The sequence below is a fragment of the Cynocephalus volans genome, chromosome 16 (assembly GCF_027409185.1).
Source record: "Cynocephalus volans isolate mCynVol1 chromosome 16, mCynVol1.pri, whole genome shotgun sequence".
NCBI classification, from domain to species: Eukaryota; Metazoa; Chordata; class Mammalia; order Dermoptera; family Cynocephalidae; genus Cynocephalus; species Cynocephalus volans.
The window spans coordinates 18,386,589-18,668,255 of record NC_084475.1 but is presented as its reverse complement, the minus strand read 5'-3'; the positions used below and the strand labels follow the sequence as shown (position 1 = coordinate 18,668,255).

Genomic DNA, 281,667 nt, shown 5'->3' with positions numbered 1-281,667 from the left:
TGTGTCTGGGCTTCACCTTCCTGCTGAGCTGCCCTCCCCCAGACACCTGCCCCCCTGGTCATCACCTCCTCCAGGAAGTCCTCCTTCCCAGTCCCTCTCCTTTCCCACCTGGTGTTTCTTTATGTAACTGTGGACGGTAGAATAATGGCCCCCAAAACTCACCTTCTACAGCCAAAGGAACTGTGCAGCTGCAATGAAGATGAGGGGTCTTGGTGGGGAGATGGTCCCGCATAGGGTGGGCCCAAGGCAGTCACAAGGGTCCTTAGAAGGAAAGAGGGAGACAGAAGAGTAAGGGCCAGAGAAGGAGACACAGGGATGGAAGCAGCGGTCAGGGAGAGAGGGACAGGAGGATGCTGTGCTGCTGGCTGGAAGATGCAGAAGGGGCCACCAGCCAAGGAACCCAGGTGGCCTCCAGAGACCAGAAGAGCAGAAGGACCCTCCCCTGCAGCCTTCACGAGGAACCAGCCCTAATTCTAACACAGGGAGACCCAATCGGACTTCTAACCTCCAGAACCCTTAGATGATAAACGTGGGGTAAGCCACTTAGTTTGTGATAATTTGTTCCAGCAGTTTAGGAAACTAACACAGTAATTATTGCCCCCCAACACTGTGGTCTGAGTCTATTTATTGCCGGTCACTCCACTCCAACCCCCACATGCAAACCCCGCAGGACCCAGCCTCTGATTTGTTCACTGCTCCTGTCTCTGGCACCCACACAGGGCCTGGCACAAAGGGGCACTTGATGAATATTTGTGCCAAGAAGGGGTGGCACCTGCTGTATGGCTGACACCCATGGGCCCTGGCACAGTCTGTTCATTCTAGCCAAGGATGCCTACCATGTGGGACTCAACTCCAGGCTGCCCACTGCAGGGACACGGGGACACGGACTTCCTCTGAGAAGGTACATGCGCTACTGTCTCAGCCTAGGGAGCCTGCTGAGGGTCAAGGTCACAGGGCAAAGGAAATGGGGGGCACAGTGGGGGTTAAGCACCCAGACACCAGGGAGTTTGGCAAAACGGAAAAGCCAGGTCCCTCCGAGCTCTGAGCTAAGTCTGGGACAGCATCCAGACTGGGTCAAAGGGATCGTGTCCCAGAGTCCCCCAGAGCCTGTGTCCCAACTGGCTTTCGAGGGCTGCGAGAGTTGTCACTCTGCCAGCTGCTGACACTGCCCAGCAGCCTTCTGTGTCAGAGAGCCTCCTCCTTAACCGAAAGGGACCGCCCACACTCAATGTGTGCCGGGGTCCTCCTCATAACCGGGCTGCTGTCTCACACCCAGGGGACAGTGCAGACACCCTCGCAGGAACTCCTCTCCAGATGGACAAAGACGTCCACAGAGAGGGGTGAACACCCAGCCCCCCCAAGCGTTGGGCAGGGGTCCTGGAACCCTGCCTATGGTGCTAGTCCAGGTGTCCTTGTGTATGAGTTCCCTAGGGCTGCTGGAACAAACTAGCACACACTGGGTGGCTTACAGCAGAAACCTATTCTCTCTCTTGCTTTTGGAGGCCAGTTCACATCAAGGCGCCAGCAGGGCTGCCCTCCCTCCCAGCGCTCTAGGGGAGGGTCCTTCCTGGCCGGGCCAGCTTCTGGTCAATGCAGATGTTCCGGGGCTCGTAGACACATCCCTCCAGTCTCTGCCTTCTTGGTCACACGGCTTTCTCTCTGTGTCTGTCTTCATTTCTGTCTCTTCCAAAGACACCTGTCATTTGATTTAGGGCCCACCCAGACAATCCAGAATGATCTCATCTCAGCTCCTTAAATTAATGACACCTGCAATGACCCTTTTTCCAATAAGGTCTTATTCACAGGTTCCAGGGTTTAGGACTTTGATACATCTTTTTGGGGGGCTACCATTCATCCCTGTAACACTGGTGCTGTGGTGACAGCAGCCTGATGGTCCCGTGGTGGCCTCTCTAGGGCCTCTCTCCATGCACGTGACAGCACGCTCTTCCCACCGAGGGTCCACTGTGGTCACATTGGCAGGCTGGGCACGCAGTCCTCCAGCAGCCCCCTGCTTCCCAGGGGTCCTTGCTCCTCCTGGGATTTCCTGAGTTTGTGTGGCAGGAAGGGCATGGGACGCAGCTGTTTTGTCTGCTGGAACCATTCAGGTGGTGCAGAGAAGGCACCAAAATCCATTCTCTCCTTCTCTGAAAGTCTAGAGAGAGGTGTCTGCCCAGCCAGGGACCGTGTTTCCCAGCCCCTCCTGCGGTAGGTGTGACCCTTGCTTAAACTCCCCTGATGGAATGGGAGGGAAAGTTCCATTCTAGCCCCGTAGTCCTCCCAGGTGCGCCTCCTCCTTCCTGAGGAGCGAACTGAGAAACTCCACGCTGAACTGGCAGGGCGGCCATCCACCCGTGTCCCTGACGCAGGAGAGCCGCAGCCAGCAGCACCGCATCCTCCTGTCCCTCTCTCCCTGACCGCTGCTTCCATCCCTGTGTCTCCTTCTCTGGCCCTTACTCTCCTGTCTCCCTCTTTCCTTCTAAGGACCCTTGTGACTGCCTTGGGCCCACCCTATGCGGGACCATCTCCCCACCAAGACCCCTCATCTTCATTGCAGCTGCACAGTTCCTTTGGCTGTAGAAGGTGAGTTTCGGGGGCCATTATTCTACCGTCCACAGTTATAAGGACAGCTCCCACCCCGGGCTGTGACGGAGAGAGAAATAAATGTCTCCACGAGTCACAACTACAACAGTCAGATGTCATGCTACAGCTGCTGAACCTACTCTACCTAGTACCAGTTACAAGAAACAGAAACCCATCTCAGAGCAGCTTAAGTCAAAAGGAGACTGAAATGCAAATCAAAACCAGAATTAGATGCCACACTCATCAGGACAGCTCTTATTAAAAAAAAAAAACCAGAAAATAAGTGTTGGCGAGGATGTGGAGAAAATGGGAGCCTCGTGCACGGCTGGGTGGGAAGGTGAATGGTGCAGCTGCTGTGGAAAACAGTCTGGCCGTTCCTCAAAAAGTTAAACATAGAGTTACCATAGAAGCCAGCAATTCCACTCTGTGTATAGACCCCAAAGAATTAAAAGCAGGGACTCAAACAGATATGTGGACACCCATGTTCACGGCAGCATTATTTACAACAGCCAAAAGGTAGAAGCAACCCCAGTGCTGTCGATGAATGAATGGATAAACAAAATGTGGTCTATTCATACAACAGAATATTATTCAGCCTTAAAAAGGAAGGAAACTCTAACACATGCTACAACATAGATGAATCTCGAGGACATTTTGCTAAGTAAAATATGCCAGTCACAAAAGGACAAGTACTGTCGGATGCCAGTTACACGAGGTATCTCGAGCAGTCGAATTCATAGAGACAGAAAGTAGAATAGGAGTTGCCAGGGGCTGGGGGAGGGGAAACAGGAGTTGTTTAATGGGGACAGAGTTTCTGTTTGGGAAGACAAAAAAGTGCAGGAGGTGGGTGGTGGTGATGGCTGCACAACACTGTGAATGTGCTTAGTGCCTCTGAATTGTGCACTTTAGAATGGTTAAAATGGTAAACTTTGCTATGTATATTTTACACAATAGAAAAAGTTTTTTAAAAAATGCTTTACCAAGAAAAAAAGACAGATTAGACAAATAGGGAAAAATAATAAAAATTGTGGAATCTGGGTGATGTTCTATGGGGATTCATTATGCCCTTCTGCCTAATTTTTTAAAAAATTCATAATAAAAATTAAAAACACAAAAGAGTGGGGTTGAATAATCAATCCTGCTTCTTCACTCCCTGGTAGTAGAATTAAGCATCCATCTCCTCGACTTTGAGCACAGCCGTGCAATGTCAGCAGGCGTGCTGTGGGTAGACTGGAAGTAAGCCTGCTCAGCAAACTTGCTCTCATGCTGCTGAAACAGCCCTGGGAAGAACATGCCTCAGGTGGCCGCTAGTCCAAGAAGGGTAAGAAACAGGTGGAGCAAACCTGGACCCAACTCACAGCCCTGAGCTGAGCCTAGCTAATCACAGCCTGGTTGGCTGAACCCCAATAGAGCCACAGAGATGGGAGCAAAACAAACCCCTACTGTTGAATGCCACTAAGATGTGGGACTGTTTGTTACACAGCCTAATTATCACAAGAGCTGACTGATACAGGGAGTTTCTCATGGAACCCAATGGAAGCCATTTGACAATACTCTGATTGACAGAGACACTCTCTGGTTAACCTAGGCAGAAAAAGAGTTTTGTGGGTATATTGGTTAGCACAGAATGGCCTGCACAGGACATCACTGCTGGACCTTCACTGCATTCTGCCCGACCCTGCCATGTCACCTGTGAACAATCCTAAATGACTCTTGACCTTGGCATCTCATCCTCAAGAGTCAAATACCCAGGAGGAAGCATCTGATGGATCACTGTGGTCATGTGCCCAGGAGTCAGCTCTCAGAGCCTGGGAGAGGGATTCCTCCAAAGTAGGAAGGGTATTTGGACACCAAGCAACCAAAAGCAAATGTCCACCCACAGGCAGCAATGCAGAGAAGGGCTGAAGGTGGCAGGAGCTCTCAGCTCTGCCCCTGCCTCAGGCTCAGTGCTTCAGATGAGATTCCTCCTGTCCTCCTGTCCCACGTGCACTCAGCACAGCTGCCAATCATCCCAGTTCTACCAGCCTAGCATTGGTTACCTGGAGGGAAACCGGCTTCCCTTTCTCAGCTCCAGTTCTGATTTCTGGAGCCAGGCAGCAGCCCTTAGGTGACATGTCCATCAGCTCCCGCCTTCACCATGCAGAGGGAGGGGAGGAGCAAGTCCAAGGAGAGGAAGAGGAGGAGGCAGGCGAGGCAACTGGTGTTGCTGTGCTGCGGGTTCAAGTCTTGTCTCTGACATTTACTAACTTGCTGACCTGGTGTACCTGTGGAAGTCAAAGGTAAGTCAGCCGTGAACTGAAGGTCAGCTATGCAATAACTCAGAGGACTGCTGGGAGGGCTGGAGGTGACGTCTATAAAGTACCCACAGCGCTGACCACAGCCCTGGAAAGAGAGGCATGGAGAGGACTGCCCCGCAGGAGCTGCCGGCTGGGGAATAAACACCCACACACCCAACTGTGCTGTTCCCCCCAACACCCCTGTCTTCTGCCGGTGCCTCCTGCTGGTTGAGCCCAACAAAAGGCAGAGGACAAGGGAGCACAGAGACATGGCCCCCATAGGGCAGCCTCCCTGAGCACGGAGCAGGTCGGGGTGAGTGTGGGAGGATGCTGGTGGCCAGAGTTGTTCTAGTTCCCCTGGAAGGCAAGAGCCAGCGCACTGTGCTTCCTGGCCTCTCCCCTCATTTGCAGATACATGTCCTCATCTCAGGTGATACCGGGGCCACCTCAACTCCTCTTTCCCCTCATCCCCAGATCCGCAGGTCTCTCAGCTCCACTCCCTCTTCCCCTGCACACAGCTCAGACCTGTCACAGCCTCTCCACCCACCTGGTGCTGCTCTGGGCCCAGCCCATGCCCCAGACAGCTGCAGGATGGGGTTTCTACCCCAGGTCTCCCGTGCCTGCGGGTGCCTGCTCTCACTCCTCACTGGTGCCCCAGCAGCTACAGAGGCAGGGGCTTACCCCTGGGCACAGAACTCAGGGTCTTGCTTCCTACTGTCCCCCCATATCTTCCATGCTGCTGGGCCCTGGGACCAGCAGACACATTTGAGCACAGGCCCTTGAGCCACCTAAAAAGGGGGTGTGACCCAGCATGGCCATTCCTTTTTTCATTGTCATTCAACAAACCCTTATTTGTGCCACGTCCTGCCTCAAGTCTCTGTAGACCCAGCAAGGGAACAAGCCCACACCCCGACTTTCAGGGGTTCTGCATGGGGATGTCGGGAGGACTACATGAGTTAGTGCACGTAACGTGCTTAGAACAGGGCCCAGCATGGCGCAAAAGCTGCAGAAATGTTTGCTACTCTAAGTTACTCATACCCATCTGGAAATCTAGCGTTTCCTGCCAAGCGAGCCAGCCCTGTCCATTCCAGCAGAGCCTGCCCTTCTCAGTCCCACCAACACAGGGATGGGTCTAACCCCCCCTCCCCACCCCCGGGCCTGGAGGACAAGAATGCTTTCTTATTTTCCTGTCACTCCCCAGTTCCCGTAAGGGGGCTGGACGATGGAATGAGCCCAGCCCAGCCAGGTGGGGTGCCTCTCCCCTGAGGGTGGGTCGTGGGACTCTGCCCAGAGCCTGATCTCAGGACCTGAGTCTGTCCTGCTGGGGGAAGTGCTCCCAAAAGTGAGAAGCCTGGTACCCACTCTTTGCGGGGAGGGGGCCCCGTCTTGCCTCTTGGAAGACAGAGGGAGCAGAGCTGTGGCTGAGAGGTGCCACCCCCAATATCAGAAGTCAGGCAGAACCATAGCAGAGGGGGCTGGGGCTCAGCCTCCCAGTTCTGCTCCCCAAGGGAGAAGGGCAGGTCCCAGGCAAATGCTGAGGGAACCCTGGGTGTGAATTAAATGTCTAGTTGCCACCAGCCTCAATGCGGGCCCCATGCAGGCGGCCGGGCCTCCCTTCACCATCTGCAGTGAAGCATTTACAGTCAATAGTGGACTAATTAATTCTCTTCAAAGACCTCTCAATTATTCATCCTGGCTACAGAGAGAACAATTAGCGCATCCCTCCCACCCCCCACCCCACTTATCTCAAAGCTCCTGGGCCTGGGCCATGGGGCTGAGCCCCCCGAGGCCCTCGCAGCCTAGAGTGTCCCTGGGGGGCCCCTTCCCCAACAAAGGCTGGATAGGCCCGTCCCTAGAGCCCAGCAGGGTGAAACCTTCCAGGAACATCTTCTTTCCCAAACTTGTAAGCACCCACATCATTATCCCCACTTCTCAAGGGAGAACACAGAGAACCCAGGTAGTCAGTGACTTCTGGGGTCCAGCAGCCCATCGGAGCAGAGTTCTGGTCACAAAGCTAGGCTTCGGGCACACAGCGCCCTTGGGGACTGCCAGGGGCCGGCAGCCGGGTGCTGAACCTGAGGCTGGGCCCTCTCTGCCTCCAGCAAAGAGGTCTGCACTGGGAGGGGCAAGGGAGGAAGAGGGCAGAGAGGCTAATGGGGCAACAGCTGCCCGCGGGCTGGGTAGAGTCCCATGCCCCACCAACTGCAGCAGAAGTTGCTCTGGGAGGGCGGGAGTCCAGGGAGTGACCTCGGGCTCCAAGGGGCACAGCCCGTGGGCCCCAGGGAGGCCTCCTTAAGGCCAAGGGGGGGCCTAAGTCAGACCTAGCGTCAATGCTCCACTCTGACTTCCTGGAGTTGCTCAAGTCACTCACAGGGCTGACCTTGAGGGACAGGGCAGCGAGCCTTGCCCCGGGCCACCTTCTCCTCTCCGGCCTTAGGGCCCCTCTGCCAGCTCTCACCCCCCTGACTCCCCCAAACAACAGACACGGCATGCGCAGGGTTAACTCCCAGCTGCTCCCAGACCGCGCAGGCTGGGGGGTGGGGGGCCCGGGGGCGTGCCTGTCGGGAAGTATGGATTTCTGCAGTGGTTTTACTGGAAAAGCTGTCGCTGAAGGTGGGAGGGGTCGCCATGGCAACTTCTGGCTATGGGAACAGGTTGGCTGGTGGGAACCAATTCTTCCAGGGGCCTAAGGGGGCCCAGCAGGCTGCTGGCACCCTGGGGACCCCACGGCTGCCTCTCAGAAGTCCTCGTTGTCTTGGGGAGGCACAGAGACCCTCCCAACCTGGAATTAACGAGTTCCCCACCTCCCTCCAGTAACATGTCCCCAGGGCTGGGCCCCTGACCCAGCCCCCTGCCCCCATGGAAGCGCCCCCTACACTTGTTAATCGATGAACCAATTACCAGGCGGAGGCCGGGAGCCCGCGGGAATCTCCCTCGAGGAACAGCTTAACATCAGGAGAGCCCTAGACCCCCCGCCTGGGGTGAAATTGAGGGGATGCCACGAATGAGGCTCCCCCAACCCAATCGAGGGAGTCTGGGATTCCTGGGGAGGGGGCGGAAGGGGGAGAAGAGCTCACCCCACCCCAGCCCCGATGGGGAAAATTCCGGCCAAAGCAACAAGTTCAAGGAAGTCCTCCCCACCCCCGACACAAACACGCACACCCCTCCCCCAGCGAGGGAAGTGGCGCCTCCGGAGTGGGGGGGGAGGGGCGAGGCAGCCCTGGAGGGACAGGAGGCCCCTGAGTGCATCTCCAAATCCCGACGCCCCCTGCCCGCTCTCTGCCCCGGTGGACTTCCCGGTGGCTGGGACAGACCCTGCCCAGTGACCCCACTGCCACCCGGGGACGGGGGGGCTCCCGGGCCAGACCTCCCGTCAGGGCCCTCCTGATGCCCTGCCCCGGCAGCCGATTCAGTCCCCCGGCCCCTGTGGGTCTACTGGGTGCAGGGCGCAAGGGACCCAGGGACCTGGCCAACAGTTCGAGGAGCAGGGGTCAGGGGCTCCTGGGGAGTCCCTCTGCAAACCCTGCAGGGGCAGGGCGGAGGGTGCGGGGAAGGGGCGTGTGTGCGCGTGCGTGTGCCCGAAAAAACGCTCGCAGGAATCTCCAGCGGCGCTGACCACCCGGACCTCCGACCACGTGAGGGACGGCCACGCCCACGGCGCTCGATCGGTTCCTTTCGCTCGGGGATGCTGCGGGCAAGACCACCCGTGTGAATCCACGTGCGTGCTAATCCCTGCTCTGCTGGAGGTCGTGAGAGGGCTAACGCCTCGGAACCTCAGTTTCCTCATCTGCAAAATGGGCAGGAGAGGACCGCTCCTGACTCCCGGGGGCAGTGAGCACTAACTGAGATCCAGTCATGCCGAGAACGTTGTGTGCGGGGTTCCAAGGTCACTCCCACCAGAACAGAGCAGGGGTCTTTCATAAGGCCTCCTGGGGCTGCTGCCGAAAGCTATGGCTCCACACCCTCGGTCGGGCCCACCTGGGACGTGTCTGGGAGAATCGGCTTCTGGTCGTGGCGCCCCCTGCCGGCAGGGTCCGCGCAGGCCAGAGCCCGAGAGGTGCAGTAAACCTGTCCCAGGTGTTGGCTCCTGCAGGCCGGACACCCAGGTGCGGATCCCAATGCCCGCCCGTCGGTGAAAGCGCTAATCTGACCCTCCATGGGCTTCCGTCTTCCGTCACCTCCGAGTGTCCTTCTCCGGCAGCCAGGGCTGACCTGGGGGACGCCCAGCTTCTTCGGCCCCCCCTTCTGACCCCTCCCTGCCCCCCCGCGCCTGCCCCTTGCGCTCTGGGATCTGCCGAATCCCGATAAAACATTTGGGGGAGATAAGTGCTGCATATAAATAATTAAGACCACATGCATATTCGCCAACAACAAAAAAAATTAAAGCCCCCATTCCGGGAACAGCTGCCTGTGTGGGGCCCGGGAGGGGCTGCTGAGGCCCCCCCCCACCCGACTCTCTTGCTCCTCCGGGAGGGACACCCAGGGACCACCCCCCAGCAAGCCCCTCCCCCAGCCCCAGGAGATCTGCCTCCCTGCTTAGCCCAGAGTGGGCAGGGAGAGGGTGACAAGGGGGCTCATAGCCCACGGGTGGGGTGGGGGACACTAGCACCACCATGGGGTGGTCCCCACGCACCCCCAGCAGGGTCTAGGCACCGAGATGGTTCCCAATAAACATTAATTGGGTAAATGAATGAATGAACCAATGAACACTGGATTCCAGGGGAGTGTTTGTTCTGCACTCTGGCTGAGGGACAGAGCGAGCCCTGGGCTCAGGTGAGGAGTCATCAGCCCTCTTGACCCCTCTCCTCTGCAGGAGGGTCAGCACAGGACTGCCCCTGGCTAAAGGAAGGCTTGCCCTGCCAGGCCCCTGCTCAAGGACCTGCCAGGGCTCCCTATTGCCAACAGTGTCTAATCCATGCCTCTGCCTGGCTTTCAAGTCCTCTGTCCCACTGGGCCATCCCACCTGATCAGGAAGGGCTCCGTGCACCCCCCATGCTCCATGCCTCTGCTGGAGCTGTCCCCTGGTGGCTGGCTCCTCTTCGCCCTCTGCTTGTGTCAATCCTGTTCCTCTCTAAATTTAATCTCATCTTTGCAAGGAAGCCCCCCTCAACCCTCTGCTCTAACTTTTCTCATCCACATTTATTCAGGTATTTCCTGGATGCCCATTATGTTCCAAGCCCCAAGTTAGGGGTCCCAGGAACAAAAAACACGGGTCTTGCCCTCCAGTAGCCCGCAGCACAGTGAGGGACACCAGCAAGTGACCAATGACAAAGGCTGCTCTGACATAAGTCAGGTGTGGAGGAAACAGGGAGAAGCGGGGGAGGGGGAGGTGTCTTGGCAGAGGGGTGGGGTTATCATGGAAGGCTTCCTGGAGGAGAAGACAGGCTGAAAAACAGATGGGATTCCTCCGAGTGCAGAAGGGGGGGGGGAGGGCTGGACAGTGCCTGCGGGCCCTGCTGGCTCCACACACACCTGGGGGTACTCACAGCCAGGATGGGTCCACTGGGAAGCAGAGACCTTTGAGGTGTGGGCTCCGATCCTGGCTCTACTACTTACCAGCAAGTTACTCCACCTCCCGGATCTCTGTTTTCTTCCCAGTAAAGTCGGAATCACAGTCCCCAGCCAAGCAGAGCTCCTGGCGTCCACCTGAGGTCCTCTGTTCTCAGCAGGAGAAAAAGCACCCTACCCCAGCACCCAGCATGAACCGGCAAACCTAACAGGTGCCCAATAGATACTGACTGGTGGATGGGTTCAGGATTTTGGAGTTTTCTTCCTGAATCTTCCTTACCCAGCAGCAACTTCCCTCTGTTCACCAAAGACCCTGGGAACACACCTCACAGGAGTTCTCGTATGCATCAATCACCCCATCAGGCCGGGAACACTTGGCAGCACAAACTGCATTCTGCCCCTGCCCTGGGCTCTGGCAGGAGCGTGACCAATATTTGTTTGTGCAATTAAGCTCTCCAGAGATGCAGCCCCACCCAGGGCTGGTCAACAAGCGGCGTCCTTGGCAGATTCTGCGTGTGGTCCTCCCATCCCAAGTCAGGGGCTGCTCTCTCCTAGACCCCAGGGGCAGGGGCAGGGCCAGCTCTGTCCTGTCTCTGCTCCCAGCAGGGGCAAGCGCCCACCAGAGAGAGGCCCAAACACCATCTGTGCCCATGTCACCTCCTAGACTTCAGCCCAGCCTGTGATCCCCTGGAGACTTGCTGCTGCAGCCAGTCCTGAGCGCAGGACCTTCCTTCATCCTGCTCTCCTGGGCCGAGAGCTCAGCAAGCAGGTACCCAGGATGAGAAGTGATAAGACCCAGGAAACAGTTCAAACCTTCACTCTGTTTATACCATGCACCCTACCGATAAAAATATGATATATGTGGAGCCGGCCCATGGCTCACTCGGGAGAGTGTGGTACTGATAACACCAAGGACACGGGTTCGGATCCCATATAGGGATGGCCTGTGGCTCACTCGGGAGAGTGTGGTACTGATAACACCAAGGACACGGGTTTGGATCCCATATAGGGATGGCCGGTTAGCTCACTTGGGAGAGCGTGGTGCTGACAACACCAAGTCAAGAGTGAAGATCCCCTTACCGGTCATCTTTTAAAAAAAGAAAAAATGATATATGTACAGGTGTTTGTTGATTACAATTTCCATGACTGTAGGAATATGTTGCCTGCATTATAAAATATCTACAAAAGATAGGCATTTTAAAAGAAGAGATTTAAATACTAAGTATAAAAGTCTCCTCCCCGCCGCAGTGGATCATCCTCTGTACCCCACTTTGGAGAGCAGTCCCAGGAGACCAGCTGTGACCGGGTCCCTGGTGCCTCTCCACTCGCCCATCTGCCAGCCCCAAGTTCCAACCTTCCTCCTTCCCAAATATCCCCCAAACTCTAGCACTCTGAAGTCCATACTTTTTTGATCCCAGCTGTCCTATCAGCAGCTGGGGACCCAAGGTTGGGGTGTCCCGGGTGCCCCCCACAATTGCCATCTTCCATGCTCTGTGGGGCTTTCCAGGGGGAGAAATTAGTCTATGGCACAGGGGACAGAAACAGGCCCACTGGGGGCAAGATAACTGAAGGGTTTGGGTTTCTTACTAGACAAAACTTCATCTGCAGGGTGGGGAAAGAGGGTGCTCTTTAGCGTTAGGTAATGGGGTTCGAATCCCTCCTTCGGGGTAGGTGACTGGCTGGAGAGCCTGTAACTAGTGCATACAGTAGGTGTTCAGCACACAGGGGGAGCCATTACTCGGAACACTGCTCAAAAACAAGGTGGGATCTGCCCGTGCTGGACGCAGGCCCTCGGTGGGGGCTGGGCAGCCATTCTCGCCCACACCCCTGGTGACCCTGAGAGGCCAGAACTCCTCTGGGGTGGTTGGGGAGGCCCACCCAGGGTAGACCAAGTGGACAAGCCCTCGAATTCTGTGTCGCCAGGGCAGCAGACCCAAAGCCCAAACTCCTGTCCTATGGATGCTGTCCACACCCCATCGCCTGAACCGTCCTTATCCTTCCTTCCCACAAGGGCTCTGGGCCTGGTGGCTGCAGCAGTGGGAGAAGGGGATGCAAGAGTGACCTCTGTGGGTACTCAGCCAAGCCAGCAGGGGCAAAGGGAGGAGCACTGGTCCCCCTCCGAGTGGACCCCGAGCCCCGGGGGGCAGAGCCTGCAGCCCGCTCATCCTTGGGTCCTCTGCACCCAGCACTGGGCTGGTGTCTGCAGAACTGGACCTACCCCCAGATGGCCACGGTTCACGATGCCTGGCATCTGACCCCACTGCCCTAACCGCCGGGTGGGCCCAGGGGCCAGAACAGAGGCCCCAGGAATAGGCAAGGGCCCAGCCCGCATGGAGCTGACCCCGTGCCTTAGTCCAGGCCCAGTAACAGGAAGCGAGAGACTGATGCCAGTAAACGAGATCTGAGAGATTAGAGGTCTCGCTGCCTAATCAGAAGCTGCCTGAAGTCGGAGGACAAGTTACTGGAAGGAGGAGGAAGCTGCGGCAGTAAATAACGCCAAGCCCCACACACATGCCCTGACTGAGCCCAGTTGGGCACGTGCGGGCCGCGGGGCCCCGGAGGGAGCAGGTGGGGGTGGAAGATGCCAGGGCACGCTCTGCTCTCAGCTGAGGTGCAGGCACCCAGGAAGGTGGGACATCCAGAGGGTCCTAGTCCCTCAGCCCCTCCCCCCAACAGCCCAAGCACACCACAGCCTCCAGGAGGTGGGAACCCTGTCTGGGCTTGTGTGTCTCCCCCACGGCCCTCCCTGCCCCCAGCCTCAAAGCTGAGATTCCTGGAAGGCTGGCTGCTTCCCAGCTGAGCAGAGGGAGCCCTGGGGCCACGGTCCCAGCGGGTTTCCCAGGATTCCAACTCCTCCACCCACCTGCTGTCTGTCCTTCAGACTGGGCTTTTCTGCTGGGCTCTCAGACTCCAAACCTACCCCTCAGGCTCCCCTAAGGCCCCCTGAGAAGCCCTGAAGGTCTGCAGCTCCCTGTGGCCCCACCCCACTGGACCCCAAAATGTGGGTGCCTCTGTGGAAGGGACTGGACCCTGGCCTAGCAGCTCTGATTGCAAGAGGTTGAGCTCCAGCCTTGCACACTCAGGGGAGAGGTAGTGGAAGTTTATGGGCTGCCCACCCCCACCGGGGGCCTTTAGAGAGGGAGGGGCAGTGCTGGGGGCAGGGAGGGGCTCCAGCCTTGCCAGAAGGGCAGAGGCACCACACGGGCACAGAGGAGTGCCTGTTACACACCAGGCTTTTGAGACCAGGCGGGGTTCACAGGCTGGCCCATGGCGACCTTTGGTCCCCCAGCCATGGTATTGCTGGCCTCCCCTCCCCCTTTTTGCTTCTGACCAAGCCCTTCTCCAAACCCACCTCAACTGCTCTTTCCTCAGGTCAGGTCAACTTTGCTCCCCACCTGCCCCCTGCAGCCAGCCTGGGGTGGGGCGCAATGGCCACCTTATGGTCCAGGGAGCAGGGGATGCCCCCAGGGTGGAAAGAACACACTTGTGCTGTCCGCGCCTCTAAAGTGGGGTGAGAAGGTGGTCGGGGGCTGGCCGGTGGTTCACTCGGTAGAGCGTGGTGCTGATAACACCAAGATCAGGGATTTGGATCGCCGTACCAGCCACCCACCAAAAAAAAAAAAAAAAGATTGGTATTCAGCATGTATCAATAAGTTTAAGTCTGTCCAATGGAGGAGAAAGACCAGAACAGGCTCTTCTTTAAAGAGGCATGCAAATGGCTAAAGCATAAGAAGAAATGCCCCACTTCGTCAGTTCCTGGAAAGAGCAGGTTAAAATCACAAGGTTCTACCTGGCACCCACCGGAATGGGTAAAATGAAGAAGTCCGATAATGCCAAGTATTTTAGAGATAAACAATGGGAAAGTGGGAAAGTAAATCATTTCCACCGCTTTGGGAAATGGTTTGGCGTCATCTGGTAAAGCTGCAGATGAGCGTCGATGACTCAGCAGGCACGTGACCTCCAGAAACAGGCACCTGTGCCTGGGACGCAGGAGGGGGATGCAGGAAGGGGACACTCACAGCAGCCTTGCTTGCCAAGGGCAAATCGGGAAAAGCGCAAAGTCCCTAAACAGGTAGAACTGGAGAAATACACTGCGGTCCGGGATACAGTAGAAAAGTACACAGTAGTGTCAAAGAATGAGCTACAGCAACGACGTGGATGACTTTTGTGAACGTGACGTGCACCCAAAGAAGCCAGACACACTCCGATTCGACTTCGGTACAGTTCAAATACAAGCCACACTCAACCCTCATCAAGGGATGTGTACATGGTGGCAAAACCATAAGGAAAAGCCGGTCACAGTCATAAGTCAGGGCAGCAGGGACTTCTGGCAGAGGGAGGGGTTGTGCATGGGAAGGAAGCTTCTGGAATCCTGGCCATGGTCTGTTTCTTGATCAGAGTGGTGGTGACATGGGAGTTCATTTTATATTTATACTTATTTGTAACACAGCACAGATATGCCTCATGCACTTTTCTGTATGTGCGTTATATTTCACAATTTTAAAAAACAAGTGTGTCTGAGCACCCACTGTGCTGGCACAGGGGTGGGCCCTGCCCCTGGCGCCCACCGTCATCAGCTACTGGAGTGAGGGGGCCCATTCAAGCCCCCCATAGTCAGTCTGCAGAGTCCGCCACTCTACACCCAGCTGGGGTGCAGCCCCCGCACCCCCACTCTGCTCTCCGTTCTCTCCTGGTCTCCCACCCTCAGGGAACATCACTCTGGATTTACCCCCTTCTGAGTGGGAACCTTTCCCTCCCCAGCAGAGAGGCTCCCACTGGGAGAGGCTCAGGAACTTGGAGAAGCCCACCTCCCACTATCCCCACAGCACACATGGCTTTGACATGTGGTGGCCCCCACTGCCGTGCCCAGCCAGGCCCCAGGCCCACGCCCTGCCCTTTGCCACTTGCCCCTGGCTGGGCACAATGGCCATGGTGCAGACGGCTCTCCCCTGACTCTCAGGCTACTGGGACCTGCGGGCTCAGGGCCAAGGGCATAGGAGGGAAAGGACATGCCCCCCCCCCCCCCCCGCCCCCCGCCCCCAGGTGGCCGCTATCGCTCTGATCTGCCGCCTGCCTTTATCTCCGCAGTGGGCCAGCTCTGGGTTCCCAGCAACAGCCTCCCTGCTGCGCAGCTCACTTCCTGCCTGTGGCCCCTGGCGAGCACGTGTGAGCGCGGGCACACCCAGGGCACGGCCTGATCCCCTCAGGTCTGCTCCCCACCACCCTGGGAGCGGCAAATAGATATTTCCGGAAGGCCTGGGAGGGGGCGATCCTGAAGACACAGCCTGTTCTCCTGAAACCCTGTGCAGGGCTCCTTGTCCTCCTGAACAGGGGGCCTCACACTGGGGGGTTCAGGGTCAAGGGAGACTGGACCATGTGTCCCTCCCTCAGCAGTCATTCAGCTGGTGTTTACCGTCTCAGGACACACCAAGGCACAGAGCGTCCCGATGACCCCCGTGTGCTTAGAGCATCGGTCAGATGGACAAGTCAGAGGAGTGACACATAGCTGTGACCCGCCAGCAGTGGGAGGAGGAGATACGGGCACCCCAGAAGGGGGGCCACATCCCCCCCGCTGGGCTGAGGCCAAGGGGCTTCTGGAGGAAGAGGTGTCACAGCTGAGACATGGAGACACAGAAGTTGGTGGCCAGGGACACATACTGATCGTTGGGGGGTTTCCGGGCAGAAGGAACACCGGTGCAGGGATCTGGAGGTGGAAGAAAGAGGCCGGCACGTTGGGGAACAGAAATGTAACAATTGGGCTGGAGTGTGGCGAGGGGACTGGAAGGCAGGAGGGGCTGGATCCCACAGAGCCCAGGACAGGGGGGCAGAGCTGGAGCTTAGACGTGTGGAAGCAGAGGCCAGCTACAGTCAGGTCAGCCAAGCGGCTGCCATGAACAGGTGGCTGCAGGGCCAGTCCCCGAGGCTGGGGAACCTGCCAGGCCCAGGCAAGAGCAGTGGCCAGGGGGAGCGAAGGGAACAGCTGGCACGGGGAGGCAGGGCAGGCCTGCATGGGGGCAGGAGGCGACCCCATGATCTCTGCTGATGATAATTCTCCTGCTGAGAATTACACACAGGCCAGAAGGAGAGGAGGAGGGAGGCAGGAGAGCGCAAGCACAGCTGGCTCTCGGGGGCTCTGGACTTCCCACCCCAGCTGACCAACAGGACCACTCGGACCTCAGATGCAGCCAGGGACACACCCATGCGCACACCCACACACGCCTGCATGAACCCAGACGGCCCCCTAAGGCCAAGTCGTGGTGAGAGGGTCTCCCCCAAACATGCCTAACTACTCCCGGAGGCCCCCAACCTTCTTCGGGGATAGACCACGCTCTTTGCTCCCTCCACACGGCCAGACACCACTGGGTGAGGCGAGGCTAGCCCAGATATCCTGGGGACCAGGTAGGAGGACCTGGCAGAAGGAAATTCCATTCTGCACCAACCTCCCCCAGGAAGAGGCCACCAAAGCTCTGCTTTGGAAAGAGAAAGGCCCCACTTAGTGGCCAGCTGTGTCCCCAACCTCTCTGCTCAGTTCCCCTCCCCAAGGCTGCTGTGAGGACTAAGAGTGAGGCTGCAGGCAGGAGGCTTTGCAACCATGAAGTGCCTGCAAACAGGAAGCTCCCGTGGTTCTGCCATGGCTGGGGGGAGCCTGGGATCTGTCCCTTTGTCCATGCTCCCCTGAGAGCAGCTTCCACCCCCTGGCTGAACAGCCCATCCACTTCCCTTCCTCCCCACAGAGGCCTCTGCTCCCGCCCCTCACTTCCCAGCAGGAGGGCTGGAGCCAGACAGTGAGATAAGGGGCTTGTTTTCCAAGGGCCTGGAATTCAGTGGAGATTGTGGGTCAGGGCCAGAGGGGCCCCATGGTGGGGTAGGGCAGTGAGCCTTTCCAACACATGGACATCCTTGGGGCCACAGACCCTACAGGGACTTGCGATTTCTACCCCTCCAGCATGACCCGGCCAGGCAGAAGGGGGCGAGGGGGAGAGCCCCTGAGAGGTGGCCCCCACCCTGCATGTAGCTGTTGGGCTCCGTCTCCACCCCTGCTCACCTCTCCAGCCACACTGGACTTTGTTCAGGACCTTGAGCTCTCCAGCTCCCCCTACAGTCGCCTATGCTGTTCCTCTGCCCAAAGCACTGTCCCCTCTGCTTTGCCTGGTTATTGCCCTGCTCTGTCTTCAAAGCTCAGCCCGATCTCTGCTTCCTCCAGGAAGCCTGCCCCACTGCCACAACCAGCTTCTCCCTCCCTGCGCTCCTCTCTGGGTAGCATCCTGGCCCCCACCCCTCAGACTTGAGCTCTGCAGCCTCCATCTGCTCTCCTTAAGTCCCCAGACCCGACCTGGAGCTGTCAGGTGGCAGAGGCGTGGCCAGTGTCTGATGCAGGATGAGTGTCCTCTTCACTGAGGGATGTCCTCACCGGACATTGGGGCCTCTGCCCTGCTGTGGCCCCTCTCGGGCCAACTTTCTACTGTGGGAGACAGATGACACCTGTGGCCCACACTCCAGGAAGGGGAGCTGCTGATTGGCGCTGGGTTCCTGTCCTCCCTGTGTGAGGGAAGGTCACCTCAGGGTCCGGACTGAGCCACAATACACCCCACAGCAGCAGGACCAGGTCCTGGGGCTCCAGGGCTCCAGACTGTGACCAGTGACGACAATGACAATAACAGCAACAGCAGCAGGAACACGTCTATAGTGCTCACCATGAGTCAGGTGTCTGGGTCTGCACTAAACACATTCAGTCATTGAATCCCCACAATGGTCCACTTTGCAGTTGTGGAAACAGAGGCATATAGAGGTTATGTGGCTTGTCTAAGTCCACTCAGCTGGTAAGTGGGGGACTTGAACTTCAAACGCAGTCAGTTGGTGCCTGTCTTAGTCTATTTTCTCTTGCTATAACAGAATACCACAGACTGGATAATTTATAAAGAAAATAAGTTTATTTAGCTTACAGTTCTGGAGGCTGAGAAGTCCAAGAGCATGGTTCTGGCATCCGGCGAGGGCCCTCTTGCAGCATCGTGATGTGGCAGAGGACCAGAGCATGCATGTGAGCTCAGGTCTCACTAGGCCCATACTGGGGCCCCACCCCGATGACCTTATCTAACTCTAATTACCTTTCAAAGGCCATACCTCCAATCAAGATATGAATTTAAGTCAGATTTCCCACCCTTTTAAAACCATCTCAATGGCAACAAATTTCAACACATGAATTTTTGGGAGACACATTCAAGTCACAGCAGTGCCCTTCACCACTTCCCTATCTCCATGCAGGCAGCCCACCCTCGAGGACAGGGGTGTTTGCAGGAAGGGGCTCTCTATGTGCCCCTTTAACTCTGTCTCCCATTATACCCCATGAGGCCATATGCTCAGACCCAGTTGCAGCCATCTAGGTGTCCCCTACCCAGCATCTGACAATACCTGGCACATAGCAGGTGCTCAAGAAATCCATAATGAAACGAGTAATTGATTGGGAAACTACTTTTTAGGGGCAACGTAACACAGTGGTTCAGAGATGGAGTCTGGAGACAGGCGGCCCCGGCCCCGACCAGTTCTTTCCAACATGCCCTCAGGTATGTTCGTCAGCTTCTGGTGGCTCAGTCCCCATCTGTAAAACAGGGATAATAATGGCACTTGTCTCCTAGAGTTGTTGTAAGCCTTAACTGAGTTAACATTTGTAAAGCGCCTGGGCAGTGCCTGGTACACGGTTAGAGCCACGGGAGCGTCAGCTCCATAAAAGCCTGCCCGGCCTTGGTTTCCCCTTCAGTAAGCCGAACCCTCCTGATCCAGCATCGCGGGTTCGCGCAGCATCAGCCGCGACGAGGCGCGAACTACAACCCCCATCGTGCCGCGGGGGCCCGCCCGGGCTCGCGCATGCCCGCCTCTATGAAGCGCGAACTACAACTCCCAGCATGCTACGGAGCCCGCCCCGGCTCGTGCATGCCCACCTCTATGTAGCGCGAACTACAACTCCCAGCGTGCCGCGGGGCCCGCCCGGTCCAGGTCAGCAGCGACCGAAGTCCTGCAGCGCAGACTCTGCAGCTCCGGGCCGCCCTTTCCGGGAAGGAGAGGGGTCCGCAGCTCCTGTCGGGGTGAGGAGCCGGGCGCTGCCCCTGCCATGCTCCGTGGACTGGCCCGGGCCGCGGCCCCGGGACTCGGGGCCCTCTGGGCGCGGGGGTCTGGGAGCCGTGCAGGGGTCCCGGTCCACGTGGTGGATCTGCGCAGCGACACGGTGACCAGGCCCGGGCCGGCCATGAGGCGCGCCATGGCCGAGGCAGTCGTGGGGGACGACGACTACGGCGAGGACCCCACTGTCCGCGGTGAGCCCGGCGTACAGGCCCGGAGCGGGGGTCGCTGAGCTGACCCCCAGAGTGCTGTCCATGGTGCTGGCGGGGAGGGGTGGCCCGGGACTCAGGGGTGTGGCTCAGCGGGCACTTAATGAGCACCTGCCGCAGGCCAGGCCCTGTGCTCTGCGTGCCTGCTGCCCAGCCTGGCCCATCACCTGGGGCTTGTTGGAAATGCAGGTTCTCGGGCCCCTCTCAGGGCCTGCCGAGCCAGAATCTGCATTTTAACAGGATCGCCAGGTGATTTATGTGCACGTGGCATTATGAGCCCGCTGCCGCCTGAGATGGGTGTTACCCGTCTTGCAGAGGAGGGCCCTGAGATGCTGAGAGAGGCGCTCAAGGTCCCACACCTAGTAAACGGCAGAACCAAGTTTCTGGCTCTTAAACCCATAACTAGTCTCCTGCACCCACTGCCTTCCCCCATGAAGACAAACAGAAAGTCGATCCGGAAGAGAGGGTTCTCCACAGGCTGCACCTCCCAAGGGAATGTTTTCAAATACAGTGACCTCCCACCCCCACCCCGGGTTGAGTTGCAGCTATAGTGAGCCACTGTTACTGCTGGGGTGTGTGCAGCCCTCAGCTGGCACAGGGACAAACCACGACTCGACACTTGAACCCCGAGGGGCCTGTCCGTGGGGTCAAGTGGTCGTTGGGACTGATCATGCATCCAACAGACACCCACTGTTGCAGGAACTTAAAAGATGCTGAGCCCATGGCTCAGCGGGCAGCCTGCTGTGTAGATAAGTCACCACCATGTGGGTGGGGGAGGTGCTCCAGTTGACAGGGTCTATGGAGGGTGCCTTGGGAACCAGGGAATGCAGAGACGTGTGTGGATCACAGGGAAGAGGGACTTTGCAGAGGAGCCCCCCAGGATGAGTGGAAGCCCCCCAGGTAGGCAAGGGAGTGCTGGCTCACCAGGCAAAGGAACTTCAGAAGCATATGTGTACTGGTGAGAAAGGTGTTCAGGATACAGGTAGGAGGTGTGGCTGGAGTGTGGGGTACAGGGGCCACCCCATCCCTGGAGGGGGAGTCAGAGGCCAGATTATGCCAGCCTTGAATGTCATGCCAAGGACTTTGGACTTGATGCTACGGTCAGAGAAGGGGGCCCAGAGGGTTTTAAAGCAGGAGCCAGGAGCTCCACTCAGCCTCCAGCTGCACCCTCGGGTCCCCTCCAGCCCCCCCCCGCCACCCCACTGGGTCTCCCCTCCTGTGGGAGAGAGGAAGTCAGCAGAGAAACCGCAGGGCCCCGTCTGAGGGGGCTGATGGGAAAGGAAGACAGGTGTGGTCCGGGTGGGACAGGGGTTCAAGCCACAAGAGAGTTTCAGTAGGGGGGAGGTCAAGGAGGAAGGGGGTGCAGAGAGTTGACTGAAGGGCCTGTGGACCCGGATGTGTGGTTGCCAAGACCACAGACTGTGCAGCTGGCACACGGGCTCCAGCTCCAACGGCCAGTCACCTCAGCCTCAGGCCAGGTGCTCTCATCCAAAGGAACTGGCTCAGGACAGGCTCTGGCCTGTAACGAGCAGCACAAGGACAGCAGTTTGAGCGGTGCCAGGTGCCATGAGCGCACACTGATAGCACCTTCCCTGCCCGCCCACCTTCCTCTTCTTCAGAGCTGCAGGAAAAGGCTGCAGAGCTGCTCGGGGTGGAGCGGACTCTCTTTATGCCCACCAACACCATGGCCAACCTCATCTCTGGTGAGCGCGGGTGACTCTGTCTCCCGTCCGCGTCCTCAGTGCACACTTGGCCCCTCTGTGTGGGGGCTATGACATTCGTGGACAACGTTCCTGGCTTTCTGTTGGGTTCGACCCTTGGGGAGCCTGGGCAGGAGATGGGAAGGGCTGAGAGTGAGGTCAGCCTGTGTGTGCTCCTCCCCCACGACTCCTCCAAGGGTCTCCCTTGGCCACAGCTGGCTCTGGGTTCCTGTAGCCATGCCTTCCCTCACCCCTAGAGGCTTGTCCTTGCGGTTTCCCTACCCCCGCCTCAAATTTGCAAACTGTCCCTTTATTAAACACTCTTCCAGTTTCCCCGTGTGCATGTGCCATCTGTTTCCTGCCAGGCCTGGTGGGTGCTGGTGCCCTGGGCTGCTCATCCCCTGAGGGGCAGTGTCATGGTGGCCTCTCCCTGCAGGAGGTGTTCTGCAGGTGGGGCCTCAGGGCACAGCTGTACATGGCCCAGTGATTCACAGCGTGGCCATCCTAGATGTGTGTATTTAGTGGGACCGTTTCCAGCATATGCAGTAAGGTGTCTCAAAGGGGTGCTGGTTCCTAATAGGCATGAGGCACTTGTGAGCTAGCTGTGGCCCTGGGGCTCAAGCTGGGCAGGGACAGATGGGCCCCCTCAGACTCAATGCCAAGACCTACCCTCCTTCCCCGTGTGTCTCAGTGATGTGTCACTGCCGGCGCCGGGGCTCCCAGCTCCTCCTTGGGCAGGAGTGCCACCTCCACATCTACGAGCAGGGCGGGGTGGCTCAGGTAAGGACCGGCACTGCTCACCTGGGGCCCTGGGCATCTTCTACCCACCAGAGGGTGCTCAGGTGGCAACCTGCTTCCCAGGCACCAGGCTGGGACCTGCAGAGGGGAGAAAGGGAGAGCCACGGAAAAGCTGGCTGGGATGGTGGCCTCTCCAGGGGACGTGGGAAGGAGAGCTGGGCCCAGATTTGCCACATGGGGGCGGCAGCGGCTCAGGCTAGCCCCAGAGACTGGGCAAACCCCTGGGCCGGTGCTGCCCCCAAGTGGGCTCCCAGAGCACTCCAGCACTGGGGCGGGAGCCCGACAGCAACATCTCAGGAGAAAACATGTGGAGGGGGCCCAGCTCCCTCCTGGGCTGGGATGTCTGTGTCCAGATGCACAGAACAGGGGAGAGGCTCTAAGCCTCAGAGCTGGGCAGGAGCAGGCACAGGACTCAGGGGTCTGGCTCCCTACTCCAGAGGAGCCCTCCACTCCACAGAGAGGTGCCCCTGGACCCCATACCTACCTGATTCTTTGTCCCCTCCCCTACCTGAAGATCGCTGGGGTACACTCCCACCCCCTCCCGGACCTGCCCCACGGCACCCTGGACTTGGCTGAACTGAAGAGGATGATCACTCGTGGCCACGGGAGCCCCTATCACCTGGTCTGTGAGCTCATTTGCCTGGAGAACACACACAGCAGCTCAGGAGGCCGGGTCCTCCCCATCGACTACCTACGCCAGGTAGGCCCGGCCCCACAGCTATCCTGCTCCTGGCTTCCTGCGTGCACTGAAGCCCCATCCTGAGCTTTAGACTCCAATGCATGTCATGCACCATCAGTGGCCAGATGGTCATGGGAGGGACACATGTGTGGTCCTGGGCTGAAAATGTAATGGAAGTTGCTGCCCCAGGCTAGGGCCCCTAGTCCCTGGCTCACCCAAGCACAGAGCATCCCCCCACTGGCTGAGTCCCAGAGGGGAGATGTGCTGCCCAGAAAGGCTGTGGGAACCAGCACGGGTTGCGGTCACCAGCTCTGCCTGGTGCTCGCACCAGCATGCGTGGTAGGGGGCTGCAGTGTCAGGTTCTGCTGCTTGCTGTCACGAGGACTTAACCCTGTGTTCCTCATCTGCAGAAGGAGAGCAGTAGCATCTCCCTTGTGGAGCTGTCGTGAAGCTTAAATGAGATGAGACGTTTATGTCCCCGGCCCGCGGTGAATGCTGGATAAGCATGAGTTACGACACCTTCCATGGAGTGTGGCTCTGAGGCTCAGGCAGCACGTGACTGCTCGGGTCCCAAATAGCCAGAGCCCATCACCAAACCATGACTCCTCATGGAGCCAAGCCCAGGGCCCCCTGGAGACCATCCTCCCCCTATCCCTCCTTTGGCCTGGCCCCTCTGACTTCCACCTGCACCTTGCCCCCAGGTACACCTCCTGGCCGGGACCTACGGGGCCCGGGTCCACCTGGATGGGGCCCGGCTGATGAATGCAGCGGTAGCACTGGCTGTGCCCCCCGCCCGCATCGTGGAGCACTGCGATTCTGTGTCTCTCTGTTTCTCCAAGGTGGGGAATCTCCTGGGCTGGCCTCCCAGAGACAGGTGGGGTGGGGGTGCTCAGCAGGAGGCAAAGTGGATTCCTGGGCTCCTTTCCTGGCAGCTGGCCCTGGGCTGCCCTCTAACTCCTCCCCAGGCAGGGCTACAGCACCTGCCCCTTCTCAGCAGGATGCGCACCTGGGTCAGCAGGAGTCTCCCCTCTTCCTCCAGGGCCTGGGCGCACCAGTGGGGGCCCTGGTTGGGGGGCCCAAGGACTTCATTGAAGAAGCCTGGCGCCTCCGGAAAGCCCTGGGTGGAGGCATGCGTCAGGCAGGGGTGCTGGCCGCAGCTGCCCTGGTGGGACTGGCTGATGCGGAGGAGACGCTACTGAGGGACCACAGGAATGCCCAGAGATTCGCCAAAGGTGCCTGGACTGGTCCCTTTGCTCCCTCTGATTTGGGTCTGGGGCATGCCTGGTGGGTCCCCTGCAGCAGGGCCCAAATCCCCAGGAGGTCTGCACCCTTCGAGACTCTAGGACATTGACAGTTAGCTGCTAAGTCAAAGGGTGGGACCCAGGGTGCTGGATGCTTGAACAGCACCTGCTCAGTGCAGTGCCTGGTACTAGGACGCACTTGGCAGGTGTCAGCGATTACGATTCTGTGCAGAATCCCGCAGAGTATAGCTCCTAACCTGGGTCTTTCATCTGTTAATTGAGTCCTCACAACCCATGATGTCCCCACTTCACTGATGAGGAAACTGAGGTCCAGAGAGGTCAGTTGATTTGTCTAAGGCCACACGGCTAAGAAGTAGCAGGGTCAAGTCTGTGTGACTCTGGAGGAGGCCATGTCAAGACTCAGGGTCCTTACCCCCTGACCATCCCCAATACAGCTGGGCTGCTCCTCTGCCTTCCCCAGGTGACAGTGCTGGGTGGTGGGGGCAGTGGTGGGTTCCTGGGATCCAGTCCACTCACAACAGGACCTGACCCAGGACTCCAGGAACTGGCATCGCCCATGTGCTCCGTGGACCCCAGCGCCGTGGAGACCAACATGGTGATGGTGCGGGTGGACGGGCTGCCACCTGAGGAGCTATGCCGGCACCTGCAAACCGTGAGCGCAGATGAGGTGGCCCAGACTGGCCACGCGGTGCGCGTGCTGCTCTTTCCCTGGTCAGAGCAGTCCGTGCGTGCCGTGTGGCACCGCGACGTCTCGGCGCAGGATACTGAACTGGTGCTGGGGAAGTGGAAGTTTGTGCTGAGGCAGTTGGGGCCCTGAGTGTGGTGTGACTGGGGACCCTGTGCCCTGGCTGGGATAGAAGTGGGGAGTGGAGGCGTTCCAAGCAGGCAGGAGTGAGGAGGGGCAGGAAACCACGCACCCATTGTCCTTGGACCCCTTCACTTCCCATGACACGAGGCTGACGCCCTCTACCTGTGTTCATCAGCAAACCTTGAGTGCCGCCTGTGTGTGGGACAGGGCGCCCAAGGATGCAGGGGTCGGTAGGACACTGTGCCAGCCCTCTCACCACAGCCCGGGAGGCATCCAGGGCAGGGTCTCTGCTCCCAGTGCTGGACGAGCATTTGTTCAGGGCACATGGAAGGTGAGCGCCTCCTGAGCCCGGAGGAGCTCATGAGGAAGCCATGAGAGGACATCCGAAAGGCACCTGGGATTTGATGGCGTGGATTTTAACTGCCGTGGGAATGGGGGTTGGACTTTTTATCTTGTAGTCATCTAATACATATATTCCTTTTTTTAAAAAAGATGACAATTAAGGGGATCTCAACCCTTGACTTGATGTTGTCAGCACCAGGCTCTCCAAAGTGAGCTAACCAGCCATCCCTATATAGGGATCTGAACCCATGGCCTTGGTGTTATCAGCACCACACTCTCCCAAGTGAGCCATGGGCCAGACCTCATATATTCCTTTTTTAAAAATAAATTTTTCTGCTTACAAAGTAATATGTCTTCATTGTAGATAATTTGGGACTAGATTTCACTTTTAGCAACTCTTAGCCAGACTCTGTGGCTAAGAGCATCCCTCCTGCTGAGGTCAACTAGAAAACCTAGACAAGATATAGTTTTAAAAATCTGTTTGACAGTATTGCAGAGCCTGCAAGTCCATAGTGATTGTGAGGCTGAGACCTAGGAGAAGGAAACCAGGGAGGCAAGCCCAGCACCAGGGGTCACTTTCACCTAATCAGCTTTAGGAAGGCCAAGGAGCTGAGCAGAGCTCTTCACAGACACACGAGACTGAGGGGCAGAAGCTGAAGTTCAGGGTTGCTTACCCACTAGAAGTAAAGACAACTGGAAACAGACCAACCATCATGAGAAATGAAGCCCAGCTACAAGTCAGTATAATCCCTGACCAAGGTGACGGGGGGAGGCTAGTGCCTCTGGCATAGTGACCTGCCAGAAGTAAAGGTCAGTCCTCTGTGGGGGAAGATGACACCATCCAGAGCCTCCAGTTTTCTTTGCAGTTATGTGATGTTCCCACTCAATCAGAAATAACCAGGCATAGGATGGGACAAGATATGACTGAATATCAAGAAAAAAATGGACAAAAGAAACAGACCTTTAGGTGATCAAGATAATGGAGTTGTTTATTTTTTTTTTTTTTTTTTTTTTTTTTTTTTTTTTTTTTTTTTAAAAGATGACCGGTAAGGGGATCCCAACCCTTGACTTGGTGTTGTCAGCACCACGCTCACCCAGTGAGCAAACCGGCCATCCCTACATGGGATCCGAACCCGCGGCCCCGGCGCTCCCAGCGCCACACTCTCCCGAGTGAGCCACGGGCTCAGTCCTAATGGAGTTGTTTAGACACAGATTTTAAAATAAAATAGTCAAGGAATTACAAGGCAAGATCAAAAACTTGGCAGAGAACTTGAAACTACAAGAAGACCTCATGGAAATTCTAGAACTGAAAAATATAATTAAAAACTCAGGAGCTGGCTGGTTAGCTCAGTCAGTGAGTGTGGTGTTATAACACCAAGGTTAAGGGTCCCGATCCCCATACCAGCCAGCTGCCAAAAAAAAAAAAAAAAAGGACTCAGTGGATAGATTTAACCGAAGATGAGATGCTGCTGAAGAGAGAATTAGTGAAGAGGAAGATAAGCCAGGAAAAAATATCCAGATAAACCCAAAAGGTGATTCTTTGAAAAGAGTAAGAAAATTGATAAAACTCTGGTGAGACCGGTCAAAAACAAGAGAGAGGAAGAACAGATAATTTTTGATAATGTAAAAAGAATAAAATTAAAATTGCCTATACTTTTATCATTCAAATATAACCACCATTAATATTTTTGTATATTTTAATCTGGATATGTGTGTATGTATGTACATGTATATGAGTGTGTGTGTGTGTTTTAAAGAGGGTAGATAAGCAATCACATCAGTGCTTTAGAAGGCCCCTAACAGGAATTCCAGAAGAAGGACTGGCTTTGAAAGGGTAAAGCAGTGATTTCAGCTTATGAGTGTTAAATTTGAGACCCCGAGTGGAGGTGGTTAGGAAACTGCCAGAGACATAGGCACAGAGCTCAAGAGGGGGACTGAGCTGGGGACAGAGAGACGGGAACCACAGTCTGGTGGGAGTCTTGGACTGTGCTGAGTGTGTACAGTGGGAAAAGGGAGGGTCCCTGTGGTGGGACAAGGAGGCCTGAAGCAGAGGACCGTCCTTCTTTCCCTCCATCCCTTAGAAGTATCCAAATCTATACTCTGGGAGATCCAGTATCTGGGGGTTCCCAGGGCCCCAGACTACTCTCCTATGCTTAAGGTGACAACTCAGAAAATCAAAAGAATCCAGCAACTCTAAACCTCAGTAATTCCATGTCTCCTGCACTGCCCCGTCTGGGCCAAGCTCCAGCAGCAAATGTGCATTGTACAAGTTACCCATTGCAGCATAACAAATTACCCCAAAGCAGTGCCTCCAAACAACGAGCATTCATTATTGCTCATGGTTTCTATGGGTTAGGAATTGGGGAGTGGCCTAGCTGGTGATATAGTTTGGATGTTTGTCCCCCACGAAGCTCATGTTGAAATCTGATTCCCCAGTGTGGCATGTGGGAGGTGTCTGTGTCATGGGGGCGGATCCCCCATGAAAAGATTAATGCTCTCTGGGAGGGGGGGTGGGGGGGCAGTGAGTTCTCGCTCTATTATTTCCCGCAAGAGCTGGTTAAAAGGAGCCTGGCACCTCCCCTCTCTCTCTTGCTTCCTCTCTCGCCATGTGATCTTCTTGCATGCGCCAGCTCCCTGCCACCTTCCGCCATGAGTAGAAGCAGCCTGAGAACCATGCCTGATGCAGCTGTCCCAGAATCATAAGCCAAATAAACCTCATTTCTTTACAAATTACCCAGTCTCAGGTATTCTGTTATAGCAACACAAAACAGACTAAGACAGCTGTGCAGTTGTGGTTTGGAGTTTCCCATGAGGTTGCAGTGGAGACATCAGCCAGGCCTGGTCATCTGACAATCCACCCCCACAGAGGCACACTCATGTGGCTGGCATGTCAGTGCTGGCTGTGGGCGTCTTCCTGGGGCTGCTGGAGCATCTCCACAGCATGACGCTGCCCCTGCAACCCCTCAGAATGAGCAGTCTAAGAGACCAAGGCAGGAGCTGGGATGCCTTTGGTGACCTTGTCACACCTGTCACTTCCTAGTGACACCCAGTTCGGCTCACTCAGCATGGTGGGGGACTGCACAGGGAGAGCACCAGGAGACAGAATCACAGGGGAGCGACCTGGAGGCTGGCTGCTACACTTACTGGGGCTGGCGGGGACAGGGCCTGAGCCAATGGGTGGTCCCTGTCTTCACCGAGGGCATTGGAGGTTAATAACCAGAGCCAGCCCACAGAATGGTGCAGAGAAATGTGTTGGAGGGATGAAGGAGGGTCTGGGTGGGTGGGAAAGAGGACAAGTGAGGCTGGATCACCCCCGGAGAAAGGGCTTTGCTGCGGGGAGAGCGGGAGGGGGACGTTCCATGCGGGAGGCGGGCGCCTCTCCATCAGGGCTTTCATCTGGCTGCAAAGAATCCCGCTCAGCCCAGTGGACCCTGGCTGTGGGGAACGACAACTGCAGGGCACTGGATCTGGCCACTCTCTTTCTCCTGCTGTTAAGTAACCTGGCACCTTGTAGGCCTGCTGTCACATTGTCTGTTCTTAGCAACCTTAAACCACTCGCTGTCTCTTCCCTGGGGGCACTTATCTGCCTTTTAACTTTGGCCTCACAGCCTGGCCATCCAGCAAAGCATGAGACAAGACAAACCCCTGGGGTCAATCACTGTGGGGACTGGCCAGAGAGTCGGGGATGTCGACAGGCCTCACCAAGTCCCATAACCACCCAAGCATGTGGCTGCGAGCAGCGAGGTGGGCAGGTCTGTTCTAGAAGGGAAGGGGCAAGCGGCACCCTCCCGGTTTCCTCCCTCAGGGAATTCTGGAGGTGCCAGCAGCCACCGGTGTGTTTTCACCAGCATCCCATCCCCAGAGCCCAAGCCCATCTGCAGCCAGAGGGGCCTGGGCTTAAACTCACACAGTAACAGTCTCCAGCAAACCACAGGAGAAGCTTCCTCAGCAGTTACTATGGGGCTGACAGCAGGGAGGTGAGGCCCCATAACCTTTCCTCTCAAGCTAAGAAGACCTGCTCACAAAGCCAGCCCCCAGATCCAGCGTGGAGGCCCAGGGCTTCCTCCCATCCTGTGTGTGCTGACCTGGGAACAAGAAGCAGGCGTGCTGTGTCTGCGGAAGACATCACCAGATGGACACAGACACACACGTGCACACACGTGCACACACAGGGCACCTCTGGATGGATGGACACACACATATGCACACACATGCAGAAACAGACACACATAGGACATCTCTGGATGGACAGTCACACACACACACACAGCACACACAGGACATCACTGGATGGATGGACACACGTGCACACATGCATGCACAGACACATACAGGACATCTTCAGATGGATGGACACCCACAAGTACGCACAGGACATCCCTGGATGACAGTCACACATACACATAACACACTCGCACACACAGCTGGCAGCAGCATGTTTGCCCTTGTGCTATTGGTGAGACGTGGGCGTGTGTCACTATTTTGAAAGGTTCTAAGAGAACAGTGGCAGGCTTATCCTGCACACAGCACAAGCTGGCTGACTTAAGGACAGGTTGGCACGATGTTCCTCCATGGGATGGTAAATGGTAAAACACCAGTCAGAAGGGAGGACCCCACTCGACGCCCAGCTCTGTGTTCTCAGGGGCCCCACCAGAACGGTGCCAGTCCCCTGTGTCCCACGGAGCCTCCTGGAACCTTTGAAGCAATAAAGGGAGACTAGGGGTGGGTGGTGAACCAAGCAGAGAGGCCTCCACCTTCCCCTAACATATGTCCCGAGACTCGGGAAGGGCCCTGCACCCACGGTGGGGGTGTTTGGGGCTTCCGGGTGCTGCACAGCCCCCTGGGGCCCCTTTTGCAACCACTCCAACTGTCCAGCCACATAAAAATGGGTGTGCCCCAGCCTTTGTGAGGTGCTTGGGTGTGAACCGGCCATCCTGGTCTCACAAGCCTCGTTCTTGGACAGCAGTGGGCCCACGAGCTGAGCTCCACCCAGCCTGGGGTTCTGCTCTCTCTCCAAGAAGCCTGCAGCCAAAACTCCATCCTCTGCCACCCTGGGCAGCCCGGCCTTCATCCAGGCCACTCCCAAGGGAGGCCGGAGTGGTCCCAAACCTTCCCCATGGAGGGCTCCACCCACCCCCACCCCACCCTTCTGGGACTCCCACATCGGCCAGTTCAGGGTCCCCACCAGGGCCGTGGTAATTGCAGACACGCCCCAGGCTGCTGCAGAAGGGCGGGCTTGGGGGTCTGAAAGAGCAGCGACCTGCCCCGGGACAGGGAAAGAGGCCTGAGCACCTGCTCCGTCTTGAAGCACTCGACGAAAATGACTCACCAGGTTTGAAAACAAGGGAGGGGGTCAGAGGGACACTCAGCCCACTCAGCTCCTGTGCTCCTGCAAACCACAGGGGGTGCTCGGGCCCCTCCTCCACCTCCTGGCTACCAGCACCTGCCCTCTGGGGAGAGTGGACAAGAACAGAGGCCAGGGAGTCCCGGGCCTGCAGCATCTGGCCTGCCTCCTGCTCCTGGGTGGACCCCGACTCTGCCACTAACAACCTGCATGAGCTCAGTCACTTGCTTCCTCTTTCTGGACTCACTTTTCTCACCTCTAAGAGGAGGTTAAGCCAGTCAATCCCTAAAGAGCACAAATGGGGCAGGGGGCATCCCCAAACATCTGGGGAGCCCAGCGAGAGGAGCCTGCACTCTCACCTCCACCCCCAGCCCCTCGTCACCCCCAGGGCTCCTTCCCAGCTGGCCGGGACTCCATCCTCCCTCCAGGGGCCTCTCAAGGGGCCAGGGCTCTGACCTCACAAACCAGGGATCTGCAAAGGGAAATAAGTCCTGTCCCCCACCCCCCACCCGCCTGGGACTCAGATGACCACAGAGTGGGGGGAGCCGGGCCGCTGCCTCAGGCTGAGGGCTCAAGCCGCCGCAAGCAGGAGGTCACTGCTGAGCACCTCCGAGGTGCGGGAGCCCCAGGCCAGGGCCATCGACCAGCCAAAGCTGACGCGGATGTCCTGCACGTGCTGCGGGCCATCCTGTCGGGCTGTCTCATGACCGGGTGTGAGTAGCTGATGTAGACACCGACCCCTGCCAGGGTCAGGGCACCTGGGGAGAGAGGGGGCAAGGCGACCACTGGACAATCTAGTCCTGCAGGCGGCTCGCCATCCTGTCCCCTCTCCTGGTCCAGATTAGCTCAGACTGACCCTCAGCCTAGCCCCTCTCCCAGATACCCCCTTCGCCTGGGGGGCAGACGCTGAAGGTGGTAAACTCTGAGGTTTCAGGGAATGGAGCCTTAAGGAGGTTCCAAGTCAGCTGTGAAACTCAAGAAACCTCACCCCACAAACACCCTTGCAAACAGCACCACCTGCACCCCACACCCCACCACAGTTCCCACTAACACAATTGCCCCCCAACACCTCGGATCCCCCACGGTCCCCAACACACACAGAGCCAGTGACCTCTGCTTGGGCTCTAAGCAGAGCATGTCACCTGCCCTGCACCTCCAGCCCCCTCCTCCTCCTCTGTCTGGCCCTCCTTCCAGAGCCCTCTCCCTACCCCAGATCTGAGTTCCAGGCCCCCCTCGCTGTGCTGCCACAACCCCTGTCCTTCCCCAGGGACAATGCTCTGCTCTGGGCCCTCCTCCCGCTTCCCTGCTGCATAGTCAGAGCTGTCCTCAACAGAAGGAAGACTGGCTTTGCACAGGGGGACGGGTGACAGGTGACTCTTCCTCTGGCAGTTCAGGTGCCAGCAAAGAGCTGGGCAGAGGCCTCAGCCCCACAGGCCTCCAGGGCATCTTCCTGTCCGCATGCACGCGGAAGGGCCGGCCCAGAGAGCCACCTCCAGGTCCCACAGTTGCAGGCTGACATCAGTCTGTCCTTGGTACCAGTGGCCCTGGGACCTTGGACTCCTATTCCAACACAGGTGCACGGTGTCTCCCGGTCACTGCCCAACCAAGGGCCAGCGACTGCCCAGAGCTGAATGTCAGAGCCAGGCCTGTCTGGATCTCGCTGTGGCCCAGAGGAGGGGCATGGCCCTGGGGCCCAAAGTGCCTGATTCTCACCCTGGTCCTCTGCGATTACTCTCAGGGACCAAAGACGGGAAGAAGGGAAGGAGAGAGGGACGGAGGGAAAAGGCGGAGGGAGGGATGAGTGGGAGGGTTCGCACGGCGACGAGCCTGGGGCTGGGCAGGGTAGCAGCGCAGTTATGGGTTTAATTTGGGGAAGGACGTGACACCAAATCAGATGAAGTGGGCTCTGGAAGAAGTGGGAATGGGGTCAGTGCCCAGCAGTGGGGCTGGCACCTCTCTTGAGCTTCCACGGAAGCTCTCAGGTAGCTGGGGCCCAGACGCAGGAGAGCCTGTCTCGGCCTGCAGCAGTCAGAGCTGCTGGCCATGTCCCTGCTGCCCACCAGCTGAGCTCACCAAAGCCAGCTGCCTCTGTCCAGCCTGGCCAAGGACACGTCCCCTCTACCAGAGTGGGGGTGAAGAGTAAGCTCCCAGGTGGGACTGTCCACCCAGAGCCCTCTCCCAGCTCTCCCTGGTGATGGGAAGCCGGGCTCCGCTCCTGGCAGATCTCTCTGCCAGCCTCTGGCCTCCTGAAGGACCCTCCCCCACTGGCACCTGAAGCCTCAAGCAGAACAGTCCCAAGGGAATTTGTCTTTCCAAGCCCTGTCCACTCCCTGTGTCGCTCCACCCCCATGTCTCAAGGAAGGGCACCCCAATTCATCCTGGGCCCCCATCTCCCTCCTACTTACAGTGCTAATGTGGCGGGGGTGGGATGCGGGGCGAGCTGGCCTCCAGTAGGTCCCCTTGGTATGCATTCCTGGTCCAGAGCTGGTGCCAACACTGTGCCCGCTGTGCCTGCCCGGTCCCACCTGGGACACCTGGGTGGCTCCTGACAGTGGCGTGCAGTGACCCACTTCCACGGGGCACCACCATGCCCAGGAAGTGGTGGCGGAAAGGCTAGACTCAGTGACGGGAGCTGGTGGGATGTTCTTCAAACCAGGCCAGCCTCAGACCCCCGCCTCCTCTTGAGGCCCCTCTGGCCCTTGGAGCAGAGCACTCTCTGCCTGGGGAGGCTGGGGCTGGATGCCCCCGCAGCCACCTCCAGACCCTTGGCCCACCGGCTGGTGCCTTCGTTCCTGGACACAGTGCAGAGGCTTTTTGTCACCATGAGGTCTCCTGGTTATACTCCCAACCCAATCACTCCTCCTGGTGGGTTCTGAAGGCCCTCTTAATGGGATTTTGAACACTCACAGATGGTGTCCAGGGCCAGGGTCATAGCTGACATTTGGTTCCACCTTGACTTCAGTGCTGGTCTCACATGGCCTTGACCAAAACCTAGGCCGCTGGTTTCCTCAGTCTCGGCTCCCAGTCACACCCACCCCTCTCTCCTGACAGATGCCTCCCAAGAAGTCCATGGAAGCAGTCCTGCCACGGAGGGAGCCCAGCCCTGGGAAGCCTGGTCCTTGTGGCCACAGCCGTGACAGTAGAGATGGCCTGAGACACCAGACCCGGCTCAGGCCTGACCCCAAACAACAGGGGCCACTGAGGACTGACCCTAAGGAGCCAACAGCCCACCTTTGGCAACAGCCAGCCTTGGGCTGTTGGGGGAACTGGGTGGCTGGGGCAGACAGCAGAAAATGGCAGCAAAGGGGACCCCATGACAAGTTTCTCCCTGACCCTGGTGAATCCTTAGACCTCTCCAAGCCTCAGATGTCTCACCTGTAAGGTGGGACCAAGGAGCCCCTAGGGGAGTAGTTGGTCCAGGGCCCAGCACGTAGTGAGTGCCAGATCCATGTCAGCTGGTGGACTGTTACTAGTGACCATCTGGGCCTGGGTAGGGGCCAAGGACTGATGCCCCTTATCACCACCATAATGCCTGGCCCTGCCCTGTCTGTGCCAATCCCCTTCTGTCCTTGCTCCTCCCACCAGGACAGTCTGGGAACGAGAAGTGGGGGAGCAGCACCATGCACCCCAGTGCAATCTGACCCAGCAGAACAGGTGCTGAGGTCACCATGGAGATCCGCATGCCTCCCACACCACCCCGGTGCTCCTCCCCATCCCCTCCTGTCCTATAAAGGTCTAGGGCCCCCCAGGGTAGATCTGGGACAGCAGGGAGCTGCCTGCCATAGCTCCATCCCCAGGGCAGGCCCAGCTGGGCACCATCCAGAGGGGAGTGGGGCATGGGGCAGCAGAAGAGGCACCCCACTCCCAGGACCTGCGGCCAGCTCTGATCTTCTGAGCTGAGCCCCCCAGGGAGCCCAGACTCACCCCCCAGCAGGAAGTAGCAGCCGATGAAAAGCAGCAGCAGTACACTCTGGGCCAGGGAGCTGAGCAGGCCACAGATCCAGCCACATGCAATCAGGACAAGGCTCAGGGGCAGGACCACCATGACAGTGCGGTGCAGCACTGCTGCCAGGAGAGGGGACTCAGGGGCAGGTGGGGCCTGGGACCCTGCCCACCCCCAGGAAGGTCAAGTGCTTCAGTGTCCTGTGTGCCTAGAGGACAGCATGTGAGGCTCCACCTTCTCAAGGAACACATGTCTGCATAGTGACCACCAGGCTCTCCTAGAGGCCACCTCTTTCCCTGGCACAGGCTTCCCAGCACGTGCGCCACCACCAGGCCTCTCTGGGGCAGCAGATACATGCCCACCAACCCACCAAGTGGGAAATGCCCGCCAGGTAGACCAGTAGCCCATTTGGAAAAATAAAGGAGAGTCCAAAAGGGGGATTCAAGTGTTTGTGGGAGCACCCATAAGATCCAGGCATACTCGGAGCTATCTCACCTCCCCCAACAGCAAAGAGGTGGGCCTTTGCCACTGAAAGGGAAAATGAGGCACAGGGAGGGCAGGACAGCCTGTGGTCAGCAGAGCACCGAGGTATACACGTATGGAAATGTCCTCTGGGAAGCGCAGGCACCAGCCAGGAGCAATTCTGTGGGGCTGGGATGGGGGTGTCTTGGGACTCAGCCTTGCCCGAAGATTAAGGAAGGATGGGGAGATAGCCCTGCCCCAGGACTGACAGATGAGGTGCCACACCATGGTGGAGATGGCCAGGCCCTCGATGGTGAACGGGTTGATCAGGGGATGCAGCTGTTCTGCCCTAGAAAGCAGAGGGTGCAAAGCTGGGGGCTGGATACTGTGGGGCCCTGTCACATTCTCTCCCCTGGGTCTCCTGGATGCCAGGCTCCGAATGGGATTAGAGGCCTGAGACCTTTTGTTTCATTTATTTTCATGCACAAGTCACACCTGCACGGATGCTTAAAATTTCAAGGATTCCACAAAGGCTCCCTGATATGGGTTGATATGGGTCGCCCAAAGGTACACGTATTAGAAATGTAATCCCCACGGTGACAGTGTTGAGAGGGTGGGAAATCCTATTATGGTAATTGAAAGCTGGGGCCTTCAGGCAGTGATTGGATCGTGGGGACTGTGCCCTTGTGAATGGATTGGTCACTCATGGATCAGTGGGCGTGGTTCTGATGGCTTCATAAGGGGAGCAAGTGAGGAGTTGGCTCTCTGCTCAGCCCCTTCACCATGTGACATCTGCCTCGCTATACAGGCACCGCCAGGAAAAGGCCCTCACCAGATGTGTTCCCTGGACTTTGGACTTCCCAGCCTCCAAAACTGTAAGAAAGAAATTTTATTTCTTCATACATTACCCAGTTTTGGGTATTTTGTTACAAGCAGCAGAGACAGACCAACACACTCCCTCAGGAATCCCTCAGGCGAGGTCCCTGGAGCCTGCTCACCTGTGGAAATCCCACCCTGCCTTGAAAGGAAGAAGCTGTGTGCAAATGGGCCAGCCCGGCAACCTCATACTCCAGACCCTTTGTGACTCCTGTCATGGGGCAAGTGTGCTCTCTGCCCCTCACACGCGTGTGCACACATGTGCACATCAGGAGGTCTTTGGCCGTAGTCTGCACAGTCAGATGAACCAACAGCGCAGTCCTTCCTCCCCCACTGCACCAAGGAAGGCACTGACACACACATGCACACACTCATGTTCACGTGTGCTTACACACCCTGACATGTGCTCACACTCTCATATCCACACACACATATACACGTGCTTGCACACTCATACATTCACATACACATGGACACATGCTGACACACATACACGTGCTCACATTCTCAGTCCACACTCAACATACTCACACACATGCTCACACACTTGTACATGCACATACACATGGACACATGCTGACACACTGACACATGCTCACTCTCATATCTACACACACATGCTCGCACACTCATATTCACACACACACGGACACACTCACACACACTGATGCATGCTCACACTCTCATATCCACACACACATGCTCGCACACTCATACATTCACACACATGGACACATGCTCACATGCACACTGACACACTCACACTCATATTCATACACACGCTTGCACACTCGTCCCTACCCCCCGGCTGTCACGCTGTGCAGGGGTAGCCCCCAGGCTAGCCGCAGCTTGCTGAGGAGGGAGCTGTGGGGACAGTGGGGGCTGGGCATCCTCGTTCCTGCAGAGGCATCTTTTCCTTTCTCCACATATTAGGGACCAAGACTCGGAGGTGGAGGGACAAGGGGACAAGGTCCCAGGTCACCCAGCAGCGAGTAGCATGGCACTTGTGAGCCTTGGCATGACCTGCCTTCTCCCAGGTGACATGCCATGCAATGATTTGCACGAGAAAGGCTCCAGATCAAGTAGAGCCAGGTCGTGATGGGGCAACGCAGTGCCTGCTCCCCTTTCCACCCCCCACCTGGCCCTGAGTGCCAGCCCCTTCCTCCTGCAGCCACTCCACTGTCGCCACAAGTTATGGGGCCGGGGCCGGGAGTGGGGAAGGAGGTCCGGGGACGGAGCAGAGAGGCCCCTGCAGGGCAGCCCTAGATGCGGGGTGGTGCGGGAGAGGGGTCTGGACAGAGGGGAAGGGGCAGCCGGAGTGTGTATGGGGGGGTCTTGAGAGCCGAGGCTAGGGTGCCGGGAAGCAGAGGTGGAAGAGGGGGTGCCAGGGAATGGGGCACATGGCTCTTCTGGGCACAACTGCCTTTTCTGCCCGTGACACTGGCCGCGTGGCGCCTCCTCGGGTGGTGGGGAGATCGGTCCCACCTGCTATCACAAAGCGGTACCTAGGGGCAAGGAGGACGACTACGTGGAGCCGCAGGCAGCGGCACCCAGACCTGGGCACCAGTGTTCCCACCAGAGGGCCGCAGTGCCTGAACCTGTGTCTTAACCTATAAACCTCCGGCTTTTCAGCAGCCGGTCGGGAACATGCCTGTCTGGCCAGGCTGCGCGGAGCTGGAGAGGAGGAAGGCCAGGCCAGGGGCCAGCGGGGAGGATGCCCAGCAGGCAGCAGACCACGTTTCCAGCAGCTCCTGGGAGCCCTGAGCAGCTGAGGCAGCTAGGCCCCCTGGGGCATCTCCAGCCCTGGGGTCCCAGTCTTAATCAGTCCTGAAGACCAACCAGATGGGAGCTAGTGAAGTGGGGTGGGTGGGTCCAGGGCTCAGGCTGGCTGGCAAGGGGGCCACAAAGGAAAACATCTTGCTTCACATCAGTTTGCAATTACAAATGCCCCATTGGCAAGGCCAGCCTCTGCCTGTCCAGTCACTCAGCGAAACTTCTAGGACAGGTATCAGGCACTAGTGGGGGTAGGAGACAAAAGGGCCACAAAGAGGCCCCTGCCCGAGAGCAGGATTCTATGAGGAACCCTGGCACGGGCGGTGACACAGTTGGGAAGGACAGGCCGGGTAGCCATAGCGGGCAGTCAAAGGTTAAATCTTGGATGAAGGGAGGGCGTCCCCTGGGTTGCTGCACCCAGGGCCTGCAGAGAGGGAGTCTGGGGGCAACATCCTTCCTGAGGGGGCCCTTCTTAAGTGAAGCAGCTTCATGACTTACAGCCAATCCTAGGCTCTCATCTTGGAGTGTTGTTCTGGCCACTTTTTCTCTACTAGGCTCTTGTTGGTTTGAGGAATATAGTCAGGAAATAAAAATGATCTTAGCAAATTCATTGAAACAATATTTCAAACAGAATTCAGACACAGCAGCACAGAATTGTTCAGGGAACTATTCGGGTATTTTGCAGCAGGGGGTTCATCTTTCCACACACCTGCACCAAAAACTGTTGGGGTGCACAAACAGCTTGGGGGTTTCCCACTGCATCAGTCAAGGTGCCCGCTGTGCCTGACGGCCGTAGAGCTAACGCTGCCCTGCCCACAGCCCCTGCCCTGGGAGCCGTGTGGCAGCCAGTGGCCCTTCTCTCTCGAGGGGACATTGAACCTTGTATTAGTCCGTTTCTGTGGCTTATAACAGAACACCTGAAACTGGGTAATTTATACAGAAAGGAAATTTATTTCTTATAGTTTGGAGGCTGGGAAGTCCAAAGTCCAGGGAACACATGTGGTGAGGGCCTCGTTCCTGGTGGGGTGACTCTCTACAGCAACTCAGGGTGTCACACGGCGAGAATGGGCTGAGCAGAGAGCTACCTTCTCACTCGCTCTCCTGGTAAAGCCGTCAGAACCTCACGCAGTACTCCATGAATGAATCAATCCATTCCCAAGGGCACAGTCCTCACAATCTAATCATCTATTAAAGGTCCTGCCTTTCAATTACCATAATAGGATTTCCCACCTCTTAACACTCTTACAATGGGGGTCAAGTTTCCCATACATGAACCTTTGGGGAACACACTTAACCCACAGCAGACCTGGCAGGTGAAAGAATCCACAGGTGCTCGCAGAGCAGCAGTTGGCTACAAAAGCAGGAGGGGTGGGCGACCCTGCTGCTGGGGCCTCCGTCCAGCCCCAGGGTCTGGTTATAGCTGGGGAAAGAATGGTGAATAATTAAAACTTGTGGTCACCCAAACATATACTCCACAATAAAGCAATATAACAAGGATCAGTATTGCCTCGGTTGGGTCAAAACCTCCTTTCGTGTGTATGAGGAATGGACTAACTGTTTAGGGGAACTGGAGGAACCCCATTTTGGCCGCATGCTCCATGTGCTTCCTCCTGAGCTGAACTGGTTTGAAAGGGTCTCTGTTCTGTGCATCCACATAAAGCTTGAGCAGGACAGGATTCAGCTGTCAGGGCCAGAGACAGGTGCTATTTGAGGCCACTGTCGTGCAGGAGGTTTTTGCAAGAGGCATCACAGAACGACACACCTCTGCAGAAGAGGGGACACGTACGTCACTCATGCTGCCATACTGGGGGAGGGCAGGCTTAGCAATCCACACCCCATCTGCACTAAAGCCTGAGCTCAGTGCCTTAAACCCCAGATGTGCAGTTGGAGCCACTGATTAGATTATCCCCCTAGGCAGTAGGTCCCAGTCCTCCAGGGGCTACTTTGATAGATTCCGCCAGTATTCTTCCCTTGAAATGGACCCACATTATACCCTAGCCATCTGGAAAGGTGCTGCTTTCAACAGCCCGTCATTTTTCATTATTCAGCTTCCTTTAATCAACTCGTAACACCAACTTGTAACTCAGGCTGCTGGGGCCTCTTCAAAGCCAGCATCAGACAGCTCCTGCTGAAATCAGGGCAGTAGTGGTCATTTGATGGGAGAAATTGAAATTATAAATGGCAAGAAACAAGGCTGCATCTAAGCCTCATTGTTTAACCTCCCGTCAGTGGCTGGAAGAACAGGATGCTTGACCCCAGCGATGGGGCAGCAGGACCTCCTGCTACAGCTGAGGTCTGTCGCCTACAGTGCAGACTGGGGAATCAGAAGGACCCAGCGGCTGACTTGCCGCCAGAGCAGCTCAGCATCAGCTACACTACGACCAGTTTCACTGCCTCTGGCAACCACCCTCCAGCACAAACTGAGCCTCATTAAGTCACTTCCCCAACAGGTCAATCCGCCTGCTCAGGGTACACTGTGAAACCAGCTCATCCTGGTAGACTCAGGCACTGTTCTGAGGCCATAGGCTGGACTGACGTGCCTTTTCACTTTACACGGACAGCCAGTGTCCTTTGTGAGATGTGCCCATGACTGGCAGGCAGCTGAAGAGCTGGGTGGTCTCATCCCCAAGCAGAACTCAGGGCTGTGAGGGGCTTCACACTGCATCTGCTCCTGGGGAAGCAGGCAGATGCCCAATGCCACGCCCCCACCCCACGGCATGTCCCAGCCCCCTCCCACTTCCTGGTCCACCTGGCAGCCTCCTCCTCACGCATGGACAAACAGAATGCTCCGAGATGTCCTCTCCTGCTGTCACAGGGCAGAGCTTTCGTCCTCTCCTCGGTGCTCCTACAGACACCAGCCAGGCTCACAGGCCTATATGCTGGCCTTTGTCTTCTCACCACTCAGAAAACAAGAAGCCCTGTGAGCCCACCAGGAGACCGAGCTCTCTCCGTGCTTCAATTCCTGGATGCAGCAACTGGCGCACAGCAGGTGTTCAAATAGCTGAGTGCACAAATGGATAAATGCCACCCCTTTGGAGATCCAATGGAAACAATCCCAGAAGCCAAGACCCAGTTTGGTCCCATGCAGCTGAAAACTGGTGCAGATACTAGGCTGAGCCCATGAAGAGACCCCGCAGCTCAGCAGGCCCTGCTTTGAGAGTTGGATTCGCCCACAAGGAGACAAGAAGCACTACTCCGTGGCAAGGCAGGCCGGGCAGGCTGGGCCACAGAGCTCCTCCTGCCAGCTCAGACCCTGGATGTGGAAAGGGAGTACAGATGTCGTACTGTCGTGACGATGGGGGAAACTAGGGGAAGGGTACACAGGACCCCTCTGTACTGCTTTTACAACTTCACGTACATCTTTATTTCAAAATAAAAAGTTAGAATGTACTGGGAGGATCAATGGAAACCTTGCGGAAGCAGGTTTCAGTTCCAATGACAGAGCTTCTGACAATTAAAGCTGCCTGAAAATGAAGTGGGGACGCTTTAAAGACAGCCCTGTCTCCCTGGAACCTCCCTGGAGTTGGCCACAAGCCTGAGACTGGGCAGTGTCGGTGAGCAGTCAGGACCCAGCTCTGTTGCCAGGCTGCCTGGGTCTGAATCCCAGCCCTAACACTAGTTGTATGATCTTGGACAAGATATTTCACCCCTTCTATACATCTCCATTTCTGTAGATAAAATCACATTAGAGTTTGTTGGTTTAAAAATGCAGATAAAATCATGTTAAGAGTTTGTTGGCGATTTTGAGCTGTTATTTCTTTTTAAGTGGGTGTGAGCTGCAGAGTGGGCAGCAGCCCGCAGGCCCACCTTTGCCCTGTTAGTCTCTCAGCTGGGGGGCTGGCAGTCCCTTTTTCACAAGGTCCTGCTGTCCCCACTCCCTGGAGACAGGGAGGATTCTGATTTCCGAGGCTGGCCCCTTAGGCCTCTAACCTGCCATTCAAGACTGACGCAGCAGCCTGTGAATCACTCCCCAGCCAACAGCTCATAACCCTCCATTTACAAGCTCCCCAGACTCCAACCTGACCTAGAGAACCTGAGAAGGAGGCACACGTTCTTTCTTTGTTTTTGGCAGCTGGCTGGTACAGGGATCAAACCCTGGACCTCGGGGTTACCAGCACCGCTCTCTAACCACCTGAGCTAACTGGCCAACCCCTTGAAAGAAAGTCGAGGCAGTGGCCCTTAGACAAGGGCCTAAGGCTTTATTAGCAGATATCAATTAAGCTTTCAGACACTGGCAGTCATTGACATCTTGTGATAAATATGGCCTTTACAAAATAAAGTTTCTAGAATAGGAAGTATGTGTGGTAGAGGTGGCTGAGAGGGGTCGGCTCCAGCCCATCCTCGCCCTTAGCAGACCCACAAAAGCCCAGACCTGCATCATTACCTTTCGTGCAAAGGAACTAAGGACAAAAACGATTTTTTCCCTCCGCTTCTCTACAAAGCCAGTTTGTGAGGACGAGTTATTAAAGTGAAGCATCCACTTACAGACTGGCACAAATATCAAAAATAAGCAGCGTAGGTAAGCATAGAGGCTAGAGTGCTTTTTTTCTCCTAACAAAAACCACTGCAATATTTTCCAAGTTTAGAGGGAAAAATACATTTTGCTGTCTAAGACGTGGCAGAAATAAATAAGTCGGAGGTGCATTTTCATAGCCGTTTACCCCTGGAATGAGTCCAGATGACACAGATGGGCCTGGGCTCTAAAGCTGTCACAGAGAGGTCGAGGTTGGCCCTGTTTCTCAGCCAGGACTCTCATCACCCCAAGAAGGCTCAGTTTGGGCAAGTAGTCTCAGGTGGCAGGCTAAGAAGACACCCCACGAAAAACCAACAATATTTTAAAAACCCAGTAGGGTCTGCAGCAGTGTTTGAAATTACATCCTTTTTATTTCTCAGAAATGACCGAGATGGCCTCCAGAGGTTTCCAATAGGACTGTAAGGACTCACCCCGCAGCTGGACTTTGTCAAGGAGGGTGAAGTCAAATCTATCATCTTAACATCATTGTTCAGCCCTGCAGGAGCTGGCCTCCCGGAGGAAAGTGGGGAAGTGGTGTGGAACGCTCCCTGTGCCCACCTGCTCCTGACGTGGAGGATGTGACAGATGGGGAGGACGGAGTCCTGAAGGGAGACAGCCGACCAGGCTGACAGATGCACGGCCCGCAGCAGCCCAGAAAGCCCCCACAGCACCAAGCCAAGTAATTTAAAAAGGACTGAGGCCTCTGCACTCTCCTCACAGAGCAAGCACAGGCGTGTGCCGGCGGCTCGCGAGGTCTGTCTGGTCACGCAGCAATCTCACAAATGGGTTTCTGCTAGACGCTTCCTGCTGTCCACTGAGGCTCCACAGCCACCTAAAGAAGTCCACCCTGGTCTCCACAATGACTTAGAATGGCTTTGTGCTTACTTTTAGTTGTAGTCCGTATTGTTCTGTGAAACAGTAATTCAAACAAAATAAGAAAACCATGTTGTGAAATGCTGGGAGGAGCTGGGGACTCTGTGTCGGTTCCCCTCCTTACCACACAAAAATTATGTATCTACAGAAAAAAAAGGTTGGCTGAGGCAGCACAGGGGTGACGGGTGAGGAACCGCAGTTCAGAGTCAACACTCATGGCCGAGCCCACACCCAGGATGGAGAGGACAGCTGGTCCCCAGCGTGGGGCCCAGATGCACTCATTGTGTGTTGAGTGAACAGGGCCATTGGTTCTAGCAGAAGAACGCTGCCCTCTTCCTCACCACTTCTCACCTGGCAAATCGGGAGTCAATAAAGCAAAAGCTACCAAAGAGAGAGAGAGACAGAGACAGAGACAGAGAGAGAGAGAGAGAGACAGAGAGAGAGAGAGAGAGAGAGCGCATGTGCGCGCGCTGGTCACTGTAATGAGCAGCATCAGCTGCAGAGGCAGAAGTAGCCGCCGGTGCCACTTTCAAGAAAAAATGAAAATATAATTGAAATGTTTCATTTCAAAACCTTGACGTGCTCCTTTCCTAAGGGGCCCCCAGAAAGGTTGGAGACGCTGAGGATTACGCCCTGGAGACAATGCCTCTGCCTGGTGAAAAGGCCAGGAGGCCTCACTCCAAGCATGCCAGCTGCTCAATGGCACTGCGCACCTTCTTTGCAGTTTCTTCAAATTCTTTCTTCTTACTGTTGGTTTCCTTTGCCTGGAGATAAAGAACAGACATGTTACAGCTGGCCAGTTTGCTCGGCTGGTTAGAGCATGGTGTTATTACACCAAGGTCAAGGGTTCAGATCCCTGTACCAGCCAGTCACACACACAAAAAAATTTAGGGGCTGGCTGGTTAGGTCAGTCGGTTAGAGCGCAGCCTGTAACACCGAGGGCATAGGTTCGGATCCTCCAGCAGCAGTCAGCTGCCAAAAAAATATAAACATGTGAAACTGAAACAAGAGCTTCCAAATCACTCCTGCAGATAAGATCAAAAAGGAAAAAAAAAAAGCAGGGAACATTTATTGAGCCCCTGAGTAAACTGGGTGCTGTGCTAGGGTGGACATCCAGCTGTATGAGGCAAGTATCCTGACTCGACTCAACTTCCTCCTAACAATTTAATAATAGAAAATACGATGCAATGCTTGTGTGTACCAAGCAACTCTCTGCCTGCTTCGTGCACATGAACTGATGTACTGCTCACAATATCCCCGTGAGGTAGGTAGGGGCTGTCATATTCCTATTACGCAGACGCAGGGACAAGGTCCAGAGTGAAAACGGTCTGTGGCAGAGCTCAGCTCCTCCCCACCACCCTGCCTTGCTTCTGAAACTCCTACAGCAAGAGCCCAGAGCCCTCCTCCTCAGGTGCAATTAAACAGACCCTGTCAGACATCACCTTTTTCCTCAAACAGAAAAATTTATTTTCATTTCCAGTCCCTCCTGAATCCGGCTTCTGACCTTTTCTTTCTGCTGAAAGTGCTCACTCCAAAGGAGCAAATGACAATCATCACAGTAGCAAATCCAGGGACCTCCTTCCCTCTCCTATTTTTTATTTTCCTTAATTTCTCTGCCACATTAAAAAACAAACAGAAGACCTTTATTGCTTTAAATTTATTTTCTAATAAATTAAGCAATAGAGGCTAACTTTCAAAAAATTACTTTTCAATATGTACATTTTTGTGTATCTTAAATTTTGTCCCAGGTGTAAGTCTTCATTATTTTAAAATTCATTAAAAGAAAACTAATTTTTAAAATAATAAGAAAGAAAGAAAACAGCACCTGAAAAATAATGGTGCCCCTTGCAATGGACAACTCTGCAGCTCCTAAGAACCTCGTCTTTGCTGATATGGAAAGATGACCATGGCTTTTTAAAATATATATATAAATATATATATGTGTGTATATAATTTACTTTTCCGTCTCTTTCAAAAAAGCCTAAAATTATGATTGTGTTTTTTGGGGGCAGCTGGACGGTATGGGGATCAGAACCCTTGACCTTGGTGTCATAACACCATGCTCCAACCAACTGAGCAAACTGGCCAGCCAAAGCCTAAAATTAACTAAGCCCCTCTGTACACATGCTGTAATTTAACCATCACTACGAGACGGAGGTCAATATCTCCATTTTATACATTTTCCAATAAAGGGAGAGCTGAAGCAAAAACCAGAAATGTCACTATTGAAAAACACCTGCCATGGAGGCCTCGGTCCTCCCGCTTCCAGTGTTTCACTGTATCCTTATCACACATATTTACAAACCAGCCTTACTAAGAAGTAAGTTTCTCTGTTTATTCCCTCGACTGATTTACAGTATTCTGGAGTTGATTCTAATCTATTTCATTGTTTCAAAAGCCGGAGGCATCGACCAGTGGCAGGAACAAGAATCAGAGAGCAAGGTGCACCCCGGGCAGGACCCCAACCCAGGCTTCCTCATCTGCGGCCCACCTTTCCAGCATCCTGGCAAACCAGCCAGCAGCAGCATCTCACCTTTAGCTCTGGGATCTCAGAAATTCCCAGCATCACAACAGACAGCACTCTTTCCCTGTCTTCAGTATTTGTACACCACAACACATAATTACTTTATCTAGTTCTTTTTAAAAGAATGCCTGACAAACTAGTCCCATCTTAGACTATGTTCTGCAATCACGTAAGGGACCTGATAAATAGACAACAGTTCCCAATTTGCCCCCACAAGCAGGTGGGGCTCACTTGCCAGCACCCCTCCCTGAGGGACATGACCCTGGCAGAACACAAAGGCTCTGGTGGTGCCCGTTCCGTGCATCCTGGCTCGGACCCAGCCCTTACATCTCATTTGCATGGGAAAGTGTGTGGGGACATGAGTTCTCATATTATAAATTATTTTTAACAAACCTCACAATTGACAATCTAGTGCAGCCCTGTCCAATGGAACTTTCCGCAGTGACAAAAATATTCTATTCCTCATTAGTAGAGTGGTAAGAAATGGACAAGAAAAAGTCATATTAGCTGCACTGTCCAGTATAGTACCCAGTGCCATACGTAGATACGGAGCACCTGAAATACTGCTAGTGCAACTGGAGAACTGAATTTAAAATTTTATTTAATTGTAATTAATTTTTATTTTTATAGCCACGTGTGGCAAATGGCTACAGTACCAGAGAGCACAGCTGCAAAAGGAAAGGCAAACAGTTCTTTCATGTCTCCCCACTTTCTCACCAGGATGAGGTATCTACACCTCCTTCCAATCTGGTTCCAGCCCCCAATAGCCATGCACCAGGAGATGGAGACCGCGAGGTCTCCTGGTGGGCTTCTGCTTCCACCACTCGCCCCTTTGGCTCACACACCCAAAACCTACCGCCAGTCCAGCCTTCCTGATCGCTTCTTCCAAGAGGTAACTCAACTACTTCTGCCAGACCATGTCATCATCATGCTTGTAACCCCAGAGCTGAGCACAATCCCCAGCGTCCACAAGCACTTAATCGGTATTCTGGAGCTGGACTGTGTCAGAACTTAGCGTCTTCCTGCTCGCAAGGACAACAACCCAAACTCCTTTGTCTTCCTCAGCACTACGTGGCTCCACCTCTCCCTGCCACGCCCTGCTCTTCCCCCTCTGTGCTCAGGCACCTTCCTCATGACCGTTCCTCAGGTACACAAGCTGCTCTTTCACCTAGAACAGGGGCTGGCAAAGCAGGACCAGCCCATCACAGTCTTTTTTGGTGCAGACCATGGGCTAAGAATGGTTTTACATTTTTAAATGGTTATGGACAAAACAAAAATAACAAATAATATGCAACAGAGACTATGTGGCCCCTGAAGGCTAAAATACTTACTTTCTGGGGCACTTTACAGAAAGTCTGCTGCCCCCACCCTAGAAGGCTCTCCTGAGCCCACTTTCCAGTCCCAACACTGCAGTTCCCAAGACCTCAGTGGAGGAAATAGCTTCTCCACTACCTGCTTTACTGACAACTCATTTCTTCCCTCTTCCTGGCAAAAGACAATTTTAGCCCACAGCATTCAAATGCTACTATATTAGACAGAATTATTTTATACTTATCTCTAAAAAGAACACAATTTTTAAGCTGAAAGGGACCTCAGAAAGCATGGAGCAGGGGCAGTGGGCGTCTATCTTCCATTTTGTAGTAAGGAAAGTGCAACCAAGACTGGCTTAAATTCACAGTCTGCAAGTGGCAGAGACAGAAGTACGATGTCTCCTGACTCCAGCCCGGTGCTTTGCTACGAGGATATTAAGCCCCCCAGTATTTTTTTTTTTTTTTTTGGTGGCTGGCCAGTACAGGGACCCGAACCCTTGACCTTGGTATCCCCCAGTATTTATTCTCTATATGGCAGCCAGACTTAGCAAATAAGAATATAAGGTAACTGGTTAAATTTGAACTTCAGATAAACGAGTAATGTTTTTACTCCCATTCAAAATGTGGGATATACTTTTACACTAAAAAATTATTCCTTGTTTATCTGAAATTCATATTTAGCTGGGGGCCCTGGTCTTTGGAACACCCTGGGCTGCTGGGGAGCCACTTCATTGTAGACTCTTGATTTCTACTCTCCCAATAACCCAGTACAACTAGACAGGAGTCAAAGTCTACCTGCAGAAATCTCTTCAGGTCCAGCTGGACTCTTGCCTCTTCCTAACACATTCTATGCCCCTTCCCAAAATACTCTCTACTATGGGCCCTCAGACACTGCTGACACATGAACATGTAGCTGTGTAAATGACTTCCTGAATGCAGGTCCTGGCTTCCTTCCACCCACCAAGGAACCTCACGCTGAACATCGCTTTACTAAGGAAGCGTGTTTTTCTGACTGCTCAACTCCAAGCCCACACTCCAGGACAGATGCTTTTCTGTCCCTTCGTCCTCACACACACCTAGGGGCTTTAAAAATGCTTCCTGAGGAAAACACAGAGTCCCTCTAGTGTTTTTGAGGGACTGGGTAGTTTAGTACTACGACATTAAACAGGGTTTGCTCTTAGTTCTTATTCCCAGTAATACATACAATTTTGTTCTTGGTTCTTTGCATGTCCAGTTTCAAAAATTCACTGAGGGTTAATTCTTCAAACTGCTTCTTGACAGAAAGGAATGCACAACCAGATGAATGCTTTCTGTGTTCCTCTCTAGAAACATCAATACACGAGCATGTCAGCAGAGGAAAGTCAGGTGAAAGGGAAAAGCAGCAGTCTTTACTAACAGTCCATTTCCATCACCCTCACCTGTCCCACACCAGCAGACAGACCTTGTTCTGCTTCAAGAGCAAAGTGTTAAGTCTGAAGTTAAGGAAATCAGTGCAGGTCCCCAGCCACATTTCCACACAGCTCATGTGAGCACCTTTTCTCTCTGTGGACATTTTCCCCCACGTTCTTGTGGCTAATGTATTTTATCTGGAGTCCTTTAGCAATTAGTAGGAAAGTGTTATATGAGTCCAGAGGAGTTACATGTTAAATCTCTCTAAAATCCTCAAGGAACTATTTGAAATAACTTCATTTCACTGGAATCGTTACATAATCCACTGGTTCAGAACAGTGCATCCCCTGGCCAGGCTTCCCCAGGGAACCCACCTACCTCATACTATCATTCTCTGCAATGGGAATATCCCTGAATCACTGATTTCACTGTAACCAGCACAGTGTTAGAATGAAAACACGGCCGGAGTTCAAAGAATGGCCAATAGTAACTATAACCTGAAAATATATAACACTTAGAAATTCACTCTCAAGAACAATACCCCTGATATTTTCCAGTGATCACTGGTACAACCCCCACGACATCCATTCAGCACTGATCATAACAGCACATATACTCAAGGAAACAGCAAAACTCTTCTGGCCAAGAAGAGAAACAACTTGGGCGATTCTCTAGGGGAAAAAATGAAAGTTGTGGAAGCAATCGATACTGACAGGGAAAAAAGGCGAGAACGGAGTATGGCATTACTTTACAGAAAGACGGACATCATGCGCCATCTGAATGTATACAGAGAATTTAAAAAAAAAAAATAATTAGGTGTCTTGAAGAACAAAATCCAAGGGCCGGCCTGTGGCTCACTAGGGAGAGTGTGGTGCTGACAACACCAAGGCCACGGGTTCGGATCCCATATAGGGATGGCTGGTTGGCTCACTTGGGAGAGCGTGGTGCTGACAACACAAAGGCCACGGGTTCGGATCCCATATAGGGATGGCCAGTTAGCTCACTTGGGAGAACGTGGTGCTGACACCACCAGGTCAAGGGTTAAGATCCCCTTACCGGTCATCTTTAATTAAAAAAAAAAAAAAAAAAAAAGAACAAAATCCAAAACAACACTTAAGTGACACTTTAAAAGGGTGACTTGTGTGTTGTGTGGGTTATATCTCAATAAAGCTGAGTTGTTTTGTTTTTTTTTTAAAGTCCCCAACAAGGAAAGCACTGGGCATTCCTGGGAGTTCACAGGGTCTGCTAATGCACTCGGTTGAACCTGACAGGCATCAAGCACCTTCCACTGAAAAAGTCTTTCTTCAGCACCCACCCCAAGGGCAACCTGGCCACATCAGACTTGATGAGGTTCAAAACAAGAGATTTCCGAGGGAGCCCATCGAGGCTGGCCTCAAGGGACTTACACGGGGTCGTCATCTGGTTCCCAGCCCTCCAGCTCCTTGAAGCAGAAGAAACACTGGGCCAAGTCGGGCTCGTTCTCAGTGGGACAGTGGACGAAGCCGGCCTTGGCCATCTGCAAGGGACAACACAGCGCGTGAGCGGACGCGGAGGCCCAGACCTCCCGAGGCCCCCCGTTTCTGCGGAGGGAGCTCCACGGTCCGGCACCGGGCGGGGGGCGGGACGGCCTCGCTGGGGACAGGGGGGGCGGGCTTGGGGGACCCCGAGAGGCCGGCCGGTCTCACCCGCTCCGGGGTGCAGGCGCAGCCCTCCAAAAAGGGCCAGTTCTTGAACGTAGAGATGCGGTGGTCTTCGAGATAGAGCAGCCAGGCCGGGGGCAAAGACCGGGAGCCCATGACGCCGCCGCCACCGGCTCCGCGATTCAAATCCGGCGGGCAAGGGCGCACCGCGGGGCCTGTCGGGAACGCCCCGCCCCCTGGAGCGGGCCGCCGCCCGCAGCCTTCTGGGAAGGCGAGGCTGGGCGGCGCGGGGCGTGCTGGGAGTTGTAGTCCTCCCGCCGCGTGGCCCGTCCCACGCTTGGTACTGACAGCTTTCAGAGTGGCTGCAAGAGGAGCGGAGGACGGGCTGTGTGGTCCCTGCCCAGCACATATGTGTGAAGCCCTTTCAGCCAGCAAGCTCGTCTTTTTTTTTTTTTGGTATGGGGACCCGAATCCCCATCCGAACCCTTGACCTTGGTGTTACAACACCCCGTTCCAACCAACTGAGCTAAAGGCCCAGCCCTGCAAGGCTCCTTATTTGTTTCTTCGGGCTCCCCACTCCTGGAACCGCCTTATGCCAGCTGCACCTCCCCTTGTCCCCATCCAGGTAGAAGGGCCCTGCATCCTCCAGAGGAAAGATTTCAGATTAAATCCACAGCACAGCTAAACCTCCACCCTAAAACAGGCTATTAACTCGGCTCTTCTTTTATCAAGCGTTTCCACTAAAGCTTCTTGGAAGTCCAGAAACGGACCCTGGAGGCTCTCTCTGCCTCTCCACCAGAACTCCAGCAGAATTAGATATCCTTGCAGGTCAATGACTGGAGCTCTAGCTATGCTGCAAGCTGCAGCACAGGGCTCCAGATGTGAACAATCTCACTCGAACATGCCCCTGTCAATGGGCATTCAGGGATCCAATTTTGTGCCATTACAAATAATACCGCAATAAATATTTTTGTATGAATATCATTGTGTCCTGGTACTTTTGCTTCCATAGGCTAGTTTTCCAAAAGTAGATTGCTAGGTTGAATGTGCATTTAAAATGTTAATATCTGATGAACGTTACTTTCCAGAAAGGTGCAGCAGTACTCATTCCCACCTGCCACGCCTGTTTCCTTGTCAGCACTAGGTATGGTCTCCTAACTTTTGCCAGCATGTATCTTTGGTCCATTTACCTATTGAGTTATTCCTCTTTTTCTTATCAACTTTTAGGAGTTCTTTGCGTGTATATATTACATTTATTAGCCCTTTATCTGTATGTGTTGCAACCTTCTATTTTACAGTTGAGAAAACAGGTCTGTGCAGCATAAGTGATGTCCGTAGAGGTCACATGGGCATTAGAACAGGACCTTAAACCCAACTTGTCTACCTCCCACCCAGGGTCTTGAGCATTCCAGCTAGCTACGACGATGACAAAAGTCAATATTTATGGAGCTCTTCTATGTATGCATAAAGTAAGTACTAACTAGTAGCCTACTACGCGCCAGTACTGTTCCAAATGAAGATAGCCCAGCGGGAAATAAGTCAGACAAGGACCCTGTGCGACACAAGATACCGCAATAGCGCATCACGTGCAGGACAATGCTTTACTTGCTTACGTAGAAAGTCATAGTCTTAAGTCTTGAATATGGACCATAGATTTTGGTGATAATCTGATTGGGGTTTTAATTCCACATCTTCCACCAAGGCAAGTTACTTGGCCTCTCTGAGCCTCAGTTTTCTCAGATGTCCATTGGGACCAGAATTACTCAGAGCCATGGAACAACCCTTTCTTTCCTACCCCTTCTCCACCAGCAGGAACATCTCATAGACCAAAGACAGCACAGTAGGTCCCTTGGGAGGAAAATAGCTTAAAAAAAAAAAAAAAGTCCTGTCTGTGACTTTTCAATGAGAACCCCCATGTACTAAGAGCAACACTCTGAAATGCCTCCTAAACATTGGGTAACGAGGGTGCCTTCAGTGCCTACTCTGAAATAGAGATGGGTGTGGGAGCCAAAGACGTGACTATGGTAGAAGGCCCTATAAAAATCCTGCAGAGTGCCATCTCTCCTGCAGTCCTGGGTGTGAGTGGACAGCACAGGGACAATCGGCCTGGATCACAGAAAAGGGAAGCCCAGGGGAGCAGGCACTTGCCTGTAGACTTGGCCAATCCAGGCCCAAAGTGGGGCTACGGCTCCCTGGGTATGGCTGCTGGCTTGGCCTGATGCAGATATGCTCCAGCCGCCAAAAAAAAAAAAATCTTCTGGAGTCAACCCCATCAAGCCAGTGTATTTCTGTGATTTCTTTTCTTTTTTTTTTTTAAAAAAAGATGACTGGTTAGGGGATCTTAACCCTTGACTTGGTGTTGTCAGCACCACGCTCTCCCAAGTGAGCAAACCGGCCATCCCTATACAGGGATCTGAACCGTGGCCTTGGTGTTATCAGCACCACACTCTCCCAAGTGAGCCACGGTCTGGCCCCAAAGTTGACTTTCAATAGTTGCGTACAATCTTTCCCTAAGATTTTTTTTTTTTTTTTTAAAGATGACCAGTAAGGGAATCTTAACCCTTGACTTGGTGTTGTCAGCACCACGCTCACCCAGTGAGCCAACCAGCCATCCCTATATGGGATCCGAACCTGCGGCCTTAGAGTAATCAGCACCACACTCTCCTGAGTGAGCCACAGGCCGGCCCAGATTTAAAAAAAATAATTTCTTGTAACCATATACAAGAGTAACATATATAGCACTGATAAGATATATATTAAAAAGTTAGTATGCCTCATAATATGCAATAAAATCTCAACATTTTGGGCTTTGGTTTCTTTCTGTTTCTGTGGTAAACAAAAGGGGTATAATTAAGCTGAAATATTTGAAATGCTTGCATTTTTCGATCATCCTTTTTGTTATATATATTTATATACACACATAGTTATATGTATATGGTAAAATATATATAACATAAAATTTACCACTGTAAACATTTTTAGTTCATAGTTCAATGACATTAAGTACATTCACAATGCTGTGCAACCATCACCACACCGATCTCCAGAACGTTTTCATCTTCTCCAACTGAAACTACCCATTAAACACCAATTCCCCATTTTCCATAAGATTTTTTTCTTTTTTTTGGTGGCTGGCCAGTAAAGGGATCCGAACCCTTGATCTTGGTGTTATCAGCACCGTGCTCTACTGAGTGAGCTAACCAGCCAGCCCAAGATTTTGTAACAAATATTTAATTCATAGATCAGCTTTGGGCTATCTCAAATTTTACCAATAATACTTCCTATCATTTTGAAACTTCTATATTATTTCTACCAAGTTCCAAATGTTTTGGGGTCAAATTTTGTTGCTGTTGTTTTTGGTGGCTGGCCAGTATGGGGATCTGAACCCTTTGACCTTGGTGTTATAGCACAGCGCTCCAACCAACTGAGCCAACCGGCCAGTCTGGGGATGGAATTTTTAATGTCTAAACTTAAGGTTTAGCTCAGTTTTAGCAAAGACATTTACCACGTGCCACTTTAGCTGTTATCAAATAAATTTTGCTTTGTTCACTTCTACCAGTAACAATCATTATGAATTGGAAAAGAAGCTGGTAACTTCGATTTATTTTTCAGCTTAGATTTTTCACAGGAAAATTGTGAGAAGTTTGTGAAACAGAGTTGGGAGAGAAAAACACAGAGATTAACACAAAGTCCCAAGTGGGGCCGGGAGGGAAGGGCGAGGTTGTACTGGCTCTGTGGATTGCTGATTTCTCAGGGTCAAAGCTCTTCCCTGTCCATGTGAAAAGGCCAAGAGCACTTTCTTTGATGGCCTGAGAGTTCCAGTTTTCCCACGTCTTAGTCTGTTCTCTGTTGCTTATAACAGAATACCTGAAACTGGGTAATTTATGAAAAAAATAAATTTATTTCTTATTTATTTCTGGGGGCTGGGAGTGCCAGGTCAAGGGGACACATCTGGTGAATGCCTTCTTCCTGGTGGGGACTCTGCAGAGTCCCAGTTTGGCACAGGGCACCATGTGGCAAGAGGGCAAGAGCTGGTTCACATGCTAGCTCAGGTCTCCCTTCTCCTTATAAAGCAACCCGCCTACACTCAGGATAATCCATTAATCCATGGATGGATTAATCCATTCATGAGGGCTATCACCTCTTAAAGGTGATATCACCCCCTTTCTAATAGCATAGTCGGATTTCCCACCCTTCTAACACTGTTTCAACATGAGATTAGGAGGGGACATTCAAACCATAGCACCCCAACCCTGCCTAACATCTCACATCTTGATCTTTGCCCATCTGTGGTTACAAAACAGCACGTGCTTGTTTTAATTGTTATCTCTTTGTTTAAAAGGGAGGCTGATCACCTCTTCTCAAGTTCATTGGCCATGTAATTTCTTTTCTTTTTTTTTTTTGGCAGCTGGCCGGTTCGGGAATCCAAACTCTTGACCTTGCTGTTATAACAGCACGTTCTAACAAACTGAGCTAACTGGCCAGCCCCACTGAATTTCTTTTCTGTAATTTTGTTTGTGCGTGCCCTTGTCCCCTTCTCTGCTGGATTACCAATATTTTTCCTATTGCTTCGGAAGGGTTTATACATAAGAGACTTGGCTTTGCTTGTTATACCTCCTCCCAGTTAGTTATTTGTCTCAGGACTTGGCGATACGGATTTTTTCTTGCAAAAATTTAAAATTTGTATGTAGTCATATTTATCACTTTTGCTTTCTATTTCTGGTTGGTTGGTTTTTGTCATGCTTCCAAAGGCTTTTTCCACTCTAAGATGATTTATAAAAGGTATTCATAGAAGATTCCTTCTGGTTTCTCCTGGGTTTTGCGTCAAAGTCTTGATCGCTCTGGGAAGTATGTCACTGGAAAGAGCGTGCAAAGCGGGGGCCGGCCTGTGGCTCACTCGGGAAAGTGCGGTGCTGATAACACCAAGGCCACAGGTTCGGATCCCATATAGGGATGGCTGGTTCACTCACTGGGTGAGCGTGGTGCTGACAACACCAAGTCAAGGGTTAAGATCTCCTTACTGGTCATCCTTAAAAAAAAAAGAGCGTGCAAAGTGTTCAGATTTATGTTTTCCAAGGCCCGGCCAGTTTCCCCCATGTTGCTTATTCATTAACCAGCTTTGCATAACAGGTTTGAAACACCGCCTCTATCACTTACGAAATTCCCTTAAGCGGTGGAACCTTTTCCACAGTCTGGGTTCTATCCATTACCTGTCTATTCCTGCTCAAACCAGATTATTTTACAGATGAAGAAATGGAGACTCCCAGCCACTGGCAGAAATCTAGACGGTACAAGGAGTCTGGGAGCGAAATCAGGTACTAGGAACAAATCCATAGGCAGTTTCTGGGCACTAGGAAAAGAAAGAGGGTCAACACAGGCCTCGGTCTGCTCAGTAACAGTCAGAAAGGAAAGTTTTATAGGGCTCCACCTCTGCAAAAACCAAAAAAAAAACCCCTCCAAATGGGTGTGAACGGCTAACAGACAGGGAAAGCAAGGAGTGCTGAGTCCCAGAGGACACTATTGGTGCCCAGACCTGGGTTTCCAGGAGGGCCACCTTCTGGAGCCAGGGGACAGGGGGCTGGGCCACCACCGTGATAAGCCAACAGAGAGCCAGGAAAAGACCAGGCCAGGGCAGGGGCCAATCCACAGGGGCAAGCTCCCTCTTTCCGTCCTCAAAGCAGGGTGTCCCAGCAACAGTAAATCCTGCAGCCTATCAAAAAAAACAAAGTGTAAAAAAAAATCGGTTGTGTCCTCCATGTTGGAACAGGGTGTTCTGAGAGTCATTACCCCAGTGGAAGGGGTGGAGGACCTCTGACAGCCTATCACTTGGGCAGGACACAGATAAGAGGCTTTACTTCCTTAGCCCTCCAGCCTGCAGCCCACTGACTATTCTTTTGATGTAATCGCTTCTTTGTAACTTTTTATTTCAATAAACTTAAAGTTGCAAGAATAGTGCCAGTACTCACATACCCTTTATCCAGATTTTGTTTGTTTGGCCCATTTGCTTTCACATTCTTCTCTATCTGTGTGTAATATACAAGCATACACACATATGTGTACGTAGATGGGTTTTTTTACCTGCACTCATAAACATACGAGTAAGTTGAAGGCCTTATGACACTCTACCCCTAAAAACTTCATTCTCTTACATAAATAACCACAGTACAACCAACAAAATCAAGAAATTTAACATTGATAGTCATTAAATCCACAATCTAATGTAACTTTTATATAAAAGCCCAATTAAATTAAAGTTTATATTAATGTAAAAGTTTATATTAAGAAAAAGAAAATTAAAATTGCCCACAATTGCACCCTGTAGGTAACTGCTGTTAACATGTTAACAAAAGGCTTCCAGTCTTTTTTCCTACCTATAGGTATCTATGTATCCCACATTATATGCCTGCATATATGTCTATGCACCCTGTTCATGGTCTGTCTTTTGCTTACCTTAAGGCATTTAACCTCACGGCACAGCCCAAGGGGGTGATTCTCAGCCTAGGTGTGGTGACAACAGGGGGTTCCTGACAGCAGCTTGAGGGATCTCACAAGGAATTTTGTTACAAATATGAAATGGAGTCCTACAGCTTACAAGTCATTTCCTTTAAAAATCTAGAGCAGGGGCTGGCTGCTTATTAGCTCAGCTGGTTAGAGTGCAGTGCTATGACACCAAGGTCACAAGTTTGGATCCCCGCACCGGCCGGCCACCAAAAAAAAAAAAATCTAGAGTGGATTCAAGTTATGCCTATACCATCACTGTAATGTCATTTTCATCTGCCTGCATCCCAAGAGCTTTGTGAATATGTTAATACTTGGAATTACATAGTATGTTGTTTGTTTGTCTGTTGTTGCTTGGCAGCTGGCTGGTACGTTTAAGTACTAGTTACGTTCTTCTTGTAAGAGTCGAAGAATCCAAACCAAGCAAACACCACCCTCCACATGTTCCCAGCTCCAGTTTCCTGCCTAGAGGGGAGCACAGGCAACGTTAGGTGTGGGTTCTTCCCAACCTTCTTCTCTGAATTCACACACATGGGCACATACAGAAACACACCTGTTTTGTGAGTGTGTTTTGTTTAACAGCATCTGTGATATTGTTATATCATTAAGCTTTTATTTTATTTATTTCTTGGTGGCTGGCTGGTATGGGGGATCTGAACCCTTACCTTGGAGTTATCAACACACGCTCTACCGAGTGAGCTAACTGGCAGCCCTGTTAAGCTGCTTTTTATATCTTGCTTTTTGTCGTGTAACGAAATGTCTCGGAGATTTTCCAAGGGGTAAACACAGGTCTCCTTCTAACAGCTACATGGTTGATTCTGCTTGGACGTACTTACTCCGTGATGATGAACATTCAGGCTATTTCCTATTTTTGCTGTGATCCGTAATGCCCCAGTGGAAATCCTTGAACTGCTCGACATTCAGAGTGGGAGAAAGAGGTGATGGGATGGAGGGTGTTGTGTGGTGGAGGAAGCTTGTCCTACCTGTGGATGGCATTATCCTTTCAAGGTCAAGGTGTTAGATGCAAGGATAAGATCCCAGGGCTTCAGGGACAGACCCAAATGTCAGGTGGAACCTAGGACAGAGTGGACAGAGACCAAAGAAAAAGGAAAAAGAAAGCCTGGCTTTGGGAAGCCCTTACACAGGGGTCGGCAGTGAGAAAGATGGACTCTTGCTGGGGCAGGCAGATAGACCAAGATTCTCTCGGGCGCTGGGGAAAGCTGAAGCTGTCAGCTGCAGCTAGAAGGCTCTCTGAAGAGACTGCACGTGTCGGGGTGCACATGGGCTGGGGTCCAGGTGTCATCAGAACTCCTGGAAGATTGTTTTCAAAATAATCTGCAGCAGAAAGAGAAGACACAAAAGGTCCAGAATTGGAACAGCTCTTGGCAGGAATTTGATTAAACAAACAGGCTGGACTTTCTTAGGTTCTTAGGTTTTATGGGTGTTTGTTTTTGCCCCAGTTAAAATTTAAAAAAGAAGAAATACATGTTCATGGTAGAAAACGTGGAAATGGATCTTCAAAAAGCATTTTTAACACCACTGCTAAATGTTTTTCACATGCACGTGTGCCTCTGTGGGTCTGGCTGTCTGTGTGCCGTTGTGACACTGGGAGTACACCAGGTGCGTTGTTTCTTATTTATGTTCTAACATCTAATCAATGTCACGTATCCTAACTAGTTCTCAAAAACTTCATTTCTTTGCCTGATTACATCATAATTTAACCTCATTGGACATTCAGGTTGTTTCCAAGTTTTAAATATTAATAAAGCTGCAAAGAACATCTTTGTGTGTTTCACTGATGATTCTTAAGACAGATTCCCAGCAGCAGAATTACTGAGTCAGTGGGTTTGGGTCCACATTGCCAGACTGGGCTGCAGAAATGTGGGGCCACGGTGAGCTGGCACCAGCAGAACCAGAGAATGCCCCTTTCAGTACATCTTCACCAGCAATGGGCTTGTTATCATTAGATCATTTTTACTGAGAGGTGGAAAAGAAACCTCATTTCAAGTTACATTTTTAATGCAGCTTAATCTTTCCCCATGTTAGTGGTTATTCATATTTCTTTTAAAATCGTCTCTCATTCTTTGTGCATTTTTTCCCTATTTGTTTCTCTTCTGAAAGAGAAGTAAGAACTGCTCTTATTGACTGTAAAAGACTCTTTATGTCATAAGGACGTTAACTACATGAATTAAAACTGAATGCTTAACACCAAGGTCAAGGGTTCAGTTTCTCATATAGGTCAGCTGCCAAAACAAAAACAAAACCAAAACCTGAATGCTATAAAAACACTACTGAGATGGCAGCTGATTAAAAAGTGAAGCTAATCAAGTGCCCAGTTTCCCAAAGAAAATAGAAAAAAAACTAGGGCTGGCTGGCTGGCTCAGTTGGTTAGAGCTGATAACACCAAGGTCAAAGGTCCTGTATCAGCCCGCTGCCAAAAAAAAAAAAAAAGAAAGAAAGAAAGAAAAAATTAACTCTTTATCTGCCAGTTCTGTGGCAAGTATTTTTCTCAATTTGTCCTTTTTTTTAAATTGGTTATGAATATTCATGGATCAATTTGTCCTTTGATTTCAATTGTTTATGGTGTTCTCTGCATTAAGGTTGTAATAAGCATTTATGTAGCTAAACCCATCCATCCTATGGATTCGCTTTTACTTTTTATGCTCAGACACAGACATGCCAGTACTTTCTGGCACCAGCCTCTCCCCACCCACGCCACAGCCACGTGTGGTCACAGGTCCCACCTGTGCAGACACACCCGCCAATCACCCAGGGCTGTCCAGAAGGAGGCGAGGAGCAGGAAGCAAGAACAACACTCCATCCCACCGCAGGGTCCTCCCACCTTCTGGATGCCAAAGAACCAGGCAAGGGTGGTCCCCATGCAGCCCTGTCCATCGCCTCTGCGTATGTTTTAGGGGCTACAAAAGGACCCACGCTGACCACTGTGCAGGGGGCTGTTGGGGGTTGGGGAGGGTCGAGGCCCCACCTGGATGAGCGTGTCATCCTCCCGGGTTAGATTCTCAATGATTTCAAAGTGATCCACATCGTGGAGTTCTTCAAACGAGGCTTTCCACCCTGCTTGGCACAGTGTCTGGGTGGGAGAAATGGGGAAAGGGGGACCATGAGCCTGCAGGGGGAGAGGCGGGACTGTCACGCACCAGGCACCTAGCAGCTACTCATTAAGTATTTGTTGAATGGCTGGTGATCTTGGGTCCCATGTGGGTGAGGGAAAGAGGAAGATAATGAGACGATCACATGACCCCCGACCTCCAGCCAGAAGCGAGGTGCTGGCAGTACCTGGTAAAACTCCCTGGACTGTCGGTGGAATTCGGGGGAGTCGTGCTGGCCCACAATCACCAGCATGTGGCAGGCTGGATCCACGGGTTGCGTGTGGGCCACCTGCAGGTGTCGCTGTGGGCTGTTCCTCTGAGCATCCTCCCTGGTGTGGGGGTTGGGGGAGGTGGGCAGGGTCAGGACAGTGAGAAGCCAGGCACCAGGCCAGGTGCGGGGAGGTGGTGGGCGGGTGACTCACAGGGTCAGGTGCACAAGGGCATTCTGTGAAGTGTACACTATAGGCTCCAGGTCGTAGACCCCACTCACCAGGAAAAAGCCTGGAAGCAGAAGAGCAGTCATGGGCCAGGCTCCAGGTGGAGCAAGATGGAACCAGCCCACCCTCCAGGCCACAGGGTCAGGACCAGGGCAGGGGTGGTGAAGAAGCAAAGGCCCTGTTCACAGGGCTCCAAGCCACTCACGGCTGTTAGGATTTCGAGCAGTCATCCAAACCCTCAAGCCCATTGGGAGAGGGGGAAGGCCCCACAGACACCTTTGAGGTTGGGTGTGACTCCATGCTTGGTCCAGTCAGCCAGGAGCATCATGGCGGCCAGCTGGGCCCCGGCTGAGTGTCCACACAAGTAAATTCCCCTGGACGGGTCAGAGCAGGGAATGGATTCTCATTCAGTTTCCCCAAAGCATCAGGCCAGTATCAAGGATGCCCAGCAGCCTTCTGCTCCAAAGACCAGAGGGGCAACTTGGCAGTACCCAGGGGGCTGAGTCCACGGTCCTCCCACCCAGCAAGAAGAAAGTCTGCAGTGACACCCACGCATTGCAGGGATACTGCTTCTGGACAAACGCAATGCTCCGGGTCACCTGGTTCACCATCTGGTCCAGGGTGCCTGCACAGAGAGCACGAGCTGGGTCAGGATCCATCAGGCGCTCTCTGTGCCCCAAAACCCACCAGCCCTTCAACCTGCAGCAACTACCCTATTACCTTTGGGGGCGATGTCATAAGCCACTATCACCACGGCCACTCCTTGAGCCGTCAGCGGGTTGACCATGAAGGCCGAACTGTCTTTGCTGCAGAAAAAGACAAAGGTGTGACAACTAGGGGCAACGTGACCACTGCACTGTCTCCCGCGTGTCCTGCACAGCCACCAGCCAGATGCCCCGTCCACAAAGAGCTCTGCCCCTCTCTGACCCAAGCGGTGGTGGGAGGAGGGTGGGCTCTGTTCTTGCCACATCACACACTAGCACTGTCCTCCAAGACCCCAAATACCCCTCTGCTTAGCTTAGTGTGACCAACTGTCCTGGTATGCCTGGGACTCACCTTTTTTTTTTTTAAATGCACCGAAAGCCCCAGGTCCTGGGAAACCCTTCAGTCTCATGCAAACTGGGACAGTTGGTCACTCTGGCTCTTCCCGATTTGAGAGTAGGCTGAAAATGCTTCTCAATGGGTACAGTGGGTTGAATTGTGTCTGTCTAAAAGGTATGTCCAAGTCCTAACTGCCAGAACCTGTGAATGTGACCCTATTTGGAAATAGGGTCTTTGCAGATGAAATTAAGATCTTGAGATGAGATCATCCTGGATTAGGGTGGGCCCTAAATCCAACAACTGGTGTCATTATATGAAAAAGGGGAGGAAGATCTGAGACACAGACACACAAAGACCACGTTAAGACGGAGGCAGAGACTGCAGTGATGCGGCCACAAGCCAAGGGATGCCTGGAGCCACCAGAAGCTGGAAGAAGCCAGGAGGGATCCTCTCCTTAGATCTGCAGGGGGAGCGTGCCCAGCAGACACCTCGGTTTCAGACTTCTGGCCCCAGAACTGTGAGAGAATCAATTTCTGTTGTTGCAAGTCACCCAGTTTGGGGTAGTTTGTGGCAGCAGCCCTGGGAGACCAATACACCAGGGAAAGAGGAATCTCCCACTCTCTGCATTCATCCAAACTCCCCGACTCACCTTCCACTCTGCCAGTATCCTCCATGAACAAACATGAGGAAAGGTAAGGCTGTAAAACAGAACACAGGGCACGTGGGGAGGCCAGCCCCTATGGGGCTCTGCTGTGGGGCCACCAGCCCCTGGCTCACCTTCCGACACCTTGTCAGGAAAGTAGATGTCCACTTTCTCCCCATCGCCATCTCCGTAGGGCACTTGCAGCAGGGTCTTCCTGGTGGCCCGGGCCCTCTTGGTGGCTGTCTCAGAAAAGAGACAAGCAGCTGTCTGCACAAGCTCAGGCAGCAGCCCCCTCTGTTTCAGCTTGGGAAGAAGCCTCTGTTTGCTGGAAGCTCCCTTGACAAGCCAGCCTCGGCCTTGAGCACCCCCATGAATGAGGACTCCCCAGTCCTGATGTCTGTCTGCAAGTGAACCCACGGTTCTCATGGTGCCATTCTCACTGCTACTTTATCATAAGCTTATTATGCTATTTGTTCTCGGAAGCATACACCTTTCCAAATATTTGCAGAAATAATCTTCTAGGAAAACAAGACAGAAAGTCACTGAAATAAATAGATAATGAAGCAACATGAATAAATAATTGAGTGCCACAATGAGAGAGCTCAGAGTGATATGAAATTGGCTAAGACTTGGGTGGGGAGGAAGGAGGAAGGACATCATAAAGGAAATAAACACTGCAGGCAAAGGTGTGGAGGTGGGAGGGGACTCTGTATGTTCATGTTTGGGTACAAAAGTGTCTCCAAACATTCCCACAACTATCACCGAAAGCCAACACTGGGTGCTGGAGAGAGTGCACATTGGTAAACTTTTCTGGAGGACAACTTGGAAATATGTATCAAAGCCCCCCCAAAAGATCATATTTTTTAATGCATATGTCCTTATCTGTGCATTTATTATAAGGAAATAATCAGACATATTCCCCAGGATTTGTTTTAAGGATGCTCACAGCAATGCTATTTAAAATAGCAAAAAAATTGGATACAGCCCACATGACCTGTAATAGAAGGCTGCTTAAATACATTATGATATATCCCTTTTCCCTGCTTTATTTTCTATCCCAGTATTCATCATCCTTTACATACTTTTTACTTGTTAACCATCTGTCTGTCATTGTCACTAGAGCCTAAGTTCTGTGAAGACAAGGGCTTTGTTTTGCCCACCTCTGTACACCCGGTACATGATACACAGTGCTCAAAAGAAAATTGTGTAAAAAAGAAAAGAAAATTATTTAACAAATAAGAATTTCAATAATCAGTGCTGGGCCAGTCAAAGATCCAAATGAAAAAAAAAAAAGTTTCATGATTCCTACCTCACACCATACATAAAGATCAACTCCAGATGCATTACAGACAACACAACAAAGCTTTTAAAAAAGAAAACAGATCTTCATGACCTTGCAGTAGGCAAAGGCTGCATAAACAGCACCCCAAACATGCTAATCAAAACAGAAAAAATGAATAGAATTTCATTATGTAAACAGTGAAAACAGGTTACACAAATACCATACGGCATGATCAGTGCATCCTGATATTGAAAATTGGTGGCCCCATACTGGCAAGCTGCCAAAACAAAACCAAAACAAAAAGAAAATTGGTGGGAAGAAACCACTATAAGTTTAGATTAGGTTTCCAGCTCAATTAGCTAAAATAAGAATTTCTAAATCTGACTGGATTTGAGATGGCCAGCCAGGAGGTCAGGGATAGATGCAGCATCTTTCAGCGTAATTTCTCTTGGCTGCCCCAGACCTAACTGGGCACAGAGCCACGTTCATCACAAGGTAGGGTCTCCAGAATCTGGAAAGCTCTGTACTTGCTGCAACATCACCAGTTATGGGCTAAATTGTGCATCCCACGCCTGTCCCAGATTCATAGGTTGAAGTCCTAACCTCAGAATTTAACTTTATTTAGAAATAGGGTTGTTGCAGATGTAATTAGTTAAGTTGGTCATTAGAGTGGGCTCCTAATCCAATATGACTGGTGTCCTTATGAAAAGAAGAAATGTGGACACAGACACACATATACAGGGAGAACACTGTGTGAAGACTGGACTTCTGCCACCACAAGCCAAGGAACTACCAGCAGCCAGAAGCCAGGAGAAAGGGCTGGGACAGATCCTTCTCTGTGCCTTCCGAGGGAGCATGACCGGCTGACACCTCGATCTCAGACTTCTGGACTCCAGAGCCATGAGAAGCAATTTCTCTTGTTTAAGCCACCCAGCTTGCGATACTTGGTTATGGCAGCCCTAGCAAACTGATACACCACCCTTTTCTTTTCAGAGCTTACAGCATCATCTGGAAGATCGGACACTTCAGGGGCTGTCTGCAGACACCAGACTCCCTGTTTCTTGAGACAAACCCCCATGAGAGGGAGGGAAGTAGCAGGACCCAGGGGCACCTCAACTGAATGGTGGCCCCCACCCAACCTGCCGCCCTGCAGCCCACCCCACTCAGACTTCACACCCTTTCACAGGGTCTGACCCGCCACTGACCTGCAGTCCATCCCCCAACCTCTGGCGAGTGGTGACAAATTTCCTTAAACCTGGCAACAACTTCACTTTGGTAGGTATGACTATTTGTAACACATTTTACATTACTCATCCTCTTCGTGCATCACCATGAACTGGATGGCCTTGTTTGAAAGAGGATTGGATTAGAAATAACCTAAAACTCCATCAACATGGGTACAGTTACATAACTTATGGTGTGTTCATGTAGAAACACTATGCAGCCATGGAAAAGAATAATGCACTGATAAAATGATCTGCAAGAGATGTCAGTAAGTGGGGAAAAATTCAAGCAGCAGAAAATTGTGAAAAATGGAATATGCTATATTTGGGGTTTAAAAAACAGAAGGAGGGGCTGGCTGGTTAGCTCAGTTGGTTAGAGCATGGTGCTGATAACACCAAGGTCAAGGGTTCGGATCCCTATACTGACCACACACAAACACACACACACACACACACACACACACACACACACACACACACACACACACACACACACACACACACACACACACACACACACACACACACACACACACACAAATATATATATATATATCCAGTATGACCTCACCTTAACCAGTTAACATCTACAAAGACCCTATTCCCAAATAATGTTAGCATATGGGCATATCTTTTTTTTGGAGGGAGGGTGGTCACCTGAATGGCAACGCACTACAGATGCTAAATAAGTGTTTTACATAACACGACCTTCAAAATTCCCATTAGCAGAGCACTAACCATCAGGCAGCCACCTGTAGGCCTGTCCATGCCCTGCCCCTCCCATCTGGCCACACCCAGACTCCAGCCACCCCCTTCCAACAGCTGTGCTCCGGCACCATCAAGGGACAATTGATTTGCTGGGTTGATCCTCCTGAAAGATGTACACTCCAGCTCCCCTTAGACACCACAAGCAGCCCCTGCATCTCAGAAAAGGCTCTGTGTATCAACCCGCAACTCTGGGGGCCCCCAGGTCTACAACACAGGCGGTCACAGTGGGCCCGAAAAAAAAACTGTGCTTCCCTCCGGTGGGTGATCCATTCTGCAACCCCACAAGGGGTAACATGGTAGGTGAGGAAATAAACATCGGTTTGAAAGCTTGTATAAACTGTGTTTCCATCAGTGTGCACGAACTGTTAACATGGGCTGCCTCCATTCTACTTGGACCGTACAAGGACAAGAGAGAATAATGACGGTACATGCTGAGTTTCCCAGGTGCCCCAGCCAGGCACTAGGCTGCCTCGGCAGGACATCAAAGTGGCTGCAAAACCAGTTTTGCCAGCACAGACCATGCTACCAGCCCTTTATGAGTAAGGACACAAGGCATGGCAGAGGGCTCTTTGGAGAGAGATGTCCTGTTTTATTACGTGGGTTCCCCTCCCATGATAAGCAGAGTGGAAGGGTCTCCTCTCCCACAGCTTTAAGCAGACCAGCTGTTCAGAGAGGCTGGGTGTCCCTCTGCAGAGGATCTAATGACCAGAACAAAACAGACCAAGTGTCCCCACGTGCTGGGCTGGGTACAGACCACTCTGCAGAACATGCTTAACAGAATCAATCTGTTATTAAATAGATACATTTTAATTGGTTAGAACCACAAGATACTGGTAATTAAGCCAAATATACCGCATTTGTGATTATACTTTGAAGTGTTTATTAACAGTTTAATCATATTTCGCAAATTGCATTTAAATGTGTAGGGGAATTGCATCTGTGAGAGTGATGAGCTGACTGAGCATTAATAAAAAAAGTGAACGCCATTATTTTTTCTCTCGAAGAAATAACATGTTTATACGGTTAAAAAAATACACAAAAGTCTTCTCAGTGAAATGCTCCCTTCCCGCTTCTCACCTGCCCCGTTCTCCCAGCCCCTGCCAAGGTGACCACATTAATATGGACATAGAGTTCCCTCCCTTGTTAAACACATTTCCGCCCTGCTTGCAGATCTCTCCTTATCAGTACACAGAGAGCATCCTCACTGTTATCTTTCTTCTTTTCAACAGTGACCTGGTTTTCCATCTTCCCGCTGCGTGTTAATTTATGTAGCCGGCTGGCTGCAGCTGCTTGGGCTAAACACCCCGGCGCTGGGGAAGACTCCTCTTTCTCAGACCACATCTGATCCTCAGGAAACCCTCCTGGCTCTCCCTCCGCAGCTTATCCTGAATCCTGAGGCCACTCTGGTTGGAACCCCTTCGCCTGTCCCCTGGAAGACAGTAACGGGTCCTCTCTGCTTTCCCTGATTCTAACTGGACACCCTACAGCTACAGTGTGAGCCAGTCTGAACGGGCATCACTCCTCCCCTCAATCCGTCCTGGGCTCCTGACGAGTCAGCTCGGGCTGCCACAACAAAGTATCACAGTCTGGGGGGCTTAAACAACAGTTCTAGAGGCTGAAGTCCAAGGTCAAGGTGCCTACAGGGCTGGTGTCTGGTGAGGGCCTTCCCTTTGGGTTGCAGACCTGCCACCAGCCTTTCCTGAAGGCCATTTGGGCCGTCTCCAAGCCTAGGCTATCACAAGCAACCCTGTCATGAACAGGTGTATACATATATGATTGTACCTGTGTGTAAATATCTGTGGGATATTCTCAGGAGTGGAGTTTCTGGGTCAAAGGTGGATGCATTTGTCACTTGAAGGACATTGCCAGTGGCTTTCCACAGGGTTTTGCCAACCCCACTGCAACCAGCTCAGTGTGAATATGACTGTGCCTCCCAGGCTCACCAACAGAGGAAGCGATCAAAAGGCAGCGATTTGTTCTTTATGCATATGCAATGCACCAGATTTATGTCATGCTAAAACTAAGAAAAAGACCATGAACACCAAGGTCAAGGGTTTTGGTCCCCATACTGGTCGGCTGCCAAAAAAAAAAAGAAAGAAAAGAAAAAGATCATGAAAATTATCTCTCCAAAATTGGACAGCAATTAAAACAAAGCAGCTATAGGTGTTCATTATCCTGTATAAGCCTCCCTCAGATATTTAAAAAACTCAGCTGACCCTGAGGAAAAGAAATCGCCCCTCTAGGAGGTGGCTCAGCTGGGGTACAGAGAGAGAGAACAAGGTAACCCACTGCCTCCAGAATAAACCTTACTACAAACTTCTTTTCTCGCTAAAGCAAAAATTGGGTTTCTGTTATTCATAACCTGAAGTTTCAAAACTCTTGGGGGCCGGCCTGTGGCTCACTCGGGAGAGTGCGGTGCTGATAACACCAAGGCCACGGGTTCGTATCCCAGATAGGGATGGCCGGTTTGCTCACTGGGTGAGCGTGGTGCTGACAACACCAAGTCAAGGGTTAAGATCCCCTTACCGGTCATCTTTTAAAAAAAAAAAAAACTCTTACAGACAAAAACTCCAGGTCTGAGAAGCTCGTTCCATGGAATCAACGTGAGTACTGTGTTAGAGCAATTAGGGGAAGTGGAGGCCAGAACCCCTAAAGACTAATCCAAATATGGGAAGGGGGGTATATTAGTCCATTCTGTTGCTTATAACAAAAATAACTGGAACTGGGAAATTTATAAGGCAATGACATTTATTGCTTACAGTTCCGGAGGCTGGGAAGTCCACAGTCCGGGAAACACATCTGGTAAGGTGACTCTATAGCAATGCAGGGTGTCACATGGCAAGAATGGCAGAGCAGAGAGAGAGGTGACCTTCTCAGTTGCCTCCTTTTAAAGCCAACAGAACCATGGCCAGGACCACCGTTCATCTATCAATTTATTACTCAGTGAGTGAATCAATCCACTCACCAGGCATGGTCCTCACAATCTAATCACCTCTTCAAGCACCCTCCTTTCAATGATCATAATAGGATTTCCCACCCTCCCAACAGTCACAGTAGGGATCAAGCTTCTAATACACAAAACTTGGGGGAAACAATTCAATCCTTATCAGGGGAATAGAGAGTGATGCTTAATGGACAGGGGGTTTCCTTCTGGGATGATGGAAATGTTTTGGAACCAGATAAAGGTGATGGTTGCACAACAATACTGAATCGTACACTTTAAAATGGTTAAAATCGTAAGTTTTGGGCTGACTGGTTAGCTCAGTTGGTTAGAGCACAGCCTTATAACACCAAGGTCATGAGTTTGGATCCCCTGGCTAGCCAGCTGCCAAAAAAATAAAATACAACAAAATATGATGTAAAATATTTTTTAAATTGTGATAAAATATACATAACATGAAATTTACCATCTTAACCATTCTTAAGCGTACCGTTCAGTGGCATTAGGTACATTCACACTGGTATGCAACCACCACCACCGTCCATATCCAGAACTACTTCACAGCGAAAAACTGACCATCTGTCCCTACTAACATCCCCCTCCCCGCCACTGGCCAGCCACCAAAACAAAACAAAACAGAACAAACAATGAAAAACATTAACTCCCCATTTCTCCCTCCCTCCAGCCCCTGGCAATCATCATTCTACCTTCAGTCCCTATGAATTTGACTTCTCTAGGAACATCATTTAAATGGAATCATACAATATTTGTCCTTTGTGTCTGGACAGAATACACCACTTTTTGTTTATTGTAAAATGTCTTTTTACTGAGTGTCATGGGAAAACTAATTTGGGGCTGGCTGGTTAGCTCGGCTGGTTAGAACATGGTGTTGATACCAAGGTCAAGTGGTCAGATCCCCATACCAGACAACGCCCCCCCCCCCAAAAAAAAGAGAAAAAAAAAAATCTCCCTGGTGCAAAAAAGGAAAAGCATTTTCTCCCTTCCTGTTCTTAGAACATTTATTTTAGGGAACTTATCATCGTAAATTTTTTCTCTGCCCCTTTGAGAGGTAGATATGTTTAAAAGCTAAATAAGTCTCTCACCAGTTTTACAACCTAGGAATGTTTTCTCAAGGACCTGGAGCCATCTCTTGGAAATGTAACCATCAAGGAAGATAACGCCCCTCCTCCCACCCCTCCCTCCGATTCCATGGGAGGGAAGGGGCCTCGCTTTGGCAGGCACCTGGCTCCAAGTTGCAAAACTCCTTCCTGCCATGAAGATGTGGGAATTAGCACACACAGGCGGCCACTCTAATCATACCAGGTGGACTTAGGATGAACTAGCGTGACAAATGGTGCTGTCAAGTCTTCTTACCTGATGACAGGTATGGCAGGTATCTTGAGAACAGGCATGCAATGGGTTGTCTCTGGATTTGCAATCTCTTTAGCGGATCGCCTGGGATGTGTAGGCATCACGGTGTGGTTTAATCCTTACTCAATAATAAAACATTTTCTTTCTCTTCTACCTCTGTGGAAAGATCTTCTGGGTTGGCAGGAGACCTTATTTTTCTATTTCCCCAACGTCTCCCTTCTGTCTCCTATAAGTTTGATTCCAATGAGGCAATCTCAGGCAGCACCGATGAAGTCTAGGGGACTAACTGCACCAGGAGAGGCCAGCCTGGACACTCACCTGACCTGACATCACCCTCCTGTCAATCTGCCCCACTCTTACCTGGAAGATCAGCTCAGGAAGCAGCTCACGGCCACTAGCTGCAGGAACTAGAGTAAGTTATTTAACCTCAATTTAACCTCATCAACCAGGAGAGTGTGGTACTTGCCTTGGCCACAAAATTTAAAGGCAGGGGTGGGGCTGGGTACGGAGGTACCCAAAAACTCAGTAGTTAAGATCAATAATAACTTTTTTTTTTTTTTTTTAAGATGGCCGGTAAGGGGATCCTAACCCTTGACTTGGTGTTATCAGCACCACACTCTCCCAAGTGAGCCACGGGCTGGCCCTTAAGATCAATAATACTTTAATGCAACTTTTTTTTTTTGGCAGCTGGCTGGTATGGGGAACCGAATCCTTGACCTTGGTATTACAAGGCTGCACCCTAACCAACTGAGCTAACTGGCCAGCTCAGTGCAATTTTTAAAAAATCAAAATGAATGCCCCAAAATCCATAATGAACAAAATACTAACATTTTAAATAGAGACAGGCTCCAACCCAGCACGTGCACAGCCCTGCCTCACTCGCCTTACCCTGTCATGGGCTCCCAATCTTCATCTATACCTGCAGCACCCCCACATCTATTGGAGCCCCAGAAAAAGGAAGGGAGAGATACTAAAGAGTTTCTGAGCACATCAAGCGGCACATTCTTCTTAACTCTTGCTTTTTACGGCTGACTCCCTTTCTCTATGGGGTCAACTCTTTTATCCCTCAAGACAATTAAGATAAGGAAACAGGTCTTCTCCCCCAAAAACGCCCACATATTTATTGAGCAAATAGAGCTGTATTAACTGTGTCTGCTTGGTCGCTGAGCCATGGACTTCATTCACCCAGGCCTTTCCCGTCTCTACCAGTTTCTGCAGCAAGGACTCCTGGCGCCTGCCCCTGAGCAGAACCAGAGCGGGCTTATGCAGTGCCTGGTGTTAGGGAAATGCCCCTCAAGTCTTGGTGGTATGGCTCCTCCTCCCTGCCCCCAGCATTCTGAACCACTGCCACATGCTAAAGGTATCACCCAGGCCCAACACGACCACAGAGAGGTTGCACCAGTACCCTCGTTTCCTATCTGTGAGTAGGTCTTCAAGGCTTCCTCTGCTCCCAGTCGGACGACCCATCTGCTGGGGGCGTACTGATTCTCCAACTCCTATAGGACACAGACACAAGGCTCCATAAGTCCTTCGTTCTCAACACAGAATGTGCTCCCACTCCTCTGCATGCCTGGATGCTCCTTTTTGCCTTGAGAAGCCCCCTCCCCAATATCCCAGGCTCTCGAAAATGCCCTCAGCTTCCTTCAAGCCCCCCCAACCACCAGCCTGGCAACCTGCTCCCCACTCCCCTCCCTGACTAGCTGCCCTCATTAGGTGCTTCAGACACAACATGGAAGATGCCCTCAGACCCATGGCCTAACGGTACTCCAGTGACGGCCATGCCTGTAGCCAGCCGATGGCCTTAAGGGGAGATGCAGTCCCCAAAATGTGTCATATGTGTCATTAATGCCATCATGGGTCCCACTCCTACAGCAGCTAAGACCACAGGAGGCCAGGCAGCCAAGACAACCACTGCAGAGAAGATGACATGGAGTCATCTTCCCTGACTGGATGCAATTCTGACCGCAGAAGGACACAGCACAGTCACGGGCACCAAAGGTGAGGAGGAAGGAATCAAAGGTCAGTTTGCAAATGCTGACTGGCCAGCTCGCTGAAGCGCAGAGAGGCGAGGCAGGGAGGCTGGGCCTAGAGGATGTAGGGTCCTGAAGGATGTAGGGTCCTGAATGTGGGGCTAAAATGTTCAGACTTAATGCAGAATGTAACAAGGAACCAGATTTTGGAGAAAGGGCTCAAAGGCATCGTCACAGAGTGGCCTTGTGGAAAGGCCTGGGGCCGAATGCCATCGGCCTCCATCCCTTCCTGCTGTTTTACCCTTGGAGGGTTAAGTGGTCTCTGGGTCCCAGTCCCCTCATTGGTATAATGTGCATACTAGCGCCTTAAAATGTTGAAAGAGGGGGCCCGAGTGCAGTGGTGTTTACAATTAATTGATCGCAACCAGTTACAGATTCTTTTGTTCCTTCTCCACTCTCTTTGCTTCACAGCCTTAAAAAAGGCGGGGGGAGGGGAGTTAAAAGGGATAAGGCATGTAAATGAAGGAAAGCAAACCACCCAAATGTGGGCTGCTGCCTCCTCCCCCTGTTGAAGGGGGCTCTGGGCCAGAAGGTCCTTGGATCGGTACAATCTGTACCTGTAAAGGTTATTACCTGGAAGGTGCTTACAGCTACATCTGGGACACTCCGAGACTGCTATCATCATCCTCAATGCTCTTTACTTGTTTGGGTTTTTTTTTTTTTTTGGCAGCTGGATGGTACGGTGATCCCACCCTCTGACCATGGTTTTAGAACTCCATGCCACCGTGCTCTAACCAACTGAGCTAACAGGCCAGACTTTGCTATTTTTTTTTATTGCTATTATTTATGATAATGGTAACGCAATGAGTTTCTGAGAGTCCCCTGATATTGTAGGCGTGTGTGTGTGTGTGTGTGTGTGTGTGTTGTGTGAGAGAGAGAGAGAGAGAGAGAGAGAGAGAGAGAGAGAGAGAGAGAGAGAGACCTGGAGCAGTATCCATGGCTTTCATTAGATTCTCAAATGTGTCCATGACCAAACAAAGAACCACTGCCTAAAATGCAGGAAAACTAGTTAGGAAATTATAATCAAAGGATCATCACAACGAGTGCCAGGTACTGTACCGCGTGCTTTGCATATGTTGTTTCTGATCCGACAGCAAATACCAGCCTTTCCGCATCCTTCAGCGCCTGGCACAGAGGCACGGGACCAACCACATTGCACAACCTCAAATTAAGGACGAGAACTTCGGCCCCTGACCCCCCGCGGGCCTACGGAGAGTAACACAGCCAGGACTTCAGTTTTCTCTGTCCTTCAAATCAGGCTAATACCAATCTGCCTGCGGCGGAGGTAAGACACCCCGCGCTGCTCCAGCAGGAGCCGGCACCGGAGGCGCTCAGGGAGCCCACAGGGGTGGCCCCGCTAGATGGGTGGCTTCTACACTTCCTTCTTAGAATTCCAACCTGACCTCTGAGCTGAGCTCCGCGGCCTCAGCCCTCCAGCAATCCGCCTACCTGTGCAGACATCTTCCTCCACGGAGCCTCAGGCGCACGAGCAGAGCCATGGCCATCCATCCCGCCGTCTGCAGGAAGGGGCCGCGCTCCTGCCCTTTTATACTCGGCGGCGGGCGGGGCTGGGCTCAGATTAGGACCGCCCCTCTAAGCCCCGCCCTCACCCTGGTGTCAGGAGCCAGCCCAGCCTCTGCACTGCAGTCCCCGGTTCCTCCCACTTGGGGGCGGGCTGCAGTTAAATCTCCCGCCATCCCGCGGCCGGGCGCTGATTGGCTCCGAGGCGGCGGCACCGGCTCCCGATTGGTCAGCGTGACGCGGGTAAAGGCGGGAGGCGCGGGAAGCAGCGCGAGTCTGTGAGGCAGCGGCAGCGGCGGCTCCCCCATCCTGAGAGCTTCCCGGAGGCGTCATGAGCTGCATCACCCTCCCCAGCGTGCTGCCCGGCTCCCCCAGCAAGACCCGGGGGCAGATCCAGGTGCGGGCGCCGGGCGAGGGCTCGGCCTGCGGGGGGTCGGGGGTCGGGGTGGTGGCCGGTGCCCCCGAGTCCGCGCGGAGCGGGCCCCGAGGTGACATCTCCTTCTCTCCTAGGTGATTTTCGGCCCCATGTTCTCAGGAAAAAGGTAATGACTTCGCAGGGTGAGGGTGGACCTCCTGCTCCGGGACCCCCGTCCTCCCCTGGAGCCCCTCCCCGCTCTAGAACGACCCGCACCGCCTGGCCCGCGCATTCCCGCCCTGGAGTCTCCTCCCTGGAAGCCGATCCCGGAGGAAGCCTGCCCCACTGCCTGCCCAGGTCACACCCCACCTCCCACTGTAGACAGCAGTGCCCCTTCCTGAAGCTGGTTACAGCTTAGCTATCCCCCAAGTCCTCTCAGAAGGGGGCGTCCAGTGTGTCCGCTGTGGGCCAGGCAGTGTCTGTGTACCCCCTTTCTTTTTTTGTTTGGCGGCTGGCCGGTTCATGGATCCAAACCCTTGCCCTCGGTGTTATCAACATATACCCCCTTTCAGTGTGAGTTTCCTTATATGACGGACGAGTCTTAGTTACTTTCCACATTGAGGAGCTGAAGCCATGGAGCCTTTGCTCCCCTGATGTGACAAGAACCGTACCCTGGACGAGGTGGGTTAGTGAGTCCCCCAGAGCAAACTCCCCTGACCATTCTTATATGGCCTGGGGGTCATTCCAGTCCAACGCCTTGCTCAAGAGGATGAGGCTCCAGGTTGGACTTCTCGGACCCAGAAGCAAGTGTTTTCAATATTGCACAAAAAGGCTTTGTGAAGTTAACTCAGGAAAACCCTGAACCCTTTGAATAACTCGGGGATAAGATCACTCTGGAAAGCAATCTGCCGGTCCCTCTGCATGTGGCCTTTGCCTCTGTCCACCTTCCCTGCCATATCCCTAAGAAACTTACTCCTCCAGCCCTTCCCAGGACCGTCTGAGCTGGCCACTCTCCCGGTAGATAACTAACTCCCGGTAGGTAACACTGTCCCTGCGTTTATTATATGCAGGCCCCAGTGACGTACAGCCTGTGTCCCTCTCACCTCCAGGCTGTGAACTGAGTCTCAGATCCCGCCCTTTCTTACCCAACCTCTGCCCTGCTGTCTTTCCGACCTCGGCGGAGCTTCGGCTGTACACCACTAGGGGGCGGTGGGGAACCCAGCTTATGCTGATGGGGTCCTGCTCTCCCATTCCTGCAGTGGGCCTCACCCAAACCTCTGCTCTTGCAGCACCGAGCTGATGAGACGGGTCCGTCGCTTCCAGATCGCCCAGTACAAGTGCCTGGTCATCAAGTATGCCAAAGACACTCGCTACAGCAATAACTTCTCCACACATGACCGGTCAGTCCCTGTCCCCCTGGACCCCATGGAGTGGGAAATCACAAGGCACAGAAGCCATCAGAGCTCTCTTTAGCAACATGGTTAACACTGCTGATGCCTGGCCCTGCACGGTTCTGCCATTTACCAGGCTCTAACCTAGTGGTTCTCAGCCAGGTGCAATTTTGCCCCCAGAGTCCATTTGACAATGTCTGGAGACATTTTTAGTTGTGACAACTGGAGGAGATGCTCCTGGCCTCTAATGGGTAGGGGTGAGGGATGTCACTGCTGACCATCTTACACTGCACAGGTCAGCCCCCACAACACAGAATGATCTGGCCCCAGGTGTCAGTAGTGCCTGTCAAGGTTGAGAAACTCCACTCTGGAGTTTACAGGTACACAGAGGCTGCAAACTGGTTTTGTTTGGCCTATGCATTGATTTTTGTTTAATTTTTTAATTATCTGACCTTAGCTGACTCTCTGTCAGCTTGTGGCCTTCAGGCTTCCTGGTTTTATGTTTATCTACCTGAGCCCTGTGGACATTTCTGCCTGCAACCTCAGCTTGGGAGTTAAACTTAGTTCCTTGGCAGCAGATTTGGTCCCCTGAACTTGTCCAACTGAGCCCCCAGTGACAAAGCTGTGCTGTACTACACACAGGGCCCTGGCCCAGAGCTGCATCTGAGGGTTGCTACTGACTGTCTAGAGAACAGAGTCACCCAGTGTGTGGGGTGGGGTGGGAGCCACTGGCTTCCTGAGGCCTGATGGGTGGTGGAGGAGAGGAGGGTGCCGGACGTCGATTTAAGTGCTAGGATTTGAGCGACACTTTCTAGCCATGCTGTCTCATGTAGGTGGTTAGTTCTCCACATTTGCTTCCTTATCCCTAAAACGTAGTGTCCACTGTGGCCCAAGCCACGCCATCTGTGCCTGCCCACCTCCCTCTGGCTTTCTCTATTTGGGGAGAGAAGAGGGAATTTAAAATGCATGAAATATTTTTGTATGCTCTTCCCAGATCTTGAAGTAGGATTATAGCAAGATAAAAACTAAGCAGTAATTGTATTTCATTCTTTATAAATACAGCTACAAACTGCTGAGCCTTTAGGAAACTACCCCTTCCTGCCAAGGCTAGTTCAGAGGAGCAGGCAAAAATGGAAACATTGTAGAAAAACAGAGACTATTTTGAAAGGCAGAGGACACAGCAAAGTCCCTGGCTGTCGGAACAAGGTGGGGTTGGTAGTGTCATTTAATGGCACTGGAATATTCCCACACACTTTCAAACTCTGCTGGGCAGGATTCCCCCTAAGGACACACAAGGCTACAGCATGCCAGCAGATCCACGCTCAAGTCCCCAAGTCAGACACGTTGCATCCTGGCTCTGCCAGCTAATAGCCCTGTGATCTTGCAGAAATCCTTTAATCTGCTGGGAGAGCCAAGGAGAGGACACTCTTCTCAGTCACTGCTCACAGCCTGGGGTTCCAGGCTGATCTCTGCTGGGGCAGGGCTCTTGTAGTCTGAGACTCTGGTGCTAATGGGCCACCCAGGGCCTGGATACTTTTGTCTTCATGGGCCCCTTCCTCCATAAAAAAAAAAAAAATTATTTAAATTATACTTTATGACAACACTGATATAAAGACAAATATAATCCAGGCCGAGTTATACTTATTTATTCTTCTGAATTTTAAAAGAAATGAAAACATTTTGTTGGCCCCTAAGGGTGTCATGGGCCCTGGGCTCTGTACCTGATGAAGAAGCAGGCCTGGTCTGCCCCCAGCCCACCAAACAGAAGCATAGAAGAGCTTTAAAGTCACGTTGAACTTTATACAGGACATTGCTAATTTCTAGTCCAAAGTGTCAAGTGAAATAGCTTATATTAAATAACTGGTTTACTGGACAAGGGCTTCATTCTCCCCAAATCCCTTCCCATAGGCACTAACTTCTCAAAGCTCTGCTAGGCCATTGCCACAGGCTGCTTTGCAGGTGGAGGACTGGTCAAGACAGTAGCCATTCCCTGGCCTTTGCATTCTGGTTTTGGGTCTCCTCGGGCTCCCTTGCCTTGCTCATGCTCTGCCTTTCTCATTTCAGGAACACCATGGAGGCTCTACCTGCCTGCCAGCTCCGGGATGTGGCCCAGGAAGCCCTGGGTGTGGCTGTCATAGGCATCGACGAGGGGCAGTTTGTAAGTTGGTTTGTCCTGGCATCACTCTTTGTAGGAAGCTCTTCCTACAAAGCTCCCTCTCTGTCTCCCTTTTTTTGCTGCTGGTTTGCCCAGGGCCTATTCTGATCAGTTCTATTTCTGATGTTTTAGTAAAGTAACAAAGTTCACTTGCTTCAACTGAATTCCCTTTACTAGTGTCCGTGTTACTGTCATATAGATTTCTTTAACTTTTTTTTCTTTTTTTTTTTTAATATATACAGTGACCAAAAAAAAGTCAGATTTCTCAACAGTGGTGTATAAGGAGTGTTTTGTTTGTATCACTGTTGCTTCCTGCTTGTTCCTTATGCGTTTACTTTTCTCCTTGCTGAGATACCTCCTTTAGTAGTTCTTGCAGCCAGGACGTGTAGAGGGCAGCTCTCCCAGTCTTAGTGTGAAAACGTCTGTTTGGTCCTCCAGTTTGAGCTGGGCAGCGCGTGGTGGGCTGACCTTGCTGCTCTGCACAGGGTCGGTACTCCCAGCCTCACAGCTAAGGGGAAGGCTGATGGTTACTTCCTGGGTAGGTAATCCCTTTTCTCTTAGAACGTTTCCAGGGGAGGTTTTGTTTTTATTTACCCTATTTTGTATTCGTTGTGCCTTTTCATTTCTGGGAAAGAAATTAAACCATTATCACTTCAAATATCTCTGTCCTCACCCCTCTGTGAGGTGTTCTGGGTAGTGTCTTCCAAAGTGTGTTTTGTGTCAATGGCCTACTTTTCATTTCTGGGATTTCTGATTCATTCATTTTTTATATCTGCTACTCTAATTCATTGAACCATTTTTTTTTTAATGATTCACGCTGTTTCTTCTACTATCTTTCTGAAAATCTTGTTTTAGTCTTTTCCAGCTAAATCTTCTCGTTTCTTCAGGAGCACATTCTCTGGCTGAGCTTGTTGATTATCTTTTGTTGCCTTAGTTTCCCTCTTGTGCTTTGGAATTTTTTGTTTTTTGGAAGTGTATCTTGAATGAATGAATGAAACTAAAACTCACTCTGAAAGGGGCTCAGCTCACTTAACCCCTCAGGCAGGTTTGTGGTTGCCTCCAGTACATTAGGGAGGGTAATAAGAGCTGCTATAACAAATACACCCAAAATTTCAGTAGCTTAACATGATAGACTTTTAAAAAATATATTTAATTGTCAAATAAAGATTGAATTTATTCAAAGTATACAATGTGATGATTTGATATAAATGTACACACAATAGAAATTTATTTCTCACTCACATACTCCTACATGGTTGCACATCAGTTGATGGGGAGCCACCCATGAAGCTCACCATCGTCAATACGTGGTGGCTAAGATCACCCAGGTGGCTGCATCAGACGGTAGAAGGGTAAAGACATGGGAATCCCCTGGGTGTGAGGTTTTCATGGGCCAGGCTGCTGACCTCGGTCCCTTAATTGTACCTTTAGTCTAGCTTTACATACTGCAGGAAGAAGAAATTTGTTTGTTTGATGAATGGTTGTCAATTTCTGCCTGCCCCACCTCCCAGTAATATCCTACAGGAGCATTACAATCTGTTCTCACCCACCGTCCTATATGTCACAGCCCCAAACTTCATTCCCACGGTGAGGCTGACAGATCCCCTACCCTGCATGGGGTGTCTCCCCTGTCGAGACGGACCTTGGAATGCCAGTGCCTGCTCTGGGTTCAGTGGTGCCCACCCACCTTGCTGATGCCCGTTCCATTTCTGATCCTCAGAGATGTGCTTTTGAGCATAAGTATGTCTGTACGTACATTGATATTTTCTTTTGTTGCTATGGTTGAGGGACTTCCAGGCAAGAAAGTGAGCCCAGGCTGGGAACGGGGGTACAGCCCTTCCCTTTCTCTTCCAAACTGTGGCCTCAGAATGGATCTGAGGATAGTAGATCAGCTTTGGGGGTATGGCCTTCTCAGAAAAAGGAGGTTTCAGCTTTGGGGAGGCTCTCCTTTCAGACTCATTGCTATGAGTTGCTTAATAGCCTTGCCCTCCTGGCTTTATGTAAAACTTGTTTACAGAAACCCACCCAGACACCCCAGGCAGTGACCTTTCTCTTCTCATTCCTCTTTGACTGATACCCAAATGCCCCAGGTCAGGACCCAGCAGACCCCAAAGTCCTCTTCCCTCTTTCTAACCTGTAGGAGGGATTTATTTGTCTGCTTCCTCACTGGGGAGCAAGCAAAACTTTAGTTTGTTCAATGGTATTTATTATGTGATCATCCCCCTTATGCACGGGGGATACGTTCAAGACCCCCAGTGGATATCTAAAACCTTGGGGAGTACCAAACCCTATACATGCTATGTTTTTTCCTATAGACACACACCTAGGATTAAGTTTAATTTAAAAATTAGGCACAGTAAGAGATTAACAACAATAATAGTAAATAGAACAATTATAACAGTATGCTGTAATAAAAGTTATATGAATATAATCTCAGTCGCAAAATATTTTCATCGTAACTAAGCAGTTATCACACACTGGCTGTGACTTGCAGTTTGAGGTGCGACAGCAAATTGAGCACAAATTTATTTTTCCTTCACTGTTTCACTGATATAAGATTCATTTTTTTTTTTTTTTTAATTTTCTTTGAAAGATGACCAGTAAAGGGATCTTAACCCTTGACTTGGTGTTGTCAGCACCACGCTCTCCCAAGTGAGCGAACCAGCCATCCCTATATAGGGATCCGAACCCGTGGCCTTGGTGTTATCAGCACCGCACTCTCCCAAGTGAGCCACGGGCCAGCTCTAGAAGATTCATTCTTAACCATAGATCTTAGCAACCTCAGCATACAATTTTTCCTTTCCTTGTTAATTCAAGAACGTTCACCTGTTCACTTAAAGGGAGCACTTCATGGCTTCTCCAGCATATCCGAACTGCCAGCATCGCTGCTGTTGTGCTTTGGGGACATCATTAAATAAAGTAACAGCCACTTGAACACAAGCCCAGCGATGAGGTGGCTATTAAGTGACTAATAGGTGGTTGCGGATACGCTGGACAAAGGGATGATTCACTCCCTGGGTGGGATGAAGTGGACACGCATATTTAAAACCTACGGATTGTTAGGGCCGGCCCACGGCTCACTTGGGAGAGCGTGGTGCTGACAACAAGGGTGAAGGGTTAAGATCCCCTTACCGGTCATCTTTTAAAAAAAAAAACAAAAAAACTTATGGATTGTTTATTTCTGGAATTTTCCATGTATATTTTTGGACTGCGGTTGACTGTGAATAACTGAAACCCTGGAAAGTGAAACCACGAATACGGGGAGACTCCTATACCCACTCTAAAAACATCACCACTCTTTGCTTCTGCCCTGCCCTCTGCGGGCCCTTGTTTTCTGCAAGAAATTCAGTCTTCCTGTTGCAAGAAGTTCTGGTTTGAGAAGGCTGACTCCTAGCATGGGATGACAAAAGGGCTGCCCTTCCCTCCTTTATCCTTTGCTGGGGACGGGGGAGGAAGGGTCTTCTAACCTGCCTTGTCCCCGTCTTCTGGGTCAGCGGGAAAGGGCTTTTCACAGAGGAGCTGCCAGAACTTTCTGAGCGAGGCCCTGGCTCAGAACTTCTGTGCTTACTTGTGACGCTGGGCAAGGTACAGAAGTGCTCAAGCTGCTTTGTAGAAATTGTTGGCATTTGGGGGAGATTAATCTGAAGACCCCGCAGCCAAATTCTGAGGATGCTGTGCTTAAGATGCTAGGGGTGGGTGCACACCACAGCTCCTGGGCCATCCCTGTGAGTTCATTAACCAGCCAGACGCAATGTGTCACAGGCCTGCAGGGATGCTTTCAATTAGCCGGACGTGATTGTTCTTAAGCTTTTTTTGTGTTTTATTTCTGTTTTACTGCATAAGTCCTAACAGCTTTAATCTAGAAAAATTAGGGATACACATAAGAAATAAGAAAGTCCGTAACTTACCATTGTCAATGTCTGCCAGCCAGAGACCACCAGGAGCACCACCAGAGCTGAACAACTTGGGTTTATTGCTTGTTGTGGGACGTGGAAGACCACACACCGTGGGAACCCACGGAAGTATCTCAGTGAGGGGCTTAGAAAGGGCTTGCAGGATTGGGGCTGCTGTTGGGTTATTCTGGGAGGTGTTACGAGGTGCTTCACTCTTGGTTAGATGCTCTCAGGAAGGTGACTGTGTCATCAGTATCTTAAACCTTATCCCCAGGGAGGGTGGACTAGAACCCTAATTAGTAAAGTAGCAGCAGGCACTGGCCAATGCGAGTGGCTTGGACGATGCCCTGGTCTTGTCATATGGTCACAGAGAAGCCTCTCCTGATGTTGCTGTTCTGTGATATTTAGTACATTCAGCCAATGCTAGGGCCCAGCTGCAAGTGCCAGGCCAGCTTCTGGCCGCTGGGGGCTGCTTTTCTCTTTTCCACCACCCTGAAAAGTAAACAAATCCATATAACACGTTGGCCTAATCCTCCTAATCTGTATACTTTTTTTTTTTTTTTTTTTTTGGGCAGCTGGCCAGTACATTGAACCCTGGACCTTGGTGTTATCAGCACCACGCTCTAACCAGCTGAGCTAACCGGCCAGCCCTTCTTTATTTTTTAGTAGATCAGGCTCATATCACAATGTGTGGCCATTTTTTCATGTCAACAAATACCTACCTTTACCATTATACCATTTAAGCCCCCTTGTATGTGACATTGAAAGGCTGTGAAAATCTGCACACAGACATTGGGCTAAAGTGGGCCAATCTTATTCATTCATTCATTCAGTCAGTCAGTAAGTTTTGAAGCTCGTACCATACGGCAGCAACGTTCTAAGGGCTGGATATACAAACAGAGTCCCCACCTTTGAGTAAACCTTATAGTTAGGGGACAGGAATGTGCAATATGTCAGGCAGTGACAACTGCTATGAGATAGAGGGAAAAGGCGGCAGGAGGGAGATAGTGACTTACGGTGGTGGTGACTCTGTATGGGGACGGTCAGGAAAGGGCCTGCAGGAGATTGAAGGGGCGCTCCAAGCAGTGGAAGGCCCCGAGGCAGGAATGCGCTCGCTGGTGTGTCTCAGGAGTAGAGAGGGGCCTGTGGCTGTAGCCATCAAGGTGGTGGGGCAGCCAGGGCCAGATGGCTGCAGTTAGGCCAATAAGGACTTGGGTGTTAACCTTGGGAGAGAGACAGGAGGTCGCAGAAGGGTCTGTTCTTGAACAGATGCAGAATGGACAGAGGGCAGTGTGAGGCCATCTAGGCCTCTGCAGAAAGCACCTGGAGAGAAGGGGTGGCCTGGCTGGAGGTGACAGCTTACATCTGCACACCCTCCTCTGACAGCATGTCCCTTTCGTTACTAACATGGCTCACACCTTTGCCTGTGTTTATTGGCTACTTATATTTACTTCTCCTTTTGTAGGTTGCCTTTTTAGGGCTTCCACCCATTTTTTTCTCTTAGTTTGTCCCTTTTTCCTTATTTTTCATGAAGGTGAAATAGCTGGTGCTCCTTTGTCACAGGCTGTCAACATCCCTTCCCATTTATTTGCCTCTGAATTTTGTCTGTGGCGTTTCATGTAGTCTCACCATTCGGAATGTACTTCTTACACGGTTGCATCCTTTACTCCTGCCCTCTGTGGCCTTTGCCTCTCCAACACTAGCCTGTGTCTGTGCCAGCCGCAGAGGTCTCCCAGCAGGGGCCTGACCAGCCAGCCATTGGCCAGATGATGAAGCAGGTGGAAATGGCTTGCTGCAGGCCACCCAGAGGTGTTGAAACTGCAGACGAATCCGACTGGGCAGACTTGTTGTCACGCTCTAGAAAGCCCTGTTGTTACTTTCCTACATGACCCCATGTTGCAATTTTTGTCTGCTGAGGAAACCATGGCTTTACTAAGCACTTTGAAGTTCCATTTTTAAATGTAACCTATGTTAGTCTCGAGCTGCTCTAACCAAGTACCACAGACGGCTTGAAGAACAGAAGTCTATCCCCTCACAGATCTGGAGGCCAAAAGTCCAAGATCAAGGTATCAGCAGGGCTGGTTCCTTCTGAGGCTGTGCGGGAAGGGTCTGCTCCATGCCCCTCTCATGGGCTTGTAGATGGTGTCTCTTATAAGGTCACTTGTCATTGCATTAATGACCAACCTAATGACCTCATCTTAACTTGATTACTTTGCAAAGACCTTATCTCCAAATGTCACATTCTGAGATATTGGAAGTTAGGACTTCAACACATGAATTTGGAAGCGGGGGGAGTCCACAATTCAACCCATAGCACAACCTAGACTACTAATGGAAATCAACATAAATACCAATAACTTGGTTACCAAAGATCATTTTGAAATGTTGCAAAGATGGGCTGGCTGGTTAGCTCACTTGATTAGAACGTGGAGCTGAGAACACCAAGGTCTAAGGTTAGATCCCTGTACTGGCCAGCTGCCAAAAAAAAGAAAAAGGGGGCCGGCCCGTGGCTCACTCGGGAGAGTGCGGTGCTGATAACACCAAGGCCCCGGGTTCGGATCCCATATAGGGATGGCCGGTTAGCTCACTGGCTGAGCGTGGTGCTGACAACACCAAGCCAAGGGTGAAGATCCCCTTACCGGTCATCTTTAAAAAAAAAAAAGAAAAAAGAAAAGAAAAAGGAATGTTGCAGACAAATTGGGCTCCTCTGTCTTTATCTTCGAAAACTCCTGATTGCTCAAGAGCCTCTGCTGGGCCCGGGGTTGGATGTCACCTAGGAGAGGGGTGGCATCACACCAAATGGGAAGCAAATGTTGGGCGGAAGGATCGGGCTCTTTGATTGTGGGCACCAGACCGAGGTTAGAAAGGAGATGCAGGGCCGAGCCTGTGGCGCACTCGGGAGGGTGCTGCGCTGGGAGCGCGGCAACGCTCCCAGCGGCCGCGGGTTCGGATCCTATATAGGAATGGCCGGTACACTCACTGGCTGAGTGCCGGTCACGAAAAAGAAAGAAAAGAAAAAAAAAAAAAAAAAAGAAAGGAGATGCAATGAGTGGGGGGCCAACGGCCTTCCTCCAGCCCGAAACCCTGGTGGGGAAGGGTCTGTGACCTGACTTCTGCCTTCATGTGGAGGGTTAAGGAGCAGGGTTCTCAACCCAGGCTGGTTTTGCCCCCCAGTTCCCACCCAGGGGACTTTGGCCAACGTCTGGAAACAATCTTGTTTGTCACAACTGGGAAGTGAGGGGGGTGCTACCAGCATCGAGTGGGTGGAGGCCAGGGACGCTGCTGAACATGCACAGTACAGCCCCACAACACAGAATGACAGCCTCGAATGCCAAGAACGCCACAGCTTAGACCCTGGGTGAGGAGATTTACTGGCCGACAGCTCCTTGCAGGATGGGAGCTGCACTTCCATGACATGGGATGAGTCCTTTAGAGAAAAAAGGAAGGTGTGCGTGGCCAGGTCATGCTGGAGTCTCTGGGCTCTTCCCTCAGAGGCCCCTGCCAGCTGTGTGGAGGGGTTGTATTTGGCTCAAATTGCCCTTGGTTTTTCAAGCCACTTTCATGGTCCTCACCTGACTCAGCTCTCATGTCTCAATAACCTCGTACCTCAATAAACAGGCTGAGCCAGGCCTGAGTGGCCTGGAGAGAGAGACCCTTCACCCAGAGACAACATCCCACCTCACCCAATCCGAAGACCAATTAGACACATGAACATACTCAACTAAAGGCAGTAAATATGCTTAATCAATGAAAATTCACCAAACATTTGCTTAAGTGTCAGACTCTCCCTGGGCCACTTAAAACGAAATTTGATTTACAAAGTAAATGAGCTTTCTGCAGACCCTGTATTTAGAAGGACGTACTATGTCATCCTGTTCTGTAAATGGCCAGTGGGACCCCTCCCCTTCTCAAGGCATTACATGCACATCATCTGTTCAAAAAGGGCGGGGTGCACAAAAAGACCACCTATTAGCCAAATAGCATACAAATATATAATAAATTGAGTGCCTTTTCATCCTTAAACAGCAAGGGCCTTCCCTGCCACGTCTTAGTGAGGAAACAGGTTCAGAAACATGAAGTCATTGCCAAGGTCATGCAGCTAACAAGTCTAACTAAGGGCAGCATCTGAGCCCACGGGAGCTGCCTCACTCGAACCTCTGACTGCTGTGGTGTCAAGAGCCGAGTGCAGCAGTCTGGTGTCAAGTCCTGGTGCCTGGGCTTGGAGCAGAATAGAGCCATGCCATGGGAGGCTGGCTGAGTGGGGAAGGCGCTGGGTGGCTGTGGATATGCATGTCTGCAGGTGGGAGTGCATACAGATAGACACTAGTCCCCCAGTCGGGGGAGCCTCATGGGAGCCTTAGAGTTGCCCTGTGCTCATGCTCCATGCTGATCCGAGTTGTGGGATCCAGCAGTGTCTTCTCTGAGGTTCAAGGAGCTGCTGCTCGGGGTAGAAACTCACTCCCTCCACCCACTCTTTCCAGTTCCCCGACATTGTGGAGTTCTGCGAGACCATGGCCAACGCCGGGAAGACAGTGATTGTGGCCGCACTGGACGGGACCTTCCAGAGAAAGGTAAAGCATCGTGTCCAGGTCTTGTCCTGGGTACTGGGAGGGAGGAAAGGGCCTCTCAGCAGGCAAAGGGCAGTACACAAAGATGGGCACCCAGTGCGCCTCTTGTGCGTCATAACACAGCACTCCTGGATGCCCAGGGCTTGGCCACTATGGGGTGTGGCTGAGCTGCTCAGACCAGGCCTTGCCTGAGCCCAGGGACTCCCTGGTCTGCTCCAGAGTGAGTGTATCCAGACCGGATGCCATCTGCTCCCAGCAGGTGCTTTGAATTGGCAGAGAGACAGAGCAGGGCACGGAGCTCTGGGCACGGGGAAGGAAGGTCAAAGCAAATTGTCTTGCTTCAGTGCTTGTAGATCAAAGGGTTCAAAAGAAACTCACCTGGCGAGGTTATTGAGCACCTGCCTTCTCTCTGGGAATGTAGGCTTTCGGGGCTGTCCTGCACTTGGTGCCCCTGGCCGAGAGCGTGGTAAAGCTGACCGCGGTGTGCATGGAATGCTTCCGGGAAGCCGCCTACACCAAGAGGCTGGGCACGGAGAAAGAGGTAGCTGCGATCTGCCCTCTCTCCAGCGGGCAGGGCAGGGGCAGGGGTGGGGCACTGCCTCCTCCTGAGCCAGTCCCCTTCACACCCACCCCTCTCCTCTCCCTGCGGCCAGGTCGAGGTGATCGGTGGAGCAGACAAGTACCACTCTGTGTGTCGCCTCTGCTACTTCAAGAAGTCCTCGGGGCAGCCCGCCGGGATAGACAAGGAGAACTGCCCGGTGCTGGGGAAGCCGGGGGAGGCCGCTGCATCCAGGAAGCTCTTTGCCCCTCAGCAGGTCCTGCAGTGCAACCCCGCCCACTGAGGGGGTCCAGGCCATGGCCAAGGACAGCCACTGCTGCTGCCCCCTAGCGGGTGCCTGCCCCCTGCACATGCGTGACCTTTCCAGAGGAGGAAGTCTGGGGAGGAGATGGAGGTTACTGCGCTTGGGGAATCTGCTGCCTTCAGAGACTGGCCCTTTCAGAGGCTAGTCCACGTGTCACATCCTCTGCCCTTGCCTGCCCACCCATCCTTTCTCGGTTCCCCTCCGAGCTGCTGGGATGATCCACCCCAGGCTGGAGCTGGCCTGTGTGGTGTCTGGCTCCAGGTCTGGCTGCTGCAGATGTCCCCTCCTGCTTTGGGGTGAGGGGCAGAGCCACGTGCTGTTGTGACATCAGTGCTGCTGGCTGTTTCCCCCTTTGTGGCTTTTACTGTTGAGTTTCTGTTCTCCCTGGGAAGTCTGTGCACCAGTACCTATGAGCATCGTCCCGCACCACGGTGTCTGTCCGCTGCCGGGGACTGCTCTGCCCTCCTCTGAGGTTGGCTTGGGCTCTTGCTTCCCTTTGGGCTGAAAGGCCTTCCTCCGTTCTGGTGATTGTTTTCTCCAGAGTTACAGCATCTTTCACATGGGTGGCACTGACCCTGGTGGGCTCAGAGCCCTAGGGGCTTGTCTCTTGGTGGGGAAGAGAGGGGGGCAGGGGCCACACTCCTGCTGTAGTATATGAAAATAATAACTAAGTGAAATGAAATGGTTGGTGAAAGCACATTTCTCTTTAACCTGGGATTCCCCAGGTCTTGTTGTGGACAGCTCTGACATGATTTGGGTGGGGATTTCTTTCAAGATCTCTTTGTAGTGCTACTGCTCTCTTAACCACAGTCTTTTTAACTGAGAAATGATCACGGACCATGTTCTAAAAGGAATGTTCGCCTGCCTTTCTGTCTGGGCCAATTTCAGGACAAACACGAGTGGAGGAGGAGCCTGGGAGCCAGGTTGGAAAGATGAAGCCAGGTCTGCTGCCAGCTGGGGCTGGGAGGTCAGGTTTTGTTTGTGAAACAGACACTTGATAGTTCAGGAGCCAAGAAGACACAGCTCAGCTGTGTCTTGCAAAATGGGCTGCTGGCTGCTCATTGGAGGCAAGACTCTGCTGGGGGTTGGGGGTGCCCACGTGCCCTGTTGCTGGCATGGTCATTGTTCCCAGATGGCTTCCCCACCATCCCAGCTTGCTCTCTCCCTTTTGCTGTATCCCAGCTAGCTAGTGACCTGTCCTGAGCTACAGCTAGGAGATCATCTCAGCAGTGAGGACTATAGTGCACAAAACCTGGGAGTGGGGCCCTATTGGTTTGTATTTGGGGTTTTGAAACCATCAGCGCCCATTGTTGACAGGCTGTCATTGCTCAAAAGGGGAAGCCAGGGGCTGGCCAGTTAGGTCAGTTGGTTAAAGCGTGGTGCTGATAACACCAAGGTCCGGGGTCTGATCCCTGTACTAGCCAGCCACCTGGAAAAGGGGGAAGCCAGAAGTTGCTTCAGGGGCCCAACCTCCTGCCACGTCCCTGGACGGAGTCTGGAGGTGCTAAGCCCCTGCCTGCCGGGAAGCGGAGGAGCCTGGCTCCACCATCCCTCCCATGGCACCCCTCACTGCTATGAAAGGGTGAGAGGGAAAGGGTCACTGGGGAAGGGGCATTCAGAGGGGCAACCCCTAGGTGCCCCCAGCCCAACTCTAGGAAGCAAGCAGCAGGACACTGACAAGGCAGTCCAGAAAAGTCATCTTGTTTACAAGCTGAGCACAGTTGCTATTTTAAGATGCTGATGGAAGGCAGTGTAAGGAATGAGATCCTAGACAAGGAGAGGGCAGGGGCTGCGCTGGAGGGGCCGAATGCCACTGCTTTGTTCAAAATGCAAGTTCCACAAAGCCAGCCCCCCACCAAGGGCATACCCCAGAGTGGATTTTCTCTAGGCTGAGGCCCAACTAATGACAGCGAACACGGTGAATGAGAAAAACATTTATTCTGTCTCCAGGCCAGTCTAATAGGACCTGAGGGCACAGGCATCTCCCCCCAAGGCTTTTTAATACATTCAAACGGTTGGGGGGCTATAGGGACGCCCTGCCCCTCCCCACACATCATAACTAACAGTGGCAGAATATTTACATAAAGCTGGGTGTTGTCGTCAGGCAAAGCCCCTCCCTGCTGCCAGGGGGCAGGATAAACAAGTGTGGTCCCATCCCTGCAGGTGGGCACCAGTCCCACCCCCATGGCTGTCAGGAAGGCAGCCCAGAGGCAATTGGCATGGGGTGATGCCCCCAAACCACACAGCAGTGAGCACAGGGCCTGGCCCAAGGCAGGGCAGGGGCAGAACAAACCTGAGTGAGGAGGCAGGGAGCCTGAGCCCAGCACCAGCACACAAGGGACAGGTGTAAGGCCTCCATCCTCCGTCTTTGGCAGAGACCCTAAGTAAGCAGCTACCACCACCTGACCAGGGCTCGGCCCCTTGGGGCAGCAGGAGAAGCTAAGGCACTTGTCAAAACAGCACGTCGGGGACCTTCCTACTTTTAGCTACTCCAAGTGGGGCTGGGGATCATTAAAAGCAATGAGAAAACTCGTCTAGCTAAAAACCCTTTTCTAAAAAATGCCCTTGAGGAGTGAGTGGTGACTGGCAAGCCCCTTTAGGCACAGGCACTTCGGGGGTGGCTGCAGCCAGGGTGAGGGAGGGCAAGGGGCTCTCCATGCTGCATCAGCTGTGACAGGCACCAAGCAGAGGACAGCAGCTGGTGGCTCCAGGAGGCAAGCCTCGTGGGAAAAGTCCGGGGTGGAGCAGAGGGCCGCAGGGCACCCTCCCTGCCCCTTTCCTACCCCTGGTGTCACTCAGTACACAGGGGGTGGCTGGTAGCCTTCGGTGGTCTCGGCATTCTGGGTGAAGGGCGGCTGTTGGTAGTTGTCCACAGATGCGCCTGGGTAGGAGGCATAGGCTGTGTTGGGGTCTGGGGTGGGGTCGACATAATTCTGGATGAAGTCGTCCACTCCGGCCTTGTAGCGCTGGTAGGCCAGGAAGGCCAGCGCACCCTGCAGGGAGACCCGAGGTTTGGGTGGGGTGGGACAGAGGGGGGGCAGGTGGGAGAGGGGACCTCAACCCTCCACCACCCTTCACCAAAGACACCACGGACCTGCCCACCCCTGGCCCGCCTACCCAGGAGAAGATGGAAAAGAAGCTGAAGGTGATGGCTGCCCGGGCAGAGTCGGCTCCCACCAGCACATCTTCCGGGTTGGTGGCCGCCCACTGGTTGGTAAGGAAGCAGAAACCAACAAACCACAGGAAGGCCCAGAGAGCTGGGGAGGAGACAGGGTAGGGAGGGTCACCTCCATGGAGGGGCAGGGGCTTTCCAGGGGCCTGCAGGGTGGGGTCCAGAAGGGGAAGGTAGGCCCTAAGGCAGGGATCTCCCAGGAGTCTCCAGGACTTGGAAGCTGCAGAAGCTGGAGGAGAGGACTGAGTGGATGGTCTCGCTGGGATGCCATCTCTTGGGATTCCATCTCCGGGACGCCTGCTTCCTTAGCCCAGCAGTCACGTCCCAACACCAGGGGGTCTCAGCAGAAATCCTTATGTGCCAGCCCAGGGAATAAAAAGGACATAAGCAAGGCCTGCTCAAGTGGGGCTGGGGACCTGAGCTGCTCCGTGTCTTTCCCTCCCAAGGGACCCAAGAGCTACCTCCCAAGATCAAATGGAGGAGCCACAGGTAGATAGATACCTGAGAGGAGCAGGTCTCCAATGACCAGGTGCTTGCGGTCAGTGGCATTGCTGATCTGGGAGAAATGTGCGTCGACCACCAAGAAGAAGGCTGAGGCCAGGAAGGCCAGCACCCCGATGGAGCTGCCGTAGCGGCAGGCGTCCTCGTTGTGGTTGAATACACAGTACATCTGTTTAGACTCGTGGGTATTGCTGTAGCCCTCACCCAAGATGCAAGAGAACACGATCAAGGCGAAGACCTGAGGGGGACAGGAGGACCTGGTAGGGCTGGGTGGCCGCTGGACAGACCCCCCTGGGGGCACTTACAGTAGGGAACCCCTCCGGAGACTCAGATGGGGGCCCTAGCAGGGTGTTAGGACACTGGCCTCTCCCACTACAACCGTGCCCTTTTGTTTTTTTGTTTTTTTTTTAAAAAGATGACCAGTAAGGGGATCTTAACCCTTGACTTGGTGTTGTCAGCACCATGCTCAGCCAGTGAGCAAACCGGCCATCCCTATATGGGATCCGAACCCGGGGCCTTGGTGTTATCAGCACCGCACTCTCCCGAGTGAGCCATGGGCCGGCCCTAACTGTGCCCTTTTGGAGGCTGGCAAGTAGTCCCCTCTGAACATGCCGGAGTGACCAGAGGGGCAAAGTACTTCCTGCGGCATTGTCCCCCTGGCACCAGATCACAATCTCCCATCGTAAGGAGGACTGCCCCGGAGATTCCTGGACTGAGGAGGGGCAGGGACAGTATGAGGATCTCCTGGGAGGGGACTGCCCTGTCCCAGCTGCTTGCCTGCAGGGCTCATGTTTAGGTGCACGATGGGTATGAAGGGCAAACCCCCTACCCCCACCCTGTCACCTTATGCCCGATTCACCTGTATAGCTACCAATCTTTGCCTGAACACCCCAGTCAAGGGGATTCTCTGCCTCTCGGGAAAACCAGGCTGGGGCCCCCAGGGCCCGCACCTCTCAGAGCCCCTCCTCACAGTAGCCCTCAACCCCCTCAACTCTTCCCTGGTCCAGCCTGGACTCCCCAGTTTCGCCAGCTTTCTTCCTACAAGGACTTTTGGTTTCTTTGGCATGCTGGTCCCTCCCCTCCCAGAGCCCCTGTCTGTCTCCCACCCACAGTGGATCCTGCCTTCACCAGGCGCTCTAGGTGGTCTGACTGGCTCTGCATTCAGACCCCTGGAAGACCTGGGTGGGGGTGGGGGCTCCACCAGCTGGAACTTCCCAGAGGATCTCCAGCCCATGTCACCTTGTCTCTTCCCCAAACCTCGAGGCCACCGCCCATGCCCCCCACCCCCACCCCAGCAGATGCAGGAAGGGCTGTGGACCCCGGTCTCTCCCCTGTGAGGTCCTGCCCTCCGAGGGAGCTCTCAACAGGGCTCTGGAGCTGGCAGTCACGAGCCCTACCCCCATCTGGAGATGGAGCCGGAACTCTGGGATGCTGGGAGCAGTGTGCTTGTCCCAGACTCCTGGCACTGCCATCCCGACCCACAGGGCATCTGTGCCTTGGGCACAGTCCAGGATAGCGATGGTCAGACCCCACAGTCAGGCTGGGAGGGGGCGGGGGTGCCACAGGAACACCTCAGAAAGCTCCAGACCCAGGCAGGCATAGTCTGAGCACAGCAGGCCCACCCGCCGCCAGCCCACTCTGCTAACGCCTTCTCCAGCTTCAGCACTGGCTGTACCGCGCCCCCCAACCCCGTGCTGGAGGACTTGCCCAGCTTATGGGGTGGGCGTACATCCCGGGGTCTCTGGATCTTGGGAAAGGAAGCAGACCCGTGGCCTGCTCTTGAGTGGGAAGAAGACCCTGTTTCAAGGCCCAAGTCGCCCCTCCTACCCCCAGGTCCCCGCGCCTCACGTGGCTTTGGAAAGCCCCTTCCTGGTGAATCCCCAAACGGGGAGTCGCGGCGCGCCGGCCACCTGTCCTGGAGCTGCCCCAAGCTCCTCCTCCTGTGCCAGCAGGGCTGCAGGCCTACTCCCCGCGCCAGGGCGGCGGGGCCCGGGCCCCGACGGGGGTGGGAGGCGGCAGGGTCCGGGGCACGGAGAGGGGCGACGCGGGACCAGGAGGAGACAGCGGGACTCGGGGTGTGGAGGGGCGGTGGCGGGGCCCGGGACGCAGGACGCCGGCCCCACTCCGCCGCCACCTGTCGCGCTCGCAGCCCCCGCCGGGCCCGGCGGCGGAGTGGGGTCCCGCGGCGGTCCGGCCCGCTCCCCCGGGGGCTCACCAAGCACGCGGCGCGCGTCACCACCTGCGGCTGCGTCAGGAAGCGCCGCAGGTCGAAGGAGCCGCCCGCCTTGGCCGCACCATAGGCCCCGCTCTCCATGTCGCCGTCGCCGCCGCCGCGGAACGCCGAGAAACCAGCCGGGCGGCTCCGCGCCCCGCCCCGCGCGCCCCGCCCCCGGGGGGCGTGGCCAGCGGCCTCCAGGGACCGAGGGCAAAGTGCGGCCCCCGCGAGCGGCGCGCGGCCCGGGCCTGCCATGCTGGGGCGCGGAGGGGTCCGGGAGCGGCGTGCTCACCGTCCGCTCCAACCCCTGGGCCGGGGCTTGTCCCCTGCTAGCTGGCCCGCTGCACGACCAGACGGGGTCAGAGAGTCCCCCTCCGTCTCTGCCCCTGCCCTCCCGTCTCCTCCTCCAGGAAGCCGACCAGACGCCAGTTCTGGACCCCACCTGCCCGGGACCCCCTCCATCCCCCATCCCACTCAAAAGCCCAGGCCACAGCCTGCAGCCTCCTCCCTGCCTGGCCTGTCAGTCTTTCCTCCTCTCTGGAGCTAAGCCTGGTGTAGGGTTGAGGACCACCCACACTTCTTCCTGGGCTGGGCCGAGTCCTAAGGCTGTGAAGGGCCCTGTGGCTTCACACTTCCAGATACCAAATGGTGTGCAAACAGAAACAAAGTGCCCAGGGCCACAGGCAGGGGCCGGAGTTTAATCCAGTACTAACCCCCACACTCAAAAAGAGCATCTGGAACAGGGAAGGCTAGCGCTAGGCTCTGCGCGTGGGGGGCGCGGGGAGAGCAGGGGTCGTGCATACAGAGGTGGGTCTCCAGGAGCCACAGGCTGACCGGCACGGAGGAATTCCAGAAACCCTTTGCTAGTTGCAGGTAAGGGTTCATGAGGGCCTGTGCGCCAGGTGGGGCTCAGAGTCTGCCCAGGTGAGCTGGACAATGTGAGATGAGCCAGAGGACTGGGCCACCGGAAGATGGGGTGCAACTCCAGGGAAAAGGGGAGCAGGTGTGGGGGAGGGGGAGGGCCTTGTCACAGTCTGGCCTCTGCCCTCACCTGGATGGATGGTGATGGGCAGCTGGCAGGTGGGGACAGGGGCCCCTCACAGAGCCCCATCCTTTCTATCGACCTCGGAAAATCCTCAAACAAACACCATGTGTGCTGAAGGCCACCAGGGCTCCAAGAATCCCTGCTGTCAAGGCTTTTCTTTTTTAAAAATAAATTTTATTATGTATATTTAAGGAATACAACATGACATTATGGGATACATATAAATAGTAAAAAGGTTACTACAGTGAAGCAAATTAGCATGTTCATTATCTCACACATTTTCCACTTTTTGTCTTTGTGGAAAGAGCAGCTAAAACGTACTCATTTAGTATGAATCCCAAATACAGTACACTCGTACTGCCAGCAGTCCTCAGGCTGCACATTAGATCCCTGGACGTGTTCATCCACGTGTCTGCTTCTTTGTAACCTCTGACCTACACCTCCCCATTGCCTCCCACAGGCTTTTCTTCATTCAAAAGGTGGGTCTTTCTGCAGGGCAGCAAGGCCAGGAGTGGGGCTCTCCTGGGGGCATTCTGCCAAGCTGGTGTCTTCTGGTCACAACCTTGATGACAAAGGAGTTGAGACTCCGGGTCAGGCAAGCTTACCTCTCAGCCACCCCCTCCCGAGGTCACTGGGGATTTTATGGTGCCCAGTGCATCGGAGCCCCACAGGAGGGGAGGCGTGGGGCCTACTCACCCCACTAAATGAGGGGGTGCTGAATCACCAAGAAGGCAAGCCCTGGCTCCTGGTCACGTGGTGAGTGGGAGCCAGGTCACTGTTCCCCACTTTACAGAAGGGGAAACTGAGGCTCAAAGAGGTGAAATAGCTCACCCATGAGTCTGAAGGGACCAAGAGGTGAGACAAGGAGAGTGTCACAGACCATTGAAGGGGCTGGCCAGTTAGCTCAGTTGGTTAGAGTACAGCCTTATAACCAACCCCAAGGTCATGGGTTTGGACTCCTGTACCAGCCAGCTGCCTAAAAAAATAAAAACTGAAGGGGCTGGCCACAGAGGGGAGGGGAGGAGAGGAGAACCAGGACACAGCGGTGCCTTTAAAACCAAGGTAGGTGAGAAATTCCAGGAGGCCAGACAGGGGGAGCCTGCAGAAGCCTGAAGTGTCTGGGGCTGGACAACACAAAGGCCCTGGTCACTTTACATGTCAGTGAAGCAATGGCCTTGGAGAGAGTCCCTCAGAAGGCTCAGCCTCTGCCTTCTGTTGCCACCTGGGAAAGACTGACCTATGTGGTTCCCTTGGAGGGCAGGAGTTCCTGGCTCACCCTGGTCCCTGGGAGGCATTGTCCAGCATCCCTTCTCAGATCCCATAGGGAACATAGGAGAGGCCCCACCCAGAGGTCAGCTGTCTCCATTGCAGGGCAGCTGGGAGCATGGGTCAATTAAAGTCACAAAGGCACAAGCCTCAGCAGGCACTTGGCACATGGTAGGCCCATCATAAACATCTTCAAGTTGTGCATACGCAGTATGACCTTTTCTTTGCCCTGATGGCAGCCTTGTCCTACAAGCTCACTGCCCGCTGCTCCCCAGACAGGTTGGTCCACACCAGCCACCAGCAACTCTGGCTCCTCCCCAGCATCCAGCACCCATTTCCTACCTGATCTGCGCAGCCCCACCCAGTATCCCAGAGGCGATCGCTGCAATGGAGGTGATGCTACCAGCCAGCATGAAGATGGGTCCCTGAGGCAGCTCCCCTGTGCAGGAGGCAGAGGCGGCAGGCCTTTAGGCAGGGTTGCTTCATGGTGCCCTTCCTGCTCTTGGCAGGGGCTGTACAGAGCTGTTCCACCTCCCACCAAACTCCCTCCTGGACTCTCTAGCAAGATCCACCCTCCCAGCCCCAAGGTACCAGCTTGCCACTCTGGAAATGGAAGGGCCCTCTCACCTGGGGGCACCAGTGTGGGGGCGCTGAGCTGGACATTGACGTTGTTTTCAGCCTGGCACTGGAACCAGCCCGACGTCTGGGTCAGTGGGAAGGAGAAGTTGGCAGGCTGCCCGTGGGGTGGTCTCTGCTGCATGTGGACGTGCCCATCCTTCCCGACCAGGCTGTAGGTGATGGGTGGACTGCCCGAGGACGCCTGGCAGGACATCTCTGCCCTAGGGCCTGACCCTCTGTCCCGCAGGGTGAAGTCAGCCTGCAGCTGGGACACTGGCTCTGGCAGGGTAGGAAAAGGTAATACAGGAATGGCTGGGAGAATTTTTTATTTTGGGGGGGCTGGCCAGTTCGGGGATCTGAATGAAACCTTGACCTTGGTTTTACAACACCGTGCCAGTGCTGTAACCGGCAGAGCTAACCAGCCAGCTCGTGGCTGGGAGATTTTAACCCTACTCCCCCCACGTAAGTTCTCCTCATTACAGAATGCCTCATGAGCCTGGAGGCTGAGCTGTGACTGCCACCTTCTCCAGGCAGCCTTCTGGAGTACCCCTTCGTCCTTGCATCTGCTTCTATCCTTCCTGCAGTGTGTACCACACAATTTCACATTTGGTTTTATTCGTGTGTAGTGTATTTCGGGTTGCCGAAATAAAAATAAAATAGCAAATAAAAATACATGGCACCCAGTTAAATTTCAATTTCAGATAAGAGATAAGTAATTTTTTAGTGTAAGTATGTTCTATGCGAAATTCATCTGGCAACCCTAATTATTTCCTTTCAGTCTTGTTTCTTTTATCGGAAAGCAAACTCCTTCAGGACAAGAACTGTCCCTTGAAAGATTTAAGATTTTAGAATTCCCCAGGCCTTGGGCCTGAAGGGCTAAAGATCCTTACTGATTTGTAACAACCACCACCCCTTGTTTTTTTCTTGACACCTACTAAAAGCTTTCATTTCATTCTTTCTATACCCCCTGGGGTAGGTCCTATTATTTTCTTTGTTTTGCAGATGAAGCAACTTAGGCCCAGAGGTTGAGTGACTTGTCCAAAACCCCACAGCCAGTAAGTGTAGGGATTTTAACCCTCGCCCTCCTGGGCTCCAGACCCTGGGCTCTCCTGCCCTAGGCTGTTTCCTCGTGTTCTTAGTTGAGGGGCAAGGAATGGCGGGGGATCGTTGTCCCACCACAGGCAGGCAACACTTCCTGGTTCCCACACCTCATGGCTCCCACTGAGAAGGATACCTGAGTTAAGATCAAGATGGAAATGGGAAAAATTCATGGTTTGGAACTGAACAGAGAGGGGTTTGAAATCAGCCTTTGTTGCTTGCAAGCCCTCGGCCTGGGGCAACCTCCAAGAGCTTTGATCTCTACATCTACAGACCCAGAACCTGGAGATCAAAGGAGATATCACGCAAAAAGTGCCCAGTTTATCAGCTTGAGGTCCCAGCTCCACAAGTCAGGGCCCAGCCTTGGGAACTTCAGCCCTCGGGTGCTTTCCATCTATGACCTCAGGCCCCTGCCAGAAGATTGTACCCTGAGGGCCTATAGCCAGAATGGGGCATGCCCTATGACCGGGCCCCCTGGCACTCACTGGAAGTGGCCTTGAGGCGGGCAGCCTGTCCTCGTTCCTGCCCTCGTGCCCTGGCCCTCTCTAACCCCAGTCCCCCAGGCCCTACAATCCTACCCCCAGGAGCTCCCCACTTATCTGCATCCCACGTGCCTCCTGTCGCTACGACCCACGACTCACTGGCCCACAGCTCCCAGTACATCTGCAGCCTGGCACTGGCCACGGAGGCACCCAAGGTGGAGGCTGCCTGGCAGGAGTAGGTGAGCAGGTCTGGCCTGGACTTGAGTGTGACGTTGATGCTGAAGGAGGCTGGGCTGCGGGTCCTCACCACCTTCTTGGCCACCTCGATGTCCTGGCTCCCCCAGAGGGAGTAGGTGACGGGAGGGGCTGCCCGGGGTGAGCTGCATGTTATGAGAACGCGGCGGCCTTTGGGGAAAACCTCCAGGACTTCATAGGCAATGGAGACCTCGGGGGTGGCTTCTTGGAGGTGAAACAGTTCGAGAAGAAAGAAAGAAACAAAAAGTCACCAAGCACTCAAGAAAGTTCACCAAGAAAATGCTGATTTGGCAAATTCCTTGAAAAGTTAAATAAGGCACGATTGCATGACGTGGCAATTCCGCTCCTAGACATGTACGGAAAGAACTGAAAACAGGGCCCTAGCAGGTACATGTGCACGCATGTTCTAGTCGGCACTAGTCACAGCAGCCAAAAGGAGGAAACGGCCCAAATCTCTGTCTGCAGATGAATGGAAAAACAAGACGTGGCTGATCCATGCAAGAAATATTATTCAGCCTTAACAAGGAATGCAGTACAGACACACGCTGCAGCCTGGAAGCACCTCGTCAGAGTTACGCCGAGTGGAAGAGGTCAGACACAAAAGGCAGCTACTGTTTGATGCCACTTACGTGCATTTTTTCTTTTTTTTTTTTGGCAGCTGGTCTGCAAGGGGATCTGAACTAACTCCATTTATGTGAAATGTCCAGAACAGTAAAATCCACAGAGACAGAAAGCAGTTCTGTGGTTAGTAGGACCTGGGCCAGGGGAAATGGTGAGAAACTGCTTAACAGGTGTGGGATTTCTGTCTGGGGTGATAAAAATGTTTTAGAAATAGATAGAGGTGGCGGTTGCATGACATCGTGGAGGTACTAAATGCTACTGAATTATCACTTTATTTTTGTTTTTTTGGGGGTGGCCAGTACTGGATAAAACCCTGGACCTTGGTGTTATCAGCACCACACTCCACCCAACTAAGCTAACTGGCCAGCCCTGAATTATCGCTTCCAAATGGTTAATTTTTTGTTATGTGAATTTCACTTCTAAAAAAGAAAAGAGAAAATGCTAGCAAAAGACCTATTTCCTGGGTTTAGGTTCTTTCTGCCCAGAATATTTGACTGTAAAAAGAAAATGAAATTTGGCTATGAGTAGTTTGGAACACAGGCATGGAGATGTTTGGAAGATGGATCAGGAGGGCTGACATTCTGGATTAAACTTCTGTACTCAAGGGGACAGGCACCATGTCATCCTCCTATCACTGTATCTCTGGCCTGTGGTAGGAGAGCAGAAGTGGACTTTGTCAGCTGAGTGACTCACTGAAATTTAAAGGCAGTTACTCTCAAGTTCAAGTTGCACGCTGAGGTGTGGCCTATGCTCGGCTCCCAGGGACCTTGTCCTGTGGTGGTAAAGGTACAAGTTGAATGATGCAATCCAGATGTTCCTGGAGGAAACACCAGAGCTGGGAGTGGGGAATGGCAAAGTACAAGGTGGACCAGGGACCCGATGACCCATCCCTGCCTTCGGGCTTGAGCCTGGTCTGTGGCCTTGAGGAACTCAAGTCTGTCCATCCTCAGCTATCAGAGGCCTTGTCATGGCAGACCTGCCACGGGACCTGGGATGCAGGGGCGGTGGCCAGGCTCCTGCACCCAGAGAGGTCAACCTCTGGTTTAAAAGGACAGTCAAAAGGCAGGGGACAGATCCAGGAGAGGTAGTACGGGGAGGGATCCCAACCTTGGAGGGACGGGCTGAACTGGGGAGAAGCAGGCAACTGCAAGACTTCGGAAGAACATAGGAGACCAGCATGCCCACAGCGCCCAAGGACCTCTCCTCTCTAGACCCAAGAGGGAAACCCACCCTCCAGCGTATTCCAGAGGCATTCACCCACCCACCAACACCAGGGTCTGCTTGCAAATGACTTTTCTATTTTGCAGATAGATCCTGGAGTTGATTTCAATGCAGAAAACATCTCTAAGATCTTCCTGTTAGGCCTGGTGCTTCCTTTACTGATTCTGCAGGACAGCAAGATTAAACAAAGGTGCCTTCTGAACGGGGGTTTGGGGCAGAGGGATGTATTAATGGTGGGGACCTACTTGCATTTTCAAGAATAGTGTGGGTAGAGGCAGTTCTTGGCAGGGAGTAGGGGGGGTAGGGATAATCATCTATGAAATCTAAATATCATAGACTTTATAAATCACCCTTGCTCGGCTGGGCATGTCTGCCCCTTAAAGCACACTGCAACCAAAAAGCTGACCATTGAGCAGAGAATTGGAACAAACTAGTGTGGATGTTCTTCTGAGACATTTCTTGGAAATCCTGAAGTTTGTGGCCACTGAGCGCATTTCTCAACCAGGAGCAATTCTGCCTCCAGGGGACCTTTGTGTCTGGAGACAATTTTGGACTGTCACAAATGCAGGTTCTCTTGGCATTTAGTGGGTAGAAGCCAGAGATGCTACTAAATGCCCTGCAATGCACAGGACAGCCCCCCACAACAGAGAATTATCTGGTCCCAAATGTCAATGGTGTTGAGGCTGAGAACTCTGATCTAGACAACCAGGCTTCCAGAATCAGGATTTCTTGCCCTGCTCAGGGCTGCATAGATGTCAACAAATATTTTCTCATCTGTGCCTCTTTTGAAACTTCATGAAAACTCCCATTTGTTGTGGCGGGGGAGGGCGGAATTCTTTTTTTCAAACAGGCTTTCATGCAAAATCTTTAATTTGAAGAATGTAAAGCTATATCTAAATGTAAAGTTACTCTCTGGGGCACCATTTTGCAGACTTCTACCGATAATTTTGTCCACGCAGCCCGCGGGGCCAAGAAGCCTCCTCCTCACGGTCCAAAGCTGATCTTAGGCACCAGAATCTTACCTCCACATGGGGGAAATGAGAGTCCAGGGCTGAAGTGTGATCACACTTTCTTTTGCTCCTTTCATGCAGGGAAATGATCTTGACTTACAAAAGTAGAAAGAAAAACTACCCCCTTCATTTCCATTTCAATGGCCATGAATAGAAGCTTGATTTGCATAAGCCCACAGAGGGCAACATTTTTAAAGTACACTATGCAGTGGGACGTTCACTTTTTATTCTAACAAGACGTGTGGGGGGTTTCCTTTTGGTTGTTTAGTTTGTGGATCTAGCCCAACAGGAAAGCATAGTCATTCAATTTAAAATTTTTAACATTTAATTTAAAAGTCATGGGCTGGCCATTTAGCTCGGTTGGTTAGAGCACAGCCTTGTAACACCAAGGTCAATGGCTCTGATCCCCTTGCCAGCCAGCCTGCTGGAAAAATAAATAATAAAATAAAATTCTTCTACCATGTCAGAACATTTGAATAATGAGATGGCACACTCTAAATGTGGTGAGGCAAAGACAAGGCCACTCTCGGGATGGAGCCAAGCCAAGCTGGGAATTGCTAAAGAAAGAAAGAAACTGTGTAGGGCTGGTGCCCAGGCCCCAGACCTCTCTCTAGACTTGTCTGTGATAACTGGAAGCTTGGAAATTTGAGTCCCAAACCTGGAGATTGCAATTCATTAGACCTGAGCTCGGGCCCAGGGATCTGATTTTGAACAAGCAGTCCACCTGTTGAGGACTGAATTGTGTCCTCCAAGTAGATATGTCAAACCCTAACCCCAGTATCTGTGACGGGGACCTTATTTGGAAAATAATGTCTGTACAGGTGAAATCACGTTAAAACAACTAACTTAACTCCAGTAATCCACAGTGGATTAGGGTGGGGCCTAATAAGAAGAGGAAAAGACACACATGCACACGCACACGCACACGCACATGTACAGCAGAATGCCACGTGACAGTGGAGGCCACCACCAGAAGCCAGGAGCGAGCAAGGAACAGAGGCTCCCTCAGAGCCTCCAGAGGAGCCAGCCCTGACGACACCCTGATCTCGGACTTTCAACTTCCAGAACTGTGAGAGAACAAATAAATATCTGTTGTTTTAAGCCACTTGGTTTGTAGGACTTTGTTAGGGCAGCCCCAGGAAACTCATACACCACCCCTCATAAGTGATTCTTAGGAAATCTTAGAACCTCATGCTGGAAATACCAAAGTGGTTTTAGGAGTAATTGGGGGAAAACTCATCAAGGTTCCTCTGCTTTCTCTCGAGGGAGTGCACCCTAGTTTAAATCTGTCCTTCAACCAGATATGCTGGACGTTCGGGAGGGACATTGTCATTAGGTTCTAATGGGTGCTATGAAAACCCCCAGGCTCCCTTCTCCACCTCCCTGATTAAGTCCCACCTCTCAACCTCACCAATCCCAAAATCCTCCCTCTGTGCCCTCTGGGACGTAGGCTCAGTCAGCGTCCAAGTCCCCCACCCCCTCAACCTTTCAACCAACATCTCATCTTCTATGTCCCGTGGAAACCACATCCCCCACTCCCCAGGGCATTGTCTACACCTACAGCTGTCTCAGGGGGTGCTGGATCCCCACAGCCTCCATGGCGCTGGGCTGGGACGATGGGGTCGACATCCTCTTGCTATTTCTGGACCGTTCTTCCTCCCTCCTCCCTAAACACCAGCTCGTGTCTTTAGACATATTCCACATCCTTGTCTTAGAAACGCCCATGGTTCCTTGAAGAGTCTCGCCCCTGGTACCTGCCACGCTTCATATTACACTTGCCATGATTCTTGGGGATTTCAAAATACACTGAGATCCTCTTTCCAGTGTCCTGGCCCCTCAGTTCCTAAAGTTCCCTTGTGTCGTGTCCAGCTTTCCACTCCTATCGGAGCTGCTTCAGCTGCATAACATCCCATCACACTGTTTTTGGCCAATCCCAACAGCTACTCAGGCCAGAAACCTTGGCCCGATCTTCGGTGGCTGTCCCCACGTCCCATCCCATTGCCAGCAGAGCTGTTGGCCTCTGCAATACATGGCCACCCCTTCTCCCTGCCGACCCTGTAGCAGCCTAATGGCTCTCTGGCATTTGACCTTTGATCCCCATCCCAACACTGTGGCCAAATGACCCCATCAAGGGTAAAGCAGATGGTGCCCTGCTCCAAACCTGCCCCCTGCTGCACCCCACAGGGCCCTCCCCAATCAGCCCCACGCCCACGCTGCTGACCTCTGACCTCCCCCAACATTCCCCTCCCCCTTGCTTCCTGCCCTCTGGCCACACAGGGCCCTAGTCCAGGCACATCCTGCTCTGAGAATTCCTTCATGTGCTGTGACCCTTCTCAGTGAGGGCTTCCCAAATGCACCCTCCCCAGGAAGCGCTGCCCCTCCCCGCCACCCCCACCCTGTGCGACCTTTCCCTCTCCCCTGCCTGCTTTGCTAGAAGTTCTCACATTCTAACACACTCTAGGATGTGCTTATTTTGATTATCATCTGTCCCACCCAGCCCCACTGGAATGTAAGATACATGAGGGTTTTGCTTCTGTGCCTTGCAACATCCTTGGCACCTGGAACAGTGCCTGTGACTAAGCAGGGCTCATCAAGGTATTGTTGAATGAATGAATGACTTATCAGTCTGTCTCTTAGGAGTTTAGTTAGCAGGACTCGGTTGGCAAGAATCTAAGCAGAAGTCAGGGGCTGGGACGGGGAGCAGGATGCCCCTGCCCACTACTTCCCTGAGACCCAGCTGCTTGCTCTCTTTTTGGTGGCGACACCAACGGTGTGTTTGTTTTTAAAGTAAATGAGGAAATGACAGTTCAGCTGTGCCTCATTTAGATGGGGCTTGTGTCATATTAGCCTGTACCGCCTTTAAGTAAAATAGAGAGAGAGGCCCCACTCCTCAACCACACCCCCTTCCTCCTTCTCCCACCCTATTTCCTTACCCCTTTCTCTATCCCCCCCCAACTGTTCTGCAACATCTTAGAATATAAAAATATATATATTTTAATAAATACATAAACTTAAAAAAAAAAAAGAAACGGAAGGGCTAGAGGTGGGGGTGGGGGAGAGAAGGCAAAGGAGAGGAGGAAGGGCCGGGCAGTGGAGTGCAGACGGAGCCACGCAGGGCAGAGGGGAGGGAGTGGGTGGGCCAGGGGCTGTTGGGGACCTTCCCCAGTGTCCCTTCCTCCCTGGCTCTGTACAGCAAGACCCTGCTGCCTCCACAAGTAAAGCAGCCTCCCGCATGCCGGACCCCTGGGGGAGTCTCCACTTCCCCTTCCCTTACTGCCCTCTCCCTGGCCTGAGGATCCCCTGCCTCCCGGGCCCAGGTGCCCCACTGCTGGAGCGAGCGGGACTGAAGCCATCTTAGAACATAAAACCACACGGGCTGTAGGCAAATTTTAAAAGGACACAGTTTTTTTTCTTGGCATGCATTTCTCCGAGTTCCCTCTCTTCCCATGGTTATTTGATAGTTTGAAATTTGGTTATGGGACAAGATGACATTATTTACACAAATGTAAAGTTGTTTTCCAGCCAGCCTGAAGCTGCAGACTCACACATACTACACGACCCTAAGATAACAGCAAAGACGAGAACAGAAACCAGATGGAGTCTTGGCAAGACCTTGCACCTGAGACCTTGCATGAAGCCCCCACAGCTCACGTCCCCCTCCCTCCTGCTTGTCACTTCCCACGTCCCAGTCCCTCAGCCCCCTCTATAAAAACCCTTAGTAAGTCTGAGTCCTGGAGCTGGCTTCAGTCTGGCCATCCTCCTCCAGGTTTACTGGAGAGATGGGTCAGCCCAACATCTCTCTCAGGTCACCGGGATTCCTGGATAAAAGCTGACTTCCATTTTCACCAAATCTGGCTTTCGATTGGTTTGCTTTTGTCTGGCAGGAGGCAGCCAGACCTGTGAACTTTTTGTCAGTTTTGGGGAGTCTCAGCCAGGAGCTGAGTGGCCCCTTTAACTACACCAGAATCCCCCAGCCCTCACTGGGGTCACACCCAGCAGGCAGAGATGTGCGGCTCCTGGAGGGGCTTCTGCTCCAGATCAGGGAACCCCCCCCCAATAGCCCAACTGGGAGCCAAGCACTTTTCTTGCCCCGTGTCCCCTGGAGGTCCCTACCCTGCCTACTCAGCCCACTCCCCTCCCCTCAGGGCTCTGCAGGGGGTGGGCAGGTTGTCCAGCCGTCCCCCAGCACACACCTCCTTACCATCAGCAACCTCCTCCCAACCCAACCACCCACTGTGGGTGGCGACTCTGACGCCAGGGTCCCCAGCTGAGGGCACTTCTCCCTCCAGCCTGCTGGGCTACTCACCTCCCTCCTGCTCCCTGGAGAAGCTGCTGGTGGCTGTAAGAGAGGGGAGGGTGGTGAGGAGAGAACCTGGGGTGCAGGGGGTGCGGGAGGGGCAGGGGTTGGAGACAGCCCACAGAACCCCTGCTGAGGCCAGAAGGGAGGTGGTCCCATGACTCAATAAGCATAGCCCCTCACAAAAGCTCTTTTGAGGCCCAAAACATTTAGTGTCACAAGCCCATTTTGCAGAGGAGTAAGTAGTGGGCCCAGAATGGTGAAGCAAAACTGGGCCACATACGCAGTAAGAGAGAGGCTGGTCTGAGATTCCAATCTTCTCTCTCCACCCCGTGCTTCCAGAGGTGGCTGTGCTTTCAGACCCCACCTCTCCTGGGCTCCCTAGCACCCCCATACCCTGAGCCCACCTCTTCAAGGCCCTGGCAGCAGCCCCCTCCCATGACATCCCCAGTGGACTCACCCAGAATGGCCAAGCAGAGCACCCGAAGGAGCCTCATACCTCCGTGGCTGTGGGGCCTCTGCTCAGTCTCCTGAGAGCTTCCTAGGTCTTGGCCACCTCCACCCTGGGGCCCCCAGGATTTTCCTTGGGTGGCCGCCTGCTGCGAGAAGATAACCTGGAGGCCTCCGCCACCCAGAGAGCCCGGCAGGCCCAGAACAGCAAACTCCCCCATAGTCCTCCAAAGTAGGAGGAGCTGGGCCTCGAAGCCAAACCAGGGCTTTGACTCAGCTGTGCTGCAGAGCTCTGGGCCCCTGGGTTCATGTGGTGGGCAGATGTCCACATGCTAGTCCCCAGCACCTGCAAACATGTTGTGTTACATGGCGAGGGGAATGAAGGCTGCTAGTCTGCTGGTTTTGAGATGGGGAGATTATCCTGCATTATGTGGGTGGGCCTGGTGTAATCATAGGGGTCTTTACAAAGCAGCCAGGGAGAACTGGTGGGCAGGAGAACTGGTGGGCTGGAGCTCTGCTAGGAAAGCGGGGGGCAGAGGCAACTTCTGTCCATCTCATGTTGGGTCATATCCGAGCACCGATTGGCACCTGCTAGGTGGCCGATGCTACCCCCAACCCCCAAATTAATCCTCAGACTGCACAAGGCCCCTGGTCATTGCGGGAGTGTGATGCCACTAGGGGTTAAATGTGTTCCCCAAAAGTTCAGGTATTGGACACTTGACCCACATCGTAAGGTGCTAAGAGGGTGGGAAATCCAATTATAGTTTTTGAAAAGTGGGGCCTTTGAGAGATGATCGCATGGTGAGGACTGTGCCCTCGTGATGGATTGGTCCATTCGTGGAGTGATGAGTTGTCACGGCTGTGGTTCTGATGCTCCATGAGGACCGCGAGTGAGGTTGGTTGGCTCTTGCTGTTCTTGCTGTGTGACAGCTCGTGTTGCTGTAAAGAGTCTCCCCGACAAGAAGGTCCACACCAGATGTGCCCCCTGGACCTTGGACTTCCCAGACTCCAAAACTGTGAGAAATAAATTTTGTTTCTCTGCACATTACCAGTTTCAGGGATCTGTCATAAGCAATGGAAATGGACTAACGCAGACGCGGCGTGCCCGAGCACCACCGCTCACTCAGGGGGCAGGGCCCCTCCTCACCTCCCATCTGGGTAGGAGGTCACGTGGATGGTCATTCCCCAGGGATCTGGACACAATGCTAGACCAAAAGGAGACCAAGCCACATCACAGACAGTGAGTGGCATGGCCTCAACAGCGACCTGCAGTAGCTGGCTGGATCTGGAGAGACAAGTGGAAGTAAGCGGAGCCTCCCAGAGCCCTAAGGCAACCAGGGCTGGACCCCTCAGGGCAGCCAGTGAGGTGAGGACCAGGACCCTGCCAACCCCGCAGTGGGCCACTGGCACCTGCCTGCCTGCACAGCCTGGCTCCTCACCCAAGCCCAGGCTTGGGGCTGCTGGGCCAGCCAGTCCCTCTCTGCCTAGGTTCAGTTACCTGGTGCAGGAAATGCCCACGTTGGCTGCATTCTCCAGGGGTGGTGTCCCACCCCTGCCCCCACCCCCACCCTCACCTCCTTGTAACCATTTGCCTGCAATGGGAGCTGCTCTCTTCCTACAGAGCCTGCCTGGGCAATCCCAACCCCTGCCCTGGGCACGGCTGATTAGTCCAGGAATGGACACCTGATCCATGGAAGACCAATTACAGCCCTGCCCCTTGGGTTCCCCTCTAGGCCATTCTCAGGGGGACCCACTGAGGCCTGTGAGGTCCGGGTACCCTGGGAAGCTGATCTAAGGGGTGGCTCTCTGGCTGGGGAGCAGTAGGAAGGACAAAGGGAGAGATGAAGTAGGTGTCCTGCAGGTGCCTGGAGACCAGCTTTGTCAGCCTCCTCAGTGGCCCTTCTCCATAGCTGGCTCGAGCCAGGTTCTGACACTTGCCACTTCTGGTCCTGACTCATACCCCTGGGGTCAGAGCCTTTGCCCTGTACACCCACCTACTGTTGGAGTGAGCAGGACTGAAGCCATATTGGGAATTAAAACCACCTGGGCTGCAGAAAACGTTAAAAGACACAGCTTTTTTCTTGGCATGCATTTCTGAGTTCCCTCTTTCCCCATGGTTATTTGATACTTTGAAACTTGGTTATGGGGCAAGATGACATTATTTACATGAATGTAAAGTTGTTTTCCAGTCAGCCAGGAGCTGCAAACTTGCAATGAGACACATGCTATCCAGATCCTGGGAAACCAAGGAAGATATCAGGAAAGCTGTGCTGACTCCATCCTGAATTAGGACGCTGCGATAACAGCAAGGATGGGAGCAGAAACCAGACGGAGCTGTGGAGAGACCTTGCACCTGGCTCCTTGCACGGAGCCCCCACAGCTCACATCCCCCTCCCTCTTGCTTGTCACTTCCCACATTCCATTCCCTCAGACCCCTTTTTAAAAACCCCCAGTAAGTCTGAGTGTTTGAGATGGCTTTAGTCTGGCCATTGTCCTTTGGGCTTACCAGAGAGATGGGTCAGCCCAACATCTCTCAGGTCATTGGGATTCCTGAATAAAAGCTGACCTCCGTTTTCACCAATGTTTGACTTCTGAGTGGTTTGGTTTTGTTTGAGGCAGGCAGCTGGACCTGGGCCCGGCAACACTACCTCTCTGCTTCCAGTGTCTCCCATTGGGGAGCCAAGAGCATTTCCTGTTTGTTTCCTAGCAAAATGTCCTTCCAGAAAGCCCGTTCAAACTTCAGCTGAAAGAAGCTAGGAGAAGGAATGGAGGATTGACGGGAGACAGGCAGGGGCTGCTGGGGAGGCTGGTGGCTGCCAAGGTCTCAGCCTGCTGGCAATCTGTTGCCTGAAGGCCCAGAAACTCGAAGGACTCCAGGAACAATCTCCCCAGGCCCTGGTGGGACCTGAGCATCTTTCCTGCCCCACCCCTGTGTGCCCATCTGATTGGGGGCGTTGATCTGGAGGGGCTGGCTCTCGGTATTGCCTGCCCCTTCTCTCCAGACTGCAGAGTAGCGCAGGCCTGATGAAGACACATGCACCACGCCTCCTGAGGCTACCCCCAGGCCACCTCGAGTGGAGTTTGGGGTTGCCCCAAATCTGTCACCTGCCACAGATTGATGTTTTGTGATTTTTGACCACAGAAGGCCAATGTCCTGTATAACAAATGGCCTTACCGGTGTCTCCTTGTCTCCCTCATGTCACATTCCTGGAAGGGTCCAACTGGGTGGGGGTCTGCACTGGGCTAGCCTGGCCAGTGTAACTGGGAGGCCACAGGGAGACATAGAGGCTTCTCAGGGCTGGGCCAGTACCCCCAATGTTGGGGGCAGGGGGACCTCCGCCCTTCTCCTGTGGCAGGCGCTTACTCCAGGAAGGCCATACTTCACTCACTGCAGCAGCACCCCCAGGGCCTCTCCTCGCCCCAGTGTGGCTTCTGGGCTCATCATTTCATGGGCCCCACCCAGCTCCCTGTCATCTACAGGGAGTCATCCAAGCCCTGTGGCACACACTGTAGGTGTGCCGGTTCTGTCTTCACTCTGACTGTCTCTGGTTGCCCCACAGCCCCGTCTAGAGGCCTCCGGTTTCCAGTTTCCCCAGCCTGTCCCGCAGGACATCTCTGTCCTCTCCTCTGCCCTCATCTCCTGTCCTAATCCTCCCTTTCTCCAAGGCCATGCTATCACCTCCTCCATGAGCCCTCCTGTCCCTAAGGCCCCCTGGGTGGTCTTGATCACAGAGGGTCTCAGGTCCACACCCCTCTCTCCCATTCAGCTCCTTCAGGCCAGTGGCCACTTTGCAATAGGAGCCTGGACTGCACTTCTACGTACCATGGGGACACTTTACAGGTAAGTGATTGTTTAATCCTCACAGCCACTAAGAGGGACACGGCATCTTCCCATGTCCCGGATGAGCAAACTGAGGCCCAGAGTCTAGTGCTTTCCTTGGGGTCTCAAAGTGTGTCTTCTTCTTCACAGATCCTAGAGTGCCCTGCAGTGCACATGGCCAGCTCTCGGTAAATGACTGCCTGACTGCCGAAGGGATGGGAAACGCTTCAGTGCACTCTCATGGCCATCAGCATCACCCCGGGGCTCATTCAACCAGAACTGCTGGGCTCCACCCTTAGAGTTTCTGATTCTGGAGTTTGGGTTGAGGCCTGAGAACGTGCATGTCTAACCAGTTCACAGGTGATGCTCATGCTGCTGGTCTCAGGGCCACACTTTGGCTCCAGGCTGCTAATTTGCAACGTGTCACTTTCATCTGGGTCCGGCTGTCACCCTCCTCAGACTGAACACAGAGCTCCGGCTGTTTCCCTCATAGCCTCACTGCCAGCCCAGAACACGACCCAGCATTTAGCAACCCTTCATCAGTGTTTGTTGCTGGACTGATGATGGGTCATGTGATGCTGGCTGAGTGAGACAAGGACAGAGATAGGAGGGGCTGAACTGGCCAAGTCTTTAATTATCACAGGATGAAGCCCCCAGCCCCAAGCTTGTCAGCTGAGATCTGCCTGGATGCTGAGTCCAGCCCAGAAATCAAGCTAGGAGCTACTCCCCTGATAGAGCTGGAGGCTCTTCAAACATGTCTTGGCATTTCTTTATTAAAGTTTTTTTGGCGGCTGACCAGTACGGGGATCTGAACCCTTGACATTGGTGTTACCAAAACTGTGCTCTAAGCAAGTAAGCTAACCACCCAGGCCACGTCCTGGGACTTCTCTGACATTCTCTCCTAACAGTTCTCAACTCCAGTAGCCTGTGAGAGTCCCTGGGAGCTTGAAAAAGTCCCGATGCCCTGGCTGCTGGCTGCACCAATCACATCAGAGATCACATCAGAGTCGCTGGGATGGGGCCAGCCTCTGACAACTTGTCAGATGTTCTCCAAGGCTGAGAACCACAAATTTAGAGCCACTGTAGCCAGGGAAGTGAGGTGGCAGGAAGCTTGGAAAAGGAATCTTGAACAGGCTCAGGAATCTCGGACACAGCCCTGGGTGATACCCCAGCCCTCTCTTTATGGGACAGCTGCGCTACTTTTCTGGGCCACCTCTTGCAGCCCCCATTCCATGTGTCTCTCACAATGCAAGCCCTTAGACACCACTAAGGCCCTGGCGGGGCACTTCCACCCACGAATCCTCAAGGTCAGCTCTACCACGGGGACACAGACCGAGTTGTGAGGACAGAGTTCTGCAGAAGTCATGGCCATGGGCTCTGTTCTGGTTTCCTGAGGCAGCTTTGTTGATGGGGTGTCGCTGGGTTAGAAGATGGGGTGGTGAGGAGTCCTGCTGGGGAGAGGCTGACCCAACACCCTCGCATGCACTCAACTCCAGCAAGGCCCCAGTAAGGTCAGGGTTGGGAATGGTGACTCTGGAGCCTGCGTGCCTTGGCTGAAATCCCAGCTCTGCGCCTTGCTGAGTGTGTGGCCTTAACCTTTGTGAGCCTCAACTGCCTCACATGAGGGAGGAGCGAGAGGAGGTGGTGTGAGGACTGGGCAGTCAGAACACAAAGCAAGGCCACAGTGTGCATGCTCCAACTGCAGCCGGCTCCTCCTTACCTCAGGTAGAGGTCTCCAAACCACCGCCTGTGACGCTGCCATCAGCACACGATTTCTTTCACTGTTTTTGCAGGCTGGCCGGTAACAGGGATGGAACTCTGGACCTTGGTGTTATCAGCACCACACTAACCAACTGAGCTACCCGGCCAGCCCCGATCTCCGAGCACTCTCAATACACGTGTATTTATAAATTGCTCTCATGGGATACTCTACTAATATATAACAGACATTGTAAAACATTCAACAAAAAATAGAAAATTTAAAAGGATAAGATAAAAATATAGATAGAAATTCCCCTATGTTCTTTCCGGGGCTCCTAAGAGTGTGTGCCCATTTTGGGGCACCGCCGCCAGAGGCCCGGGAGCAACAGAGAGGGGCGGCTGTCACCGGGGGGGCTGCGGGTCAGGCCCTGAGGAGGCTACCGGCGGAGGCAGGGGCCGGTGCTACAGTTCCGTGCCGCTGGGGAAGCGGAATCTGCAGGCGGGGACCGGGGCACCGTGCGGTCCGGGACCCGGGGAGCGCATCCCGGGGGAATCAACGAGGGAGGGTCCCGGGCGGGGGGACCTGGGGCCCGGGGAGCCTGGGCACGGGAATCCGGGGCAGAAGGACCGCGGGCGCGAAGCTCGGGAGTGAGGGGAGTCGAGCCCCGGAGATTTGCTTGGGCCTGGCTCCGGCAGCAGCCGCGACAGGTCCTCCACCAGGTGCCACTTCTCCTGGACCTGCTGTGAGGGGAGCAAGCGGCGGGTTGAGAGCGGCGCCCCCTCCTGAGAGACGGCCACGGACACAGCAGCTGGGCGCAGCTCCGCGGTCCACGGCCGGTCCCCAGCCCGATCCCCAGCCGGTGCCCCGCCGCCTGTCTGAGACATGCCCTCAACTAGCCCGAGGCCCCGCCCCAACATCGGCCCCGCCCCTTCTCGAGACCCGCCCCCAACGCAGCCCGAGGCCCCTCCTGAGTCTCCCTCCCCTCAGGCCCCGCCCCAGCCTGTGGCTCCGCCCCCTGCCCGAGACCTGCCGCTCAGGTCCCGCCCCCACCCCGGCCACGTCCTGCCCGAGGCCCGCCCCCAACGCAGCCCGAGGCCTCATCCCTCTGGCCCCGCCACCACGCCGGGGCCACGCCCCATCACGCCCCCACCCGAGGACCTTTTCCCAGACGGAGACCACGCCCCCATCAAGCCCCTCCCCCACCCTGAGGCCACGCCTCACCAGAGACCCTCCTCTAACGCATCCCTAAGCCCCGCCCATCAGGACCCGCCCCCACCAGAGGCCCCACCTTCAGGCTGCGACCTTTCAGGTTCCAGTCCCCAGCTCAGGCCACGCCCCACCTCGCCCCCACCAGAGAACCGTTCCCAGCCCGAGGCCACGCCCACGTCGCCGTCAAGGTCCTTCCTTCCGCTCTCTCAAGCCCCTGTCCCCAAGCCTAAGGCCGTATTTTTATCCGGCCTGGAGTCTGGCTCCCGGCCTGAGGCCACACCTGAGGAACCAGGTACCCACCCTTGTCCTTATCCCCAGCGTGAGGCCACGTCCCCCAGGAGGGGAAGAAAACTACCTACTCAGGCCTGTCCCAGGCATGAGGCCACACACTCTGCAAAGGCTCTGTCCTCGGGTCGGTGTCCCCTCCCCAGCCCAGCGGACACTCACCCACACCAGCTGCTTCCGGAGCGCATGGATGGCCCTCGCATTGGCCTGGGACTGCGAGACGCACACGGTCAGGACAAGGCTTGGGGCAAACGAGGATTCGAGTCAGACACCCTGCGGGCCACCCACCGGTGCCTGCTCCTGACCTCCCACTCCAGTACATGCTTTATCTGCAGGTGGGCCCTCAGCCCCTCTCTAGCATGGCAATACCCATCATGCAGTAGCAGCGGGTTTGGAGGGTCCCCACACTCGCCAGTGGTCGTGCACTCCCCACCACATCCTGGAAGGTGGGCCCAGAAGGGGCCAGCTTTGTTTTTTTTTTAAAGATAACCAATAAGGGGACCTTAACCCTTGACTCGGTGTTGTCAGCACCACGCTCTCCCAAGTGAGCCATGGGCCAGCCCAGAAGGTGCCTGCTTTACAGGTGAGGCACCTGAGTCCCCCAGGCCAGCTGCCTTTGGGGCTCATGCCCAGTCCCCTGGTCTCCTGGTTCCCTGATGCTTGTTCTCTGGCTCCTGGATCCCATGAGACTGGCTGGGGGTGCCCAGGTCTACACCACCCCTATGGAAGAAAGGACCCCTCCCCTCCCAGGAGCCTTCTCCCTTGGCCCCTGCTGCCCTGAGAGGCACCTGAGCAGGATGAGGAGGGGGAGGCTGAAGGCGTGGGAGCCGAGGTAGTGGAGGGCACGCTGGCTGGTGGGTGGGAGCCGGAGGGCCACCAGCTCTGAAACCACCTGCCAGGGGGCCGAGTAGTTGGTGAAGAGGCCACAGTCCCAGGAGGAGTGGATGCTAGGGAGAGACGGCCAGAGGGGGCCAGGGTCAGGGCCCCAGGTGAGGAGCTGCCCCGCCAGCCTCCAGCCCCTCCCCAGACCTCCCCTCACCTGCTGACCACATAGCCCAGAGGCACCGCAGCCAGGAGCAGGCCCAGGAGGAGCACCAGTTGGAAGAAGAAGGTGGAGCTGGAGGCCCGGAAGAGCCGCCGGGACGCCCTGGAGTTACTCAGGAGGGTGTACTGGGAGAAGGAGCAATGACACAGGATTCCTCAGTGCAGAAGCTGCTGGTGCCCCCAGCCCCACCTCCTCACGCTCCCTCCCAGCCCCCGAGCCTTCACCTTCTTGATGTAGAAGGTGAGGAAAATGAAGACGCTGTTGAGCAGGGGCAGCAGGGGGCAGTAGAAGAGGCCCATCCAGGTGACCGTCTGCGCCGCCACAATGTCCAACACGTTCTTGGGCACCAGGAACTCCTCCCGGTCCAGCCAGGACCAGAACCGTCCTGAGAACCGCTCCACCAGCAGCCTGGGGGGTGGGAAAGGTGCAGACACCCGCCATGTGAAAGGGATGTGTGGACCACGTGGACATACGTGTGGACCTGGCTCACCGTTGGCCGTGGCCATGGGCCATCCCCAAACATGGCCACGTCTTCCCCATCCTCCCGTGGCATCCCCCCATGGCTCACCTCCGAGGCAGGCTAACGAGGAAGGAGGAGGCCACCGTCAGGAGGAAGTTGAAGAGGCTCAGCTTGTACAGCTCCTCCCCCACCGAGTTCTCCCAGCACTAGGGTGCAGAGGGAGGGCACTGTCATCATCCATGGCCCCACCCTTCCCTTCCCTCACACACCCATGGTGGGGGGGGTCTCTGTGGTCTGGAAACCTTGCCTGGAGTCTAATAGGATTGCTAAGTTGAAACCTGGGCCTCGAGGATAAGATTAGAGAACCCCACAGACAGAGCTGCCATGCTGCACAATGGTACAGGGCGCCCCCTGGAGGTGTGCTGCTGTATGGGCAGCTCTGCTCCCAGCTTCTCACAAAGGTGAGAAGGGGACAAGGAGACCAAAGGGGCAGGGCCAGGACTCTGTGTGGTTCAAGGTGGGGCTTTGCAGAGACGGAAAAGAGGGACAGGCCCTGGCTGGGCTGCTAGCCACCTGGTAGTCACATGCGTTGTAGCCGTGGGACTCACAGCTGGTCTTGTTTCTGCCGATGCACAGCATGGTCTGACCCAGTGAGAAGGAGTACATCCCCAGGCTGGTCAGCTTCAGCACCACGCACCTGGGAGGTGGGGACTGTGTCAGCGGGAGGGCCCAGGTACGGGGGCACCGGCCTCTGCCCAGGTTACAGGTGTGGCTGATGTCTGAGTGAGATCATGTGTCCTGGGCCTAGCCCCCTCTAGAGCCAGAGCCCAGCCTCCTTCCAACCTGCACGGTCTGTGGCAACGTTTCCCAAAGTGTGTTCCCAGAATATGAGTCTCCAGATGGTTCGTGGGAAAAGGGCGCACACAGTCCAGCCATCATCCCCCACACCCAGCTCGGAGGTTCACATATGACAAGCCCTGCGGTAGAGAAACCCGTGGACCTTTCGGGATCCTAACCGCAGGTGAGATCTTCCTTCTTTCTACCGCCTGTTAGCGCCCTAGCCCGCTCACAGTCTCTCGTGCGTCGGAGACGTGTGCCATGTATACTTGCTGAACGACACAACCGGACCGTGGGCGCTATGGCCTAGACTGAACCATCACGTGGTTACCTGTGAAGGTGGACATTCCTCATGCTGATGTGTGGCTAGGGACTGGCGGGGAACAGTGGCTCCCCTGTTGAGGGATGCTAGGAGGCAGAGTCGGGTGGGGCCTATTTTTAAATTTTCCATCCTTTTGAGCATTTTGAATTTTTTACCATGTGTTATAACCTATTCAGAAAATAAAGTTTCACAGCAAACCAAACACCGTAGTGTTGGAAGAAGCAGAAGGAAAAGCAGGTAGGGCCGTGGGGGGTGAGGGTGGCAGGAGGAGAGAGAAGCCATCTGGAGCTCAGTGGGGTGGTAGACAAGGATTTTGAGGGGGGGATGTTTGGAGAGGGGTAGGGGTCAGGAGAGAATCTAAGTGCTGAGACAGGAAACGGTAGAGCCTAGGAGTGCAGGATGGCTCGTGTTTGAACCTTCACCCAGCAGGCATCATGAACTTGGTTGGGGCCCTTCACCCCTGTGAACCTCAGTTTCCTCCTCTGTCAGATGGGGATGAGGATGGTCCAGACTTTACAGATCACATGAGGGTTGTCAAGGTAAGGGGTGTACAAACCTCAGGGCATGTGGGAGCTGTGCGTGTCCTGTGTTGGTGGTTTTCCTAAGTGTGCAAAGCTGGTTCCCAATGCCCCCTGGCAAAACAGTCACTAGCCCCTCTGCATGGCTGGTGCTTGGTCCAGACTGGTGGCTTACTTTGGAGGTAGGGGACTGGAAAACCTCAGACCAATGCCCCATGTTCTGGAAGCACCTGCCTGCCTTCCCTTTGGTGCAGTAGTGAAGAGGGGAGCCTCCCAGCTTGGGACCATGCGACAACAAAGATGGAGCAGCGGGAGGCACACTCTGCACACGTTCCTCTTTGTCCCCCCCCTACTCCCAAGAGTGGCGCTCACCAGATAAGGGTGAGGTTGACCTCAGTGTTGGGAGGAAAGTTCTCCAGCTGGACCAGGAATGCAAACAGCAGGGCTCCCAGGAAGTTGACCAGGGCGATGACCCCTGGAGGCAGGTACTGGAGCAGTACAAACAGGGACTCCTGCAGGGATAAGCAGGTCAGGGGAGCCCACAGGCTGGAGGGAGGGCCCCTGCTGGTTCCCCCACCCCGCAAGGCTCCCTAAAGTATAACTCTGTGCAGGCCCAGGACCTGGAAACCCACACATTATTCCTAGTGGCAGCGTGGCAATCAGAAGGGATTTGTGCAGTTAGAGCCAGTCTGACCTGTCCGCGACCTTGTGGTTATGGCCACTTTAACCTCTCTGAGCCTCAGTTTCTTCATCTGCAAAGTGGGATCATCCCATCTCCTCCCACCGTCCTGGCCAGGATTAAATTAATACAATCGCCTGGCACCTCCTTATTGTCCTGCGAGTACTTGGTGGCCCAGAAGATGGCGCTGATGGCCCCGACCACCAGGACCCCAATGAGGATGTTGACCCGCAGGTAGGTGAGCAGGTGGCAGGCCTTCTGGGCCCGGGACTGCTGCTGTGCCAGCTGCAAGCGGCGTCCCTCCTCCAGCTCCACCTGCCCGGAGGGTAGGGGCAGAGTTAGGGTTAGGGCTGGCCCGCGCTGGGTGGGCATGGAAGGGGAAGGGGGCTGTGAAACACTGTCACACTCAGCCATTCACACTCACATGGTAACAACCACCCACCCACTCACACACAGACACACGTTCACGTGTTCTTACACTCGCACACAGTCCCATGTGCTTTCACACTTGCTCACACTCACAGACACTGATCCACACATTCTTATGCACACTCACCATCACTCACTTGTTCACACGCACACTTGCACACCACTCGGCCATGCACACACACTCATACACACAGTCACGACACTCTCACAGTCACACATTCACACGCACACTTGCACACCGCTCAGTCATGCACACACACTTATACAAACGGTCACGACGCTCTCACAGTCACGCGTTCACACGCACACTTGCACACCGCTCAGCCAGGTGCACACACACTCATACACACAGTCATGACAATCTCACAGTCACACGTTCACATGCACACTTGCACGCTCTCACAGTCACACTCACTCGCACACACCTTGAACTCGTTGCTGATCTCATGCTTCTTGATGATGGCCGCTTCCTGCACATGGATGCAGAAGTCCCAGGAGGAGAAGACCTTGGAGCTGAGGGGCACCCCGTAGTCTTGGCCCAGGAATGGCTTCCGTGGCAGCCCCTTCATCATCCTGCGGGGGAGGCAGGAGCCAGGGGCTGCTGGGGGAGGGGCACCACTGCTCTCCAGCCTTGGCCTCAGCTTGGCTCTGGGTCTGGGGTGGGAAGTCCCGAGCAGCCCCCGGTGCAGGCCTTGGTGAGTGGGGGGTGGGGATACAGGGGCGGTGGCCCTGCTCCTGTGGTCTGCAGCAGGGACACATAAACTCAGGCTGAAGAACCATTGATGAGCCTTACCAAACAGTGGCCAGGGCCTTCCTGCCAACTTGGGGTGTACCCTGCCAAGGGAGGGGTGATCAGGGAAGACCCTCCCGAAGGGGTGAAGGAACGGGCCCCGCTCTCACCGCCGCAGAGTCCCACAGAAGCAGAGGAGCAGGCAGGCCAGCGGGCTAAGGAGGTAGGCCAGGCGGATGCTGTATGCTGAGCTGCTCTCCGGCCCTGCCCGGTATGTGCCATAGAAGAGGTAGGTGTTGTTGAAGGCCTGAGGACATTGATGAAGGCGACTGAGCACGAGTTGAGTGCCAGGCTCTGTTCTAGTGCTTTCCGTGTATTAACTCCCTAGCCTCTCAAAATAACCCCACCAGGTAGGGGGTGTCCCTATTTTACAGAGGCTCAGAGAGGTTAGGCAACTTGCCCAAGGTCACACAGTTTTAAGGAAGAGAGCCAGGACTCAAACCCAGGAGCCTGCACTGGTAACCACACAATGGCTTCCAGAAATGGGGCTGTGTGGGGTGTGTTTATCCCAGAGGCCTGGACACTTTTACCCTCTTGTTCCATGCACCCCCACCCCAGCTGGGCTTTGAGGGGCCATGGGCACATGTCCATGCGCCTGTGTTGTACACAGTGGCCTCAGCCTCTCTCTGACCCCATCATTGGTCCTACCAGACTGTCTGTGTAAGACCATCCCCCATAAGCCAAAATGTCCTTGGAGGGGTGGGGGTCTTCTTAGACTTGAGTCTGAAGCCAGTTCCCTGGGTCTCCCAGTCCCCCTGGACCATGACCAGGACAGACCCCACTCACCTTGCCAGTTAAAACATTCCAAAGCTGATTATGGAACTTTGGAACGCCAGTCTGGGGCTGGTGGCCACCAGGGCACTGGAGGGCTGTTGAGGAAGGAGAGGGGGCCAATAGGGAGGGATCCCCAAGGCATAGGTGAGGCTCTGCCCTTCCCCCTCCATAACCCCCCACCCCGGGGAGGCCTGAGCAGGGCACTAGGGAGGTGTCAGGAGGTGTGCCACGTCCCAGTGCTGGGCACAGCAGGAGCATGCTCAGGGTGGGGCACAGACCCAGCCCCTGACGGTGCCCCTAACGGAACTAGTCCCTCCTTGGGCCAGGCACTCACTCAAGTTAAGGGCGGGGCCTGGGTCGGGGGGGCGGAGCCAGGCCAGGGGCAGCAGCACCAAGCTGGTGGTCAGCAGCAGAGTCAGCAGGTTGAGTAGCAGCAGGAAGCGAAGGAAGGTGAAGTAGGACTGGATTCCTGTGCCGAAGAGGCCTGTGGGTGACAGAGGCAGAGCCAGGGGCCCAGGCTAGAATCGAGGCTGAGCAACCCAGAAGGGCAGGGGGTCCAGCCTCAGGGGGACCTGCCTGAGCCTGGTTTAAGGGCAGTACCTCTGACAGCCCCCAGGGGAACTGTCGTCCCTGGAGGTTTGCATCTGGCTCTTGGGGCACAGGGGGTAGAGCGAGGGGGGAGGGGCTGATTGGTGGGGGTGCACCTGGGCAATGGCAGGGGGATAGTGTCCTCCTCCCTTTTCCAAACTGGACATGGAGACTCCAGAGAGAGGAGGTGGGGGTTGACGTGCGGGTCCTACCCCCTATTTCGTAGAGAGCCCCCTCCCAGAGCCCAAAGCCCCGGGCCAGCCGCTGCGCCGCCTCCCCCAGACGTCGGCCTGCCATCTGCCGCCTGCGCTGCCACCGCTGCCAGCACGAGGTCTTCACCCCCTTGGGCTCCCGCAGCTGCCTGGGATAGGGGTGGTGATGGGGTGCCTCTGAGTCACCCACGCTGTCCACCCCCTCGCCCATCCGACAGGTGCCTCCTCGCAGCCTCCCCGGCCCCCACCGCCCCGCGCACCCACCGGATGAAGCGCTTGTCCACCATGGCGTAGGGCAGGGCCCGCAGCGGCTCCCGGGACGAGCGCAGCCGGTCCATCTCCTGCTCCCACAGCTCGCCCGCTGGCTCCAGACCCAGCTCCCCGGGGGCCTGCCCGGACTGCACTGACCACTGGCGCAGCATCTTGGTAGACGGGGTTGAGGTTGGGGGCCCCGGGCTGCGCCCCCACTCCCAGGAGGGAGATGGGGCTCCAAGGGAGTGAGCACCAAGGTCCTGGCCCTGCCCGGAAATGAGGAGGGAGGGTCCTGCTGGGGGCGGGATCTGGGCTCAGTCCCCTCTACCTCTCGAAGCCACACGTGTCCAGGGGCCTCAGTCCCCACATCTGTCAAATGGGGTGAAAGGCCCAAAGGGCCTGGAAAGATGGAACCATCACAGACAAAGTCAAGCCTTGCTCAGCCCCCCCTCACCTGCTACCTGTGGCCAGTGGCCTTCCGGGTCACCCTTTGCAGAGAGGATTCCTGCTCTTCAGGTGCCAAGTCACGCTTTGGGAAGACGCCCCTTTCCTAAAGCCCGACACTTCCTGGGATCTGGCATCCTGCAGCTCACAGGCTCTGGACGTGCCAGGACCCCCTCTGTCTTCCCCCTTGTGGTCCAGCCCCCAGGGTCTGCCCGGGTCCCCCCATGGGCCCCAGATGAGCAGGTGCGGCTTCAGCCCCAGCCGTGGGAAGATGACCTTGCCCTTGCAGTGGCTCCAGCACTCCCCTTCCCCCATCCTCCATCCCCTTTCACCCCCTGACCCTCCGCCTCCCCCCACTCTGCCTCTGGCTCACCCGAGGACCAAGGGACCAAGTCCCGGGAGCAGCCCGCTCCTCGCACCGGCTCCCGTCACGCCAGGCGGGGCTGCGAGGTGGCCAGGGGAGGGGTCACATGACAGGAACCCCGCTCCCCAGCCGTCTCCTCCCTGCACGGCCTCCCTCCCTCCTCCGCTCCCCGCAGTTTCCTCTGCTCTGAGCAGGCCGAGCCGGCACTTCCTCCGGGCCCGCGCGCAGGGGCGCAGGTGAGAGGCGCGGCCGCGGGGGTCGAGCCCGGTGCGCGCTGGCCGGGCGTCCTGCCCGTCCCCGCCCCGCCGGCGTCGGAGCCCGGAGGGTCCGCTCGGCCCGGGCTGCAGCCTCGCCGGCCCCCGGGGCTGCTCCGTGGCGGTTCCGAGCCCCGAGCCCCGAGTGGGGGCTGCACCCGCGCGCTCTTCCTGCCCAGGGAGCCGGGGTTGACCCGGGGGCCCGACCCGGACGGGGCTGCGGGCGGCGGGGTGCTGGGGCCGGGCTCCTTATCTGCCCTCGCAGGTCGCTCTGGAGGGCGCGATAGTGACTTGGGGGTGGCACCGCCGCACCGGGCTGCTGGGTTTCCAGAAGTCCTTTATGCTATTTCTGAACTTCCCGCCTCTCTCACTGGCACCACCCTTATGCCAAGGCCGAGGCCTGGCGCCTGGGCAAAAGTAAGTGCGCAGGAATCCGCTCCACTCACACCCCTCCCAGGCTAGACGTTTAAGAGTCACTTCGGCTAATTCCTTGTCCAGGGATCCTCTGGGACGCCCTGCAGCCCTGATCTTTCCACCTGCTGCCTGTCCACCTCCTTTAGGGCCGGGTCATCCCTGGTCTGAATGCTCCGTGGCTTTCTGCCTCCCTGCCTACCTCCTTCTTGGTTTCCAGAGCCCCTCCTCTGCACCAGGCCCCAAGCTGGGTGCTGGCGCTGGGTGCACAGTGGCCTGGGGAGTGGGGGGGACAGAGCCACTAGAAGGGGCAAGTACTCCAACAGGGTTCAACCCAGGAAGGCTCCCCAGAGGAGGTGGCTTCAAGTTGGACCTGGGGTCATGCAAGCTCAGTGTGGGTATTCAGGGAAGGGAGAGTCAGGGGCTGGGCAGGGCTGGGCCTCCATGCCAAGGTGCCACCTGCCAAGAAGTTAACCTACTTGACCACACTGACCCCTCCCTCTTTGTCCAACTGTGTCCCTGGATCCCTTTCCCAGCTGCATTCCTGCATCCTTACTTTTGCCATGCTGTTGTCCCCTCCAGGAGGGCCTTCTTCCTTTCTGCCTTTTCCATCCGCTCACCTTGTCAGTCTCATGGCTTCTCTCCACCAGGAATGCCCCCTCCCCCTCCAAATGGGCTTGGGGGCTTTCTCAAAGTCAGGTTCCTCCATAGAGCTCCCAGGTGGACCACAGCTCAAACGCTGGCTGGTGGCATCCTGGAGGCTGAGTAACCTCTCTCAGCCTCAGTTTCCTCGACTGTGAAGTGGGAACATTAGTGTCTACCTTCCTGGCTTGTGGGGAGGAACTGAAGAAAAGCCATGGGCACAGCACTTGAGGCGGGGGGAGTATTCACCAAGTGTCAGTTTGCCCTTTTTGCCCCTCTACCCCACCTGGCACACAGGACGTGCACCAGAACTCTTGCTAGGCAAACAACAGAAACCACGCCCAGAGCGGGAGGGGGTGGATAATCCCCGGCCCAGAGCAGGGTGGGGGAGCAGGGTGGGGGAGACTGTCTGCACAGGAAGCTTGTGGAGCAGGAAGGGGTCACCCAATCTGCTGTCAAAAGGCCCTGTACTGGTGGGGCCTTGCAGCATTCTTTTATTTTGATAAATCCCTAACCATAGGAAGTGGGTTGGTCTGGAATTAACTGTCCCCTTTTGAAGCCTAGGGAAACTGAGGGCTGGCCGGTTTCTCAGTTGGTTAGAGCTTGGTGTTATGTAACACCAAGGTCAAGGGTTCAGACCCCTGTACTGGCCAGCTGCCAAAAAAGAAACAAAACAAAACAAAACAAAAAACAGAAACTTGGGGAAACTGAGTCCCACAAAAATCGGGGACTTCAACCAGAGGATGGAATGCGTCCAAACACTGGGTCGTCCTCGCCCTGTTCAGACCTCAGGAGTGTGAGGAGGGGTCGGAAGTTGGCAGGGACAGGGCACAGTTGCCGCCGGTCGCCCGGGGCAGGGGCGGGCGTGCTGCGGGCAGTAGCCAGGTCAAGTGACAGTCGCGGCCCGCGCCACGTGGGTCGGGCCGTGCAGCTCCCTGTGGCCCCGCCAGGCCTGTGACGGTCACAGGTCGTCCCCTGGGGCCCTGTGTCATTCCCTCCCAGTGACCCCGCGGTCCCTCCCTCAGGTGGTGAGGCCGAGACCGCAGTTCCCAGTGGCCCCTGCGGGGACAGGTGAGCGCTCCCCGGTGCCTCCAGGTGAGCGGCCGGGATCCCCGTGCGGGTCCTGCGGGTCGCAGCGCGGGGCCTGGGGGCGTCTCCCCGGTCCTGCCAGCCCCCGCCTGTTCTCCCCCGCGGCGGGCCGCTCCAGTCCCTCTGAACTCCTGGGGACCCTGGGGCCACCAGCCGCTGAGTTCCCTCCCGGATCTCCCGGAGTTTGACTCTCCGACTGGGACCACAGCTGGGAGCGCGAGCGGCGCCCCCAGCCCGCTCCATCTGGCCGCGGCCCGGGGCAGGCAGGGGCGGGGAGGCCGGTACCACTGGCCGCCAGGGGCGGGGGGAGTGGGCAGCTGGCAGGGCGGGGGGCGGGGGGCCCCGGGGTCGCTTCCGCCCCCGGGCTCCGAGGCTGGGTTGCGGCTCTTCCTGGGTAGCAGCTGCTCCCGGAGGACTCGCTGCGGGCCGGGGTGGGGGTCGTGGAAGTGGGCCCACCGCCCCTCCCCACCTGGCTCAGGGCTCAGCAATGGTGCGCCCCGGAAACTCTGCGTCCTGCCCGGGCTGGGGGCGGGGCGCTGGGCGCCGGCTGCAGCCACGCGTGCCCAGGTGAGTTCCCGCTGCCCGCGGGCGGGACTGGACGGGGGCATATCCTCAGCGCCACCGCTGGCTACTTTTCCCCTTTTGCCTTTGAGCCTGAGTCCGGGGGAGGCACCTCTGACCCAGCTCTCTGCTGGTTTCTCCACATCGTGCTCCTGCCGGAGGGAGGGGGAGGTCTTGGATTGTGGGGCCTGGGCTCAGAGACTGGGCACCCTGGACACTAAGCCAGGGCACTCTCTAGACAAGGGCCCTGCAGCTCGGCAGGGACCCACTCTGGCTGGGTGCCCGGGCCTCTCCCGCCCAAGGAAGCGCCCTTGAACTGAGCCAGATTCCTTGAGTCCTGAGTTTCCTGAGGCTGAGGGTAGGGAGGGTGGGGGACAGGGCTGGGTCACAGTCATGCTGGGGCAGAGTCCCGACGTAGTCAGCTCTGTAGTTAGCTCTGTAGTTGGGAGCTTGTTAACCCCACCCCTCTCCCATAGGGTGAATAGAACACAGGCCAGAGCCTCAGACAAGGCTGCTCTGGTTCCAATTGTGCCAGCTGACTGCGGAGCCAGGACAAAGGGGGCCTGTTTAAGGCCCGGCCCCCTCCCTGCAGCCAGCCGCCCTGGGTGGTAGAATGTGGGGGAGTAAGTCTCCTGAGAACGTGAGGACCTTGCAACCCCCAGCAGGAGTGTCATGTGTGTGTGTGTGTGTGTGTGTGTGTGTGTGTGTAAATCTCCTGAGAACGTGAGGACCTTGTCGTGTGTGTGTGTGTGTGTGTGTGTGTGTGTGTGTGCGCGCACAGTGCCCGACCTGTCTGCTGCTTCCTTGCAGGCAGGCAGGAGTTCCTGGTAGAGGAAGTGCTCTGGGGTTACTGGGCGGGCACAGAGGAGGCCTCTGAGCTACCCTGACCTTTCTGTCCAAGACAGAGGTATCTCTGGGTCAGAATAGAACCCTGGGAATGGAGGCCTGAAGGGGCTGTGTCCGCAGGCACCCCACCCCTTCCCCAGGGACTGGCGACATCTACGAAACATGGGGAACTGCAGACCCCACATCCTTCCTCTCTCCCTTCCTGCTTGGGCAGTGGAAGGGGCTCCTCCCCACCCAGTCCCTTCTGGCTTGAGGCTTATTTGGGGCCATTCACCTGACCACATGCTTGGCTGTGGATGTAGGCTCAGCAGGCCTGGGCTGTGAGCGACCCCTCCCACAGTCCCCAAGGGAATGGGCAGTTTGGTTGTACGCCAGGCATTGAGGGCCAACTTTGGTCCAACTCTTCCTGTCTCCCCAGATGGGCCACAGGAGGCTTGGGAGGCGGCGTCTGAGCTCTGAGCTGCTCTAGGTTTGCATACTGGCTGGGCGTGGGCTGCAGACATGGCTCAGCCACTGGCCTTCGTTCTTGATGTCCCTGAGACCCCAGGGGACCAGGGGTAAGTGCTCTGGGGCTGGCGGGCTGGGACTTATCACCCGAGGGAGAGGGCTGGAGCCTGATTCCCGCCCCCACCTCTCACTGCAGCAGCTGGGAGTCCAGCTCCCAGGATGATGAGAGCGAGGTGCACCGCTCCTTCTGCCAGCTCATCCAGGAGCAGAGCCAGTGGGCAGCTGAGGAGGGGCTGGAGCTGCAGCAGAGGGAGCCAGCGCCTGGAGCTTGGGGGGCCCCAGGTGAGCCCAGCCTGCATGCTGGATGGTGTGGATAGAGGCTGTGCTTGCCAACCTCTCTGGTTGTCCCTCCTAGCTGTCTGTACGCCAGGGGTGGGGCGGGGTGGGAGAGATTGCTGGCCAATGGCATTTCCAGGACCTGCAGCCAAGTATTTATTGCTTCATAGATGGTAGCCACCAGGCCCTCTTGGGGCCCGAGGTTGCTCCGGCCCACAGCACAGCCACGCTACGCATCCTGGCCAGCATGCCCAGTCGTACCATTGGTGAGTTGGGACCCTCCGCCCTCGGCTTCTGCATTGACCCCAGCCCCTGGGCTGGGTCAGGATTTTGTCTGGGCATCTGTGCACCTCAGCTTCTGGCCCACCCATCTGCTCCCCAGAGGCCCAGCACAGCCCCACTCAGCCTTCGCTGGGTTCTAAAAATGACAGAGTCGTCATAGGGGTAAAAATAGGCTCTTGGGAACCCAGTGGTATCCGTGATCTCTGAAAAAGGGATTTTCCTGGGCCATGGGAAGGGGTGAGGGATGGGAGGCACGGTGCCAAGAACCATCTGGAGGGCGGGAGGCCCTGCCTGGCCCTGCCCTGCCCAGCTGCTTTCGTAGGCCGCAGCCGGGGTGCCGTCATCTCCCAGTACTACAACCGCACCGTGCGGCTGCGGCGCCGGAGCAGCCGGCCGCTGCTCGGGGAGGTGTCACGCTCAGCCAGGCCTAGCCTCCGCCTGTACGACCTGGAGCTGGACCCTGCAGCTGGCGAGGAAGAGGGTGAGTGTGTGGGGCTGGAGCCTCGGTGGCGGACACCGTCCTGGGGAGGTGGGGAGGAGGTCAGGCTGGCCTGGGCATGGCTAGGGTGTGGCAGTCAGGAAACCCCTCCCCCAGCTGCGAGGGCCCTCTGGAGGGACCTATGGGGCAGGGCAGTGGAGGTCTTTCAGGCTGTAAAGGGCTTGCCCCCCCCCCCCCCCCCCCCCCGCAGGCAGGTGCTCAGTAATGTCTGTCATGTGCACTCCACAAGCACCTGTCGAGCTCCTGCAGCGTTGCAGACACTGGGCTAGGCTGTGGGGGTGTGACGGGGTAAACAACCATTCCATCTGTCACGCAGCTTCCCGTCTGCCCCGGGGAACAAACAAGAACCAGATAAATGGATGAGCTGTTGATTAAAGCTCAAGAAAGGACAGCCGAGGAAAGATGCACTGCAGGAGAGCATTCTGGGAACCTGCCTAGCCTAGAGGGATCCAGGGAGGCTTCCTGGAGTAGGTGGCACTAGAGCAGAGGGGGCACGTGCAAAGGCCCTGAGGTGGGAGTGTGCCTGGCTTGTCGGAGCGGCTCAGAGGCCAGTGTGGGGGCGCTGGGGAACAGCGGAGAGCCGGAGGAGGAGGAGCAGGGACCAGTCTCGCAGCCTGCTCTTCAGCCAGGTGATCCCTGGCATTCAGACGCTGAGAAGCTCAGGGACAGTCCCTGGCCCGTCCCTCCTGCCTGGTTCCTGGCTCTGGGGTCTGAGCAGACGTTCCCATGTCATGGTTTACTCTGTGACCGGATCAGATTTCAGCTCTCCCAGTGTCATTTCTTATCTGTAAAGCTGGGCTTAGAGTAGCAGCCACCTCCAGGCTGGTGTGACAATTAAAGGAGGTGGTAGCCCGCCCCTCAAGGCCCAAAGTGTGCAACGCCGGTCATGAGGGGCAGCGCTGACCGCCCCCACTGGCTGGTCACGCATAGGCCTTGCCAGGAGGGAGGATTCCTCTGGGTCCCGGAATGCTGGACGCTGAGCTCCCTGGTGCCCTGCTCAGGCCTCCAGAGAGACGGGTGTGGATAGGTGCCCAACATGGAGGGTGGTGAGCACCCCGGGTGGCCCTGCCATCCTCCACTCACCCCACGAGGGCCAAGCATAGCCGGGCAGTGGTGGGGTTGGGCGGGGCCATGGAGAAAGTAGTGGGGGTCTTGATGGAGAGGTGGAGGTAGGCAAGTGAGGGTGGCCAGTGGGGACACTGGGGATCCAGGAGGCAGGGCCAGAGTGGTCTTGCTTGCTGGCCTGGGTCTAGCTCCGACTGTATGGGCAGAGAGGAGCCAGACTCTGGGCAGCAGGGTGGACATCCTTGTGTCAGGATGGCACCCCAGGGAGCAGACAGGCCAGCACAGGGCCCCGGCCACAGGCAGGAGGGAGGGAGCTTTGGGAATCGACATTTTGCTTCCTCCCCGCAGAGAAGCTGAACCTCCTGGTGAAGGAGCTTAAGGGCCTGTCAGTGGCCCAGCGGGACCACATGCTCCGGGGGATGCCCGTGAACCTGGCGGAGAAGCGTTGCCTACGGTTAGTACCCACTGGCCACACTGTGGCCCCGAGACCTGCTTCCTCGGCTGGGCTGGGTGGTCGGGGAGAAAGGTCCTCAGCCTGCAGGCGAGCGGTGCCCAGGAGGGAGTCAGACTCCTCCTTGGTCCAGGCACCGATGGCTGCCTCTGTCCCCAGGGACAAGAGCCAGACCCCAAGGGGGAAGCAGAGGGGCCAGCAGCACCGTGGTGGGGTGTGCTCCTGCTGCAGCAGGCTCGGATACGCCTGCGTTCTGGTAGGAGACACCTGTCTGTGGCGGGTCCAGGGTGGCTGGCGGGGCTGGGGCAGCCACCCTCTCCTGCAGCCCCCAGCCTCACTCTGGGGCCACGCACACCCCATCCTGTGGTCCCGGCCCTCCCCTCTGCCGGGTGCCCGGGCCTTGGGGTAGGGCCGGCCTTGCTCAGGGCCTTCCTGCCGCTGTCCCCACAGGCCTCGCACAGCCTGGGGCTCGCGCTGCTCTCGGGCCTGCACGCCCTGGCGCCGTGGCGCTTCGCGCTGAAGCAGATCGGAGGCCAGTTCGGCTCCAGTGTGCTCTCCTACTTCCTCTTCCTCAAGACGCTGCTGGTCTTCAACGCGCTCCTGCTGCTGCTGCTCCTGGCCTTCATCGTGGGCCCGCAGGCCGCCTTCCCGCAGGGCCCGGTCCCCACCGCCTTCACAGGGCTGGAGCTCCTCACAGGCGGGGTGAGGGGGCCACACGGCGGGGCGGGGACATCCGGCGGGACAGGGACACCCGTCTTCTGCTCCTGCCTTGGCACTGTCGCCTCTCTTGTCATGGCTTCCCCCAGGTCCCCCTGCCCCGTGCTGTGACCCCATGGGGCTGCAGACTCAGGTGCTCCCGATACCCGTCGTGTCTGGTCTCAGTGGGGCCTGGGAAGCCCCAGGATGGCCATCACCCCGTGCTCATCTCTGTGTTTGCCTCGTTGCCCACATCCTGGCTGTCCCCTGCCCTGCCCCTCTTGCCTGCCCCCAGGGCTTCCTCTCTCTGCCTCTCTGAGCCCCGAGGGTGGGCCAGGGGTGGGCATTGGGGAGGGTGCCTGACTCGGCCGGGCCTCCTCCCTGCAGGGTGGCTTTGCCCACACCATCATGTACTATGGCTACTACAGTAATGCCACGCTGAACCAGCCGTGTGCCCCACTGCCCGATGGCAGCCAGTGTACCCCCAGGGCGGGCAGCCTGCCCTACAACATGCCCCTGGCCTACCTGTTCACTGTGGGGGCAGCTGCCTTCATCACCTGCATCACCCTGGTGTACAGGTAAAGGCCTCTATGGAATGCCTCTGGCCCTGAGCACTGTCCTTCCATAGGCCACTGACCCTTCCTTCTTCCACCCCCACCCACCTATCCATGCATCCATCCCTCCACTCACCCACCTACCCATTCACCCATCCACCCCCCACCCATCCGTCTATCTGTCCATCCATCCACCTGCCCGTCCATCCATTGATCCTTCCTTCCACCCATTCATCCACTACCCCCCGTTGTCTCATCCGTCCACCCATTCATCCATTCATTGATCCTTCTTTCCTTCCATCCTCTGTCCCACCCCCTAGGCCCCCCCCCACCCCTCTATTCATCTGTATATATGTCCATCTATCCATGCGTCCGTCCCTCCATGCCACAAACATTCGATGTGCTCAGCTCAGGGCAGGAGAGTCAGTGACACAATGTCTGTCTCTGGGAGAAAACAGATCAGTAAATGAGCTGGAATAATCCAGGAGCCCTAGAGGTGTTTGCCTAGGTGTTAGGGGAGCATCGGGGAAGGGTCAGGCTTGCTTCTCAGGAGAGGTGGCACTTGCCCTAGAGTGGGCAGGAAGGAAGCAGAGACAGGCCAGGTGAGTCTGGCATCTTCTGTACCGTGTCTCGGTGGGAGGCCACTGCCAGTCAGTGGTGCATGAAGCCCCGACCCCTCTTCTAGGCACTTGCGGCTGATGGGCATTGTCTTGTAGAGGGCTGGTCTAGAGTGGACAGTGGTCCACACCTGGAGGCCGGGGGCGCTGGGCCAGCGGTGGGGCAGGAGGATTGCGGGGGCCGGTGCAGTGCTGGGAGGGCTCCTCTGAGCAGGTGGTGGGTGTCCTCTGTGCCCCTCACCCTTGTTCAACCTCCACCTGTGTCTGCTTCTCTGTAGCATGTCCCACTCCTTCGGGGAGAGCTACCGGGTGGGCAGCACCTCTGGTGTCCATGCCATCACTGCCTTCTGCTCCTGGGACTACAAGGTGACTCAGAAATGGGCCTCCCGCCTCCAGCATGACAACATCCGCACGCGGCTAAAGGTGAGCCAGGGAGACTGGAGCCACCTGCCCCTGGCCGTGGCCCTAGGACCCCAAGCCACCTGCCAGCTTCCTGAACATGCAGTCTAGGTCCACCTTGGACCAAATGCCAGAACTGTGGCCCGAGGGGATGGCCATCTGTCCTCAAGCTGGATCGGGCGCTGGGGAGGGTGGCCTTCTCCTGCCAGCAGTGATGGGCATGTCCTCATTTTTTCTCCCATACATGTCCTCAGTTTGGGGCTGCCTCTGTTTTCTGCTAGCAGTTGTTAGCACCCACTGCCCAACGAGCACAGGAGCCATCATAGCAGAACTCTGCTGGCAGCAGGTTTTGTTTTTTTTAAAAAAGATGACCAGTAAGGGGATCTTAGGTCTTGACTTGGTGTTGTCAGCACCACACTCTCCCAAGTGAGCCACGGCCTGGCCCTGGCAGCGGGTTTTGGCGGGCATGTGGCCAAGGGTGGCCAGAGAGCCAGGTGCTGAAGCCCCAGCAGGAGTGAGGCCAGCTCTCCGGGGCCCTTCCCCGGTTCATGCTCCCCACTCACGGGAGCTCATTTAATGGCCACAGGAGCCCAGTGGGTAAGAATTGTTACTTCCCCATGCTACAAGTGAGGAAACTGAGGCACAGAGGGGGTCTCCTGCCCGAGGTCCTGGGGCTAGGAAGCAGCAGAGCTGGGCATCGTGGGAGGTCTCTGCCTTCCCCGGGCTGTGAGCTGTGGGAGTTCACAGCTGTGGCCTGGCCCGTGGGCCCCGCTTCTGCCCTCGGGAACTCCTGTTGGGGACAGGTGTCCCCTGAGGCTCCTGGTCGGCTGCGGGCCACCCACATCCAAGGGAACAGGTAAAGCAGAGCTGAGAAAGGCCACCTGCCCTGCAGGCAGGGCTGGGCCTCCCAGCCTCTCCTGCAGGGGAGGGGTTGGGGGGCCTCAGGAGGGACCAGCCCAGCACGGGTCCATTGAGGCAGGGTCCTGTGCTCTCTGTGTCTGGGAGCGGGGGGGCCTAAGCAGTTGGGAGGAGCCGGTGGTGGCCTTGGGGTGGACACAGGCCAGTTCAGGTGAAGGGAGGTGAGGTGGGGACAGCCAGGCCTCAATGCTGTCCAACCTGTGTGTCGTGTGTGTCTTGTGTATGTCACGTGTGTATCACATGTGTGTCTGCACACCTGCGCCTGTCTGTGCTGTTCAGCAGGTGATGGGGACATGCTGCCTCCCGCAGGAGCTGCTGGCTGCGTGGCAGCTGCAGCAGGACCCCCGCAGCATGTGCGGGCGGCTGCGGCAAGTGGCCATGCTGGTGCTCGTGTGGCTGCTGTGTTTGGGGACCACGCTGGGCTGCGCCGTGGCCGTCCACGTCTTCTCGGAGGTCATGCTTGAGGTGCGGGGAGGGGACAGAGAAGCAAGAACCTGGCCCTTCACTAGAATGTGTCCCCAGTCGTAGACACCCAGGGTCCCACAAACCCTTGCTGGAGGCGGCCTCCTGCGTCCCTCCTGGGGCTTGTTCTGTCCCATGGCCTCCCCTGTTTTTCTTGTCTTCTTCCTGGTTTCCTTTTTCCACCACCAGCGTCCCCTCCCCACTTCCTGTGTGGTGCGCACATGCGACCTGGGGGCTGCGTCCCCAGGGAGGGAGGTGCTGCCCACCAGTTCTGCCCCCTCCTCCTGTCCCTGGGGCCCTCGCTGCACCCCTCCCCCACAGGGCCCCTCAGAGCAGGGCACCCGTGTGACCTCTGCCCCTCCACCATCACCCTTGCAGAGCCCGGTGGCTGCTGGCCAGGAGGCTGCACTGCTGGCCCTGCCCCTGGTGGTCTGCCTCCTCCACCTGGCGGCCCCCTACCTGTACCGCGGTCTGGCAGCCCTGGAGCGGCACGGCTCCCCGGTGCTGGAGGTGTACATGGCCATCTTCAGGTGTGTGGCCGGACGCGGGGGGTGCTGTGGCCTCTGTCCCCTGGCACCCCTCGCTCAGTCCTGCGCCCCGCCCTCCACAGGAACCTGGTCCTCAAGATGGCCATCCTGGGCGTTCTCTGCCACCACTGGCTGGGCCGCAGGGTGGCTGCCCTCAGGGACCAGTGCTGGGAGGACTTTGTGGGCCAGGAGCTGTACCGTTTCGTGGTGATGGACTTCATCTTCGCACTGCTGGACACACTTTTTGGGGAGCTTGTGTGGAGGTGAGGGCCCCCCCCACATCACTCACACTCGTCCTCTTGGGCCCCCTCCCTGGGTGGGACAGGGTTCAGCATGTCCTCACCTGCACACCGGGGATGGGTGGCCTGGGACGTCCTCAGGCCTCAGCAAAGCAGGAGCAGATCTTGCAATTCGGGCCACACATCTCCCCCCACGACAGCTCTGTAAAAGGTGGTTAGAGAAAAACGCTTACAAGATGTAAATGATGCATTTTTAGATTGGAACGGAAAACGGGTTTCAAAATGATGTGTATATTATGATCTCAGTCTTCTACAGACAATGGAGTAGGAGGAACGAGGCAGAAGATGGAGGGACATTTTCAATAGGTTACAGGTGGTTCAGTGTGGGCTCTAGCATTTCTCTTTGTGTTTTCTTTGAAAATATGAGAATTTAAAGATGATAAAAAAAGTAAGATTTTTTTAAGAGGCAGGAACACGTTTGATGCCGATTCTGCATGTTTAGATCTGGATGTATCTGTACTTAGAGAAAGCCCCGTGGGTGGGGACCCCAGCGTGGTGGCTCTCTCTGAGACGTTTGTTGGACGCCCACTCAAGGAGGGCTGGGGTGTCGGCTTGGCATGAGGGTGGTCACCTGGCCCCAGGTGCCTTCCAGGGGTGGGGCATAGGGTCAGTCCCCTGGCCAGGCGAGGCCCTCCCGTCTGACCCCCAGGGGCTCCCTCCTCTGCCCCAGGTTCATCTCTGAGAAGAAGCTTAAGAGGCAGCGGAAGCCTGAGTTTGACATAGCCCGGAATGTTCTGGACCTGATTTATGGGCAGACTCTGATCTGGTGAGGGTCCCCCACTTGCTTCCCACTGCCCTGCCCCTGGGTACCCTGCACCCGCCTCCTCCCAGGGTCACAGCAAGGCCCAGCCTTGGGACTCTGGAGTGGTTGGGCCCTGACCCCTCACCTGGGGGGCACCCAGTCTGCAGCCACACATGCTTGCACTCCCTGGGGTCCAGGACCCAGCCAGTCTTGAGGGCAGAGAGGAGGACACTGGGGCGGCTTGTTCCAGCCTGAGCCAGGCCCGGGTGGCCGTCCGAGGCCTGGGGAGCCATGCAGGGGTCATGACCCCAGCCCTGGACTGCAGCCCTGCCCTCTCACCTCCTCAGGCTGGGGGTCCTCTTCTCGCCCCTCCTCCCTGCCATACAGATCATCAAGCTGCTGCTCCTGTTTTATGTCAAGAAGGTAAGGCTGCCACTGTGCCCAGCGTGGGCTAAGGGGCTGGCAGGGGCCGCCTGGCAGCCACTGGGCACAACCCAGCTGGCCAGACCCTGGGACTTTGGAACCCTCCCCTCACCCCAGTGCTATGGGGCAGGCAGCCCAGGGCTGCCCTCTGGGGTCTGTCCCCTGACACCCTCTCCCACCTGGCATCACTGTCTTTGGTAGGCTTTTAGCATCCCACTGGGTTCAGAGGTCACCACCAGGTGTCTGTGTGCACTGGGCCGGGGCTTAGGGCCAGAGTGCAGGAAGACACTGAGTTGTGGCCCTTGTGGCCCCTAGAAAGTGACCCTGCTCCCCTGTCCTCAGCTGGGTGTGCTCCGTGGCTATGAAGCTTGGTTCACGTCCTGGCTCTGGGGAGGCTCCTCTCCCTCTGTCTCCCATTTTGTCATCTGCTCGGGGGGCTGGTGGGGAGCATCTCCAGAGGATGTCGGAGGTAGAGCCTGGCACGATGGTGGCCTCTGTCTGTGGAAGTGGCTGTTAGTATCAGCCCTTTCTCACATGTGTGGCCTTGGACGAGCTACCTGTGTGCCTCAGTCTCCCCTCTGTAAGCGGGAGGTTGGCGAGCTGGCGGTTGGCGAGCTGGCTCTGTCCAGGCCCAATTCTGCTCAGAGTCCAAGTGTCTGCCTCGCTCTGCCGACGGCTGCCCCAGCCCTGGGTTCTCGGCTCGGGGCCCCGACTGGAAGCAGAGCCCGCCAGGCCTGGGGGAGGGGGCGTAGGAGGGGGCGGGGGCAGAGCCGAGCTCAGCATTTGTCCCCAGACCAGCCTGATGGCCAACTGCCAGGCGCCCCGCAGGCCCTGGCTGGCGTCGCACATGAGCACGCTCTTCCTCACGCTGCTCTGCTTTCCGTCCTTCCTGGGCGCCGCTGTCTTCCTGAGCTACGTCGTCTGGCAGTGAGTGGCACCCGGCCTGTGGCCTTGGTGGGCAGGAACAGAGGGAAGGGCTGTTCTTTGTGCCATCCATGATGTGGGGTGCCGGTGCCTGCAGGGCGCCCAGGATTCAGGGTGATGGGGATGTTTCCTTTGTCCCGAGGCTGGGGGCGGGAGGCTGGGTGGAGGGGCCGTTGCCTGGGCTGAAGGTTCCCAGCGACTCTTTTCCTCAGGGTGAAGCCCTCGAGCACCTGCGGCCCCTTCCGGACGCTGGACTCCATGTATGAGGCGGGCAGGCTGTGGGTGCGCCAGCTGGAGACGGCGGGGTCCAGTGTCTCCTGGCTGTCCTGGTTGTACCAGCACCTGGTGGAGGACACAGTCTTCATCTTCCTGGTGTCAGCCCTGCTGCTGTGAGTTGAGGGTGGGAGGGCGTGTCCCCAAGGCAGCCAGCCTGGGCTGGGGCCCTGCTCTGGACCGCACCCGTTTCCCCCCGCAGGGCTGTCATCTACCTCAACATCCAGGTGGTGAAGGGTCAGCGGAAGGTCATCTGCCTCCTCAAGGAGCAGATCAGCAATGTGAGTCTGCCCTCCCTTCCTCCGCCGGCTCCCCAGCTCTGCACCCTCGGGCCGTGGCTTGGTCTGGTCAGCCACTTGCGTGTCCCCAAGATGCCTTCCCCTGTGGACCTTGCTGCTAACAGGTTTTGTTTGCCACACAGGTTACGCGGATAATGCGCGGAATTTGGATTAGGTGGTGGCACAGACATGCCACAGCTGGGCTTGTGATCTGCAGAGCCCTGCCTGCTGGGAACAGGTCTCTGCGTGGAGGCGATTCTAGCCCCAGGCAGGACACATGGTGTGTTTTAGGGTGTGCGGCCCCCTGTGAGTACAGACGGTCTCTGAGGATTTTTGCGATACTGGAAGTGGCTTTCGGACTTCCACCGGCAGGAGGGACCCATGTTGGAACACGGACCCTGCTCAGTGCTCTCATTTTATAAACAGGTGGAATAAGGCAGGATCGGAAACATTTTTATTGAGGAGAAGTAACATTTGTCATTAAGCACTTATGGTTTGTCATGAAAGAGTGAGCAGCAGAAGTGGGACTAGAAGCCCAGGGCACAGCCCCGCCAGGACCCTCCCCCTCTCCCCCGAGGGCACCTACTCCTTCACCAGGTGTCCCATCAAGTTGGACACAAGGTACTTTCCTGTCTGGGGGACTCGGACTGGCCTCTTCCCCGAGAGCCGCCCTCTCTCGCCTCCTCACGGAGCGCACCGTTGTAGAGCAGGTCCTTGCCTTGCGCCTGGTGTCCTGCAGCGACGGCAGGCTGCTCACACAGAGCCGCCCAGGGACAGCGGCTCTTTGAAGGACGAGGTAAAGATGAGCCGCTGTTCTCCATGAAATGTGGTGGGCTCTGACCTGGCCTCTCCGGGCCTGACATCACCCTCCCTGGTGCCGTTTTGTTCTTTGCTTGTGCAGTTTTGCACTCATGTGCTTAATGCTTGGCCACTCTGGGGCTGGCTGGGTCCCTGTGTCCCAGGCATGCTCCACACCAGGGCCAGGCTGGGGCTTCTCTGTCGTGCTAGCTCCAGGCTGGTTGGAGGTATGGGACTGGGCGTCTGCCCAGGAGGGACAGCGTAGGTGCGGCAGGCATGGCCCCTGCAGGCACGTGACTCTGCTGCTGGCTGTTGGTGCCAGCAGCCAGGGCTCTGGGCACCAGTCCCAAGCGGAAGGCACTGTTAGGGATGGCTCCCACTTTTTCTTGGGTTGCAAACAATGCAATATACATTGACCACCTCCTTGCCTCTCACACGGGAAGCAGAGCTCGAAGGCACGCATCTGGGCTGAGGTGATTGTCTGGACATAGCTATTGGAAGTGGGTTTTTGGCTAAATAGCTCATGCCCTACTGTGTGCCACTCCAGAGGCTATGAGAACCAGCTGGGGCCAGGAGTAGCACTGCGGAGGATCCCAGCTCTGCCCTCCATTTCTCTGGGGTCAGAAGGACTCTTCTCCAGGTGGACCCTGGCTGCACAGTGTCCACCACGCTGAGCTCCTGCCCCCAGTTCCAAGTCTTTGGGGCTGCAGGTCTGAGCTTGGCTGGTGCCCCAGTGGCTTTCCCTGGGCCTGGGCAGGGCAGTTAAGCTCAAGTGCACAGCCCTGCTGTACCGCCAGCATCTCGACAGTGAGGAATGACGTGGGGGATGTAGCTTGAGGAGCCTGGGGTCTGTCTTCGTAGGTACTCTAAGGGGTACTCCCGGCCTGAGCCAGGTTACCAGGCGCCCAGGACGAATCTGCTGGGCTCCTCACAAAATTGCTCTTTTCTCTTTGTGAAGTCTCCCCACAAGGAATAGCAGTCCGGCCCAAGTATTGAATGCTGAGTCTACTTTGTGCTAAATGCTTTATATGCTTTCCACATTTCATTGTCAAAAGAGTCCTGGGCCAGCCCAGTACTGGCCCCAAAGATGTCCATGACCTAATCACTGGAACCTGTGAATGTGTTAGTTATATGGCAAGGGGGAATTAGGGTTGCAGATGGAATTAAGGCTGCTCATTAGCTGACCTTGAGATGAGGAGATTATCCTGTATTTTGTGCATGGGCCCAGTGGAATCTCAGGTGCTTATACGTGAAAGAGGGAGGCACGAGGGCCAGGGGCAGAGTCAGGGGAAAAGACTCATCAGCTGTTGCTGGCCTTGAGGATGGAGGAAGGGGCCACGAGCCAAGGAATGCGGACAGCCTCTGGAAAGTGGATGAGACAGGCAAACAGACTCTCCCCTTGAGGCTCCAGAAGGAACCAGCCTTGCTGACACCTTGATTTTAGCCCAGTGAGGCCTATTGTGTGGACTCTGACCCCCAGAACAGACAGATGATAAATTTGTGCTATCATTTGCTGCAGCAGCAATAGGAAACTAGTACAAGTCCTGTGACTTGTACGAGGGTACTTCAAACAGTTCATGAAGAAACTGTTGAAAGTTTTTAGAATTGAAAGATAATATGCATCTTTCCATGAACTTTTTGAAGTCCCCTTCTATTATTATCTCCCTTTCACAGATGGTGAGTGAGGTCAGAGAGTAGGTAATGTGTGTGCTCAAGGCAGAGTTAGTGAGTGGCAGGTCCGGTTTTCAATCAAGTGAGGCTGGCCCTGGGGACCTCGCTTGCACTGGCCACATTTCCCTTCTCACCCTGGCCACTGGGAAGCTTGGGTTCACACGTGCCCACTTTGTGGCTCTTGGTTTGTCCTAGTCCGTGTTTTGGTGCCTCTTTCACCTCTTCACTTAACTTTTTGCTGCTTGTGATGCCGAATGCACCTCGTACGCTCCCCCAAATGCCGTCTGGAACAGGGCGGCTCTGGACAGACCACTGGGGGGATGACTTCTGTTCTCTCACCCTTTGTGTTCTGACCTTTCCAGGAAGGGGAGGACAAAATCTTCTTAATTAACAAGCTTCACTCCGTCTACGAGAGGAAGGAGAGGAAGGAGGGGAGCAGGTGAGGGGCCCTGGGGGGACAGGGCCACTCCGTGTGAGCCGGGAGGGGAGGGGCGGGGCCGGGGCTGGACACTGCCGTCTGTCTCGCCATGGGGGTGGGGAGAGAAGTGGCCGCTGGCCTCCCTGGGGCGGGTGGCCACCTCGACCCAGTTGCTGAGGCCTCGTCCTCCTGGAACCCGCCCGCCTCTGTGCCTGTCTCTCCTCCTCGGGTGTGTGGGGCACCCGGGGAAGGAGGAAGATTGTCCCATTGGGGAGGGAGGAAAAGTGTGAATGAAAGAGCCGTGTGTGTACAGGGGCGCCGTGGGCCGCGCACGCCCCTTCCTCCCTGTCACGTGCTGCACATGCGAGCACACACAGGCCTGTTTCTTCCCCTTTCCTCGACCCCCCACCTGGCTGGGGGCTAGGATCAGGCTGACTCCTCAGGGAGCTCCTGGGCCTAGACCCTTCTCTGGCCCCAGAGACCACATCTGCAGGTCCGGGTCTGTGGCCACTAGGGCTGCAGCAGAAACCCCCAGAAGCAGCCATCTGATGCTAACGCCCTGCATTTATAAGCATCTCGGAATAAGGTCCCTCATTTAGTCATTCACTGAACCAACCTGGTGTTGATCCCTGAACTAGCCTCAGGGGACCCCAGGGTCAAGCATACAGTCCCTTTCTCTGGGCCTCATGGAGACTGCAAGGCCCCCAGCCTGTTTCCCCATGTGGAGGAGGGACTGCTGGCGTATGTGAGGTGCGCCTGTGGTGGGGCCTGTGCTGACACGCAGACACAACAGCTGCCACTGTTGGCTGCACCATGTGAAACTGCTTTTGACCTACAAAAGTGGCGATTTCATACAGCATGCCCCCCCCCCAAAGAAACAAATACATTGGTGATGAGTCCTGCTGGCTGTCTCCACCCTGGACTTCTTCCAGCCCACTTCTCTCTAGGGCCTTCTTTAGCCTCGGGAGTCCTGACGGTTTTGTCAGGGCTTAAAATGCGGTCCTGAGAAGGGCTGCGGAGCATCTGGCTCGTCCCTCCCTGGCCCCAACCACAGTGATGTTGGAGGGATGTTGGTGTGTGTTGGGTTCCTTGCTGACTTTTCTTTGTGGCAGGATTGGTAGAACCAAGGAGGTTATGACAGCCCCTCTGCTCACAGAATGGGATGCCTTCCGGGACAGCGATGGGCCTTGCAGGCCCACCCAGGGCCCCTAGTCGCCCTCTATTCCCACGGCCCTGCAGGCACAGACACTAACCTGAGACCACTGGCCACTCTCGGCGCTGGCCACTCTCAGTGACCCCACTGGGACATCAGGATGGCAAAATAACTCTACTTCCTCTTTTGCAAGCTGCAGCCGGGCCGAGGCTGGAGCCAAAAGGGTGGGCAAGTGGGGTTTGGGCATCCCCCAGTAGACCCTGACTGCCCTGGACTTTATTTATTGTGAATAAATAGGTTTTGCAAAACAGCCTTGTTTCTTTGGAGTCTGTGCTTATGACCTCGGCCTGCCAAGGTGCCCAACAGCCTGCCTCCTGCTGTCCTGTGGCCAACTCCAGATCCAGGTCGTGGGAACTTCAGCCAGGGAACCAGAGGACATACAAGTGTCCATCTAAATTTTCTAGATTTCTTTTTTTTTTAGTTTATTAACGTTGTTTAATATACAATTTTTTATTTGTTATTTTGGAAGTCTTTTATTGTAAAGTCAGTTCTTTTGTTTGATGACAAACAGCAGCTGCAGTGATTATTCTGGACCTCCGCATTGGATAAATTCAATTTCTTCTTGAGACACACGTTTCTTTCTGTATTTCTAAGGTAATGATTTTAGTATTTCTGCAGTGTCTGGTGGACCTTGATGCATCAGTATATTTGGTGATTTACTTCCCTTAGAAAGCTGTGAAATTGCAGAAGAAATGAGATGGTACAACTGCTGGTCTCAAAGCTTCTGATACGTTGGGTTTAGGATTGTCTCTTCGGTCAGGGAATGCTACTAATGGAGCATGTGGTTTGACTACCTGCGCGACCCTGCTGGCAGATGCCATTTTGCTGCCCATCTTGACCTCCGAGAAGGGGCAGCTTCCAGGGCACAAAAGAGCCCTGGAGATGACATGAGACATGGGCAGCTGGGGTGGGCCCTGCCTGTGACATGATGTCTCAAAACTACTTTCTCCCCAGGCCGGCCCGTGGCTCACTCGGTAGAGTGCGGTGCTGATAACACCAAGGCCACGGGTTTGGATCCTATATAGGGATGGCCGGTTTGCTCACTGGCTGAGCGTGGTGCTGACAACACCAAGCCAAGGGTTGAGATCCCCTTACCGGTCATCTTTTTAAAAAAAAAAACAGGGCCAAGCCCGTGGCGCACTTGGTAGGGTGCTGCGCTGGGAGCGCGGCGACACTCCCGCCGCGGGTTCGGATCCTATATAGGACTGACCGGTGCACTCACTGGCTGAGTGCCGGTCACGAAAAAACGACAAAAACAAACAAACAAACAAACAAACAAACAAAAAGACTACTTTCTCCCCTAGTTACTGCTAGTAAGAGAACTCTTATAGCATTCTTACATTGGGTTTCTAAAAATCTGGATGAGAAGGTTTGATGGAATACAGAAATATATTTGAAGAAATTTATAAACAATAAAGTCTCCTTATTTAAGCTCTGTATCTATTTACAAATCTGCTACACATTTTGTTTGTATGGGTGTCCACATCTTTACATTTTTGTCTTTAAAATTTCAGAGTCAAATTCCTCTGAAGTTTTCATGACAAATGATTCTCAATCTTCCTCTAACCTTGAAAGAAACTTCTTTGAAAGGCTTGTACAGTCTACAATAACATGAAAACACTTCAGGGACTGCATTTATCCAAGTAATGGGAAGCAGCCACACTCCGGGTGCTAGGAGCTAATAACGGGCCCTGCTAGGGTCTCCTTTATCCCTTATGGCCAACTCAAGCGGCAGCAGATTCCAAGCAGCGGTCTGCCTCTAAGTTTTTAAAACCTATACAATCTAGCCACGGAGGGAAAGGAGGAGAGAACACAGTAGACCACACAGTCATGTGATCTTCACGGCTCCATGGAGGAGATCTTATCACTTCCATCTCCTATGTGAGCAGGCAGATGTGCCCAAGTTCCCGCAGCTGCTCAGGGCGAAGCCCTCACGCATTTGCCATCACACCACACGGCCTCCCCGCTCAGGCAGTGAATAAACAGACCAATAGGAAAAGCTGGGGCCTGTGAATGCTATGTTTGGGGAAAGAAAGAAAAGGCTACCTGCATGTCGAGAGGCCAGTTGCGTACCTGCAACACTAGGTGCGGATGCAATGCTGCTGAAAGGGCTACTGTAGCCGGAGGCACTGAGCGGCCAGGCACTCGAGGAAGGCAGCGTGGCATTCTGAGATGATGGTGGGGAGGACCCTGCAGAACCAAACACGGCACTAAGCAAGGTGAGTAGCAGGTGTGTGGGTTAGCAGCTCTAACTCTGGGACGCGGGATCTCAACCACCAAGAACAAATCCCTGCCTCAGCTGCTGCTTTTGGTAGAAGCCTGAAGGTGAAAGTGCGGCATGGGGAGAAGAACACAAGCATGCTGCCTCGTCTGAGTCCCGCAGACACTGGGGGAGGCCTGGGACGTTCCTGAAGGCCGATGAGGCAAAGGCCAGGAAACAGCATGAACTTCTCAGGACAGGACTTTAAGTCACGAGAGAAGAGAATTATCGCCAGAATGTTTAAAATGCCAAGTCAGAGTTGTAAAGGGTCACATTGACTCCCCTTCCAATTAAGACAAAAATAAAAACACAGGACAATCCTCATCCTTTCTCAAACAATAGCCACAAAAATTAAAAAAACAACAAAACCCCAAGCTTTTTACTGTAAATTTTGCCTTACAAATATGAGCACTTTTTCTGACTCAGGTGTCCTATGTCTTCTTATTCATCTTTCTCTTTTGTAATATGGGAATAATGAAGAGACATCTGCCCTAATTGTGTGTATGACCCTGAGTTATAACAGCCCTGGGACTGCAGTTTTTATTTTGAGAAAAATCTCAGCTGCACCTGGAAGGGAGACTCAGGGGATACGGGCCATCTTTAAGACACCTCAATTCTTTGTGAAAAAGCTCAGCTCCATTTTTGTGGTTCATTTTTTCATGTCATCTCTCTCTCACAACTCTGTGAAGAAAGCAAGAAGCTTTGTGAAAGGAAAATGAGGGTGGAGTAATGGTGACTGTTTGGGTGAAAGCAGGGTGGGAAGCAAGCTCCTGTGACTTGGATAGTGGCTCTTGCCAGTGTGTGGACACTGGCTGAGGAAGAGATGGTGGCACAGCCTGGCTGTTACACTCATTACCAAAAGCCATGGTAGCCGACACAGGCCACCTGGGGCTGTGTACAGAACACCCTCAGGGGTATCCTCCAACGAGACACCAGGCGTGTCACCTGTCCTGGGTTCATGCAGGAGACAGCCTGTAGAGCTGTTTGCAGCTGCCTTGCTGAAAGTGACCTCTTTAGAACGAAGGCACCAGAGTTGGTGAAAATTAAAATTTATTTGTATTCTGCAGATTTTCAACTTTAAAAGGTGTCAGCTCTACTGACATCCTAAGCTACTTCCTAAACACTATTCTTTCATTTACCTCAAAATGTCATCAACCTAAGATCCCAGGATTATAGATTATTAAGCCTAGGTGGTATTGCTTTAGGGTACTTAGATTTTAACAGTGTTCGAGTGTCTCATAAAATTACAGTTAATTTTCCTTTCTAGATGAAATGTTAGTATCAGTATGTTATGAAATAGCATGACTACATTTCACCATTCTGGTTAGTAATCATTTCATAAGGGTTAAAACTGTAAACAACGTCCAAACAAATACTGGGCTAACGTAAACTTTTAATATAAATCAGAACATAATCTAATGGCAATAAAAACCGAAACGTAAGTTAAAAAATCCATACCCAATATATTCAATAAAAGAAAACAGTACATTCCCTGATGAAACTATGCAAAACAAATGAGCCAATGTCAAGAGAGTTGTGGCTATTTCTCACTGTTTTCCTTCTAGGGCACATTTTTCTCAATAATATGACGGCCTTTTGTGGCTAGGTCCCTGAGCTACTTCAGAGGTGCACAAATGAGATTACTGAAAGCTGACCACATACAGAGGACAGCGCAGCACGCTGGGAGGGAGATATTAGAAAGGTCTGGCCCCGGCAGCCCACTCCTTGTGCATCACGGTGGTGCTTTTAGGTAAGCAACTTCTATATGACGCTATGTTCGCCGTGCTCCTCACTCTCAGTAACAAACCCTAATGCATTCCCAAACGCAACCACGAGGGCCACCAGGGTGAAGAATGACGGTTTCTCAGGGCTTGGACTGGTCATGGGATGGAGGAGGGGCCTGGCACATGCAGCGTGAGCCAACCACTGGCGGCTGAACACCAACGTCCAGGCATGTGTACCAAGGTGGGCTTGCGACCTGCCCTAGAAACACAGCGTTCACTTGACCCTGAAGGTCAAGTCCCCCGGAGGTTACACAGTATGCACACGGAGCTTCAAGTCACCCAGGGTAGATGGCTGGCTGATGACTTGAATACCAGAGCTGGAGATTCCATTTTCTTGCTTTATCTTGATGGCCAATGCATTCTTTAGGCTTAGATTCTCTCCTGTCTGTATGTCTATCTCCTTTACCGTGCAGGCTATGGAACTGGAAGACAGCTGTTTAGCTCTGTCCAGAATTCATGTATTTTTCTAGGCTGCCTTGATCACATCATGGCACAGTTGGGCAGATGGTGAAGGCCACCCACAATGCTCCCAGTGCCACCCAGAGGACGAAGGATCACTCGATACTCCATCTAGGCACTGCTCAGGAAGCTCTGCTGTATACCAAGCAACCTCGATTCTTTCCAACTTCTCTTAATACCTGAATCAACACACCTGTATCACACGTCTCCACAATCCTCAAAACACACTGGCTCTCTTTTACCGTTCTGGCATAACCCAGCTGCCATGCTCGGGTGTGGCTTCTGGCTTGTGCCTTGCCCTGTCCCCTGTCATCTTATACAGGCTCCTTTTCCTTACCATTCCTCTGTCCCTGACAGAAGAGACACCCACAACGACCCTGCTCTAAGAAGCAGCTGCATCAAAACCTGAGGAATGCACAGGAAGGGTCATCTCTATTTACGTGTGCTTTCTATACAAGCCACAGATGCTTTTAGAAGCCCATCACTTTAAAGAACCATAGAAGCAAACACATTGCCCCAACAGGTCATTTTTTAAGTGGGAAAACTAAATTAATGTTTTGGGAACCAAGCTCTTCTTCCCACATAATAGAATGTGGATGACAAAACTTTCCTGGAGATGGTGCTCCCAGCACTTCCTCACTTGTAGGCCTGAAAGAAGAGTGAGTCACTTCCCTTCCCAATGTTATGTCTGAACTCTGTATTTCTGTTTTGTAGCTGCCGAGCTCAGCCCATCACTTCTCTTACTGAGGAGATCCTCAAGTCTGACAGAGGATGTGGCAAAAATTAGCACCATGATTTGGACCAAGAAAAAAGCCCTAGGGATGAATTTCAATCTTTACAGAGTAGTATGGATGAGTAAAGAGTCAACTCATTTTCAATTCAGAGTAAAGAGATTTCAAGAGGAAACTTTTCATTTAAAAGCTTGACGGTTAATATTGTGACTTTATAACACGATGCTTACAAAATGATAAAACATGATATATTAATAAACCCAGCAAACATATCACAATCAATCTCCATTTCCTCCACAAGCACTACCCGATGTCTTCATATGCTGCTTCAGGTGACAGAGAAAGGCACTCATCAGCCATGTCTTACACCCCACCTGCCTTACAGCCCAGACTGTCACAGAGGACGTCTCCGAACGAGTCTAGAGAGAATTCCCACAGAAAGGCAGGCAGAGCACCCCCTCTCCTCACCTCCACTCTTGAGGAGGTAGCGGTTGACATCCTGGATGGTGGTATTAATGGTAGGCCCAGTGGGGACACTGCCAGGAGTGACATCAGGGTCATTCTCGGGGTCAATATTCTGAAGTCCTTTCCATGGAACTCCAGGATGGAATTCTGTTTATGGGAACCAAATGAGAAGCCACATAGTAGAGCACCTTCGCATTGCTTCCTAACATTCATTTTTTTAACCTACTTGTGGACATTTTTATAATCTGCTAATTAAAATAAGAAGCACTCTTTAGACTCTCTTTCATTAAATCAATCAATTCTTTGGAACAAACTAGAACCAGGTATTATAGCTACCACATTAAGATAGTTTTCATACAGGGTCTGAACAATTTTACAGATGGAATATAGTAAAATTGCCCAGTCTCCCTGCTACATCCTTCCACTCCTTATACTGAACTAAGGGGCTACAGAAAAACATTTGATACACCAACAATACCCTGAACCGATCTGACAAATGGATTTCCAATGAAAATACCAAAGCTATTGACTTAATACTTCCAAATTCCTTAGCTCAGAATCTGGTTCCTCTCAGGCCTGACCACTCTTCTCAGACCTGGAGCGTGTTCTGATGTGCTGTTGCACAGAAATGTTGCAGGGTCTTACCTGGGGGCCAGTTGATGCTGGAGCCATTTGAGATTTTATCACTGTCAGATTTGGCACGTGACCAGCTATGGGGAACAGCTACGGGAGGACTGGCTGGTGACTCACTGTTCTGGATTAAATCGTACCGGCCATAGGAGTCATCCATGGAGGACTTACCTGGAGGCCCAATGCTTAGACCTCCAGGGATAGCACCTATGGCAACAACAGGAAACAAAGAGCTGAGTGAATACTCCCCACTTGAGATCCTGAGAGTCTTCCCTTCCGGGTCCTATGCCTTGTCCTTTTCAAAGTGACATGAATTGTAAGACTCGGTGTGTCCACGGTTCTCCAATAATCAGTGACTGTTTCAGTTTGCCCAAACTTTGCCCTTGAAAGACCAAAACTCTTGAAGAATCATTTTAGTTTGTCAAGTTGGAAATCTTCATAAAACGGATATCTGTGCCACAGGAAGCTGTCCATAAGAAACCTTTTTGGGGACAACTTAGCTATCAAATTTACTGTTGCCTCTGTGTCCTTCCCTCTCTCTAGTCTGCTGCCCTTATGATGGAGTTTGGATGTGTTGTCCCCTCCAAAACTCATGCGGAAGTCTGATCCCCAATGTGGCAGTGTTGGAAACTGATTGAGTCATGGGGGAGGATCCCTCATGAATGGATTAATGCTCTCCCTGGGGTAGGAGGGGTAGTGAGTGAGTTCTCGCTCTATTAGTTCGCACAAGAGCTTGTGGTATATAAGGACCCTGGCACCTCCTCTCTCTTTCTCTTGCTTCCTCTCTCACCATGTGATCTGCTTGTACCTGCCAGCTGCCTGCCGCTTTCACGCCAAGAGTAGAAGCAGCCTGAGGCCCATGCCAGATGCAGCTGTCCCAGAATTGTAAGCCAAATAAACCTCTTTTCTTATAAATTACCCAGTCTCAGGTATTTCTGTTATAGCAACACAAAACGGGCTAAAACAGAAAATTGGTACCAAGGAGTGGGGTGTTGCTATACAGATACCTGAAAATGTGGATGCATCTTTGGAGCTGGGTAATGGACAAAGGTTGTAGGAGTTTGGAGGACTCAGAAGAAGACAGAAAGATGAGGGAAAGTTTGGAATGTCTTAGAGACTTATGTGATAGAAAGCAGAATGCTGATAGAAATGTGAACAGTAAAGGCCATGCGGATAATGAGGTCTCAGATAGCAATGAGGAACTTATTGGGAATTGGACAAAAGATCACCTTTGCTACACCATAGCAAGGAATTTGGCTGCATTGTGTCCATGCCCTTGGACTTTGTGGAAGGTGGGACTTAAGAGTTGTGAAACAGAGCATTTGGCAAAAGAAATTTCTAAGCAGCAAAGCATTAAGGATGCTGCATGGCTACTTGTAACAGCCTACTCTAAGTTATGGCAGTAAAGGCATGACATAAATCCAGAATTTAAAAGGGAAGCAGAGCATAAAGATTTGGAAAATTTGCAGCCTGGCCATGCAGTAACGAAGTGGAGAGCAGGAGAACAATGGAAGGGTGAAGCAGATAAACTGGTTGCTAAAGACATTACCTTGGCAGTGAAGCAGCCAGATGCTAAGAGCCAAGACAATGAGAGAAAAGCCCCGCAGGCATTTCCGAAGTCTGGAAGTGTGCCCCACCCATCACAGACGCTGAGGCCTAGAAGGACTGAGTTATCCCGGAGGACAGACCTGGGGCACAGCTGCCCTTGGGATCCTTCTCTTTGCATCCCAGGTGCTCTGGCTGGAGCAGCCCCAAGTGTGGTTCATGCAGCAGCCATGGAGAGTAGAAGCCTGAAACCTTGGTGGCACCCACATGTGTTAAGTCTGCAGGCCAGCAGGACGTGAGAGCAGTGGAGGCGTGGCAGCCTCCACCCAGATTCCAGAGGATGTATGGAAAAGCCTGGGGGCCCAGGCAGAGACCTGCCACGGGGGCGGATCCACTGCAGAGGACATCTACTAGACCAATGCCAAGCAGGAAAGTGGGGTCAGAGTCCCCACAGAGAGCCCCCACCAGGGAAATGTTTAGTAGAGCCAATGCAGCAGGGCTGCCGCCAGGACCCCAGAACTTTGGGGCCACTGGTAACATGCAACGCAGGCCTGGAAAAGCCACAGGCACCAGCGTGGGCCAGTGGGCTCTGTCTGGCAGAGCTGTGGGAACAAGGCTGCCTGATGCTTTGGGGACCCAGATGTCCAACTGTACCCAGGATGTAGGAGTTAGAGTCAAAGAAGATTGTTTTGGAGCTTTAAGATTTAATGTCTGTCCTGATGGGTTTTGGACTTGTTTGGGGCCTGTTTCTCCTTTCTGCTGGCCTATTCCTCCGTGCTGGAATGGGAATGTATACCTAATTCCCGTTCCACCATTGTATCCTGGTAGTATATACATTTGGTTTTGATTTCTACAGGCCCACAGCTGGAAGGACTTTTGCTTTTGGACTCAGAGGAGACTTTGGACTTTTAAGCTGGTGCTGGAACAAGCTAAGACTTTTGGGACTGTTGGGATGGAATGATTATATTTTGTATGTGAGAGGAATATGAATTTTGGGGGGCCGGGGACAGAATGATGGAGTTTGGATATGTTGTCCTCTCCAAAACTCGTGTGGAAATCTGATCCCCAATGTAGCAGTGTTGGAGACTGACTGAGTCAGGGGGGTGGATCCCTCATGAATGGATTAATGCTCTCCCTGGGGTAGGAGGGGTAGTGAGTGAGTTCTCGCTCTATTAGTTCCCACAAGAGCTTGTTGTATATAGGACCCTGGCACCTCCTCTCTCTCTCTCGTGCTTCCTCTCTTGCCATGTGATCTGCTTGTACCCGCTAGCTGCTTGCTGCTTTTCCACCACGAGTAGAAGCAGCCTGAGGCCCATGCCAGATGCAGCTGTCCCAGAATCGTAAGCCAAATAAACGTCTTTTCCTTATACGTTACCCAGTCTCAGGTATTCTGTTATAGCAACACAAAATGGACTAAAACACCTTACTATGGAAGAACAAACTAGGACTAAATTTATACAGACCAAAACCACCAGCCACAGAGGACTGAGCTCTCTCCTGCCAAGGGAAGTGCCCAGGCATCATGTGATAATCTTGTAGCATTAACCACTAGGAAGAATTTTCTTTTCAGTTTTATTGTTTTTCTTTCTTTGTTTTTTTTAGATCTAGGCAGACATGAGAAAATTATATAATCTACTCAATTTCCTTTGCTGTTTATGCTACCAGGAAGTTCAGAACTAAATTTAACCCATGGTAGTGACACTCCCTCCCATGGTTAGTAGTTCTGCTTCTTCCTCCTTTCTAAGAATTTGTTTTTCTATTTGTCTTTTACCATTTAACAGAAAACAATTTCTTTTCAGTAGCCTCAATTGTTTTGTTGACAGATAGAGACATAAATAAATAAAAAGTACACAGGCTCTGACTTCTATTCTTTGCTGTCCTGAGGTATTTTCAATTATTTACAGATTTGTAGCTAAGATCTGATGGCCAAGGTTCAAGAGGTTTGGTCACTGACTAGTTGAGATCTCATACACTCTGTAATGGAATGGCATATTTTTTTATTTACCTTCCAGCATGAATTCTTATAAATATATAGAAAGAATATGCTATTAAATGGGATAGTCAATTGGTAAACCAATAGTAACCCCGCTGTGGGCATTCTGGCCAATACATACCATGCTTGCTCGGGTTCTGATCCAGAGGAGAAGCAGCACTGGACAAGCTCTCCATGGAGCTGGGGTGTGTCCACTGAGGGAGGCGTGACTGAGACTGAGCTGGGTCCTTCAGCGACAAACCTCCAGTCATGTCCATGCTGTTGACATTCATGTTTGGGTTCAGTCCAGCTAAGAACAAAGATGCTATTAGGATTCACCTGCATTCCTCTAAATGATCTCATTCTAAAGCTCTCCTAGAGAATCAATCTCAGTCTTCATTCACGGCCAAATACTTCAACTGTAACTTTTTTTGGGCAGCTGGCTTGTACAGGGATTGAACCCTGGACCTTGCTGTTACTTGGCACCATGCTCTAACCAACTGAGCAACTGGCCAGCCCTTAAACTCTTTAATGCTGCTGAGAAACTACTTTTTGTCTTCTTAACAACATATATTTCCAGGAGTATTATTCCTAAATTAAGGTGAAAATGCTAATAAATGATCTTTGAATAAGTAAGACCCATGATTCTCTTTATTTTACTTGTTTCAGTGCTACATATGCACGGCCCTCACGTTTTTCAGTCAGAGTCCACAGAAAAATAGCCTAAGTCCAGACAATTAGGAAAATCTTTTGTGATATCTTATCAACTTGCCAGGTCAAAAAAACATTTTCAGAGTTCTAAAATGCCATCTATAGAACAAATTGGTAAGGATAACTTAATTGTACCTTTAGTAAATTTAATAAAAAGTCTGCTCTTAAGGAGTTTATGAATGAAATATCAAACTACTTTCAAGGAACTGAATAATTTACTAGTGTGGGTGGTGCCATCTGCCCCCAGCTGGAATTGTGAGCTGATGCTCTGGGTTATTTCTTACAGCTAAAAGCAAGTACTGGGGTATCTTCCAATGACCGGCACTATGCTAGGTTAATCAAGAATGATGAGGAAGAGGAGGACGATGATAAAAAGGTTGAAGTAAAGACTTCCTGATGGGAAGTTATGGGTAGGACAGATGCTCAGCTGGAATGAAATAACCAACGGAAGGACAACCTAATATTAACAGATCCTTTTCTAACAGTTGCAGTTCCTACCACATAAATATATACCATATATCCATATATATCATATTGTATGTAAGCAAAGTGAACCTCTACTACTAACAAGGTGTTGAACGTTTTGGTTCTTTAAATCAGGCGCTCCAAACTCAAATGCCTACAGGAGTCAAGTGTGCAGTATAAATGAAGGTGAGGTGGGCATGGTGGGAACTATGGCAAATTGGACAGTGTCTGCCCTGTCTAAATAAGCAGGGGCTACTGGAGCCCACCAGTTATTGCCATTGGGAATGCAGACCCACAGCGCTGGTTTATTTATTTATTTATGTTTTTTTTTATTAAAGATGACCGGTAAGGGGATCTTAACCCTTGACTTCGTGTTGTCAGCACCATGCTCAGCCAGTGAGCAAACCGGCCATCCCTATATGGGATCCAAACCCGGGGCCTTGGTGTTATCAGCACCGCACTCTCCCGAGTGAGCCACGGGCCGGCCCTCACGGAGCTGTTTTCAAGAGAAGCTAAAAGCCATTTTTATTTGAAAATTTCCCAAGTTTTAAATGTTGGCAATTATACACCCACACGCATACACACATTCTGAAGACCTAACAAAACACCTTTGCAAGTCCAGCACTACTACCAAGGGGCTGCCTACTTGCAATCTTTGCTTTATAGGGTATCTTCATTTCTACTTGTACAGATTTAGTGAGATGAGGTGACACTGAGGCTTCAGCCTGGCCTTCAGAGTGCTTCGAATTCCACAGTTTGGCCCCAACCCATCTCTCTCAACTTCTCCCTCTGGTTTCTACCCTCCCTTTATAAGTCAACTAGCTTGGCCCTTGCCAATACAAACTGGCCCTGGAACATGCCCGGCCCCTTTCTTTTGTGCTCCTGTATGAGTTTTCCCCTTTATTTGGAAAGCTTCCTCTTTATTTATTAAAATCTTATGGGAGCAAGACAAGGATGCCCACTCTCACCACTCCCATTTAACACAGTACTGGAAGTACTAGCCAGAGCAATCAGGCAAGAGAAAGAAAGCCTAGTTTGTTTTTATACTCCAAAAACAAACTAGCAGAAAAAGAAATCAAGAAGGCTAGCCAATTTACAATACTCACCAAAAAAAATAAATACCTAAGAATCAATTTAACCAGGGAGGTGAAAGATGTCTACAACGAGAACTACAAATCACTGCTCAAAGACATTAAAGAGGACACAAAAAGATGAAAAGACATTCTATGCTCTTGGATTGGAAGAATAAACATTGTGAAAATGTCCTACTACCCAAAGCTATCTACGGATTCAGTGCAATCCCCATCAAAATACCAATCACATTCTTCACAAAAATAGAAAAAACAATCCTAGAATTCATATGGAACAACAAAAGACCCCGAGAAGCCAAAGCAATCCTCAGCAAAAAAAAAGTAAAGCTGGAGACATAGCACTACCAATGGAACAAATAGAGAACCAGGAATCAACCCACAAACTTACAGCCTACTGACCTTCGACAAAGGCACCAAGAACATACACTGGGGAAAAGACAGCCTCTTCAATAAATGGTGCTGGGAAAACTGGACACGTATCTGTAGAAGAATGAAACTAGACCCATATCTCTCACCATATACCAAAATCAACTCAAAATGGATTAAAGACTTAAATAAAAGATCTGAAACTATAAAATTCCTAAAAGAAAACACAAGGGATAGACTTCATGACATAGGACTGGGCAAAGACTATGAATATGATTCCAAAAACACAGGCAACAAAAGGAAAAATAAACAAATAGGATTAATCAAACTAAAAAGCTTCTGGACAGGAAAAGAACAATTAACAGAGCAAAAAGACAACTTATAGAGTGGTAGAAAATATTTGCAAAGTATGCATCCGACAAAGGATTAATATCCAGAATATACAAGGAACTCACAACTTAACAGTAAAAAAAAAAAAAAAATCCGATTAAAAAAATGGGCAAAGAAGCTGAATAGGCATTTCTCAAAGGAAGATATACAAGTGGACAACAGACACATGGAAAAATGCTCAACATCACTCAGCGCCAGGGAAATGCAAAACAAACCCACAGTGAAATATCACCTCACCCCAGTTAGATTGGTATTATCGTCAAGACAGAGAACAACAAATGTTGGCGAGGATGGGGAGAAAGGGGTACCCAACCTGTAGTTTTATATAAATGGATATTATCAGCTGGTAGAAATTCACTATCACTCAACTGGCTCTTGCCCCTCTGGAGATGTATTTTCCAAGTTACTGATTCCCTTTGTCCCATATTTACAGACTAACAGCAATCAACAGACAAGCCTGAAGTGCTTTTACTACCGTCTGGATTCTTACAGCAAATTAGTCCATGTGGAATCGATTTATTAATCTATACCTACCGGTGGTATTTCTTTTGTACTGTCTTTCAATTATGTAACTTCTCCTGACCTGCCTGTCTGACCTTGAAGGCAGGCACCAGGTTGTCTACTGACCTGTGAGTTTCATGTGCCGAGTGTGTTCCCACAAGATAGGTGTTCAATGAATACATGTTGATTTGGTTGACTATACAAGTCACATTCTGTACTACAGGAGTTGTATGAACAACCATTGCTTTTTAAGAATGCCTGATTGATATAAACCTGAACGCTTTTACTTGCAAAACTGTTATAAACTCTTTTCTGCAGTTCAGGCTGGAGGATAGTGGCTGGTGAAGAATATATACAGCAAACCAGGAATGGAATAAACTCTGCATATTGGAAAGTGCACAATGCAAATGAGATAATTTGGGGGGCTGTCACTGGTATTGCTTTAAAAGACTTTATACTGAAAGTACTTATGGTAGTAGCAAAACTGCTCTGCAGAAGGCAAGTCAGTGTTGTTCCTTTATTAAGAAGCCTCGAGATACCTACTAGGATTTTGTCTGGAACCACATTTCTGACAAGTTGTTTCAGTACTGGCCAGTCATTCCGACCAATGAAGTTCAGTCCTGGTCATCACATGTGGACATCAGACACACCCTCTACCTGGTGTGGCCATTTAAGACCATGGAGACTCACCAAGAGGGTAAGGAGCAAAGGTGTTGGGTGAAGACTGCTGCTCTTTGGTCTGCAGGTCAGGTAGGCCGGAAGCTTGGGGGTGAGGGGGGAAGCTGTCCATGGCCGATTTGCCTGCAGAGGGGTGCAGAGACAGGTGCGGCGGGGGTGGCGGTGGTGGCGGCTGCTTCACGAGCAGGGCCTGGGCCAGCTGGCACTGGTGCTGCTGGATCTGCTGCTGCAGACTAGTGATTGTGCGTGCAACCTGGCAGGTGGAGACATATGCACACTTTAGCCAAGAGGGAAGTGGTGTGCATGGCTTGTCTACAGATAAAAGTGCATTCTCCACTGTTTTCACACCAAGGCCACCACCGGCTGGGCCAACGTCCTCCCAAAGCTAGCTGATCTCGGGACTTTTCAAAAGGGAGGCTCAGCTAGAGCAAAATCAATGACAATCTAATAGTTCATCAATTAATATCTCTCCTATCAGGAAAAATTATAGCTAATGACAAAAAACAACATGGGTGACACCTACTTGCTGCTCCTGTTGTCTCAGGGGTCCGGAGACATTATGCTGGGCCTGTAGCATCTGCTGCTGGATTTGTAAACATTGGTATGCCTGTCAACAGGAAGAAAATAGTTGAGATATTGTAAGAAACCATCAACAAATGGTTCAACTTCCTGACATTAGTTTAAAAAGAAAGAAAGAAAAAAGAGAAATTGGCTAAAACACTTGGTCTCCTAATACTTTTGTTGAAATATATTATGGAGGCACAAACTATTTTCAAAAGGATAAACATCTTACCAAAATTTTTTAGTGCACTGACTTTTAAAAAGTAACTCAGTCAAGAAGGAAATAAAGGGCATCCAGATTGGAAAAGATGAAGTCAAACTGTCCCTGTTTGCAGATGACATGATCCTATATATCGAGCAGCCTAATGCCTCTACAAAAAAACTCTTGGAGGTGATAAATGACTTCAGCACAGTAGCAGGATACAAAATCAACACACAAAAATCAGTAGCATTTCTATTCTCCAATAGTGAACATGCAGAAAGAGAAATCAAGAAAGCCTGCCCATTTACAATAGCCACCAAAAAAATAAAATACTTAGGAATTGAGTTAACCAAGGATGTGAAAAATCTCTATAAGGAGAACTACAAACCACTGCTGAGAGAAATTAGAGAGGATACAAGAAGATGGAAAGATATCCCATGCTCTTGGATTGGAAGAATCAACATAGTGAAAATGTCCATACTACCCAAAGTGATATACAAATTTAATGCAATCCCCATCAAAATTCCAATGACATTTTTCTCAGAAATGGAAAGAGCTATCCAGACATTTATATGGAATAACAAAAGACCATGTATAGCCAAAGCAACGCTGAGCAGAAAAAATAAAGCTGGAGGCATAACACTACCTGACTTTAAACTATACTACAAAGCTATAATAACCAAAACAGTATGGTACTGGCATAAAAACACACACACTGATCAATGGAATAGAATAGAGAATCCAGAAATCAACCCACACACCTACAGCTATCTGATCTTTGACAAAGGCACCAAGCCTATACACTGGGGAAGAAACTGCCTCTTTAGCAAATGGTGCTGGGAGAACTGCATATCAATATGCAGGAGAATGAAACTAGACCCATACCTTTCACCATACACTAAAGTCAACTCAAAATGGATTAAAGAATTAAATATAAACCCTGAAACAATAAAACTTCTTAAAGAAAACATAGGAGAGACACTTCAGGAAATAGGACTGGACAGAGACTTCATGAATACAACCCCAAAAGCATGGACAACCAAAGGAAAAATAAACAAATGGGATTATATCAAACTAAAGAGCTTCTGCACAGCAAAAGAAACAATTAACAGAGTTAAAAGACAACCAACAGAGTGGGAGAAAATATTTGCAAAATATACATCTGACAAAGGATTAATATCCAGAATATACAAGGAACTCAAACAACTTTACAAGAAAAATGCAAGCAACCCAATTAAAAAATGGGCAAAAGAGCTAAGCAGGCATTTCTCTAAGGAAGATATACAAATGGCCAACAGACATATGAAAAAGTGCTCAACATCACTCAGCATCTGGGAAATGTAAATCAAAACTACACTGAGATACCATCTCACCCCAGTTAGGATGGCTAAAATCCAAAAGATTCTGAAAGATAAATGCTGGCGAGGTTGCGGAGAAAAAGGAACTCTCATACATTGTTGGTGGGACTGCAAAATGGTGCAGCCTCTATGGAAAATGGTATGGAGGTTCCTCAAACAATTGCAGATAGATCTGCCATATGACCCAGCTATCCCACTGCTGGGAATATACCTAGAGGAATGGAAATCATCAAGTCGAAGGTATACCTGTTCCCCAATGTTCATCGCAGCACTCTTTACAATAGCCAAGAGTTGGAACCAGCCCAAATGTCCATCATCGGCTGAGTGGATACGGAAAATGTGGTATATCTACACAATGGAATACTACTCAGCTATAAAAATGAATGAAATACTGCCATTTGCAACAACATGGAAGGACCTTGAGAGAATTATATTAAGTGAAACAAGTCAGGCACAGAAAGAGAAATACCACATGTTCTCATTTACTGGTGGGAGCTAAAAATAAATAAATAAATTCACACACACACACACACACACACACACACACACACACACACACACACACACACACACAAACCGGGGGGGGGGGAGAAGACATAACAACTACAATTCCTTGAAGTTGATACGACAAGCAAACAGAAAGGACATTGTTGGGAGGGAGGGAGGAGAGGGAGGAGGGAGGGAGGTTTCGGTGATAGGCCACAATAATCAACCACATTGTATATCGACAAAATAAAATTAAGAAAAAAACAAATAAAATAAAATAAAATAAAAAATAAAAAATAAATAAAATGAAATGCTAAAAGAACAACAACAAAAAAAAAGTAACTCAGTCAAAACCCCTGTTTAGTGTTGGTAATGAGGTGTGTCAGCTAATATTTTTCAGTTAATGGAGATCGAAATTCTTCTGCTCAATTCATAAAAACTAAAAAAAAAAAAAAAAAAAAAGAAAAATATTTATTCTTATAATGATACACACTAAAGTCCAGAATGGCTCAGACGACATGGCAGTGTACTGGTAACAGGCTGTCCCAAATAATCAAAGAAAAATACGTATTGAAGAGCTCTTAAGTATTTGGAGGCCATGTGATTATCTCAGTCAACATCCGGAGAACCAAAGCTACAGGGGAACCTGAAATACAGATTTCTGGGCACTTTTGTTACATAAACCTGCCATCTACAAAGCTGGCTAAAATGATCACAATTTTCTTCTGTACACCAGTACAGAAGGTTTGATCATATGATTGTTTCGAACTGTTGGGTGGGTATTGTAAATTTTTTTCTTAGAACATGTATTTTTTGGGATTTTTTGGCAAGGGGACTCCAAATAAAGTTGGAGATTATACTATTAGAAATGCCTCGTTAATCTGTAAATTACGGAGGAATAAAATACTGCACTTAAGTGAATCCTTATAGATCCTAAAAGTTAATCTTAGGAAGCACTGAAACTTTATTTTTTTAATTTTCCTGGAAAAAAAATTAATAATAATAAAGTACGTTGTTTTAGAAACAGAATACACTATACATGATTCAACATTTTCAGAGGGCCAGCCCCCATTGCCCAGATGCAGGCAAGAAACAGACCATGCCCAGGGTCCCTGGGCAGGAGCCAAGGGCAGCATCCCCCGCCGGGAAACAGGCAAGGAGCATGCTGAAAACACCAGTTCCTTGTGGGTGGCCCACCACAGCCACTGCCACAGAAACGGCTGCCACAAAAGCAGCTGGACGCCACAGCCACTGTGCAGATGGCCCACCAGACACCTAACTGCAGGGACACAAGGATAGTCACCAGCAGAGACTGGAAAAAGAAGAGGATGTGTCTCTATCCTCAAAGCCCACTCCAGTGTAACAGAAGAAGCAACTGCTCTACCGTGCCCCTGCTTTATTTCTGATCTTGGTAAGTTCTGTCTTCTTTTTTTCTTTGTCAGTCTAGACAAAGGTTTGCAAATTTTGTTGATCTTAAAAGAATCAAAACAAAACAAAAAACTATTAAGCGGTCGACAAAGCACATTGATGTAAATATTTTAATTAAACATTAGCTTTACATAATTCTATGATATAATAATCCTTATATATATTGTCTAACTTGTTAAATATGTAACTATCATTCATTTTCTCTGACAGATTTTGTTATGGGAGACTAAAATCAAACTCAAAACTCATTTCTCAGAAAACAATATTTTCAAATATTTCCGTGATGTCTTTCATACCATAATAGGGGTCAATAAAAACTTATTGTAGAACCAGAAGATTCTAGTTCGTCAGTGTGATAATCAGCTCTGTGCTGTGTCAGAATATAGCAGCACCTACAGCATCATCAGGAAGGAGAAGGAGATTCTCCTCTGTAGCAATAACTCTAAACTAGCCTGCTATTTAAACATGTGCCAATCCTCAGAGTTGCCTCCCTTCCTCCTGTCAGTGCTGAAAGCACTGGGACTGCACACATGCCTTGCCCGGCAGAGTGAGGCTGCACCAAAACACCAGGTGCACGGTCCCCTTTTTGATGGATAAAGAAACAGCCTCTAAGGGTTAAGCCATGGTACTGACTCCACATCTAGAGCTCTGTGTTCTCCATTGAAGCACTGACATACTCCTTGTGGAGAGTTTCCAGGACACTCTCTGCCTTCTACCCTCCCATCTTTCCCTGCTACTCACTGGAAATCCTGACATCAAACTTGTTAGACGTGTGTCTCAAAAACTTAAAGGACGAGGAGTGAGGGCTCAAGCATGCTCTCATAAGCAAAGGTTTTAGGTCAATGACTTCATGTCTCGAAGTCCCCGTCAACTTTTTTTTTTTGCTTCCTTCATAATTCCTGGTCATTTTCCAGGTGATGAGGTTGTTGGAAAAGACTTCTAAATAAATCACGTGCCCACACGTTAGAAAATGAAATAATACACTTGATCCTTTAGTGTATGTAAATTCAGTATGTATCTAGGGATACAACGTCATGGTGTTGCACGATAAAATCAAATAAGATTGTTTGGAAATTAAAAATTCAAGATGTCTTAAATTATAAAACTTTCAAGAATTATGAAGTTACATCAGTTGTTGTTGAGCAGTGAGACTGCCCTCAGGCATCTACCTGATGTAAGGAAGTAACTTTCCTCCTATGTTTCTAGAGCGGTATTTGTGTAAACCATCCTTGAAAGAATTGAGAAAACAGTCACTTAAATGGTTGTGTTCTGTGGTTTAGATAAGAAACTCTGGTTAAGAGCTCAAGTAAAAAGACATGCTTAATTCTAGTAGACTTTCTGAACACAAAGGGGCCCAAAAATTTACAAAGCTTAGTAAAGACACCTAAAGTGAAAAAGTTCCTCATTCATAAATAGTTTAAAAATTTCATGAAAGTCTCCCTGACATACCAGATGTGAAGAAAAGTGTTACAGTAACCACTTTCTGTGCAGTGTGTCTGTGTGGGCGCATGTACGTGAATGGCAGGAGAGCGCTCTTCCTTTACTCTGTAACATGGGTGGGTCCATCCACTCACCAGCTGCAGCTGATAGAGCTGGTTCAACATCGTCATATGCTGAGGATTAATTGGCGAGGTTAATAGTGCAGGGTTGAGACCAATGTTTTTTGCTGCAAACTGCAAAAGCTGTGCTTGAACCTGTTTAATAGAAAATATACTATTAGTCATTTTGTATCTCTGTTAAAATATTTACTCGCCTGTGAGGCTTTTTGAGATTCAAAACTGATTAATTAAATGACAACTATAGACTGGACTGGAGGCAGGTGCACACTTCGCACATAGGCCGCTCAGACCAATCTCCACAGGAGTGGGCACCTCCAAGAGGGGCTGCTTCCTAGGACCCTGTCAAGTGTATGTGCTCAGGAAGTTAACTACCCCCTGCCCGTGGAAGCAGGCATTGTTCTCGATAGGCACCTAGCTTCTCTGTGGCTCTCCCCAGACCTGACCCCAACTGTTGATCCCATCAGTCAAGGCCTGGCACTGGCTATTTCAATGTTTTCCAAAGGTGAGATGTACCTTTATAGTACAGGTCTGCAGGATGATTTTAGTTGGACATGGTTGAGCATTTTTCACTTTAATAGTTGTCTAATGTGTATTAGAAAAATGTTGGTTTTTCTATTTATGGTAGACTTGTAACGTTTTCTTTCAAAATAAATTTAAGTTAAAAAGGCAAGTCAATTTAAGAAAAAGATTATGCAATAGCACAGGTAATATGGAAATACAGATGTAATAGATGACTGATTTGGGATCATGCTAGTTTGCTAACTGTTCCTTCTGCTACTGCCTCTCAGACTGGGTGTACCAAGGCACTAGCTTTGGGCAGTGTGATGTGACTGCAAGTGGTCTGTGTAATTTCCAGGCCATCCACATAGGGTGCTGCCCAGACTCTCTCTTGCCTTCCTCCCTGCTGTCAGGAAACGGCTATGGCAGAGCTGCCCATAAGCCCAGAAATGCTTCTTTCCGTACCATTACATGAGAGAAAGAGATGAATGTCTACCTAGCTTAAACTACTGCCTTTTGAGGCCTCTTTGTTATAGTGCCTTACCCTATATCCTAACTAACACATTTAACATTTATTTTACCAGGTTCCAGCTATCTCAACTCAGTGCATAAACCTAGGTTCAAACAATTATAGAGAGACAACTATTCCCAGCGAATTCTCCAACGCATCCTGCTCTTTTCTGTATGCCAAACTGTCTTCCCATATGCTACGGTCTCAGTGTTTGTGTCCCCCCAGATTCCTATGTTGACAGCTAATCCCCACTGTGGTAGTATTAGGAGGGAGGGCCTCTGGGAGGTGATTAGGTCATGAGGGCTCTGCACTCACACACGGGATTAGTGCCCTTATAAAGGAGGCGCAAGGGAGCTTGCTCGCCCCCTGTGCCATGTGAGGACGCAACAGCAGTCACCATCTTTGAGGAACAGCTGTCATCAGACACCAGATCTTCTGGCACGTTCATCTCTGACTTCCCAGCCTTCAGAACCATGAGCAATAAATTCATGCTGTTTGTAATTACCCAGTCTAACGTACTTTGTTATAGCAGCCTGAATGGATAAAGACATCATGTGACAACAAACAAAACTGAAATTTAAATTAAATTTTATAAATAATAGAAGATTGACGGATTAGCATGTTCTCTTTTGGAACAGGTTGAAAATAAGGTCCCTGAGAAATCTCAAATATTTTCCTGGTAATGGAGGTCTCTTAGGGAAGGAAGTACTTCATTCCCTTCTCTGCCAAAAGAATGCTAGAATTTGGGGGGTGGGGGTGGGGAGGAATTCAAGAAGCTTTTGCTCTTCCCAGGGCAGGGCTACCTACAGTCTCCCTCCGCCCCCCAGAATTACATATCGAGCAGGGCTCTGAGTTATCTCAGGTATCAATACAAAGTAATTGATTATTGAATATTACAGGGGTAATTAAAAACACAGCCCAAAGTCTAAAATTTTGGAATGTTCTAAAAGTCAATGATAACATAAAAAAATACATTGATCAGATTTAGTTTCATACTAAAGCATTATTCAATCTTTGGTTGCTTCTAAGCAATTTCTTTTACATTCTAAGCAATACTTTGGCTTGTCACTTTCCTATTCCATCAGTCTAGGAGAATTCACTGGATTCACCTGAACAATTATCTCAAGCAAGACCAGGACACAATTACATCAGTGGCAGTGTGGTGGGCACATCTTTCCCCTTCTCAATGTTGCTTCTTACCAAGCTGATGCCTGACCCTGGTTTATGTGGTTGAGGCTCTCCAAGGAGCAAGCTCTGAAAATTCCTGGGGCAGGAGAATAAAGTCTGCCACTTTATAGGTTAAAAACTGGAAGGCCACCTCTTAGAAGTGGGTTACTTTGGCTCTCACTTTAAACAGTTACTTTGTCGTGGCACAAGACCCCACAAAATGGCCACATCTGTGTCTCCTGGCTCAGCAATGCTTGGACATGGGTCTGACCTGAGGGGATAGAAACTGAGGCACTTGAGCACGGAGACTGGGCTGGGAGGAGTTAAGAGGCTGCACTGGTGGCTGTGGTGGCTGCTGCATGGTCCTGGCTTGTGCTGCTCCGCTATTGCCAAACATACCCAGATTGCCACTCGGTATCTGCAGGGAGACAGAAGCAGACTTGTTAAAAAGGCAGTGGCAGATGCAGGAGTTAGAGTACCACTGTTTGGAGGTGGGGTGAAACTGTTCCTGAATTTGAATGCAAAATTGTTTCTACTTCCTACCCAAGTGAATTTTTAATGAGTGTTTTTGATATGGTTACAGATGATGGAAAATCGGGCCATGAAGTTTGCCTATGTTTTGAAATCACAGAAGCCACCCTACAGTGCCAATTTTAATGTGTGCCAGAACAAGGCTATCATACTCAACCATAATAATACAGTGTTTCAAACAATAGCAACGTGAACATAGCCACCTGGATAACATACATTTCCAAAAAGATATCTGTGATAAGAGGTAAAGAGTAATAATGGGCCAGATGGTTGGATCAGTGGTTAGAGCGCAGCCTCATAACACTAAGGTCAAGGGTTTGGATTCCCATACCGGCCAGCCGCCAAAAAAAAAAAAAAAAAAAGACTACTTACGGGAATTACTAACCTAAGAGAATAGCAAGATTTTTGAATAAGAAATATAACTATTATTTCAACAAATGCTGAAACTGAATAAACTGACAAATTCTGGTCATTAACTCAGAGTTAAATATAATACATATATTTTAGAAGTATTTTCCACTTTACATAATGAGGTACCTAACAAATAGGTGAAGGAAGACAACCTACGGCTTATCTCAGGAAGAGTTGTCAGAAAGGCACTGAGTAGAAAACCCTGCTTTGTATCTAACGCCAGTCCCTACACCCCTGCTGGGTTGGTGACTCTAAGATGGCAGAAATCCGAAATGCAGATTTTCCACTAAACTACCACCAGGGTCAGCAATGTAACATCACTAGGATCATGCCACTGCGGAGATGCTGAGAGAGGAAGGGGCACTGTTGACAATGATACTGGGATAACAGGCACACATGGGCTGTTCAGGCACAGCAAACATCACAGTGTCTACTTAAAGACAAGTCTTGAAGGTGTGAGTGTGCCAACCTCATCAAAAAGAAAATCAGCAAGGGACATCCTACAGACAGGGACAGCATTACTTGTTTGTTTGTCATTTCGTATTAGAGAATCTACGGGTGAGAACTGAGACAAAGTGGCAAAGCATCGAAACTCTCAGGCCTTCCTTTAGTAACGTCTAACAGTGATTTTCACCTTTCCCCAAGAGTGTTGAGGGTAGGAAAAAGAAATGCCAGTGTGACTCTGAAAATCACCCTGCAAGGGGTGTCATCTCTATTTCGGGGGAAAAGGGGAGAATGTAGAGTTTTCTTGCAGATCAATGTATTGAAAGCTTTGACTGCCAAGAGAAAGAGGACAGGCACCACCTCCATCTTTGAACGGATCTGGTAGCTTGAAGACTACTCTGTAATACAATACCATTTCAACTAGCAGTAAGTCAGTACCAGGGCTGCTGCTGAGAACTCGAGTATGCTTTAGTGAAGTTTAAGAAGAAATACAACTCTGAAGCATTCCTATTACACAATTAAATTTCAAGAGCTGTTATTTAACTCTTGACTCCTTATAGTCTTTCTTTCTTTTTTGGTAGGGGGCTTGCCATGAACCCTTGACCATGGTGTATAACACCACACTCTAACCAGCAGAGCTCACTGGCCAGCCCTCCTTGCAGTATTGCAACTACCTTTACATATTCGATTATATTTTTCAATAGAGGTATTAACTAAGAATAAGAATGTTTATGTCTCAAACATTCTTTTTTTTGCGGGGGGGGGGGGGCGCCAGCTGGCTGGTACAGGGAGCCAAACCTTTGACCTTGGTGCTATCAGCACCACACCTTCCCAAGTGAGCCACCTGGTCAGCCCCTCAAACACATTTTTTAAAACAGAGACCACATTCTGTTCTCTCCCAATAGCCTTACCTGTCTAGAAGAATTCAAGTTTTGCATGCCCAGCCCTGAGGCAATCCCACCCAGGGCCTGACTGGGGAGTGCACTGTTTGAAAGGGGGAGCTTCAGGCTTGGGGAAGGCAAAAACGGTGAAGTCGTGGGCTCTTCCACGAGGCCGCCATCCTGATTAGAGAAAGAAAGGGTGAGCTGAGTGCAGTGTCCATCAGCAGACAAAGCACCACATAGTTTCCCAAGGAAATAGAAAGGGAGATGGATGAATAAAAAATTAAAAGATCAAAAAAGTGTGGATAATAAGGGAATGGAGAACATGGGCAAAAGGAAGAGGGGAAAAAGAAAAAGAGAAATAGGATTAAGATGCTGTTGTCATTATTAAAATATCTTACAAACATATCTATTAGCTTCTAATATTCTCATACATTATTACCCGTGTTGGGTAGGAGTAAGGACAAAGGGACAGAAACACTGGTAAAACTCTTACATGGAAAACACTTTATACCCATTTTCAAATAACCTGGTTCTTTCTGAGAAGTTATTATCAAGGCTCTAGGTAGACATTGGGGTGAATTCTGCTGACATTCAACTGTTTTTGACCTACAAACCCAGCAATTTCATAGACTTTAACCTAATAAGAGGGTAAGTCATTTTTATTTTTTTTATTTTTTGTCTTTTTTGTGACCGGCCGCATGGCAATCAGCCAGTGAGCGCACCGGCCATCCCTATATAGAATCCGAACCCGCGGTGGGAGCGCTGCTGAGCTCCCAGCGCGGCACTCTCCCGAGTGCGCCACGGGGTCGGCCCAGAGGGTAAGTTATAAAGCAGAAACCTATTAATCTTTTTCTTTTAACATTTACTGAGGTCACACTGTATGCCAGGCCCTATGCAAACTTATCTCATCTAGTGTCACAACCAGCCTGCAGCATTTTTCCATGTCTTAAAGATAAGGAAATAGGTCAGGGTCCCATAATTGAGGTTAACAGATTTAGCAAATAAAAATACAGCACGCAAGTGAAATTGGGATTTCAGATGAACAACAATTACTTTTTTAGTGTAAGTATGTTCCAAAAATTATTCGTTGTTTATCTTAAATCCCAATGTCACAGGGCATCTTGTACCTGATCACTGGCCACACTGGTGAGGGCAGAAGACTATGCCTCACTCTGGGCCACTGAGCAGCTACAGCCTTCTGCAGTGTAGTGTGTGGTAGAGGACTCTGAGAACAGAGATAAAGCCCCATCAGTGACAGGAAGACTCCTCCCCCCGTGAGTCTTTCTGTTTTTTTGTTGTTGTCATTTAAACGTATCCTTTCTTGCTTTAATTTTATTTTCAAGGGTCAACATTTTGATTGATGCTTTTCCCCCCTTTTCCAGTCACCCCTATCTGGAGAGGGGACATGTGACAACACTGAAAGGACTGAGTGGTGGCTGGGACTTGCTAAACATCCAGGGAGCTTTCCACAGACACCTGTGGTGGTCACTAATGCGGCTGATCAGCAAGGGCCAGCCAGACACAGTCCTCAAGCCCCATCACTTCTAATCTCTTCTTCTGAGGATAAACATGTAACATATCATCCAAATGGAAAAACTATGTTTTTTTGTTTGTTTGTATTTTGGGTTTTTTTGGCAGCTGGCTGGTGCATATGTTTTTAAAATGAGATGCTAACATAGAAATTTGATGACCCTTATCTGTTGGACAAACTGAAGCAGCTAACCAGCCAAGTTCACAAAATAAAAATGGAAATCAGTTTTCCATTTCAGCATTTTTCATTCCTAGCAACATCATATGAAATATAACATTGTCTCCCTTGAGTTAAATATTCACATGAGGGTACTTCCAAAAGTTCAGGGAAAGATACATATTTTCTTTCAATTCTATTTTCTATGAACTTTTTGAAGTATCCTCATATGTATTCGAAAAAATGGATAAAAGTCACTTAAAGTTACAGTCCAGCAAGCTTTTCATCTGGCTTGTATGAAGGATACCGTTCAAATGAAAAAGCTCTCCTATTAAAAACACAAACAAAAAAACCACCTAAATTCCTACCTTGTCAAGAAAGGTGGGGCGGTCCATGGAAGACTCTTTGGAGATTGGTGGGCGGCAGCCAAGGGGTTTGGTGACCATTCCATTATAGTCAGTCACTCCCAGTCCACGCTTGTCCATGTCCACCTTCTTTTCCAGCAGAGCGCCTGGAGCACAACAAACACAACAACACTGAAAACAGAACGCCCGATGAACATCAGTCACGAGCACTGAGCACAACACAGGCACAAGCTAAAGCCTCAGGGAGGGATGAAGACTCCTCGACCCCTCGGAGGAAAGGGAAGCCGGGGGATAAAGAGAGCACTTGGCTCTGCTATGGCTCAGCCTGACAGCTTGCTCATCATCAGCACATCTTCTCCGGTTCACGCATGTCTGTGGTCTGACCCTGCCTGCCCTCTGCTCCTCTCCACTCCAGCCACTGGCCACTGCTGACCCCTCAGGGGCTGGGCCTGTCTTCTCTCCCCAGGGCTGCCTCCCTGTTACTTTCTCAGGGCCTCCGCTATTGTCCTGTCTAACTAACACAGCTCCTCTCCTGCCTCACGGCCATCACTTCCTGTGTTATTTACAAGGACTCTTCCCTGATGTTGGCGAGACAGACACTCTTTCTGTCCCTGTGAGTCTTTTAACCTAGGGACTAGTACTTGTTTAGCCCACTTTAATTTTGTGCTATGTCACAATTCTAAGAAGTCAGAATTCATTCCCTCCAGCTCACACTGATTATTCCTGCCCTGGCCGTCTGTGTCATACGTGTCAGCACTTGCATGTGATTGTATGGTCAGTCTTTTCTCACTATTCATAGATTCTGTTTTTGTAAATTTGCCTGCTTGCTAAAAATTATTTATAACCCTCAAATTAATTATTGTGGCACTTTTGTGGTCATTTGTGGACATGTATAGATTGGTGAAAACTTTGAGTCGCCTGATGCTCACGTTCCCAGCTCAAGGCAAGCAAGCTAATGCTCAGCCTTCTGGTTTCAGATCTTACACTGCAAAAAGTGCCCTTTTTGTGGTCCTTTTAGTAACATGTTTTTCATATTTTTGTGCTTTCTGTTGGTGCTTTCAGTGTTTAAAATGGTCCCCCAGTGTAGTGAAGTGCTGTCTAGTGCTCTTCAGCACAAGAAGGCTGTGATGTGCCTTATAGAGAAAACACGTGTGTTTGAGAAGCTTCGCTCAGGCACAAGTTTATATCACTGTGGGCAGTGAGTTCAGTATTCATGAATCAATGGTACAGTACATCCAGAAAAAGGAAGAGAAAATTCACTGAGCTGTAAGTAAGTGAAGCTGCTCAGAAAGTGCTAAAGTAACATGTCTAGTATGTGATAAAGCTATGGAAAAGATGGAAAAGCAGCTAAATTTGTGAATTCCTGAGATAATGAATGATTAATAAAAGCACAGTGGATCACAATGCTATAAGTCTAAGCCAAAGAAATTTATGGTCGCACTATCCAGGGTGAGAAAAATGTTAAACCCCTTCTTGGCTAATGTTTGATCATAAAGAAATATGGCATATAATTACTTTGAGAAATATGTATTAAATAGAGTGTCTTGAAACAGAAACACACACAAAATAAGGTTGAGTATCGATCAGTTGATAAAAATGTGGCCAGATGCTCACAGGAACCCAACCCTGTATTTCCCCTAAGAGCACTGCTTCAGTGTTGGTTAATTCAGTGTTTCTGGCAACTTTATAGAACATAACTATTTGGAATAATGAGAACCGACTGTATTTCACATATAAATATTTAACATAATAATAATTATTTTTAAAGCATCTCCAGAACTAGGGTTGCTTGTTCCTTGGCAGTAACTCTCATGTTTCAATAAGAGTAGGTGCTTGGCCAGCATGGTGATGCTCCTGTTGGCACCTTAGTGGGCCCACTCTGGGGTAAGGCATGAGGAATGTGCTCCATTAGTACCAAAGGATGTCTGCCATGTGGTCTAGAGCCTCTCTTCAAGAGCGTCATTATTACCTCTCTTCAAAATAGTGGGAAAAAAGTCATCTATTTATTGAAGTACTGGGAAAAAATGAAAAAAGCAAACATGCTTCAAATATGGCACTGGCCATTTGTCTGCAAAGCCCACTGGCCCCAAAGGGCTCACTCTGTGATTAGCGTGTGCGTCCTATGGCTGCTCTTTCACTGTGGCCTGGTCCTGTCTACCCAGTATGTATTCAACTATCAGTCCATGATCACAATTAAATGCTCTGGAAAGTAAAACTTCACCAATAGGTACGTTTTAAAAAAGTGTGCTTTAAGTATGTCAATATTACTTACTCATGGCCTGATCAAGATTCATATTGTTACTCTTCAAGGCCTCTTCAGCTGGCTCTCTCTGTGTAGAAAAATAGAGTTTCACTACGAGTGCACATTAACAAAAGGAAAAGCCTGCAAACAGTTTAATCACTATCAACTTAGAAAAATAGTATTAGGTTTTGGAACTGTAAATACTTTCTCTGCTGGTGAGGTTAGCAGTAAATGTTTTTAAATAAAAAAATACTTGTAACAAAAAAGTATTGAGTTGATTTTTAGAATAAGAAACTTGTATTTAGCACTTTAGAAACAAAATGTAGAGTGTCAGTCAAACCTTGTAAGTACACCCATAATCGTTTTCTATACAATGCTGAGTAGCAATTGATTCAGCTAGGATGCAGTCTGAGCCAGGACAGCAGAGCCACACACACTGACACGTGCGGCCAGGGAGGGCAGCACAGACCCCTGTCCCAACAAGGCACATCTCTATCCACCTCTCTCTAGTGCCAGCAGCATGTTAAGGTCACTTTCAGAGTGTAGAGTTTCCTTTCTTACTTTATGAACCCTAGCACCAACAACTTTTCATGAAGAAATAGAAAAATAAAACAAAACGAGTAGACTCATTTTGACAATTCTCCCTATGATTGGAACAGACTAATCTCGGTGGACAGTCAAGGCTACCAGAGCAGTGAAATACCATAACAGTGTCAATCTGGACTCCCTGCAGGCCTGGCCATCCTCCTGTCGTCTTGCCCAGGGAGATGCTGGGCCACAGAGGCACCACCCGGCCTGGTGCAAAGGGCCTGTGTGCCCAGTGTGAAGGGTGAGTGCCCTCCTCTACACGGAGGCCACTCCAGACTCATTCTTTTAGGCTCATCCAAGTAATCAAAAGATAAATGCTCACTTGAATAAGAATCTGGAAAGAACACTTTTGAAGGAAATGCATGGCAAATATGGGCAACATCCGTCACTCTCTGAATTCCTGTCATCCAATCTTAGGAACTGAACAGACTTTGATAGACTTTCGTGAGACTACCCTGTGATCTGAATTCTCCCTACACATGACTGGAAACTCAGGAACTACATAGGTTTGGTTAGAACACGTTTCCTGGATATGAAGCTTCAGTACTTTCTACCAAGTTTTCTCTTATGATCTTTGTCAATCTACTGCATAAACTAATAATATTAACTTTTAATTATAAACTAAAATATAAAATTGTATAAATCAATGAAAATTAAAAATCACACAGCATTTTTTACTCTAGGAAAAGGTTCCTACACCTTTCTTAAAAGAAATTATGTGGGTCTCTGCAACGACCCACGGAATTTCAAAGCAATGATTTCTAACCCAAACTGTCCAGTAAAAGGGGAATTTAAGAGTTAGATCATGTTAATAATCTCATCCCTCAAGCAGTCTTCCTGCCTTGCCACACACAATGAGCACGGGTAGGAAACACTTAGGCTATTCATTTCAGGAACATGGTAGGTAGCAGTAAAAGAAGCTGCCAGTTACCGGGAAGCCCATGTCTGTGAGTTGTTTGGTCAGCCGGCTCATGATCCAGGCCTCGTCCTGCTTGCCAGATGTCTTCATGCCCTAGAACAAAGTGTAGCCAGGGGAAAGTCTAGGAGTTACATTTGAATGCATTTCTTCTAGAATGGGAGAAAGTCTAAATTAGTGGTAATTTAAAAGTCAGAGAATCTTCTTATACGAGTATTAATGCTGAACAGTCCTGTACCCCAGAAGTCCCTGACACTATTTTGTGGATAATACAATGGAAGGCTTCAGGGTGCATCTGCAGGCTGGTATATGTGTGTAATTAAAGGACGTTTAAAAAAAAGCAGGGTAATTATTTCTGTCCTGTAGAATTAATGTAGTTCATCACAAATATATACTTCTTCCATCATCAAATAATCATAAGGAGTGATTCCTTGAACATGGCCCTATGTGAAGTTTGCTAAAAATTACATGATTTTTGCCCTTTTATAAGCTTTATTCTAAATAATGACAAAACACAGAGGGGCTTGCTGCAATGAATGAAAAGGCAACAAGAAAGGAGGAAAAAACCTGTTAATTTTTTTAACTAAGTCATTCCGCATAGCCTTTGGGGTAGGGAAAAGGAGTAAGTAGGGAAATGTCAATGAGGGAGAGGTGGAGGAGAAAAGCCAACTATACAAAGAAAGAGCAGCACAGGGCTGGCCGGTTGGCTCAGTTGGTTAGAGCACGGTGTTGTTAACACCAAGGTCAAAGGATTTGGATCCCTGTACCAGCCAGCTGCAAAAAAAAAAAAAAAGGGCAACAAAGAGGGCAGGGGCCCAAAGGCACCACAAAAGAGCCGAGGGGCAAGACGGAAACCGTTCTCAATAATTTTCCTGCAATTCTATAATTACAAAGGCTCTAATGATGCATTAATACAATGTTAAAAAATCCCCCTCTATGAATAGTCTTCACAGGGCTTTTCAAAACTGAGCCTTCCATAACAATATAATGGAGCAATATAAACTAACAGGCTTGCTTTCTTCAAGGAAGCAGCTTATTTTGGGGTTATTCTAATTATTACTATTCTGCTAGAGGCAGATTAGCCAAGTTTATACAACATTTTAATTTACCAATTTGGTAATTCTGGTCCCATTACTAACCACATTATTCACCAGCCCAATTGTAAAAAGACTTCTTTTTGATGTTTGTAATCACTTCTACTCCTGATGAACAGAGAGTCTTGATTTTAGTTTCTGGGTTCAGCTTACCGCTAACTGCTTTTTTAAACTAATTTTTAAAAAACATGCACACGATTCAAAAGTATAAAAATAGTATAAGGAAAGAATCTTTTGTTTCTCACCACCCCATCTGCTTAGCTCCTATTCTCTCCAAGAGGAAACCACTCTCAGCCGTTTCTTATTTATCCTTTTAGAGAATTTAAAACATTGTACAAAAGCTGTTATCTGCGCGTGTGTGTACATACACACACAAACTTTTTTTCTTCTTCTTTTCCCCAACAAAGTTGGTGATGCTCTATACATTTTTTCTGTACCTTGCTTTATTTAGTGATCTGTTTATTGCGCGCACGCACGCACACACACACACACACACACACACACACACACACACACACACGAGGGTACTTCAAAAAGTTTGTGGAAAAATAGATTTGAAAGATAATACTCATCTCAAATAATCCTCATAAAAAGAAGATAATACAAATCTTTCCATGAACACACACACGAGGGTACTTTAAATTTTACATATATATGTATATATATATGTAAAAATACAATATATAATATATATAAAATATATAGTAATACAAAACATCATATTATATATAAAATATATATGTAGGATTTATATGTGTGTGTAGAATTTCCTTTCAAAAATGTTTAGCTTTCCATAAAATGGATGTGGCATAATTTAACTCGTTACCCCATCAATGCACATTTAAGTTACTTTCATTTGGATCATCTGCAATTCACACTTTTGGTTATTTTTCTATTGGGTTACTGGCTGATTTAAAAAAAATCAATTTCTAGAAATTTTCCTTATGTGTAAGGGAGACCAGCTCTCTCTGTAATCTGAGTTACAAATATTTTTTTCCAGTTTGCTATTTGTCTTTTGATTTTGATCATGGTATTTTCTGTCATATTCAGTTTTTATGTTTATCTTTTAAAATCTAAAAATCTTTTATTTTATGGCTTTTAGATTTCAGTCATAGTTAGAAAGTCCTCTCCAAGATTGTTTTAAAAAATTCTTTCATGTTTTTATAATGTTTTTCATATCCCACTTGTTTCAAGATTACTTAATGATCTACCTCAACAGTTCTCAAGTGCTTTGGTTTCAGGACCCCATTACATTCTCTTAAAGATTGAGGATCCCAAGGAACTTTCATTTATATGAGGTGTGTCTATTGATATTTGCCACATTAGAAAGTAAAACTGAGAGATTCAAAAACTTTTATTAATTTCGTTTAAAAATAATGCCAAACCCATTACATGACAACATAAATAACATCTTTTAAATGAAAAAATAACTATATTTTCTAAAACAAAAATTTTTAGTGAGAAAAGCAGCACTGTTTTGCCTTTGTAAATCTCTATAACGTCTGGCTTAGCAGAAGCAGCTGGATTCTCATGCGTGTTTCTGTACACACTGTGCTGTGATATCACCGTCTGTGGACAACTCATCCTATACTGAGGGGAGAACTTGCATGAAAAAGACAAGGTCTTAGTATTGTCATGAAATAATCTTGACCTTGCCGACACTCCTAAAAGGGACTCAGAGACCTCCAAGGTCCTAAGATCACTTTAAGAACCTCAGGTCTATCTTTTCATTGGGGATTCATTTCATTCATTGGAGATACCACTGTTAAACTAGATATGTTTTAAGATTCAGAGTTTATTATCTTTAAGAGTGTTGTGCATACCTTTTGAAGTCCCTTTTTGGGGGCATTCCCCCAGGAACTGCAGGAGGAGGTGCTTTCTTGGGAAGCAGCATTATTCCACATGTCGCCTTCTTCATCCTCCCACTGGCTGGTACCGAGGTTCACTTCATCCCCACCACTGCCCCAGCCTTCTTGCATAGATTTTGAAGCTAGAAAGAGTAAATGTGAACTTATCAAATTCTCCATCCCGAAAGTAGACAATGCTTCATTACAAGTAATTTAGGGGTGGCAGGACAAAAGGGGTATACTGCAATCTACCTATTTACTACTTCATTTCCCCCAGACCTAAGAATTGAGTTTCTCTTACTAAATATGTAATATATATGTATATTTTTTTCTTCAAACTTGAGCTACTTGTAGTCTGTGCTGTTCCAAACTTCCTTCACCAAGTGTAGATTATTTTGGAACATTGACATTCGAAAAATAAGTCTTAGGGGGCTACAGGAAAAGATGGCAATATCTGCATGGTATGAAAAGGCTACTAAAATGTAGACTCCTGAAAAATGTCATTGTCCTTGCTGTGATTCTTAATCACTGCTGATCCAAACTTGTGAGCATTATGTCATATAGACCAGTGCTTCACAAACTTGACCATACGTTAGTGTCAGCCGGGGATCATGTGAAATGCAGCAGGTCTGAGGCTGGGCCCAGCAGCATGCATTTCTGACAAGCTCCCAGGAGATGCTCACAGATCAGCAAGATATAGGCCTTAGGCAGATGGAGCTACACATTGACTACTGAGTTTTAAATTCAGGATGATTTTTTTTCTCCTTCCTTAAAATACAAAGTCAATTTTGGTGTCAAAGTTACCCCAAATTTTCACTTCTTAGAAGAACTTGAAGAAGGCTAAAGACTAAGTGACAGTACAGTTAGCTGGGGCCTTTAAGGTGATGAAGATATGATGCTTGCAAGGTGAATAGGGATAAAACTGGGCCTTTAAAGACAAATTCTAAAATCAGAATATACTGCCTCAAAACGGCATAGGACTCTAAGTCCCCAGAAGTTCTCTTATCCTTTAGATTTGTAACAAAATGTAACATGAATGAAATAAGTACTTCCAGCAGACTGGTGATTATATGGAACATACTATCCAGTATTAGCAAAATAACAAAACACAAAACCGATAAAGTTCCATTTCAAGATCTAGAACATCTAATGATGCCCAAAGAAAATATGAAGTTTCTGCAGCCATGTGAACAATTAATTTTAATATCAAACTTAAATCAGCAATCTTATACTTCTGTCAATTTTATAAGTATCATATTGGAAATTAAAAGAATTCAACCTGGTAAACATAATACAGACATTTCTAAGAATGTGGATTACCTGTACACTCACTACACATTAAGAAAATGGGAGGAAAATGTATGATGTTTTTTTCTTTTTTCAAGTTGCTTAAGCATAAACATAGAGTACCTAAAGTGGAACTTTGTTTACCACATGAAAGCAAGGCAAGAAGTGTCAAAGTGCTGTGGAGTAACGTGTGTTCTCAAAAACTAACTCAAGAACAAAGAATGACATGCTTCATCTACCCTGCTCAGTGAAATAGCAGTTTTAAATGATTTGAAGTGGCAGGTATAAGAATACTGCTGAAGAAGTGTGGATGCTACTGGTAGTACCAAACATATATAGCTAGGTTGCTTTTAATCTTGTATGTATTTTTGAAGGAAAAAAAGGGCATGGACTTCTGTCAAAAGCTCCTTTACGTATGGTGGCCAGTTGCTCAGTTGGTTACAGAGCAGTGTTACAACACCAAAGCCAAGTATTCAGATCCCCCTACCAGTGAGCCACAAAAAGCACACAAAAACCAAAACAACAACAAAAACTCCTTTGTACTCATGTGTCAAATACGGCAAATATTTCCTTATAGTCTTGTTTTAAAGTCAGTCTTTAAGTGTAAATATAATGAGGAAAGTGTCCTAAAAATGTAGTTTTAAAATTCAGTGAGAAGTATCCCTCTAAAAATACTTCGAACCATCTCTAAATTGCCAGATCGGGGCAAGCAGAATACTAGGCTTACCTGGTTTGCACAGGGCTGGGGTGGCCGCAGGAGCACTGGCTCTTCCAAATGCCACTGCAGGCTCAGCCGGGTGATCTCCCCATCCGCTGCCACTGTTGGGTGGCTTCCCCCACGCTGCTGTGCCATTATCAACCAGGTTAGAAGAGGAGGATGCTTCTCCCCAAGAGTTTTCAGCCTTTGTGTGAACATTAGGCATTTCTCCCCAGCCTGATGAAACTGAAAAGGGTACCAAGGGAGAGAAAAAATAATAAAAGGAAAAGAAAGAGAAAAAGGAAAAATATAATTCAATTTTCAATTTGAATTGCTAATTTTTAATTTCAAGATAATCTATCCTCAGAAAGGCCTTTAACAGAAAGTAAAAAGGAGACAAATGTATTTAATCAGATATGTTTAGCTTTTTATTTTTTATGTTTTTGGGTGGATGGCCGGTATGGGATCCAAACCCTTTGACCTTAGTGTTATAAACCGTGCTCTAACCATCTGAGCTCTTTAGCTTTTTTAAGTTGCCATTTTCTTTTTTTAAAAAATTTATTTTTAACTGAAACATAGTTGATTATACATATTGGTGGTATCCAGAATTGACTATTGGTGTTTGTGTATAATACGTGATGATCAAATCAACATCAATATACAGTTGCAATTTTCTTGCTCCTGTTCTCCACTCATTTAAAATTAAAAGTCCATTCAACATTAAAGACTCACAGTATTTAGAACATAGTAGGTTTTAAAAGAATTTGAAACTATGTTTTAAAAGTATCTTGTTTACTTCTGGTTTTATACGTAACAATTTAAAAGAAATTATATCTTACATTATTCTCTTCTAAGAAAAATTTACAAGCTGCAGATCTATACCAAAAAATTATTCTTCCTTATATTTTGACCATCATAGACACAGATCAATTTATCTGGGCAAAGAAATGAGAAGACAGCAGATTAAACACATTAAGGTAAAGTAACAACTAGAGAATGCTTCCAGTTCCCATGGTACCACCCACAAGCTGAAAATGATCTGAGATGTCTTAAAAGATAGAACAGAGTTGAGGAATTATAAATCAAGATAGTTCCAACAGGCACACTGACTACAACCCTTTTTCAGGAATTCTACGTTCTTTTGCCTAGTCCTACTGCAAAAGCATCCTGGTTCCTGATGAAAACAAAATAAGGGTATGTGATGAATCTGGAAGGAGGCAGCATTGTTACCTACAGGCACAGAAGGGGCACGGGACAAAGCAGCAAAGAGAAACGCCTATGCCCTTTACACGTTGGTACATAAAACATTTTATATCATGTACATAAACTACTTTTCCAAATCAACTCAAATTCTAATCATTTTGCTTTTGTCATAGGCTCAATTGATACTCTTGATAAGTCAAATTGATAGCTTGTATCAGTTGCAATTTTCATTTAGGTGTATTTTCTCAGAGATAGAAATGTGAGGTGGTAACCGAGGAATAGAAAGCATGTGACTTTTCGTGCAAGACAAATGCTTATGGTATAAAGTGCAAATAGTTAACCACAAATCTTAAATGATTTGGTCTTAATGTAGATATTACTATCTCAATTATGAAATTTATTAAATCTCTGACTAAAAATAGCATGGAGTCAGTTCCCTAGATGCTCTTTATTTTAATAAAATGCAGCAATATTGATTTACGACAAAAGGACATCCAATCTATGAATCATTTTAAATTACAAGTTCTATGCTGAGCAATATGATATGCAAATTATTACCAATAACTGAGGAGTTAGCCTTAATCAGTTATTGCAGGCAATTGCTAGCTACAATATTACCTATAATGACACAGTAAACAATAAAGTATATTGGGAGTAGTTTTAAAAATTAAAGGGACAAAACTAAATAAGGAAAATTAACATAGCTGATAAAAATTATAGATGTTTTGGGAAGTTAAAATAATTTAGGTGTTGCTAAAGCCCAGTCACCTGTAGGTAATTAATGAATTCACCTAGAATCTGTCATCACTGTACTTCCGTCTCTTTGAAAGACAATACTATAAATTATTTAACTAAGCCAAAACTAAGAAAAATATTAAGACTATGGTAATTATAGTTAATTGATTTGTATAGAATTTTTAATTCCTATGAAGAGCAACAGAAATGTCTATACAGTACTTTTATGTAGAAGGCAAATAATTTGCAGGCATTACGTTTCAAAATCTTAGAAATAAATGGAAGAACACTCGCCTACACAAAAATCAAGAATATTTCCATTTTAAAGTTGATCTCTGGTGAGACTAAAATTTACCTACAATGCCTCACTAACATCAACATCATGGATATGCCATCTGACACGAAAAGCTCAAGAACAGATGGTAAAAACCGAGACTCACTAGATAATTGTGATGCAAAGCAAGAATTTTCAGTAGATTGAAAATAATTTTAAATACACAGCATTAAATATAATCTCCATTGTTCAGTGTCTATTGCTGAAGTGAATTTAGTACCCTTTTTGTCCCATTCTTGTTATGCTGATATCAATTAGTTTTCTGTGAGCCTGAGGAAAACTGGTATTATTTTAGGAAATGAAGTGTAATTTCATAAACTGGATTGCTCATAAGTTTACATAAGTTTAAAAGCCATCAGCCATCTCATTAATATTTAAGCCAGTACCTAAAAACGCCAAGCACATGGCAAACACTCAACAAATGCCTAAGCAACTGAAATTTTAGATCCTTATCTTTATCTTTCTTTCACTAATTATAATTGGCCACTTCTTTTTCTGCAGACCTTTAATATAATGCTGATCAAGCTGTATTAAATTTGATATTATTGGCCTCTCCCACTAGACCATACCATGTCTTAATTTTCAAATCCTGCTTTTCTGGATTCCCTCAAGTACTTTATAAAACGTAAGTGCCTAGAAGTGTGTTAGTCATATATTAGTAAAAATTAGGAACCACAAATTCGAACACCCCAAGCCAGGAAGTGTAAAGAGGCCAGTGTGAGAAGACTAGCAACACATTAGATGATCAGTGGCTGCTGATCAAAAGCCTCAGTGCTGGGAACCACTGGGGGCGGGCAGTGTGGCAAAAGAGAACACGTGGGCCCGTCTGCTCTAGCTGACTGCTGCCATGTGAATCCAACATGTCAGAAAGTCCATGTTTCCAAAGGAAGCCAGAAATCTGAAATTTTATATAAAACATTTTCATTAAAATATGCTGATTCATAGCAAAAAAGCGGGCCAAAAAGACATGTTGGTGAAACCAGGTACAGCCCATGAACCACCAGGTTTCTGACCCCTGGTTTTGTGATACTGAAGTGTAGGGAGAGGCTGATGAAACAGTCTTGAGATCCATAAAGGAACCCTGATGCGGCCACCTCAGAGAGGTGAGAGTGAATTGCCAGGAATCTGGGAGGAGGCTGCGGGGAGCATATCCGGCTGGTGAACCCAGGGAGGTTTTGTAGGGCAGTGGTATTTGAATCAGTGCAGAAAGAAAGACAACACTCCTTTCACCCCAGGTGCTGAATGCTTATGACAAAATCCAAACAGGCTCCCAAATGCCGAGGCTGCCTGAGCACGATGACAGGTCCTGTCCCCACCCAGGGCACTCAGACTTGCTGGCTTGTGCTCTCTCCCCAGCATTCCCAGATGCGCTCATGGGTGCCTGTCTCCCTCACAAGATGGTAAGCCCCACCACACAGGGATTTTGACTGTTTTGCTCTCTGCTGTGTCCCCAGAAACTAGAGTGCTGCCTAGCACACAATAGGTCCCAACAAATACACACTGAAAAAATGAATATTTATTTATTCCCTGTGTACTGTGATTTCTGGGTCCTGCTAATGCCCATAAAACCCCTCAGGGGTCCCCGGTCAGCTCTCTGTTCCATTGTCTTTAAGGGCTAAGACAGGCCTCCCCTCTGCTCACAACTCTGCTCCCACTCCCCCTCCACACTGTGCGGGCAGCCTCCATACTCCCAGAGAAAAAAGAATCCCAGGAGGTGCCCCTGACCCTGACAGCCTGGCCTGCCTGTACACCGCTCTCTACAAGATGGATGAAGTGCCCCCTTTCCTGCTGGATGCAGGGATCTCCTCCCTTTGCATCCATTCTCCTCTCTACTTGCTCCTTTCTATCAGCTCTTAAATGTGCTCTAAACAGTATCACGTTAAACATCTCTACTCTTGACCTTGCCCCTCTGCTCACTGCCACTCTCCCATAGCTCTACCTTTAGCCAGATCTCTGGCTGAGATCCAGTCTTCCATATCTAACATCTTCTGTCGTCTCCTCTGGACGTGTCTGAATTTATGCCTCCTGCTGTGCTCACAGCTATGTCAGTAAATGACACAGTTACCTGCCTACTCACCCAAGCTCTGGACCATCTCCATCTCACCTTTCTTCTTTGCCTCCACATCCCAATAGCTACCAAGTCTTGCTGTCACACTGTCACTCCTTTTGAATCGCTGTCTCCACCCCCCGCCACTATCCACTCCAAGCTGCCACCATCACCACCAAAACATCAGCCTGATGTTCTACTGAGAGTGCTTAATACATATTTCTTTCTTGTACAGAAAGCTGTTAGAGGATCCCGCTTTACTTTTGCTGGATAGCATTTAGATACAATACTACAGGGAGGAAGGGCACTTATTTTAATGTCATTTGCTATAAAAACACTAGTCAGAGCACTTATGCATATGTAATGAGAATAAACTATCTTTTTACTTGTAAAGGAACATAAAGTACCTTTCATACCTGGACCGAGCAATGGCGATCGATTCAGCTGAGTGTTGGCCTGGTGTGGCGGCGGCGTCTCCACCCTGTGTGTGGTGTTGCTTGTGGTGGTGGTGGTGGTGGTGGTGGTATTGGTCGTGGGACTGCTCTGGATGACCGGGTTGTTTCTATCCCACATGTTTACAGTTTTATTGTTGTAGGTGCTTGGGTCCCCCCAAGCTGAGGTACCATCATCAATTTCCATTTTACGTCGAATGGATGGAGGAGAGGGCTCTTCCCAGCCAGTTGCCTCACTGCTGTCCTTCTGTTTGACTGGTACTGGCCCCCCAATCCACCCTGTTCCTGTCTGTTTAACAGAAGCAGCTCCTCCCCAGTTACTCACATTGCTGTCTTGGGGTTTGTTAGCCCAGTTCTGTTGGGGGCCAGGTTTTAAAGACTCCCCCCAGTTTGTACCTGGATTAACTTTTGCATTTGTGCCATTGCCCCAGCCACTGGTCCCAGATCTTGTGGTATCATTCCAACCAGACCCTGATCTATTACTGTCCGCATCCCATCCAGCTCCATTTTTTTTTCCATCCCCCAAGTGTCCGAGGACAGATGATGAATCTGCCCAATCTCCCCTTCCTGCACTCCAGGCTGGATTTGATCTTTGTCCATCTCCCCAGTTTTGGGACTTGGGTTTCTGAGGCTCACCCCAGGTGGGTGACTTGTCCTCCTGATTTACGGTCCCACTCCAAGAATGTCCACTCTTGGTAGCAGCAGCATTATTAACAGCAGTAGAGCTTATCGAGTCCCCCCAAACCCCTGGGCCACTTGGTGCTTTGCTGTTGCTGTCTCCCCACCCTGCATTTGCTGGCACAGTGGCAGGTGGCGAGCTCACCCACCCAGATACTGAAGAGGTATTTGTACTGTTCATGATGGACCCATCATTCTTCCCCCCTGAGTGTGAAGGCTGAGTAGCTGCACAACCCCAGGCCTCTGTCCCATTGTCATTTTTTCTTTCAGACCTAGGGGATTCTTCAAATTCCCAGGCAGTGTTTTGCTTTACGGGAGTCTGTCCCCAACCAGTATTAGACAGGACTCTTGGGTCAAGATCATTCCGTGGCAACTGAATGTGTCCTTGGTCTATAATCCCTTTATCTCGCCTTCGGCCTTCTCCTGTTCCTTCCCTCCCAGTGCTTCCTTCACTGTGATTGCCAGAACCATCGCTACTTCCTTCACTTGCTGTAGCTCCAGAAGATGCAGCTTTGGCCCAAGAGTTCATGTGTTCACTGACAGGCTGCGTGGCAGGATTCTGGCTGGTAACACTAGGACTATCCCATCCTGTTGATCCTTTCCCACTGATGTCACTATTGGAATGCTGGTTTGGGGGCTTTCCCCATTCCCCATTTACGCCATTAGAGGTGCTTCGGCCGGGGTGGCTCCAAGCTCCCGACTGGATATTACCAATGCCACTGTTGCCACTGCCCCTTCCCCAAGGGAGTATTCCCGGACCAGCAGGAGGACCCGAATCCCAAGCATTTCCTCCATTTCCTTCCTTTTGCACAGCACTGCTGGATCCATTTTGTTTAGCACTTAATGCTGAGTTCACAGTGTCTCCATTCCCCTGATTGAACCCAGAATTGCTATTTCCTGTGGCAGGGTTACCTGGGGACAGTCCCCACACAGAATTGCTTATTCCTTCACCACCACTCCCACTGACTTGAGAAACTGATGATCCATTAGCACCAGGAAGGCCTTGCAGGTGGGGTGGGATGATGGCCCCCACACCAACAGCCATGCCCCAGTTTGGCAGTCCATTTGTCTGCATTGCATTGATAGGGTTTGGTGAAGAGTTCATGGGGTTAGTGTTATTTGGTCCATCAGTGTTAAGGTTCTGAGGTTGTACGCTGAAAGACACATTCTGAGAAGTGGACGTTTGTGGTTCTGTGCTCTCTTGTGGCAGCAAGTTTCCCCAAGCACCTAAAGTGCCTGTTGGGTTCCCATTCTGGTTGCCCATGTTTTGACCTATGGCACTGACTGGACTGCAAATACTGGAAGGGTTGCCTGTCGCCACAGTTCCTTCATGTCCAAGTACAGGCCAGGCAGCTGGGTTGGCATTAGGATTAAGGTTAAGATTAATGCCAGCATTGGAGTTGGAAGCACCCCAGCAGTTCTGACTTCTCCCATCTCCAATCATGTTGTCCATTTTTCCATCCCCACTGCTGATAGAGCAGTGAGCAAGGCCAGAGTTGGAGCCTGTGGCTACACCCCACACTCTGGCTGCACTTCCATTACCGTTCGCTCCCCCTGCTCCAAGGGCACTCTGATTAGAAGGGCTTTGGACAAGTGTGCCGTTGGTGCCATTATTGCCATTTGTCTTCTTGGTATGTCCAGTGAAGTTGCCCTGGGCACTCCCTGTAGCCATGCTACTGTTCTCTGAGCCACAGTTGGAGGCAGAGTCAGTGTCTGTAGTACATTCTGAGGCAGATTCAGTCTCTGTTCCTGTGATGGAAGGCCACGCCTCCTTGTCAGTCCTATCTATTATCCCTTTATCCCAGGTGCAGTTGGCTTCACTTCTGTAAGTGGGCTGCTGTCCCCAGTGAGAATTTTCATAATGATCTGCCAATCCACTGTGACTGAGATCTGAAAAAGATAAAATTCAAAATGACATTTTCCTCCCATTTGTCAATGAATCAACTGTTAACTAGTCTTTGGGGAAGCCCTTTATTTCAAGTTTTCAATTCTGAATGACAAACACTCAAAAATGACTTGGAAAAAGTTATTTGTCTTCTTAACTTAATAGTTCCCATTTTTAAAAAGAGTTAATGTTTCTAAAATTATATTAATTCTTACCACTACCCTACACTATCATCCCTCTTGAGAAGAATCACAATGCACATTAGCCCATGAGCACCTTTGAAAGCATTTGTAGTAAAGAAAGCTGCTTAAGCTAAATGTAACAGCTCTGAAATTTATGCAACTACACAAGTCCTATAAATACACAGACTCTTTGGGAAATGCTAGTGAGACACTAAATTCACATGGACTTTTGAACACAACTTGTAAGTGTCTTCAATATATCTAATGAAGCGTTACAGTATTATACAGAGGGCGCACGTATAGCTCTTTCAGTAGAAAAGAATTATAAATGCATTGCAGAGTCATATAACAGAACCAAATTTGGAGGGTGGGGTGTACAAGGGAAGGACACAGAGAGAGGACATATTAGAGAATGCTATCCTATGTTATCAAGGATACTAAGGGTTAGAAATGTTTAATAAAATTTATATTACTTTATCTGATCTTATCTGTAATTTGGTTTATCATTGTTTCTTGTGCTTTGACAAAAAAAATTCTCAGCTCTCCAGCGGTTATCTTCTTAGATCTCTAAGGATTCCTTTTATACTTGTCTTCTATTTGCTTACGTGATAGTCTTTTCTGCAGAAATCCCCAGAATAACTTTAAATGGTATCTTTCTATATTATTTACATCATTTTACTCTTATGATCCTTTAGAAAAATCCACTATCTTGTATCTGCAGTTTATCCCCTATGATATCCTAATTATTTGAGTATTTCCAATACTACAATCAAACTTATACCAATAAATTTTCCCGTAGACTTTATATGAAGTATGAATTACTCAAAAATAAATTCAAAAGTAATGTTAAAAAAAATCATTTAACCTTAACATAAAACAAACTCACCGACTTTAGAAATCCTTGGTGCAGTTTCTTTAAACAGTATGATACACAGATAAATTGCAATGAAATATTTTCTTCTCTTTTAGAACCTTTCAATCATTATGTTATCTTCAAATTTATTTTAACAAGAAAAATCTTATTCATGAACAGTTAAAATATGGATTTCCCAAAGATATTCTCTTTCAAAGTTTGATGGGGCCAAAGGAAAGAAAAAGAACGTATGGAAAGAATTATCACTATCACTAGAAAGAATATACTAAAGCTAATTATCAACCTTGAAAAAAAAAAGATTTTTAGGGTTCGGATTCCCACACTGGCCACGTGCCACAAAAAAAAAAAAAAAAAAAAAAAAAGATTTTTGTTGTTTGATTTAAAAGTAATGTAATGAATTTAGAATTACGCTCTAGATGATTCCAAAGTAGGTAGGTACTTCCAGGTGAAAACTACAAAGGAAACATGAAAACAGGCACCAGCAAACTTTCAGTATCCAAATTACCATAAACTAGGCTTTTTGTTGCCAAATATTGGGGTTAGCTCTGCAACCCTAATTTATAACAACTTTCCCATTTGGATTTGCATATACTCTAAAAACTGCTTATGTAATAACTTAAAGAGATAAATGACCCATTCATCATTTAACACAGAAAATAAGACCAAGTTAACAGAGAGTATGTCTTGTTATTCACCATGGTTCATTCTCCCATCGATCTTGCTTCCCTCACGCCCCTTGCTTCTTGACTGGGACAGCACTCTCTGCAGAAAGCAGGAGATTAAAAACCTGGCATACCAATGCATTCCTTTCCACATGTGGGGTACCATTTGAAGACACAGTATTATTGTCTCCATTCCAGAACGGTCACACTGTAAAAGACCTTTGTTAAAGGTCTACTTTGAGGATTTGTGTGAAATGCTGTTTGGGGATTGCTCAGCCCCAATCTGATCGGTTCACATTCAGTTTGAAAGAATAGCATTACAAGCTGATAGAGAAAGGAAGGACTAGCTAATAAATGCTGCTGGACATTGGCTAGCTACATGGAAAAAATGTGAGTAGATCCCTTATCTCACATCATACACAAAAATAAATTCTAGATGGAGTAAAGACCAAATTATGAGAAACAAAAGCTTTTACAGCTTAATAAGGAAATATAGGAAACTATCCCTATGACCTTGGACACTGTATCTTCTTACAGAAGACATAAAATGTATGAGCCATAAAAAGTTGATAAATTTGGGGGCCGGCCCGTGGCTCACTCAGGAGAGTGTGGTGCTGATAACACCAAGGCCACAGGTTCAGATCCCGAATAGGGATGGCCGGTTAGCTCACTGGGTGAGCGTGGTGCTGATAACACCAAGTCAAGGGTTAAGATGCCCTTACCGGCCATCTTTAAAAAAAAAAAAAAGGTTGATAAATTTGACTATGCTAATAATAGAAACAGCTATATGACAAAAGATATCATATAATGGAAACTAAAAAAACAAGCCAAAGTCAGGGAAAAGATGTAGCAGATACAGGATGATTATCAGAATAGAGAACTCCTACAAATCAATGCAAAAAAGACCAACAACTCAACAAAAAGTGGGAAAAGGAGAGAAACAGGCAATTTAGAGAGAAGGAAAAATAGCCACTAACATATAAAACAATAATTAACCTCCTTAATAATCAAGAAACGCACTTTAAAACAATGAGACATCATTTCACATTCTGGATGGAACTGACACATCCAAAAATTTGAGGACGGTGGCTTCCTCTGGGTTTGGGGTGGGGACCAAAATGAGATTGGAGGGGTAATACCTATAACATATCTAAAATAGAGAGTCCTAAAGCAAACATGACAAAATATTATATTAAATCTCTGCTGTGAATACAGTTAGATGTGTGGATAGCATCTCTTTGGTTTTACATCCATTATGCTTGCCACAAACCAGGCAAACAATATGTTTCTCAGACAAACAAAAGCATAAATGTATGGGGCCAAAATCTGAGTTCTGGCGGAAGCCACCAATTAGCTGGACAATCTGAAGTCAGTCACTTCTCAACTCTAAAAAGATGATGTTGAACTAGTTCAACCCCTGACCCCTGAGGTTCTCAGCTCTAAAACTCATGATTTCTACACTTTACATATACTACACATTAACAAAATAATCACACACACACAAAATCAAGCGACATATTTGGCACAGTCAATCTCAACTATAATATTAAAGCAAGTATTTTTTTATTGTGATAAAATAACATAAAATTATCATTTTAACCCTTCTGAGTGCCCAATTCAGTAGTATTAAGTACCTTCACATTGTTGTGTAACCATTACTACCATCTATCTCAACTTTTCCATTATCCCAAACTGAAACTCTGTTCCCATTAAATACTAATTCGCCCTCCTTTCCTCAGTCCCTAGTAAACATCATTTTACTTTCTGTTTCTACATATTTGATTATTCCAAGTGCCTCAATAAGTGAACTCATACATTACTCATCTTTTTGTGACTGGCTTGTTTCACTTAGCATAACATTTTCAAGGTTCATCCATGTTGCAGCATGTATCAATACTTTATTTGTTTTTATGGATGAAAAACATTTATTGCACTGTATGGATATAGCACATTTTGTTTCTCCATTCATTCAATGATGGACATTTGGGTTATTGTGAATAATGTTGCTATGAACACTGGTGTACAACTATTTGTTCCAGTCCCTGCCTTCAATTCTTTTGGGTATACACCGAGAAGTAGGATTTCTGGATTACATGGTAATTCTATGTTTAATTTTCTGAGGAATCATCACACTGTCTTCTGCAGCAGCTGCACCATTTTACATTCCCACCAGTGATGCACCAAGGTTCCAATTTCTACACATCCTTGCCAATACTTGTGTTCTGCGTGTCTGTGTTTGTTCTTAAAAAATAACAGCCATCCTAACTGGTGTGAAGTGGTAGCTCACTGTGGTTTTGATTTGCATTTCCCTAATGATCAGTGATGGTGAACACCTCTTTATGTGTAACACAAGATATTCTTATAATCAAATTTGTTTATTCCGTTTAAAATGAACAGAGTCAAAGAAAACTACACTGGAAATGAAAAACCATAAAACTCAATTAGTTTTCTATAAATACTGTAAAACACCAACAAATACCACCCTCCTATCCTGATGATTTTGTTTTGGAATTTTCTCCAAATATTTATGATAAAACTATAAAACTATAGATAAGAAATATGTATGCCCCAAATGGGCCAAAATATTAAGTTTTCAACATCATGAGATGATAAAATGCAAGGGCAATTTTATTACTTACAATAAAAATAAACAAATATAGGTCTTTACATTTTAAGCTACACACCATGAGAAAAAGTAACTTATAAACTTCTCTATGAGGTAGTAAAAGGGTAAGGCAAGTAATGAGTTTAACATAGTAATTAAACCTGAAAAGAATGGAAAGAAAAAGGAGAGGAAAAACTAGGTGAAAAATGACAAATCAGTAATGCTAATAAATACTGAACTTCTGTACTTTCATGAATGGCCCTTTGCCTCAGGGCTTTATAAGAGCAAATAAGGGCTGAGGACAAACAAAGGCTAACTTTGGAATTAATGAGATAATTCTGTGATAAGCAGAATTTTCTCATAAATTTTAAAATTCCAAATTTCAAGAAAAACATTATCATTGGGGTAAAAGAAAAATCACACCAAGGTTTATCCAGAGTATCTAGAGAGATCTGTGCGGCCCAGGCTGCTTTGAACAAGTATGTCAGTCTTCTGAGGAAACAACCATCACAATGACAATGCTTTTCTTGAAATTTAGAATTTTTCAGTCCTTCCCATGTCCTGAGATGCAGATCTCTTAGATGCACAGCAAGGAACCCCACCAATTGGGCAGTACTGGCAGGAAGCTGTCACTTCTACAAAGAACAAGAACAGCACATCCCGAATACCAGAGACACTATAAGGGCAGGACGGAGTATGCCTGGGTATCTGTAGAACCCTCTCACTTAAGAAACAAAACACCCTTCAGACATGCCCTAGTCCAAGCTCAATCACTTCTTGACTGGATTACTATAATGGCTCTCTAACAGGTTTCCTCCCCTCCAACAAGGCCTTCACCAACAATGTTGGTCTCCTCAGAAGGGCACGAATACCTACGTAAACGTTTTAAAGACACAAAGTCTTGCAGCAGTGCATGAGGTATGGTTCCCTTTTGAGGCCTCATTTTACAGCATTCTTTCTTGCTCGGTGCTTTAGGCAGTTCTTCACAGCACCATATGCACTCCACCCCAAGAACAAAGCTGTTGAAGAGGCTGTCTCTTGCCTGGACTCAATGTCTGTTCTTTTTTCCTATCTCAACTCAATGGACATTTAACTTGGGAGGCTTTCTTGCCCGAGTTAGGATCCTCTGATACATTTATTCTAACAGTCTTCCTTTCCTTTTAATTCACTTAGAGCAGAGTTGGCAAACAATTTCTGAAGAGGGCCAGATAACAAATATTTCAGGCTTTGTGGGTCATATGGTCTCTATCACAAACACTCAATTTTGCTGTTGTAGTGCAAAAGTCACTACAGATATGTAAATAAATGAAGTGTGGTTGTGTCCCAACAAAATTTTATTTTCAAAAACAGCTCGATAGGATAGATTTGGCTTGTGCTCCATAGTTTGCCAACAGCTGGTCTGAACGACACGTTTTACTGGGTGCCTTGTATATACAGGAACCACACTGGGGACACAATGATGAATAAGATGGACAAATTCTTTCTCTCATGGAACACACATCCTAGAGTGAGTTATCATGCGACTGTTTGTCTGGCTCTCCCTCGAGGTTGTAAACTCCATGAAGGAAAGGACTGCCTGTTTGGGCCCTATTTTTATCTCCAGTGCTCAGCACAGTGTCTCACACAGAATAGGCAATGAATATTCACTGCATGAATAATTCTTATAAATACTTAAAAGCAGTTTCCTAGTTGTGTAAGATTAACGATGCTCACATTTTCAGTCAATTTTGAAGGCAATGTTCAGATTAAGCTTAGGTTGCCATGTTGACTAGCAAACAACTTAATTGATGTTATTTGCAAAAATACTGAGTTATCTATTCAAAGTAGTAGAAAAGGAACTGATAGCTCAGAATTTTTTTATTTGGAAAAAATTACAGCCAAGACTACAAATCTACATCTAAAACACAGTTCCATTCAAAGATAAGTCATACCATATGTGTCATTTTGGAACAATGACATTTTACTTAAAAAGAAAGAAACAAACCAAGCAGTTGTACTGTCTCTTTTCCGCTACCTCCACAGTCTCCTCGGAGTTCCTGGGATGAGCTGCAGCCTCCAGGCAACCTTGAGACCTGGTACAGCTCCTGTCACAGGAGCGGGGCGGGGAGCAAGTGCTACAGCCCAGCGCAGCAGAGTTTCGGGCTGCAGCTGCTGACTCTGCATGTCTGGCTACCATTACTGGACATTCTGCTATTCCTTTTTCTTTCTTTCCCTCTATGTCAGCTCTTCTCTTGTTCTTTACCTCTTTGTTCTTCCACCACATCCAAATAACCTGGGTCTCCAAAAATTAATTCTACCAAAAATTCAGTGGAGGTACATGCAGACAGAAAGGACATAAAAAGTAAACAAAAGCTATGTGTTTTGTGTTTATTCTACTGCCTAAACAAAAACCCAAAACCAAAAAACAGGGATTACATAGCATACTGAGCTATAATTTTACTATCAAAAATATAAGATCATTTTACTTTTTTTTTCTTTTGGAGGGGCACCAACAAATATAGGTGCTTCGACTGTTACTGGCATAACAAAGAAATTTAAATGTATTAATTTTGGATATTTTAGATAATAGTATTATATCAGTGTTGAATTCCCCAAGTTTATAATTTATAAAAGGCCATTACTGACACGCCTTCTTCCTCTTCACTCCTCCTGTCACTCTTAAGTCCCTCATTCGACAGTCCGCGTAAGTGGGGGCTATAGCTAACAAGATGTGATGTAAGAAACCTAGGGGTTTTCATTCCCCAGCTGAACAGTACTCCTTTGTCTCAAAAGCAAGAACATGTCAGCACGTGGTGTCTGCCAGGAGCCAAGTGCTTCTAACTCAGAGGTGAAATAAACGTTCTGGAACTAGGAACTAACCGTGGGAAGTGATAAAAAAGAGACAGAAGGCTATAAGAGAGGAGCAAAAAGAGGGAAGGAATGAAAGCAGATGATGACGAAATGTCTAAAAAGATTTTTTTAAAAGTATTATACTGAGCAGGTTATCTACACGTGTGTTCCGGCATTGAATGAACAAAGGAAACGGTATTACTGCTATTATTAAAGGGAATCGCAACGGGCTAAATTCCCACAACTACATGAAACTTCTCGAGTCTATTTTGAAATGAGGACTTTTGTCCTCAATCCCACAACAAATGGCAAAACTTATATATGAAACTCTTTGAAGAGGCTTAAAATGAGGCCGACAAGTTAACATGCTATACATTTTACCTATACGTTACTACTATATAAGCCACTAAAGATAGTTTTCTATTTAAATATGCTTTTAGTTGTAACAAAAACAGCAGATAAGGGCAAAAAAATGAAACAGATAATTATATTTTTCATTATGTTCAAGCTTTAAGAAGTCCAACATATCAGTATTTTTCCAGGAAAAGTACTTTATGGTGGGGCTATTAAGATCAAAATCAACATTATATTAAGATCGAAATCAACATTAAGGATGTGAGGGCGATCTGGCTGCGACATCTGTCACCCCATTGAGCACCAGGGTTGATTTGGCTGATCTGGCTGGCTAGGCGGGTGTCCCCTTCCTCCCTCACCGCTCCATGTGCGTCCCTCCCGAAGCTGAGGACGACCTTCCCCGATAGAGGAGAGGACCGTTCTTCGGTCAAAAGTATACAAGTAGCTGCTCTCCCCTGCTAGAACCTCCAAACAAGCCAAGTCAGCTTTCGAGTAACATGCATGGGACAACAGGCACATTGCATGTGTTTTCCTGAGCCTGAAGAGGTGCAGAGAACGCACACACGGCTGTTGGTTATCTGGGCCTGGGCTGGCCTGGGAACTGGGACTGTGGACTCTTTCTTCACATGCCTCTCCATGGTTTAACTTGTAAGGTGAACGTGTGGCTTGTTGGGTTTTGTTTTTCTCTAACGAAGTAGAAACAGGAGGAGGAGGAAAAACAACTGGGCTTTAACCTCAGGAGAAGACCTGCAGGTGCGGGTCTGGTTTTATTCTGAGACCACCTGTGGTCAGCTGTGCCACCAAGAGCCACCACCAGGGGGCACAAGTGAGGCTGTGGAGTAGACACCTTCGGTTTTCACCTGCCAGGACACCTTTCCAGCTTCTCTTTTTCTCTTTTTTGGGCAGCTTCTTTAGGCAGCATCACCTCTGCTTCCTTTGGGTACTGTCCCTCTCCCACCCCAACTGGTTCTGATGGGAACGGCACAACACCGAACAGCAGCCAGTGTAGCAGACGTCCATCTCCTGGGCTCTCCAGCTCAGGAAGGCCCCATCCCCTTCATGAAATTCACTGATTGATGACCATGGCCAAAGGGACATCCAAGCCTGGAGGCTCCTCTCAGGGAGGATCTTCAACTTCTGCTCCAACCAGGTGAGCCCAATGCCTGCCCAAAGCCACTGGTGTTGTTTTCAAACCTTTTTATGCCTGTCGAATTTGTTATACAATTACATAATTTAATTAGGTATTATGTAAACTGGTAAAATAGAGTAAAACAGAACAGAACTGTTGCCCCTACCCTAAAACAAAAACTTACGGTGAGGACCAGCCAGTTTGCTCAGTTGGTTAGAGCGTGGTGTGTGAAACAAACTTGGGCAGTAAAACCAGCCATGACCATGTTCAGGGTAATTCTATTAATATACTTTCATGGAAAGGTTAATAGAGGCAAAGTTAAACAGAACACTTCTTAATGATACATAAGAGATGGTGAAGACAAAAAGAATAACTATAAAATTTCCGAGTAGTGGTCACATCTGGGGAGAGGAGGGAGTTGAGGTCAGGATGGACACACTGAGAGCCTAACATCTGCACAGTCTATTCATTAGTGTGTGTCCAGTCTGCAGAGTTTATGTGACATTAATGTTTAAACTTAGAACATTCTATGTAATTTTTTCTAAGCATGATACACCTCACTAAAAAATTTTAAAGAACTATTTACAAGTGAAAAGATGTACAATTTAAAAATATTTGTTTTAGCATGTGATATGACTACCTCCCCAGCTTTGCTATCAGTCTTAGCGTGGAAGGAGTTCTCAAGCCTTTTGTACCGGGTCCATTTAAATTTATCTCTATATTCATTTGCTCAGGTTTGGTAGCAAAAGATTGAGAACCAGCCAATGTCTGTTTAGAGATAAGCGGTTCCATAAACATACATTATTAACTTTTATAAAAATCAAGGAAGTCACGTATTGGTAATGAAAAGGGCTTCACGGCTGATGTCATATTGAACAAAAAAGCAAAGCATGTATCGCTGTGTAAACCAGAGGGCATAATACAGTTGTGGAAACAATAATTGCATGAATTGGAATTTCAGAGAGGGTGACTTCTAGGGCAGGGTTTTTGCTAATTCTCAGCAGGGACCGATGATCACATTCGGCCCATGTGGGGGACAGAGAAACCAGGGAAGTATTGGTTGCTCACTCAGGGCTGGTGCTGGCAAAAGTGATCACATGACTTGAGAAGCACCAACATGGTCGGTGTTTTCCACAGGACATTCTCTGTGTTTTGAGGATGACCATGGAGGATTGAAGAGCCAGGCCAGGGGTTCCTAAAAGTCAGAGTAAAATCTGCCTGAATCTCAAAGTGCTCGGGAGATAATGTTTCTCCAGAACGACAGGGCCTGCTGATTGGTCCCTCAAGATTTTTGCCACATTTGCAAGCTGCAGGGCATGGGTGCTAAAGCAGCAAGCTGAGACCTCCAAAGGTCACAAGTGGATTTGCCACAGTCTTTCATGGTTGACCAGTGACCTACTAGGATTTCCATCCAAATCCCTGAAGGGCCTTCCCGGAGGAAGAGAGAAGCAGCAGAGATGGATGAACCTCATTACAACTGCGCATGGGTAATTGGACTCAGAGAGGGACAGACACGGGAGAGAGAAGGAGGCAGAAGCCATCACTGAAGGTGTAATGGCCAAAGATTTTCCAAAATGGGTATAACACATCAATCCACAGACTAAAGAACCCCAATAAATTGGCAAACCCTGACTGGTAATAAAAAAGAAAAGAGGAGAAAATCATACTAAAGTCCATCATAGTTAAATGCTAAAACGAAGCAGATAAAGTCAAATTTCTTTTCTAAAGCAAACTCACACCCTTGTATGTCAGTATTAAACAATAAATATCAAAATATTCTGAAAGTACTTATTCATCATAAGAAGGTAAGAAGATAACGACTAACCTAAGAGTCACAGGAGAATGGATGTACTAAACAAAAAAATGAAATCAAATTATCAGGAGAGGGGAAAAGGACAGAACTGACAGACTAATAAATCTGAAAGCTGTTTATTTGAATAATAAAAACCCAACAAAAACAGTGTATTCACTTTCAGTATTTAATGAAATAAATTTGACTCAAATAAAAATACACAAATGTGGGAGTGGAAGAAAACATAAATGTAAATTTTGAAGAAACCACAAAAATCAGGATAATTATTAAAATTCACATATCATAAATGTATGATACTTTAATGAAAAAGAAAATTTTCTGGCAAAGTATAAATAATAAAACATTGCTAAGGACCCCCCTTCCCAGCCTGGCCTACCACAAGGGGCCCCCTTCGAATGGCCTGCCCCAGGGCCCCCTTGGCCTGCCCTCCCACTAATAGCACCTCTGGCCTTTCCTGACCTGCCACTAAGGGCTGCCCTGGGAAGGCCTACTGCTAAGGCCCCCCACTGCCACTAAAGGCAGGCCTGGCCAGGCATACAAGAGACCTACTCACCCTGCCTGCCGCAGGGCCCCTGTTTTAGTCTATTTTGTTTTGCTATAACAATACTTAGAACTGGGTAATTTATAAAGAAAATTGAAATTTGTTGCTTATAGTTTCTGAGGCTACGAAGTACAAAGTCCATCTGGTGGTGGCAACAGTGACCCGGGGGTCTCACATTGCAAGATGATGGAAACACAGAGAGCAGAGAGAGAGAGACTCACATGTGCTCTTCTTTCAAAGCTCTCAGAACCACACCCCTGACCACCATTTTCAATCCATTCACTACGGCATGGTCTGCCCCTGGTCCCCCATAACTTGTGTCCTTTTCACATGCAAATACATTCATTTCACCCCCACAGTCTTAACTTGTTTCAACTCAAGAGTCCAAAGTTTAATGTCCCATCCGTGAAATCAGTACAAGTTACTACTTCCAAGATACAGTGGTAGGACAAACATAAGGTACATATTCCCATTCCAAAAGGGAGAAATAGGCCAAAAGACAGGGCTATCAGGTCCTAAGCAAGTCCAAAATCCCAAGGGCAAGCATTAAATCTCAAAGATGGTGAATCATGCACCTTGAGTCCGTGTTCCATGTCCTCTGCGTGCTACTGTGGGGTTGAGTCCCCAAGTCCTTGGGCAGCTCTGCTCCTATGGCTTTCCTGCTTGCAGGCCACACTTCAGGAATCCCAGGCTGTCGTTCCACTCTGTAGCTCCACAGGTCTGGGGTCTCCATGGCGGTCCTGCTCTCATGGTTCCACTAGACATGGTGCTGATGGGGTCTCTGCTGCAACTCCAACCCCACGTTTCCACTTGGCATTGCTCTAGTGAAGTCTGTCTGCGGTGACTCTGCCCCTGTGACAGATCTCTTCCTGAGCCCCCAGCCTTTTCCATACATCCTTTGAAATCTGGGTGGAGGCTCCCAAGCCTTCCGAGCTCGGGCATTCTGTGAGACTGAAGACCTAACACCACGTGGACACCACCAAGGCTTCTGGCTTGTATTTTTCAAAGCTGCAGGTCCAGCCACACCTGGGCCCAATTTAGCCACAGCTGGAGCAGCCAAAGCAGCCGGGGTGCTGGTGCTAGAAGCAGTTTCCCAAGGTGGCCCTGAGCAGTGAGACCATGGAGGGCTCCTGAAGCCAGTTCCCCAAGACCGTTTTGTCTACCAAGATCTTTGGGCCTGAAATTGAATAGTTGGCCCCAGAGGCTTCTGCAATGCCTTCAGGGCCTTTTTGTCCTTCTCTTGATAATCCCGTTCCTTTGTGTTAATCTTCTTAGTACCACTGAATTTTCCTTCTGAAAATGCTCTCTTCTTCTCTACAACATGACCAGGCTTCAAAATTTCCAAATCTTTACACTCTGCTTCCCTTTCCAATTCTGGCTTTCTGTCATGCCTTTGCTGCCATAGCTCAGAGTAGGCTGTTACAAGTAGCCATGCAGCTTCCTTAATGCTTTGAGCTTGGACATTTCTTCCACTAAATACGCTGGTTCACAACTCTTAAATTCCAACCTCCACAAAGTCCTAGGGCATGGACACAATGCAGCCACGTTCTTTGCCAGATCACAGCAAGGGTGATCTTTGCCCAGTTTCCAATAAACTCCTTATTTCTATCTGAGACCTCCTTTGAATGGTCTTTACAATCCGTATGTCCATAAGCACTCTGCCCACCAACATTTAATAGGTCTCTAAGACATTCAAAACTTTCCCTCATCATTTGTTCTTCTTCTGAGCCCTCCAAACTCTACCAAACGCTCTGCAACACTCAGCTCCAAAGCCATTTCCACATTTTCAGGTGTCTGTTATAAGCAGTACCCTGCTCCTGGTACGATTTTCTGTTTTAGTCCATTTTGTGTGGCTACAACAGAATACTTGACACCAAGGGCCTCCATGGCCAAGTCTATTATTCAGGGCCCCATTGCCACTAATGGCTCCCCTTCTGCTAAGCACCTGCCAGGCCTGCTTCAAGTGCTTCCTTGGCCTGGACTGGTACTAAAGGGTCACCTGGCTGACCTGCACCTGGGGTCTTCCTGGTCTGGCCTGGTACTAACAGCCCCATTGGCCATGCCTTCCCCTATGGACCCCCTAGAGTGGCCTGGATTGCTCCTAGGTCACCCCTGGCCTAGACTGGCCTGCCTAGGGCTCCCCTGGCCAGGTAGTCATATCCCAACTCCCCCCTAACCTGGCCTGGACCTAGGACCCTGCTGGTCTGGCCCAGCCTGGCTCAAAGCCAAGGACCGCCTGACCTGTCCTGAGCTGTCCCAAGGGCCCTGCTGGCCTGTCCTGGTATGGCACTATGGGCCACCTCTGTCCTGGCCTCATCTGCCACTATGGGCTTACCTGCCTGGGCTTCCCTTCCACTAAGGGCATCCACAGCCTGGCATGCCCCTGTGCCCTCACCTGCCATTAAGGGCTGCCCTAGGCAGACATGCTGCCAAGGGCCTCCTACCACTAAGGGCCAGCCTGGCTTTTCCTGCCCGAGAACCCACTAATTGTCCTGCCATAGGGCCTCCTGTTACTAGCCTGCCCCTAGTGGACCACTGTCATAGGCCCAACATGCTGCTAAGGGCTCCCAGGCCACTAAGTGCCTGCCCTTGAGAGGCCTGTTCCTGGGCTCCCTTGGCCTCTCTTGGTGGTAAGAGCCTCCTGGCCTTCCTCTAAGAGATCACATGGCCTGGCTTGCCCTGACACTAAGGGCCTTCTTTGAATGGCCTGGCCCATAGCTCCCTTGGCCTGCTTAGTGCTATGGTCCCCCTGGCCTGGCCTGCCTGTGAGAGAACCCCTGGGCTGGCCTGGCCTGCCCTGGGGGTCTCTTAGAAGCGGGCCAGGTCAGGCCAGGGCAGCCCTGAGGTGAGCCCAGCCAGTGGGTCTCTTCTGTAGACCTGGTCAGGCCCACCCATAGTGGATGGGGCCTTTAGCAAGGGGCCTGCCAGGGACCGTTAGTGGCAGGCCAGGAAAGTCCAGGGGCACCGTTAGTGGTAGGGCAGGACAGGCAGGCCAGGGCATCTCTTAGAGGCAGGCCAGGCTGGGGTACCCTGGTGGGGGGTCTTTCTTTCTTTCTTGGGGGCCCAAGGGGAGTCCAGACCAGGGCCTCCTGCCTGTTAATGGCAGGGCAGGCCAGGAGGGACATAGGTGGGCTAGAAGAAAGAAGGAAAGAAGAAAAGAGAGAGAAAGAGAGCCCCCAGAAAGAAAGAAGGAGAGAAGGAAGGAAGGAAGGAAGAAAAGACAGGAACAGAGAGAAGGGAGGGAAGGCAGGAAGGCAGGATGGAGGGAAGGCAGGAAGAGAGGGAAGACAGGAAGAGAGGGAAGGCAGGGAAGGCAGGAAGGCAGGGAAGGCAGGGAAGGCAGGAAGGCAGGAAAGGGAGGGAAGGCAGGGAAGGCAGGGAAGGCAGGAAGGCAGGAAGGCAGAGAAGGCAGGGAAGGCAGGAAGGGAGGAAGGCAGGGAAGGCAGGAAGGCAGGAAGGGAGGGAAGGCATGGAAGGGAGGAAGGGAGGGAAGGCAGGGAAGGGAGGACGGGAGGAAGGCAGGGAAGGCAGGGAAGGCAGGAAGGGAGGAATGCAGGAAGGCAGGGAAGGCAGGGAAGGCAGGAAGGGCAGGAAGGCAGGGAAGGCAGGAAGGCACAAGGCAGGGAAGGCAGGAAGGCAGGAAGGCAGGAAGGCACAAGGCAGGGAAGGCAGGAAGGCACAAGGCAGGGAAGGCAGGAAGGCAGGGAAGGCAGGAAGGCAGGAAGGCAGGGAAGGCAGGAAGGCAGGAAGGCAGGAAGGCAGGAAGGCGGGAAAGCAGGGAAGGCAGGAAGGGAGGACGGCAGGGAAGGCAGGAAGGGAGGACGGCAGGGAAGGCAGGAAGGCAGGAAAAGCAGGGAGGGAGGGAGGGAAGGCAGGGAAGGGAGGGAAAGGAGGAAAGGAAGGCAGGAAGGGAGAGAAGGCAGGAAGAAAAGAGCCCACCTATGGCGCCCCTGGCCCGGACTGACCTGCCTCTAAGTAACCCCCTGTTCTGGCCTCACCTGGACTTCCAGTAAGGGCTCCCCTGGCCTGGAGACCATAGAGACCCCAAGAAAGAAAGAAAGAAGGAAAGAAAAAAGGAAGGAAGGAAGGATAGAAAGAAAGAAAGAAAGAAAGAAAGAATGAAACAAAGAAAGAAGGAAAGAAAATAAAAGGCTGTGAGGGAAGGAAGAAAGACGAGGCAAGAAGGAAGGGAGAGCAGGGAAGGGAGGAAAGAAAGAAAGAAAGTAAAGAAAGGAAGGAAAGAGAAGGAAGAAAAAAGGAAGGGAGGGAAGGAAGGAGGGAAGAAGGGAAGGAAGTTAGTAATGGATTAACTAGAATAACTTTGACAAAGAGAACTTTAGCCAAAAACCCCAAAACCAGATGAGCTACTCAGGGCAGTCATAAGGACAAACCCAGCTGTGTGACAAAGTAGAGACGAGACCTACAATCAGAGGTGAAAAGCCAGCCGAGCCTGGTGACAGCTGCTTGTCCAGCGCAGAATTTCGGTTCAACTTTAGATTTGCCTAAAGCACATCCTACTCTAAGTGTAAATTCCAATGTCAGTCTAAAGGGGCGCAGCTCTGTAGACACGGGGCACAGCCCCCTATAGAGAGCGGCCACCAGCCATGCACTGTTGGCCTAAAAGCAGCCACCAACTAAGAAAGCGTTCAAGTTCAACGATGACAAAACTTACTCCACATCATTCACGCCAAACTCCTAACACCCACCTGGATCCATCTGTGTCTACACAGAAGAGATGCTGTTCACGTGAGTAACAAGAGCCCTGTTCTCCCCGCAGGAGCCTGTATCAGATCGGACGCCCACTGATAAGTAACAAGCAGTAGCCCAAACAATTTCATACGAAGTCACCCTAGAAATCATCCTCGTATCAGTCCTACTTGTAAATACATCCTACACCCTATCAACCCTCCTTCATCATCACTGAAGAATTTACACGATTGATCCTCCCGTCATGGCCTCCAGCCATGATATGATTCCTTTCTACACTAGCAGAAAACAGCCAAGCCCCATTCCACCTAACAGACAGCAAATCAGAACTTGTATCAGGATTCAACATCAAATACACCACCGGCCCTTTTGTCTAAGGAAGGGAAGGGAAGGAAACAAAGGAAAGGAAGGGAAGGAAGGGAAAGAGAAAGAGAGAAAGAGCCCCCCTAGGGCCCCCTTGGCCTGGTCTGCTCTGCCTCTAAGAGAGTCCCTGGCCCCCCACCTGCCCCGCCACTAAGGGCACCTCTGGCATTTCCTGGCCTGCCACTAAGGGCTGCCCTGGACAGGCCCCCCTTTAGTGGCCCCACTGCCACTGAGGGTGGTTCTGGCCAGGCCTCCATGAGACCCCCACTGCCTCAGAGCTGCTCTGTCCTGGGATAGCACTAAGGGCCCACCTGGCCAAGCACACTTGGTGCTAAGGGCCTCCATGGCCAGACATACTATTCAGGGCCCCATTGCCACTAATGGCTCTGCTAAGCGCCTGCCAGGCCTGCTTCAAGTGCTTCCTTGGCCTGGACTGGCACTAAGGGGTCACCTGGCTGGCCTGCACCTGGGGCCTTCCTGGTCTGGCCTGGTACTAACAGCCCCACTGGCCTTGCCTGCCCCTATGGACCCCCTAGAGTGGCCTGGATTGCTCCTAGGTCACCCCTGGCCTAGACTGGCCTACCACTAGGGCACCCCTGGCCAGGTAGTCATATCCCAACTCCCCCCTAACCTGGCCTGGACCTAGGACCCTGCTGGTCTGGCCCAGCCTGGCTCAAAGCCAAGGACCGCCTGACCTGTCCTGAGCTGTCCCAAGGGCCCTGCTGGCCTGTCCTGGTATGGCACTATGGGCCACCTCTGTCCTGGCCTCATCTGCCACTATGGGCTTACCTGCCTGGGCTTCCCTTCCACTAAGGGCATCCACGGCCTGGCCTGCCCCTGTGCCCTCACCTGCCATTAAGGGCTGCCCTAGGCAGACATGCTGCCAAGGGCCTCCTACCACTAAGGGCCAGCCTGGCTTTTCCTGCCCGAGAACCCACTAATTGTCCTGCCATAGGGCCTCCCATTACTAGTCTGCCCCTAGTGGACCACTCTAATAGGGCCACCGTGCCACTTAGTGCCTGCCCTTGAGTGGCCTGTTCCTGGGCTCCCTTGGCCTCTCTTGGTGGTAAGAGCCTCCTGGCCTTCCTCTAAGAGATCACATGGCCTGGCTTGCCCTGACACTAAGGGCCTTCTTTGAATGGCCTGGCCCACAGCTCCCTTGGCCTGCTTAGTGCTATGGTCCCCCTGGCCTGGCCTGCCTGTGAGAGAACCCCTGGGCTGGCCTGGCCTGCCCTGGGGGTCTCTTAGAAGCGGGCCAGGTCAGGCCAGGGCAGCCCTGAGGTGAGCCCAGCCAGTGGGTCTCTTCTGTAGACCTGGTCAGGCCCACCCATAGTGGATGGGGCCTTTAGCAAGGGGCCTGCCAGGGACCATTAGTGGCAGGCCAGGAAAGTCCAGGGGCACCGTTAGTGGTAGGGCAGGACAGGCAGGCCAGGGCGTCTCTTAGAGGCAGGCCAGGCTGGGGTGCCCTGGTGGGGGGTCTTTCTTTCTTTCTTGGGGGCCCAAGGGGAGTCCAGACCAGGGCCTCCTGCCTGTTAATGGCAGGGCAGGCCAGGAGGGACATAGGTGGGCTAGAAGAAAGAAGGAAAGAAGAAAACAGAGAGAGAGAGCCCCCAGAAAGAAAGAAGGAGGGAAGGAAGGAAGGAAGAAAAGACAGGAACAGAGAGAAGGGAGGGAAGGCAGGAAGGCAGGATGGAGGGAAGGCAGGAAGAGAGGGAAGACAGGAAGAGAGGGAAGGCAGGGAAGGCAGGAAGGCAGGGAAAGCAGGAAGGCAGGGAAGGCAGGGAGGGCAGGAAGGCATGGAAGGCAGGAAGTCAGGGAAGGCAGGAAGGCATGGAAGGCAGGAAGGCAGGGAAGGCAGGAAGGCAGGGTAGGCAGGAAAGCAGGAAGGTAGGGAAGGCAGGAAGGCATGGAAGACAGGAAGGCACAAGACAGAGAAGGCAGGGAAGGTATGAAGGCAGGGAAGGCAGGGAAGGGAGGAAGTCAGGGAAGGCAGGTAGGCACAGAAGGCAGGGAAGGCAGGGAGGGAGGGAAGGCAAGAAGGTAGGGAAGGTAGGAAGAAAAGAGCCCACATATGGCCCCCCCTGGCCCGGACTGACCTGCCTCTAAGTAACCCCCTGTTCTGGCCTTGCCTGGACTTCCAGTAAGGGCTCCCCTGGCCTGGAGACCATAGGGACCCCAAGAAAGGAAGAAGGAAAGAAAAAAGGAAGGAAGGAAGGATAGAAAGAAAGAAAGAAAGAAAAAAAAAAAAGAAACAAAGAAGGAAAGAAAATAAAAGGCTGTGATGGAAGGAAGAAAGGCGAGGTAGGAAGGAAGGGAGATCAGGGAAGGGAGGAAAGAAAGAAAGAAAGTAAAGGAAGGAAAGAGAAGGAAGGAAAAAAGGAAGGGAGGTAAGGAAAGGAGGGAAGAAGGGAAGGAAGTTAGTAATGGATTAACTAGAATAACTTTGACAAAGAGAACTTTAGCCAAAAACCCCAAAACCAGATGAGCTACTCAGGGAGGTCATAAGGACAAACCCATCTGTGTGACAAAGTAGAGACGAGACCTACAATCAGAGGTGAAAAGCCAGCCGAGCCTGGTGACAGCTGCTTGTCCAGCGCAGAATTTCGGTTCAACTTTAGATTTGCCTAAAGCACATCCTAGTCTAAGTGTAAATTCCAGTGTCAGTCTAAAGGGGCGCAGCTCTGTAGACACGGGGCACAGCCCCCTATAGAGAGCGGCCACCAGCCATGCACTGTTGGCCTAAAAGCAGCCACCAACTAAGAAAGCGTTCAAGTTCAACGATGACAAAACTTACTCCACATCATTCACGCCAAACTCCTAACACCCACCTGGATCCATCTGTGTCTACACAGAAGAGATGCTGTTCACGTGAGTAACAAGAGCCCTGTTCTCCCCGCAGGAGCCTGTATCAGATCGGACGCCCACTGATAACAACCCAGTCACACTTGTCCAACCAAAGCCACCTGTACCTTCGGTCGTTAACACGACACAGGCTGCGCGAAGACAAGATGCAAAGCAGCAGAAGGAAATCGGCGACGACAAACCCCACCTGTTTACCAGAAGTGTCACCTCCAGCATTCCGAGTATTCGAGGCGCTGCCTGCCCAGGGACACAGTTCAATGGCTGCGGCATCCTGACCATGCAAAGGTCGCATCATCATTTGTTTCTTAATTAGGGACTTGTATGAAAGGCCACACGAGGGTTTCACTGTCGCCCGCTTCCAGCCAGTGAAACTGACCTCCCCGTGAGAGGCGGGGACATAAAAATAAGACGAGAAGACCCCATGGAGCTTGAATTAACTGGCTCAAGCAAAACAATACAAACCTAACCCAGGCAACACCACAAAACTCTGAGCTAGAAGGTTCAGTTGGGGTGACTTCGGAGCAAAATAAAACCTCTGAATGACTGTGACCTAGACCAACCAGTCAAAGCGACACAATCACCCATTGACCCCCAACAATTTGATCAACGGAACAAGTTACCCTGGGGATGAGAGCGCAATTCTATTTCAGGGTTCCTTTCGTCAATGGAGTTCACGACCTCGATGTTGGATCAGGACATCCTAAGGCTGCAGCTGCTATTAAAGGTTCATTTGTTCAAGGACTAAAGTCCTACATCATCTGAGTTCAGACCGGAGCCATCCAGGTCGGTTTCTATCTATCCCTGCACTTCTCGCAGTATGAAAGGACAAGAGATATAAGGCCCACTTCAAAAAGTGCCTCTAACCCCGATGAGTGATATAAACTCAACTCAGCCCGTCCCCACACGCCCCGCCCCAGAGCAGGGCTCGTTAGGATGGCAGAGCCCGGCAATTGCATAAAGCTTAAGACTTTCCAGTCAGAGGTTCAACTCCCCTTCCTAACACCATGCATGCCACTACATGCTCCTACCCATCACCCCGTCATACTCACCATGGCATTCCTCACTCTCGTAGGACGGAGAATGCTCGGCCTTATACAGCTTCGCAAAGGACCCAACATCACTGGCCCCTACGGTCTCCTCCAACCTTTCGCCGATGCAATTAAACTTTCCACCAAAGAACCACTCAGACCCCTAACATCAGCCACCTCTCTTGACATCATTGCACCCACACGAGCCCTCACTCTAGCACTCACCACGTGGGTGCCACGACCAATACCCCACCCCCTAGCCAACCTAAACATGGGAGAGCTGTTCATCCTGCCACCTCAAGCTTAGCCGTCTACTCAATCCTCTGATAAGAATGAGCTTCAAACTCCAAATACGCTCTAATCGGCCCCTCTGAGCAGTAGCCCAAACAATTTCATACGAAGTCACCCTAGCCATCATCCTCATATCACTCCTACTTGTAAATAGATCCTACACCCTATCAACCCTCCTTCATCACCACTGAAGAATTTACACGATTGATCCTCCCGTCATGGCCTCCAGCCATGATATGATTCCTTTCAACACTAGCAGAAACCAGCCGAGCCCCATTCCACCTAAGAGACAGCAAATCAGAACTTGTATCAGGATTCAACATCAAATACACCACCGGACTTTTTGTCTAAGGAAGGGAAGGGAAGGGAAGGAAAGAAGGGAAGGGAAGGAAGGGAAAGAGAAAGAAAGAGAGAAAGAGCCCCCCTAGGGCCCCCTTGGCCTGGTCTGCTCTGCCTCTAAGAGAGTCCCTGGCCCCCCACCTGCCCTGCCACTAAGGGCACCTCTGGCATTTCCTGGCCTGCCACTAAGGGCTGCCCTGGACAGGCCGCCTTTTAATGGCCCCACTGCCACTAAGGGTGGTCCTGGCCAGGCCTGTACGAGACCCCCACTGCCTCAGAGCTTCCCTGTCCTGGGCTGGCACTAAGGGCCCGCCTGGCCAAGCACACTTGGTACTAAGGGCCTCCATGTCCAGGCCTACTGTTCAGGGCCTCCCTGCCGCTGAGGTCCCCCTTCTGCTAAGGACCTGCCAGACCTACCCCAAGTGCTTCCTTGGCCCAGACTGGCCCCCCGGGGACCCTTTGGCCTGGCAGGCCTGCCCTATGTGCTTCCTTGGCCTGACCTCACACCAAGGGGTCCAGCTGGCTGGTGTGCCCTTTGGGACCCACTGGGCAAGCCTGCCTCTAGAGACCATCTAGACTGGCCTTGCCTGCTCCTAAGACTCCTCTGTCCCTGCCTGGCCTGCCCCTAGGGCACCCCTAGCCTGCCAGGCCTTGCACTATGGGCCCACCTGGCCCAGACTGGCCCAGAGCCAAGGACCACCCTGGCAAGTCCTGCCTTGGCTTGCCTTCCGCTAAGTGCCCCCATGGTCTGGGCTGCCCCTAGGGCCCCTGTGCCCTCATCTGCCACTAAGGGCTGCCCTGGCCAGGCATGCTGCCAAGTCCCTCCTACCACGAACGGCTGGCCTGTCCTGTCCTGCCCAAGGAGCCCACTGGCCTGGCCTGCCATGTGGCCCCTCTTTACTGGTCTGCCCCTACTGGGGCAGTGCCATCAGGGCCACCCTGCCACTAAAGGCACTCCTAAGTGCCCTAAGTGCCCCCTTGACTGGCCTGTCCAGGAATCCCTTGGCCTTTCTTGGTGCTAAGGGCCACCCTGGCCTGGTCTGGCCTCCCACTAACGCCACCCCTGGCCTCTTAGGCCTGCTCTAGGTGCTTCCTTGGCCTGCCCTGGCACTAAAGACCCCCTGGCCTGACCTACAGTCCCCTGGCCTTGCATACCCAAGGGACCAATTGTACTGGTCTTGCCCTACAGGCCCCAGAGGGGAGGCTGGACTACTGGGAAGGCCACCCTGATGCTTTCTTTTTTTGTTGTTGTTTTTTCTTTTTTTTCCTATTTTTTTATTTTGATTTTTCTTTTATGTTTTTTCTTTTTTCTTTTTCTTGTTTTTTCTCTCTGTTTTTTTACTATTTTTCTTCTTTGTTGTATTTCTGGGTTTTTTTTTTTTTTTTCTGTGTGTGTTTTTCTATCCTTTTTTTTTTGTTTTCTCCTTTTTTTTGGTTCACTTCTTTTTTGGGTTTTCTTCTCTTCAATAGGTTTTTCTTTTTGGGGTGGCTTCTATTTTTAGGGGGTGGTTCTTTTTGGCGGGTTTCTTAGGGTTTTCTTCTTATTGTGGGAGTTTTATATCTTGGGGAGTTTTTGGTTTTCTTTATTTTGGGTTTCTTCTTTTTGCTGGGGTTTTCTTCTTTTGGGATGTTTTCTTTTTGTTGGGGTTTTCTTTTTGTTGGGATTTTCTTTTTCTTGGGGCTTTCTTTTCTGGGTTTTTTCTTCTTTTGGGGTTTTTTGGTGTTCTTCTTGTTTTCATGGGGGGATCCTTTTCTTTTGGGGGGGTCTTCTTTCTGTTAGAGTTTTATTTTCATTGGGATTTTGTTCTATTTGGGATTTTGTTTTTCTTCTTTTATGGGAGTTTTCTTTTTTTAGGGTTTTCTTTTGGGGGGTTCTTCTTTTGCTGGGGTTTTCTTATTTGGGGGAGATTTTTCTTCTTTCTCTTGGGTTCTTTTTGTTCAGGTTGTCTTCTTTTGGGGTTTTCTCTTGGGGGAGTTTCTTCTTTATGTTGTGGGGTTTTTTTTGCTGGGGTTTTCTTCTTTTGGGGTGTTTTCTTGTTGGGGTTCTTTTTGTTGGGATTTTCTTTTTCTTGGGGTTTTCTGGGTTTTTTCTTCTTTTGGGGTTTTTTGGTGTTCTTCTTGTTTTCATGGGGGGATCCTTTTCTTTTGGGGGTTCTTCTTTCTGTTGGAGTTTTATTTTCATTGGGATTTTGTTCTATTTGGGTTTTGTTTTTTTCTTCTTTTATGGGGCTATTCTTTTTTTAGGGTTTTCTTTTGGAGAGGTTTCTTCTTTTGCTGGGGCTTTCTTATTTTGGGGAGATTTTTCTTCCTTCTCTTGGGTTCTTTTTGTTCAGGTTGTCTTCTTTTGGGGGAGTTTCTTCTTTATGTTGTGGTTTTCTTCTTTTTGCTGGGGTGTTCCTGTTTGGGGTGTTTCCTTCTTGTTCTAGGTGTTTTCTACTTTTTTGTAGTTTTTTTCTTCATTTGGGGGTGTTTTCTTCCTCTTTGGTAATTTCTTCTTCTTTGGGATGTTTTCCTATTTTGTCTGTTTTCTTTTGCTTGGGGTTTTCTTCCTTTCTTGGTTGTTTTCTTCTTCTTTTGGGTGTTTTCTTCCTTTTATGGGTATTTTGTACTTTTTTGGGTATTTTGTTCTTCTTTTGGGTGTTTTCTCCTTCATCTTGGTGTTTTCCTCTTTTTTTCTTACTTCTGGTTTTTTTCTGGTCCAACTTCTCAGCCAGCTCCATCTTCACATGCTGTCCTGACTGCAGTGCACTGGTGACCTCCTTGTTCTAATTGGTCTGGGTGGAGAGAAGCAATCGGTGGCCACCTGATGCAGATGGAGACCCATGGCACAGGGAAGGGGGCACAGGACACTGGCTCACAAGGTGTCTTCCTAGGTACCCTTTCATGTGAGGCCTCCACCACCCCATTTTACAGGTGGGGAAACAAAGGCCCAGGGGTTGAGGGTGGAGGGCAGGCTGGCAGGGCGGGTAGGACACCAGCCTGATGAGGCCAGTCTACAGCTTAGCCACATGCTCCTGGAGTTCACGGGCCTGGGACAGCAGGCAGCTGGTGGTGGTGTGGTGGCACTGCATGCCCTCCAGCACTTGGTGGGCTGCTTGCCTCAGAGCCCAGTAGCCCAACCCAGCTCCAGAAGCTGCTTCTCCTGCTCCTGGTTCAGGTGGTTCAGACCCTCGTTGTCCTTTACCTGAGCCTGGAACTGACCCACCAGGCTCTCCAGCTGCTCAGCCTCCACCTGCAGCCACCGTTCTTCCTCGCTGGACCCTGCTGGAGGCTTCAGGGATGGAGGCTCTGCTGAGAAAGGAATTGGATGAGAAGGGCCTCTGGTCTCTGGAGTTTCACAAAACCCTCTTCTCGACCCATAGCTGCTAATTCAGGCTCCTCACCCCAGACCATGGCTTCCTGGCTAATCATTCCTTATGGCCAGATGACGGTCAATCATACAAACCACTTTCAAACAGAGTTCTTCACATTCTTGTGCAGAAGACAACTGTGGGTCGCTGACAATGGGCACCCCACCCCTCTTTGCAGATGGGGGACACTGAGGCTCAGGCGAGCAGACTTGCCATCTGCTGGCACACACCTCGTTCTCTTCCCTCACCTGCTCCTAGGCCACCCTAGTCCCAGCTTACCTGTCCACCTGCGTATATCAGCCAAGCATGTCTCTGGCTCCTGGATGTGACTCAGGCCATGCCCCTCCCTCGAAGTGTGCACCTGCCCAGAGACAGGGGCGTGAGCCATGGAGGGAGTGGCTGCAGAACGGACAGGCTGCCACCTTCCTCTCTACTCCCACCCCCATAAAACCAAAACCCTGTGCTGCAGCCACTTACTTCTTGGGGCAGGAGCTTGGATGTCTTGAGTTTTTCCATAGGGAGCTGCAAGGCCACATTCCCATCACAAGGACCTGAAGCTTCCCCTTCAGTTGGGACTGGCGACACTTGCGGTCCACATCATTGTTCCTGTGGCCAGAGGTGATGGAGAATGGGAAGAATGAGGAACAGAAAGGATCACTTTGGTGATCAAGGCAGTGACTATGACACACAACCAGAGGACCATGGCATGGGAAGGGGACCCCAGGAACCAAGAGTCACAAGTACCAGTCCAGAGAGTGGACATGAATTGTCTGAGGCCACATGTGAGTCACTGGCACAGCTGGGACCACAGCTTGGCTCTGCACGTCGAAACCTGTGCATCCACTTCATTGTGCTCACCTGTAACCCTCCCACCTCCCACCCCATCCCCCATGCTGAGGCCCCCCAGACCTGCCATCCACCTTCCCCCTCCTACCTATTATACTCCATGTGCAGGTGGAGAGCATCTCACTCTTTTATCAAGTCGTGGTAGGACTGCAAATACAGAAAGGTGAAGTCAGGATTCAGCAGGGAGAAGATGTAGTCGGGGTGCACTAACACTGACACCTATAGTAACCATTCGGCAGTAATATTTCCTCCCCCTGAATCACACTTGACATCTTTTTCAAGGCATTTCCAAGCCCATGATCTCATTTTGTGGAATATACTAAAAAGCATATGTACTTCACAGAGCCTGGTTTTCCAAAGCCTTGCAGTTTCAAATATTGACCTTGCAAGGACAAGAAATTCTCCTCAGGCTGTAAGTCTCTGGTGTAAGACAAAGAATTGTGGCACAGCAGGTTGCTGGCTCAAAGACAGACTAGTTACTGATTGTTATGTAAAGATACTGAGAAACTGCTGTAAGAAGGAATGTTTGCTAAGATCAAGCTTGCATTGACAGGACCACTTGATTGCCTCGCTGGAATGTCATCTGGCTTGTTTCACTGAACTTTACCAGCCTATATTGTTAAACTATAACCCCAGGCCGGCCCGTGGCTCACTCGGGAGAGTGTGGTGCTGATAACACCAAGGCCACGGGTTCGGATCCCATATAAGGATGGCCGGTTGCTCACTGGGTGAGCGTGGTGCTGACAACACCAAGTCAAGGGTTAAGATCCCCTTACTGGTCATCTTTAAAAAAATAATAAATAAATAAATAAATAAATAAATAAACTATAACCCCACCTTTGTTCTCTTCCTGTAACTTCCTGGTCTGGAAAATAAATGCAGGGAGAGAACCCCAATTCGGGGTTAATTTCCCAAGGAAGGGATGGCTCTTGCTTGAGCATCCCAAAGGGAGATTAACCACTTCGGGGCCTCTCACTGCTCAGTAGAGATGGGCTTTGAGTCATCCTTTGCATCTCCGTCACCCAGGGGAAGTGGGGTGACAAATGCGTGGGGGGCAAAGCAATGCACAGCAACATCAGTTGGTTTTCCTAAGAACTCAATAAGCATGGAAGAGGCAGGGAAAGAGATCTGATTTACAGCTGGCTGACAGAGGCCCAGGGATATTGGGTCATGTTGCCATTGTTATGACTGTCATCACCAGCATTTGACTCTGTATTGAGTGTGTCACCAGGCACCATGCTGACAATCCATTGAATCCTCACAACCACCATAGGAGGGAGTTGCTAGTATTATCTCCATTTTGTAGATGAAATACAAAGTGCTAAGATCACTTACAGCTGGGATGTGAACATCCAGGTCTATCTAATTCTCTAAGGCCATTTTTTCCCCTGGGGTGGAGGCACAAGCATGACTGTAGGGGGCTGGGCTCACCGTCTTGTCCTCCTTCTGCCACATGAAGACAGCAGTCGGATTCCACCGCAGCTCTTTTTTCTGTTGCTCTCATGAGCACAGGCAGCTTGTCAGATGTTCACACTCCCCTGGAACGACAGAGGTCAAGACAGAACCCAAATGGCTCCTCCAAAGTCCTGCCAGGCACCAGGTTGAGGGGGAAAGGGTGCCCAGATTTGCACCTGCTTTCTGCCAGACTGCATGGTGACCATTGGCCAGGGCTCTCTGTAACTGTGCCTTTTCAGACATTAAGACATCAGTGGTCCAAATCTGAGCCTTTGGGAGAAAAGCCAAACAGGTGCTCCTTCACACAAACTGATGTCACAAGGCCTTCCCACTGATGTCACAAAGGCCTCCCCACTGATGTATGATGTGGGCTACAAGAGATGAGAGCGCACATGGACACACGCTGTCCTCCTCAATGGCTAAGCCCCCTGACGTCCTTTCTTCCCCATCAAACGGCAAAAGTCTCTTTCCTGCCTGACCTGGACCAGGCCCTCCTCCTGTAGCCCCTTTCTGCCCACTTCTCAAGGTCCCTCCTCTCCCGAGCGGCTCTCATCCTGTACCTTTTTTTTTTTTTTTGGTAGTGGCCAGTGCAGGGATTGAGCCCTGGGCCTTGGTGTTATCAACATCATCCTGTGCTTCCTGCAGCAGGCTCCAATGAGACAGCCAAGCTCGTTGTCCATCTTTGTGTGCACAGCTTCAAGGGACATGCTCAGAGAAGAGTCCTAATCATATCCCTAGCAGAGGGAGAGGCAGGATTCACACCCAGACTTCTTAACCAGTCCCTGACACTTCCTACCATTACCCCCGACTGCCCCTTGAGTCCCCTGTTCCCAGGAGCCTGACCAGCCAAAACTCACCTCCTTAGGCAACTGGCAACCCCCAGAAGTGGTTGAATCAGGGTTACTGCCACTTTTCACTTTGTTCTTTGCTCCTGGAGGATCACCAGGGCTGTTTCTCTGTTGGTAATCTCTTAACTGTGAAAAGGAAAAGCAGTCATATTCAGAACTCTAAGCCCCTGCTCTTGGCATCCTACTTTACAGTTTTTACAAAATATTCTTACTTATACCATCTGATTTAATGCCACCAGCAATCCTATAAGGTGTAGTAATGATCATTAAACGGCTGAAGAAATGGATTGATAATATGACTTTAAAAAGGCAATAATGGAATTTAACTTCAGTCTTCTGGGGCTTTATCATGAATCAGCAGCTTCCAGGTGGCAAAATGCAAATCAGACATTGGGGTCCTCTCCTACAGACCTGACAGAGCTGCACACCAGCACTTCTCAGACATTTACATCAATGTATCCTAGTGGCAGAAGTCAGTGAGCGCACACCCCTAGGGATCTGGGGACCTAACAAAAAGAGGACAACCCAAGCATCATTTCAGAGAGAAGTCAATTATGATCTTACAAATCTAGGCGATTGTTACCCCTAAGTACAGTAATAGGTTTTTTCTCTCTCAAAAGAATCAAGCAAATCTGATGCTTCAGAAAGATGCCCCCTATGAATACTGTGGCACCCCAGATTCAAATGAATTGGGCAAGATTTCAGCTGTGAAGTTCAGTTGTCCAGGATTTGTACCACAGAAAATAAACACATTTCCCTCCAGAGAGCACTGACTGAAAGGTGCTCTGGTCCCAGTACCCTAGGGAATTCCAATGTGAGGTACAGACTCAGAAATAAATTGTAAAGTGTCTCTAGGAGTAGAAACCTGGGAGAAAACCAAACCAAACCCATTCTCCAATTGCCACCCTGAGATATTGTCTACGTTTTAAGCCCACTGGTGAGGTGTAGGCTTTTCAGTTTGTCAATGTCTAAGTGAAGGAAGTGAGGGAGCCAGAAACCTCTCTTGGTCCCGGGTCCCTTAGTCCTGAGTACCCTTCCTAACGGAAATTTGTGCCACGACCAGAGAAGCTGGAAAGAGGGTGAAAACACTTGGGGGACTGGCTCAGCAGGTCAAAGGCCGGGCTCCAAGCAGTAATGACAGGGGGTGCCTGGCGAGGGCAGGGGCTGGGCTGCTAAGGGGACAGGGGTGGCTGAGAAGAGTTTGGTGAGGGGAGTCAAGAGGCGCAGAGGGGCAAGCCCCATGTACCTCAGAAGTACACAGAGTCCTGCCCCTGTCCTGCCAGCAGAGGGGCTTCGGGCTGGGTCTGGGGCCTTCGACCCAACATGCCATACCTTTTTCCTGGCCACAGCCAATTTCCTCTGTCGAGTTTCCTCTGACATCTCAGGGCAGGGGAACGGAAAGGGGGGCTGCATCACCATCATCCTCTTCCTTCAGCTGACAGCACAGATGTGCAACTGAGCCAGAGCTGGTGGGGGCTCAGGCATGAGGCAACAGTGAAGTGGGCGTGGCCTCAATGCTCATAGCCCATTGGTGGATGAGAAAGATGATGCTAATGGGGATGTGGCCAAACACAGGGAAGGGAGGAGTCACAATGAAAGCTGTGATCATTGGCCCCGCCCACCCCAGGGAGGGGCACCCCTTGGGGAAATAGGTGGGGGGCTCTCGCTTGGTGCCCACAGCGCTCCTGTGTGACCCTTCATAGTGGTTGTCACAGAATTCGTGGCACCCAGCAGAGCAGAGAGGCTGCTCTCCAGCCTCTGCCATGGACCCTCCTGTGCCAGTTCAACCCCAGACCTGGGGGCATAGGACCCCAGGGCTCAGGAGGTGGGTGAGCAACGGACAGCAGGGGAGAGTGTAACACTTCACGGTCCCTTTCCAGGCTCCTCACAGCTCTGCCCCAGACTTTCTCATCTCAGAAACCACCTCCAAAGACACCCACCCAGTCCTCCAGACGCTTCTCCACTCACCCGCTTCCTCGAGGTTCCTTCACTGATCCCGGGAGCATAGCTGCCCCCTCCCAGCTGGGTCCCATCCAGGTCACTCCTGCTCACCAGATGCTCCTCCTCTCACCCCACAGCACCCCCTTCCTCCCAGCATGAGCTCTGGGTCCCAGCAGCCTTTCTCCTCGGATGTCTCAAAACCCAGCTGGGGGGACGAAAACTATAAAACTCTCAGGAGAAAACGTAGGTGCAAATCTTCATGATCTTAGATTAGGCAATGGTTTTCTAGGCATGACATCAAAAGCACAAGCAACGGAAGAAAAAGTGGATAAACTGAACATTATCAAAATTTAAAACTTTTGTGGTTCAAATAATGTCACTAAGAAAGTGAAAAGAAAAATGAAAGAAAGTGAAAAGAAAACCACAGAATTGAAGAAAAGTTTTAAGAATCTTATATCTTAGAAGGAGCTTGTATCCAGAACATATAAAAAACAATTACAACTTGATAATAAAAAGATAAATATCCCAGTTTTTAAAATTGGCAAAAAATCAGAATACATAGTTTTCTAAAGAAAACATATAAAAGGCCAATAAGCACATCAAAAGATGGTTGACATCAGTAGTCATGAGAGAAATGCAAATCAAATCCGCAATGAGATATAACTTCACACCCACTACCATGGCTATAATCACAAAGATGCATAAAAACCGTGTTGTAAGGCTATGGAGAAATTAAAACCCTCACACACGACTGGGAAAACTGTAAAATGGTACAGCCACTTTGCAAACAGGCTCAAAGTTCCTCGAATGATTCAGTGTAGAGTTATCATATGATCCAGCAATTCCACTTCTAGGTATATGCCAAGAGAAATAAAACCACGCATCCACACGAAACCTTGAATACAAATGGTCATTGCAGCATTATTCACAACAGTCCAAAGGTAGAACTAGCCAAGTGTCCATGAACTGATGAATGAACAAACAAAATGTGGGATATCCATGTAAATAAACATTCAGTCATAAAAAGCACTGGAGAACTGACACATGCTACAACTTTGCATGAACCTTGAAAACATTATGCTGAGTGAAAGAGGCCGGTCACAAAGTGCCCCATAATGTATGATACCGTTTTTATTAAATGTCCCAAATGAGGATATTTGTAGGAAAATAAAGTAGATTAATGGTAGCCTGGGGTTGGAGGGAATGGAATAATTGGGGATGATGACTGAGGGATTTAGTTTTGGAGTAATGAAAGTGTTCTGCAATTGCTTGATGATTGCAAAACTCTGAGTGTACTAAAATCCATCAAATCACACACTTTAAATGGTGAATTGTATGGCATGTACATTTTATCTCAATAAAAGCTGTTAAAAACAAATGTGCAATGAGTTTAGCTTCTCAGGAGGATATCGATGTTGCAACAGCCCGATGCTCAACACAATGAGTAGGAAAAAGCCACATAAACTATAAAACTCCTGTTTTTAAAGGCATAACAGAGTCATGGAAACAACAATTAGATGACATTGAATTTCAGAGAGGGAGACTTCTAGGGCAGGGTGTTTGCTAAATTTTTAGTAGGGACAGATGATCACACTTGGCCCACGCAGAGGATGGAGAAAACAGGGAGGTACTGGTTGGTCACTCACGGGTGGTGCTGGCGTGAGAGATCACACAACTTGAGAAGCACCGACTGATGTCTGGGGGGTCCCAGTAGTCAGTCTCAACCCACCCCATCCTCCCGCCTTTCCTGTGGTGTGTTCTTGACTCTGTCACAGGAAAGAATTCGAGTGGAGTCACAGGACAAAGTGAGAACAGCTTAAATGTAACAAAGAAGAGTTACAGATCTGACAGAGAGGGGGAGAGAGAGAGAGAGTGGCATAGCTCCAGAGACTGAGCAGGGCTCACACCAAGTTTAACACAAAAGCAAGCAATACACAAGTTTAAGTTCAGTACTGAGTGCAGGCTGGCTCAAGAGACGGAGCAGCTGCTCCCTTAAGGGAAGTTTGATTCAAAGAGACAGAAATACGCACTCCACAGGCAGAGTGCAGGCTCCCTCCAGGACAGTGAGCACCAGCCCTGCCTTCTGCTGTCATCTGGCTTTTATAGTTTCACTGTCTAATGAATATTCAATAAAAAAGGTTCCCAGTTGTGTGACATAGTCTTCCACATGCTCAGCTGGTCTCTTCTTGGAGCATGTTCATGGGTCAAATCCTACCACAGGCACCAGACATATCTGAGAATATTCTGTGCTCTCTAGCTCCTGTAGTGGAAGGTCATTCAGCTACCAGGGTTGCATAACCCCTCTCCACTGAGCATGCCCAGCCACTGGATTTGCAGGAGCCAGCCCTTTGTGGTCTCATTTCTCCCATGTTGGTGCTGAAAATAGGTCTAACTGGCAACAGTAAATTTCCTCAAGGGGAGGGCATAAAGGAGGGACCTGAAACCTCAAGGAGTGGCTGGAAACCCAGACCCATGTCCAGAAACCTGGAGAGGGCCTGTGGCTAACCAGAGAGTACTGCCCCGCCTAACGGCATAAAACAAACCCAAACCTGGTGCTTTGCCTCCCACGGATTTGTCACCCCTTTCCACCTTGGTGACGGAGCCGCCAAAGATTACTCAAAGCCCATCTCTTCTGAGCAGTGAGAAGCCTCAAAAAGGGGTTAATCTCCCATCGCCCTCAACAGCGAGGCATTGCTTCCATTTGGGAAATTAACCACGAATTGGGGTTCTCTTCCTGCATTTATTCTCCAGACCAGCAAGTTACAGGAAGAGACATTGGTGGGGTTTTGCCAAGCACGATTTGATAACTTTTTACAATAGAAGCTGGTAACATGCAATTAAGTCGATCCACTAACAAAAGCTTGATCTTAGCAAACATTCCATCTCCCTCCAGCACTTTTCAGTGACTTTACTATCAATTAGTAACCTGTCTGTCTTTGACTTTACTGTCAATTAGTAACCTGTCTGTCTTTGACTTTACTATCAATGAGTAACCTGTCTGTCTTTGACTTTACTATCAATGAGTAACCTGTCTGTCTTTGACTTTACTATGAATTAGTAACCTGTCTGTCTTTGACTTTACTGTCAATTAGTAACCTGTCTGTCTTTGACTTTACTATCAATTAGTAACCTGTCTGTCTTTGAACTGGCAGCCTTGCTGTGTTACGATTCTTATCTTATGTCAGAGACTGTATAGCCTGGGGAAAATTTCCTGTTTTTTGTAAGGTCAAATTTGAAACTGCAAGGCTTTGGAAAACCAGGCCCTGTGAAGTACATTTGCTTTATGCATACTCCACACAAGCCCTTGTGAATCAAACCAACCATCTGGCAAGCTGGGCCACGCTGCTAGTTTGTGACTCTGCTACAGAAAGCAGAGTGCTGGTGAATGGTTTAAGCCAAGGAAGGTGGTGATCTCTGATATCCTCCAAGGTTCTGTAATACCCACAGCCCTGGCAAAGCCTTCCTTGGTCGTGGCATTGAACTCTTGGGAATTTGCCAAGAGCTCATCTCTTGGAGGAATAAGGTGACTAGTGCAGCTGGCCGGTTAGGTCAGTGGTTAGAGTGCGGTGCTGTAAAACCAAGCTCAAGGGTTCACATCCCCGAATCAGGGGGGAGGAGAGGAGTTTCGGCCAATGTCCCAATAGGCAAAGTCAGCCTTCATCGTCAAGTAGCCCCTCCGAGCTTTCTCTCCCTTCCATCTGGGATGGTGGTGAAAAGAGCACTGGGTTTGGAGCAGAAGGACTGGGGTTTGAACCCGGCTCTGCCACGTCCTGGATGCGCTCGGGAAGTAACTCAGCCTCTCTGGGAGCACCAGAGCTGCATGAGGAGTAACGGGACAGTGCACTCAGGACTCCAGGCAACTAGAAGGCTTTCAAGAAACGGGATGTCCCTCTGCTTCCCTCGCTCTAGGGCTCTCCCCGCCCAAGGCTCTAGTCTCCATTCATCCCACCTCTCTGGCTGCGGTCCCTTTAAGACCGCCTTGGAGGACCCAGATTCAAATTCGAAGACGGCCCTCTAGCTGCTGTCTCGATGGTAAGTCTACACTTCCGGTCGGCAGTGCGTTTCCGGGCTGCTTCCGCCCAAGATGGTGGGAAGCGAATTGAGACCTGTGTTTTGTACCATCCGAGGGGAACCCACTCTCCCCTCCTGCTGGTCGCCGACTCCCGGCCTGCGAGGGCGACGCGGGCCAGCCCTGGCCGCGGCCTCCACTGCTACCGGCCCAGCCCGCGGCGTCGGGCCCCGCTCCGGGGCGGTTACGAAGCTCCGTAGGGGGCCCGGAGGCCCTGACCGGCCGTGGTCCGGGTGACCGGAGCTCTCCGCGGGGCCGGGACTGCAGGGATTGCGCTCCTTGTAGCAGCGGGGCTTGGACGGGAGGAGACAAAGGGAATGCGGCCACCGAAATCGGAAGGAGGGGCTGTGGGAGGCGCTGTGGCCGCCGAAGAGCCTGGGAGTCCCCGCAGGGTTAGCTCGGCTTCCGGGGATTGTGCTAAGCATCAGTGACTTTTGTCCTTTTAGAGCACGTTGTACTATTTTTTCCCCAGGGTTTCCACAGGAAATGAGAAAGAACCAGCCCCCGACGACTGGGTGAAGGGATGCGGTGATGATTTCCTCGTGTTCCTCGTCGATGAGAGCTTTCCGAGTGATCTCAGTTTGGGGGACCCAGGTATGTAAAGCATGGAGTGTTCTCAGGCAGGGTCTGGGGAAAGGCTCCTGTGTTGTTGAACCTGCCTGGTGTGGGTGCAGCCTTGTACCAGGCAGCCCGAACCTGACGTAAAGCAAACTCCCAGGAGAAATCTTTCCTGGGTTGTGAACTTGCAGTCACAGGCTGTGCTCAGAGTGGCAGGCCGCCCAGGGCTGCCCTGAAAACGGGACAGCACCAGGCATGGGGGTGGCAGAGCTTATATAGGTATGTTGGCGCCAAGAGCGGGGTGATGTAATTCCAGGGTGGGGATTGAATTAGGTCATGGGAATGGAGAGTTCTGCACATGTGGAAACGCCAAAAGTTTCATTTTCTCTGAAACCATGAGGCTTCTTGTAAAAGAGAATGGGGGAGGGCAGGGGAGGAGGTGGACGGTGCCATTTTGTACTTGGGCTTGTCTAAATGGCGTTGGTTATGTTGCAGATCTATTAGGGGACCATCTCGGTCTGCTCACACCTGCAGGCCCATCTAGGGCACCTCTAGTATACTAGAATCACCTAGATGGCTCCTAAACATCCTGATTCCCAGGCCACACCCAGACCCATAAAACCAGAATTTCTGTGCTTGGCTCCGTAGTCTTTGAAAGGTCCTAGGTGGTGCTGATGTGCAACCCAAGCTGAGAACCACGTCTCTGAGGACATCCAGGCAGCAGCTCTAAGCTGGCTGCCCACCCTCCACTCTCCACCCTTCCTGCCTCTTCCTTCTCCTGGCTTGGCTTCCTCTGTGCCTTAGTGGGTAGTACTGCAGCTTCCTCAGGCTCCTGAAATGTCCGCACCATTTTGCAGAAGTTGCTGAGTGGGGGCAGCCCAGGACAACTCCCCTTTCTAAGCCCCCTGCACCCCAGAGAGGGGGGGGAGTCCCAGGAGATGGCATCTTTTTAAAGGGTTTTGCTCCAGGACATGGAAGGAACCCACAGCTTGAGAGCAATAAATGAGAGGAAATCTGTCATCCTCGGAAAATTGGTTCCTGGCTGTCCCGCAGAGTGACAGTAATCACAGAGGCCTCTTAAAGTGCCCAGCTAAATAAATAGGTTTAATAGCAATGAAACCAGCTGCTACCCCAGAGGCTTCTAAACATGACGTGGGTGGGCTCTGGGCTGCTTGGATGCCACCCCCCATCCCCCAAGAGCTAAATCCAGGCGCCGTAAGGAGAGGCTTAGGCTCCGAGCTGGGTCCTCTTACAGAAAGTGTAAGGGAAGACGTCTACTTTCAGCTGCCAGGTGCCTTTCCAGCCTGGAGAGTTCTGCAGTCACACAACTCCCCAGGCCTCCCAGCCCTACCCTGAAGAGCAGCCTCGGGGAAATGGTCTGGGAGGACAGGACTGGCTATTACTGGGATTGTCCAGCTTTTCTGGCAGCCAAAACCCTGAGCAGGTCGATGAGCCAGAAGGCTGGGGTCAGAGGTGGGGGGAAGATGAGTGTGAGGCCATGGGGGGATAGGAAGCAATGGCTGATTTGGAGTTTGACCACTGGGATGACCTTAAGGACATCATTGGTGTCAACAGACCGTGGGGGCAGTCAGAGAGTTGGAAGCTTAAAATTTTGACCCTGTTTCTTGTTTGCTGGGTGACCTCAAGCAAGTCACTTAACTTTTCTGAGTCTTTAAAAAATAAGCACAATTATAACCTAGGTCCTAGGGTTGCTTTGTAGGGTAAATGATGTCCTGTACATGAGAGCAACTAGCACAAAGCCTGGCACATAGCCAGCCAGGTGACAATGTCAGTTTCCCTCCCTCCCTCCCTTTATATCTGAACAATGAGGGGATTGGGCTTGGGTAGCCACCAGGTCCTAGATCTGCACTGTCCATTGTGGCAGCCACAAGCCCCCTGTGGCTACTGAGCACCTGGAATGTGGCTAATGAATTAAGAGGTGCTGTAAATATAAAAAACACACTGATTTCCAAGACTTAATAAAAAAAGAAAGAACATAAAATTTCTCATTAGTAATTTTTACAGGATTACATGTTGACATGATCATCTTTTTTGTTCATTGGGTTAAATAAAATTTCAAGTATTAGTCATATTATTAAATTAAAATTATTATACATATCATTAAAATTAACTTTATGTGTTTCTTTTTATTTTATTTTATTTGTTTTTGGGATTAAGTAACAGGAATTTATTCCTCACAGTTCTGAAGGCTGCAAATCCAAGTCCGTATACCTTTTTCATGTGGTTCCTAAAAAGCCTAAAATAACTTACGTGCCAGCGTTTTATTTCTCTCGGTCGGGCAGCTTCAGATCCGTCAGATCCATCCCGAAAGCCACAGTGCAGGGTCCCGATGGGGTCGCATGAGCTCACGACGTTGAAGGCTTTTCTCAGCTGTGGACAGCAATAACTAGTGTATCCGATCATGCCGCAGGGTGCTATCTACCTCCCTGGGACAGCTGGCGCTTCTTGCCTGTCCTCTATGTGCTTTTACAAATGAACCCTCACTGAGTCCTCAGAAGTTCTGTGAGGTTCTAAATGACTATTCCCATTTTAAAGAAAAGGTGACGGAGGCAATAGGTTAATGAACTTGCCTCAGTTAAAAGAGGGAGGGATGGAGAGAGAGAGATGAGACAGACACGGAGACACACAGAGAGAGGAAGCTGCAGAGCTGGGACTTGATCCTGGGCATCTGAGACCAGTTCAGCGCGCACCTGAGCAGAGGGTCACTTCCCTCACAGTGCGTGTTCCCAGGCACAGTTTTGCCACTCTTCCTGCAGGCTTGGCGACAGCCCCTCTGAGCTCTCTGCAGGTGAGGCCCAGAGTTCCCAGGAAGAGCCTTCAGTGGGCTGAAGGGGCCACTGTTACCTTTCATCTGTTGATCTAAAATGGAAGCTGAGACTGGGTTGAGCCGATGACACACCTCAGTGTATCCTGACATGGGAGGACACTTGTGAGTGGTCTGTTGTGCTGTGGTTAAAAGCAAGAGCTCAGATGGGGCCTCAGTCTCCAGCTCTGTCACTCACTGGCTTCATGATCTTCATGTCTCTGAGCCTCCGTGTCCCCATCTGTAAAATGGAACTGTGAATGGTGGCCACCTCCTGGGGTGTATGAGGATTCAGTGAGGTCAAATGATTAGAGCCCCAGCAGTAGAACCACATAATACGAGGGAGCACTCATTACCACAGGGTGGGGTGCTATGCGGGCTTTGGGGCCCCCCCCACAGGTGGCTCCTGCACCAGGTGATCCTGAGTGTCTGGTTCCCACCTGAACAGCAGGAGGGAGACGCAGCTGCGTTCTGGGCCCAGCATTGCCCGAGAGCTATCAGGGCCAAAGTGGGGCTCGCTTCCTGGCTCTGGGTCCTGGGTGGGTCCTGCCGGCTGCTGTGCTGCAGGGCCCACAACCCCCACAACTCCCAGCACACCTGCATTCCTCTGCCTCCCCTGCCCTAAGCATCCCAGATGCCAGGCAGCCACTGCTGCCACCTTCCGCAAGCCAGCCACAAGCTACTAAGGAGAGCTTGTGTCTGAGCCTGGGGCTTGTTATGCCTGTTCTCTGAAATGGGTTCTTCAGCCACGGAGACTCTGAGGACAGCCTTGCACTCATCCTGCACACCCACATCATGTCGTTACCTTTCCTGTCCCATGGCTGCTTCCTCTCTCAGGCTTGTGCAGAGGGGTACTGTGGCTTTTGCCTTGCAGTTAGGGCTGCCAGATAAAGTATAGAATGCAATATTTGGGACACACTTATACTGAAAAAATACATTCATTGTTTATGTGAAATGCAATCTCATTTTTCCTCCCCTTCTGGAATACCCATGACTCGGATATTTGAGCGCTTAAGGTTGTCTGATATCTCTCTCAGATTTTCTTCAATGTCTTTGATTCTTTTTTCTTTTTTTTTGTCTGCTTGTGTTATTTCAAACAGCCCATCTTCAAGTTCAGAGGTTCTCTCTTCAACTTCCACAAGCCTGCTGGTTAAACTCTCCGTTGTGTTTTTGATTTCGCTGAATAACTTCTTCAGTTCCGCAAGTTCTGCTACATTTTTTTTCAGGGCATTGATTTCCTTGTACATTTCCTCTTTCAGGTCCTGTATACGTTTCCTCATTTCATCATGATGTCTAGCTGAGTTTTCTTGTATCTCATTCAGTTTCCTTAGAATTATCACTCGAAATTCCTTGTCAGTCATTTCAAGGGCTTCTTATTCTATAGGATCTAGAGCTTGAAATTTATTATCTTTTGGTGGTGTACTTTCTTGATTTTTCGTATTTCTGGTATCCTTTCTTTGATGTTTATTCATTGTGGCAGGGGGTTTCACAGTCCACAGGTTTGACACTATTGACTGACTAAGATGTTGCTGTGGTTGCCAATTTGGTATGGCTACCTCAGTGACTGCCCAGTTGGCCTCTAGTGCCTTGCGTGTGTGGTTGCCTTGGGTCTTAGGCCTCTCCAGGGAGCCACCTCTCTGGTTAGCTTGGACTCTGCTGGGCTGCTGGATCACAGGGCAGTACCGCAGGGTGTGTGGTCTCTGCTGAGCTTCCACCTCCCGTGCTGGACTACTCCCTGTTCTGTGCACTCTGGCCCGGGCTGCTGGGATGCGCCGAGGCACCGCAGAGCGTGTGGTCTCTGCAGAGCTTCCCCTTCCCCTGCAGGATGTCTCCCTGCTCTGTGCGTGCTAGGCCGGGCTTGGGATGGAGCCGGGTGGCTGCGGTGAAGCCTACCTGCTGCTGGATCACGTGGCGGCAGCCCCCCCACAGGGTGTGTGGACTCTATAGAGCTTCTATCTCCCTTGCTGGACATCTCTGTGCTCCATACACATTGGGCCAGGCTGCTGGGTCACGCAGCAGCAATGTGGTCCCCGTGGAGTTCCCACCTCCCCTGCCAGACGTCTCCCTTCTCCGAGGGCACTAGGTGGGGCTGGGGATGGAGCCGGTGCCTGCGGTGAAGCCTATCTGCTGGATCACGCAGTGGCTGCTCGACAGGGTGTGTGGTTTCTGCGGAGCCTCCGCCTCCCTTGCCGGACGTCTCCCCACTCTGTGCACACTGTGCTGGGCTGGGAATGGAGCCGGGTGCCTGTGGTGAAGCCTACCTGCCGGATTGTGTGACAGCGGCCCTGGCAGGGCATGTGGTCTCCGCGGACCTTCTGCCTCCCCCGCTGGACGTCTCCCCATTCCATATGCACTTGCTGTTATGTTTTTATAGTTTAAATCGGTTGATTTGTGGGAGAGAGTGATGCTAGGGACTGTCTATTCCACCATCTTGACCGGAAGTCCAACTACTTTCGCTCACCCGGCCTCCCGGTGCAGCCGCGCATCTGGGGCACGTCCGCCGCGCTCTCCTTTTCGCTCACTCGCTCAAGCACGCACTGAACTCACTCACAAAGTTGCCGGCCTCTGCCCTCCATTTCTCTGGGGTCAGAAGGACTCTTCTCCAGGTGGACCCTGGCTGCACAGTGTCCACCACACTGAGCTCCTGCCCCCACCCAGTTCCAAGTCTTTGGGGCTGCAGGTCTGAGCTTGGCTGGTGCCCCAGCGACTTTCCCTGGGCCTGGGCAGGGCAGCTAAGCTCAAGTGCACAGCCCTGCCGTACCGCCAGCATCTCGACAGTGAAGAATGATGTGGGGGATGTAGCTTGAGGAGCCTGGGGTCTGTCTTCGTAGGTACTCTAAGGGGTACTCCCGGCCTGAGCCAGGTTACCAGGCACCCAGGACGAATCTGCTTGGTCCTCACAAAATTGCTCTTTTCTCTTTGTGAAGTCTCCCCACAAGGAATAGCAGTCCGGCCCAAGTATTGAATGCTGAGTCCACTTTGTGCTAAGTGCTTTATGTGCTTTCCACATTTCATTGCCAAAAGAGTCCTGGGCCAGCCCAGTACTGGCCCCAAAGATGTCCATGACCTAATCACTGGAACCTGTGAATGTGTTAGTTATATGGCAAGGGGGAATTAGGGTTGCAGATGGAATTAAGCCTGCTCATTAGCTGACCTTGAGATTATACTGTATTTTGTGCATGGGCCCAATGGAATCTCAGGTGCTTATACGTGAAAGAGGGAGGCACGAGGGCCAGGGGAAGAGTCAGAGTAAAGCAAGGGGAAAAGATGCATCTGCTATTGCTGGCCTTGAGGATGGAGGAAGGGGCCACGAGCCAAGGAATGCGGACGGCCTCTGGAAAGTGGATGAGGCAGGTAAACAGACTCTTCCCTAGAGGCTCCAGAAGGAAGCAGCCTTGCTGACACCTTGATTTTAGCCCAGTGAGGCCCATTGTGTGGACTGTGAACCCCAGAATAGACAGATGATTAATTTGTGCACTCATTTGCTGCAGCAGCAATAGGAAACTAGTACAAGTCCTGTGACTTGTACGAGGGTACTTCAAACAAGTTCATGAAGAAACTGTTGAAAGTTTTTAGAATTGAAAGATAATATGCATCTTTCCATGAACTTTTTGAAGTCCCCCTGTGTTATTATCTCCCTTTCACAGATGGTAACACTGAGGTCAGAGAGTAGGTAATGTGTGTGCTCAAGGCAGAGTTAGTGAATGGCAGGTCCGGTTTTCAATCAAGTGAGGCTGGCCCTGGGGACCTCGCTTGCACTGGGCACATTTCCCTTCTCACCCTGGCCACTGGGAAGCTTGGGTTCACACGTGCCCACTTTGTGGCTCTTGGTTTGTCCTAGTCCGTGTTTTGGTACCTCTTTCACCTCTTCACTTAACTTTTTGCTGCTTGTGATGCCGAATGCACCTCGTACGCTCCCCCAAATGCAGTCTGGAACAGGGCGGCTCTGGACAGACCACTGGGGGGATGACTTCTGTTCTCTCACCTTTTGTGTTCTGACCTTTCCAGGAAGGGGAGGACAAAATCTTCTTAATCAACAAGCTTCACTCCGTCTACGAGAGGAAGGAGAGGAAGGAGGGGAGCAGGTGAGGGGCCCTGGGGGGACAGGGCCACTCCGTGTGAGCCGGGAGGGGAGGGGCGGGGCCGGGGCTGGACACTGCCGTCTGCCTCGCCATGGGGGTGGGGAGAGAAGCGGCTGCTGGCCTCCCTGGGGCGGGCGGTCACCTCAGCCCAGTTGCTGAGGCCTCGGCCTCCTGGAACCCGCCCGCCTCTGTGCCTCTCTCTCCTCCTCAGGCGTGTGGGGCACCCAGGGAAGGAGGAAGATTGTCCCATTGGGGAGGGAGGAAAAGTGTGAATGAAAGAGCCGTGTGTGTGCAGGGGCGCCATGGGCCGCGCATGCCCCTTCCTCCCTGTCACGTGCTGCACATGCGAGCACACACAGGCCTGTTTCTTCCCCTTTCCTCGACCCCCCACCTGGCTGGGGGCTAGGATCAGGCTGACTCCTCAGGGAGCTCCTGGGCCTAGACCCTTCTCTGGCCCCAGAGACCACATCTGCAGGTCCGGGGCTGCGGCCACCAGGGCTGCAGCAGAAACCCCCAGAAGCAGCCATTTGATGCTAACGCCCTGCATTTAGAAGCATCTCGGAATAAGGTCCCTCATTTAGTCATTCACTGAACCACCCTGGTGTTGATTCCTGAGCTAGCCTCGGGGGACCCCAGGGTCAAGCATACAGTCCCTTTCTCTGGGCCTCATGGAGACTGCAAGGCCCCCAGCCTGTTTCTCTATGTGGAGGAGGGACTGCTGGCGTATGTGAGGTGCGCCTGTGGTGGGGCCTGTGCTGACACACAGACACAACAGCTGGCACTGTTGGTTGCACCATGTGAAACTGCTTTTGACCTACAAAAGTAGTGATTTCATACAGCACCCCCCCCCCCCAAAGAAACAAATACATTAGAGATGAGTCCTGCTGGCTGTCTCCACCCTGGACTTCTTCCAGCCCACTTCTCTCTAGGGCCTTCTTTAGCCTCAGGAGTCCTGACGGTTTTGTCAGGGCTTAAAATGCGGTCCTGAGAAGGGCTGCGGAGCATCTGGCTCGTCCCTCCCTGGCCCCAACCACAGTGATGTTGGAAGGAGGTTATGACAGCCCCTCTGCTCACAGAATGGGATGCCTTCCGGGACAGCGATGGGCCTTGCAGGCCCACCCAGGGCCCCGAGTCGCCCTGTATTCCCACGGCCCTGCAGGCACAGACACTAACCTGAGACCACTGGCCACTCTCGGCGCTGGCCACTCTCAGTGACCCCACTGGGACATCAGGACGGCAAAATAACTCTACTTCCTCTTTTGCAAGCTACAGCCGGGCTGAGGCTGAAGCCAAAAGGGTGGGCAAGTGGGGTTTGGGCATCCCCCAGTAGACCCTGACTGCCCTGGACTTTATTTATAAATAAGTTTTGCAAAACGGCCTTGTTTCTTTGGAGTCTGTGCTTATGACCTCGGCCTGCCAAGGTGCCCAACAGCCTGCCTCCTGCTGTCCTGTGGCCAACTCCAGATCCAGGTCATGGGAACTTCAGCCAGGGAACCAGAGGCGCCCTCTGCTGGCTGAGCCACAGCTGGAAAGAGTGCCCAGGACAGGGCTTACATCTGCATGGGGGATCCAGGCAGGTCCTGGTTGTGTCAACCAGCAGGTGATGCTTTAGCAGTTATCATCAGGGCAGGGGGAGGGAGACAACTTTAGGGAGGGACTCAGAGGGGATGACCTTTCAGTTGCAGATGAGCTGTGGGACAAGAGCCTCCCAGGCAGAAGGGCAGCCAGCGCCCGGGCTTGGAGTCCGACAGGGCTTGGTGGAGCAGGGGTACCTGCTTCTGGCTGCTGTGGCTGGCTGGGGGTGGGGTGGAGGTTGTGACCCCACATCTGGCCCAGCTGAATTTGAGTAAGCCGTGGGATGCTGTAAACCTGAGGCTGCAGGAAGTGGGCACAGGGAAGAGGGGAGTAGCCTGTTATTCACAGTGCCAGTGTCCCACGTTGGTAGGACCTGGACTCAGGGTTGGAAGAACAGCCGTGGGTCGGGAAACGGAGAGAAAGTGTGATAGGCCCATCACTCCTCATCCTAGAATGGAACCTGGAAAAGGGTCAGCCCCAGAGCAGAGGTGCCACTGGCCATGAGCAGCCCCCAGCTGGGCCCACACTCTTCCAATACCATCTCTTCCTGAGGACATGGAGACATTCCTGTGTTATGCAGATGTCCAGGGGCAGATGCCACTGGCTGACGCAGCCCCTGGAGCTGACTTGGCATAAACCTGACTTCTGTGGGTTTTCTACGGTGCCCAACACATTGGATTTCCTGGGCTTGTCGTGGCTGATCTCAGCCAGGAGGTGCCTACGGACCTTTGCGAGTAGCTGGTGCTGATCCTGGGTGGCGACTTCTGGCTATATCTCTGGGCATGAGAGCTGCTGGGCAAAACTGGGTGGGCAGCCCAGCAAGTGAGTGACTGGGACCTCTGGGCTAGATCCATCGAGACGCCTTCCTCGGCATAGCCCTTGGGTGTGGTTTGTTGAGTCCACTTCACCTGCCTCCCAATAACCTTGAAACCACGACAAGCTACTTAAGGCGATGAAGTCAGAGAACGTGCCCAGAATATTTTTGTAAATTAGTGTGTGCTGGGCAGTCTATGTGCCAACCGGGCCAGGCTGCAAGCACCCAGTGACTGCACCTTACACGAATCTAGGTGTTGCTGCGAAGGCATGTTGTAGATGCGGCTAATATCTACAGCCACTTGATTTTAAGTAAACATTATCCTTGACAATGTGGGTGGACCTCACCCAGTTGCTTGAAGGCCGTAAGAGGAAAAACTGAGGTTTCCTGGAGGAGTTCTGTCTCCAGCTGGCAGCACTGGCTTACTGCCTGAGGCTCCGGCCTGCAGCCTGCCCTACACATTTCAGACTTGCCCGCTCCACAGCTCGGGGAGCCAACCCTCTCATTTCTGGATTGACTGTGTGGGGCCATGAGGGCTGGCTATCACAGGGGCCTGCATTTTGATCAGTTAGCTGGATGGCTCAGCCCCAGCTCCTCACCTCAGGTGACACAGCTCCTGTAAGTGCGTAGTACCATGCACATTTCAGGTTTTGCTTAAATTAGAGAGAGAGAAAAGAGAAAAAGTAAAAGCTAGCTATAATTGCCCGTGAGATCAACTGAAGACTTGGAAATTGCAAACTGCTGTCCTAATGGATGGGAGGTTGACTGCGATAGCTCAGGTGGAACAATACCAGTTCTTGGCCTTGGCTGCATGATGGAGCGCACTGGGGAGATTAAAAAAAAAAATAAAACACTGGTGCCTGGGATCTATCCCCAGAGATTCTGATTGAATTGGTTTGGATGTGCTTGGCACTGGGATTTTAAAAACATCCAGATAATTCTAACGTGGGCCAAGGTTGAGAGCCCCTGGTCTGGGACCCATCTAGCACTGGATTGTCACAGTCCCTTGGGCCTGAGGCAGTGCTGCCCACTTGGGGGGGGAGTTTGGAAATGTGGTTTTCACAATGACTGGGCAGGCAGACCACACTTGCTGCCACTCAGGGGACAGTCCCACACACAAAGAACACTGATGTGCAAAGCTACTAATACTGCATGTTTCCATCACGATTGTACGCAGGTTTTCTTGGTCCATCCAATGCACTATCCCTGTGGAGAATATTCTTCAAACACCCCACTGCCTTTGCTTTCCCTCTTTCCACTGACGTGCTCAGCCCCTCAGCCCTCGTCTTACATGACTTGGGGCAGACCTTGCTGTGACACCTTCTTCTGCCTTCTCCTCCTTTGCTCAATGGCCTTCTCTGCACATCACACTGCCACTGCGAGCACCCTGCTTTCTGCCTTTACCACACTTCCAGGGTGTTGCCAGAACAGTTAAAAAAGAAAAAGGGCAGCTCTGAACCAGACACCAAGCCTCCTCCTCACCCATGGGTACCAGGAAGTCCCCACTCCAGTCCCACGAGGCCTTCACGCTGGGTCTCCGGTGAGGCTGTGCTCCCCACCTGCCCCCTGCATTTCCTGGTCTGTCAAAGCTCAGCCTGGGCTCCCATGCCCAGGGTGAGTGCCACCTCCTCTCTGAAGCCTGCCACATGCTTTGGACATCCTTAAGGCACTGAACTCATCCTCCCAGGGAATAGGTCCTGGCAACTTGCTCCCCTGCAGTAGCTCTGGACACACCAGGCACAAAACAAACACTTCCAGGTTCACGCCAATTTAGGTCAGGTGCACTTTGACTATCCCAGCTCTGAGTTTATCCTTCCTCTGGTCTTTAATGTCTTCTCCTGAGTACGACCCATTCAGTGCTTTCCTTCTCCACTCTCAAGAGGTTGGTCAGAGCCAGCAGTTCACCACCTTCCCGTAGGGGCCAGCCTGTGGCAGGGTAGGTCCTATCTTCTTGATAGGACACGGAACAGATCCGCAGGTGACAGGTCTACCTTTGACCTTTCCCAAAGGAGTGGAGACAGAAAAAGACACTCATTCTGTTAAGTCTCTGAGTGAGGGATACTGCTGGCGTTTGGATTCTCTTCCAGAGACGGCACACAATGCTGATGAAACAGAGGCACAGACATTGAACATATTTAAGGCCATGGTGAGTGTTCTAGGAATGGACCTAGCACAAAACAGACCGAAGTGTTCTGATTTCCAACTGCCACGTGAAATTCTGCAGTGAGAATGGTGCTGCTTCACCCAGCACCCAAGTTCCACTGTGCTCGTCCAAAACGCTTTGTAGAAATAAGCTAAGGCAATTTTACACAAATAAATGAATAAAGTGATCAGAACACACAAAAGACCTTCATTAGTCTTCCTCTCCCCGATTATCTCTGACGCCCACACTGGCCCGCAGTGGAAGTGAGCAGTGGTCTTCTGCCACGAGGCTAAGCAGGCCCGGGCCTCGCCCCACTGCAGCCCGGACAGTCACCGTTACCGGATGTGACAGGTTCACATGGATGGAGGGCCCGGAGCTCTGCTGCACATCTCAATCATTATTAGTAAGACTTAAATGTTAACAATAAAATCACAAAGGAAATGATAACATTACAAGTCAAACAACTGAAACTCTGAGATAATTATTTACATATGTAAACTCTGAGGACAGGGCAAGAGACAGGGAATTTGTTACAAATGGCAGGACAACTATTTTTCCCAGTTTCACATACAAAGTGAACATTGATATTATCTGTCTTTGAAAAATAAAAAGCACATTAATTTGAACAGCCAAGAAAAAAATTGCAATTTATTAAGATTCAACAAAGCGTTGTACTTCTGAAAGCAACTTTCGGTGCAGGTTCTTCAACAATCACATTCTATGAGGAAAAACATTAAGAGCCACAAACTTGTTTTTAATCTCAGAGTTAAAGACATCTTAAATTCAAAATAAAAGTTAAAAAAACAACCCCCAACAAAAACCAAAACAAACGAACAGATTCTTCCATCCCCAATTTTAAAACATCAGGAGTTTTTCTACAACTCAATGCTAAATGGCAGCATAAGAAGCCGTATGACTGGGTGCACACACACGCACACGCACACACGCAGGCACATATATTTGATATACATATGCAGGTATACATACATCAAATATATAGAATGTATGTAATGGCGATGAGATGTGATCACTCTGAGGAAGGTTTGTTTAGCTAAATACACTACTAAACTTGAGAAAAAGAGTCTTGAACCCAGTTTGTGCATAGTTCATGATCCTCTATAAAACCAGCTTTTGTTGATCTGCAATCTTGCAGGGTTTTCTTTCTTTTTTTTTTTTTGTTTTTGTTTTGTTTCGATAAAACCATTAAAAAGCTAATTAAAAAAAATGTAATGCACAAGTTTCCTGATCAAGCAGGCAGGGAGCACAATGTTCATATATTTTTTTTAAAACATACTTGAGGGTATGTTATTCCATTGTCTTTCTTCCTTGTAAAACAATCAAAACATTGATCATTTTTAAAACATAAAGCAATTTTTAATATATAAAGCACTCTTCAAACATCTATTTCTTTTGAGTCCATTATTTGGTAAATATGTAACTGCTACACATTAGAGATTAGGTATTTTTCTTCTTTGTGTTTTTTTTTTCTCTTTTTTCTTTTTTTGTTTTTGTTTTTTTTTTTTGTTTGTTTTTTTAAATAACATCTTCAGTGCTAGGAGATGGGTTTAAAAATACATGAAATGGTGTGGAGCTGCCCTCGGGAGCCCTGGCTTTCCTGAGAGCGCGTCCGGCATGTGCAAGACAGTGACCACAAAGCTTCGCCACCTTGACGAAGGGGCGAAAACAATCGACAGAGTCTACGACGATGGCCGAAGGGGGGAGCAACACTGTCCGATCCCAGAGCTCTGAAGTAGCGTATCTGCATTCTGAAAATAGGTTTCTTTACGACGGAAGTCTTTTTAATTTTTTTTAATTCCTTTTTAAAATTTTTTTATTTTAAAGTCTGAAGGAGAAAAAAAAGGTCTGTAAACAAGTGGGAGCCCAAACCACAGGCTCCTCCAAAAGCAGTCACAACCCATGTCCAAGTGCTTGTTTCTGTTCCATCCGCGGAACCATCCATTCTTTACAAGTATCTATGGCCACAGTTCAACAACAGTTTTTTTCTCTTTAACTTTATATTCCAAATGGAAAAAACGGTGCAATACTCTGGTAATAATTTTCTTGCATTAGTCCACAATAAAAAGCTGCTAAAGGTAGGTATACATATTATGTCTCCAGAGATATACACTGTAATTTTTAAACACAATAACAGAGTCCTTGAGTAAACATTTACACATGAATTGTCACCAGCCCTGTCCTATGAATTCTCTTTAATATACAGGATTAGCTAAAGGAAGGGCAGGGACACTCAGTGCAAAGTTAGAAGCTAAAATAACAAACGTTTGACCAATGCGCCAAAAAAAAAAAAAAAAAAAAAAAAAGCATACACTATACTGAATAAAAGGGAAAACCCACAGTTAAATCCCTCACATACTTTCAAACACACGAACACAAAGTGCACACGGTGCAAGAGCACAAGTGCACACACATGCACACATGCACACATTTCTGTTTCAACACACACACACACACACACACACACACACACATAGGCTATGAACTTAGAAATTTTTCCTAGAGCCTGTTTCTGTGTACTGATGTCAACCTGGAAGTGTAGAATTAGACTTAGAAAGTGTTCACATTTCATTATTGGCCTGCTGGATTCAAGTATTTGCATGTTTGATATGTCTTTTTTTTTTTTTTTACTTTTAAAAAATATTTTTTTGGGATTAAAAAAAATGACATGAAAAAGTAATGAAACAAGGGTAATGTGCATAGGCGGATCCAGGGGAACAGAGGGCAGATCACAGGCCGCGCCTGCCACTCGCTCAGCTGCTGCCTGGCGATCAACACCAGCCCCTGCCCTGATTACTGGCCGCCTCTGGTAATGTGCATAATCGTCACAGGCTCATTTTAAATAGGCTTCATGTCTCCCTCCCTCCCCCCCCCCCCCACGATAAAATAACCCTTTCCAGCCCACAATCTGAAAAGTGCCCTTCATGATAGAACTATTCTAAGCAGCTTTTATACTTAAAAAATCAAAATAACAACACACCATACAAACATAAGACAACACAAAATCAAAAGCTATGAGGAACATCCTGTTGTTAGCACGTGACACTGACCAAACGCAGCCCGCACTGTCTTGTGAACAGTTCGCAAGGGCTGCGGCGAAGGTTCGTCTTCAGTATTGGACAGAGGTACTTGAAAGGGTGCCGGCTGCTGGGCTCGGCTGGGTCCGTGCCGCCCAGGCTGGAAGGGACCAGCTCTCTCCTGGTGCCAATGACTGCAGCTCCTAGATGGACTCCCCGCTCAGCAGGTCTCCGGGCAGCAGAGTGTTCAGTGGGGTGGGGCTGCCAATCACCCTGCCATCGTCGGTGCTGGGTGGGCCCCACAGGCTGCTTGAGTACTGGGGCACCCCACCCCACAGCAGCTCACTGCTCCCTTTGCTGCCCAAGCACGGAGTGCTCCAGTGGCCAGCATCACTGCGCACCAGGCCATGGGAGCTGCCCGAGGTGCCCAGCCGTGGCTGGCTGGTCCCGCTGCTGGACTGCCAGCTGGAGGTGGGTGGCAGTGCTTGGCCTTGGGCTAAGAATCGATTCACTTCTTCTTCGCCAGCAAATTCAGCCAAGATGGTAGTGTTTCCCAGGACGCACCTACAACAGCAACACAAGTCACATGAGTGGAGCAACCCACAGCCCTGCTGAGTCCCGGTCTCTGGCTTTCTCTATTTCTGTAATGGGAAAGGCACAGCTGAAGGCTTCATGTCATGGGCCACCACGACATGAAGTAGTCCTGCAGCTTATGTTTTGCCACTGCTACTTCCAAACCCAGATTATGAACTTTTTTCTCATTTTAGACTTCTAGCAGCTATATCGTGTTGCATAGAGAGTACATTTTTAAGTGCGTGAACACACCATTATATTTGGGGACCATTTAGGATCAGTATAATCTGCACCCTGGGTGAAAAACAGGAGTGACTAAATCTAGGTCCCACACCTCAAGTGATGTTACTGAGCAGGTGTACTTGTATCAAAGTACATCCTAATTAATTAGGGAGAGGGGTCAGTTGTAAAGACCTCTGCTGGGCCCTGTGTGCAAATGTGTCACTCCCCTGGGCTGTACCTGGTGAAAGAGTGCTTGCTTTCTATTACCGGGCTCTACATGGACTCCTTGGAGAGTCTTTCCCTAGTGGAAGGTGTAGTCACGACAACTCAGCTGCAGAAGAAATCAGCATGTCACAAGATACCTGTTATAAGCTGAACTGTGTCTACCCCCAAGTCATGTGTTGAAGTCCTAACTCCCAATACTTCCAAATGTGACTGTATTTGGAGAAAGGGTCTCAAAGAGTTAATTAAGTTAAATGAGGTCATATGAGTGGGTCCTAATCAAACATGACTGGTGTTCTTACAGGAAGAGGAGATTAGGACACAGACACACAGGGAAGTCCATGTGAAGACACAGGGAGAAGATGGCTGTGTATAGCCAAGGTCAGAGGCCTCAGGAGGAACCAACCCTGCCCACACCTTGATCTGGGACTTGCAGCCTCCAGAGCTGTGAGGAAATGAATGTCTGCTGTTTAGGCCCCCAGCCTCAGGTACTTTGTATGGCAGCCCCGGGAAGCTCCTACAATATCCCAAACCTAACACTCTTGGGGACTTGTAGCAATGTGGCAGGGCTGAGGTGGCTGAGAGGAAACGTACATGTGTAGAGACTTCTGGGCCTTGGCAGCTTCCTCCTTGGAGCTGTACCGGACCACAGCATTGCCTTGAGTCAGGTTCAGGTGGAAGGTGATGAGAGGCCCGTGTTGCAAACACAACGTCCGCAGTGTAGAACCATCGATCTGATTGAGGAAGCACAAGGGCACCAGCAAGTTTTCCTCTGATTTCCTTCACTACATTCTTCGAAAAAATGGTATAGGAAGTTGGGTGCACTAAATACTAGGAAAATGTTTTTCCTTGAAAGGGTTTAATAATACATGGCTTTTTTTTTTTTTTTTTCGTGACCGGCGCTCAGCCAGGGAGTGCACCGGTCATTCCTATATAGGATCCGAACCCGCGGCGGGAGCGTCGCCGCGCTGATAGCGCAGCACGCTACCGAGTGCGCCACGGGCTCAGCCCAATACATGGCTTTTTGATATTAATGTTTTATACCTCTGTAGTCAGGTATATGACAAAAATCTTGGATATTTTGGGAGTTAAACTAATGAGAGGAAGAAAAACAGCCCCATTTTGTGTTCTGTTCTCCTCTCAACAGAGCACAGCACCCAAGACTAGCTTGCAAAAGGCACCGGGGCCCAGGGGAATGTGTAGCTGGCTGTGGCCTGGGCTCGGAGGCATGCAGACTGGCTAACCCAATCAGTCCTGAATGGGTACAGCCAGAAGATAAACAATTCTGCTTACAAAGGTATACTTTTCCAGTTAAGAGTAAGTAAACAATTCATTAGCAACCGTGTCTGCTTGCTGCTGCCTGCGCCCGATTCTGTCAGTTGCTTTCTCCTTCAGCCTGCCTAGTGTCACCTCTGGAGTCTTCTCAGACTGTGATCAGTGACCCCATGGGCACATACCTGGGGCGTGAGGTTGCGAAGGACAAGCCAGCTGCTGGTTCTTCCTGAGGTGTCAGTACTCCAAGCAGAACCTGCACAACAAGCCGGGGGGAGGGGGAGAGCTTGGATGACATGGTCACCTGCCAGTCAGATGGTGTGGCCCTTTCCAAGCTTGTAGTCTCACCAAGGTGCACACAGCACAAACTACCTCTGCATGCCCTAAGAGAGCATCTCTCTCCCTTGTTTTTGGAGGCTGGCCAGTACAGAAACAGAACCCTGGATGTTGGTGTCATCAGCACCACACTCTAGTCGACTGAGCTAACCGGCCAGGCAAGATAGCCTTTCTCAGCTCATGGAAATCCACGTTGTCTTTTGATAAACCCAAAGCTCACAATCCTTTCAGACTCCCATCCACTGCCCCATGCAAACCCCGACTGTTTTTGGACAGTTCCCCAGCCCAGGAGGCCTGTGCTTCCCTGTCTGTGCCGTGAGGGAGGGTGTGGTGAGAGATGCAAGTCTCCCAGGAAGTGCTGGACCTCTCCCTGCCCCAAGCCCCTATTCAGCATCAATTCTATGAAAGTCTCTTGTTCGAAAAACAAAGCAAAAGGGGCCGGCCCGTGGATCACTTGGGAGAGCGTGGTGCTGACATCCCCAAGTCAAGGGTTAAGATCCCCTTACTGGTCATCTTTATTAAAAAAAGAAAAAAAACAAAGCAAACCCATAGGGCTGCTACTGAAAGGCTGAAACAGCTATTTTCAAACATCTTGTAGCTGATTTAAAACTTCAGTTTCTGAAATTCGCAGTCCATTTCTTTGAGCCTTGAAGTGTGGCATGTGGCCTCTGAGGGAAAGCCCTAGGAGAGGCAATATGATGAGTGTTGTTTTCAAACTGGTCGGGATTGTTTTGCTTTGGCCTGGAAAGTTCTTATGATCCAATGAAAGCTTCTGGAGAAGCAAATATAAAATGAAGGACGGCTGGAGTGGGAGGCCTAGAACAGCGGAATGGGCCTTTTCCGCAGTCCCAGCACGTGGCAGCATCACTACAGAGAATGGCATTGGCCAGTGTGGGCCCTCTTGGTCCAGAGCAAACCTGCCATGGGCCGGCACACCCAGGGCTGATGCTGAAAACGCAGGGCGCGCCCAGCCCTTGTCCTGCAAGTCTCAGATGGCCTTGGCTCCCTCTCACCCCCTCCCAGACTCCAGAGCTGGAGACAGGAGAAAATGAAGAGCACGTCCCCTAGAGGCTAAGCACGGCAGGCTCAGAGCACCCTCCGCCCCCATCTGAACAGAGGAGCAAGGAGCTTACCCGAGGAGTAGGAGCTGGTCCAGCCGAGGGGGCTGGCGCCCCAGGTGGAGGAAGGCTTGGGATTGCTTAACCCTGGAGGTGGCCTCGTGGGTGCAGTAGTGTTTCTGGGCACCTTCCACAGTTCATGAGACAGAGAGGCTTGAGTGTGGGAAGCTGGGCCAGAGGACCACGTCGATTTAATGTCTGACAGTTTACCTAGAAAGGCAGAGAAAGGGACCACGTGCAATCTGAGACAAACAAGAGTCACCGCCGTGTTTGGGGAACCATAGAGGGTGCGCTCTGACACCAGTAGACTGCATGATAAAAAAAGAAACACCAAGTAAAGCACCTGGAAGCAAGACCCTTGGGGCATGCTCTCTCTTTAATTTCTGCTCAGAGACAGTCTGCATGTGTCCACTATAGACTGTGCCAGTATTTCTGACACTTCATTTGTTAAATGTACCAGGCACAAGTTTGCCTCCAAGAAAATAGCATTTTTGAAGTTCAATGTTAAAGCTAACTTATCAGCATATTCTACTTATTCTACTGAGACACATCTCATACCATAAATCAATCAAGGTCAAAAGCACATGGCCATATCCTTCCTTCATGCTGTTCTTTAGGCATCAGTCCCCTTCCAAAGCAGTGCTCCTGCTGACATAACCACCCTCCCCATACACCACTGTCATCTTCCAAAGCTTCTAGAGCTGCTCTCTGTACACCGCACTACAGAAAATGGACGGGACCCAGTGCCTGGAGGCTAAGGTTCAACACCTTAGCACACAGGTTGGGGGGAAGCATTGTTTTAAGGTTCTTTGGGAGAAAAAGCTAAACTTGGTCAGGATGAGCAGACCAGACCCCTGATGACTGCTTCTACCTGCCTCACTGGCCTAGTGCAGAAGACGGGAAGCGCTGGCAGAGAGCGGTCATTGTCCCCATGCACGCTTGTGCCCCCTTCTCGGACAGCATTGCAGGGACCAAGACAACACAAATGTGAGCCCATGCACACCTGCGTGGGGTTCTCTCTCCAAGCCTGGCTGCTGGAGTTGATGGCAACTTCATGATGAACAGACACTGATCTTAGAAAAGGTGTCATTGACTGGAAAAACATAAATGCCATGAAGATTTATCTTTGATGCGAGGAAGATGGTTTTAATTCTGTTTAGCTAAATATGACCATGGAAGTATTAAAGGTCTAAATATTGTGAACATTAGAAGGAATAAAAGTAATCTAGAAGCTCTTGTTTCTGTTAATCATACGCTAAGCTATATCAAAACTTTTTTTTTTAATGTATACTTTAATAAGTAGAAAACATATAAACAATTAGGTAAGCTTGTGGAGAAGCTGACCAAGATACATAAATTAGGACATACAAGTGTCCATCTAAATTTTCTAGATTTCATTTTTTTTTTAGTTTATTAACGTTGTTTAATATACAATTTTTTGTTATTTTGGAAGTCTTTTATTGTAAAGTCAATTCTTTTGTTTGATGACAAACAGCAGCTGCAGTGATTATTCTGGACCTCCACATTGGATAAATTCAATTTCTTCTTGAGTCACACGTTTCTTTCTGTATTTCTAAGGTAATGATTTTAGTATTTCTGCAGTGTCTGGTAGACCTTGATGCATCAGTATATTTGGTGATTTACTTCCCTTAGAAAGCTGTGAAATTGCAGAAGAAATGAGATGGTACAACTGCTGGTCTCAAAGCTTCTGATACGTTGGGTTTAGGATTGTCTCTTCGGTCAGGGACCCTTACTAATGGAGCATGTGGTTTGACTACCTGCACGACCCTGCTGGCAGATGCCATTTTGCTGCCCATCTTGACCTCCGAGAAGGGGCAGCTTCCAGGGCACAAAAGAGCCCTGGAGATGACATGAGACATGGGCAGCTGGGGTGGGCCCTGCCTGTGACATGATATCTCAAAACTACTTTCTCCCCTAGTTACTGCTAGTAAGAGAACTCTTATAGCATTCTTACATTGGGTTTCTAAAAATCTGGATGAGAAGGTTTGATGGAATACAGAAATATATTTGAAGAAATTTATAAACAATAAAGTGTCCTTATTTAAGCTCTGTATCTATTTACAAATCTGCTACACATTTTGTTTGTATGGGTGTCCACATCTTTACATTTTTGTCTTAAAAATTTCAGAGTCAAATTCCTCTGAAGTTTTCATGACAAATGATTCTCAATCTTCCTCTAACCTTGAAAGAAACTTCTTTGAAAGACTTGTACAGTCTACAATAACATGAAAACACTTCAGGGACTGCATTTACCCAAGTAATGGGAAGCAGCCACACTCCGGGTGCTAGGAGCTAATAACGGGCCCTGCTAGGGTCTCCTTTATCCCTTATGGCCAACTCAAGCGGCAGCAGATTCCAAGCAGCGGTCTGCCTCTAAGTTTTTAAAACCTATACAATCTAGCCACGGAGGGAAAGGAGGAGAGAACACAGTAGACCACACAGTCATGTGATCTTCACGGCTCCATGGAGGAGATCTTATCACTTCCATCTCCTATGTGAGCAGGCAGATGTGCCCAAGTTCCCGCAGCTGCTCAGGGCGAAGCCCTCACGCATTTGCCATCACACCACACGGCCTCCCCGCTCAGGCAGTGAGTAAACAGACCAATAGGAAAAGCTGGGGCCTGTGAACGCTATGTTTGGGGAAAGAAAGAAAAGGCTACCTGCATGTCGAGAGGCCAGTTGCGTACCTGCAACACTAGGTGCGGATGCAATGCTGCTGAAAGGGCTACTGTAGCCGGAGGCACTGAGCGGCCAGGCACTCGAGGAAGGCAGCGTGGCATTCTGAGATGATGGTGGGGAGGACCCTGCAGAACCAAACACGGCACTAAGCAAGGTGAGTAGCAGGTGTGTGGGTTAGCAGCTCTAACTCTGGGATGCGGGATCTCAACCACCAAGAACAAATCCCTGCCTCAGCTGCTGCTTTTGGTAGAAGCCTGAAGGTGAAAGTGCGGCATGGGGAGAAGAACACAAGCATGCTGCCTCGTCTGAGTCCCGCAGACACTGGGGGAGGCCTGGGACGTTCCTGAAGGCCGATGAGGCAAAGGCCAGGAAACAGCATGAACTTCTCAGGACAGGACTTTAAGTCACGAGAGAAGAGAATTATCGCCAGAATGTTTAAAATGCCAAGTCAGAGTTGTAAAGGGTCACATTGACTCCCCTTCCAATTAAGACAAAAATAAAAACACAGGGCAATCCTCATCCTTTCTCAAACAATAGCCACAAAAATTAAAAAAACAACAAAACCCCAAGCTTTTTACTGTAAATTTTGCCTTACAAATATGAGCACTTTTTCTGACTCAGGTGTCCTATGTCTTCTTATTCATCTTTCTCTTTTGTAATATGGGAATAATGAAGAGACATCTGCCCTAATTGTGTGTATGACCCTGAGTTATAACAGCCCTGGGACTGCAGTTTTTATTTTGAGAAAAATCGCAGCTGCACCTGGAAGGGAGACTCGGGGTATACGGGCCATCTTTAAGACACCTCAATTCTTTGTGAAAAAGCTCAGCTCCATTTTTGTGGTTCATTTTTTCATGTCATCTCTCTCTCACAACTCTGTGAAGAAAGCAAGAAGCTTTGTGAAAGGAAAATGAGGGTGGAGTAATGGTGACTGTTTGGGTGAAAGCAGGGTGGGAAGCAAGCTCCTGTGACTTGGATAGTGGCTCTTGCCAGTGCGTGGACACTGGCTGGGGAGGAGATGGTGGCACAGCCTGGCTGTTACACTCATTACCAAAAGCCATGGTAGCTGACACAGGCCACCTGGGGCTGTGTACAGAACACCCTCAGGGGTATCCTCCAACGAGACACCAGGCGTGTCACCTGTCCTGGGTTCATGCAGGAGACAGCCTGTAGAGCTGTTTGCAGCTGCCTTGCTGAAAGTGACCTCTTTAGAACGAAGGCACCGGAGTTGGTGAAAATTAAAATTTATTTGTATTCTGCAGATTTTCAACTTTAAAAGGTGTCAGCTCTACTGACATCCTAAGCTACTTCCTAAACACTATTCTTTCATTTACCTCAAAATGTCATCAACCTAAGATCCCAGGATTATAGATTATTAAGCCTAGGTGGTATTGCTTTAGGGTACTTAGATTTTAACAGTGTTCGAGTGTCTCATAAAATTACAGTCAATTTTCCTTTCTAGATGAAATGTTAGTATCGGTATGTTATGAAATAGCATGACTACATTTCACCATTCTGGTTAGTAATCATTTCATAAGGGTTAAAACTGTAAACAACGTCCAAACAAATACTGGGCTAACGTAAACTTTTAATATAAATCAGAACATAATCTAATGGCAATAAAAACCGAAACGTAAGTTAAAAAATCCATAACCAATATATTCAATAAAAGAAAACAGTACATTCCCTGATGAAACTATGCAAAACAAATGAGCCAATGTCAAGAGAGTTGTGGCTATTTCTCACTGTTTTCCTTCTAGGGCACATTTTTCTCAATAATATGACGGCCTTTTGTGGCTAGGTCCCTGAGCTACTTCAGAGGTGCACAAATGAGATTACTGAAAGCTGACCACATACAGAGGACAGCGCAGCACGCTGGGAGGGAGATATTAGAAAGGTCTGGCCCCGGCAGCCCACTCCTTGTGCATCACGGTGGTGCTGCTTTTAGGTAAGCAACATCTACATGATGCTATGTTCGCCGTGCTCCTAACTCTCAGTAACAAACCCTAATGCATTCCCAAACGCAACCACGAGGGCCACCAGGGCGAAGAATGATGGTTTCTCAGGGCTTGGACTGGTCATGGGATGGAGGAGGGGCCTGGCACATGCAGCGTGAGCCAACCACTGGCTGCTGAACACCAACGTCCAGGCATGTGTGCCAAGGTGGGCTTGCGACCTGCCCGAGAAGCACAGCGTTCACTTGACCCTGAAGGTCAAGTCCCCCGGAGGTTACACAGTATGCACACGGAGCTTCAAGTCACCCAGGGTAGATGGCTGGCTGATGACTTGAATACCAGAGCTGGAGATTCCATTTTCTTGCTTTATCTTGATGGCCAATGCATTCTTTAGGCTTAGATTCTCTCCTGTCTGTAAGTCTATCTCCTTTACCGTGCAGGCTATGGAACTGGAAGACAGCTGTTTAGCTCTGTCCAGAATTCATGTATTTTTCTAGGCTGCCTTGATCACATCATGGCACAGTTGGGCAGATGGTGAAGGCCACCCACAATGCTCCCAGTGCCACCCAGAGGACGAAGGATCACTCGATACTCCATCTAGGCACTGCTCAGGAAGCTCTGCTGTATACCAAGCAACCTCGATTCTTTCCAACTTCTCTTAATACCTGAATCAACACACCTGTATCACACGTCTCCACAATCCTCAAAACACACTGGCTCTCTTTTACCGTTCTGGCATAACCCAGCTGCCATGCTCGGGTGTGGCTTCTGGCTTGTGCCTTGCCCTGTCCCCTGTCATCTTATACAGGCTCCTTTTCCTTACCATTCCTCTGTCCCTGACAGAAGAGACACCCACAACGACCCTGCTCTAAGAAGCAGCTGCATCAAAATCTGAGGAATGCACAGGAAGGGTCATCTCTATTTACGTGTGCTTTCTATACAAGCCACAGATGCTTTTAGAAGCCCATCACTTTAAAGAACCATAGAAGCAAACACATTGCCCCAACAGGTCATTTTTTAAGTGGGAAAACTAAATTAATGTTTTGGGAACCAAGCTCTTCTTTCCACATAATAGAATGTGGATGACAAAACTTTCCTGGAGATGGTGCTCCCAGCACTTCCTCACTTGGAGGCCTGAAAGAAGAGTGAGTCACTTCCCTTCCCAATGTTACGTCTGAACTCTGTATTTCTGTTTTGTAGCTGCCGAGCTCAGCCCATCACTTCTCTTACTGAGGAGATCCTCAAGTCTGACAGAGGATGTGGCAAAAATTAGCACCATGATCTGGACCAAGAAAAAAGCCCTAGGGATGAATTTCAATCTTTTCACCAGAGTAGTATGGATGAGTAAAGAGTCAACTCATTTTCAATTCAGAGTAAAGAGATTTCAAGAGGAAACTTTTCATTTAAAAGCTTGACGGTTAATATTGTGACTTTATAACACGATGCTTACAAAATGATAAAACATGATATATTAATAAACCCAGCAAACATATCACAATCAATCTCCATTTCCTCCACAAGCACTACCCGATGTCTTCATATGCTGCTTCAGGTGACAGAGAAAGGCACTCATCAGCCATGTCTTACACCCCACCTGCCTTACAGCCCAGACTGTCACAGAGGACGTCTCCGAACGAGCCTAGAGAGAATTCCCACAGAAAGGCAGGCAGAGCACCCCCTCTCCTCACCTCCACTCTTGAGGAGGTAGCGGTTGACATCCTGGATGGTGGTATTAATGGTAGGCCCAGTGGGGACACTGCCAGGAGTGACATCAGGGTCATTCTCGGGGTCAATATTCTGAAGTCCTTTCCATGGAACTCCAGGATGGAATTCTGTTTATGGGAACCAAATGAGAAGCCACATAGTAGAGCACCTTCGCATTGCTTCCTAACATTCATTTTTTTAACCTATTTGTGGACATTTTTATAATCTGCTAATTAAAATAAGAAGCACTCTTTAGACTCTCTTTCATTAGATCAATCAATTCTTTGGAACAAACTAGAACCAGGTATTATAGCTACCACATTAAGATAGTTTTCATACAGGGTCTGAACAATTTTACAGATAGAATATAGTAAAATTGCCCAGTCTCCCTGCTACATCCTTCCACTCCTTATACTGAACTAAGGGGCTACAGAAAAACATTTGTTACACCAACAATACCCTGAACCGATCTGACAAATGGATTTCCAATGAAAATACCAAAGCTATTGACTTAATACTTCCAAATTCCTTAGCTCAGATTCTGGTTCCTCTCAGGCCTGACCACTCTTCTCAGACCTGGAGCGTGTTCTGATCTGCTGTTGCACAGAAATGTTGCAGGGTCTTACCTGGGGGCCAGTTGATGCTGGAGCCATTTGAGATTTTATCACTGTCAGATTTGGCACGTGACCAGCTATGGGGAACAGCTACGGGAGGACTGGCTGGTGACTCACTGTTCTGGATTAAATCGTACCGGCCATAGGAGTCATCCATGGAGGACTTACCTGGAGGCCCAATGCTTAGACCTCCAGGGATAGCACCTATGGCAACAACAGGAAACAAAGAGCTGAGTGAATACTCCCCACTTGAGATCCTGAGAGTCTTCCCTTCCGGGTCCTATGCCTTGTCCTTTTCAAAGTGACATGAATTGTAAGACTCGGTGTGTCCACGGTTCTCCAATAATCAGTGACTGTTTCAGTTTGCCCAAACTTTGCCCTTGAAAGACCAAAACTCTTGAAGAATCATTTTAGTTTGTCAAGTTGGAAATCTTCATAAAACGGATATCTGTGCCACAGGAAGCTGTCCATAAGAAACCTTTTTGGGGACAACTTAGCTATCAAATTTACTGTTGCCTCTGTGTCCTTCCCTCTCTCTAGTCTGCTGCCCTTATGATGGAGTTTGGATGTGTTGTCCCCTCCAAAACTCATGCGGAAGTCTGATCCCCAATGTGGCAGTGTTGGAAACTGATTGAGTCATGGGGGAGGATCCCTCATGAATGGATTAATGCTCTCCCTGGGGGAGGAGGGGTAGTGAGTGAGTTCTCGCTCTATTAGTTCGCACAAGAGCTTGTGGTATATAAGGACCCTGGCACCTCCTCTCTCTTTCTCTTGCTTCCTCTCTCACCATGTGATCTGCTTGTACCTGCCAGCTGCCTGCCGCTTTCACGCCAAGAGTAGAAGCAGCCTGAGGCCCATGCCAGATGCAGCTGTCCCAGAATCGTAAGCCAAATAAACCTCTTTTCTTATAAATTACCCAGTCTCAGGTATTTCTGTTATAGCAACACAAAACGGGCTAAAACAGAAAATTGGTACCAAGGAGTGGGGTGTTGCTATACAGATACCTGAAAATGTGGATGCATCTTTGGAGCTGGGTAATGGACAAAGGTTGTAGGAGTTTGGAGGACTCAGAAGAAGACAGAAAGATGAGGGAAAGTTTGGAATGTCTTAGAGACTTATGTGATAGAAAGCAGAATGCTGATAGAAATGTGAACAGTAAAGGCCATGCGGATAATGAGGTCTCAGATAGCAATGAGGAACTTATTGGGAATTGGACAAAAGATCACCTTTGCTACACCATAGCAAGGAATTTGGCTGCATTGTGTCCATGCCCTTGGACTTTGTGGAAGGTGGGACTTAAGAGTTGTGAACCAGAGCATTTGGCAAAAGAAATTTCTAAGCAGCAAAGCATTAAGAATGCTGCATGGCTACTTGTAACAGCCTACTCTGAGTTATGGCAGTAAAGGCATGACATAAGTCCAGAATTTAAAAGGGAAGCAGAGCATAAAGATTTGGAAAATTTGCAGCCTGGCCATGCGGTAACGAAGTGGAGAGCAGGAGAACAATGGAAGGGTGAAGCAGATAAACTGGTTGCTAAAGACATTACCTTGGCAGTGAAGCACCCAGATGCTAAGAGCCAAGACAATGAGAGAAAAGCCCCGCAGGCATTTCCGAAGTCTGGAAGTGTGCCCCACCCATCACAGACGCTGAGGCCTAGAAGGACTGAGTTATCCCGGAGGACAGACCTGGGGCACAGCTGCCCTTGGGATCCTGCTCTTTGCATCCCAGGTGCTCTGGCTGGAGCAGCCCCAAGTGTGGTTCATGCAGCAGCCATGGAGAGTAGAAGCCTGAAACCTTGGTGGCGCCCACATTGTGTTAAGTCTGCAGGCCAGCAGGACGTGAGAGCAGTGGAGGCGTGGCAGCCTCCACCCAGATTCCAGAGGATGTATGGAAAAGCCTGGGGGCCCAGGCAGAGACCTGCCACCGGGGCGGATCCACTGCAGAGGACATCTACTAGACCAATGCCAAGCAGGAAAGTGGGGTCAGAGTCCCCACAGAGAGCCCCCACCAGGGAATTGTTTAGTAGAGACAATGCAGCAGGGCTGCTGCCAGGACCCCAGAACTTTGGGGCCACTGGTAACATGCAACGCAGGCCTGGAAAAGCCACGGGCACCAGCGTGGGCCAGTGGGCTCTGCCTGGCAAAGCTGTGGGAACAAGGCTGCCTGATGCTTTGGGGACCCAGATGTCCAACTGCACCCAGGATGTAGGAGTTAGAGTCAAAGAAGATTGTTTTGGAGCTTTAAGATTTAATGTCTGTCCTGCTGGGTTTTGGACTTGTTTGGGGCCTGTTTCTCCTTTCTTCTGGCCTATTCCTCCGTGCTGGAATGGGAATGTATACCCAATTCCCGTTCCACCATTGTATCCTGGTAGTATATACATTTGGTTTTGATTTCTACAGGCTCACAGCTGGAAGGACTTTTGCTTTTGGGCTCAGAGGAGACTTTGGACTTTTAAGCTGGTGCTGGAACAAGCTAAGACTTTTGGGACTGTTGGGATGGAATGATTATATTTTGTATGTGAGAGGAATATGAATTTTGGGGGGCCGGGGACAGAATGATGGAGTTTGGATATGTTGTCCTCTCCAAAACTCGTGTGGAAATCTGATCCCCAATGTAGCAGTGTTGGAAACTGACTGAGTCAGGGGGGTGGATCCCTCATGAATGGATTAATGCTCTCCCTGGGGGAGAAGGGGTAGTGAGTGAGTTCTCGCTCTATTAGTTCCCATAAGAGCTTGTTGTATATAGGACCCTGGCACCTCCTCTCTCTCTCTCGTGCTTCCTGTCTTGCCATGTGATCTGCTTGTACCCGCTAGCTGCTTGCTGCTGTTCCACCACGAGTAGAAGCAGCCTGAGGCCCATGCCAGATGCAACTGTCCCAGAATCGTAAGCCAAATAAACCTCTTTTCCTTATACGTTACCCAGTCTCAGGTATTTTGTTATAGCAACACAAAATGGACTAAAACACCTTACTATGGAAGAACAAACTAGGACTAAATTTATACAGACCAAAACCACCAGCCACAGAGGACTGAGCTCTCTCCTGCCAAGGGAAGTGCCCAGGCATCATGTGATAATCTTGTAGCATTAACCACTAGGAAGAATTTTCTTTTCACTTTTATTGTTTTTCTTTCTTTGTTTTTTTTAGATCTAGGCAGACATGAGAAAATTATATACTCTACTCAATTTCCTTTGCTGTTTATGCTACCAGGAAGTTCAGAACTAAATTTAACCCATGGTAGTGACACTCCCTCCCATGGTTAGTAGTTCTGCTTCTTCCTCCTTTCTAAGAATTTGTTTTTCTATTTGTCTTTTACCATTTAACAAAAAACAATTTCTTTTCAGTAGCCTCAATTGTTTTGTTGACAGATAGAGACATAAATAAATAAAAAGTACACAGGCTCTGACTTCTATTCTTTGCTGTCCTGAGGTATTTTCAATTATTTACAGATTTGTAGCTAAGATCTGATGGCCAAGGTTCAAGAGGTTTGGTCACTGACTAGTTGAGATCTCATACACTCTGTAATGGAATGGCATATTTTTTTATTTACCTTCCAGCATGAATTCTTATAAATATATAGAAAGAATATGCTATTAAATGGGATAGTCAATTGGTAAACCAATAGTAACCCCGCTGTGGGCATTCTGGCCAATACATACCATGCTTGCTCGGGTTCTGATCCAGAGGAGAAGCAGCACTGGACAAGCTCTCCATGGAGCTGGGGTGTGTCCACTGAGGGAGGCGTGACTGAGACTGAGCTGGGTCCTTCACCGACAAACCTCCAGTCATGTCCATGCTGTTGACATTCATGTTTGGGTTCAGTCCAGCTAAGAACAAAGATGCTATTAGGATTCACCTGCATTCCTCTAAATGATCTCGTTCTAAAGCTCTCCTAGAGAATCAATCTCAGTCTTCATTCACGGCCAAATACTTCAACTGTAACTTTTTTTTTGGCAGCTGGCTTGTACAGGGATTGAACCCTGGACCTTGCTGTTACTTGGCACCATGCTCTAACCAACTGAGCAACTGGCCAGCCCTTAAACTCTTTAATGCTGCTGAGAAACTACTTTTTGTCTTCTTAACAACATATATTTCCAGGAGTATTATTCCTAAATTAAGGTGAAAATGCTAATAAATGATCTTTGAATAAGTAAGACCCATGATTCTCTTTATTTTACTTGTTTCAGTGCTACATATGCACGGCCCTCACGTTTTTCAGTCAGAGTCCACAGAAAAATAGCCTAAGTCCAAACAATTAGGAAAATCTTTTGTGATATCTTATCAACTTGCCAGGTCAAAAAAAAATTTTCAGAGTTCTAAAATGCCATCTATAGAACAAATTGGTAAGGATAACTTAATTGTACCTTTAGTAAATTTAATAAAAAGTCTGCTCTTAAGGAGTTTATGAATGAAATATCAAACTACTTTCAAGGAACTGAATAATTTAATAGTGTGGGTGGTGCCATCTGCCCCCAGCTGGAATTGTGAGCTGATGCTCTGGGTTATTTCTTACAGCTAAAAGCAAGTACTGGGGTATCTTCCAATGACCGGCACTATGCTAGGTTAATCAAGAATGATGAGGAAGAGGAGGACGATGATAAAAAGGTTGAAGTAAAGACTTCCTGATGGGAAGTTATGGGTAGGACAGATGCTCAGCCGGAATGAAATAACCAACGGAAGGACAACCTAATATTAACAGATCCTTTTCTAACAGTTGCAGTTCCTATCACATAAATATATACCATATATCCATATATATCATATTGTATGTAAACAAAGTGAACCTCTACTTCTAACAAGGTGTTGAACGTTTTGCTTCTTTAAATCAGGCGCTCCAAACTCAAATGCCTACAGGAGTCAAGTGTGCAGTATAAATGAAGGTGAGGTGGGCATGGTGGGAACTATGGCAAATTGGACAGTGTCTGCCCTGTCTAAATAAGCAGGGGCTACTGGAGCCAACCAGTTATTGCCATTGGGAATGCAGACCCACGGAGCTGTTTTCAAGAGAAGCTAAAAGCCATTTTTATTTGAAAATTTCCCAAGTTTTAAATGTTGGCAATTATACACCCACACGCATACACACATGCACACACATTCTGAAGACCTAACAAAACACCTTTGCAAGTCCAGCACTACTACCAAGGGGCTGCCTACTTGCAATCTTTGCTTTATAGGGTATCTTCATTTCTACTTGTACAGATTTAGTGAGATGAGGTGACACTGAGGCTTCAGCCTGGCCTTCAGAGTGCTTCGAATTCCACAGTTTGGCACCAACCCATCTCTCCCAACTTCTCCCTCTGGTTTCTACCCTCCCTTTATAAGTCAACTAGCTTGGCCCTTGCCAATACAAACTGGCCCTGGAACATGCCCGGCCCCTTTCTTTTGTGCTCCTGTATGAGTTTTCCCCTTTATTTGGAAAGCTTCCTCTTTATTTATTAAAATCTTATGGGAGCAAGACAAGGATGCCCACTCTCACCACTCCCATTTAACACAGTACTGGAAGTACTAGCCAGAGCAATCAGGCAAGAGAAAGAAAGGCTAGTTTGTTTTTATACTCCAAAAACAAACTAGCAGAAAAAGAAATCAAGAAGGCTAGCCAATTTACAATACTCACCAAAAAAAATAAATACCTAAGAATCAATTTAACCAGGGAGGTGAAAGATGTAGTTCTCTACAACGAGAACTACAAATCACTGCTCAGACATTAAAGAGGACACAAAAAGATGAAAAGACATTCCATGCTCTTGGATTGGAAGAATAAACATTGTGAAAATGTCCTACTACCCAAAGCTATCTACGGATTCAGTGCAATCCCCATCAAAATACCAATCACATTCTTCACAAAAATAGAAAAAACAATCCTAGAATTCATATGGAACAACAAAAGACCCCGAGAAGCCAAAGCAATCCTCAGCAAAAAAAAGTAAAGCTGGAGACATAGCACTACCAATGGAACAAATAGAGAACCAGGAATCAACCCACAAACTTACAGCCTACTGACATTCGACAAAGGCACCAAGAACATACACTGGGGAAAAGACAGCCTCTTCAATAAATGGTGCTGGGAAAACTGGATATGTATCTGTAGAAGAATGAAACTAGACCCATATCTCTCACCATATACCAAAATCAACTCAAAATGGATTAAAGACTTAAATAAAAGATCTGAAACTATAAAATTCCTAAAAGAAAACACAAGGGATAGACTTCATGACATACGACTGGGCAAAGACTATGAATATGATTCCAAAAACACAGGCAACAAAAGGAAAAATAAACAAATAGGATTAATCAAACTAAAAATCTTCTGGACAGGAAAAGAACAATTAACAGAGCAAAAAGACAACTTATAGAGTGGTAGAAAATATTTGCAAAGTATGCGTCCGACAAAGGATTAATATCCAGAATATACAAGGAACTCACAACTTAACAGTAAAAAAAAAAAAAAAAAAGAAATCCAATTAAAAAATGGGCAAAGAAGCTGAATAGGCATTTCTCAAAGGAAGACATACAAGTGGACAACAGACACATGAGAAAATGCTCAACATCACTCAACGCCAGGGAAATGCAAAACAAACCCACAGTGAAATATCACCTCACCCCAGTTAGACTGGTATTATCGTCAAGACAGAGAACAACAAATGTTGGCGAGGATGGGGAGAAAGGGGTACCCAACCTGTAGTTTTATATAAATGGATATTATCAGCTGGTAGAAATTCACTATCACTCAACTGGCTCTTGACCCTCTGGAGATGTATTTTCCAAGTTACTGATTCCCTTTGTCCCATATTTACAGACTAACAGCAATCAACAGACAAGCCTGAAGTGCTTTTACTACCGTCTGGATTCTTACAGCAAATTAGTCCATGTAGAATCGATTTACTAATCTATACCTACTGGTGGTATTTCTTTTGTACTGTCTTTCAATTATGTAACTTCTCCTGACCTGCCTGTCTGACCTTGAAGGCAGGCACCAGATTGTCTACTGACCTGTGAGTTTCATGTGCCGAGTGTGTTCCCACAAAATACGTGTTCAATTCTGTACTAGGAGTTGTATGAACAACCATTGCTTTTTAACAAGTGCCTGATTGATATAAACCTGAACGCTTTTACTTGCAAAACTGTTATAAACTCTTTTCTGCAGTTCAGGCTGGAGGATAGTGGCTGGTGAAGAATATATACAGCAAACCAGGAATGAAATAAACTCTGCATATTGGAAAGTGCACAATGCAAATGAGATAATTTGGGGGGCTGTCACTGGTATTGCTTTAAAAGACTTTATACTGAAAGTACTTATGGTAGTAGCAAAACTCCTGCTCTGCAGAAGGCAAGTCAGTGTTGTTCCTTTATTAAGAAGCCTCGAGATACCTACTAGGATTTTGTCTGGAACCACATTTCTGACAAGTTGTTTCAGTACTGGCCAGTCATTCCGACCAATGAAGTTCAGTCCTGGTCATCACATGTGGACATCAGACACACCCTCTACCTGGTGTGGCCATTTAAGACCATGGAGACTCACCAAGAGGGTAAGGAGCAAAGGTGTTGGGTGAAGACTGCTGCTCTTTGGTCTGCAGGTCAGGTAGGCCGGGAGCTTGGGGGTGAGGGGGGAAGCTGTCCATGGCCGATTTGCCTGCAGAGGGGTGCAGAGACAGGTGCGGCGGGGGTGGCGGTGGTGGCGGCTGCTTCACGAGCAGGGCCTGGGCCAGCTGGCGCTGGTGCTGCTGGATCTGCTGCTGCAGATTAGTGATTGTGCGTGCAACCTGGCAGGTGGAGACATATGCACACTTTAGCCAAGAGGGAAGTGGTGTGCATGGCTTGTCTACAGATAAAAGTGCATTCTCCACTGTTTTCACACCCAGGCTACCATTGGCTGGGCGAACGTTCTCCCAAAGCTAGCTGATCTCGGGACTTTTCAAAAGGGAGGCTCAGTTAGAGCAAAATAAATGACAATCTAATAGTTCATCAATTAATGTCTCTCCTATCAGGAAAAATTAAAGCTAATGACAGACAACAATGTGGGTGACACCTACTTGCTGCTCCTGTTGTCTCAGGGGTCCAGAGACATTACGCTGGGCCTGTAGCATCTGCTGCTGGATTTGTAAACGTTGGTATGCCTGTCAACAGGAAGAAAATAGTTGAGATATTGTAAGAAACCATCAACAAATGGTTCAACTTCCTGATATTAGTTAAAAAAGAAAGAAAGAAAAAAGAGAAATTGGCTAAAACACTTGGTCTCCTAATACTTTTGTTGAAATATATTACGGAGGCACAAACCTTTTTCAAAAGGATAAACGTCTTACCAAAATTTTTTAGTGCATTGACTTTTAAAAAGTAACTCAGTTGAGAAGGAAATAAAGGGCATCCAGATTGGAAAAGATGAAGTCAAACTGTCCCTGTTTGCAGATGACATGATCCTATATATCGAACAGCCTAAAGCCTCTACAAAAAAACTCCTGGAGGTGATAAATGACTTCAGCACAGTAGCAGGATACAAAATCAACACCCAAAAATCAGTAGCATTTCTATTTTCCAATAGTGAACATGCAGAAAGAGAAATCAAGAAAGCCTGCCCATTTACAATAGCCACCAAAAATTAAAATACTTAGGAATTGAGTTAACCAAGGATGTGAAAAATCTCTATAACGAGAACTACAAACCACTGCTGAGAGAAATTAGAGAGGATACAAGAAGATGGAAAGATATCCCATGCTCTTGGATTGGAAGAATCAACATAGTGAAAATGTCCATACTACCCAAAGTGATATACAAATTTAATGCAATCCCCATCAAAATTCCAATGACATTTTTCTCAGAAATGGAAAGAACTATCCAGACATTTATATAGAATAACAAAAGACCATGCATAGCCAAAGCAACGCTGAGCAAAAAAAATAAAGCTGGAGGCATAATACTACCTGACTTTAAACTATACTACAAAGCTATAATAACCAAAACAGTATGGTACTGGCATAAAAACACACACACTGATCAATGGAATAGAATAGAGAATCCAGAAATCAACCCACACACCTACAGCTATCTGATCTTTGACAAAGGCACCAAGCCTATACACTGGGGAAGAAACTGCCTCTTTAGCAAATGGTGCTGGGAGAACTGGATATCAATATGCAGGAGAATGAAACTAGACCCATACCTTTCACCATACACTAAAGTCAACTCAAAATGGATTAAAGAATTAAATATAAACCCTGAAACAATAAAACTTCTTAAAGAAAACATAGGAGAGACACTTCAGGAAGTAGGACTGGACAGAGACTTCATGAATACGACCCCAAAAGCACACACAACCAAAGGAAAAATAAACAAATGGGATTATATCAAACTAAAGAGCTTCTGCACAGCAAAAGAAACAATTAACAGAGTTAAAAGACAATCAACAGAGTGGGAGAAAATATTTGCAAAATATACATCTGACAAAGGATTAATATCCAGAATATACAAGGAACTCAAACAACTTTACAAGAAAAATACAAGCAACCCAATTAAAAAATGGGCAAAAGAGCTAAGCAGGCATTTCTCTAAGGAAGATATACAAATGGCCAACAGACATATGAAAAAATGCTCAACATCACTCAGCATCCGGGAAATGTAAATCAAAACTACACTGAGATACCATCTCACCCCAGTTAGGATGGCTAAAATCCAAAAGACTCTGAATGATAAATGCTGGCGAGGTTGCAGAGAAAAAGGAACTCTCATACATCGTTGGTGGGACTGCAAAATGGTGCAGCCTCTATGGAAAATGGTATGGAGGTTCCTCAAACAATTGCAGATAGATCTGCCATATGACCCAGCTATCCCACTGCTGGGAATATACCCAGAGGAATGGAAATCATCAAGTCGAAGGTATACCTGTTCCCCAATGTTCGTCGCAGCACTCTTTACGATAGCCAAGAGTTGGAACCAGCCCAAATGTCCATCATCGGCTGAGTGGATAGGGAAAATGTGGTACATCTACACAATGGAATACTACTCAGCTATAAAAATGAATGAAATACTGCCATTTGCAACAACATGGATGGACCTTGAGAGAATTATATTAAGTGAAACAAGTCAGGCACAGAAAGAGAAATACCACATGTTCTCATTTACTGGTGGGAGCTAAAAATAAATAAATAAATTTACACACACACACACACACACACACACACACAATCCGGGGGGGGGTGGGAGGAAGAAGACATAACAACTACAATTACTTGAAGTTGATACGACAAGCAAACAGAAAGGACATTGTTGGGAGGGAGGGAGGAGAGGGAGGAGGGAGGGAGGTTTCGGTGATGGGCCACAATAATCAACCACATTGTATATCGACAAAATAAAATTAAGAAAAAAACAAAATAAATAAAATGAAAAATAAAAATAAAAATAAATAAAAGGAAATGTTAAAAGAACAGGAAAAAGAAAAAAAGTAACTCAGTCAAAACCCCTGTTTAGTGTTGGCAATGAGGTGTGTCAGCTAATATTTTTCAGTTAATGGAGATCGAAATTCTTCTGCTCAATTCATAAAAACTAAAAATAAAAAAAAGAAAAATATTTATTCTTATAATGATACACACTAAAGTCCAGAATGGCTCAGACAACATGGCAGTGTACTGGTAACAGGCTGTCCCAAATAATCAAAGAAAAATACGTATTGAAGAGCTCTTAAGTATTTGGAGGCCATGTGATTATCTCAGTCAACATCCGGAGAACCAAAGCTACAGGGGAACCTGAAATACAGATTTCTGGGCACTTATTACATAAACCTGCCATCTACAAAGCTGGCTAAAATGATGACAATTTTCTTCTGTACACCAGTACAGAAGGTTTGATCATATGATTGTTTCGAACTGTTGGGTGGGTATTGTAAATTTTTTTCTTAGAACATGTAATTTTTGGGATTTTTTGGCAAGGGGACTCCAAATAAAGGTGGAGATTATACTATTAGAAATGCCTCGTTAATTTGTAAATTACGGAGGAATAAAATACTGCACTTAAGTGAATCCTTATAGATCCTAAAAGTTAATCTTAGGAAGCACTGAAACTTAATTTTTTTAATTTTCCTGGAAAAAAAATTAATAATAATAAAGTACGTTGTTTTAGAAACAGAATACACTATACATGATTCAACATTTTCAGAGGGCCAGCCCCCATTGCCCAGATGCAGGCAAGAAACAGACCATGCCCAGGGTCCCTGGGCAGGAGCCAAGGGCAGCATCCCCCGCCGGGAAACAGGCAAGGAGCATGCTGAAAACACCAGTTCCTTGTGGGTGGCCCACCACAGCCACTGCCACAGAAACGGCTGCCACAAAAGCAGCTGGACGCCACAGCCACTGTGCAGATGGCCCACCAGACACCTAACTGCAGGGACACAAGGATAGTCACCAGCAGAGACTGGAAAAAGAAGAGGATGTGTCTCTATCCTCAAAGCCCACTCCAGTGTAACAGAAGAAGCAACTGCTCTACCGTGCCCCTGCTTTATTTCTGATCTTGGTAAGTTCTGTCTTCTTTTTTTCTTTGTCAGTCTAGACAAAGGTTTGCAAATTTTGTTGATCTTAAAAGAATCAAAACAAAACAAAAAACTATTAAGCGGTCGACAAAGCACATTGATGTAAATATTTTAATTAAACATTAGCTTTACATAATTCTATGATATAATAATCCTTATATATATTGTCTAACTTGTTAAATATGTAACTATCATTCATTTTCTCTGACAGATTTTGTTATGGGAGACTAAAATCAAACTCAAAACTCATTTCTCAGAAAACAATATTTTCAAATATTTCCGTGATGTCTTTCATACCATAATAGGGGTCAATAAAAACTTATTGTAGAACCAGAAGATTCTAGTTCGTCAGTGTGATAATCAGCTCTGTGCTGTGTCAGAATATAGCAGCACCTACAGCATCATCAGGGAGGAGAAGGAGATTCTCCTCTGTAGCAATAACTCTAAACTAGCCTGCTATTTAAACATGTGCCAATCCTCAGAGTTGCCTCCCTTCCTCCTGTCAGTGCTGAAAGCACTGGGACTGTACACATGCCTTGCCCGGCAGAGTGAGGCTGCACCAAAACACCAGGTGCACGGTCCCCTTTTTGATGGATAAAGAAACAGCCTCTAAGGGTTAAGCCATGGTACTGACTCCACATCTAGAGCTCTGTGTTCTCCATTGAAGCACTGACATACTCCTTGTGGAGAGTTTCCAGGACACTCTCTGCCTTCTACCCTCCCATCCTTCCCTGCTACTCACTGGAAATCCTGACATCAAACTTGTTAGACGTGTGTCTCAAAAACTTAAAGGACGAGGAGTGAGGGCTCAAGCATGCTCTCATAAGCAAAGGTTTTAGGTCAATGACTTCATGTCTCGAAGTCCCCGTCAACTTTTTTTTTTTTGCTTCCTTCATAATTCCTGATCATTTTCCAGGTGATGAGGTTGTTGGAAAAGACTTCTAAATCAATCACGTGCCCACACGTTAGAAAATGAAATAATACACTTGATCCTTTAGTGTATGTAAATTCAGTATGTATCTAGGGATACAACGTCATGGTGTTGCACGATAAAATCAAATAAGATTGTTTGGAAATTAAAAATTCAAGATGTCTTAAATTATAAAACTTTCAAGAATTATGAAGTTACATCAGTTGTTGTTGAGCAGTGAGACTGCCCTCAGGCATCTACCTGATGTAAGGAAGTAACTTTCCTCCTCTGTTTCTAGAGTGGTATTTGTGTAAACCATCCTTGAAAGAATTGAGAAAACAGTCACTTAAATGGTTGTGTTCTGTGGTTTAGATAAGAAACTCTGGTTAAGAGCTCAAGTAAAAAGACATGCTTAATTCTAGTAGACTTTCTGAACACAAAGGGGCCCAAAAATTTACAAAGCTTAGTAAAGACACCTAAAGTGAAAAAGTTCCTCATTCATAAATAGTTTAAAAATTTCATGAAAGTCTCCCTGACATACCAGATGTGAAGAAAAGTGTTACAGTAACCACTTTCTGTGCAGTGTGTCTGTGTGGGCGCATGTACGTGAATGGCAGGAGAGCGCTCTTCCTTTACTCTGTAACATGGGTGGGTCCATCCACTCACCAGCTGCAGCTGATAGAGCTGGTTCAACATCGTCATATGCTGAGGATTAATTGGCGAGGTTAATAGTGCAGGGTTGAGACCAATGTTTTTTGCTGCAAACTGCAAAAGCTGTGCTTGAACCTGTTTAATAGAAAATATACTATTAGTCATTTTGTATCTCTGTTAAAATATTTACTCGCCTGTGAGGCTTTTTGAGATTCAAAACTGATTAATTAAATGACAACTATAGACTGGACTGGAGGCAGGTGCACACTTCGCACATAGGCCGCTCAGACCAATCTCCACAGGAGTGGGCACCTCCAAGAGCGGCTGCTTCCTAGGACCCTGTCAGGTGTATGTGCTCAGGAAGTTAACTACCCCCTGCCCGTGGAAGCAGGCATTGTTCTCGATAGGCACCTAGCTTCTCTGTGGCTCTCCCCAGACCTGACCCCAACTGTTGATCCCATCAGTCAAGGCCTGGCACTGGCTATTTCAATGTTTTCCAAAGGTGAGATTTACCTTTATAGTACAGGTCTGCAGGATGATTTTAGTTGGACATGGTTGAGCATTTTTCACTTTAATAGTTGTCTAATGTGTATTAGAAAAATGTTGGTTTTTCTATTTATGGTAGACTTGTAACGTTTTCTTTCAAAATAAATTTAAGTTAAAAAGGCAAGTCAATTTAAGAAAAAGATTATGCAATAGCACAGGTAATATGGAAATACAGATGTAATAGATGACTGATTTGGGATCATGCTAGTTTGCTAACTGTTCCTTCTGCTACTGCCTCTCAGACTGGGTGTACCAAGGCACTAGCTTTGGGCAGTGTGATGTGACTGCAAGTGGTCTGTGTAATTTCCAGGCCATCCACATAGGGTGCTGCCCAGACTCTCTCTTGCCTTCCTCCCTGCTGTCAGGAAACGGCTATGGCAGAGCTGCCCATAAGCCCAGAAATGCTTCTTTCCGTACCGTTACATGAGAGAAAGAGATGAATGTCTACCTAGCTTAAACTACTGCCTTTTGAGGCCTCTTTGTTATAGTGCCTTACCCTATATCCTAACTAACACATTTAACATTTATTTTACCAGGTTCCAGCTATCTCAACTCAGTGCATAAACCTAGGTTCAAACAATTATAGAGAGACAACTATTCCCAGCGAATTCTCCAACGCATCCTGCTCTTTTCTGTATGCCAAACTGTCTTCCCATATGCTACGGTCTCAGTGTTTGTGTCCCCCCAGATTCCTATGTTGACAGCTAATCCCCACTGTGGTAGTATTAGGAGGGAGGGCCTCTGGGAGGTGATTAGGTCATGAGGGCTCTGCACTCACACACGGGATTAGTGCCCTTATAAAGGAGGCGCAAGGGAGCTTGCTCGCCCCCTGTGCCATGTGAGGACGCAACAGCAGTCACCATCTTTGAGGAACAGCTGTCATCAGACACCAGATCTTCTGGCACGTTCATCTCTGACTTCCCAGCCTTCAGAACCATGAGCAATAAATTCATGCTGTTTGTAATTACCCAGTCTAACGTACTTTGTTATAGCAGCCTGAATGGATAAAGACATCATGTGACAACAAACAAAACTGAAATTTAAATTAAATTTTATAAATAATAGAAGATTGACGGATTAGCATGTTCTCTTTTGGAACAGGTTGAAAATAAGGTCCCTGAGAAATCTCAAATATTTTCCTGGTAATGGAGGTCTCTTAGGGAAGGAAGTACTTCATTCCCTTCTCTGCCAAAAGAATGCTAGAATTTGGGGGGTGGGGGTGGGGAGGAATTCAAGAAGCTTTTGCTCTTCCCAGGGCAGGGCTACCTACAGTCTCCCTCTGCCCCCCAGAATTACATATCGAGAAGGGCTCTGAGTTATCTCAGGTATCAATACAAAGTAATTGATTATTGAATATTACAGGGGTAATTAAAAACACAGCCCAAAGTCTAAAATTTTGGAATGTTCTAAAAGTCAACGATAACATAAAAAAATACATTAGGCTGTAGAGCTACGCAAAACAACAATATCCTTAATTCTATTTGATCTTTTTTTCTTAAGAATCTCTATGGGCAAAAATAATCTAATACTAAATACTGAATGTAACTAAAAGTTATAATGTATACAGTAGGTCCTTTGTATTCATGGGTAGATTCAAGCAACCAAGGATTGAAAATATTCGGAACAAATTGCATCTGCACTAAATATGTACAGATCTTTTCTTGTTAATATTCCCTAAACACTACAGTACAACTCTTTACATTGTATTACATATAATAAGTCATCTAGAGATGATCTGAAAGTATATGGGAGGATGTGTATAGGTTATATACAAATACTATGCCATTTGATATCAGGGATTCAAGCATTCTCTGATCTTTGTATCTGTGGGAAGTCTTGGAACCAATTCCCCATGGACACCGAGGGACGACTGTATACTGTTACATATGATCAGATTTAGTTTCATACTAAAGCATTATTCAATCTTTGGTTGCTTCTAAGCAATTTCTTTTACATTCTAAGCAATACTTTGGCTTGTCACTTTCCTATTCCATCAGTCTAGGAGAATTCACTGGATTCACCTGAACAATTATCTCAAGCAAGACCAGGACACAATTACATCAGTGGCAGTGTGGTGGGCACATCTTTCCCCTTCTCAATGTTGCTTCTTACCAAGCTGATGCCTGACCCTGGTTTATGTGGTTGAGGCTCTCCAAGGAGCAAGCTCTGAAAATTCCTGGGGCAGGAGAATAAAGTCTGCCACTTTATAGGTTAAAAACTGGAAGGCCACCTCTTAGAAGTGGGTTACTTTGGCTCTCACTTTAAACAGTTACTTTGTCGTGGCACAAGACCCCACAAAATGGCCACATCTGTGTCTCCTGGCTCAGCAATGCTTGGACATGGGTCTGACCTGAGGGGATAGAAACTGAGGCACTTGAGCACGGAGACTGGGCTGGGAGGAGTTAAGAGGCTGCACTGGTGGCTGTGGTGGCTGCTGCATGGTCCTGGCTTGTGCTGCTCCGCTATTGCCAAACATACCCAGATTGCCACTCGGTATCTGCAGGGAGACAGAAGCAGACTTGTTAAAAAGGCAGTGGCAGATGCAGGAGTTAGAGTACCACTGTTTGGAGGTGGGGTGAAACTGTTCCTGAATTTGAATGCAAAATTGTTTCTACTTCCTACCCAAGTGAATTTTTAATGAGTGTTTTTGATATGGTTACAGATGATGGAAAATCGGGCCATGAAGTTTGCCTATGTTTTGAAATCACAGAAGCCACCCTACAGTGCCAATTTTAATGTGTGCCAGAACAAGGCTATCATACTCAACCATAATAATACAGTGTTTCAAACAATAGCAACGTGAACATAGCCACCTGGATAACATACATTTCCAAAAAGATATCTGTGATAAGAGGTAAAGAGTAATAATGGGCCAGATGGTTGGATCAGTGGTTAGAGCGCAGCCTCATAACACTAAGGTCAAGGGTTTGGATTCCCATACCGGCCAGCCGCCAAAAAAAAAAAAAAAAAAAAAGACTACTTACGGGAATTACTAACCTAAGAGAAGAGCAAGATTTTTGAATAAGAAATATAACTATTATTTCAACAAATGCTGAAACTGAATAAACTGACAAATTCTGGTCATTAACTCAGAGTTAAATATAATACATATATTTTAGAAGTATTTTCCACTTTACATAATGAGGTACCTAACAAATAGGTGAAGGAAGAAAACCTACGGCTTATCTCAGGAAGAGTTGTCAGAAAGGCACTGAGTAGAAAACCCTGCTTTGTATCTAACGCCAGTCCCTACACCCCTGCTGGGTTGGTGACTCTAAGATGGCAGAAATCTGAAATGCAGATTTTCCACTAAACTACCACCAGGGTCAGCAATGTAACATCACTAGGATCATGCCACTGCGGAGATGCTGAGAGAGGAAGGGGCACTGTTGACAATGATACTGGGATAACAGGCACACATGGGCTGTTCAGGCACAGCAAACATCACAGTGTCTACTTAAAGACAAGTCTTGAAGGTGTGAGTGTGCCAACCTCATCAAAAAGAAAATCAGCAAGGGACGTCCTACAGACAGGGACAGCATTACTTGTTTGTTTGTCATTTCGTATTAGAGAATCTACGGGTGAGAACTGAGACAAAGTGGCAAACCATCGAAACTCTCAGGCCTTCCTTTAGTAACGTCTAACAGTGATTTTCACCTTTCCCCAAGAGTGTTGAGGGTAGGAAAAAGAAATGCCAGTGTGACTCTGAAAATCACCCTGCAAGGGGTGTCATCTCTACTTCGGGGGAAAAGGGGAGAATGTAGAGTTTTCTTGCAGATCAATGTATTGAAAGCTTTGACTGCCAAGAGAAAGAGGACAGGCACCACCTCCATCTTTGAACGGATCTGGTAGCTTGAAGACTACTCTGTAATACATTACCATTTCAACTAGCAGTAAGTCAGTACCAGGGCTGCTGCTGAGAACTCGAGTATGCTTTAGTGAAGTTTAAGAAGAAATACAACTCTGAAGCATTCCTATTACACAATTAAATTTCAAGAGCTGTTATTTAACTCTTGACTCCTTATAGTCTTTCTTTCTTTTTTGGTAGGGGGCTCGCCATGAACCCTTGACCATGGTGTATAACACCACACTCTAACCAGCAGAGCTCACTGGCCAGCCCTCCTTGCAGTATTGCAACTACCTTTACATATTCGATTATATTTTTCAATAGAGGTATTAACTAAGAATAAGAACGTTTATGTCTCAAACATTCTTTTTTATGCGGGGGGGGGGGGCGGGCGCCAGCTGGCTGGTACAGGGAGCCAAACCTTTGACCTTGGTGCTATCAGCACCACACCTTCCCAAGTGAGCCACCTGGTCAGCCCCTCAAACACATTTTTTAAAACAGAGACCACATTCTGTTCTCTCCCAATAGCCTTACCTGTCTAGAAGAATTCAAGTTTTGCATGCCCAGCCCTGAGGCAATCCCACCCAGGGCCTGACTGGGGAGTGCACTGTTTGAAAGGGGGAGCTTCAGGCTTGGGGAAGGCAAAAACGGTGAAGTCGTGGGCTCTTCCACGAGGCCGCCATCCTGATTAGAGAAAGAAAGGGTGAGCTGTGTGCGGTGTCCATCAGCAGACAAAGCACCACATAGTTTCCCAAGGAAATAGAAAGGGAGATGGATGAATAAAAAATTAAAAGATCAAAAAAGTGTGGATAATAAGGGAATGGAGAACATGGGCAAAAGGAAGAGGGGAAAAAGAAAAAGAGAAATAGGATTAAGATGCTGTTTTCATTATTAAAATATCTTACAAACATATCTATTAGCTTCTAATATTCTCATACATTATTACCCGTGTTGGGTAGGAGTAAGGACAAAGGGACAGAAACACTGGTAAAACTCTTACATGGAAAACACTTTATACCCATTTTCAAATAACCTGGTTCTTTCTGAGAAGTTATTATCAAGGCTCTAGGTAGACATTGGGGTGAATTCTGCTGACATTCAACTGTTTTTGACCTACAAACCCAGCAATTTCATAGACTTTAACCTAATAAGAGGGTAAGTCATTTTTATTTTTTTTATTTTTTGTCTTTTTTGTGACCGGCCGCATGGCAATCAGCCAGTGAGCGCACCGGCCATCCCTATATAGAATCCGAACCCGCGGTGGGAGCGCTGCTGAGCTCCCAGCGCGGCACTCTCCCGAGTGCGCCACATGGTCGGCCCAGAGGGTAAGTTATAAAGCAGAAACCTATTAATCTTTTTCTTTTAACATTTACTGAGGTCACACTGTATGCCAGGCCCTATGCAAACTTATCTCATCTAGTGTCACAACCAGCCTGCAGCATTATTCCATGTCTTAAAGATAAGGAAATAGGTCAGGGTCCCATAATTGAGGTTAACAGATTTAGCAAATAAAAATACAGCACGCAAGTGAAATTGGGATTTCAGATGAACAACAATTACTTTTTTAGTGTAAGTATGTTCCAAAAATTATTCGTTGTTTATCTTAAATCCCAATGTCACAGGGCATCTTGTACCTGATCACTGGCCACACTGGTGAGGGCAGAAGACTATGCCTCACTCTGGGCCACTGAGCAGCTACAGCCTTCTGCAGTGTAGTGTGTGGTAGAGGACTCTGAGAACAGAGATAAAGCCCCATCAGTGACAGGAAGACTCCTCCCCCCGTGAGTCTTTCTGTTTTTTTGTTGTTGTCATTTAAACGTATCCTTTCTTGCTTTAATTTTATTTTCAAGGGTCAACATTTTGATTGATGCTTTTCCCCCCTTTTCCAGTCACCCCTATCTGGAGAGGGGACATGTGACAACACTGAAAGGACTGAGTGGTGGCTGGGACTTGCTAAACATCCAGGGAGCTTTCCACAGACACCTGTGGTGGTCACTAATGCGGCTGATCAGCAAGGGCCAGCCAGACACAGTCCTCAAGCCCCATCACTTCTAATCTCTTCTTCTGAGGATAAACGTGTAACATATCATCCAAATGGAAGAACTATGTTTTTTTGTTTGTTTGTATTTTGGGTTTTTTGGCAGCTGGCTGGTGCATATGTTTTTAAAATGAGATGCTAACATAGAAATTTGATGACCCTTATCTGTTGGACAAAGTGAAGCAGCTAACCAGCCAAGTTCACAAAATAAAAATGAAAATCAGTTTTCCATTTCAGCATTTTTCATTCCTAGCAACATCATATGAAATATAACATTGTCTCCCTTGAGTTAAATATTCACATGAGGGTACTTCCAAAAGTTCAGGGAAAGATACATATTTTCTTTCAATTCTATTTTCCACGAACTTTTTGAAGTATCCTCATATGTATTAGAAAAAATGGATAAAAGTCACTTAAAGTTACAGTCCAGCAAGCTTTTCATCTGGCTTGTATGAAGGATACCGTTCAAATGAAAAAGCTCTCCTATTAAAAACACAAACAAAAAAACCACCTAAATTCCTACCTTGTCAAGAAAGGTGGGGCGGTCCATGGAAGACTCTTTGGAGATTGGTGGGCGGCAGCCAAGGGGTTTGGTGACCATTCCATTATAGTCAGTCACTCCCAGTCCACGCTTGTCCATGTCCACCTTCTTTTCCAGCAGAGCGCCTGGAGCACAACAAACACAACAACACTGAAAACAGAACGCCCGATGAACATCAGTCACGAGCACTGAGCACAAGACAGGCACAAGCTAAAGCCTCAGGGAGGGATGAAGACTCCTCGACCCCTCGGAGGAAAGGGAAGCCGGGGGATAAAGAGAGCACTTGGCTCTGCTATGGCTCAGCCTGACAGCTTGCTCATCATCAGCACATCTTCTCCGGTTCACGCATGTCTGTGGTCTGACCCTGCCTGCCCTCTGCTCCTCTCCACTCCAGCCACTGGCCACTGCTGACCCCTCAGGGGCTGGGCCTGTCTTCTCTCCCCAGGGCTGCCTCCCTGTTACTTTCTCAGGGCCTCCGCTATTGTCCTGTCTAACTAACACAGCTCCTCTCCTGCCTCACGGCCATCACTTCCTGTGTTATTTACAAGGACTCTTCCCTGATGTTGGCGAGACAGACACTCTTTCTGTCCCTGTGAGTCTTTTAACCTAGGGACTAGTACTTGTTTAGCCCACTTTAATTTTGTGCTATGTCACAATTCTAAGAAGTCAGAATTCATTCCCTCCAGCTCACACTGATTATTCCTGCCCTGGCCGTCTGTGTCATACGTGTCAGCACTTGCATGTGATTGTATGGTCAGTCTTTTCTCACTATTCATAGATTCTGTTTTTGTAAATTTGCCTGCTTGCTAAAAATTATTTATAACCCTCAAATTAATTATTGTGGCACTTTTGTGGTCATTTGTGGACATGTATAGATTGGTGAAAACTTTGAGTCGCCTGATGCTCACGTTCCCAGCTCAAGGCAAACAAGCTAATGCTCAGCCTTCTGGTTTCAGATCTTACACTGCAAAAAGTGCCCTTTTTGTGGTCCTTTTAGTAACATGTTTTTCATATTTTTGTGCTTTCTGTTGGTGCTTTCAGTGTTTAAAATGGTCCCCCAGTGTAGTGAAGTGCTGTCTAGTGCTCTTCAGCACAAGAAGGCTGTGATGTGCCTTATAGAGAAAACACGTGTGTTTGAGAAGCTTCGCTCAGGCACAAGTTTATATCACTGTGGGCAGTGAGTTCAGTATTCATGAATCAATGGTACAGTACATCCAGAAAAAGGAAGAGAAAATTCACTGAGTTATAAGTAAGTGAAGTTGCTCAGAAAGTGCTAAAGTAACATGTCTAGTATGTGATAAAGCTATGGAAAAGATGGAAAAGCAGCTAAATTCGTGAATTCCTGAGATAATGAATGATTAATAAAAGCACAGTGGATAACAATGCTATAAGTCTAAGCCAAAGAAATTTATGGTCGCACTATCCAGGGTGAGAAAAATGTTAAACCCCTTCTTGGCTAATGTTTGATCATAAAGAAATATAGCAGATAATTATTTTGAGAAATATGTATTAAATAGAGTGTCTTGAAACAGAAACACACACAAAATAAGGTTGAGTATCGATCAGTTGAAAAAATGTGGCCAGATGCTCACAGGAACCCAACCCTGTATTTCCCCTAAGAGCACTGCTTCAGTGTTGGTTAATTCAGTGTTTGTGGCAACTTTATAGAACATAACTATTTGGAATAATGAGAACCAACTGTATTTCACATATAAATATTTAACATAATAATAATTATTTTTAAAGCATCTCCAGAACTAGGGTTGCTTGTTCCTTGGCAGTAACTCTCATGTTTCAGTAAGAGTAGGTGCTTGGCCAGCATGGTGATGCTCCTGTTGGCACCTTAGTGGGCCCACTCTGGGGTAAGGCATGAGGAATGTGCTCCATTAGTACCAAAGGATGTCTGCCATGTGGTCTAGAGCCTCTCTTCAAGAGCGTCATTATTACCTCTCTTCAAAATAGTGGGAAAAAAGTCATCTATTTATTGAAGTACTGGGAAAAAATGAAAAAAGCAAACATGCTTCAAATACGGCACTGGCCATTTGTCTGCAAAGCCCACTGGCCCCAAAGGACTCACTCTGTGATTAGCGTGTGCATCCTATGGCTGCTCTTTCACTGTGTCCTGGTGCGTCTATGTATTCAACTATCAGTCCATGATCACAATTAAATGCTCTGGAAAGTAAAACTTCACCAATAGGTACGTTTTAAAAAAGTGTGCTTTAAGTATGTCAATATTACTTACTCATGGCCTGATCAAGATTCATATTGTTACTCTTCAAGGCCTCTTCAGCTGGCTCTCTCTGTGTAGAAAAATAGAGTTTCACTAGGAGTGCACATTAACAAAAGGAAAAGCCTGCAAACAGTTTAATCACTATCAACTTAGAAAAATAGTATTAGGTTTTGGAACTAGAAATACTTTCTCTGCTGGTGAGGTTAGAGGTAAATGTTTTTAAATAAAAAAATACTTGTAACAAAAAAGTATTGAGTTGATTTTTAGAATAAGAAACTTGTATTTAGCACTTTAGAAACAAAATGTAGAGTGTCAGTCAAACCTTGTAAGTACACCCATAATCGTTTTCTATACAATGCTAAGTAGCAATTGATTCAGCTAGGATGCAGTCTGAGCCAGGACAGCAGAGCCACACACACTGACACGTGCGGCCAGGGAGGGCAGCACAGACCCCTGTCCCAACAAGGCACATCTCTATCCACCTCTCTCTAGTGCCAGCAGCATGTTAAGGTCACTTTCAGAGCGTAGAGTTTCCTTTCCTACTTTATGAACCCTAGCACCAACAACTTTTCATGAAGAAATAGAAAAATAAAACAAAACGAGTAGACTCATTTTGACAATTCTCCCTATGATTGGAACAGACTAATCTCGGTGGACAGTCAAGGCTACCAGAGCAGTGAAATACCATAACAGTGTCAATCTGGACTCCCTGCAGGCCTGGCCATCCTCCTGTCGTCTTGCCCAGGGAGATGCTGGGCCACAGAGGCACCACCCGGCCTGGTGCAAAGGGCCTGTGTGCCCAGTGTGAAGGGTGAGTGCCCTCCTCTACACGGAGGCCACTCCAGACTCATTCTTTTAGGCTCATCCAAGTAATCAAAAGATAAATGCTCACTTGAATAAGAATCTGGAAAGAACACTTTTGAAAGAAATGCATGGCAAATATGGGCAACATCCCTCACTCTCTGAATTCCTGTCATCCAATCTTAGGAACTGAACAGACTTTGATAGACTTTCGTGAGACTACCCTGTGATCTGAATTCTCCCTACACATGACTGGAAACTCAGGAACTACATAGGTTTGGTTAGAACACGTTTTCTGGATATGAAGCTTCAGTACTTTCTACCAAGTTTTCTCTTATGATCTTTGTCAATCTACTGCATAAACTAATAATATTAACTTTTAATTATAAACTAAAATATAAAATTGTATAAATCAATGAAAATTAAAAATCACACAGCATTTTTTACTCTAGGAAAAGGTTCCTACACCTTTCTTAAAAGAAATTATGTGGGTCTCTGCAACGACCCACGGAATTTCAAAGCAATGATTTCTAACCCAAACTGTCCAGTAAAAGGGGAATTTAAGAGTTAGATCATGTTAATAATCTCATCCCTCAAGCAGTCTTCCTGCCTTGCCACACACAATGAGCACGGGTAGGAAACACTTAGGCTATTCATTTCAGGAACATGGTAGGTAGCAGTAAAAGAAGCTGCCAGTTACCGGGAAGCCCATGTCTGTGAGTTGTTTGGTCAGCCGGCTCATGATCCAGGCCTCGTCCTGCTTGCCAGATGTCTTCATGCCCTAGAACAAAGTGTAGCCAGGGGAAAGTCTAGGAGTTACATTTGAATGCATTTCTTCTAGAAATGGGAGAAAGTCTAAATTAGTGGTAATTTAAAAGTCAGAGAATCTTCTTATACGAGTATTAATGCTGAACAGTCCTGTACCCCAGAAGTCCCTGACACTATTTTGTGGATAATACAATGAAAGGCTTCAGGGTGCATCTGCAGGCTGGTATATGTGTGTAATTAAAGGACGTTTAAAAAAAAGCAGGGTAATTATTTCTGTCCTGTAGAATTAATGTAGTTTCATCACAAATATATACTTCTTCCATTATCAAATAATCATAAGGAGTGATTCCTTGAACATGGCCCTATGTGAAGTTTGCTAAAAATTACATGATTTTTGCCCTTTTATAAGCTTTATTCTAAATAATGACAAAACACAGAGGGGCTTGCTGCAATGAATGAAAAGGCAACAAGAAAGGAGGAAAAAACCTGTTAATTTTTTTAACTAAGTCATTCCGCATAGCCTTTGGGGTAGGGAAAAGGAGTAAGTAGGGAAATGTCAATGAGGGAGAGGTGGAGGAGAAAAGCCAACTATACAAAGAAAGAGCAGCACAGGGCTGGCCGGTTGGCTCAGTTGGTTAGAGCACGGTGTTGTTAACACCAAGGTCAAAGGATTTGGATCCCTGTACCAGCCAGCTGCAAAAAAAAAAAAAAAGGGCAACAAAGAGGGCAGGGGCCCAAAGGCACCACAAAAGAGCCAAGGGGCAAGACGGAAACCGTTCTCAATAATTTTCCTGCAATTCTATAATTACAAAGGCTCTAATGATGCATTAATACAATGTTAAAAAATCCCCCTCTATGAATAGTCTTCATAGGGCTTTTCAAAACTGAGCCTTCCATAACAATATAATGGAGCAATATAAACTAACAGGCTTGCTTTCTTCAAGGAAGCAGCTTATTTTGGGGTTATTCTAATTATTACTATTCTGCTAGAGCCAGATTAGCCAAGTTTATACAACATTTTAATTTACCAATTTGGTAATTCTGGTCCCATTACTAACCACATTATTCACCAGCCCAATTGTAAAAAGACTTCTTTTTGATGTTTGTAATCACTTCTACTCCTGATGAACAGAGAGTCTTGATTTTAGTTTCTGGGTTCAGCTTACCGCTAACTGCTTTTTTAAACTAATTTTTAAAAAACATGCACACGATTCAAAAGTATAAAAAAAGTATAAGGAAAGAATCTTTTGTTTCTCACCACCCCATCTGCTTAGCTCCTATTCTCTCCAAGAGGAAACCACTCTCAGCCGTTTCTTATTTATCCTTTTAGAGAATTTAAAACATTGTACAAAAGCTGTTATCTGCGCGTGTGTGTACATACACACACAAACTTTTTTTCTTCTTCTTTTCCCCAACAAAGTTGGTGATGCTCTATACATTTTTTCTGTACCTTGCTTTATTTAGTGATCTGTTTATTGCGCGCACGCACGCACACACACACACACACACACACACACACACACACACGAGGGTACTTCAAAAAGTTTGTGGAAAAATAGATTTGAAAGATAATACTCATCTCAAATAATCCTCATAAAAAGAAGATAATACAAATCTTTCCATGAACACACACACGAGGGTACTTTAAATTTTACATATATATGTATATATATATGTAAAAATACAATATATAATATATATAAAATATATAGTAATACAAAACATCATATTATATATAAAATATATATGTAGGATTTATATGTGTGTGTAGAATTTCCTTTCAAAAATGTTTAGCTTTCCATAAAATGGATGTGGCATAATTTAACTCGTTACCCCATCAATGCACATTTAAGTTACTTTCATTTGGATCATCTGCAATTCACATTTTTGGTTATTTTTCTATTGGGTTACTGGCTGATTTAAAAAAAATCAATTTCTAGAAATTTTCCTTATGTGTAAGGGAGACCAGCTCTCTCTGTAATCTGAGTTACAAATATTTTTTTCCAGTTTGCTATTTGTCTTTTGATTTTGATCATGGTATTTTCTGTCATATTCAGTTTTTATGTTTATCTTTTAAAATCTAAAAATCTTTTATTTTATGGCTTTTAGATTTCAGTCATAGTTAGAAAGTCCTCTCCAAGATTGTTTTAAAAAATTCTTTCATGTTTTTATAATGTTTTTCATATCCCACTTGTTTCAAGATTACTTAATGATCTACCTCAACAGTTCTCAAGTGCTTTGGTTTCAGGACCCCATTACATTCTCTTAAAGATTGAGGATCCCAAGGAACTTTCATTTATATGAGGTGTGTCTATTGATATTTGCCACATTAGAAAGTAAAACTGAGAGATTCAAAAACTTTTATTAATTTCGTTTAAAAATAATGCCAAACCCATTACATGACAACATAAATAACATCTTTTAAATGAAAAAATAACTATATTTTCTAAAACAAAAATTTTTAGTGAGAAAAGCAGCACTGTTTTGCCTTTGTAAATCTCTATAACGTCTGGCTTAGCAGAAGCAGCTGGATTCTCATGCGTGTTTCTGTACACACTGTGCTGTGATATCACCGTCTGTGGACAACTCATCCTATACTGAGGGGAGAACTTGCATGAAAAAGACAAGGTCTTAGTATTGTCATGAAATAATCTTGACCTTGCCGACCCTCCTTAAAAGGGACTCAGAGACCTCCAAGGTCCTAAGATCACTTTAAGAACCTCAGGTCTATCTTTTCATTGGGGATTCATTTCATTCATTGGAGATACCACTGCTAAACTAGATGTGTTTTAGATTCAGAGTTTATTATCTTCAAGAGTGTTGTGCATACCTTTTGAAGTCCCTTTTTGGGGGCATTCCCCCAGGAACTGCAGGAGGAGGTGCTTTCTTGGGAAGCAGCATTATTCCACATGTCGCCTTCTTCATCCTCCCACTGGCTGGTACCGAGGTTCACTTCATCCCCACCACTGCCCCAGCCTTCTTGCATAGATTTTGAAGCTAGAAAGAGTAAATGTGAACTTATCAAATTCTCCATCCCGAAAGTAGACAATGCTTCATTACAAGTAATTTAGGGGTGGCAGGACAAAAGGGGTATACTGCAATCTACCTATTTACTACTTCATTTCCCCCAGACCTAAGAATTGAGTTTCTCTTCCTAAATATGTAATATATATGTATATTTTTTTCTTCAAACTTGAGCTACTTGTAGTCTGTGCTGTTCCAAACTTCCTTCACCAAGTATAGATTATTTTCGAACATTGACATTCGAAAAATAAGTCTTAGGGGGCTACAGGAAAAGATGGCAATATCTGCATGGTATGAAAAGGCTACTAAAATGTAGACTCCTGAAAAATGTCATTGTCCTTGCTGTGATTCTTAATCACTGCTGATCCAAACTTGTGAGCATTATGTCATATAGACCAGTGCTTCACAAACTTGACCATACGTTAGTGTCAGCCGGGGATCATGTGAAATGCAGCAGGTCTGAGGCTGGGCCCAGCAGCATGCATTTCTGACAAGCTCCCAGGAGATGCTCACAGATCAGCAAGATATAGGCCTTAGGCAGATGGAGCTACACATTGACTACTGAGTTTTAAATTCAGGATGATTTTTTTTCTCCTTCCTTAAAATACAAAGTCAATTTTGGTGTCAAAGTTACCCCAAATTTTCACTTCTTAGAAGAACTTGAAGAAGGCTAAAGACTAAGTGACAGTACAGTTAGCTGGGGCCTTTAAGGTGATGAAGATATGATGCTTGCAAGGTGAATAGGGATAAAACTGAGCCTTTAAAGACAAATTCTAAAATCAGAATATACTGCCTCAAAACGGCATAGGACTCTAAGTCCCCAGAAGTTCTCTTATCCTTTAGATTTGTAACAAAAAGTAACATGAATGAAATAAGTACTTCCAGCAGACTGGTGATTATATGGAACATACTATCCAGTATTAGCAAAATAACAAAACACAAAACCGATAAAGTTCCATTTCAAGATCTAGAACATCTAATGATGCCCAAAGAAAATATGAAGTTTCTGCAGCCATGTGAACAATTAATTTTAATATCAAACTTAAATCAGCAATCTTATACTTCTGTCAATTTTATAAGTATCATATTGGAAATTAAAAGAATTCAACCTGGTAAACATAATACAGACATTTCTAAGAATGTGGATTACCTGTACACTCACTACACATTAAGAAAATGGGAGGAAAATGTATGATGTTTTTTTCTTCTTTCAAGTTGCTTAAGCATAAACATAGAGTACCTAAAGTGGAACTTTGTTTACCACATGAAAGCAAGGCAAGAAGTGTCAAAGTGCTGTGGAGTAACGTGTGTTCTCAAAAACTAACTCAAGAACAAAGAATGACATGCTTCATCTACCCTGCTCAGTGAAATAGCAGTTTTAAATGATTTGAAGTGGCAGGTATAAGAATACTGCTGAAGAAGTGTGGATGCTACTGGTAGTACCAAACATATATAGCTAGGTTGCTTTTAATCTTGTATGTATTTTTGAAGGAAAAAAAGGGCATGGACTTCTGTCAAAAGCTCCTTTACGTATGGTGGCCAGTTGCTCAGTTGGTTACAGAGCAGTGTTACAACACCAAAGCCAAGTATTCAGATCCCCCTACCAGTGAGCCACAAAAAGCACACAAAAACCAAAACAACAACAAAAACTCCTTTGTACTCATGTGTCAAATACGGCAAATATTTCCTTATAGTCTTGTTTTAAAGTCAGTCTTTAAGTGTAAATATAATGAGGAAAGTGTCCTAAAAATGTAGTTTGAAAATTCAGTGAGAAGTATCCCTCTAAAAATACTTCGAACCATCTCTAAATTGCCAGATCGGGGCAAGCAGAATACTAGGCTTACCTGGTTTGCACAGGGCTGGGGTGGCCGCAGGAGCACTGGCTCTTCCAAATGCCACTGCAGGCTCAGCCGGGTGATCTCCCCATCCGCTGCCACTGTTGGGTGGCTTCCCCCACGCTGCTGTGCCATTATCAACCAGGTTAGAAGGGGAGGATGCTTCTCCCCAAGAGTTTTCAGCCTTTGTGTGAACATTAGGCATTTCTCCCCAGCCTGATGAAACTGAAAAGGGTACCAAGGGAGAGAAAAAATAATAAAAGGAAAAGAAAGAGAAAAAGGAAAAATATAATTCAATTTTCAATTTGAATTGCTAATTTTTAATTTCAAGATAATCTATCCTCAGAAAGGCCTTTAACAGAAAGTAAAAAGGAGACAAATGTATTTAATCAGATATGTTTAGCTTTTTATTTTTTATGTTTTTGGGTGGATGGCCGGTATGGGATCCAAACCCTTTGACCTTAGTGTTATAAATCGTGCTCTAACCATCTGAGCTCTTTAGCTTTTTTAAGTTGCCATTTTCTTTTTTTAAAAAATTTATTTTTAACTGAAACATAGTTGATTATACATATTGGTGGTATCCAGAATTGACTATTGGTGTTTGTGTATAATACGTGATGATCAAATCAACATCAATATACAGTTGCAATTTTCTTGCTCCTGTTCTCCACTCATTTAAAATTAAAAGTCCATTCAACATTAAAGACTCACAGTATTTAGAACATAGTAGGTTTTAAAAGAATTTGAAACTATGTTTTAAAAGTATCTTGTTTACTTCTGGTTTTATACGTAACAATTTAAAAGAAATTATATCTTACATTATTCTCTTCTAAGAAAAATTTACAAGCTGCAGATCTATACCAAAAAATTATTCTTCCTTATATTTTGACCATCATAGACACAGATCAATTTATCTGGGCAAAGAAATGAGAAGACAGCAGATTAAACACATTAAGGTAAAGTAACAACTAGAGAATGCTTCCAGTTCCCATGGTACCACCCACAAGCTGAAAAAGATCTGAGATGTCTTAAAAGATAGAACAGAGTTGAGGAATTATAAATCAAGATAGTTCCAACAGGCACACTGACTACAACCCTTTTTCAGGAATTCTACGTTCTTTTGCCTAGTCCTACTGCAAAAGCATCCTGGTTCCTGATGAAAACAAAATAAGGGTATGTGATGAATCTGGAAGGAGGCAGCATTGTTACCTACAGGCACAGAAGGGGCACGGGACAAAGCAGCAAAGAGAAACGCCTATGCCCTTTACACGTTGGTACATAAAACATTTTATATCATGTACATAAACTACTTTTCCAAATCAACTCAAATTCTAATCATTTTGCTTTTGTCATAGGCTCAATTGATACTCTTGATAAGTCAAATTGATAGCTTGTATCAGTTGCAATTTTCATTTAGGTGTATTTTCTCAGAGATAGAAATGTGAGGTGGTAACCGAGGAATAGAAAGCATGTGACTTTTCGTGCAAGACAAATGCTTATGGTATAAAATGCAAATAGTTAACCACAAATCTTAAATGATTTGGTCTTAATGTAGATATTACTATCTCAATTATGAAATTTATTAAATCTCTGACTAAAAATAGCATGGAGTCAGTTCCCTAGATGCTCTTTATTTTAATAAAATGCAGCAATATTGATTTATGACAAAAGGACATCCAATCTATGAATCATTTTAAATTACAAGTTCTATGCTGAGCAATATGATATGCAAATTATTACCAATAACTGAGGAGTTAGCCTTAATCAGTTATTGCAGGCAACTGCTAGCTACAATATTACCTATAATGACACAGTAAACAATAAAGTATATTGGGAGTAGTTTTAAAAATTAAAGGGACAAAACTAAATAAGGAAAATTAACATAGCTGATAAAAATTATAGATGTTTTGGGAAGTTAAAATAATATAGGTGTTGCTAAAGCCCAGTCACCTGTAGGTAATTAATGAATTCACCTAGAATCTGTCATCACTGTACTTCCGTCTCTTTGAAAGACAATACTATAAATTATTTAACTAAGCCAAAACTAAGAAAAATATTAAGACTATGGTAATTATAGTTAATTGATTTGTACAGAATTTTTAATTCCTATGAAGAGCAACAGAAATGTCTATACAGTACTTTTATGTAGAAGGCAAATAATTTGCAGGCATTACGTTTCAAAATCTTAGAAATAAATGGAAGAACACTCGCCTACACAAAAATCAAGAATATTTCCATTTTAAAGTTGATCTCTGGTGAGACTAAAATTACCTACAATGCCTCACTAACATCAACATCATGGATATGCCATCTGACACAAAAAGCTCAAGAACAGATGGTAAAAACCGAGACTCACTAGATAATTGTGATGCAAAGCAAAAATTTTCAGTAGATTGAAAATAATTTTAAATACACAGCATTAAATATAATCTCCATTGTTCAGTGTCTATTGCTGAAGTGAATTTAGTACCCTTTTTGTCCCATTCTTGTTATGCTGATATCAATTAGTTTTCTGTGAGCCTGAGGAAAACTGGTATTATTTTAGGAAATGGAGTGTAATTTCATAAACTGGATTGCTCATAAGTTTACATAAGTTTAAAAGCCATCAGCCATCTCATTAATATTTAAGCCAGTACCTAAAAACGCCAAGCACATGGCAAACACTCAACAAATGCCTAAGCAACTGAAATTTTAGATCCTTATCTTTATCTTTCTTTCACTAATTATAATTGGCCACTTCTTTTTCTGCAGACCTTTAATATAATGCTGATCAAGCTGTATTAAATTTGATATTATTGGCCTCTCCCACTAGACCATACCATGTCTTAATTTTCAAATCCTGCTTTTCTGGATTCCCTCAAGTACTTTATAAAACGTAAGTGCCTAGAAGTGTGTTAGTCATATATTAGTAAAAATTAGGAACCACAAATTCGAACACCCCAAGCCAGGAAGTGTAAAGAGGCCAGTGTGAGAAGACTAGCAACACATTAGATGATCAGTGGCTGCTGATCAAAAGCCTCAGTGCTGGGAACCACTGGGGGCGGGCAGTGTGGCAAAAGAGAACACGTGGGCCCGTCTGCTCTAGCTGACTGCTGCCATGTGAATCCAACATGTCAGAAAGTCCATGTTTCCAAAGGAAGCCAGAAATCTGAAATTTTATATAAAACATTTTCATTAAAATATGCTGATTCATAGCAAAAAAGTGGGCCAAAAAGACATGTTGGTGAAACCAGGTACAGCCCATGAACCACCAGGTTTCTGACCCCTGGTTTTGTGATACTGAAGTGTAGGGAGAGGCTGAAACAGTCTTGAGATCCATAAAGGAACCCTGATGTGGCCACCTCAGAGAGGTGAAAGTGAATTGCCAGGAATCTGGGAGGAGGCTGGGGGGAGCATATCCGGCTGGTGAACCCAGGGAGGTTTTGTAGGGCAGTGGTATTTGAATCAGTGCAGAAAGAAAGACAACACTCCTTTCACCCCAGGTGCTGAATGCTTATGACAAAATCCAAACAGGCTCCCAAATGCCGAGGCTTCCTGAGCACGATGACAGGTCCTGTCCCCACCCAGGGCACTCAGACTTGCTGGCTTGTGCTCTCTCCCCAGCATTCCCAGATGCGCTCATGGATGCCTGTCTCCCTCACAAGATGGTAAGCCCCACCACTCAGGGATTTTGACTGTTTTGCTCTCTGCTGTGTCCCCAGAAACTAGAGTGCTGCCTAGCACACAGTAGGTCCCAACAAATACACACTGAATAAATGAATATTTATTTATTCCCTGTGTATTGTGATTTCTGGGTCCTGCTAATGCCCATAAAACCCCTTAGGGGTCCCCGGTCAGCTCTCTGTTCCATTGTCTTTAAGGGCTAAGACAGGCCTCCCCTCTGCTCACAACTCTGCTCCCACTACCCCCCCCACACACACTGTGCGGGCAGCTTCCATACTCCCAGAGAAAAAAGAATCCCAGGAGGTGCCCCTGAATCTGACAGCCTGGCCTGCCTGTACACCGCTCTCTACAAGATTGATGAAGTGATCCCTTTCCTGCTGGATGCAGGGATCTCCTCCCTTTGCATCCATTCTCCTCTCTACTTGCTCCTTTCTATCAGCTTTTAAATGTGCTCTAAACAGTATCACGTTAAACATCTCTACTCTTGACCTTGCCCCTCTGCTCACTGCCACTCTCCCATAGCTCTACCTTTAGCCAGATCTCTGGCTGAGATCCAGTCTTCCATATCTAACATCTTCTGTCGTCTCCTCTGGACGTGTCTGAATTTATGCCTCCTGCTGTGCTCACAGCTATGTCAGTAAACGACACAGTTACCTGCCTACTCACCCAAGGTCTGGACCATCTCCATCTCGCCTTTCTTCTTTGCCCCCACATCCCAATAGCTACCAAGTCTTGCTGTCACACTGTCACTCCTTTTGAATCGCTGTCTCCACCCCCCGCCACTATCCACTCCAAGCTGCCACCATCACCACCAAAACATCAGCCTGATGTTCTCCTGAGAGTGCTTAATACATATTTCTTTCTTGTACAGAAAGCTGTTAGAGGATCCCACTTTACTTTTGCTGGATAGCATTTAGATACAATACTACAGGAAGGAAGGGCACTTATTTTAATGTCATTTGTTATAAAAACACTAGTCAGAGCACTTATGCATATGTAATGAGAATAAACTATCTTTTTACTTGTAAAGGAACATAAAGTACCTTTCATACCTGGACCGAGCAATGGCGATCGATTCAGCTGAGTGTTGGCCTGGTGTGGCGGCGGCGTCTCCACCCTGTGTGTGGTGTTGCTTGTGGTGGTGGTGGTGGTGGTGGTGGTATTGGTCGTGGGACTGCTCTGGATGACCGGGTTGTTTCTATCCCACATGTTTACAGTTTTATTGTTGTAGGTGCTTGGGTCCCCCCAAGCTGAGGTACCATCATCAATTTCCATTTTACGTCGAATGGATGGAGGAGAGGGCTCTTCCCAGCCAGTTGCCTCACTGCTGTCCTTCTGTTTGACTGGTACTGGCCCCCCAATCCACCCTGTTCCTGTCTGTTTAACAGAAGCAGCTCCTCCCCAGTTACTCACATTGCTGTCTTGGGGTTTGTTAGCCCAGTTCTGTTGGGGGCCAGGTTTTAAAGACTCCCCCCAGTTTGTACCTGGATTAACTTTTGCATTTGTGCCATTGCCCCAGCCACTGGTCCCAGATCTTGTGGTATCATTCCAACCAGACCCTGATCTATTACTGTCCGCATCCCATCCAGCTCCATTTTTTTTTCCATCCCCCAAGTGTCCGAGGACAGATGATGAATCTGCCCAATCTCCCCTTCCTGCACTCCAGGCTGGATTTGATCTTTGTCCATCTCCCCAGTTTTGGGACTTGGGTTTCTGAGGCTCACCCCAGGTGGGTGACTTGTCCTCCTGATTTACGGTCCCACTCCAAGAATGTCCACTCTTGGTAGCAGCAGCATTATTAACAGCAGTAGAGCTTATCGAGTCCCCCCAAACCCCTGGGCCACTTGGTGCTTTGCTGTTGCTGTCTCCCCACCCTGCATTTGCTGGCACAGTGGCAGGTGGCGAGCTCACCCACCCAGATACTGAAGAGGTATTTGTACTGTTCATGATGGACCCATCATTCTTCCCCCCTGAGTGTGAAGGCTGAGTAGCTGCACAACCCCAGGCCTCTGTCCCATTGTCATTTTTTCTTTCAGACCTAGGGGATTCTTCAAATTCCCAGGCAGTGTTTTGCTTTACGGGAGTCTGTCCCCAACCAGTATTAGACAGGACTCTTGGGTCAAGATCATTCCGTGGCAACTGAATGTGTCCTTGGTCTATAATCCCTTTATCTCGCCTTCGGCCTTCTCCTGTTCCTTCCCTCCCAGTGCTTCCTTCACTGTGATTGCCAGAACCATCGCTACTTCCTTCACTTGCTGTAGCTCCAGAAGATGCAGCTTTGGCCCAAGAGTTCATGTGTTCACTGACAGGCTGCGTGGCAGGATTCTGGCTGGTAACACTAGGACTATCCCATCCTGTTGATCCTTTCCCACTGATGTCACTATTGGAATGCTGGTTTGGGGGCTTTCCCCATTCCCCATTTACGCCATTAGAGGTGCTTCGGCCGGGGTGGCTCCAAGCTCCCGACTGGATATTACCAATGCCACTGTTGCCACTGCCCCTTCCCCAAGGGAGTATTCCCGGACCAGCAGGAGGACCCGAATCCCAAGCATTTCCTTCCTTTTGCACAGCACTGCTGGATCCATTTTGTTTAGCACTTAATGCTGAGTTCACAGTGTCTCCATTCCCCTGATTGAACCCAGAATTGCTATTTCCTGTGGCAGGGTTACCTGGGGACAGTCCCCACACAGAATTGCTTATTCCTTCACCACCACTCCCACTGACTTGAGAAACTGATGATCCATTAGCACCAGGAAGGCCTTGCAGGTGGGGTGGGATGATGGCCCCCACACCAACAGCCATGCCCCAGTTTGGCAGTCCATTTGTCTGCATTGCATTGATAGGGTTTGGTGAAGAGTTCATGGGGTTAGTGTTATTTGGTCCATCAGTGTTAAGGTTCTGAGGTTGTACGCTGAAAGACACATTCTGAGAAGTGGACGTTTGTGGTTCTGTGCTCTCTTGTGGCAGCAAGTTTCCCCAAGCACCTAAAGTGCCTGTTGGGTTCCCATTCTGGTTGCCCATGTTTTGACCTATGGCACTGACTGGACTGCAAATACTGGAAGGGTTGCCTGTCGCCACAGTTCCTTCATGTCCAAGTACAGGCCAGGCAGCTGGGTTGGCATTAGGATTAAGGTTAAGATTAATGCCAGCATTGGAGTTGGAAGCACCCCAGCAATTCTGACTTCTCCCATCTCCAATCATGTTGTCCATTTTTCCATCCCCACTGCTGATAGAGCAGTGAGCAAGGCCAGAGTTGGAGCCTGTGGCTACACCCCACACTCTGGCTGCACTTCCATTACCGTTCGCTCCCCCTGCTCCAAGGGCACTCTGATTAGAAGGGCTTTGGACAAGTGTGCCGTTGGTGCCATTATTGCCATTTGTCTTCTTGGTATGTCCAGTGAAGTTGCCCTGGGCACTCCCTGTAGCCATGCTACTGTTCTCTGAGCCACAGTTGGAGGCAGAGTCAGTGTCTGTAGTACATTCTGAGGCAGATTCAGTCTCTGTTCCTGTGATGGAAGGCCACGCCTCCTTGTCAGTCCTATCTATTATCCCTTTATCCCAGGTGCAGTTGGCTTCACTTCTGTAAGTGGGCTGCTGTCCCCAGTGAGAATTTTCATAATGATCTGCCAATCCACTGTGACTGAGATCTGAAAAAGATGAAATTCAAAATGACACTTTCCTCCCATTTGTCAATGAATCAACTGTTAACTAGTCTTTGGGGAAGCCCTTTATTTCAAGTTTTCAATTCTGAATGACAAACACTCAAAAATGACTTGGAAAAAGTTATTTGTCTTCTTAACTTAATAGTTCCCATTTTTAAAAAGAGTTAATGTTTCTAAAATTATATTAATTCTTACCACTACACTACACTATCATCCCTCTTGAGAAGAATCACAATGCACATTAGCCCATGAGCACCTTTGAAAGCATTTGTAGTAAAGAAAGCTGCTTAAGCTAAATGTAACAGCTCTGAAATTTATGCAACTACACAAGTCCTATAAATACACAGACTCTTTGGGAAATGCTAGTGAGACACTAAATTCACATGGACTTTTGAACACAACTTGTAAGTGTCTTCAGCATATCTAATTAAGCGTTACAGTATTATACAGAGGGCGCACGTATAGCTCTTACAGTAGAAAAGAATTATAAATGCATTGCAGAGTCATATAACAGAACCAAATTTGGAGGGTGGGGTGTACAAGGGAAGGACACAGAGAGAGGACATATTAGAGAATGCTATCCTATGTTATCAATGATACTAAGGGTTAGAAATGTTTAATAAAATTTATATTACTTTATCTGATCTTATCTGTAATTTGGTTTATCATGGTTTCTTGTGCTTTGACAAAAAAAATTCTCAGCTCTCCAGCGGTTATCTTCTTAGATCTCTAAGGAGTACTTTTATACTTGTCTTCTATTTGCTTACGTGATAGTCTTTTCTGCAGAGATCCCCAGAATAACCTTAAATGGTATCTTTCTATATTATTTACATCATTTTACTCTTATGATCCTTTAGAAAAATCCACTATCTTGTATCTGCAGTTTATCCCCTATGATATCCTAATTATTTGAGTATTTCCAATACTACAATCAAACTTATACCAATAAATTTCGCCGTAGACTTTATTTGAAGTATGTATTACTCAAAAATAAATTCAAAAGTAATGTTAAAAAACATCATTTAACCTTAATATAAAACAAACTCACAGACTTTAGAAATCCTTGGTGCAGTTTCTTTAAACAGTATGATACACAGATAAATTGCAATCAAATATTTTCTTCTCTTTTAGAACCTTTCAATCATTATGTTATCTTCAAATTTATTTTAACAAGAAAAATCTTATTCATGAACAGTTAAAATATGGATTTCCCAAAGATATTCTCTTTCAAAGTTTGATGGGGCCAAAGGAAAGAAAAAGAACGTATGGAAAGAATTATCACTATCACTAGAAAGAATATACTAAAGCTAATTATCAACCTTGAAAAAAAAAAGATTTTTAGGGTTCGGATTCCCACACTGGCCACGTGCCACAAAAAAAAAAAAAAGATTTTTGTTGTTTGATTTAAAAGTAATGTAATGAATTTAGAATTACGCTCTAGATGATTCCAAAGTAGGTAGGTACTTCCAGGTGAAAACTACAAAGGAAACATGAAAACAGGCACCAGCAAACTTTCAGTATCCAAATTACCATAAAACTAGGCTTTTTGTTGCCAAATATTGGGGTTAGCTCTGCAACCCTAGTTTATAACAACTTTCCCATTTGGCTTTGCATATACTCTAAAAATTGCTTATGTAATAACTTAAAGAGATAAATGACCCATTCATCATTTAACACAGAAAATAAGACCAAGTTAACAGAGAGTATGGCTTGTTATTCACCATGGTTCATTCTCCCATCGATCTTGCTTCCCTCACGCCCCTCGCTTCTTGACTGGGACAGCACTATCTGCAGAAAGCAGGAGATTAAAAGCCTGGCATACCAATGCATTCCTTTCCACATGTGGGGTACCATTTGAAGACACAGTATTATTGTCTCCATTCCAGAACGGTCACACTGTAAAAGACCTTTGTTAAACGTCTACTTTCAGGATTTGTGTGAAATGCCGTTTGGGGATTGCTCAGCCCCAATCTGATCGGTTCACATTCAGTTTGAAAGAATAGCATTACAAGCTGATAGAGAAAGGAAGGACTAGCTAATAAATGCTGCTGGACATTGGCTAGCTACATGGAAAAAATGTGAGTAGATCCCTTATCTCACATCATACACAAAAATAAATTCTAGATGGAGTAAAGACCAAATTATGAGAAACAAAAGCTTTTACAGCTTAATAAGGAAATATAGGAAACTATCCCTATGACCTTGGACACTGTATCTTCTTACAGAAGACATAAAATGTATGAGCCATAAAATGTTGATAAATTTGGGGGCCGGCCTGTGGCTCACTCAGGAGAGTGTGGTGCTGATAACACCAAGGCCACAGGTTCAGATCCCGAATAGGGATGGCCGGTTAGCTCACTGGATGAGCGTGGTGCTGACAACACCAAGTCAGGAGTTAAGATCCCCTTACCTGCCATCTTTAAAAAAAAAAAAAAAGGTTGATAAATTTGACTATGCTAATAATAGAAACATCTATATGACAAAAGATATCATATAATGGAAACTAAAAAAACAAGCAAAAGTCAGGGAAAAGATGTAGCAGATACAGGATGATTATCAGAATAGAGAACTCCTACAAATCAATGCAAAAAAGACCAACAACTCAACAAAAAGTGGGAAAAGGAGAGAAACAGGCAATTTAGAGAGGAGGAAACACAAATAGCCACTAACATATAAAACAATAATTAACCTCCTTAATAATCAAGAAACGCACTTTAAAACAATGAGACATCATTTCACATTCTGGATGGAACTGACACATCCAAAAATTTGAGGACGGTGGCTTCCTCTGGGTTTGGGGTGGGAACCAAAATGAGATTGGAGGGGTAATACCTATAACATATCTAAAATAGAGAGTCCTAAAGCAAACATGACAAAATATTATATTAAATCTCTGCTGTGAATACAGTTAGATGTGTGGATAGCATCTCTTTGGTTTTACATCCATTATGCTTGCCACAAACCAGGCAAACAATATGTTTCTCAGACAAACAAAAGCATAAATGTATGGGGCCAAAATCTGAGTTCTGGCGGAAGCCGCCAATTAGCTGGACAATCTGAAGTCAGTCACTTCTCAACTCTAAAAAGATGATGTTGAACTAGTTCAACCCCTAACCCCTGAGGTTCTCAGCTCTAAAACTCATGATTTCTACACTTTACATATACTACACATTAACAAAATAATCACACACACACAAAATCAAGCGACATATTTGGCACAGTCAATCTCAACTATAATATTAAAGCAAGTATTTTTTATTGTGATAAAATAACATAAAATTATCATTTTAACCCTTCTGAGTGCCCAATTCAGTAGTATTAAGTACCTTCACATTGCTGTGTAACCATTACTACCATCTATCTCAACTTTTCCATTATCCCAAACTGAAACTCTGTTCCCATTAAATACTAATTCGCCCTCCTTTCCTCAGTCCCTAGTAAACATCATTTTACTTTCTGTTTCTACATATTTGATTATTCCAAGTGCCTCAATAAGTGAACTCATACATTACTCATCTTTTTGTGACTGGCTTGTTTCACTTAGCACAACATTTTCAAGGTTCATCCATGTTGCAGCATGTATCAATACTTTATTTGTTTTTATGGCTGAAAAATATTTATTGCACTGTATGGATATAGCACATTTTGTTTCTCCATTCATTCAATGATGGACATTTGGGTTATTGTGAATAATGTTGCTATGAACACTGATGTACAACTATTTGTTCCAGTCCCTGCCTTCAATTCTTTTGGGTATACACTGAGAAGTAGGATTTCTGGATTACATGGTAATTCTATGTTTAATTTTCTGAGGAATGATCTCACTGTCTTCTGCAGCAGCTGCACCATTTTACATTCCCACCAGTGATGCACCAAGATTCCAATTTCTCCACATCCTTGCCAATACTTGTGTTCTGTGTGTCTCTGTTTGTTCTTAAAAAATAACAGCCATCCTAACTGGTGTGAAGTGGTAGCTCACTGTGGTTTTGATTTGCATTTCCCTAATGATCAGTGATGGTGAACACCTTTTCATGTGTAAAACAAGATATTCTTATAATCAAATTTGTTTATTCCATTTAAAATGAACAGAGTCAAAGAAAACTACACTGGAAATGAAAAACCATAAAACTCAATTAGTTTTCTATAAATACTGTAAAACACCAACAAATACCATCCTACTATCCTGATGATTTTGTTTTGGAATTTTCTCCAAATATTTATGATAAAACTATAAAACTATAGATAAGAAATAGGAATGCCCAAAATGGGCCAAAATATTAAGTTTTCAACATCATGAGATGATAAAATGCAAGGGCAATTTTATTGCTTACAATAAAAATAAACAAATATAGGTCTTTACATTTTAAGCTACACACCATGAGAAAAAGTAACTTATAAACTTCTCTATGAGGTAGTAAAAGGGTAAGGCAAGTAATGAGTTTAACATAGTAATTAAACCTGAAAAGAATGGAAAGAAAAAGGAGAGGAAAAACTAGGTGAAAAATGACAAATCAGTAATGCTAATAAATACTGAACTTCTGTACTTTCATGAATGGCCCTTTGCCTCAGGGCTTTATAAGAGCAAATAAGGGCTGAGGACAAACAAAGGCTAACTTTGGAATTAATGAGATAATTCTGTGATAAGCAGAATTTTCTCATAAATTTTAAAATTCCAAATTTCAAGAAAAACATTATCATTGGGGTAAAAGAAAAATCACACCAAGGTTTATCCAGAGTATCTAGAGGGATCTGTGCGGCCCAGGCTGCTTTGAACAAGTATGTCAGTCTTCTGAGGAAACAACCATCACAATGACAATGCTTTTCTTGAAATTTAGAATTTTTCAGTCCTTCCCATGTCCTGAGATGCAGATCTCTTAGATGCACAGCAAGGAACCCCACCAATTGGGCAGTACTGGCAGGAAGCTGTCACTTCTACAAAGAACAACAACAGCACATCCCGAATACCAGAGACACTATAAGGGCAGGATGGAGTATGCCTGGGTATCTGTAGAACCCTCTCACTTAAGAAACAAAACACCCTTCAGACATGCCCTAGTCCAAGCTCAATCACTTCTTGACTGGATTACTATAATGGCTCTCTAACAGGTTTCCTCCCCTCCAACAAGGCCTTCACCAACAATGTTGGTCTCCTCAGAAGGGCACGAATACCTACGTAAACGTTTCAAAGACACAAAGTCTTGCAGCAGTGCACGAGGTATGGTTCCCTTTTGAGGCCTCATTTTACAGCATTCTTTCTTGCTCGGTGCTTTAGGCAGTTCTTCACAGCACCATATGCACTCCACCCCAAGAACAAAGCTGTTGAAGAGGCTGTCTCCTGCCTGGACTCAATGTCTGTTCTTTTTTCCTATCTCAACTCAATGGACATTTAACTTGGGAGGCTTTCTTGCCCGAGTTAGGATCCTCTGATACATTTATTCTAACAGTCTTCCTTTCCTTTTAATTCACTTAGAGCAGAGTTGGCAAACAATTTCTGAAGAGGGCCAGATAACAAATATTTCAGGCTTTGTGGGTCATATGGTCTCTATCACAAACACTCAATTTTGCTGTTGTAGTGCAAAAGTCACTACAGATATGTAAATAAATGAAGTGTGGTTGTGTCCCAACAAAATTTTATTTTCAAAAACAGCTCGATAGGATAGATTTGGCTTGTGCTCCATAGTTTGCCAACAGCTGGTCTGAACGTCACATTTTACTGGGTGCCTTGTATGTACAGGAACCACACTGGGGACACAATGATGAATAAGATGGACAAATTCTTTCTCTCATGGAACACACATCCTAGAGTGAGTTATCATGCGACTGTTTGTCTGGCTCTCCCTCGAGGTTGTAAACTCCATGAAGGAAAGGACTGCCTGTTTGGGCCCTATTTTTATCTCCAGTGCTCAGCACAGTGTCTCACACAGAATAGGCAATGAATATTCACTGAATGAATAATTCTTGTAAATACTTAAAAGCAGTTTCCTAGTTGTGTAAGATTAACGATGCTCACATTTTCAGTCAATTTTGAAGGCAATGTTCAGATTAAGCTTAGGTTGCCATGTTGACTAGCAAACAACTTAATTGATGTTATTTGCAAAAATACTGAGTTATCTATTCAAAGTAGTAGAAAAGGAACTGATAGCTCAGAATTTTTTTATTTGGAAAAAATTACAGCCAAGACTACAAATCTACATCTAAAACACAGTTCCATTCAAAGATAAGTCATACCATATGTGTCATTTTGGAACAATGACATTTTACTTAAAAAGAAAGAAACAAACCAAGCAGTTGTACTGTCTCTTTTCCGCTACCTCCACAGTCTCCTCGGAGTTCCTGGGATGAGCTGCAGCCTCCAGGCAACCTTGAGACCTGGTACAGCTCCTGTCACAGGAGCGGGGCGGGGAGCAAGTGCTACAGCCCAGCGCAGCAGAGTTTCGGGCTGCAGCTGCTGACTCTGCATGTCTGGCTACCATTACTGGACATTCTGCTATTCCTTTTTCTTTCTTTCCCTCTATGTCAGCTCTTCTCTTGTTCTTTACCTCTTTGTTCTTCCACCACATCCAAATAACCTGGGTCTCCAAAAATTAATTCTACCAAAAATTCAGTGGAGGTACATGCAGACAGAAAGGACATAAAAAGTAAACAAAAGCTATGTGTTTTGTGTTTATTCTACTGCCTAAACAAAAACCCAAAACCAAAAAACAGGGATTACATAGCATACTGAGCTATAATTTTACTATCAAAAATATAAGATCATTTTACTTTTTTTTTCTTTTGGAGGGGCACCAACAAATATAGGTGCTTCGACTGTTATTGGCATAACAAAGAAATTTAAATGTATCAATTTTGGATATTTTAGATAATAGTATTATATCAGTGTTGAATTCCCCAAGTTTATAATTTATAAAAGGCCATTACTGACACGCCTTCTTCCTCTTCACTCCTCCTGTCACTCTTAAGTCCCTCATTCGACAGTCTGCGTAAGTGGGGGCTATAGCTAACAAGATGTGATGTAAGAAACCTAGGTGTTTTCATTCCCCAGCTGAACAGTACTCCTTTGTCTCAAAAGCAAGAACATGTCTGCACGTGGTGTCTGCCAGGAGCCAAGTGCTTCTAACTCAGAGGTGAAATAAACGTTCTGGAAGTAGGAACTAACCGTGGGAAGTGATACAAAAGAGACAGAAGGCTATAAGAGAGGAGCAAAAAGAGGGAAGGAATGAAAGCAGATGATGACGAAATGTCTAAAAAGATTTTTTTAAAAGTATTATACTGAGCAGGTTATCTACACGTGTGTTCTGGCATTGAATGAACAAAGGAAACGGCATTACTGCTATTATTAAAGGGAATCGCAACGGGCTAAATTCCCAGAAATACATGAAAGTTCTCGAGTCTATTTTGAAATGAGGACTTTTGTCCTCAATCCCACAACAAATGGCAAAACTTATATATGAAACTCTTTGAAGAGGCTTAAAATGAGGCCGACAAGTTAACATGCTATACATTTTACCTATACGTTACTACTATATAAGCCACTAAAGATAGTTTTCTATTTAAATATGCTTTTAGTTGTAACGA

General features: G+C 49.2%; 10 protein-coding genes, 1 non-coding gene and 2 pseudogenes across 24 annotated transcripts; 4 read left to right on the top strand and 9 right to left on the bottom strand.

Moving 5' to 3' along the window:
- The first annotated feature begins 19,367 nt into the window (after positions 1–19,367).
- On the top strand, positions 19,368–25,624 carry LOC134364673 (uncharacterized). 2 transcript variants are annotated; one of them, XM_063080709.1, is made up of 7 exons: positions 19,368–19,672; positions 21,307–21,390; positions 22,079–22,167; positions 22,700–22,885; positions 23,566–23,703; positions 23,904–24,096; positions 24,660–25,624. In XM_063080709.1, the coding sequence occupies exons 1-7, from the start codon at positions 19,471–19,473 to the stop codon at positions 24,941–24,943; spliced, it is 1,176 nt and encodes a 391-aa protein (XP_062936779.1). In that variant the 5' UTR covers positions 19,368–19,470; the 3' UTR covers positions 24,944–25,624. The 2 variants fall into 2 exon arrangements, with proteins under 2 accessions (XP_062936779.1, XP_062936778.1); XM_063080708.1 differs by lacking the exons at positions 19,368–19,672; positions 21,307–21,390; positions 22,079–22,167 and having other exon boundaries at positions 22,180–22,885.
- An 18,110-nt stretch (positions 25,625–43,734) lies between these two features.
- Positions 43,735–50,079, bottom strand: BIRC5 (baculoviral IAP repeat containing 5). The gene is made up of 4 exons (XM_063081348.1): positions 49,969–50,079; positions 49,690–49,799; positions 48,099–48,216; positions 43,735–43,824 (listed from the first exon to the last, which is right to left on the bottom strand). The coding sequence occupies exons 1-4, from the start codon at positions 50,077–50,079 to the stop codon at positions 43,735–43,737; spliced, it is 429 nt and encodes a 142-aa protein (XP_062937418.1).
- Positions 50,080–57,375: 7,296 nt separating this feature from the next.
- Positions 57,376–72,776, bottom strand: AFMID (arylformamidase). Its single transcript, XM_063080381.1, has 11 exons — positions 72,717–72,776; positions 70,643–70,733; positions 61,787–61,891; positions 61,659–61,707; positions 60,689–60,774; positions 60,521–60,593; positions 60,245–60,342; positions 59,954–60,032; positions 59,719–59,860; positions 59,408–59,512; positions 57,376–57,756 (listed from the first exon to the last, which is right to left on the bottom strand). The coding sequence occupies exons 1-11, from the start codon at positions 72,774–72,776 to the stop codon at positions 57,724–57,726; spliced, it is 921 nt and encodes a 306-aa protein (XP_062936451.1). The 3' UTR covers positions 57,376–57,723.
- A 328-nt stretch (positions 72,777–73,104) lies between these two features.
- On the top strand, positions 73,105–86,555 carry TK1 (thymidine kinase 1). Of its 2 annotated transcripts, none has more exons than XM_063081093.1 (7): positions 73,105–73,185; positions 73,299–73,330; positions 74,433–74,543; positions 76,599–76,692; positions 85,064–85,153; positions 85,572–85,691; positions 85,804–86,555. In XM_063081093.1, the coding sequence occupies exons 1-7, from the start codon at positions 73,120–73,122 to the stop codon at positions 85,990–85,992; spliced, it is 702 nt and encodes a 233-aa protein (XP_062937163.1). In that variant the 5' UTR covers positions 73,105–73,119; the 3' UTR covers positions 85,993–86,555. The 2 variants fall into 2 exon arrangements, with proteins under 2 accessions (XP_062937163.1, XP_062937162.1); XM_063081092.1 differs by having other exon boundaries at positions 73,120–73,185; positions 85,963–86,555.
- Positions 86,556–87,932: 1,377 nt separating this feature from the next.
- SYNGR2 (synaptogyrin 2) lies at positions 87,933–92,063 on the bottom strand. Of its 2 annotated transcripts, none has more exons than XM_063080910.1 (4): positions 91,926–92,063; positions 89,687–89,924; positions 89,131–89,270; positions 87,933–89,006 (listed from the first exon to the last, which is right to left on the bottom strand). In XM_063080910.1, exons 1-4 carry the CDS (start codon positions 91,998–92,000, stop codon positions 88,809–88,811), a joined length of 651 nt encoding a protein of 216 aa, XP_062936980.1. In that variant the 5' UTR covers positions 92,001–92,063; the 3' UTR covers positions 87,933–88,808. The 2 variants fall into 2 exon arrangements, with proteins under 2 accessions (XP_062936980.1, XP_062936979.1); XM_063080909.1 differs by having other exon boundaries at positions 91,902–92,060.
- Positions 92,064–92,609: 546 nt separating this feature from the next.
- Positions 92,610–104,311, bottom strand: C16H17orf99 (chromosome 16 C17orf99 homolog). Its single transcript, XM_063080380.1, has 7 exons — positions 104,275–104,311; positions 103,824–103,856; positions 96,570–96,869; positions 94,840–95,109; positions 94,555–94,651; positions 92,953–92,974; positions 92,610–92,792 (listed from the first exon to the last, which is right to left on the bottom strand). Exons 1-7 carry the CDS (start codon positions 104,309–104,311, stop codon positions 92,610–92,612), a joined length of 942 nt encoding a protein of 313 aa, XP_062936450.1.
- A 5,936-nt stretch (positions 104,312–110,247) lies between these two features.
- On the bottom strand, positions 110,248–118,356 carry TMC8 (transmembrane channel like 8). The gene is made up of 15 exons (XM_063081339.1): positions 118,199–118,356; positions 117,935–118,083; positions 117,469–117,618; positions 117,147–117,229; positions 116,471–116,607; positions 115,996–116,143; positions 115,286–115,456; positions 114,835–114,974; positions 113,359–113,482; positions 112,894–112,991; positions 112,550–112,733; positions 112,320–112,450; positions 112,069–112,227; positions 111,443–111,521; positions 110,248–110,526 (listed from the first exon to the last, which is right to left on the bottom strand). The coding sequence occupies exons 1-15, from the start codon at positions 118,354–118,356 to the stop codon at positions 110,248–110,250; spliced, it is 2,190 nt and encodes a 729-aa protein (XP_062937409.1).
- Positions 118,357–121,325: 2,969 nt separating this feature from the next.
- On the top strand, positions 121,326–221,048 carry TMC6 (transmembrane channel like 6). Of its 8 annotated transcripts, none has more exons than XM_063081369.1 (20): positions 121,326–121,372; positions 123,216–123,354; positions 123,441–123,586; positions 123,751–123,846; positions 124,185–124,343; positions 125,775–125,880; positions 126,037–126,133; positions 126,328–126,579; positions 126,961–127,151; positions 128,023–128,167; positions 129,341–129,526; positions 129,902–130,053; positions 130,134–130,313; positions 131,020–131,115; positions 131,439–131,514; positions 132,308–132,441; positions 132,651–132,827; positions 132,914–132,992; positions 219,713–219,789; positions 220,863–221,048. In XM_063081369.1, the coding sequence occupies exons 2-20, from the start codon at positions 123,299–123,301 to the stop codon at positions 220,999–221,001; spliced, it is 2,544 nt and encodes an 847-aa protein (XP_062937439.1). In that variant the 5' UTR covers positions 121,326–121,372; positions 123,216–123,298; the 3' UTR covers positions 221,002–221,048. The 8 variants fall into 8 exon arrangements, 7 of the variants coding, with proteins under 7 accessions (XP_062937439.1, XP_062937441.1, XP_062937440.1 ...); XR_010021947.1 differs by lacking the exons at positions 121,326–121,372; positions 219,713–219,789; positions 220,863–221,048 and adding exons at positions 121,914–121,957; positions 133,281–133,785; positions 135,821–135,894; XM_063081371.1 differs by lacking the exon at positions 121,326–121,372 and adding an exon at positions 121,914–121,957 and having other exon boundaries at positions 129,371–129,526.
- Positions 137,613–137,922, bottom strand: LOC134364389 (alpha-ketoglutarate dehydrogenase component 4-like; annotated as a pseudogene).
- Positions 138,929–179,236, bottom strand: LOC134365038 (trinucleotide repeat-containing gene 6C protein-like). Its single transcript, XM_063081249.1, has 16 exons — positions 176,636–179,236; positions 171,931–172,146; positions 169,893–170,059; positions 166,991–167,071; positions 165,502–165,559; positions 163,233–163,375; positions 161,205–161,354; positions 159,179–159,325; positions 156,747–156,866; positions 151,661–151,744; positions 151,150–151,390; positions 147,078–147,245; positions 143,434–143,625; positions 142,792–142,935; positions 139,163–139,279; positions 138,929–138,966 (listed from the first exon to the last, which is right to left on the bottom strand). The coding sequence occupies exons 1-16, from the start codon at positions 179,019–179,021 to the stop codon at positions 138,929–138,931; spliced, it is 4,452 nt and encodes a 1,483-aa protein (XP_062937319.1). The 5' UTR covers positions 179,022–179,236.
- LOC134365339 (small Cajal body-specific RNA 16) lies at positions 212,945–213,124 on the top strand. Its single transcript, XR_010022044.1, has one exon. It is a non-coding gene; the product is annotated as a small Cajal body-specific RNA 16 (non-coding RNA).
- Positions 221,049–227,214: 6,166 nt separating the features above from the next.
- LOC134365171 (trinucleotide repeat-containing gene 6C protein-like) lies at positions 227,215–274,074 on the bottom strand. 4 transcript variants are annotated; one of them, XM_063081366.1, is made up of 19 exons: positions 271,483–274,074; positions 266,777–266,992; positions 264,739–264,905; positions 261,841–261,921; positions 260,352–260,409; positions 258,092–258,234; positions 256,065–256,214; positions 254,034–254,180; positions 251,153–251,272; positions 246,095–246,178; positions 245,584–245,824; positions 241,724–241,891; positions 238,079–238,270; positions 237,437–237,580; positions 233,802–233,918; positions 231,109–231,303; positions 229,825–229,895; positions 228,962–229,101; positions 227,215–227,914 (listed from the first exon to the last, which is right to left on the bottom strand). In XM_063081366.1, the coding sequence occupies exons 1-19, from the start codon at positions 273,857–273,859 to the stop codon at positions 227,554–227,556; spliced, it is 5,172 nt and encodes a 1,723-aa protein (XP_062937436.1). In that variant the 5' UTR covers positions 273,860–274,074; the 3' UTR covers positions 227,215–227,553. The 4 variants fall into 4 exon arrangements, with proteins under 4 accessions (XP_062937436.1, XP_062937437.1, XP_062937434.1 ...); XM_063081365.1 differs by lacking the exon at positions 227,215–227,914 and adding an exon at positions 228,396–228,476 and having other exon boundaries at positions 271,483–273,957; XM_063081367.1 differs by lacking the exon at positions 233,802–233,918.
- Positions 232,601–232,910, bottom strand: LOC134365174 (alpha-ketoglutarate dehydrogenase component 4-like; annotated as a pseudogene).
- Positions 274,075–281,667: the final 7,593 nt, after the last annotated feature.

What these genes read in the sequence shown, in the direction of transcription:
- TK1 (XM_063081093.1), top strand. Translation starts at nt 73,120, where the DNA reads ATGAGCTGCATCACCCTCCCCAGCGTGCTGCCCGGCTCCCCCAGCAAG. An exon ending in AGACCCGGGGGCAGATCCAG is followed by an intron (nt 73,186 to 73,298) that starts GTGCGGGCGCCG and finishes CTTCTCTCCTAG; the next exon opens with GTGATTTTCGGCCCCATGTT. An exon ending in GGCTGGGCACGGAGAAAGAG is followed by an intron (nt 85,692 to 85,803) that starts GTAGCTGCGATC and finishes CCCTGCGGCCAG; the next exon opens with GTCGAGGTGATCGGTGGAGC.
- LOC134365171 (XM_063081366.1), bottom strand. Translation starts at nt 273,859, where the DNA reads ATGGCTACAGGGAGTGCCCAGGGCAACTTCACTGGACATACCAAGAAG. An exon ending in CCCAGCCCTGTGCAAACCAG is followed by an intron (nt 264,906 to 266,776) that starts GTAAGCCTAGTA and finishes TACTCTTTCTAG; the next exon opens with CTTCAAAATCTATGCAAGAA. An exon ending in GCCCAGAAGTCTCTACACAT is followed by an intron (nt 227,915 to 228,961) that starts GTACGTTTCCTC and finishes TTGCTGTTGTAG; the next exon opens with GTGCGTCCTGGGAAACACTA.
- AFMID (XM_063080381.1), bottom strand. Translation starts at nt 72,776, where the DNA reads ATGGATGGCCATGGCTCTGCTCGTGCGCCTGAGGCTCCGTGGAGGAAG. An exon ending in GGAGGAAGATGTCTGCACAG is followed by an intron (nt 70,734 to 72,716) that starts GTAGGCGGATTG and finishes TGTGTCCTATAG; the next exon opens with GAGTTGGAGAATCAGTACGC. An exon ending in AGTCCAGGGAGTTTTACCAG is followed by an intron (nt 59,513 to 59,718) that starts GTACTGCCAGCA and finishes TCTCCCACCCAG; the next exon opens with ACACTGTGCCAAGCAGGGTG.
- SYNGR2 (XM_063080909.1), bottom strand. Translation starts at nt 92,000, where the DNA reads ATGGAGAGCGGGGCCTATGGTGCGGCCAAGGCGGGCGGCTCCTTCGAC. An exon ending in TGGAGACCTGCTCCTCTCAG is followed by an intron (nt 89,271 to 89,686) that starts GTATCTATCTAC and finishes TCTCCTCCCCAG; the next exon opens with CTCTCTGGGCCTTCCTGTGG. An exon ending in TCTTTTCCATCTTCTCCTGG is followed by an intron (nt 89,007 to 89,130) that starts GTAGGCGGGCCA and finishes GTCTCCCTGCAG; the next exon opens with GGTGCGCTGGCCTTCCTGGC.
- TMC8 (XM_063081339.1), bottom strand. Translation starts at nt 118,356, where the DNA reads ATGCTGCGCCAGTGGTCAGTGCAGTCCGGGCAGGCCCCCGGGGAGCTG. An exon ending in GGCTCTCTACGAAATAGGGG is followed by an intron (nt 117,619 to 117,934) that starts GTAGGACCCGCA and finishes TGTCACCCACAG; the next exon opens with GCCTCTTCGGCACAGGAATC. An exon ending in CTGGGCTATGTGGTCAGCAG is followed by an intron (nt 112,228 to 112,319) that starts GTGAGGGGAGGT and finishes GTCTCTCCCTAG; the next exon opens with CATCCACTCCTCCTGGGACT.
- C16H17orf99 (XM_063080380.1), bottom strand. Translation starts at nt 104,311, where the DNA reads ATGAGGCTCCTTCGGGTGCTCTGCTTGGCCATTCTGG. An exon ending in CTCCAGGGAGCAGGAGGGAG is followed by an intron (nt 96,870 to 103,823) that starts GTGAGTAGCCCA and finishes TTCACCTCCAAG; the next exon opens with AAGCCACCCCCGAGGTCTCC. An exon ending in GCCCATCACCATCCATCCAG is followed by an intron (nt 92,793 to 92,952) that starts GTGAGGGCAGAG and finishes CCTGGCGCACAG; the next exon opens with GCCCTCATGAACCCTTACCT.
- LOC134365038 (XM_063081249.1), bottom strand. Translation starts at nt 179,021, where the DNA reads ATGGCTACAGGGAGTGCCCAGGGCAACTTCACTGGACATACCAAGAAG. An exon ending in CCAAAAAGGGACTTCAAAAG is followed by an intron (nt 167,072 to 169,892) that starts GTATGCACAACA and finishes ACTTTGTTCTAG; the next exon opens with GGCATGAAGACATCTGGCAA. An exon ending in CTTTGCTCCTTACCCTCTTG is followed by an intron (nt 147,246 to 151,149) that starts GTGAGTCTCCAT and finishes CTTTGTTCTTAG; the next exon opens with CTGGACTGAACCCAAACATG.
- BIRC5 (XM_063081348.1), bottom strand. Translation starts at nt 50,079, where the DNA reads ATGGGCTCCCGGTCTTTGCCCCCGGCCTGGCTGCTCTATCTCGAAGAC. An exon ending in GAACCAGATGACGACCCCGT is followed by an intron (nt 48,217 to 49,689) that starts GTAAGTCCCTTG and finishes TGATGTTTCTAG; the next exon opens with AGAGGAACACAGAAAGCATT. An exon ending in AAAGAACCAAGAACAAAATT is followed by an intron (nt 43,825 to 48,098) that starts GTATGTATTACT and finishes CTTTATCTCCAG; the next exon opens with GCAAAGGAAACCAACAGTAA.
- TMC6 (XM_063081369.1), top strand. Translation starts at nt 123,299, where the DNA reads ATGGCTCAGCCACTGGCCTTCGTTCTTGATGTCCCTGAGACCCCAGGG. An exon ending in TATGGGCAGACTCTGATCTG is followed by an intron (nt 131,116 to 131,438) that starts GTGAGGGTCCCC and finishes TCACCTCCTCAG; the next exon opens with GCTGGGGGTCCTCTTCTCGC. An exon ending in TCCTGTTTTATGTCAAGAAG is followed by an intron (nt 131,515 to 132,307) that starts GTAAGGCTGCCA and finishes ATTTGTCCCCAG; the next exon opens with ACCAGCCTGATGGCCAACTG.
- LOC134364673 (XM_063080708.1), top strand. Translation starts at nt 22,307, where the DNA reads ATGGTGGCCTCTCCAGGGGACGTGGGAAGGAGAGCTGGGCCCAGATTT. An exon ending in CCATCGACTACCTACGCCAG is followed by an intron (nt 22,886 to 23,565) that starts GTAGGCCCGGCC and finishes CCTTGCCCCCAG; the next exon opens with GTACACCTCCTGGCCGGGAC. An exon ending in TGTCTCTCTGTTTCTCCAAG is followed by an intron (nt 23,704 to 23,903) that starts GTGGGGAATCTC and finishes CTCTTCCTCCAG; the next exon opens with GGCCTGGGCGCACCAGTGGG.